The 288,358-nt window shown below is 44.4% G+C and overlaps 3 protein-coding genes across 12 annotated transcripts; all 3 read left to right on the top strand.

Annotated features, from left to right (window-relative positions):
- Positions 1-52,455: 52,455 nt before the first annotated feature.
- On the top strand, positions 52,456-96,314 carry GFPT2 (glutamine-fructose-6-phosphate transaminase 2). 2 transcript variants are annotated; one of them, XM_059060515.2, is made up of 19 exons: positions 52,456-53,252; positions 67,062-67,169; positions 68,040-68,138; positions 68,637-68,762; positions 70,989-71,047; positions 71,718-71,852; positions 74,088-74,149; positions 76,528-76,607; positions 77,045-77,162; positions 82,962-83,125; positions 84,555-84,650; positions 84,730-84,827; positions 85,114-85,234; positions 87,880-88,037; positions 88,188-88,302; positions 90,845-90,972; positions 92,907-93,074; positions 94,057-94,218; positions 95,439-96,314. In XM_059060515.2, exons 1-19 carry the CDS (start codon positions 53,246-53,248, stop codon positions 95,481-95,483), a joined length of 2,049 nt encoding a protein of 682 aa, XP_058916498.1. In that variant the 5' UTR covers positions 52,456-53,245; the 3' UTR covers positions 95,484-96,314. The 2 variants fall into 2 exon arrangements, with proteins under 2 accessions (XP_058916498.1, XP_066888349.1); XM_067032248.1 differs by lacking the exon at positions 92,907-93,074.
- Positions 96,315-105,437: 9,123 nt separating this feature from the next.
- On the top strand, positions 105,438-167,750 carry MAPK9 (mitogen-activated protein kinase 9). Of its 7 annotated transcripts, none has more exons than XM_059060564.2 (13): positions 105,445-105,547; positions 106,546-106,618; positions 123,439-123,609; positions 135,866-135,995; positions 138,488-138,546; positions 140,971-141,109; positions 150,565-150,730; positions 152,188-152,259; positions 155,423-155,605; positions 156,623-156,747; positions 157,772-157,835; positions 159,688-159,759; positions 161,122-164,276. In XM_059060564.2, the coding sequence occupies exons 3-13, from the start codon at positions 123,488-123,490 to the stop codon at positions 161,262-161,264; spliced, it is 1,275 nt and encodes a 424-aa protein (XP_058916547.1). In that variant the 5' UTR covers positions 105,445-105,547; positions 106,546-106,618; positions 123,439-123,487; the 3' UTR covers positions 161,265-164,276. The 7 variants fall into 7 exon arrangements, with proteins under 7 accessions (XP_066888346.1, XP_058916549.1, XP_058916547.1 ...); XM_059060567.2 differs by having other exon boundaries at positions 105,461-105,547; positions 161,117-164,276; XM_067032245.1 differs by lacking the exons at positions 106,546-106,618; positions 161,122-164,276 and adding an exon at positions 167,405-167,750 and having other exon boundaries at positions 105,438-105,547.
- Positions 167,751-178,414: 10,664 nt separating this feature from the next.
- On the top strand, positions 178,415-276,123 carry RASGEF1C (RasGEF domain family member 1C). Of its 3 annotated transcripts, none has more exons than XM_059060539.2 (14): positions 178,415-178,526; positions 238,187-238,369; positions 238,541-238,663; positions 239,859-239,996; positions 246,776-246,976; positions 248,014-248,088; positions 253,160-253,249; positions 254,935-255,037; positions 255,553-255,632; positions 255,715-255,810; positions 260,933-261,028; positions 263,055-263,178; positions 269,901-269,973; positions 270,499-276,123. In XM_059060539.2, exons 2-14 carry the CDS (start codon positions 238,193-238,195, stop codon positions 270,521-270,523), a joined length of 1,401 nt encoding a protein of 466 aa, XP_058916522.1. In that variant the 5' UTR covers positions 178,415-178,526; positions 238,187-238,192; the 3' UTR covers positions 270,524-276,123. The 3 variants fall into 3 exon arrangements, with proteins under 3 accessions (XP_058916522.1, XP_066888343.1, XP_066888342.1); XM_067032242.1 differs by lacking the exon at positions 178,415-178,526 and adding an exon at positions 180,801-180,855; XM_067032241.1 differs by lacking the exon at positions 178,415-178,526 and adding an exon at positions 210,754-210,759.
- Positions 276,124-288,358: the final 12,235 nt, after the last annotated feature.

The raw sequence follows: 288,358 nt of genomic DNA, 5'->3' as shown, positions 1-288,358 counted from the left end.
ATCATTAGTGTATAGGAATGCTAAAGATTTCTGTGCATTAATTTTGTATCCTGCTACTTTACCAAATTCATTGATTAGCTCTAGTAGTTGTCTGGTAGCATTTTTATGTATAGTATAGTATAGTATAGTATATATATATATATATATATATATATATATATATATATATATATATATAGTATATAGTATATAGTATAGTATATATATAGTATATAGTGTATAGTATATAGTATATATATAGTATATAGTATATAGTATATATATATAGTATATATAGTATATAGTATAGTATCATGTCATCTGCAAACAGTGACAGTTTTACTTCTTCTTTTCCAATTTGGATTCCTTTTATTTCTTTTTCTTCTCTGATTGCTGTGGCTAAAACTTCCAAAATTATGTTGAATAAGAGTGGTGAGAGTGGGCAACCTTGTCTTGTTGCTGATCTTAGTGGAAATGGTTTCAGTTTTTCACCATTGAGGATGATGTTGGCTGTGTGTTTGTCATATATGGCCTTTATTATGTTGAGGAAAATTCCCTCTATGCCTACTTTCTGGAGAGTTTTTATCATAAATGGGTGTTGAATTTTGTTGAAAGCTTTTTCTGCATCTATTGAGATGATCATGTGGTTTTTCTCCTTCAATTTGTTAATATCATGTATCACATTGATTGATTTTCATATACTGAAGAATCCTTGCATTCCTGGGATAAATCCCATTTGATCATAGTGTGTGATCCTTTTAATGTGCTGTTGGATTCTGTTTGATAGTATTTTGTTGAGGATTTTTGCATCTATGTTCATTAGTGATATTGGCCTGTAGTTTTCTTTCTTTGTGACATCTTTATCTGGTTTGGGTATAGTTTGTAACCTTTTGAGTGTAATTTCATTCAATATAATACCCTTGAGATTCATGTCTTCATAAATTTAAAAGGATTTAAGTTATACAAACCATGTTCTCTGACCAAAATGGAATTAAATTAGAATTCAACACAGAAAGGTATCTGGGAAATCTCCAACTATTTGGAAACTCAATAGAACAATTCTAAATATCCCATTTGTGAAAGAATAAATCAAAAGGAAAATTAGAAAGGATTTTTAAAACTGAATAAAAATGAAAGCACAACATATCAGAACTTGTGGGATGCAGGTAGAGCAGTACTTAAGAGGAAACTAGAAAATGGAGAGCAAATTAAACTGAAAATAAAAAGAAAGGTTATAATAATGATTAAAGGGGAAATCAATAAAGTGAAAAAATAACAATAGATCAGAGGAATAAAGTTAATAAATTTCTAGCCAAACTGATTAGAATGGAAGAGAGGACTCAAATATCAATAATAGAAATGAGAGAGCTTACATCACTAGTGATTTCTACAGGTATTTGACGAGTAATAAATGAATATTATGAAAAAAATTTATGTCTATAAATTTGAAAACCTAGATGAAATACACAAATTCCTTGAAAGCCACAAACTACCAAAGCTAGCTCAAGAAAAAATAGATAATATAAATAGCACTATATTCATTAAAGAAATTAAATTTGTAGTTCCCACAAAGAAAACTGCAGGCCCACATTGTTTCACTGGGGAATTATACCAAACATTTAAGAAAGAAGTCATAACAATTCTATAGAAGCTCTTCCATAAAATTGAAATGAAGAGACTATTTCCCAACTACTTCATTAGGCCAGTATTATCCTGATATCAAAACCAGGCAAAGACATTGCAAGAAAAGAAAACTACAGACTAAAATTCCTTATCAATATAGATGCAAGATTCTTAAACAAAAGTTTAGCAAATCCAGTTTAATAATAAAATATTAACACATCATGACCAATAGGGGTTTAGCCCAAGGAGGTAAGTTTGATTCAACATTCAAAAATCAAACAATGTATTTGGTCACATGTAGTGGGTTGAAATATTGTCTCCTAAAATTCATGTCCACTCAGAAATTCAAAATGTGACCTTATTTGGAAATACTTTGCAGATGTAATTAGTTAAGGGACTCGAAATGAAATCCTCCTGGGTTTAGGGTGGGCCCTAAATCCAATGACTGGTATCTTTATAAGAAAAGAGAGGTCACAGATAACAAACATGTAGAAGGTTATGTGAAGATGGAGGTGTGCGGAGATTGGAGCTATCCAGCCACTACACAATGAACTACTGGAGCCTTGAGAAGCTAGAAGACACAGGAAGGATCCTTCCCTAGAGACTGCAGAGTGAGCATGGCTCTGCTGACACCTTGATTTTAGACTTCTAGACTGTATTACTGTAAGATAATAAATTTCTGTGTTTTTAAACCACCAAGTTTGTGGTAATTTGTTATAGAAACCCTGGGAAACTAGTACAACATATTAAGAAACAGAAAAATAAAAACCATATGATCATTTCAATAAATGGAGAAAAAGCATTTGACAAAATCCAACATCCATTCCTGATAAGAACTATCTCAGCAAACTAGGAATAGAGAACGTCCTTAACTCAATGAAAAACCTCCAGTTAACATTATAGTAATAGTGAAAGATTGAATGCTTTCCCCCTATGATCAGAAAAAAGAAAAGAATGTTCACACTCAAGAGTCAAGATTGTACTGGAGATTCTAACCTGTTCAATAAGGCATGAAAAAGGAATAAAAGTAATTCAAATTGGGAAACAAGAAGAAAAACTGACTTTATTCACAGATGACATGATCCCCTATGAAAATCTGATGAAATATATAAAACTACTAGCTACCAGAACTTATGAGTTTAGCAAGGTTGCAGAATTCAAAGTCAATATACAAAAATCGGGCTTCCCTGGTGGCGCAGTGCTTGAGAATCCGCCTGCCGATGCAGGGGACATGGGTTCGTGCCCTGGTCTGGGAAGATTCCCACATGCCGCTGAGCGGCTAGGCCCGTGAGCCATGGTCGCTGAGCCTGCGCATCCGGAGCCTGTGCTCCACAACCGGAGAGGCCACAACAGTGAGAGGCCCGCGTACCACACACACACACACACACAAAATATATATATATATATATATATATATATACAAAAATCAATTATGTTTCTACATACTAGGATTGAAAAATCAGATATTAAAATTAAAAACAAATATTTAAAATGGCATTAAAATATGACATCTGAAAAAAGATGTGAAAAATCTATATATTGACTCTGCTAAATATTTCTGAAAATTAAAGAATATGTAAATAAAATAAATGGAGAGTTATACTTTGTTCATGGATTGGAAGACTCTATATTGTTATATGTCAGTTCTCCCAAAGTTGGTCTAGGGATTCAGTGCAATTTTGTTCATAATTCTAGGAGACATCTTTGTGGAAATCAACTAGTTGATTCTAAAATTCATATGGAAATGCAAAGGAGCTAGAATAGTCAAAACAACTTTGGGAAAGAACAAAGTTGAAGAGCTAACTCTGCTTTGTAGATTTATACTAAAGCTTCAATAATTAAGACAGTGAGGTTTTGGCCTAAAGATGCCATCTTTGGGATTATTTGGAAAATGTTTAGTATTCCATTTTAATATATTTATTTAATTTATCTTATATATGTCTTTGTATAGATTTTTTAGTGGTAACTCTAGGGATTATGATACACATAATTAGCTTTTCACAGTCTACTCAGAATAAATATTTTATTTTTATTTTTTTAATTTTTAAAGGAATTTTTTTCTTTTTAAAAAAATTTATTTATTTTTTATTTATTTTTGGCTGCATTGGGTCTTCATTGTTGGGTTTTCATTGCTGCACTCGGGTTTTCTCTAGTTGCAGAGAGCAGGGGCTACTCTTTGTTGTGGTGTGTGGGCTTCACACTGTGGTGGCTTCTCTTGTTGCGGAGCACAGGTTCTAGGTGCATGGGCTTCAATAGTTGTGGCACATGGGCTCAGTAGTTGTGGCTCACAGGCTCTAGAGCACATGCTCAGTAGTTGTGGTGCATGGGCTTAGTTGCTCTGCAGCATGTGGGATCTTCCTGGACCAGGGATCGAACCTGTGTCCCCTGCACTTGCAGGCAGATTCTTAACTACTGCACCACCAGGGAAGCCCAGAATTAATATTTTAAATTCAAGTAAAATATAGAAAACCTCACCATACCTTCTCCCTTTACATTGTAGTCTTATGTATTACATCTACATCTATGTACATTGAAACCCCATCAGACAATACTATAATTTTTACTTTTAACATCAAACATATTTTAAAGAACCTAAGAGAATAGCCTATTATATTTACCCAGGTATTTACCATTTCTGTTGCTCTTACTTTATTTCTGATTTTCCAGGTTTCATTTTCATTTCATTTTTCTTCTGCCTGAAGTGCTTCATATGTTCTGGAGACTCTATTCATTTTTTCTACATTTTTTCCTCTGTTGTTCATTTTGGATAAATTTTACTGATCTATCTTCAGGTTCAGCGACTCCTTTTCTAATCAGGGAACTTCTTTATTTTGGCTATTGCATTTTCCAAATCTAAGATTTCCACTTAGTTCTTTTTAGTACCTTTTATTTATCCACTGAGACTTTCCCTCCATCCATTTCAAAAGTTGTTTGCCCTTACCTCCTGGAGCTTGAATATAATCATTGCTTTAAAGTTTTCTTGGAGAAGCATCTGTGTCACCTCTGGGATGGAGACTGTTAATTGTATTGTCCTCTGTGAGTTAATGTCAATATTTTCCTAGTTCTTCATATGTCAAGCACTTTTGTCTCCAGGATATTTTGAATATTACATTATGGGACTCTAAGTCTTTTTTAAATGTTGTAGAGAATGTTGTTGGTTTTTATTTGTTTGTTTGTTTTAGCAGTGTTTTGAGGGTTGTGGTTCTAATCTCAGTTCAGTTTTCAAGGCTTTTGCAGTGTATTTATACCTATCCTACCACCCAGTGGCTAATCTGGGACCTGGATGGTGGTCTATTATATGGTTCAGATCTCAAAGCTATAGATTTGCTGTTTAGAGTCAGATTCATGTGTGTACATGCACAGATCAGAGGTGAGTCCAGGAGCTCATACATAATTTTATGGAATCAGATGTTTTTTTGAGCTCCTACCTGTAAGTAATCTCACAACACATTCCTGCTTCCAGTACCATGATTTTGATGAGCTCATTTGTAGACTGGACGTGACTGAAGAAAGTATCTCTGAGCTTGAGAATATGTCAATAGAAACTTCAAAAACTGAAAAGCAAAGAGAAAAAATACTGAAAAAATGGAACATAAAATTCAAGAACTGTGGTACAACTACAAGAGGTGCAACATATATGTAATGAGAATACCCAGAGAGTGGTCAAGATGGCAGGATAGGAGGACCTGGGGTCCACTTCCCCACAAATACATCAAGAATACATTTACAAGTGGAACAATTCACACAGAACACCTGCTGAAACTAGCAGAGGACCAGGCACCTAAAAGGACAAGAAAAGTTCCCAGAAAAACTGGGTAGGACAAAGGAGAGAAAAAGAAAAAAGGAAAGAGGATGGGACCTACACTACCTGGTTCTGGCCCCACCTCTGTGTGTGGACCACCCTCAGGCGTCTGCTCCCCACCTAGGTGAGAGGGGGCGAAGGGAGCAACTTCCTTGCTTAGGTGGGAGGGGCCACAGGTGGCAACCAATTGGGGTGCACGTGCTTGCTCAGGCAGGAGGGGGATAAGGTGGCTATGACTGGGGCGCACACTCACTCTGTTTCGAATTTCTCCCAATGCCCTTGGAAGCAGGGGCTGGTGTGTGGGGAGAGTGGCCACAATGGTGGCCCTGCCCCTTGCACGCCACTCAACAATGGCGCCTCACTTCCAAGGCAGTCCACTCTTCCTCCAGGAGCATTCCTAGCTGCAGAGCTCCTCAGTCCCATCCCCTCAGGCTATCTCCACGCAGCCAACAGCAGTCCTCTTCCGGGGTCCACTCTCCTAACCCCACGCTTCAGCACCCAACCAACCCCCACTCGTACTGGCAGACACCTGTCTCAGGCTGGGGCGCACAGGGTTCTGGTACAGACCGTCCATGCAAGTCTCACTCTTTCCTGCCTGCCACAGACGAGCCACTGCACTTTCTTCCAATAGCCCCTGAAGGCCCCTCCCCGCACCATTTCAGTGCATTTCACCTCCGGTGAGGGGGCTTCCCCATCTGTGGTAACTTCTCCTCTCCTTCAGCTGCCCCACAGGGGGGCGGGTCCCATCCTCTTTCCTTTTTTTCTTTTTCTCTCCTTTGTCCTATCCAGTTTTTCCAGAATCTTTTCTTGTCCTTTTAGGTGCCTGGTCCTCTGCTAGTTTCAGCAGGTGTTCTGTGTGAATTGTTCCACTTGTAAATGTATTCTTGATGTATTTGTGGGGAAGTGAACCCCAGGTCCTCCTATTCTGCCATCTTGACCACTCTCTGGGTATTCTCATTACATATATGTTACACCTCTTGTAGTTGTACCACAGTTCTTGAATTTTATGTTCCATTTTTTCAGTATTTTTTTCTCTTTGCTTTTCAGTTTTTGATGTTTCTATTGACATATTCTCAAGCTCAGAGATACTTTCTTCAGTCACGTCCAGTCTACAAATGAGCTCGTCAGAATCATTCATTATTGTTACAGCAATTTCCATCACAAGCATTTCTTTTTTACCCTTTCTTAGAATTTCCATCTCTCTGCTTACATTGCCTATTTGTTCTTGCATGTTGTCCTCTTTTTCCATTCAAGCCTTTAGCATATTAATCATAATTGTTTTAAATTCTCAGTATGATAATATCAATATCTCTGCCATATCTGAGTATGGGTCTGATGCTTGTCTATCTCTTCAAAGTGTGTTTTTGCCTTTTAGTATGCCTTGTAATCTTTTTTTGTTGAAAGCCAGACATGATGTACTAGGTAAAAGAGACTCTGGTAAATAGGCCTTTAATAATGTGGTAGTAAGGTGTGAGGGGAGAGGGAAGTGTTTCATAGTCTTATGATAGGTCTCAGTCTTTAAGTGAGCCTGTGCCACTGGACTGTGAACTTCACAAGTCCTTCTCAGTTTTTCACTGCCTTAGGTAGGACAGGATGACTAGAGAGGAATAGAATTGGTTATTTCTCTTCCCCCAGGTAGAAGGCTTAAAGGGAGATGATAATAGGTATTTTCCTTCCCCCAGGTCAGTCAGATAACTCCAATAGGGAAGGCTCTGGCAAAATAGTTATACTTGAGGACAGGCCTTTTAAGAAGAACAGAGAGTTCTGACATATTTTAAAAAGGTTACTTTTCCCTCTCTCTGCAGGAAGTCCAGGGGACTTTTCTCTGATATTCACTGTGAGAATCTAGTAGAGCTCCTGGAGGTAAAACTCACAATAGCATGGGTACCCTCCCAGCAAGACTGGTTTGCCTGGAGCTTTTAACTCTCAGACTTGTCCACACTGTGCTTCCAACTTGTCATTTGTAGTTCAGGCGCTGGTTCCTCTGTAGGTTTCTGCTCTGTCGTTTCTACTCTGGTAATTTGTGATTGTGTATCAACCTGTCTGTCTGTCCAATTTGGGGGACAGTGGTTTGCCCTATGACCTCATTTCTCTGATAGATCTAAGAAGACACGTTGATTTTTCAGTTTAACTTTTTGCCATTCAGGTGGAGTGATGGCTTCCAAGCTCCTTACATTCCAGGCTGGAAATTGGGCATCTCATTTGTTTTTCAGAGTCCTCAAGCTGCTCCACTCATTTTGTCCAAAGTTTTCATTGCATTTAGTGGAGAGGTAGGATAGTGTGCTTATTCCATCTTCACCAGAACCTATGTCCCCAGTCTGGTTTGGGAACAAAGTGCAACAAATATATGGTTGGAGTAAATACTGAGAGGATATTTAACAAAATCTTGCCAATTAATTCTGGATGGTAGGATTTGGGGAGGTTTCTTATATACTTTCTGGTCATTTCCAACATTTCTCTAATGAGTATTATTGCTTGTAAAATTAGAAAAAAAATCATTAAGCACTCTTAAAATAACCCAGGTAATAATGAACTCACATTTAGTAGTCAGAATCATTTCTGAGGCATAAGTTTTGGACTATTTGAACAGATGGAGAGTTCACATGAAGTACTGTTGGGGGGAAAAGACAGCACCCTGATAATGTGAACATTCTCATTCCAGCTATGGACACCACGTCTACTCAGGTGGAAAGAAGAGAACTAGTGCAGATGCTGGCCCATGTTCTTTCAAGCAACAGAGTCCTGAGGCTTTGCTTATTTTACTTTTCACTGTCTAATTTATATTGCCTAAACATTCCGTTAAAATCAAAATGTAAAAACCAAACAAAAGAGTCATTGTCTTAGGCTCTGACATTCCCTTACCCCGCTCTTTGGGATTGGGGACACATGTAGGGTTTGACTGGTAGACCCCCAAAAGATATGTCTATGACCAAATCCCTAGCACCTGTGCATGTGACCTCATTTGGATAAAAGAGTCTTTGCAGATGTAATTAAGTTAAGGATCATGGGATGAGGAGCTCATTCTTGATTATCTGGGTGGGCCCTAAGTCCAATGACAAATGACCTTATAAGAGACACACATAAGAGCAGACAGACACAGAGGAGAAGGTGATATGAACATGGAGGCAGATATTGGAGTGACATGGCCACAAGCCAAAGAAGATATCAGCAACCAACAGTTAGAAAAAGCAAAGAATGGATTCTCTTCTAGAACCTCAGAGGGGACTGGGCCCTGTTTGGCCTTGGTTTTGGTTTCCTGCCCTCCAGAACTGCAAGAGAATAAATATCTCTTGTTTGTGGCAATTTGTCACAGCAGCCCTGGAAACTAATACATCTTCAGAGAGGCCCAACTGTTGGCAGGTATTCCTGACCAGGTCTTCTCAGTCCAGAAGTCAGACCCCAGGGAGACTGATGAGAAGTCGGTTGCAGTCTCCTGTGGGAAGAGCAGAAGCGTGCAGACAGAGGCCCTAGCAGGAGAGAAGGCTTATAACCAGGGAGGAACCCAGCATTTCTGAGGAGGTATTCTTGTTATAGCTGTGGAGCTACCCTATGGAAATATCTTTGTCGTGAATGTTACTCAACTTAATGTTACATCCTTTCGCAAATGTGTGTATCAGTCAGGATAGGGAAGGCCATGCTGAAATAACAAAGAACCCTAAACTTTTAATGAATTATAACAACAAAAGTTTATTTCTTTCTCATGTTACATGTTTATAATGGGTTATGTATGGGTTCTCCTCCATATTTTCTGTCTCCATGACTCAGGCTGAAGAAGCAGAAACCATTTGAAATATTAATAGTCACCATGACAGAGGGAAGAAGAGCTTTAGCAGATCCTGCATAAGCAATTAAATTCACAAACTCATTTGTCTGACTCAGTCATTCAAACCTACTCAAACAAGGAGGGGAGGAAGAGTGACCCTACCATCTGCCCAGAAGATGAATAGCTAAAAATATTTAGTAAACAGCATTAACAACTAGCACACTTTCTGTGAATCCAGAGCCCCTATGTCAAACTGATCTTTCAGTGATCACTACAGAGCACAGAGCCTGGCTGAGATTACGTACAGTTACTTTTGAATAAAAGAAAGGCAGAAAGGAAAGAAGGAAGGAAGGAAAAAAGGAAGGAAGGAAGGAAAGTAGGAAAGAAGGGAGAGAGGGAGGGAGAAAGGATAAAGTCCTTAACATGCAGAAAGTGTTTAAGACAGTTTTTCCACACCAGCAATGAAAATGGAATACAGTAGGAGCATTATAAGCATGTGCTAGATGCAATTGAATTGACTTTTATTTTTGTCCCTTCCAGTTTTGACTTGCAGATTTTTGTCAGATCCAAGCCCACAGTCAGACATAGCCCAGGAAAGAGCAGCCTGAAAGCCTGAGGTCAGGAGCAAGGTCAGTGCTGGTGGAGCTGACCTGAGCAGTCAGACCACTGGCTGGGCGTCATAGCAAACCTTGGTGAAGTTTAGGTGCCAGGGCCGCTCTTCCATCCCCCATCTTTGAGGCTGTGTTCCAGTGACCCAGGGCATGCCCAGTTCTACACACCGTATCATTTGTGTGCCCACCTGACTGCTCTGGCAAGCTCTGTCTGGGCCGATATCTGCACCCTATCTCTAAGAGTCCATCTGGATGACACAGACCTGTGACATTGCTTTCATTTCAGGACTACCCTTGAATTATAAGTTATGACTTATTACATGCAAGTGTCAGAAACCCCACTCAAAATAGTTTAAGAAAAAGAGTGCAAGTAGTTACAGATATGGGTGGCTCCAGCAGTCTAAATTAATGCTCTGTTTCTCAGCTTGGCTTTCTTCTGTTAGCCTCATTCTCAGACTTGCTGTTCCCCACTAGGTAGCCCTGGCCTATGAGACTAGACTGGTGCCAGGAGTATTTTAGGGGTTCAAGAAAAACCTGTGGAATGAATGAATGAATGAATGAATGATGGGCTTAGCATTCCAGGTTTAGATCATATAGTAGCTTAGCAATTCCAGGAAAAAGAGAGTAACTCTTTCCAAGCTAGAGTCCTTAGAGCTGACTCTAATTAGTCTGGCCTCGGTTTGGGTCATATATTTGTCAGAGTAGGCTAGACTTTGCCATGGTAACATGTAAATCCTGAAGTCACTCACTCCTTATTCATATTACAGTCCAACATGTCTGAGGGATGGGGGCTTTGCTCTAAGTCACCAAGGTGTCCAGGCTCCTCCCATTTTGTGACCATTTTCAATGTGAGGCTTTATGGTTATCAGGGAAAGGCAAAAGAGAGAATATCCCATGTGAGAGATGTGTTAGGGTGCAGGCCTAAAAGTGGCATCCATCACTTCTGCCTGTATTCCACTGGACAGAGCTGGCACAGGAGGAGAATAAAGTGGTTTTTAAACACATAGTATTACAGCGTGCTGAGGGCTATATGACTCCCTGAGCCAGTTGCCAAGGCCAGGAGGTCTCACTGCTCTGATTGGCCAGGTCTAGGTTACACACTCAGCCCTGAAGTGGGGGAAGTGGGTCAGCCCATCAGACCTCCTGGGCTGACTGTAGAGGAGGGTTGCTTCCCTGTGGAAAAACAAGGGCATTGTTACCAGAAGTGGGGAGGGTACTGAGCAAGCAGAAATAATGCCAACCTCTAATACCTACATCTTGCTTCTTGACCATCTTCAGCTCCACTCAGGGCCAGCAGACTCCTTCTGAGCATCCTCATAGGGTCAGGCTGGCAGAAGGTCTCAGAACAACTTTTATTTTACTTGAATTATTCTCAGATAAATTTCAGACCCCTGTGGTCGATCAAACTCTAATTTAGTGAGACTATCCAAGGCTTGTTTTCATAACACAGACTCTGGACAGATAAAAAGATTTAGAATAAAACACTAAATACCTAGAGAGTAATATGTATTTTAATAACTTGAGAAACTGATTATAAATCTCATGCATATTACTTGTAGAAAGAATTAGTCAGCTTTCACTGAGATATGCTACAGTAACAAATGATCCCCCAGATCTCAGTGGCTTACAGCGACAAAGATTTATCAATATTTCTCACCCATGCTTTGTATTGCCAGTTGGTCAGCAGGCTCTGTTCTATGTATCTTCACTCCAGGATGCAGGCTGAAGGATCAGTCCCATTGGGACATGCTGTTCTCATAGCAAGAAAAACAGATCTGGCCAAACCACACAATGGCTTTTAAAGTTTCTACTCTGACATTGTACAAGTCCCTTGTGCCCAAACTCCATTGGTTGACCAAGTCAATGTCATGTTCAATGTCAGTGGGGCTGGGTAGTACGCTTGTCCTAGAGGGAGGCACTGTAGAGTCACAGTCAATGGGCAGTGACATCTCACTGGCAAAAGAGAGTAAAAAAGGAGGAACAAAATAGTATCTATGACAAGTATAAAAAATAAAATATAATTATCACAATCTCATCATCCAGAGATAACCACTATTACCCTTTGGTGGATTTCTTTCAGTGTATGTTCCTAGGCACATATAAACTAACATTCCTGTCTAACCACAATTTGCATGAATTACTCAAAATATTCAAAGACAATCAAATCCAGGTAATCTAACAAATTGTTATTTCAAACCCCAATCAGATGACCCAATCAGCCTCCCCCAGTCAAATCCAGCCCCCCACAAACCAATTGCCCAGACCAGTTAATTGATTTGGCTGGAGAAACAGATTAATTCACAAAATACTGATAGAGTGTGTACAGCATGCCAGACATTCGTATTTGTGGCCTTAATTGTGTTGATTTGATTACGTAAATTGAGTCCAACTGACTTTATATGTTCAGTATTGTGATTTATAAGAAATATGTATTTGGTCATTCAGATGATGATCAAAGTATATTTGTCCATGGTTCCTGGCTCACAGCTCCCAAAGCCCTTAGAATTTTCTGAATGATAAGAGCAATGGGAGCATCTTTTGTAAAAATATTTGACTTCTGGTCCTCAGTTCCTGAAAACAGATTCATAAAGCTGAAATGGGTTTCTTGTTATTCATAACAAGTACCTTTCCATCTCAACTGTGTTTATGTTAATGAGGTGACTTTTGGAAAGCACCTAAGGATGGGGGCTGGTTGCCAAGGGACCCAACTGGAAGAGGGCTGGAACTTTAAGTCCCAACTCCTGATTTCCAGGGAGGGAAGAGGGACTGAAGGTTGAATCAGTCACCAGTAGCCAATGTTTAATCAACTATGCCTATGTAATGATGCCTTCATAAAAACCCCAAAGGTGAGGGGGTTTGGAGAAGTTCCAGGTTAGTGAACCAGAACACTTTCCTGCGTGACCATGCTGAGTTCTATGGAGACAGAATCTCCTTCATTTGGGACCTCCCCTGTGTATCTCTTCATTGGCTGTTGATTTGTATCTTTTAAAATCCTTTGTAATAAACTGGTAGTCTAGTGAGTAAACAAGTTTACTGAGTTCTGTGAACCCTTCTAGCAAATTAATCCAGCCCAAGGAGGGGGTCATGGCAACAAGTGGCATGGAAGCCAATCAGTCAGAAGTACCGGTGACAACCTAGACTGGGAACTGGCATCTGAAGCAGAGGGTAGTTTGGAGGGACTGAGCTCTTAACCTGTGGAATCTATTTCCAGGTAGATACTTTCAGAATTGAATTGAATTGTAAGACACCCAGTTGCTGTCTGAGAATTGCTTGGTGGTGTGGGGAAAACCCCCACCCTCCACACATTGCAATTGGAGCCAAATTTTAATGTGTAATTGAAATTATACCTACTTTTTTATTTTATAAGGATTTCCCTGTGTTGTTAAAATCTTAAAAAAAAACTTTCTGTGCTGCTAAAACCTTAAAAAAATTTTTTTGCAAGCACAATTTTAATGACCACATAAAGGTTTATTGTATGGCTATATCATAATTACTTAACCCAAGTCTTGAATATTTTAAATGCTTCTAATGTGTGGTTTTTAAATAATAAACTGCTACAATCTACATATGTGTTTGAAAAATAATTAATACAAAAGTAACTCATTTTCATCATAGAATATGCAGATAAAAATTAAATTTGCATATAATTTTACCTCCTAGAGACAATCATATGAATATACTTAAATATCATATACATTTATTTATAAACAAAAGTGAGATCATTTAAAATGAATGTTGTGTGATTTTCTGATTTGTTCTCATGCTTGAGTCTCAGAGAAGGGGAGATAACAAGACAAAGGGTAGGTTTAAATCTCTTAATATGTTTTGACATCCAAAAATGTTGCCTTAATGTGTACTTACTCCGAAAGTGCGTGGGTGTGCCCCTCCATCCCTCGCCCCACTACATTTAACCCTTGAACAACATGGGTTTAAACTGCACAGGTCCATTTATACCTGGATTTTTTCAGCAAATATGTACCAATCTGCAGTTGGTGGAATCCACGGTTGTGGAACCTTGGATACAAAGGGCCAGCTATAAAGTTATAAGCCAGTTTTCCATTGGGCCCCTAATCCCTGCATTGTTCAAGGGTCAACTATATAGTTGTTGTGTTGTGATAATCACTTGCTTCCACCTTGCCAGAAGAGACCTTGGGTTGAATGCCAGTGATGGTGGCTGGCTAGCCCCCAAGAGGCAGGGTGCTTTGAGACATTAGCCTCTATCCCATGACAACGGCTGTGGGAGCAAGCTCTGGCCCTTCTCTGGATCTGCAGTGACTGTGGTCACTGTCACTTTTGGTTCTCGTCTCTGCCTGGTGAATTTCGGTATGAGCACAGTCCTGTAGCTCACTTAATGGGAGGGCTGGTCATAGTGATAGGCTCCTAAAAAATAGAACACGGCAAAAGTGATGCATGTCGGGCTTCCCTGGTGGCGCAGTGGTTGAGAATCCGCCTGCCGATGCAGGGGACACGGGTTCGTGCCCCGGTCCGGGAAGATCCCACATGCCGCAGAGAGGCTGGGCCCGTGAGCCATGGCCGCTGAGCCTGCGCGTCCGGAGCCTGTGCTCCGCAACAGGAGAGGCCACAACAGTGAGAGGCCCGCGTACCGCAAAAAAAAAAAAAAAAAAAAGAAAAAAAGTGATGCATGTCATTTCAGACATCAGGCTGTAAAATAAGGTGACATCATCTTGCTCACACACTCTCTTTCACTGGCACTTTTTTCTCTTTTGCTCTCTTTGGTGAAGCCAGCTGCTGTGTTGTGAGCTGCCCTATGAAGAGGCCAATGTGGTAAGGAGTTGAGGATGGCCTCAGGCCCACAACCAGTGAGAAACTGAGGCCTTCAGTCTAACGGCCCACAAGTTCTGCCAAAAACCATATGTGTGAGCTGGGAAGTGGATCCTTCCCCAGTCAAGCCTTCAGACACCTTGACCACAACTTTGTAAGTATCCCTGAGTCAGTGACACCAGATAAGCCACACCTGATTCCTGACCCACAGTAACTGTGAGATAATAAATACATATTGTTTTAAGCCACTAAACTTTGGGCTCATTTGTTACATAGCAACAAAAACCTAAGAGCTCCTACTACTCAGGGAGTATGAAATGCTTGATTTTTTTTTAATGAAAATACTTTCTAATAGTAAAAGTGTTGAGAAGCATTGCTCTAGATGAGAGGTTACAAAATGATAAACCACAAGCCAAAATCAACCTGCAGGTAGATTTTCCTTTTTTTTTTTTTTTTTTTTTTTTTTTTGCCTTTGGAGGAAGGGTATATACACAGAGTTTAAAAAACATTTTGAGTCAGAATTTAAAACTTGGGAGATTTCACATGCACTGAAATCACTAACCTCTCTTGACAAATTGAAAGCTGGGCAGCCGTGGTCCTCATTTCCACCTGGCAACTGATACCTAAGGCCAAGCAGGGCTGTGCTTAGTTGGGGCATGTATTTACCTGTTTGTTGTAGAATGTACTATTCTTCACAGTCTCCATATCTGAGGCCAGAGCCATCTACAATCCATCACTGCATTTCCACCATTTCTTATAGTAGAGTAAGAGGAAGTTAAGAGAATGTTAAAATACAGCAAAACATTGTTCCCATACCTTCGTTAAAGGAAAATAAAGGCCACAAGGATAAGGAGTTCAGACAGAGCACAGTTCCACATGATGTCTGCTGAGGCCAAATATTCAGGATGGCTTCTTCATTCATCTGATGGGGCTTCAGTTAGTATGGCTCAAATTGCCAGGAACTGGCAGGTCTGGCTCAGCTGCAGTCATACTTCTGAAGCCTCCATTCTCACTGTTGTCCAGTTCCTTGTTCCTCCTCCTTCCCTCCATGTGGTCTTACCCAGTAGGCTTTCCAGCAGGAAAGCCGGACTTCTTACATCCAGCTCTCAAGACTGCAAAAGTGGAAAGGCCTTCTTCAGACTCAGGACTGTCACTGGCCCAGAGTCACTTCTGATTTATTCTGTTTGTTAAAACAAGTCACAGGCTCAGCCCACATTCTGAGGAAATGGACTGCACAAGATATGCACGCTGAGAAGTGTGATTCATCGTGGGCCACCAATTTCCAAAATGAGTCCATATCCCCTAAGAATTCTCAGAAATATGCCAGCAGGGACCATTCTAGGTTATTTCACCTAGAAATTAAAGGAGGTGGAGAAAGGTGGCCCCAGAGAAGAGGAAAATATGGAGTCACTTGAATGATGCACCAAGAACATGAAAAATAGCCCAGCAGCTGGCAGCTGCCACAGATGCTATATTGTTCCCAACTGAATATGAACAACCTCTGTAGAATACAACAATAATCAGGCAAGGCCACCCCATGAACATGGTAGAACTAGACAGAGAAAATCACACAACCACACAAATACCAACCATCCCTCTCCTGGGATCCCTGAGTGACTACTGCTTCTTTACTAATGACAATTCAAAACTTGTCTGTTCCTCCTATCTCCTAAGTAAATGTTATTAAGAATCGCCAGATTGCCCCTGCATCCAATCTAGAGCTGATCTGCGTTCCCCAAAATGCTCCTTAGAATCATCCAGCACAAGCCCACATTCTACAAGTCCCTCCCAGCTCCCACGGCCCTTTTAGAATGTGTGCTCTCCCTTTGCTGTAGACCGTCTATGACTGTATATTCCTGGTGGTCTTTGACTGGTGGGCTTTAACACCATTTATTCATTCAACAATATTTACTGTCTGTCCACATACTTTTTCCTTTCTTCTGCAGGTTTCAGACCTGCCCCACCCTTCCAGGTCCTGATTCCATTTCCTGCACTCTGGCCCCATAGAACTAAACCAGTTACACTGACCCCTTCTGGGACGGGGAAGCAGTGTCTTAGCATTGGTCCCAGGAGACCATGAAAAGACATGGCCTCAGCACGTGCAAAGAGAAGAGCTTCATTCAAATCTTACAGCCTTCTGGACACTTCCTTTCCCTTGCAGGTCTGCTCTCCTGCCTGGGCAACATAACTTATCACCTCTCAGGGTGGAACTGACTGACCTCACTCATCAGGTCATGGGTCACCATCTTCACTTTGTATCCCCAGCCAGGGACAGGGCCCAGCCCTGATCTGGGATGTTCTGGTGGAATCTCTGAAAAAGTCATGGGGGAGTGAATGCTAAATCCAGTTAGGAAAGCAAAGAGCAGAGCTGAGGGTCAAGGTCAAACCCCACCAGTGGTCAGAGGAGAGGATGAAGTCAACAGGAAAAGCTGGAAACAGGCTGAAGTCCCAGAAGTGGTCATTCCGGCCATCACTGCCGAGGCCCTCTCCATGTTCTCGCCATGGGTGAAACTTTACATAACCTCCCTCTAAGCTTCTGTTTTCAGGGGTCTCAAGACCATCCTAGAACTCACAAGACTCAATACCAGGTTATACACATGTCTAGGTTTATTACAGAAAAGGACACAAAGTAAAAGCAAAAAAGAAAAAGATGTGCATCAGATAAGGTCCAGGAAGGTCAGGCTCAGGCTTCCAAGTCCTTCCCCAACTGGGGCCACATAGGACACACTTTTCTCTGTAGCAGAGAACTACAGGGACCTGTGTGAAGTATCTCTGCCCAGAGAAGCCCATTCAAGTTTCCGGATCCAGGCTCTTACAGAGAGTTGGTCACATAGGCACATCCTGCTCTGGCAACCAAAACTCAGGATCCCAGAGAAGAAACCAGATATTGGATGGGCCAAAAAGTGCCTTCGGTTTTTTAAGTAAAAATAAAGGACACATTTTTCATTTTCACCAAGAACTTTATTGAACAACATATTCACCGTTTTGTTCCACTACCTTCTGCCAGTTTTCAGGCAACTTCATAATTCCATCTTCCCAAAACTTTTTATCTTTTTGAGCGAAGAACTGTTCCAGGTGCCTTTTACAGTCTTCCAGAGAATTGAAATTTTTTCCATTAAGAGAATTTTGTAAAGACTGAAGTCAATGGAAATCTGAAGGTGCAACATCTAGTGAATACAGCCGATGAATCAGAACTTCCCAGCCAAGCTGTAACAGTTTTTGCCTGGTCATCAAAGAAACGTGCAGTCTTGCATTATCCTGATGGACGTTTTTGGGTTTTCTGTTGACTAATTCTACATGCTTTTCATCGAGTGCCACTTTCAGTTGGTCTAACTGGGAGCAGTACTTGTTGGAATTAATCTTTTGGTTTTCCAGAAGGAGCTTATAATAGAGGACTCCCTTCCAGTCCCACCATATATACAACATCACCTTCTTTGGATGAAGACCAGCCTTTGGTGTGGCTGGTGGTAGTTCATTTTGCTTGCCCCATGATCTTTTCTATTCCATATGGTTATAGAGTATCCACTTTTCATCACCCATCACAATTTGTTTTAAAAATGGAATGTTTTCATTATGTTTAAGTAGAGAATCGTATGTGGAAATACAGGCAAGAAGGGTTTTTTCACTTAACTTATGTGGAACCCAAACATCAAAGCGATTAAACGTAACCAAGCTTGTGCGAATGATTTTCAATGCTTGATTTGGATATTTTGAGTGTGTCTGCTATCTCCTAAGTGGCATAACATTGATTGTTTTCAATTATTGTTTCGATTTGATTGCTATCAACTTTAACTGGTCTACCCGACTGTGGAAAATCGTCCAGCAAGAAATCTCCAGCACGAAACTTTAAAAACCACGTTTGGGGCTTCCCTGGTGGCACAGTGGTTGAGAATCCACCTGCGGATGCAGGGGACACGGGTCCGTGCCCCGGTCCGGGAAGATTCCACATGCCGCGGAGTGGCTGGGCCCGTAAGCCATGGCCGCTGAGCCTGTGCGTCCGGAGCCTGTGCTCCGCAACGGGAGAGGTCACAGCAGTGAGAGACCCGCGTACCACCAAAAAAACAAAACAACAACAACAACAAAAAAAAAAACCACGTTCGATCAGTCACAGCACCTTCTCCATACACATGCATTTTTACCTTTCTTGAAATAATAAAGCACAATATGCTGAAAATGTTGCTTTTTTTCTTCCGTCTTCAATATTAAAATGGATAGACAAAAATTCACCTATTTTGATGTCTTTTTTAAATGCATGCTGATATGACAGCTTTCACATGCAATCTAATAAAATTGTTTCGATTGAAGTTAAAGACAACTAAGTGCTACTAGAGCCATCTAACAGAAAAAAACTAACAAATATTTTGGCCCACCCAATACATCAGCTGTCTTGATGCTTGCACAGAAAAATCCTGGGTGGTACTTTCCAGCAATGCCCCATTGATCCAGGCATACACAACATCATCAATCAGTAGCAAAAAGAAGATTCTGAGGGCCACATTCCCAGGTATTGGCCAAGGGTCACTCTTGATTCTGGGCTCCCCCAAGAACATATAAGGATTGAGCAACTAGACCTGCTGTGTTAATTCTTTGCTCACAGCTTGATAACAAACTTGCATATGGGGATTGCTAGCCTATTTACAGAGGAGGAAACCAAGGCTCAGGGATACAGAGTGACAGTTGGGGAAGGGACTTGAACCCAGGACTGTGTGGGAAGGAAGACACATACTATTGATAAGCAAGGACTCTGAGAGTAGATATGTCTGGGTCCCAGTATTGATTCTGCCATTAAATTCCAGTATTGCCATAGGCAATGTCAGCCCATCTGTATAACAAAAACAAAAATGATACCTCGCTCAGAGGACCTAGCCAGGAATGTGTGAAATGGTGCAGGAGAGGTGCTTAGCACGGTTCATAGCACACCATGAGTGATATGTAAACATGAGTGCTCCAGATTTCAGTGATGATGACATGAGGAGAAGGTAGGATTGTTCACCTGATTCCAGCCAGAAGCACAAAAATTGCTCCAAGGGAAGTGGCAAGAGGTGCACTTTCAGTCCCAAGAGGAATGCCATAGCTCAGCTTGGGACACTGTGGACTTGGAGTCCTCAGGACCCTTCCCTGCTGCGTCAGAAGCAGCAGATAGGAAAGGCCCCAAAAGGTAATCCTGGAAGCCTGCTTGAGACAGGTCCAGGCTGTGGGTCCCATTGCTGTCATGTCAGCCTTGACAGGATCCCTGGGGCAGGCCCAGGGCCTGCAGATTGTTCCGAGCGCCAGGCCTGGCCTTTGGAAGCCCCTTTCCAGGTGTCTATTGTTGGCAGGACTCTGACAAGGTCCTCTGTATCATGCACCAAGCAGGGGCAGCAGCTGCAGCTGTTTGGTTTGAGGCCACCATCAAACCTTCAGCGAGGCAGCCAGACTGGGAAGGGGACCAATGGGTGGGGTAGAATGTATAGACCTGGATCCCCATGGGGGCAGTCACGCAGGTCTCTGGGCCTCAGTAGCCTCATTTATAAATTGGGTGCAAAATTTTAATGAAAGTCTGCATAATTCAGAGGGTGTAACGGTCACTGGAGGCCACTCTAGCCCATAGATTTGTGTTATCTGGTCCTCACAGAGCATCTTAACATTTTAAACTGATTACCAACATTTTAATATGAGAAGATATTTGCCTAAAATCTGAATTTCCAGCATCTCTTTAAAGGTGGAAGGGGACTGTGGTCTGCCACCTGCGAACTGCAGCCCCACAAAGGCACAGGTGGCTAAAGCCAGGCAGCAAGCCACCCCTTCAGACAAGGGCCTCGCTCCCCTCCCTGGTCAGCCACAGGCCCAGCTTCTTGCTCCTCTGGCACGCAGCGGTGTCTGGACCTGCTAACTGCATGGCATAGGCTGCCAGGCGATGCTCCAAGAGTGCCAGGCAGGCCAAGCCAGACTGGGACCTTCACAGGCCAGATTCTGAGTTCTAGCCCCAGCTCCACCGTGTCCCAGCTGTGGCCCCAAGCAGGTGCTGTCCCCAGTCCTGCATGGGGGAAGTCGCTCTCCCTGCCAGCCAGCTGTGGACATGAGCAGGATGACTGGGGCTGAGGTGAGGGGTGGCAGGGGAGGCCCAGAGTAGGGGCTATACTGCCAGGTACTCACCCTCCTCCTTCATACCCAGGCAGAGAACCTAAAGCCACATCGGGGCCTCACCCAACCCAGGAGATGTTGGCTGCCTGCCCCCTGACTGGGAAAGAACAGTCAGGGTGGGGAGCAGCTGGAAATTACAGCTGTGGGGAGAGGGGTGGCTGCAGGAGCTCTGGGTGGTGCAGTCAGAAATCTCACAGAGGCCTTTCTACCAGTCAGGACCACTGGGGCTCAGGGGCCTGCCTGGGGGTAAGGGGTATCCCCATCACAGGAAGCAAGAAGGCAGGAAGCGCTTGTCATCCCTAAATCTGCTTGCTCTGGAGCATGTGGGGGCAGGAAACCAGGCATGCTCAACTGCACTGAATCTGTGAGGCTCCTGGGGCCTCTCTGGGAGGCAGAAGGCAGGAAGCCAGAGGCAGTTGGGTCAGCAGTCCTCCAGCCCCTGCACCTGCCCTCCCCCTTCTAGCAGCCTTCCCTGACCTCCCCTCTTGAGTCCTTTTCCTTGGCTTTCTTTGGCAAGCTCCTTCAAGACACAGCTGAAAAATTTCCTCCTCCCAGAAGCTTTCTTTGACCCCTGGGGAGAAGAACTCCCTCTTTCTGCTGGGTGTCTCCAGGGCCTTGGACATGGCTGGGTTGTCCCACCAGCCGCCCACTCTGTATTGTGATGAGATAGTTACAAAGCTGAGTTCTGCACCAGGCCCTGAAAGCCAGGGACAAGGGCTACCTCCTGTGTCCCTGGTACTCAGGCCAAGACTTGGCACAGAGAAGTGACTGGTACTTCCACAGTTCATGGGGCAGGGCTAGTGTGTCCTCTCGGAGCGGCCCACATTCCTACGATCCTTGCACAGGCCACAGGCCGACCCCCAAAAGTGCGCAGCCCCGTGATGTCAGGGCCAGTGTGCAGCAGGCCCAGGGGACAGGCGGGGTCTGCATGAACTCAGAGGGGTGTGTGCGGGACAAGCATGAAGTCATGCTTGTTTACGAGGCTCTGACACAGCACTCGTCATTTCCTCCCTGCTGAGCTATACAGCGCTTTCCCAGCTCAGCCAGCCTCTGACACTCTCTGGCATCACACATTGTCACCCTTGTAGCCCATTTCAGCAGGGATGATGGTGTCTGTGCTGTTTGTCTGCACTTTGGCTTCGTGATCAGAGACCCCCCTCCCAGGAGCTGTTTTCTTGGGCTTGGCATCGTGAAGGCTGTGAGGTGCCCCAGCTGCATCTCAGTATGTCTGTGGGGAGCTTGGGGCAGACAGAGCTGGGAGTCCAGCCAGGAGGAATGATCACAGGGACAGAGAGGGGGGATGCCTTCCTGCCCATGAACCTCCCAGTGAAGTGCCTGCAGGACCAAGAGTCCCAAGTGAGGAATACCAGGGAACAGCCAAAAGGGCTTCAAAGAGAGAGAGGCAGAGAGCGCTATGAGCCCACATGGATCAGGTTGGGGCAAGGGGCTAGCAGGGGTCACCAGAGAGGAGGTGAAGCAAGCAGGCCTGGTGCTTCATCCCCCAGGTGATGGCCCTGAGGCAAAATGCCCTGAGGGGCCAGACAATGGAGAGACAGACTTCACAGACAAGAGTGTGCCTGTCGTACCTAAAGGTATTGACATTCAAAAAGCTTAAAACACACTTTGCTGGTCAAAACACACTTTGCTGGTCAAAACTGAAATGTGCATAAATACACAGGAACACACACACACACACACACACACACACACACACACACACACTCTCTCTCTCTCTCTCTCTCTCTCTCTCTCTCTCTCTCTCTCTCTCTCTGCCCCATTTGGCCCGGACAGTTACTTTGTGGTCCCTGGCAAGAAGCCTGTCGGATCCAGATCCTCACAGCTTGAGAGCAAGTTCTTTTGTCTTCAAGGGTCAGAGACTAGGTCAGGCTGTGCTGAAAAATAAGGAATTTATTGTAAAGATAGTATGGGAGTCTAGCTATTCTCTGGTTCTTGCTTTCTTATTATTGCCTTATTGAAATATAGTTTACATACAGTAAAATGCACAAATTTTAAGTACAAAGGTAGTGAGTTTTTATCTATGCCTATAACCACGTAACATCCACCCAGATCAATATAAAAACATTTCCATCACCCCAGAAAGTTCCCTCATGCCCCATCCCTCGTCAATCCATACCTGTCCCACCCCAGAGGCAACCAGTGTTCTGAATTCTATAATCATGCATTAGTTTAAACTGTTCTTGAACTTCATATACATTGAATCATACTGCATAAACATTCTTGTACAAGTCTGTGTGAAGTTATGGTTTCATTTTTCTTGGGTAAATGCCTAGAGTGAGACTGCTAGGTCATAAATTATCAGTACGTTTAACTTCATCAGAAACCACCAAGCAGTTTTCTAAAGCAGTTGGACCATTTTACACTCTCACCAGCAATGCATGTGAGTTTCACTTGTTTCATATCTTCATCAACCCTTGGTACTGTCAGTCCTGGAGATTTAAGCATGCAAAGGGGTGGGTAGTGGTATTTCGTTGAATTTGTATTTTCCTGATGATTAATGAAACTAAACACATTTTCATATGCTTATTGATCATTTGTATATCCTCTTTTGTAAAGTGCCTATTCAAAATTTTCTTTTCATTTTTTATTGGGTTTTATTATTTTCTTTTTTGATGGATAGGAGCTCTTTATAAATTCTAGATATTCTATATATTCTAGTCCTTTGTAAGATATACATACTACAAATATTTTCTCCCAGTCTGTGGCTTGCCTTTTCACTTCCTTAATGGTATTTGTGGGTGAACAGAAGTTTTCTATTTTACTGAAGTCAAATTTTTCATTTTTTTCTCTTATGATTAGTGCTGTTTACATCCAGTTTAAAAATCTTTGTCTACTCTGAGATCATGAAAATATTATCCTGTTTTCTTCTAGATGCTTTATTGTTTTATCTTTCACATTTATGTCTATGATTTATTTCAAAGTAATTTTTTCTGGATGGTGTAAGGTAAGGGATCAGAGTTCTTTGTATATAAATTTCCAGTTGACCCAGCTCCGTTTATTTAAAAGTTCCCCATTGAATTACACTGGAGCCTGTGTTGAAAACATATGTGTTAATCTATTTCAGAAGTCTGTATTCTTTCCATTGGTCTGTGTGTCTGTCCTTACACCAACACTACAATGTCTTGATTACCATAGTTTTGTAGTAATCTTGATGTCACATAGTGTAAATCCTCCAGCTTTGTCCTTCTCCAAGTTTGTCTTGGCTCTTTATATTTCTATGTAAATATTTTATTTTATTTATTTTTTATGAAATAATGTTTTTCTTTCATCTTTTTCTGATGTAAAAAGTAATGCATGCTCATTGTATTCATATAAAATTTAGAATCAGCTTATTGAGTTTACTGGAATTTTCATATGAATAGCAATGAACTTATAGATCAATTTAAGGAGAACTGACATCTTAACATGAGCCTTACAATCCATGAATGTGTATACCTCTCTATTATTTAGAACTTTATTAATTTCCTTCAGTAATGTTTTGTATTTTTAACTGTATAAATCTTGAACATTTATCATTAGAATTTTTGATATTATCATATTTTGTATTTTTTGTACCACTTTGGTCTCTTTCTAATGGTAACTCTCTCTTTTCTTGTCTTTCTCTCAACCATCGTGTACATATTCTCAGTCTAAATTTTGAAAGGAGCCAGTCTGATTGGCCTATTCGTCACCACAGTCTCCCTAAGCAGATGACTGTCCTTGAGTCTGATGACTAACCTGAGCAGGAGATTTCAGGCACAATATTTTTTCACAGGAAAGAGAGACTGTGTGTGGCAGCCACTGTGACTGACACCCCTGCTACAGTTCTATAAAGAGTTGAATGGTGTCCCCCTCGCCCAAAGAGATGTCTACCTAGAACCTCACAATGTGACCTAAATTTGAATAAAAACCTTCGCATATGGAATTAAGGTAAAGCTCTTGATATGAGAACACCTTGTATTAAGATCGGCCCTAAATCCAATGACAAGTATCCTTATAAAAGACAGAAAGGAGAAGAAACACAGAGAGTGTACAGAGGGGAGAAAGTCATGTGAAGACAGAGGCAGAGATTGGAATGATGCTTCTACAAGGCAAGGAACACCAAGGATTGCCCACAGGCAGCAGAAGCTGGAAGAGGCATGGGATGGATTCTCCCTCATAGACTCCAGAACGAGCCAGCCCTACTGACACCTTGATTTCAGACTTCTGGCCTCCAAACTGTGAGAGAGTAGATTTATGTTGTTCTAAGTCATCCAGATTGTGGTAATTTGTTATGACAGCCATACAAAACTAAGACATACACAGCCTGATACTGATACATAATAGACACCTGAACTGACGGATGATTACAACTAGCGCACCTGATGGAGTGAAAGAGATGCACTCCAGAGGGTGCAAGCAGAAGCACCTCCCTCTTTCACACCACACTGTTTCCTCCATGATGTGGAAATTGCCCCTGAACTTCAATGGGGCCAGGCTCATGCTGGGATTCCTGTGGTAGAAACTGGGGGGCCTGGCCAGTTCCTTCACTGTTCTGTGTCATGTTTTTCTGACTCCTCCAGGTTTGGAGGGGTGGGAGAGGAGGGAGGAGAAGTACCATTTTTACTTTGTGTTGATGCCCTCTGGATGTGGCAGATATCCAAATGCTAATTATTTCCTTGGCCAAGTGCCTCTGGGATTCTCTCATCAACCTCTGGCTACCGTTTCCTTACACTGGCAATGCTTCTTTGTTTGGCTGTGAAAGACCCTCCCTCTGCCCCTGATCTGGAAATTCATCCTGCAGACACCCTCTTGGGTCTTGGCAACTCAAGGCCAGCCACCTTTCAGATATACAGTGGCCACAGGAAGCTCACTCATCTTGTTGTGCCAGACTAAAATACGAGCCATTCCCAACAAGCTGTTTTAGTTCAAGTAAGATTTAACATCTGGTAGGTCAATTCCTCCTAACCTTTTTATTTTAATAATTTCCTTGAAAAGTTACTCTTTGCTATAAGCTTTTAAAGCATTTGTCTAGCTCCATATCTCCCTTCCCATCTCTTTCCCCCAGCCCCCAAAAGCCAAAATACATTAAACTTCTATTCTGATTTGAGGAAAATGACATCTTTAAGGTATTACATTTTTCCCATCCAAGAATTTAAGTGTTCTCTATCTGTTAAATTTTGTGTCTTTCTGTTCTGTTTCATAGTTTTTCTCATATAGGTTCTGTATCTTTCTCATAAAAAGTATTTCTAAGATTTTAAAGCTATCGTGAATGCATTTTTGCTTTCTTTTCTAGCAGTTTTAGAAAACACAGATTTTTTTATATATCATATTTTCAGCCACCTTAAATTCTGTTATCAATCTTAGTAATCTGTTCCCCAAATGTCTTGGCTTTTCTGGAAGTACAATAATTTTGCTTGCAAATAAAGATAATTTTGTCTTTTTTTTTCAAATATAATCAATTAATTATTTTCTTTTCTTGCATTATTTCTTTAGCACCTCAAAAATGGACTTGAATTTAATGATGATGGCAGAAATATACTTTTGCTGGTAATTTTAATGAAAATGATTTCAAACTATCAGTAAATAGCATGATATTTAGTTTTGATTAATATGTTTGATTAATACGTTTAACATTTTTTTCCTTCTATCTTTATTTTATTTGAAATTTTTATTAGGAATGATTGTTAAATTGTATTAAATGCCTTGTTACATGTCGATATAGCCACGTGCTTTTTCTCCTTTATGTAAATATTTTCTGAAGTTGAATAAATTTTCATTTTTGGAATAAGTCCTGTTTGGTCAATGTATATATATATATATATATATATATATATATATATATATATATATATATATATATGTATATATAAAATTATATTTTATATGTAATATGTTATATAAAATAATATATATATAATATATGATATAAATTTTATATGTGTATAATACATATGTAATGACAAATATGGTTTATTCCAAAAATGAAGTTATTCAAGATCAGAGAACATTTATACAAGAGTGAAAAAGCATGTGGTATCTATGTTTATATGTATCATGTATATATATAATATATGTATTTATGTTATATGTATATAACTGGTTTCAATTTTCCATCACCCTGTCATAAAACAAATGTAATCATAAAAACAAAGTAAAAACAAAATGAAAAATATTAAATTCTAGTTATATACCATTGCCTTTGGAAGGCTATACAGTGTAGTGGTTAGAGCACAGACTCAGGAGCCAGCCTCACTGAGTTTAAATACCTACTCTACCACTTCATGTGCCCAGGTGAGAAGTTACATTTCCCAGCCTCACTTATACATGGAGGTGGCTAAAGAGTTGTAGGTGGGCCTTTTGAGAAAGGCTGACTTTTCATATTTCTGTTCCTTATGTTTCTTCCCCCTTTCTATTTAGACACTGGGTATGATAGCTGGAGGCCCAGTAGCCATCTTTTGACCTTGAGGATGAATGCTACATGCTGAGAATGGTAGAATAGGAAGGTGGAAGAAACCTGGGTCCTGGTGACATCATGGAGCCACCGCCCCAACTGTAGCCTGCCTAGGCCCAGGCTGCATTTACGTGAGTCAGAAATGTACTTGTCTTGTTTAAGTCACTGTCATTTCCTGAATACAATTTCCAGCTGAAAGAAGTATCAAAGGAGCCAGCTACCCCACTGTAAGGATAGAGTGGCTCTGTGGAGCTTTGCGTACAAAAGCCACCGCCGCCCCAGCCTTTCCTGCCTGCTGCAGATCAATCCTGAGGAAAGCAGGAGAAGGGGCCACAAGGTAGCCCCAGTCCTGTGGTTTCCAGCCATGCAGCCAACATGAGAATGCATGAGGCATCAGCCGTGATGTCCTGGGAGCCCCCAGGCTGGCTAAGACACCTGATTAACTTCAGGGGGTTGACCCAGATGCCTAAAACCTAGCCTTCTTGGAACCTAAAGGCCACAGATGTCTTCAAAGCCATCAAGACTCCACTTCCCTGTGTTCACCTCCCTGCTGGCCAGCTCCTCAGCCAAAACCAGTGCCTTAGGCTCTGAAGTGGCCACCTCCCTCCCCCAAGGCCTGGCCTCATTTCATAGAGGTTGATATTTCCACCAGTGGAATAGTTACCCATGGTTGGGGGCCCTGCCCTGAGGTGCCAGGGCAACATGCATGGCCATTTGCAGCCAGAGCTGTTGGGTCCAGGAAGTTGGGCACATGTCAGAACAGGGGCTGCCTTATGTGAGCTCTTCAAGTTTCCCATATGTTGTGTTCAGTGTTCAGAACCACTGGGCAGACCTTTTCTCCCAAAGCCTGTGGGTGGGGGGGCTTCTATAACCTTTCCCAACCCCATATACCCCATAATACTGTTGCCTGGGAGTTTGTCCAAGTCTGCACACTCACAAACACTGCCCCCTTTCTGTGGGTACCACAGACACCAGGAAGGTATCTTCTCCCCTGCCTAGTGCTCACAGCAACGTTGGCCCTGCTTTCCACTTCTCAGTAAGAGCTTCTGCTTCATCCAGCTTCTTGCACACCCCATTTCCCAGCTTGACCCATGTTTGTCTCCTGGTTTGAGAGGGCAAGATTGTCTAAGTTAGGGATGACAGTGGCATCAAACTGACCTAAATAGCAAAAGAATGTATCAGATCAGGTACCTGAACAGTCCAAGAATGGATTTCAGGTGAGACTTGCTCTAGTTATTCAGACTATATCACCAAGAACCCAACTCTGTTCTCTCTACTCTTCCTTCCATGGTGATGGCAACCTCCTGGTGATCCCATTTCCTCCAGCTTCTTCTCTCATGTTAACAAAACAGCTGTGACAGTTTTATACTCACATCCTTTCCCCACAGAGGTGTCTTCTAAAGTTCCCACAATAAAGACAGGAAGTGTTGCATTCCAAGAATTCCCAGCAAACAGCTTATGTTGCATTGGCCCTGGTGACTCAGTGAGATAGTCTTAACAAGCACCTTCCTTAGAGTGAAAGTTTTCCTGGCTTTCATTTGGGGAACAACCTTCCCTGTTGTGGTTCAAAAGGGGCTGACTTCCCCAATAGAGATAAGCAAGCGATCTGGGGCCCCGAGGGTACTCAGCCACTGCCCCCTCCTTACTCTAGACCCCAGGTGCTCATTCCTGTTCCCTGGCCTCATTGGGGCCAGGATTCTGAAGGCAGAAGAGATGGGAAGGCCTTGGGGGCGTGGAGCCCACAGCACAGGTGGAGGCTGGAGGGGTGAGGGCTCCACTCCACCAGCACCCCCTGAAGGCTATAGCCTGGGGCCAAACTGGCCCACAGACAATGTGGGCCAGGAGAGGAGGCCTCAGAAGGTTCTGTGAGGGGCAGGACCTGTAAGCCCGATAGCCATGGGCACAGAGAGCTTCCCAGAGTAGGTCTTGAAAGAGGGATGGGGTAGAATGTTTCCCACAGAGAGCATGGCCTGAAAAGCAGGTATGCAGGGACAAGTGGCTGAGATCCAGCTGCTGGATGGACAGGTTCGGGTCCATCTGAGGACCACATGGAACAACAGACAGTGTCGCAGGGGAGGGGTGCACAGAGGGGGCCTTGGAGCATAACATCAGCTTCAGCAGACACATCTGGATCTTTCTTCTTGGATGCTAAGTCCCAACCACATGACCCTTCTATAGCTTCTCCCCTCTCTCAAGTGACCTGTCTCTCCTCCACCCCACACTTTCCCTTGCCAACCCTGGCTCCCACCGCCTGACTGGTCTGGCTGCTCTACTGTGCACAAGGCTGCATCTGGTAGTCATTAGTGAACAGTGGGGCCACCCCTGCTTTCTGCACCCAGCCAGGAAAGCACACAGAGCCAGGGGTTCGGGGCATGACAGTGTCCCCAGTCCCAGGCCCAGAAGGAACAGGAGTAGAATATAGGAGGATATGCAGATTTGGGGCATGTGGACATTTTTGCAAAGAAGAAAGGGGTCTGAGCCAGTCCCTGCAAGGGCTAGTGGTGGGGGCAGCAATGATGAGGGTGCCTACAGGTTGCATGGTCACCGCTCTTTGCAGTGGGCACAGCCGTCCTCCCCTCACAGAGGACGCAGGGCTCAGGGAGGTTAAGGAACACCCTCAGATGGACATGGGTAGGGATGGAGCGGAGCTCTGCTGGCCTTCCTGAGACCTCCTCTGGCCCTTGGGATACTGAGGCATTGGGGTAGGTGACCCACCAAGAAGATGGAGTAGAGAGGTGGCTGCAGGAGTGGAACCCAGGGGGCCAAGCTGAGAAGGGACGGGGGAGGAGCACTGAGGCCTGACCTGGGGGTGCTGGAAGCAGGCGCACATCTCAGACCCTCTTACTGCCCTGAAGAACAGCACTGCTTGGACTTTCTTGTACAAGAAATCCAAAGGTTCTGGTTACCAAACTGAGTTCATGTTTAAGGGACTACACAGGGATGGAGGAAGAGCAAGACTCTGGCCTGGCTGGAGGGCTAGCCTGAAGCAAGTGCCTTTTACCCAGGGCTTACTGAACTGTCAGCACCACCTGGGGTACTATTGGGAGGCTGTGACTCAGAAATGAGGCCACCTGTGCAAGGTCACAAACTGGGGACTCCTGCTGCAAGGGCCCTCGGCCTAGGGCTTGCCAGTCCTGGGAAAGACAGGGAGGAAGCAGTGGTGCAGGTGTGTTCCTGCAGAGCCTCCTCTGAGAACCCAGGAGGGGGTGAGGCGGCCAGCTTGCTGGGCTGCAGAGTAGAAGCCTTTACTCCAGGAGAGGAAGCCCCACTCCTGCCCACTTCCCTGCTCCCGCAGGGTGCTGACCTATTTCTCCAGCACATTCTTGGCAGTGTCTTGTTCCTGCCCCCAGAGAGGCAGACCTTTCCCAGTGACTTCCTGTTCAAGTTCACGGGCATGGGATGCAGACTCACAGTTGAAAGGACCAGGTGTGCAAACTTGGCTGAACAAAGTTTCTTTTCTTCCTCCACAAGAAAAGTGAAGGCCAGACCTCAGGCTCCTACCAGTGAGGGGAGGGGGTTGGCCCAGCCTTCGGCTCAACTGGAAAAAAAAGAGCAAAGCATTCTCAGACACAGGACCTTCTCTATTTCAGGGACTCAGAGTTCCAAGTTTCAAACCAGTCTCTGTGCTCATGGCAAGGACTGGCTTTGGGTTTCCAGGACAGGAGGCCTCACATATGTTACCAAGATGGCTCCAGGGTTCTCTGAGCTGCTTCCCTGGCTCACAGATATAGCCCCAAGGACAGAGACAAAGGAAGCATAAAAGCTCACTGGGGTTCCCTCTGAAAAGACCTTTTAGAGTACTCAGTGAATTTATTCTTTATTGTTATTTGTTTTGCTTTAATTTATTGCCATGAATCATGCTTTCATAAAAAAAAAAATGAAAACGAAAAAGTTATTTTAAAAGGTAAGTTCTCTCAGACTCCCCTGGTGGCGCAGTGGTTAAGAATCTGCCTGCCAATGCAGGGGACACAGGTTCGAGCCCTGGTCAGGGAAGATCTCACATGCTGCAGAGCAACTAAGCCCGTGCGCCACAACTACTGAGCCTGCATTCTAGAGCCCACGAGTCACAACTACTGAGCCCATGTGCCTAGAGCCTGTGCTCCGCAACAAAGCCACTGCAATGAGAAGCCCGCACATCTCAATGAAGAATAGCCCCCACTCACCACAACTAGAGAAAGCCGGCTCACAGCAATGAAGACCCAACGCATCCATAAATTAATTAATTAATTTAAAATATATATATATATATATATATATATATATATATATATATAAATATATATATAAGTTCCCTGGTTGGGTTATTTAGAGCTTTGCCTAAAATGAAGCACAGGGCAACCATTAAAAAGTATTTTAGGGCTTCCCTGGTGGCACAGTGGTTGAGAGTCCGCCTGCCGATGCAGGGGACACGGGTTCGTGCCCCGTTCCGGGAGGATCCCACATGCCGTGGAGCGGCTGGGCCCGTGAGCCATGGCCGCTGAGCCTGTGCATCCGGAGCCTGTGCTCCGCAACGGGAGAGGCCACAACAGTGAGAGGTCCGTGTACTGCAAAAAAAAAAAAAAAAAAAAAAAGAAGTATCTTAATGTATAAGCAGACAGAATCTTCCTCTTTCTATTCTAAGAAAAATAAAAGAAGCAAGGCATGATTCTTGAGAAAAAGGTGGACAGAGAGCCTGTTGCAGACCAGCATGGAGACAGGAGCGATTAGTCGTTAGTGGTGGCAGCCAACCAGACCCTGCAGGTCCTTGGTCTCCACCCCCATTCATCCAGCTTGGATGGACCTAAGGGCCCCTCAACCTCACTCCACCCTCCATCCCATCCCCACGCACTCTTCAACCAACATAAACAGTGTCTATGCATCAGACACTGTTCTAGAACTGGGGCTATAGCAGTGGACAAAACAGACAAAAATCCCTCCCCTTCTGGAGGACATTCTCATGAGGGAGATGGGCAAGGGACACAAACCCAGTGGGTGGCCAGCTGACAGAAGCTCCGTTCTGAAGATAAATAGAGCCAGGAGTGAGGGGGGGAGATGCTGCGATGTGGGGTGTGTGTGGGGGGGTGTTTCATTATTGAGCACCATGTTCAGGGAAAAGTTTCATTGAGAAAGTGACAGGGGATCAAAGACCTGGAGAAGTGAGAGAGGCTCCCACAGGATTCTGGGTGAGGAGAGCACCAGGCACAGGGAACAATGTGTGAGGAAACAAGCTGACATGTTCCAGAAACATCCAGGGGGCTGGCCATTCTGTGTGACTGGATGAAATGATGGGTGGGAGAGCGGCAGGAAGTGGAGGGAGGGGTTGAGATGGTGGTTCTGAGCAGAGGAGGGACCCACTTGTAGTGGGATCCCCAAAAAAAGAGATATGTCCCTGTCCCAGAGCCTGTGAATGTGACCTTATTTAGAAAAAGAGTTTTTGCAGATGTAATTAATTAAGGATCTCAAGATGAGATCATCCTGGATTATCCAGGTGGGCCCTAAATTCAGTGAAAAGTGTCCTTATAAGAAACACAGAGTAGAGACACAGACACAGAGGAAAAGCCAATGTGAAGATGAAGGCAAAGATGAGAGTGATGCAGGCACAAGCCAAGGAATGCCTGGAGCCACCAGAAGCTGGGAGAGGAAAGAAAGGATCCTCCCTTAGAGCCTTCAGAGAGTGTGACCCTGCTGACTCCTTGATTTCGGCTTAGTGAAACTGATTTTGGACTTCTAGCCTCCAGAACCGTGTGCGACTAACTGTGGGTTGTTTTAAGTCACAGATTTTGTTATGGCAGCCACAGAAAATGAATGCACCACTGCAACGGGCCAGGGTGAAAGTGGGGAGACCAATGTGGCAGTCATTCCAAGACCCAGCCACCCAAATGACTCCCAAGTCCATCAGGCCTGCCCATATCCAGAGTTTGCCATGTTTACCCACCACCTGTTTTTTTTTTTTTTAATGTTTCTCCTTGTTTTAATTTAAATAAACTTATTTCAAAATGCCATATTAGATCACTAAGTTAAATATAAAACTAGATCCATTGTCCATAAATAGAAGGTAACCATGAAAATAAATTCAAGGAAAGCCAAACTGTTACCACATTCTAATGACGTGCTCCACCACCTACTGAGTCTGTAGCCACCTCTTTGTGTCTAAAAACATAAAATACCTCTAGTGTCAGAGAAGCGGCAAAGGCCTTTAGACTCAGAGAGAGCTGCTCCAGCAGCACCCCTCCTTGTCCCTGCACCCCTGCGGTCTGCATGGCTCTGCTTTGCACGGCCCACTCACATGTGGGCCAGCACAGCCTTCACTTCTCAAGTCCCCAAGCCCCCACCAGCGGCAGTTTGGGTGGTGTTGGTCTCTGTGTCAGACCCAGTGGGTGGAAGGAAGGGTTTCCATAATGGGGGCAGGGACTTGCACCCTAGGGAGGTTGCAGGAAGGTTCATTCCCTGGAAATGAATGGTTAACTTGATGTGAGCTTCTCCCTTGGACGATGGACAGTCTGGGGATGAGCCCAGTTTTATTGGTATTTCTAAATGTTGAGGTATTGATGAACAAAGTGCACCAATATTGAGTTACAGATTTGGTTTGCTCCACATGGTTTTTAAATCATGTGCGCACAGAACTCTGGCTTGAGTTTTTCAAGACACAGGGAGCATACAAAGGAATGACACCACAGGCATGATGTAAACACTTGCCAGGTTCAGAAACAAGTTGTAGGAGACCGAAATCTCCAGCTGTGAGCTCAGAAGTATAGGAAATGAGTGTCAGTGACTTTGGTTTGCTCTGCAGAATGATTCTGCACCCTGCTTTGTGCTCCAAGAGCCTGACCTCTGTGTAAATCATAAACCCACATGCCTTCTTCAGCGGGGAGTGCAGGTCGAGGTATTTCTTCCCCAGGGCTGTCTGTCTTCCTTTGCCAGAGGTCATAGTTCCTGGCTGGCAGCCCCTCCACATAGCCCCCTCCTTCTGAGTTTCTGATGCTGCACACTGCTCCTGTTCCTGTAGGCAGAGGGTGGTGGCAAACCTCACCATTACAAAGCCTGGGGCTCTGCACTCTCCCTCATGGTTTTCCTACATTCTCCCCATACCTTGATGGAGTCCTTTATTAAACTCTCCTTAACTTACCCTATTGGAATGTACCTCAGGAAACACATCCTCAGAGTGGTCCCTAGGACCCAGCTGTTTACGTATTCAAGGAACACAGACCACACCTCCTTGCCAGGGAGAAGGGGGATGTGCGATATCTGGCATGCAGTGGCATCATGAGTCCCCAAAGGATGGTTGGTGGTGGCATGAGATAAGTGCATGTGGAGGGCAAGGCATTGGAGTATCAAGTGGCTGTGATACTCAGTTGCTTAGCAACTATGATCCAGGGAACAGTATCAACCTTAGAGCATCATTTGTCAAAATGTGGCTTCTGTCCACGGACTGGTGCCATCCACTGATTGATTGTTGCTGGTCAGAAGTTAGATAAATTCGGGCTTCCCTGGTGGTGCAGTGGTTGAGAGTCCACCTGCCGATGCAGGGGACACGGGTTTGTGCCCCGGTCCGGGAAGATCCCACATGCCGCAGAGCAGCTGGGCCTGTGAGCCATGGCCGGTGAGCCTGTGCATCCGGAGCCTGTGCTCTGCAACGGGAGAGGCCACAACAGTGAGAGGCCCACATAAGACCAAAAAAAACCCCAAAACCCCCAAGAAGTTAGATAAATTCAGAAATTGAGCGCGTTTGGAAATCTTTGTAGCATTTTGATCTAGCTGCAACATTCAAGTGTATACGAGGGCATGACCAATGTTCTCATTGCACAGGGCATAGACCTGCTGGGGCAGAGACTCATGGTGAGTCACACGTGGTGCAGGAGTGTCCTTAATGTGTGAGCAGAACTGTTTTACCACGTGTGGGTTTTTAGAATTAGTCTTTTCTATAATCTGAAAATATTTAAAATATGGAATCCATTTCTTTCTTTTTTTTTTTTTTTTTTTTTTTTTTTTGCGGTATGTGGGCCTCTCACTGTTGTGGCCTCTCCCGTTGCGGAGCACAGGCTCCGGACGCGCAGGCCCAGCGGCCATGGCTCACGGGCTTAGTTGCTCCGCGGCATGTGGGATCCTCCCGGACCAGGGCACGAACCCGTGTCTCCTGCATCGGCAGGCGGATTCTCAACCACTGCGCCACCAGGGAAGCCCCATTTCTTTCTTTGAAAGATAATTTAAGTTAACTATAACTTGTAGAATTAATTGTTGTGATTTTGATTAATGAAGAATTACAGATGAATTTTTAAAATATGACATGACTTGCTCCATTTTAGAGAAAAGTTTAAAATGGACATCCTGAGCTTGCTCACTTTAAAATCTCTGCATTCATTTCTGTCAACATACCTCTGTGTAAGACTGCTTTGGTTTCTCTACTATTAAAATTACTAAAGCAAAGAATAGAAAAAGCTTAGATGTATATTATTCCCTACGTGTAGCTCTGTGTCAACTCAATCTAGATAGATTAACAAGCAAGAAGCAAGTCCATTTAAAAGCTTCAAAACTGGGAATCATTATTGGACTCTTTTTTATTTACAGTTGCAGAATGACAGAGTTATTAATGTAGTTGCGATTCTTTATATTAATCATCTGTAAGTACACTTTCAGTGAAAGGTTCAGTTTTGTGATTTTAATAATTTTTTCTTACACAATATTGGTTCTAACTATATTTACTGAAAGTAATTTATGTATGCTAAATCTAATATTTTCTATGTCTATGTCTTGTTTTTTAATTTCTTTTTTTTTGGTAAATCATTTTTACTGTGTTTTACATAAGTACTGGTCTGCAATGGATTGGAAATTTTTTTAAATGACCCTTCTCCACAGACAGTTTGAGAAGCACTGTGCTACAGAGGGAACCTAGGGGCAAGGAGAAGTTCAGAACTGAGAATGCAGGTGCAGGGGCAGGAGGCTCCACAGCAGCCTTGAAGATGCTGTCATCTCCTGAGAAGCAAGGCAGATGTGAGGAAAGACCACACCTGGGGCCCTAACTGTGATGACAATTAAATGCTCAACACTGCTGGTACTAGTTATACATGGTAAGGGTGTGGGGAAGAGGGGGACCCTGAGCTATGGTATAGGGACAGTCAGACAGGCACAAATGAGACTGAACTCTGAAATCCCCAGGTGCCCCCCAAGCCTCCCTCGACAACAGAGCCACCCTCCTGCTGCAGGAAGTAGCCACCACTACACAAAGGCCTCTCAATGGCTGTGTCTGGGCATACCTGTACCCCTCAGGACCATGGACCCAGAGTGAGTCACAGTTCACTACATCCAGACAGAGAAGTTCAGGGCCTAATCTCAGAAGGGGGATCCTAAACCCCCCAAAAGTTACATGGCCTTGCCAATCAATCCAGATGGCCATGAGCCTAAGAAATATGGAGGCAGGGGCTGTGGCACAGATTCTAATGCATTCATTAAGTGTAAGAATATATGTAAGAATCAACTGCTCCCTGTTCATTCATGGATGTACCTTGTAGTAATGCAGTTGCTTGGGTTAAGGGAGTGATGCTGTTGGCTAGCCAATGGAAGTCATGAAGGAATATGGTTGAAAAGTTGGAAACCCCTGGCACGCTGAGCATAGAGTTTGGAGGCCTAGGAAGATGCGCATTTGGAGTCACATAATAGGTGTAACCTGCTCCACTTGTCTCCAGCCACCACCCCTGGAAAGGCCTGGAGTCAAGCCTTTCACAAAGGCACTAAGTAAGGCTTTGGTGAGGGGCCACCCACAACCTTGGAAAGCTCAGTGGTGGCTATCTCTGCAGGCTGGCAACACAGAGGGGGGCCCTGCAGTGGAACTGGTTTTCCCACCCTCAGTGGGAATAATGGTACCCTGGAGAGGCAGAGGCCAAGTGGCAGCATGTAATCAGCTATAACAATATCCAGGTGGTACAGTTACTACAGGCACAGAGTGATAGCAGGGTGATCTGACCATGGGAACCTGCGGTGGGGTCTAAATAACCACAGAGCCCTTGAGATGAAATTAATAGGCAAAATGTAACTCCAGTGAGTACAGAGGGGATTCGTGGCCTCTTACCAAGTTCCTAGACCAAGAGTGCCGGGACAGAAGGAGAGGCCATGTTCTTTGAGGAAGAACTCTGAAATATCAGAATTATACTTTAAATGTTCCCTTATGCCTTCCCCAGTGGGACTCACTGTCATTTTCCAGAGCAACTATGTACCAGGCGAAAGTACCTAGACCTTCTAGGAATTCAATACTGGCTATGAACTGATGTTAACCCTTGGAGACCTGAAATGGTCCGCTGGTCAGAGTGGGGCTTACGGAAGTAAGCTGATAGGTGGAGTCTTGTCTAGGTCCATCTCATAGTGGGTCCAATCATTATTTCATAGGGCCCAGCATGCATAGAGTGAGAGTAACATGTTTCATACCTAGATGAATCCCCACATTGATTCTCTGACTCCAGGCCATTATGTTAAGTATGGAGCCTTGGCATACTCCCATATCCCACCAGGATAGTAAACTGAAAGCAATGCTGAATCACTGGGGTGTGCAGGCATTGGCCCACCCTCAAAGATTTGAAAAATGCAAGGTGGGGACTCCCACAACATCCTCACTTAACTCACCTGTGTGTTCAGTGCAAACACTGGGGGCGGTGGAGAATGCAGTTCCATATGTGGTATCTTTACCAGAACAAATAAACTCAGGTCCTGGTGCCTATTATCCAGCTAATAAATTTGTTTTTCCTATTCCTGTCAAGAAAGAAATCCCAAAGCACTTTGTCCTCACATACCTTGAAGCCATGTCACTTTCTTCTTGAAACCGCACAAAACAAAATGCTGGTCCATTGCACTGATCACATTATGCTACAAGGGTCTGAAGGGCAGGGAGCAGCAAGTATCCTAGAAGCCCTAGTAAGATACATTCCTGCCAGAGTGTATGAGGTAAACTGTGGGAAACTTCAGGGACCTCCACAAAAGCAAAGTTTCTAAGTGTCTGATGATCTTGGACAATGCCTCTAAAGTGAGAGGTAAGTTGCTGTACATTGCTTCACCCGCCAGAAAAAAAGAGAGGTAAAAATCTTTGGATTTTGGAGGCAACATAGGCCATTGAATAACTGTTCCAACCATTTCCTGGGTAACCTGTGGTTGTGAGTGAGGCCTGGAACAGGAAAGAGACCTCCCCAGCACAGAGGCCAGGGTCCTGGAATAAAGCCATGTCCTCTTCTGCCAACATGATTCTCCACTTGAAAACAACTTTCTGACCTACTGCTGGGCCCTGGTAGAGCATGTACATTTGACTTTGGGATAGCAAGTGTTCCTCATGACCCAAAATACCCATCAGGAACTGAGTGCTATCTGACCCAACAAATAACAAAATTATATATACTAAACAGCCTTCCAGTAAGGGCAAGCAGGTCTGGAAAGCACAGTGTGCTTCCCTGCCTCTGCCCCAACTCACTTCAGGTGTGTTATGGGGAGCTGCTCCATGACCAGTTAACAGGGAGTTAAAGGCCCTGTCTCATGCATAGGTTCTATCGCAAGCCAGCATCAGAACAAAGTGAATGGCAACTCCCCTACAGCCTCCTCTCCCAGCTGACCCAGAAAGAACATGGTGAAGGGAAATCCTGTCTGTGGAGGCCATGTATAATGTGGCCTTGGTGAGAGGGATGGAGACATGCATGGGCTCAACAGCATGGACTTTGCTGCACTGAGGCTGGTCTGGCCACTGCCACTGCTGAGTACCTACCTACCTACCAACAACAGGAGCCAGTGCCAACACCCTGGCATGATGCCACTCCCTGAGGGACGAGCTGGCCATTTGTTGGCAGGTGCTGGGTCTAGACAGTAAATGATGTGGTGACCTACATAGAAAGTGCTGGGCTAGTCTAGGGGACAGTCTCATTCTTTGTCCAGACTATCCAGCTGGCATCAGCCCCCTTACCTAGTCTGGCACTGAGCTTTCAATCCTTTCAGTTTCCAGTAGCATCCTACTCTCTCCTGACCACAGAGCCTTCCCTGTTCTGCCATGCTCTCAGCTTCTTCTGCCCACTGTTCTAGCCTCTTGGGATTTATCAGTGAACAAAATGGTGGTGGGGTGGGGAAAGCCCTGCTTGCAAGAGTTTTTCGTCTTTCTGATTTTTGAAAAGGTATTTGTAAGGCTATGAACTTTCTTCTGAATACCACTTTGGATGCATCCCCCAGGTTTTAACATGTACATTCGTACACAATTTTTAATTCCTCTTCTTCTAGGGTTATTTAGAAGGATTTTGGTTTTTATTTTCAAGTAGTTTTTTTTTTTTTACTATCTTTTTATTGTACTCAGAAAAGTATTTTTCTTGGCTTCTGCTTTTTGAAAAATCTTTAAATTTATATAAAATTTCATCAACATTCCTGTCACCTTCTCTTATTTAATGCTCACAAAAACTCATCAAGCTAGAGTATCATTCCCATTTCACATGAGAAAATGGAGGTCCAGAAAGGGCCAGCAGTTAAGGGTCTTAGGGACAAAGCAGGGATTCAACCCTAACCCAGCAGACTGGAAGCTGCTTCCCTGCCATAAGAAGAGTCCCTTGGGAGCTCTCAGCAGGAAGAGTCTTCTGGGCAGCTGCTTCTCAGCACTGGCTTGAGCTTTGCTTCTTCTCAGTGCGTGACAGCAGAGGAACAAGGTTGTCCAGTCAGAGATGTGTGGTCATCCTCTCAGGTCTGAGAAGCCACCCCCTTCGATCCCAGTGGCAGCCCAGGCCCCACTTGGCCCTCCCTCCAGTGCAGCAGAGGAAGCAAGGCATTGGCAGGCAGGCAACCTCCAGCCTTGCTCACTCAGTCCTGTACTCCCAGAGGCAGCAGCGTGAGCAGTGGCCCAGCATTGGGTGTCAGGCAAGTAGCCAGGACCATTAGGTGGCCCCTTTTAATAGGGTCAGGCAGGGGAGGGTTCTCTGAGGGGTGACATGAGCCAGTCCTGTGTGGCAATTATGGCAAGGGAACTTCCAGGCTGAGGGAAGAGCAAGGGCCAGGAATGTGAAGATGGAAAAAGTGACTTCTTGTGATGTCCACTCCTTGTCACTAGAGAATCAAGCTCACACATCTGAGCACAACCCTTGAGGTCTTTCATACCATCTCCTGGCCTCCAGTTTGCTCTTTGTTCACACATACACACACTCATGCACACATACATATATGTACACGTACACACCTCAAATACATACACAAGTTCACACACGCACGTGTGCGCACGTGTGCATGCACACACACACATACACACACACTCCCCAGAACATGCTGGACCTCTCTGATAACATTCTGAACTAAGGTGGGCCATGGATAGTTTTTTTTTTGTTTTTTGTGTTTTTTTGGCTGCTTTGAGTCTTTTGTTGTTGTGTGTGGACTTTCTCTAGTTGCGGCGAGCTGGGGCTACTCTTCGTTGTGGTGTGCAGGCTTCTCATTGCAGTGGCTTCTCTGGTTGCAGAGCGTGGGCTCTAGACACACAGGCTTCAGTAGTTGTGGCACACAGCCTTAGTTGCTCTGCGGGATGTGGGATCTTCCCGGACCAGGGCTTGGACCCGTGTCACCTGCATCGGCAGGCGGATTCTTAGCCACTGTGCCACCAGGGAAACCCCCATGGATAGTTTTGAGGAGTGATGGAGCATGTGCCAAACCTAGGAGTGCCACCCCACCTGAAGGGCCAGTGTCAGCACCAGCCTGTGGTCACTTGAGGGCCCCCCAACTAACAGATGACTCTGCACAATGCCCTGAGCTTCTCTGGCTCCTCTCTCCATCTGTCCAATGGGTGGATTGGCCCAGAAGGCCTCGGAGTTCCCAAAGCCAGCCATAGCTTGACTCACCCAAACTCTGTAAACAAGCAACGCACAGCTTATTTTCTTCATCTGTTAATGACAAGATGAAAATCCAAAAATCCTGTTGATCTGGGAGGGGTGACAGAAAGGCCATCTGGCCAACACCCATCCCCATGGCCAGTGATCTTTCATTTCCCAGCTGTGTTTTTAGGAGACAATAAATAAGACTCCAAAAGCTGCCAACAGGGTGGCTCTGCAATTGTCCTTGGCAGTGACCCCACAGAGAGCCCCCAGTGATTATGCTCCCTTGCCCTGGCTGGAGCTCCACCCATTGGTCCCTGCTGAGGCCACTTTAGTTCAGATCACGGGGCAGCAACAACAGTATACCCCTTTCCATGGATGGCCCAGCCTCTGCCTGGCCTATATAGCTCTCAGACCCTCTCTGGGCTTCCCCACTGTCCTCTGAGCACCTACCCTATGCTTCATGGTTTGCAGAGCCCATCCTCATCTGTCCTCATAACTGCACAGGAGCTATTATTTCTCATCCCCTTTTTACAGATGAGAAAACCAAGGCTCAGGAAGATGAAGGGGCTTACAGGGTCACAGGCCAGCAAGAGGGAGCACCAGAAGTCTGATCAAACCTCTGGATTTGGATTCCTTGGCATTCTCTCCCTTTCCCCTGACACCCTTCATCTCTTCAAATCCAGGTCCCAGCTCCAAATTCTGTCTCCAGCATAGTCCCCTCTCTGAGCTCCAGACTCATGTCCCACAACCAATAGACCCCTGTGCTAGGTGTAGGTGTCCACAGTCACCTCAGATTCAACAGGGCCCAAACAGTTGTCCTCACCCCACTCACCCTGCTACCATCTTGTATTCCAAAGACCAGCAAATTGCTCTCCTGTTGCCTCTAGAGCTGAATACTGGGAGCCATACCAAGGCTCTCTTTCTCCCCACTCTCCTCTTCTGTAACTCTGCCTGGGCAACCTCCTAGGTCTCCCGCTCACCTCTCCTGTCACCCCAGGCTTGCACGGAACCTACCCACCCAGCCTCCTACTGCTGCAGAGATCTTTCTAAAGTGCAAAGCCCACTAGGTCACTTCTGCTTAAGGACTTCCACTGAGCCTCTGTGAAGTTCTGAACTTCTGACTGAACTTCAGAAAGCATTTTTATGATTCTCAGCTGATTGAAGATCTTATTTATATTTTTCAATTGTATAATTATTTTCCAAGCTGAGGAAAACATTGGCCATCTAGGAAATGGCCCATCCTACAGCTTAAGTATAGTCAGGGTGTTCAACATCACTTCACTTGAAGCTGGAAGCATTTGTTTTTGAAGTTGTACGTAGCAATAATATGTCATTGTAGATGTTGAAACGTTTCTATGGCACTAAAAGTTGTATTTTTTCAAAAATTAAATTTTTTAAGAAAATAATTGGACAGTAAAATAAACTTTTCTTCTTGTCACCCCCCCCCCAAAAAAAACAACAACAGAGGAAACCCCAGGTCCCTGTGCTCCACCTACTAGCCCAACCTGAGGTCTGGTTCCACCTGGGTTTCTTCTGGGTGGGCTTCTAACATACCTCTCTTCTGCCTTACCTGTCCTACCGGTTTGTGAGAGACAAAAGGCTACCCCATTAGCCATGCCCGTAGTCTGGTAATGGCACCTCAGATTTTACTTGGGTATGTCCACCCCTACCCTCACTCCCTCAGACACTCAGCAAGTGTGATGGATGGATGTGGACCACCCAGCATCTTATCCCTTTCCCATCTGGGGACCTTCCCTTTTGCTTCTCATTCCAGGTGGCTCTGGGTTGAACCCTAGTCCCCAGCTCCCAGTTCATGTCCATGACTGAGGAAGTGAACTCACTTCTCACCCCTCACCAGGGTGGCTCATTGTATAGACTCCAGCCACCAGGAGAGGGCACCTGCCTGAGCCCTGAGACCACCCAGAGGCAGGCTGAGTGGGAGACAGCGCCATGAAGACACTGTTCGATCCCCTGGATCTACTTTCAGGAACAGGAAACTTCCTTTCTTTATTGCTTAAGCTGATGTTGTAGTCAGATCAGACTGCTATAACAAAATCACTGTAGACTAGGTGGTTTAAACAGCAGACATTTATTTTTCAGAGTTCTGGAAGCTAGAAATCAAGATCAAGCTGCTGGCAGATTTGATTCTTCTGGTTCCTGGTGAAAACCCTATTCCTGGCATGAAGACTACTGCTTCTCAATGCCCTCACATGGCCTTTTCTTTGGTGCATGTGCATGGAGGGAAAGAATGTTCACTCTTCCTCTTCTTGTGAGGGCATTTATCCCTCAGGAGGACCCCACTCTCAATGACCCTTGCTAAACCTAATCACTTCTTAAGGGCCCCACCTCCAAACACCATCACTGAAGGTCAGGGCTTCAACATATGAATGTGGGGGGACACAGTTCCGTGAAACGTCCAGTTTGAGGTACTTTCCTGCTCCATGAACTGAGCAGAGGCCTGAGGCATGCGCTGTGTGGGACTTCAGGATTGGTGACAGAAGGCAGGAGGCAGGCTCAGGCAAGAGCCCTGTGCTTGGCGGAGACCTCGGGGGTCCCATCACAATGACGTGTCGTGGTGCCCAGTGAGAGGATTACAGGGATTTCCTTGTTGACAAATGAGAGAACACAGCATCACATCCCAATCATCTTCAGTCAGCCAGGTATGAAAGGCACCTGGCACAAAGTCACATGATAGCCAGGACCCCTGGCAGGGGCAGTCACCACAACCTGCCTGTGTGCTTAGGGAGCTAAGACAGGGTTAGCATGTCCCTTCTAGGAAAGGCTTCTGTGGTTAACTGTTATCAGTGTCTCCACCACGAGTCCACATATGCACATGGACATGCCCGGCTGGAGGCAAGGGGTTCTGATGTCAACCTGTTTTCAGTTATTTTTGCTCACCTATGTCTGCAGACCCATGAACATTTCCAAAATATTTCACTCCACAGACTGAGCCCAGTCAGCTTCAGGACATGGGATGATTTGCACCCCTGTAGGACACAGAAGCTCTTGTTCTCCTTGCCCCAGCTTCTCTGCTGAGGCACTGGCCGGCCAGGCAGGCTGTGCCAAGAAGACCAAGACCTCAGCTCAGCAGGCACGCAGGTGAGGGAAGTGCCAGGGGCCGCCAAGAAGAGCTGGTGGTGTACGGGATGCTGGTCCCATCATACCCCGTGGGCACTGTCCCTCCCCAATGAGCCTCTGAGGGCCCCAGAACTCAGGGACCTGGTCCTGGAAGGCCTGCATGTGCCCCACAACACTCAGACTCACAGCACCAGCTAGGCCTGAGTCACAGACCTGCCATCGGCCACTTTCCAGGCAGGACAGAAGACCCACACTGCTACTCCCAGGCGAGGGGCCGGCCTCTCTGCTCCCCAGGAACACCTAAGCCTTAAGGACAAGGAGCCTTTCCTGCCAGCCTTGGAGGCTCTTGATTTTATTTTTGAAGGGAATGATGAAAATGTTCTCAAGTTGATTGTGGTGAAATCAATTTGAGAACATAGGCTTAAAACCATTGTGCATAAGCTTAAAACCATTGAATTGTATGCTTTACACTAGTGAGTTGAGTGGTGTGTGAATTATATCTCAGTAAAACTGTTACATATGAAGCAAAACACAATGAGGATTACACACTACATAGCATCTTTGTAGCCCTCTTTTCTACTGAACCACCTAGCCTGTACATACCTGTGCTGCCGTTTCATGGTATATACTTTCCACTCTTCATGTAACCAGTCCCCTGTCTATATATATTGCCAAATTTCTCTCTAGAAAGTCGTACTCATTGACACTTTCTCAGGCAGTGTGTGAGAGTACCTGCTGTCTTCATCTTATGGAAGAAGAGATTGCCTTGCTCAAGACCACACCATGAGGCTGCAGAAAACCAGGGCTTATAGCTAGCCAGCCCAACTCTGGGGCCAGTGTCTTCTCTGCTGTCACAGCTGCCTCTGGCTTGCACTGGCATCTCCATTCCCTCCTGGTCTCCACATCTCCTGCCTGCTCCAGGCCCTGGGGTGCTGCTTTCCAGTAGCACATGGTCCCCACACAGCCTACTCTGTCTGCTCTGAGCCAGGCAGGAGACAGACATCCAAAGGAGCAGTTATGCAGGGCCTGGCAGGGCGTAAAAACACTTGTTGTTTTCAGACCATTCCAAGGGGTGGAGGCAAAGGTGTGAGGGAGATTTTGTATGTTTTATGGATTACAAATTTAAAAGTCTTAGAGATGTATAACACAAAGGCACTGTGTAGACATTGTTAGTATACTGATTTGAATCAACAAGTTATAAAAAAATCATTTTTGAGACAATCAAGGAATATCGACTACATTCCAACATACATCAATGTTGAAAATAAGTAAGTGTCTGATAATATTAAGGTATTGCTATTAATTTTGTTTGGTGTAATAATGGAACTGAAGTCATAAGAGTCTTTATTTGTAAATACACATAATGAACTATAAACAAATCAAATCATATCAGGACTTGTTCCAGCAAAACAAAACAAAAGCTGGAGGGATAGGTGAGACAAGGTCAGCTACATGTTGGTAATTCTTGACTCTATGTGATAAGTACTTGGGGATTCATTAGACGATTTTTGAAATTTTTCATAACGAAAATATGTGTTACCTATGTGTTCATATCTGCTAAGATGAAAAAGATTTTCTAAAGATAGTATTGTTAAGGAAAGGAAGTTAAAAACTGCACAATCTGGTTTCCATTTGCAGGAAAAGGAAGAGCGTTTTTTTAGACGGGTTATTTCAGAACATATGTAAGACATTGCCATGCCAGCAAAATGGGGAGCCCTGCTTTATTGTCCCACTTGTCTTGTCTCTGAAGGAGGTGTTTTCACCAGTAGAGGCATCAAGGTCTTTCTTTGTGTCAGCTCAGGCTGCATAGAGTAAATCTCTGTCCTTAGCAACAGAGCCACTTCACTGTTGCAAAGGTGGAGAACAGACACTCAGTCAGGGCTCCTGCATTCTCTGGCAGCTGGTTTCCTGGAGCACCATAAGGTGTGAGACCTCTAGCTCCCCATATTGCACAGAAAGTTGAAGTTTTGGTAACAGTTGGCTCACAGGTTATATAAACAGGTGGTGGTGCTACCTGCATCCTGTGAGAACCCTCAGTGCATGTCACAAAGATCAGTACTTGGAGGACCATGTCCAGTACATGAAGGACAGAAGGACCTGCCTCCACAGTGTACTGCACGGGAAGGTAGTGAATGCCTACTCAGTGAATGAGCAGGCTGCCTGGAACCCTCCAAGCAGGGGCCAAGGAGGGGGCACACAGGGCAGTAGTCCTTGTGGGCAAGGGTCAACCTCACCAGCTAAGGCAGGACCCCTACCCAAGCAAGGACAACGTGCCTAAGAAGTCCAGGCATGCAAAACTTCAGGCAGGACTGAGTCCACGTGCACAGATCTGTTTTCCTCTGTTTTATTTCCACTCCTGGATTTTCCCCACAGGGGTCAAGCTGGTTACAAATGGCATCCCAGTCTTACATTCCAATACCTTAGTAAATTCACTGGAAACAAAGTCCCTCTTTTCTGATGGGTCCAGCAAAACTCCTCCAGTATTACACTCACTGGTTCTCATAGCCTTGATTTAGGCCCCTTGTCCAGCCCAGACCTAACCCCTGTGTTCAGAATATGGTGCCCTCATTATCCAGGCCTGGGTCATGTGCTCACCCCAGGAGGCAGGCAGCAAGCCAGCCCCTGTGATCCAAAAGGCTGAGAGTAGAGACGGGGTAATTCCACAGAGGAATCCAGGGTGTTGCCCCCAAAGGGGAGGGAAACAGGTCCAGACGTCTCCTCTGCCCATCGGTCACTCCGCAAGGCACCTTTGCCGGCCTACCTAGTGAACACCCAGACAGTCCCTCCCTGAAGCCTCCTTCCTGCGCCAGCAGGGTCTGGGAAGGTCTCACATCCCACTGCCTCAACAGACATGTAAATGAGGCCACACATGGGTCAGGAGTAGCTCCAGTAATGCTCTGGGGCCCGGTCGCCTGCCTGGTGGGATTGGACTGACACTTACATAGGATGCCCTCCATCGCCCTGCAGGGTGGCCCACCCAGAAGCATCCGTCTCCACTGATGGAGAGGGAAACCGTCAGTGAAACTCTCCACGGAGAGTCCTGGACCCCACACCTCCACCGTCTGTCCTTTCCCAGGGCTTTAAGAATCACAGTCAAATGCCGCTGCTAGACTGGACGACTTGGAGGGACACTTACCCTTGGAGAGACCCCTTCTCCACTCCCCCACCCCCAGCCGGGAATCTGTAGGATATCAGCAGTGTGAAGGAGTATCTGGCCCAGCTGCCTTCGGGGCCAGGCAGGAAACCCAGGCAGGAAGGACAGGCTGCACCAGCCTAGGAGGAGAGACGGAGAATATGGGGGTCAAGCTCTTCTCGGGACACTGCCACAGTCAGTGATGGGCAACTGTTCCTCAGCGTGGGGCCCGGATTGCCAGCTCTTCTAATTGGTCACAAGAAACTGGAAGTCCAGGGCACAGCCTGGGCCCTTTTTAATCTCGGCTTAGTAGAGGGGAAAGCAAGGAGACAAGAATGCATATCAGAGTCTCTGCAGGGATCGGTGGCAACTAGAGTGACCAACTGTCACAGTTTGCCCAGGATTGAGGGGTTCCCGGAACATGGCAACTTCAGTGCTAAAACCACAACAGTCCCAGGCAAACTCAAACAGTCCAGGTCACCCTGGGTTGTACCCTTGGACAGAGGGATTCAGAGCATTTCCTGAAGGGAATGTGCAGGGTTAAGGAGACCAGTAGGGCTGGTTCAGCTTCAGGGGGTACTCAGCCCAAGCATAACCACTCTGTCAGGAGCCAGAGAGGGCAGCTATGGAGAGGCCGCCAGACAGAACCTGAGGCCTTGGGGAGACGATGGCTATCCTGACTGTACCCCCCCCACCAGGCCTCCTGCTGGGTTTCTCCCCCTGGCTAGAGCCAACCTGAAGTCCGAGGGCTTGGGACCCCAGATGAAGGCCAGTTTCCCAGGGCACAGAGCAGGGGGAGGGAATGAAGAGTGAATCTGGTGCCTTTTTGTCTCTGAGATGCTTGCCTGAAATAATATACTGCTTGGCATGGGTTGAGCTCTGGTAGTGCCATGCAGGCGTTACCATCACCAGCTCCTGTGTCTTGGCCAGAGAGCCTCCAAGGCCTGCACTCTGTGGGGTGGGCCTGCTGCTCACCACTCACTGCCATCCCACAGCCAATGCTTGATGCAATCTCAGATTTTTGCTCATCCCGCACAGACCCACACCCTCTCCTGGCCAAGCAGAGCAGAGACCCAGCTTTCTCTAGGTGCAATGGCACCAGAGGTACATGGGGTACAAAGCTGGCATTCCTGGGTCAAATCCAGTCTTCACAGGACAATCTGGAATTCTTTCTAATCAGAATTCAAACATCAGCTGTGAAACAATTTTTGTAGTAGGGTGTTTTGCCAAAAGCCCGCTTTTGGTTTCAATGTTTGTTGGATTTGCTGGCAAAATAACCACTCGTTTCACACAACTGAACAGATTTAATTAATTTTTTAATAGAAGATTATTAATTTATATAACTTCAATATACAGTCAATAGAAGGGGAAAAAGTATGAGAGACAGAGTATAAATCACCAGATTGGGCCGACACCTACATCCAGATTCAAACAGCAGCTGGGAAGTCCCGAGTAACAGCAATCTGGAGTCCCAACTGGGAAGGATCCTGGGCGCTGTGTCCACCCCACAGGTGAGACTTCACATTGCAGTTCTGGGGACTTCCGTTTATAATCCCAGGCCGCAAACTGTTATCATCAGTTTGCGTGCAAAAACGCAGGTTTGGTTCAATCATAACAATGCTGTTGTTTTCAACGTGTGAGTCACAAGATTTTCTAGACCTGGGGGGACTGGCTAGGTCCCCAAGGCTCAAGAAATTCTAAGACCCACTCCCTTTCTTATCGTAAGTGCTGCTTGACTTGTTTTATAACAATTGTGTGTGAGCAGGCACGCAGTCCAGGCAGGGTCACAGGTTGGTCAGAGGCCTACTTCTGCCTCTGAAGCCTGAACAAGACTACTTTACTATTTTTCCCAACATAGGGCCATGTTGTTGTTTAAATAATGACTATATATGCAAAAAAAAAAGAGCGTTTGTAGTGGGGCAGGGGGAGGTGGCATAAAACGTTGACAGTGATTAATCCTTAAAAAATTTTTATTCTGTATTTCCTAAAATGAATATGTATTTCTTCCAAAGAATGAAGTTATAAAGATCTATAATTAGCCCTATTTTTAAAAAACTTAACTTACAATTATAAAAGAATACACATGTTCAGCCTTGTGGCAGACCTCCTCCTCAGTACCTGCAGGAGAGAGAAGGTAAAACAAGTTCTCCAAGAACTCCTCAGGAAGGTCACCTCTGTGCAGCCCCAGCCTGTGCTGAAAGGGTGGTCTTCTCTTGCCTCAGAGCTGGGGTGAGGTGGGGGTGGAGTGGAACCATCTGGTGGCCAAAACTTGAGCTGCACAACCCTCCCTCTTTCCCATGCTCTAGCCAAGCTTCTGAGGCTTTCCTCCCCCAGGCCCTCCCTCTGTGGAAGGATTCCTGCCTCACTTTCCCACCTAGCTCACCATTTTTGGCTGTCCTTGAACCCTGGCCCTTGGCCAGTCTCTCAGACTCTCCCTAGCCATGGGCTTTTTGTACCCCACTCATCCCCCATCCACCTACCCCAGCTCCCAGGAGGGAGGGGGTAGAGGGCTGGTGGGTGGCCTCCTGCCCCACAACCAGGTCTGGTCTCATGCTTTGCTGCTCCTTGTTCTCCCCAGCTCAAGTCTGAGCCGAGGCCCAGCTGTCCTGAGTCAGGGTACTCCATCTAGGTATGACATCTGAGGTCTGGCCCAGGCTCCCTGAACCCCATCTGCTGTGGGGACCACTCAAGGTGCCCTTAGAATCTTGTGCCTGCCCCCAGATGGAGTGATCCAATACAGGGCTCCCAGCTGCAAGCACCAGTACCCTGCATCCCCAGCTCCCTGGACCCTCCCGAGGCCTGGGAAGCACTGTATTCCACAGCTCTGGGCAGGGTTAGCTCTCTGGACAAAAGGAGCCAATAACGAGGTCTGCCTGGCATTTCTGCTCCCAGAGGGGTACAAAGAGATAAGGAAGAACAGGTCATCATCCCAGGTTGCCCAGTGGCCACAGCCCAGCTGGGGAAGTTGGAGACGGGGGGCAAGGTCCCTGATGGGAGTCCTTGGGAGCTGGTACCAGCCCAGCCATAACTCCTGCAGGAGTTAGAGAGTGGCCTTCACCATACCATGACCCTGTAACACTCCCTATGCCCCAGCAGAAATGTCACAGGGAAAACAGCTGAACAGGTCTTATATCAGCCTTCCGAGAGATAGCAGGCACCTTCTGTGTCTTCCAGAACAGCCATGGGACTCAGCTGTACTGTGTATGGGGTACAGGAGAGCAGATCTTTGGGTTGTTTGGGAGAAACTATCAATGAGCAAATCTTCTGACTATAAAAGTTGGCTTGAGGTTGGAAAAAATGTGCAGGTGAAGAAGCCATGTCTGTGGCTGCAGTTTGCAATCCCAGTGTGAGGTCCCACCCTGCTGGCCAGAGGGGTCAAGGTCACTCCTAACAAGTGGGATCAGAGCTAGCCAGGGTGATCAGTCTGGGCACTAGACACCTAGCACCCACTGGGAGTAAGATCAGAGCCCTGCTCCACCAGGCCCTGTGGGCTTCTAGCTCCAGCTCCTCAGGCTTACCCTTCTGGAAGCACAGGTATGGGGCCAGGCTGGGGAAGGTGTCTATACATGGTCCCACATCCTCCCTTCACTGAGAGGGACCAAGCCTTGGTCTCCAGATCCAGACCAGCCCCCCACTTCCTGGCTTTGTGACTCTAATTTCATCAAACCTCAGGGGCCTCCTGGGCTGCACACGGACAGGTCCCAGACAAAGCGAGAGCAGGAAGGGGCTCCAGCCAGCAAGACCTTATGGGCTGGGGCCACCAGCTGCCTAATTGCTCCCCTGGATCTCAGATCCTAGTTCCGACAGGTTGAAGGAATCAGGACTCCACTTGGTTGCAAATGATAGAAGTCACTTCAGAGTGCCTCAAGTGAAGATGGGAATTTATTGAGCTCTGATACTGAGAAGCCTAGCGATAGATCCTGACTTCAGGCCTGGGTAAACCCAGGTCTCCAAAAATGTGTATCTTTCTCCATCTTAGGGATCTGCTTTGCTCTGGATTCTTCACTCTCAGACCGCCTCTCCCCACCCAACCCCAAAGGTGACAAGAAGGTCCCTGGCATCACCACTCTACCCTCTAGCCAGCTGTGCCACTGGGCAAGGGACAAACAAGCTCATCTTTTTTGCTGATTTTCCCATGTCCATAAGCAGACTGACAAGGGCCCAGCATGGGCCACACACTAATTCCTGAACCCATGCCAGGAGCAGGGGCATCTAGTGGTTATGTGGCCAGGCTCAGGTCACTGTCCTCCCAAAGGTCTCTCAGGGGCTGGTCCTCAAGGCAGGGCAGCAGCTGCAGATACCTCCAAAGGGGTCCTAGCATTCATGCTCCTCCCCACCAGAGAGCTGTGAATCCCTGAGGAGGATAGGGGGCAGATGTGGACCCTGCTCAGACCTCAAGGTTCCTGCTGTCTTGGTGCTAGCAGAGGGCGCAAGAATATCATCCTATCCCCACCTCAGTTACAGAGGGTAGAGGCCCTGAGGGTAGAGGTCCTGGGGCAAGACAGCCTGATCTCCCAACTCAAGCTCTAGCCCTCAGCCATTGGACCTTTGCACAACCAGTACCTCTGTTTTCAAGTCTGTTAACTTCCTCTGGCAACTGCCCTAACTCTATACTGACCTGCACCAGCCCCAGCCTCAGGCCCAGCCAAGTTCCAGGCAGCCTGGCACACTCCACATCAGTCAGCCCTGTCCCTCCTCCCTGTATCCCACTTGGAACCATCGGCTCTCTGTGACACTAGACTAAGTGTCTGCTGCCCACCACTTTTTAAGTGCCACGAGGGCCCAAGCTGGATCTATCTTCACTCACCATTAGGTCCCTAGTACCAGGACAGGCATGAAGCCTGCTGCTTAGGAAAGAGGGAACGAGTGAGTGAAAGTGACAGTGCACTGGGGAGGTTGAGAAGCAAATGCGGCAGCTCCTGAACCAGCTCTGCTGTTTCCTAGCAGGATTACTCAACCTACCTACTCCTTACTGTCGCTGAGCCTCAGTTTCCTCAAAGGTCCAATGGGTGCAATAAATGCCTACTCCTGCCAGGGCCTGCAGAGCCTCGTGAAGTTAGAGACGTATTACATTAGAAAAAATGCTCTAGAAAAGACGTAAAAAGCTTCGTTTTTTCTCTAACGTAACTGAAGATTATCTGTTTAGAATTTCAGGACTTTTTTTTTTTTTTTTAAGTAAAATAAAAAACACCAGATGGCTTCGAAGTACGCAAATGTTGGGCCAGTTCTCGTGACCTTCCTCGTGAGACCCAGCCCAAAGTACAGGGGGAAGGGGAGGGGACGGCCGGGAACCAGGCGGGGGAACGCAGACCTCTGTGACTCACGGCGGGGCCAGATTAGGGGTCCCGAGATTAGGCCCGCTGAGCGCAGGCCAGCTGCGCGGAGAGGTCAACCAGCGCCCCTCTGGGAGGAGGCGGCTTCCTGGGTTCCCCCAGCTTTGCTCAATACTTGGGGAATCCCGGCCTCCGACTTCTGGCTCTGCGATAACTCCCATGTTCGAGTTCTGACATCGCCTCGGCTGCCCAGTTTTGGCAAAGTCCCTTTCCATCTCTGAGCCTACCTTGTGCTGCGTCTCTGGTGCCCTAAGTCTGGCACACAGAGGGGCGCATACCCGGAACACGTGTTATTATGCCCGACATTGTACTCTGTGACTTAGACACAGACTGCCTTAAACAACATTACGACCCGGGAGGTAGGTTCCATTGTTATCCCTATTCTACAGACAGGAAGGCTGAAGCGCAGAGCAATTCAGTCCCCTGCCCAAGGTCCCACGTCTACTCACTGGTTGAGTCTGGGTCTGAACTCAGGAAGCGTGCAGCCCCCACCAGCCCGTTTCCAGACTCTAACGCCGGACGCCCACGTGCTACAGCCGGGACTTACGCCTGGGAGCCGCCCCTAGCCCGCTGCCCAGACTCCTGGGGGCCTAGTGCCCGCCGTTGTCACGACAACCGGGGGCCAATGGGAAGCGGGCAGGCCGGAGGAGGCCACGCCTCGATCCCGCCCCTGGAGGAGGGCTACGAGCTATAAGGGCCAGAGGCCGAGCGGCGGGAGCTACCAGGAGCGCGAGGTGCGCACGGCGCTATCCAGTGTCAGCAGAGCGTAGAGGCCCGGAGCCGGGAAGGGCGCGAGGAGCGGCCAAGATGTGTGGTGAGTGCAGCGCCCACCTGCGGCCCCCTCCGTGGCGGCCGCGGGTTCCGACGCCCCGGCCTCTCAGAGCCTGGGCCCAAGAGCCGGGCCCTGGGGACTGGAGGCGGCCCGAGATGGGTTCGTCGATTTGCCCTGGTCCCCGACAGAGGGACTTTCACGGGCTGGGCCTGCCTCCCCTTGTCCCGGCCGCCCAGTGGGTGTCCCAGGGAGGGGTGAAGGGGAGGGTGCCGAACCCCGTTCTCGAACCCACAGAGGGGAGGGAATTGGTCCTGTCCTAGGCCTGGACCCTCGAAACACAGAGGTGTGTCCGCACCCCATGTCCAGTGAGGAAAGCGCCCCCAAGTCGCCCACAAGGCGGCCAGGCGCAAGCTAGCGCGCATTCCGGGCGCGGGGTGCCCAACGCGACTCAGCCCATCGCGAACACCGATGAGAGGTGACCACACCTGCACCGTCCCCGTGGTGTCGGGAGCAGCCCCTGGTAAGCTCGGGAAGGGCCTGTGCGTCCTCCTCGCGTCCCAAAATGAACTTTTTGTCCCTAGAAGGGTTGATTCCGGATTGCCGCCTCTTCGCTGGAAAGAGCTCTCGGCGAGGCGCGGGCAAGAAGCAGCACCTACCGCCGAGCTTCGGGCGGAATCTGGGAGAGGGAGCCCGGGACTGGGAGCGGGATCGGGCCCCGGCGTCTCGAATACCGCGGTGACTGGGCGCGGTCCCTCAAGGCTGCGGGACGGTGGGGAGGGCGGCCCGGCCCTGCGCGCACATCTGCAATTCCTTACTCTCCTTGCTGGACCGCCTCCACTGGCTGGGGAGAGGGCCGAGAACTTCTGCTGGGACAAAAGGTCACTGTGCTTTTTTTTTTTTTTTTTTTCCTTGAGTGGGATTCAGTTTCCCATTACAGCCTCCTGTGGCTGGAGGACCTGGTGGAACTTTTGAAGCCATGAAAGGCCTCTGTCTGACCGTGCTCAGGGCTTCTGGGGTCGGGTGTGCCAGCAGTGAGCCTTGGGCCAAGGTCTGTACAGGCCTTGTTTCTGAGGCCAGGCGCTCCTGAAAAAGTGAAAAAGGACCGACTGACCAAGGAGCAGGCAGCTGATTTTTGGGGTGCAGCCTCACCCAGGCCAAGCAGACATCAATTTAAATTACTGAACCCTCAGCAAAAATGTCAGGACTCCTGGGCGTCATTGGTAATGTACATATAGGGCTGCCTGTAGGCATTCCTGGGGAGAGAGATAAGGCAAAGGTGGCAATTTTGCCAAGAATCTTTGGGTTCCAAACTCCTTAGTGCGGCATTCAAGGCCCTTGGCCACCTGGTGGTCTTAGAGCGAGACTGGTGCACCAAGACCCTCCCACTGGGTCTGCCCCTCCAACATGAGCTGCTTCCCTCCTTCCTCCTCTCAGATGCCCTTCCGTCCCTACCACCACCCTAGCCATCCTGCTTCCTATGTACATCCACCTTTCTCTGTTGTCCTTCTGAGTCTGGGGGCACTCAGACTCTCAATTCTGAGTTTGTTCTGCTTTCTTAAAGGGCTGCTGTGTTTTGGGCCCCTAGGGAAAAGATGAGCTTTGGTTTGTAACTACCTGTGTCCTCCCAACAGGGCTCCCTGCTGGCACACCCCACCCTCCAACCCTCAGTTAAGTCGGGGAGTCTTGTGGAATTCCTGCATGGGAAAGTTATTTCCTTTTCAAGTAGCCAAGAGAAAGTCTCAGCTGGGTGCTAATGTGCCTTTAACATCTTTCTGACACTTGCCGAGCACCCCTTGCACAGAGGAAGCTGTCCTGGGCTCAGAGCTCAGAGCAGCAGATGGCTAAAATTGAATCCATTGGTTTGGTTTGTTTGTGGGTTTTTTTTAATTTTGGATTATGATCTGTGTATATATGGCAAGTGATATTAGTTTTCCTTTATGTTTGTTTTCTTTTGTAATGAATTTAAGTTTTAGAAACTTTGGTCAATTTTATAGAAAAATATTAAAGAAATGATTGTGCCTTTGGTACAAGGATAGTGCAAAAATTGTGAAGGTGCTCCTGGAATAAACCACTTACCCTCTTCACTTTACATTTGGGGAAATTGAGGCCCAAAGAGGTCTGTGCATACCTTTGTCTGAGCAGTTGTTTTAGGTCTTTTCTCTGGACTGGCTGTAGCCCTGCTGGGATTTGCCACCTTGAAGCCACCTCAGAGCTCAGATCTCTGGGGCTGGTTCCGCAGTGGTCGTCAGCAGGGGTTGAGCTGAAGGCACGGGGCTCACAGTGCCTCCTACTCTCCCTTGTCTTTGCTGCTTCTCCCACAGGAAGCTGGACCCAGTTCTAGTTGATCCTCCACACACTAAGCAGATCACCCTCAAAGTTTTAATGAACTGAGAGTTTATCTGAAGCAACACATAGGTACTCATGGGTGGTTTTATTGACATCTGGGAATTGCTGGCATTTTGCTGACTTTCTGCTGATAAAAAGGTTACTATATTCCCTCTCCCTCCCTCCTTTCCCCACTCTAGAGAATAACTGCTCCTGGAGAGGCCCTGTTTTCCAGGCCCTGGGGCTCTGTGGGCATGGTCCTCCCCTCAGAGAAGGGGCAGGTAGTTGGAGGGGCAGTCCAGAGGCTGACTAGGGACAGAGTAACTCATGAGGTAAATGCTGCCCATAGAGGGAAGACCTAGGGCACGAGCTGCAGCCTGGCAGCCCCATGCCAAACCGGCAGCCAGACATCGTTCTGTTTGGTGCACAGAATTTAAACTTTTTTAAAAAATTTAATTATTGTAGTTACCAAATAGCACAATTGGGAGATTTCACATTAAATAGATAGGATTTTGACTTCTCTTGAAAAATTCCGAGGATGAGCAACTCTGAGTCCATGTTTCTGAATAGTTTACAGTGATTCCTGGGATGACAGGTACAAGCTCCCCATTTCTCCCACCCTGACCCAGCTGCCCCACTCACTGATGGTACCTGATGGCCCCCATGCAGTCTGAGGTTGGGACCCCAGCACAGTGGAGGCAGAGACACTGACTTTCCCCAGAAGAGAGAGAGGGACCTGGGACAGTGTCACAGGCCTGATTTCAAGTATGAGCTCTACAGAGAGAAGAGGGTGATAGGTGTGCCAGGCTGAGGGCACAGCATATGCAAGGGCATGGCGGCATGCATGCTTGGGGATGTGACAAAAAGGATTGCATGTCCCATCTATGAATTCTTAAATCTTCCCTGTCCTTCATTACTACACTTAGTCATATATGAGGTGGGGAAAAAAAGACTTGAAGAAGAAAAAATTCTTAGTTTTTGCTAGAAGGTAAAGCCCTTGCCTTGAATTCATCATCTTTTGTATTAGCTCCTCTGGCTGCTGTAACAAATTGCCACAAACTTGCTGATTTAAAACAACATAAATCTATTTTCTCACAGTTCTGGAGACTAGTTGTCCAACAATCAGTTTTACTGGGCCAAAATGGAGGTGCCAACAGGGCCCCACTTCCTCCAGAAGCTCTAGGGGAAAATCTGTTCCTTGCTTCTTCCAGTTTCTGGTGGTTGCTGGCATTCCTTGGCTTGTGGCTACTCATTCCAGTCTCCTCTTCCATGGTCACATCACTTTCTCCTCTTCCATATTAAATCTCCTTCTGCTTCCGTTTTATAAGGACACTTGTTATTTCATTTAGGGCCCATCTGTATTATTCAGGATAGTCTCCCATCTCAAGATCCTTAACTTAATCACATCTATAAAGATGCTTTTCCATTTACAGATAGATTCTAGGAGTTAAGACCTAATATTTTTGAGGACGATCATTCATCCTGCTACAGTTGGGTTCTTGCTTTCAGATGCCTTCTGCAAGAATAGTCCAGTGTTGTCAATCCCAGATGGCTACAAGAATGTTGACCAGAGGGCTACCAGCATTGCCTGCATCACACACACCCAACTCCTCTGGTCCCAGTCAGAAGATGAATGTAGGCATCAGTTAAATACCCCTTCCTTCACTGGCATCATGCCACACACCCAGATGGACCAAATAGTGTTCATACTTTCTCTAAAAGTCAGTTCCCATGTCATATAAATATCGTGCATCTTGCTCTCCATGTGTGTACATGATACCCTTCCCACTCATCTCTTCTCTGCAAGAAATAGGCATGGTTTTATTCCCCAGAATCAAGAGGGGCCAGGACACACACCCACACCCACACACAGTGTGTTTACTGCACAGCAGTCTTTCAGGAGAACTTGTCAAATGCTTATGGGGCCTCGCTTGCCTCTTGTCTTAGGTGAGGAAACAGTAATCTAGGGAGATTACTTGGCTTAGGAGAGCTCATCCTTTTGTCCCAAACTTCTTTTAGCTCTCAGAACCCTGTCATATTTGACACTCCCTTCCTCCTTATAACAGTTCAGTTCATGGATGGATGCCTCAGAAGAGACTGGACTGGAGTTGATGGGGCACAGACTCTGGGGTCAGGACGCCTGGCTTGTTGCCTCTCCAAGCCATAGGAACCTTGAGAAACAGAGCCCCCTACACAGGAGTGTGCAGATAAATGTTTAGCAACCGGCTCTTTGGTTTGCCAGTTTCTATGGTGTGAATACTCTCACCGTGGCTAATTTCAGGTCACCAGCATGAGGTCCCTGAGCATGGAGTTGGGAAGAGATGCACACAGTTGGCTCTTCAGAGCCAGTCTTAGCAGCTCTCTAACACCCCTGCCCCTACTTATGGGACTTTTGTGGCACTCTCTGGAGGGCTGCAGAGAGGCCAGCTGGGCAGGGGCTCAGCACAGCCTGCCACCCTCCTCCACATCCTCCTTCTCCTCCCCATCATCATGCCATTTCCCCAGCAGTCTTATTCATCAGGGGTTTCCCAAGTTCTGAGAAACCTTCTGGACATTTTGTGATATAAGATTAGTAAATAGTGCTTTTAAATTGAGGAGTTATTTTTATATTTAGCAAAATTTGCTTATAAAGGAATAGTAACTTGAGGTTACAAACACTCTTGGGAGAACGTTCATTAGGTGCAAAGCCAAGTAATTTAATCTAGTCATCTGCCTCTTTTTAATGTTCAAAGGAAATATTTCACTGGAAAAAAAAAGTCTGGCTTTATCATAGCTGAATTTGGCAGTTTGAACTCTTTTTTTCTTGAAAGTTTTTTTTTTAAGTACAATTAAGAGTATTTGTATGTTGCTTCCCCTTTGTTTTGGTGAAACCCTAAGGGGACAGGGACACCAGGAATTTTCTATTAAAAAGAAAAATGCCTTGCCCACATTTACTGAGCAGAGTCCCCTGTTATCTCAGGGATTAGAGTGTTGTGGTAACTTTAACCCTTGGAGTCCCAAGGAGGCCTGAAACAGGGTAAGGCTGTCCCCAGAAGAGCCAGCCCCCTCCTGACCCTGAGCCAGGCCTGGGGACGCCTTTGCCTTTGTGAGAGGATCCAGCTGTGCTATCTCCACCCTTACTCTCACTTCTGTGAGGAAGCAGCAGAAATTGTCTTTCCCACTTCATGAATAAAGTGGCCTTCCCCAGTCTGCACAAGGGAGGCCTGGACATCCAGAGAGGCCACAGCCTCCTTTTGCAGCCCTTGCTCCTGGCCCAGTGGCCTTCCCTTCCTTAGGGCCTCACCTGGAAGGGTATACTGCCCACCTCCCCTGGCATGCCACACACACACTCACACACCCAACACATTCACACACACCTGACACTCAAGCACAAACTCATGCACATAAACATACTCTCACACACATACACACTCAACACACATACCTGACACTCAAAACACACACATACCCCCCCCACCCACACACATACTCAGGAATTTTATGAGGCATAAATCCAACTGGCCATGTCTTCCAATTTGGGACTTAGAATAGTATCTAATCTCTAGTAGACTCATGGACTAAGGAGGTCAACCTCTTCAATTCTGAGAAGCACTGGATGGTGGTGGAAAGAGTGACCTTGGTCTGGAGAGGGTCCCATCCTGTCTGGGTGGTGACATAGCTCCAGTGGAGCGAGCCCTACCCTGTATGAGGTACAGGTGGTATCTCTGCCTGGGACTGTTCACCCTCAATCACAGTGAGGGCAGTGTCTTTCATTGGGAAGCTGATCCTTGGAAAGATGGAGAAGTTTTCCAAAATGATAGCCACAGAATCATAATGTGGACCCTAGCCCACCCACTGTAAACTTAGACCTTCTTCCCTCATCCTCCAGGCCCCAAACAACCCCTCCCCCAATCCAATACACCGAGCACCCCAGGGCTTGTAGAGAAGTTTCCAGGAGTTTAGTGATCCTACTTCTGGCTGGGAATCCAGAGACATTGCCCCTCCATCTTGTCATTGTCATTATCTGTCACTTGAAGGTCGAAGTGCCCCTACCTGCATGGATGGACCTCTGTGGTGCGTTTGGTCCTGAGTTCCTATATGATCTCTCAAGCCATATTTGGAGGGAACATTAGAATTCCCAGACCCCCAAGGTGGGCTGGGCTAAGGGGCCACAGTCCCCTCTTAAAGGGCTCGTGTCCATCCTGTATCACATCTGCAGTCTCTTCTGGAGTCCCTCTGAATTTATCTGGGTTTTTCTACCTTTGGAACCTTTTCTCACTCACTTTTCCCATCAGTTTTAAGAGTGGGACCCTGAAAAGCTGTTTCGAAGCTCTGGATGCTAGGATGGCCGTGTAAGCAAGGGGTATACACTGAGCTGCAGTGGTTGGGCCAAAGCAGCCTCTGCCCCAGGGCTGGGCATCTCTCCAACCAGCTTGGAGGTATTTCACCATCCCTCTTGGGCAAGGGAGGTGTGTAGTGGGAGCCAGCCTTGCTGTGGTTGCCTCTGCCCTGTGGGGAGGGGGCTAGATGGGAAGAGAAAGGTGGAGTTAGAAGCAGGAGTGTCCCGGGGAAGGAGTGACCTCCCAGGGGTCAGGGTAGGGTGTATCAACATGGCCTGGACCTCACCAGGGGAGCTCTGAGTGTCCATCAGGGGCCAGATGGGCATCTCCCCACAGGCCAGGCCCCCTCTGCAAGCTATTTCTCATCACTTGAAGTAGGATTCTAAGACAGGTCTTATGCTAATTTGGGGGGGCAGCAGTGATGAGCCCCCTGCAATCAGGTAGACCTGGTTGTGAATTACTCAACTCTTTGGACTTGGAGCCAGAGATGCCCTGTCTGTCCATGGGAACCACAGCCTGGATATAGGCATTGTGAGGATTAGACAAGATGAGGTTCTGAATATATTGGCACATGGGAAGGCTTCATGAGTGGTCATAGTGGTGGTTGTGATTTACTTTGCAGTCCCACCCACTGAAATTCTGGGATCCTTTCCCAGGACCTGGTTCATTTATCTAGAAGGCTTTCCACTCCAGTCCTAGGGTCTTCAGAGTGCATGATGGTTGGGGGTGGGTAATGCTGGTGCATATATGCCTTTATGCTTGAGTGTCTTAGGGTTACCCTTAGAGCAGTGCCTCACTGCCCTGGTGAAAGGAGCTAACACTCGGGGACACCAGACTCAGCACTACCCACCTCTTTGGCCTTTCTGTCCCTCATGCTTACACTTGGGGGTTCTCTCTGCTTGTGCATGGCTGAAGGTGGCTGTCTCCAGCCAGCTCAAAGGTCACCTTCTCTGATCAATACCCCCCGCAAATCCATTCATTTATTCATGTATTCATTCATTCAAAAAGTAGTTACTGAGCACCTAAACTGTACCAGGCTCTGTGGTGGGTTCTGGGAATATAGCAAGGAATAAGACAGATAAACAAGACACGTGTGGTCTCCATCCTTGTGAAGGTGACAATCCAGTGGGGAGTCAGACAAAAGACAAGAAGGGAAGTGCTATATAGGAAATAAACAGGGCCATGTGACTTTTTAAAAATCGGGAGAGGAGAAGGCCTGTAATAGGCTGGGTGGGTGAGCTGTCGGCCACCTTTGCAGAGAGCCAGTCCAGGAGCCTTCTGCCCCTTTCCCACCTCTCAGCTCTCAGCCTCTCTGCCTGCAAGTCTCCTGAGGGGTCAGGTGGTCCCTGTGCATCATGTCCTCTCATGACTCGTCCTGCAAGGCCCCCTGACTGGTCCATCTCGGCACTTCGCAGCACGTAGCACAGTGATGAAGCCCCTGTGGGCCAGAGGAATGTTTATGGGATGATTTACATCTTAATCAATCTGTAACCAGATCACACATTTGGTTTAATCATCATTTCCCCAAGTAGAAAGCCAAAAATAAATACCAGTAAACTGGTACTATTTTCCTTGTGGTTTTATTTAATGATGATTTCTCAAGGGTTTCCCTTGTGCTGTATACATACCTGCATTTGTGCCGCACGCTCCCCAGGAGGAGGAAGCTCTTTGCCTGCTCCATTTTCACAGATACAGACACTTACTATGCAGCAGGCACTGTTCCTCTTGCTTTACAAAGACTCCCATGAATTCTCACAACAACCCTAGGAAGTAGGTGCTGCCATCACCATGCTCCACTGGGAGTTCAGTGACTTGCTCCAGGCCACACAGAAGCAAGGAGTGGGCTGGGATTTGAAATCGATATTTGGCGAAGGTGGTAGGCCGTAGCTGCCACCCTCTGTGCTTCTTGCTGTCACAGACTAGTGAGCAAGCGAGGGAGGAGGAACCCAGGCGGGGTGACCCTGAGCCTGTCTTTATACTCATTGGACCGTGTGCTGAGACTGCTTTCTGCCTTCGTGTGGCTGTTGTCCCTCCAGGTGAGCAGAGCTGGGGAGCCACGGTGAAGTTGATTGGGCTAGCTGACAATCCTGTACCCACCACTCTCTAATTCATATAGCAGCACATGGTAACATACTACATACAGGCATGTGGCAAAATATCCTGACTGTACAAAAAGGACACATGCAGTGGGAAAGGAGTTTCTGCCTTCTGTCCAGCACCCTCGTCAGTGGCAACCACTGCTCCTTGGGTCTTCCAGAAACACGCTATGTGTCTCCCTGCCCCACCTTGGGTAATTTACAGATGTTCTGCAGGCCACTTTTTTCCCTTGACACATCTTGGAGATGTAGCCTGTTTTCCAAGAGAACACACAGCTTCACCTTGTTCTCTGTATAGGGCTGCCTGCACGTGGCCCTACAGTGGCCACATGTGGCCGTGCCATCACTTACCAGGGCCCTGCCAGGCATCAGGCTGTCCCCAGTCTTCAGCTACCACAGACAGCGCTGAGCAACTATCCTAATGCAGGCACACTTGAATCTCTGCACAGATATCTGTTGGATACATTCCTAGAAGTGCAGAAGCTTTGTTCAACAGATGTGTACATTTTAATTTGAGAGATTGCCAAATTGCCTTCCAAAGAGAGTATATAAATTTGAACTCTCACTTGTTGTCAAACTGGTGGATCTTTACTGATTTCATAGGTAAAAAATGGATTCTCACTGCAGCTTTTATTGCAGATGAAAGGGATTCCAGAAGGGAATTCTGATATGAATAGCAAACAAAATTCCTGGGAAAGCAGCTTTATTCTATTTAATTATTTTTTTTAATAGTAAGAGCACAGTATAGGTGCTGTTTTATTCACTTTCATTTGGTGGCGTGCAGGGAGAATCCAGCCAAGAGGAGAGAGGAGAGAGACAGTGCTTAAAAGAATTTACTGAACAGAGGTTGGTATGCAAGAGATTTCATGTTAAAAATTAGATTTACGCCTTCTTGCGCAAAGACCTTGAAAACCACTTCTTGGCAGCCCCTCTCACCACAGTAATCAACCAAACTGTGCTTGAGTGGCTGCCAAGCCTCCCAGCTGGGTGTGGACACAGCTGGTGGTCCTGATGGCAAGGCCCCTTTAGCCGTTCCAGCCAGTTCCAGCCCACCAGGGGCTCTGGCAGCAGCACCTCCCACCAAGGCGGCTGTTCTGGGTCTCAGAGCCAGAGATGCATACGTGCCTGATGTGAGTTCAGAAGTGAAGTTTGGCCCAGAGGACGGGGAATTGCAGGGGAGAATCGGCAAACATACAGCGCTCTTGTAAAAGAATTTCGGATTTAAAAGAGTTGGTGTTTTTCCTTTCAAAACATTTAAAACAATTTATGCATATATTTGTTTGATGACCACCTCTCATTCTGACTCTAAGGATCATATGTGTTTTATTTTCCTTGATATTTGTAAGATCTAACAGAGTGAATGCCACATAGGAAAAAGGCTCTAGATATTTTCAAAAGAATGAATAAGAGGATGAATTCTGGCCAAATAAATAAATAAAAAGAAGTTGGAGAACACAGTAGATTGTATATAAAACTGTGTATTATTTTTTTAGGGCATAAAGCCAACAAAGAAGACAAGGCCACTGAACAAAATAGAATAAAAAAATATATATCTTTTATTCCATGCTTATGGGAGAAAAATAGACAATAATTTGACTTTTGGAAATATACATTGTCTCCCCCAAGCCCCCACCTCCAAAAAAAACAAGAGTTGGTATATGGGCCTTTGTGTCATCTGCAATGCCTGTTGGCTCCCCTTTGTGAGGGTGCAGGTATAATTCTAGAACAATTCCCAAGGTGCCAGGAGAGTTTTGCAGTTTAAAAGACTACAAAAATGGTTTGTGAGTTGCTCCATCCTTCATATAGCCATCTCCCATAGCTATGTGCTCTTTACATTGACTGGAATTTGACCATATCCCTCCAGGGAACTTCCTGATTTTTTTGCAGAAAAATTAATGTTATAGAAAGTTTTACCTAAGCATAGATTATGGTGATGGCTACACAACTCTGTGAATATACTTAAAAACCATTGCATTGTACACTTTAAATGGGATAATATTATGGTATGTGACTTGTATCCCAATGAAGCTGTTAAAAATTTACATTAAAAAGTAGCTGTCTTATATATATATATATATATATATATATATATATATATATATATATGTAAGGTAACAAAAATACATCCTCTGACGAGAAATGTTTAGGTTTGAAGCATAGCTGAGCACAGATGCTCAGCTGGGGAAACACTTCTCACCTGACCTAGAAGACAAAAATAGCTGACTGCCAAAATTATCCTTGGCCATTTTTAAAAGAAAACATCTGTAACTGCTCAGAAACCACAGTGTGTGTGTTTTAAAACATAAACCCTGCCCCTTAATACTCATGTGCAAATATATCCTGTGTACAGTAGCATACAGTACCTAGGAATGCAAAATATAATTTTTAGCACTGTATAATTTCATCGCCTTTGTTTTGACTGTGTCTAGATTAATTTTAACAAGTTAAATTTCTATGATGTGACCCTACTTACTGCTTAGGAATATAATATTTACTTTAATCTTTTAGTTTAAATCATTTAGTTTAATCTTTCATTCAAATATACTATATTGACTTGAATATAATCTAGAGACATTACAGATATTACAGAGATATGACATGTGGTTTGCTGTATAATTGCAATCATCCCTTAGTTATCTGCTGGCAGGTTGTCCTCTCCAGGGTTTATCTCTGGCAATTTTTTTCCCCACTTTTATTGAGATATAATTGATGTATAACATTGTATAAGGTTAAGATATACAACATAATGATTTGTATATGTATATATGTATTGGTATATGTTACATATGTATGTGTATATGTATATACATATTGCAAAATGATTACCCCAATAAGATTAGTTAACATTCATCACCTCACATAGTTAAAAGTTTTTCACTGTGATGAGAACTTTTAAGATCTACTCTCTTAGCAACTTTCAGATATACAGTAGAATATTAACTATAGCCACCATGCTGTACATTACATCACCAGAATGTTATAAGATAATAATAATAATAATGTTATAAATAATAATGTTATAAGATAATAACTGGAAGTTTGTACCTTTTGACCACCTTCACCTAATTCCCTCACCTCTCATCCCCCACCTCTGGCAACCACCAATCTCATTTCTTTATCTATGAGTTAGTTTTTTTCTTAGATTCTATATAAAAGTGAGATCATACAGTATTTGTCTTTCTCTGTCTCACTTATTTCACTTAACATAATGCCCTCAAGGTCCATCCATGTTGTCACAAATGTCAGGATTTCCTCCTTTCCATTAATATTACATATATAGGGCTTCCCTGGTGGCTCAGTGGTTAAGAATCCACCTGCCAATGCAGGGCACATGGGTTTGAGCCCTGGTCCAGGAAGATCCCACATGACGTGGAGCAACTAAGCCCATGGGCCACAACTACTGAGCCTGTGCTCTAGAGCCCACGTGCCACAACTACTGAAGCCCATGCGCCTAGAGCCCATGCTCCACAACAAGAGAAGCCACTGCAACGAGAAGCCCGCAACCAAGAGTAGCCCCCACTTGCTGCAACTAGAGAAAGCCTGCGCACATCAACAAAGACCCAATGCGGCCAAAAATAAATAAATGAAATTAACTAATTAATTTAAAAAATACTACATATATATTCCATGGCTACTTTATCCACTCATCTGTCAATGGACACTTAAGTTGTTTCCATGTCTTGGCTATTGTAAGTAATGCTGCAATGAACATGGGGGTGCAGGTACAGGTACCTGGAAATTTTTAAATTTTGCTCAGACCTTTCTGTCATCCCAGAAAAATGTTGAGAAAATTTAAAAATAATAAAATTTAAAAATTAAAATTGAGAAAATAAGCCTTCTTTTAACCCTATTCATCCCCGAGGCAGTGTTGCCCAGAGGTTAGGATCATTTAAGTCCTAAAATCAGGTCTCTTTGGTTCCACTCCTGACCCTGGCCCAGTTCCAGAAGGTAAGGTGAGGGTAATGGCAGGTCCAACCTCTAGGACTGCTTCGAGCTTTGATTGATACCTGTGTAGCAATGCTTAGCCCAGTACCTGGCATATAGTGAGTTCTCAATAAGATGAGTCCCTTTTCACGATCCATACTATTGCTTCCCTGCTTAATACAGATTCATGGTCATTCTATCCACATACATTTATTGAACAAGGACCATGTGCCAAGACGCCTGTGACCTTGTCAGGGGATGTAGATGTCTCAGGATGTAAGAGAAGGTGAACACTTGTGGCCGGGGCCTGGACAAGCCTGCCCTGGGAGGTGAGGTTAGAGCTGAACTTTGAGAAGGGAAGGTTTTCCTGTGTAGGGCAAAAGGACAGAGGGGTAATGGGATGGGACACTCACAGGGCAGGATAGAGACAGACCAAGGGTCTGTAGTCTCAAGCAGGGGAGTGGAGGAGTTTGGAAAGAACCAACATGATGACTGTTTCTTCCTATTTGGGAAAATATTATTTTAATATATGAATGCAGAAAATAAAGCCAAACAAAATCTTCTAGGCTTGTGGGCCTCCCTTGAAGATAAGGATTCTCTATGAGGCCAAGAGATGATTTTATGCTTGCTCTCATAAAAGTAGTGCTTATTGATGGTAATGCTCCAAGCAGTAGGGCCAAGTGGAAAGTGGAGCAAAGGCCCCAGCCCCTGTTCCTACCTGTCGCAGGAGGCTGGGGTGACCTCCTTTTGGCTCTTCTCAGGTGTGTTCTGTGCAAACCAAGAAGTCCACATAGCAGGGACTTCCAGATGGCCCTAGGTGGTTGCTTTGTTTTGCTGATCTTTTCTATTATAAATGTTGCCACAATGAAAGGCGTCTTCTGCGAGTATGTCCATAGGAGAAATTCTCCACAGTGGAATTGCAAGGCCATGGTGTGTGAGTGTGTTCTTCACATGCTTTGTGAGTCCTTTTGTCACTGCAGGAGGGCTGCATACAATGTCCTTCTAGAAGCAGGAAGGGAGTTCTGCTCTTCTTCCATTATGTCTGGGGAAGGCCACACCTTCCTCTGCAGGCAGCCTGGAAGCCCTTCAGTGATGCACCTCCAGTGGTATCTGTTTCCCCAGAAGTGTTTTCTTCTAAACATGAACCAAGTGTTTTGTAAACATATGGTTTTCCCCTCTTTTAACAGGAATCTTCGCCTACATGAACTACAGAGTCCCCCGGACAAGGAAGGAGATTTTTGAAACCCTCATCAAGGGACTGCAGCGGCTTGAGTATAGAGGCTATGACTCAGCAGGTAGGCTCTGCAGGCTGCTGCCATATAAACATAATGCTTGTTCATGAAAGAAATTTGAAAATTTCTATAGAAAAGTAGAAAGAAAAAACAAGGGTAAAAAAATATCCATCAAAAGCACCCCCCATCAATATCTGTGTCCCTCCTGTGGTCGTCTGGGGTCTGGGGAGGGTAGAGGTGTCATGCAGATATTTATTGTTTTATCTAATTATAATTCTGTAATTTTGTATTCTTCTTCTTTCACTTACCTTGTTTGTTTCCATTATCCTAAACACTTCCTAACATAATCTTTCTAAGTGGCTGCACAGTCCTCCACTGGATGCCTATCTCAGAGTTTACTCCTTCATCCACGTAACAGGTGGATATTTAGTCTGTTTCCCATTTTTAATTAAGCAGCCTTAGGAGAAAAAGGAGAGCCAGATAATTATATATTCCTATAAATTCTTAATAGAAAGCAAGTCAGATGAAAGATTGCAGGAACACTAGTGCAATGGAAACACCAGCTAAAGTAGCAGAATGCAAAGTGCACAACTGTCCTTAAATGAGCCTGCTGCCTTTGGTGGCAGACGTGGTGGCACCTCTCCTGCAGGGAAACTCCAAGAATTACCCTGGTTAGAAGCCGGGGTGAGGCAGCCACAGCCTGGGTTCCAGGCACATGTTCCCTGATGGCTGGTTAGCACTGTCACAGTCACAGCCTCCTCTTTCCAAGTCAATATCCTATCACTGTCTAGTTCTCTTCTGGGCAGCAAGCCTGGAGAATAAGAACTAATAAATCCACAGTTCTGTATAGCCATCACCCAGTGTCATTCCCTGTAATGAAGCGTGGGAGACAAAACTTAAATTCCAGTACAAAAAATCATGTTTATGTTACAGGTGTGGCAATCGATGGAAATAATAATGAAGTCAAAGAAAGACATATCCAGCTAGTCAAGAAAAGAGGAAATGTCAAGGCTCTTGATGAAGAACTTTACAGTATGTGAAAGACATGCCAAGTCAGAGTAATAAACGCAGCCTGGGTCACTTTAAAATCTTTAATTCCAACAGCGTTGGAGACTAAAAATATTAACCTCCCCAAGCATGGAAAAATAGGAGGGTTAAGTCTATGTTGCAAAACTGTTTCCCAGAGTGTGGGATGGTTTATTTCAGGTGATGGTGCACTGAAAATTTTTTTTTCAATATTTAGTACTTATGTATTTTAATTTTTCTGGCAAATGATACTGCTCTTCCATTTATGGTAGGGACCTGTAATTTTCTTTTTAAGGTAAGTTTATTTTAGTTAAGTGAGTTAGGTTACTGATAAGTACTAATTAAAGCAAGGGTCTGGCAGAATTCTCCAGAATGGGGCCTTTGTGGTTGATGGTGGGATGTACTTTTGGTGTAGCTGATGTGTCTTCATGTAATGAAGTTACCTCATGTAATAGTACCATGTCAATGCTTAAAATGTGGAAAACTTATTTTTCCTTCATCTAGAACAGGACGGCATGGACTTAAAAGTGGAATTTGAGACCCACTTTGGCATTGCCCACACACGCTGGGCCACCCACGGGGTCCCCAATGCTGTCAACAGCCACCCACAACGCTCAGACAAAGGCAACGGTATGTAGTATAGCCTTGCTCCCCTGTCCTAGTGGTTGTGCCTGGCCCTGACCTGTGCCAGGGTTGATCCACACCCACCACCAACTGGCTTCTCAGCATCCCTTCTTCCCGAGTATCCAAACTGTTGGCACTGGGCCCTAGAAAGGAGGCAAATTCAACCTGGCCCCTGGATAGTGCTGACCCCGCAGGCATCCACAGGAAAACAGTGGCACTTCCCATGAATGCCTGTGGCTCTGGGGACCCAGCCTGAGTGAGACTTGGTGGTGTAAAGGGTTGAAGGCCTGGGCACTTTTCCTCAGTTAGGGACCAGGGTGTTCCAGAGGGTTGGGCACTTGAGGAAATATTAGGGTTCCTTCCTCATCCAGCTATACCCATTCCTGCCCCTGAAGAGAGTGGTCCTGAGCCAGGGCAGGTGGCAGTGCTGATCTTATTTAACATCTGAGGTGCCTGCTCCAATCCTGGTCCCTGTAATGAGGGCCACCAGTTCTCCCAATTCCCCCCTCACCATGTCAGCCCCAGCTCATGGGTACACATCACTTGCCTGAGCCCCCAGGACAATTCTTTATGTGATGGTTCTCTTAAATGAAGTCCCAGTGTCCTCTCATGGGGGAAGGACTGGTAGGTCTGGAGCTCCCACTGGAAGCTCTCTGGGACTCTGTGGTCAGCACCCAGGGGTGTCAGGGCCTCTGGCAGTCGGACACATGGGCATATGAGATGGAGTCTGGGCCTTCTAGTGGATCTCCACTCTGGGTTGGGCCTGGTCAGGTCAGAAGCCCCCATGACCCACACCTGGGCATGATACGAGAGGGTGTCCGGTGGAGAGAATGATTTCTGGAGTCAGCTGGGATTCCCCACCCCAAGCTGACTCCAGAATGTGGCATAATGAAGGTTCTTACCAAGCCTCAAATTAGAGTAGGGATCAGACACGTAAGAGTAGTTGTAGGGTATTTACTATTAACTAAACACTTGACAAGCCTCACTGCCATTAATTGTCTTGGAAGTCAGGCCACAGGAGAGAGCAGTACCTCCCTGGTCAGTGTCCTTTGCCCCTGTGGACACTGCAGTGCCTGGAGACAGCTCACCCTGCCCGATTTGGAAAGGAAAGCCTCCCGGAGAGAACAGGATGGCCCCGTGCACCTCTCTCATCAGAGCAGCCAGAGATAGCACAGGGACCAGGCTATACATACACCTACATGGTCAGAGACTTGGGTAGTGAGGTTTCTTTGCTGGGGACCATTCCTTGCATCTGGCCCATGCCCTGAGCCATGAGATGCCCCACCATAGGGGCAGGCACCCTACACTCAGGAGGGGGACAATAGACCCCACGGTGCTGAGGACCTAGGATATACATCTAGCCAAACCCCAAGCCAGATACAGAGGCTGGTCCCTGGAACAACAGTGTTGGCTGAGGTAACACACTGTACCGAGACCGTGTGCCCTGAAATGTCGCCACCTCAACCCCAGCCTCCTGCCCACTGAGATGATAGGGTGAACCCCCGCTTCACTGCAGACAGTGATTCTGTGTTCCCAAAGCAGCTAGGCTCCAAGGAGATTGCCCCACACCCAAATTTGGAAATGCCTGCCGTGACTCAGGATGAGTAACTGAAAATAAAACAACATGGGTAATAAGAAAAGATTTGTAAAATTTCTCTAACGACTCATCAGTGATATCTGAAGAGCATACTTTTAAGGAAGACTTACACCCAGCAACTACACTGCATACGAAAATTACACAAAGAAGTTTTCACAAAGAAAACACAGATTCTAGGAAACAAATTAATGATGAGAAGTTAAGACAATAGGCAAGATGAAAGGAAATGTGACAGAGTTAAGAAAATAATGTGAAGAAACAAAGTCACAATAGATATGAAAAAAATGGAGAACGGGATGGTTGTGAAGACAGTTAATAGATAATGAAGGGTTAATCATCCCTTTTGACATAAATACCAAAGCCTATTTCATGCTACTGTAGGCCACAAGGCAGAGCTCAGTGCGTGGCCAGGTTGGTGGATGCTTTTTATCAGAAGAGAAATGTGTTATTTCCTCAGGTTTAAATTGTAGTCATGGCAGATGTCGGCTCTAATCTCTGTAAATGAAGTTTGCTTAACACAACTGTCTGTATGAGCAGAGTTTGTAGGTTTCAAGCTGTCAAATTGTGTTTCTTCACATCTGACTTGAACTTCATTTCTTCATAGCATTTCTCTCTTGACTAAACTTTTCTTCCAGAATTCGTGGTCATCCATAATGGGATCATTACAAATTACAAAGACCTGAGGAAATTTCTGGTAAGATACTTCCCCTGGGTAACATCTAAGTCAAGTGGTATTGGTCTTTCCCAGAAACTTTCCAATCAGCTCATTTCCCTCCAGAAAAAAAGGCAGAAGCTGATTGAGGTCCACTCTTGGCCACATCACCACATTAGACACAAACCTCATCCCCAGCTCAGACTCCTCCCAGATCTTGCTGGAGGAGAGAGCAGGGCATTCTCATTTACCTCAAAGGCCATTGTAGAGTCAGAGCAGAATCAAAAGAACATGAACTTCTTTTTATTAAAGTGTCTGCACTGAATAACATACTGACGCATACACCAAATGGAATGTGGGGTGGGAAGGCAGGCGGCAAGTGTTTCAAGTCTTTCAAGTATGAAGATGTTGGTATTGGTTGGGAGGTGGGTTTGACTCAGTGTATCTGATCATTTTGATTGCTGTTATTTTGCAATGTCCAGATTAATGGCAAGGACAAGCTTCTGAGGCGGGATGATCTCAGGGAAGACTACAATGACTCAGCTGTGTTTAGGCTGTGGGATTCAGGCAAACATTTCTCATCCCTTCCCCGTTTTCCTTGTTCTTGCCTTAAGTCACTCCAAGGACAAGTCATAAGGGAGGAGAGGGAGCTGGCCAGGCCAGCATTGCATAACAACCATTATCTGACACTGTGTCCCACCAAATATTCCAGGAAAGCAAAGGCTATGAGTTTGAGTCAGAAACAGATACAGAGACCATCGCCAAGCTGATTAAATATGTGTTCGACAACAGAGAAACTGAGGACATTACATTTTCAACACTGGTCGAGAGAGTCATTCAGCAGCTGGTGAGTTACAAGTCTCACCTATCTAAATCATCACTTCATTCCTTCAGTTTTTATAAACATTTATTAGGCAAACTTGCACCAAGTACCTGAGGATTAAAGATGGCTCATCTACAGTGCCTGGCCTTAAAATGTTACATCCTTGTAGAATTGGGAGAAGTTCTGAGGTTTTGGTAGTAAACATCAAATAGAAACTGCTTTGCTTCATTTTAACATCTCTGAAATGGTGATAGGCCTTCTGATCTGTGGCTTCTACCAGTGGTGTGTTGCACAAGGGACCTTGATTGTGGCAGTTCATGTTGTCATCTTATCAGTTGACTTGTGTGCGTTGTTGACTTGTGCGCATACATCCCCAAGATGAATTTAACTGATGTTGGAGACTTAGAATTGTGGTCTTTCCTCCTGTTTCAGTAAAGCAGTTATTCGTCATGTGGGAGAAATGCCCACAAGTCCTTACTGAGTGGAGTTGGAAGGAAGGAAGAGGAAATAAAGACAGCAGGTGTGGACTTTTGAGAAGTTTGGTTGTAGAAGAGGAAGGGTGCAAAGAAATGGCCCAGTGAAGGGAGAGGGTTGCAGTTATGAGGCAGGATTGTATTTTTATGGTAGGAGATATCAGATCATGTCTGTGTGCTGAAATGAATGATCCAGGCAGGAGAAAGAGATTGGTGATGTCCCGGAGGGCTGGACCCATGGAACAAGGTCCCTGCAAAGGGGCACATGGTGGAGGGATTGTCCAAGAGAGACACCTCCTTGGAGGAGGAGGTAGAGCAGACTCAGGCCCTCCATGGGACAGTGGAGGGAGGAGGAGAGGGCTCCAGACTTCCTAGAATCCATCCTTCTGAGCATCAGAGCTGTCCAATAGCTCCCCTGAGATGGAGACAGCTTGGAGACAGTGTTCAGGGCCGAGAATCTAGAACATCTGGGTTCAGAGGCTGCTTTGGGTACAACACTGTGGTTTAAAGTATATGACCCTTTGGTGTTTTCAGTCTTTTTTTAAAAGTAAGTCAAACCCTTTGCCCTATGACTACCATTTTTGGGGACCTTAATTTAGAGGACATATTTATAAATAAAAGCCTGTCCCATAACTAATGTACAATAAACCAATATAGTTTTGCAGCATAGTACTTCCTCTTTTCCATTTGTAATTTTAAATTTTGGAAATGTCTCTCAGTGATGACACTTTTAAACTTCAGCAATTTATCTGAAGCAACACAGGGCTCTTTTTGGCAGAGAACGGAAGAGTTTTTCTATTTAGTCCTACCTCATTGCTGACAAAACCAGCAGGGTGAATGTCAGGCTCCTCAGGTTCTGTCAAAAGCCCCTTCATTTTGGGTAGATTGAAAGGCCCTTAGGGACCTGGAGATGCTGGCCCTGGGGTCTCTCTGGTTGTGTGACTGAGTTGGCAAACTGGCCATAGCATGAGGCCATGAGGTCTGTCTAGGTTTCCAAACCTTGTAAATCCAGATTTATAGCTGGCTGTACATAAAGTCAAGTAGGGTCATGATTAGTACAGGATGGTCAGAATGTAGGAGAGAATTTTGCATTGAACTTTTAAATAGGAAGAGCATTTGGAGTCTTGGGTTAGGAGATCTATATTCTAACTCTGGTTTGCACAAACCAACAAGCTGAGGCACAGAGCACAAATGGCAGTCATTGCCATAGAAATAATAATTACAACAACTCATACTTCTGATGTGTCGCTATATGTTAGGCAGTGTTCTAAGCACTTAAAATGCATTAGCTCACAGAAGCTATACAAGGTAGGACTATTCTCATTTCCATTTACCATGAGGCACAAAGAAGGCTGCAGTGATTGCCCAGTTAAGGGATGGAGCCACGATTTGAACCCAGGCACTAACGTGTGTTGAGCTAAACTTAGGTCGTGGATTAGCCCCTTTAATCCTCACAATTGCTCCCTGAGTAGGTACTATCCCTGAGGCCCAGGGAAGGACCCCTGGCTATGGTTCTCATTGCCTGAGGTTCTGACTGCAGCGGTCCACCCAGGTCATCACAGAGCTGGGAACTGTTCCTTGTGGGCCTGGACAGGGAGGTTTATATTGCTCACAATGAAATCCACAAGTTCTGGTCTTTGATACTTGATTGTGGTACCACCTGTTTCACTCTCCCCTCCTGACATCACCCTGCACAAGCTGTCTTACATTCAGCACCCTGAGTGAGTGACCCCAGGACTGCCCGCAGTGAAGAGTTGTTCCTCACTCTCCTTTCCCGTCTTTCCAGGAAGGCGCATTTGCATTGGTTTTCAAGAGCATCCACTACCCCGGAGAAGCTGTGGCCACAAGGTGAGGCAGAACGCATTGACATTTCCAGTAACAAATAAATAAAATAAAATCACTTAGCTTGAGGCACAAGGGAGAAGTAGGGCCTCTGGCAAAACAGAAGGTGCTCACTCTATCTAAGGGACAACTGTGGCTTAGCCACAGAGAATGTACCCCACCATCTTTGTGGCTGGAGCTTCTGATTTTTTTAAAGAGAAACTAGAAAGTTGGATTTTTATTTGAAATCTCTAGACTTTTTTTTTAGAAATTGACAACAAATTCAAACTAAAAATAAAGTTGTATAGCAAGGGCAGGTCCAGGTTTCAGGTCAACTTCAGAGATTCCCTTTAGAAAAAGCATGCAAAATTATGAACATGAAATTAGGAACAAAAATGAATGTTGCTTTGAATCCAGTAAAGAAGAAGCCTTGAAGGCCAAGAGCTCAAGCTTCATCACCTTCATGCTAGGTGTGATCCAGGAATTAGCTGAGAGGGCCTGGGTCAACCCACATGTCCTTCTGTTAGAGCCGTGTGGCCCACAGCAATGTGTGTATTCATACAAGTAGGCATGTGAGTGCCATGCTATAATTTTATATTCAGATGGGTGGATTATCCACCCATCCCGTCCAGCTGTCCATCCACTCATTTGTCTATCTGCCCATTTATCTGTCCATCTATCTATCCATCTGTCTATCCATCCATCAATCAATCTGACCATCTATCTACCCATCTATCCATCCATCCAACTAATATTTGTTGAGCATTTACTGTGTACTGGGCCCTGGGGACCTAGTGACACCCAACCTGGTCCTACCCTTAAGGTAGCAGTCCCCAACATTTTTGACACCAGGGACCAGTTTCATGTAAGACAGTTTTTCTACGGACCAGTGGCAGGGGGGACGATTCGGGATGGTTCAAGCACATTACATTTATTGTGCACTTTATTTCTATTATTATTACATTGTAATATATAATGGAATAATTATACAACTCACCATAATGCAGAATCAGTGGGAGCCCTCAACTTGTTTTCACTTACCACTCACCAATAGGGTTTTTTTGTTTGTTTGTTTGTTTAAATTTATTTATTTATTTATTTATTTATGGCTGTGTTGGGTCTTCATTTCTGTGTGGCCAATAGGGTTTTGATATGAGTCTGCAGGCAGTTGATTTATTACAGTCTCTGTGCAGTCAAACCTCTCTGCTAATGATCATCTGTATTTGCAGCCGCTCCCCAGCGCTAGCATCACCGCCTCAGCTCCACCTCAGATCATCAGGCATTAGATTCTCATAAGGAGTGTGCAACCTAGATCCCTCGCATGTGCAGTTCATAGTAGGGTTTGAACTCCTATGAGAATCTAATGCCACTGCTGATCTGACAGGAGGCAGAGCCCAGGCAGTAATGCGAGTGATGGGGAGCGGCTGTAAATATAGATGAAGCTTCGCTCACTTGCCCACCCACCACTCACCTCCTGCTGTGTGGCCTCATTCCTAACAGGCCACGGATCAATACTGTGGCCCGGGGGTTGGGGACCCCTGCCTTAAGGACTGGACAGTTGTGCAGGAGGACAGAGCAGGGCAGAAGATGGTGATGCTCTGTGATGGGGGTTGGGAGGCAGTGCATGGGGGCCTTAAGGGGAAGCAGGTGTCAGCCTGGGGAAGGCAGGCAGAGAAACCAGCATGAGCAAAGGCAAGGAGCCCAAAGTGATTGTGGCACTTTAGGGATCTGCAGTTAGGCCAGGATGGTGATGGGGAGGGGCACTGGTGGGACTTGAGGCTCTTCTAGTTTCAGTGTGTGCTTACTGACACCTTTTGTGTGCCAGGCATGGGTGGCAAGAGCAAACAAGATTGTAGGGACACTGCTCTATGAAACTCGAGAGCTGGTGCGCAGTGGGGAGGTGGGCAGAGGCCCAGCTCTGCAGGATCTAGGTTGCCCTGTGGTTGGAGGCTTCATTGTGAAGGCACTGGGGAGCCATTGAGAATGCACCTGTGGACCAGACTGTCATATTATCTAGGCCGGAAATTATGTGAATATATTATGATTTTATTTTTTTCTGGGACAGGAACTAATTTACCATTTGGAATTTAAGTCTTTCAAATCATAGAATTATAAAATGCCAATTGGTCCCTATCAAATTTTGAAACTCCTTTTAAAATCTATTGTTATGTTATTACTAGTTTGCAGAAGAAGATAGTGTGAAGAAGCAGTAAAGCTTTACTTTTCTAAATTGTCTATAATTAGTGGCTCTATAACTTCTGGGACAATCTTTGGGATGTCTTGGGAGCACTTTGCACTGGGAAGAGGGCTAGATGCGGGGACCCTCTCTTCAGTGCTCAGAGGACATCCAGCCCGGCCCAGGGTGTCAAGGCAATGGGTAACTCGATTCCCTCTTGTCCCTACAGGAGAGGCAGCCCCCTGCTCATTGGAGTGAGGAGCAAATATAAACTCTCCACAGAACAGATCCCTGTCTTATACAGGACACGTAAGTTTCTTGAGAAGGACTTGAACAGCTCAGCACTGTTCTGGTGCCAGCAGCTCCCCTCAGAGGCAGGATGCCTTCCTTCACTGTGCTAGGGCCAGGTCCAAAAGGTTTTCATGCAACTGGGACTTGGCTCCATTTTTTCAAAAGCTTTTTCTTGTGGATGTTTTCAAGCACGTACCCAAGTTGAGGGAGCTGCTGCTGTGGTTCTGTTATATAAAGGCACCTGTGCCCTGATTGGAGTGTTGATTTGGTTTGTTTTGTTAATAGCCGATTCAGTGCTCTTACTATTTGGGGATCTTTTACACAATTTGGCTGATGCAGCCAAAGCTAAAAATTGCACATTTCTCCCACACATATTCAAAGGGGAAATTGGCTTCTTCGTGTTGTTCCAAGAAAATAGTCTAATGGGATTTGTGATCCTTTCCTTCATTTGCTAGGCAATATTGAGAATGTGAAGAATATCTGTAAAACAAGGATGAAGAGGCTGGACAGCTCGACCTGCCTTCACGCTGTAGGCGATAAAGCAGTGGAATTCTTCTTTGCTTCTGATGCAAGGTAGCTACACCTTGTTTCCTTTCTTTCCTAGGATTATGTAATCAAGAATGACTGGCTAAACACCCTCATTTCTTACTTACTCCCCCGTTTGAGCTGTTTTCTCAGGGGTCAGCAAGGGGAAGCGGTGATAGCAGATTTCAGCTCTCTGTGGCCCTCCTGAGGGAATCCTTGCCCAGTGAGCACTTTTTACATGGCTGTCATCAGCAGCCCTGGTGGCCAAAGGCAAGGTCTACTGATCTACACAATGTTTTGGGCCTGTACAGAATAAATGAATTAGTTTACAACATTTTAAAATTGGGAAATTTCCCATAAAAATTTGAATTTCTAGCTTTTCTAAAAAACCAGCACATCTGAGCACACCAGACTGCTCCCCCCAGCCCTCTTTGGGGCCATTCAAAGTCTGCTCCCTTTAGATGGGGCAAGTGTCTCCAGACCTTTGGTCCTTCCTGAACCTTGCCTGCCCTTGCCAGAGTCTGACCATTCATAAAAGACAGAGCCAAGATTGAGGGTTTTGGCCCAATAGATTCCAAAGTCCGTGTTCTCATCAATACACCAAACAGTAATTCTGAAATTAGAAAAAGTAGGCTTCATGCCCATTTTAGTACAAAAAAATGTATACACTTACATACACTTAGAAAAGACCAAAACACTTTCCTGCTAGTTGAAATAGAAAACCACCATAAACACCATTACTACCTCCTTTATCCAAACCTTTATTATGCCTCTTTCCCACAAGCCTCTGGTAAGGCCTTGCTGTGAAGCAGGGAGGACACCAGGTGAGGTCCCCTGGGACACATGAAGTAATGGGAACCTACAGCCCAGGCTGCAAGGCCTATTTCAGCCCACAGCCAGCATTGTACTTAATGCTGATAGGAAAGGTCAGCATTCCCAAACTGTGTTCCTTAGGGCACCATTTCAATGAGAAGCTAATATTATTTCAGTGATTCTAAGACATGCAATTATTCTATAGATTTTAGCATCTGTATGTGGCATCTGGCAATTATAATTTGCTACAGTTTTTATATACTTCTTAGAAGTATATAAAATAATCATTATCTTAAGATCAATGTTACCACTCTGACATAAATCACAGCAAGATCCTTTTTGACCCACCTCCTAGAGAAATGGAAATAAAAACAAAAATAAACAAATGGGACCTAATGAAACTGAAAAGCTTTTGCACAGCAAAGGAAACAATAAACAAGACCAAAAGACAACCCTCAGAATGGGAGAAAATATTTGCAAATAAAGCAACTGACAAAGGATTAATCTCCAAAATTTACAAGCAGCTCATGCAGCTCAATAACAAAAAAACAAACAAGCCAATCCAAAAATGGGCAGAAGACCTAAACAGACATTTCTCCAAAGAATATATACAGATTGCCAACAAACACATGAAAGAATGCTCAACATCATTAATCAGAGAAATGCAGATCAAAACTACAATGAAATATCATCTCACACCAGTCAGAATGGCCATCATCAAAAAATCTAGAAACAATAAATGCTGGAGAGGGTGTGGAGAAAAGGGAACACTCTTGCACTGTTGGTGGGAATGTTAATTGATACAGCCACTATGGAGAAACAGTATGGAGGTTCCTTAAAAAACTAAAAATAGAATTACCATACGACCCAGCAATCCCACTACTGGGCATATACCCTGAGAAAACCATAATTCAAAAAGAGTCATGTACCAAAATGTTCATTGCAGCACTATTTACAATAGCCAGGACATGGAAGCAACCTAAGTGTCCATCAACAGATGAATGGATAAAGAAGATGTGGCACATATATACAATGGAATATTCCTCAGCCATAAAAAGAAACGAAATTTACTTATTTGTAGTGAGGTGGATGGACCTAGAGTCTGTCATACAGAGTGAAGTAAGTCAGAAAGAGAAAAACAAATACCGTATGCTAACACATATATATGGAATCTAAGAAAAAAAAAAGGTCATGAAGAACCTAGGGGTAAGACGGGAATAAAGACACAGACCTACTAGAAAATGGACTTGAAAATATGGGGAGGGGGAAGGGTAAGCTGTGACAAAGTGAGAGAGTGGCATGGACATATATACACTACCAAACGTAAAATAGATAGCTAGTGGGAAGCAGCCGCATAGCACAGGGAGATCAGCTCGGTGCTTTGTGACCACCTAGAGGGGTGGGATAGGGAGGGTGGGAGGGAGGGAGACGCAAGAGGGAAGAGATATGGAAACATATGTATATGTATAACTGATTCACTTTGTTGTAAAGCAGAAACTAACACACCATTGTTAAACATACTCCAATAAAGATGTTAAAAAAATAATAATAAAGAAATAAATAAAGCAGAAACTAACACACCATTGTAAAGCAATTATACTCCAATAAAGATGTTAAAAAAAAAGATTCAGAGGAGAAGTCACAGAGCAACTTGTCTTTAACCTGAACTTGAGTTTCCATTAAGATTGCAACACAGGGATATTACAGATGAAGGTAATCACATAAACTTACTATACTGAAACTTGCAGAGGTTATGAGTGTTGTTCAAGATCCCAAAGCAAGTGCATTGTGGAATCAGAATTTTCAGTGAGGCCTAATGAACTAAAAACAAACAAACAAAAAAACAAGCCCTTTCTGTGATATCATGTTGCCTTTGAAGTAGTTTTTTTGGTGGGTTGGTAGAAACTGGTTCCAGTGTTTTTTACAGGAATGACTAGTTCTGTCCCGCCGCGGCCCCCGACCCCCCAGTTGATCCTCAAAGTTTCCTTTAGAATGGACTTGGTAAAATGCAGACATACAAGTATTCATGACACCTGTGTCCAATCATTTCTCCTGCCATTGCCTGCTTCACTTCTAGGATTATATGAACAATTCACTGTCTTGAATTATGCTTTTCCCTCCTCCAAGAATTCCTTTCTCCCTGTAGGGCATCTGGGAAACCCACTTCATTTTTCAAAACTCAATGTACGTATTATGTCTTCTGTGCAGTCTTCTTTTTAGTGTTGTGATCACACACTCCTTTTTGCTACCCTTGCACTCCTGCATGACTGATTGTTGCACTCGCTACACTGTATTGAAATTGTATTTTTTACATATCTCTGTCTTCTCCTGGGCAACGTTCCTTGGGGCCAGGGACTACCTTTTTTCATCTATTGATGTTGCCTTAGTGTGTCACCTGTTGTAAAGTAGTTAGTTATAAAAATGAGATTTGATTAAATTGAAAATTGTTATGTTAAAAAAAAAAGATCACTGTTACCATATATTCAATGAAGTATGGTGGATGTTTCTAAAAAAAAAAAAAAGACAAATGCTTGAAAGGAGATTAAAGAATTATTTGTAGGCAATACAATTATATACTTTAAAAATCCACCTGAAAGGCTGTTAGAAGTAATACTCGTGGCTGGTCAGAGCATTAAGGTGTAGAAATTCGACATTCCAGCAGTAGCCACTTTGCTGTCAGCTCAGTGAGGTGGGTGGTAGGCGACCATATCTACCCTGTTCCCCCTCATGTCTCCACAAGTGACTGGCACAGTAGGCTCTCAGCAAACCTTTGTTGAACGAAAAAAGTAATGTTTACCACAGCTGAAAAAAAAGTTTTAATCCCTTAAAATAAATTTAAATAAAAATAGTCCAAGAACCTGTTTGGAGAAGACTACAGAAGTTTACCATGAGAAATAAGAAGAGATTTAAATAAAGGGAGAGATTCCACATTCCTTGGTAGGAAGCCTTAATATTATTCTGAAAACATTGATTGGTTTAAAGTTAATTTAATAATTAAAAATTATTTTTAAAGATATTGACTCTTCTTAATCTATAAATTCGATGCTATAATTAAAATCCTTGACATTATTTTGTTTGTTTAGGTTTTTGGAACTTAATAAAGTGATTCTATAATGTATTGTGTGTAGATGAAAAAGCATATATTGAAAAATAAGAGTGACAAAGGTGACCCTCTCAGATACGAAGGCACATAGAGCTCTCGTGACAACAGTGGCCAGCATTGCTGTGCACTATGGCTGGACACTGTGCTGAGGGCTTCACCAAGACTATCCCATTTAATAATCACAACAAACCTCTGTGAGGCACAGTGGTCATCTCCCAGTTTAAAGCAGAGGAACCCGAGAGGGGCTCAGAGGGGTCATGTCTGTGTTGCCCGAGGGCACAGGCTGGTAAGACACAGGGATGAGGATTCCACCTCAGGTCTAATTCCTGGGCCAGTAATTTTGATGACTGCCATCCATTTTGTAAATTAAAACAGTAATTATATTTAAACATGCAGATGTACACACACATGTGAATACAAACACACGTATTAAGCACTGTCTGAAGGACAATACAATGTAAGTAGCACTTATCTACTGGAGATTGAATCAGGCCGTGTTTACTTCTTCCTCTTGTTGCCTGTGTTTTCTGCTTTTTATTCAAAGAATGTATTTTGTTTAAAATATTTTTTCCAGTGCAGTGGCTTTCTGTCCTTCTTTGTCTTTCTTCCCTAGGATCTGGAGACACCTCTCTTAGAGCCATAGAACTTGATTCTTTCTCTTTTTAACTTTGCATCAGGAGTTTTAAATGCTCATTTTTCTGCACAGGGCACATGGTGGTGTAGCACTTGGTAGAATGAGGGTTTTTTTCTCCCATGGTCCTTCAGGTACCACCTTTATCGTTTTTACCATATCTATGTACCACCTGTACTATTGATTACCTAACTTTCTTTTTCATTTACCAACTTTTCTAACAATTTTATTTTTAAAAGAAACTTTCTGTTTCCATCTCAAGGGAAAAACTGTTATTTCCACACAGAAAGTTACTATAAAAATAAACACAATGACTGCACATTTCATTAGTGGATAGATCTTATAGTTTGCTTTTAAGTCCCCCCCACTTTTTCTTGCTTTGTGTGTGTGTGTGTAAGAAAAGGAGTCATCTGTCCTAATGAGTTTCCCACTATATGGATTTTGTTGAGTGCCTCCTCCATGTTCTTCTGTTCACTGTATTTCCTGCAAACAGAAGTTTACAGGTGTCTAGAAGCTTGATCTTCAGGTTTGATTTTTTTTTTTTTGGCAAGACTATTTAATAGGTAGTGTGTCCTTCCATCAGGAGGCACTATGTCTCATTGTCTTTTTGTAGTACTGTTAAAATTGATCAGGGGGTTCAAAGATCAGGAGCCTTATCCATCCATGATAAAGCTGCTCTTAGCTTTTCATTTCTTCATTTCAGTAGGCATTGATGGACCTTGATTAGGGCTATTAATGATTAGGAATTCATAAGTTGATTATTATAATTCTATCATTCCTTCTTTATTAGCTATATTTCTCCTATAAAGAGAAACTTGCCTTCATAAACTGTGGTTATTCTGAAAGGTCATTTGGAAAGGCAAGATAAATGTTTCATTCTTTCCCTTTATGATTCAGAATGTGTTGGTTCCTGAGCATTCTCCAAAGGTGACATTGTTTGCATCCTGTTTCAAGGAAAGCAATTATAAAAGGACATCTATGAGATTACTGGGGAAATTTGAACATACTGGATACTTGATGATATGAAGGAAAAACTATTATGCTTAGTTGTGATAATGGTATTATAGTAGGGTGAAAAATAATCCTTGTCTTTTAGAGCTATAAGCTAAAAGGTTTACAGATGATTTGATGTCTGGGACTGGCTTCAAAATAATTCTGGTGGAGGGGAGGGGTGGAAGGTATGAATCAATGTTTATATGCCATATCCTAAAATGCTATTCAGTGTTACTGATATGGACCCACATCTTGTAACTGTCAAGGACAGGCCCCATCTCTGACACCCATATTTTCCTTGCTCCAGCGCTATCATAGAACACACCAACCGGGTCATCTTCCTTGAGGATGATGACATTGCTGCAGTGGCTGATGGGAAACTCTCTATTCACCGGGTCAAGCGTTCGGCTAGTGATGACCCATCTCGAGCCATACAGACCTTGCAGATGGAATTGCAGCAAATCATGAAAGGCAGGTATCCTCTGAGGGTCCCTGTGCAGCAGCCTCATGGGGCAGGTGCTCTGTGGGGGAGCTCCTGAGACTCTCCGCCCTGTCATGGGTGGGCACTACAGCCTTCCTGCCTGCTGTGAGCACCAGAGTGGGGCTGCAGGTGGTCTGTGGTTCGTACATCTCAGGGGATGTGGAGCGCCTGGCCTGGCTACTCCAAAGGGGCTTCTGATCATGTCCCGGCACCAGGTCTCCCTGCTTGAACTGACCCCAGGCCATCAACTACCACCCTTTACAGATTCTCTGGGATACATTCCTACACCTCAGGCATCATTTCTTCTCTGGATGAGAGGCCTGCAGTAACGGGGGACTGTAGACTACTTTCTCCTTGTGAGGGGAGCCTATCTTCCTGCACCCACACTTGTCTCCCTACACCCTTCTCTCCACAGGGCAGCCTGGGTAAACGTTTAAGAACGTGAATCATACCCTCTTACCCTGCTGTGTAAAGCCCTCCAATGGCTTCCCAGTGTTCTTAGCATAAAACCCACACTCCCTGCCACAGCCCACAGCCATCCACAGACAGCCAGGCCCCACCTTGCACAACCCTTTCCCACTGTGCCCCTCCCCGCCCACCCTGGCTGCCTCACTGTTACTCAGACAGGCGGAGTTCTTGCTCCCCTGGGGGTCATCGCACTCACTCAGCTTCGCACAGGACCAGCTCCTTTTGATCATCTCCCCTGAAACGTCACCCCCTCAGAGAGCCCTTCCCTGATCCGTATCTGCAATGGCCCGACCCCTCCTCACTTGCTCTGTTTGCTTCATGGCACTCTTTCTCCAAGTTCTCTGCCGAGGACAGCAGACAGGGACACTGTGATGCTTGGCATAGTGCGTGTGTGTATCCCAGAGGACACTCGCGCCCTGTCTGTGGACACCTGTCGACAGGCATCAGGCACAGCACCTGTCGGGGGTCTTAGATGTCATCGGTTTCATTCACATCAGAGCCCTAGAAATATGTGGCTGAAAAGATTTTTTGTTTTTTGTTTTAATACAGAGTATAGGAGGGTATTTGGTTTAAAAAAATTGCCTATTTCCTTAGGCTCACTTCATTTGTACTTCCCTAAGTAGGTGGGTGTTAGGAAGTAAAGCATTTTACTTTCCTCTGGCCTTGCTAAGAGGAGCGTGGCCCAGGAAGGCCAGCCATGCATTTGTTACTTACATCCCTCCCTCCCTCAAGTTGCAGGGTCTGATATGCACATTGAAGATAATAATCATACCTTACCTGGCTTGTCACCATGAGTATCAGGTGGGACAATACCTGGAGGCACCTTTTGTAATCTGCAGTAGCCTTTACATGTGTCACTGTGACTAACCAACTGTTCTTCTTGATCAAAAACTAAGCAGTGAAAGTGTAACAAAATTAAAATTGACGTCCTGTTGATGTTTGTTTGACCAGGTAACTTCAGTGCATTTATGCAGAAGGAGATATTTGAACAGCCAGAATCAGTTTTCAATACCATGAGAGGTCGGGTGAATTTTGAGACCAACACAGGTAATCCCTCTTCCGAGCCCTGGGCCAATGCACAATCCATGTGTCATATCAGCATTAACACACTGCATGTGTCCTTCAGTGCTTCTGGGCGGCTTGAAGGACCACTTGAAGGAGATCAGACGATGTCGCCGGCTCATCGTGATTGGCTGTGGAACTAGCTACCATGCTGCTGTGGCCGTAAGTGCAACATGCTGGGCCCTTGATAGTGCCTGGGAGGCAGTGTTGGCTAGGACAAGATGAGTCTTAAATGCTGTCATGCATTTGGCCTTCCAAATTTGGTGCCATGAGCCAGTATGAGAACTGGCATGGAGCCCTTTCTCCTGCAGTTTGGCCTGTGAATGCCTGAAGTTCCCTGCTCACCTGGATGCAGAGGTGCCATTTCATAAACTGTCTTAGAAGCCCAGCCGCCTTTGTCCCTGTAGCGTTCATGACTGACTTTAGTCCCCATTCTTATTGGCTTCAGACGCGGCAAGTTTTGGAGGAACTAACCGAGCTCCCGGTGATGGTTGAACTTGCTAGTGATTTTCTGGACAGGAACACACCTGTGTTCAGGGATGACGTTTGCTTTTTCATAAGCCAGTCAGGTAAGGGTTACAGGTTTTCACTAGTTCATCTCAGGGCTCTGTCCTGTCAGTGACACACCATGCAGCTCCGTCCCTCCTTCATCCCATGAAGTTCTCTGCACACAGACCATTTGCCACACTCTCTCATGCCCAGGGTCATTCAACCCTCAGAGCCATCAGCTACTGTCCCATTTTATGGGGAGGGCCATGCAGCCAGGTTCTCCCTCCTCCTGCTGTTCCAAGTCCAGGACTTAAGGGACCACTCACCGAGATACTCAGAAATGTGTGCTGGGTTTAAATTATAGGAAAGTTTAATTCTGCTGGTTGAGAGTCACTTCAAGAACTGTGTGGACACCATACAGTGCTCACGCAACCCAACAGTGGGAGGCATGGAGAGACACTACTCAGGTGTAGAGAGCCCAGGCTACCCTCAGCTCAGGAAACCCTGTCTGGGTGGCATTCTAACACTAGGCTTGGGTGTTTGCTCCAGCTCAAGGCAGGATGGAGGGTCAGGGATATGATCCATGGCCATATGCTTGGAGTCCCCATGAGCTCTAGGAGGATTTTTATAACACTGAATGATGGAAAATCCCAAACTTTTATAAAAGAGAGACTTGCATAAAGAAGCACCTAGGCTCAGCAGTTATGTTATGGAATAACTCACCCATCTTGCGTCATCATATCCTCTTTAACCCCTCCCCTTCACTGGGTTATTTTAAAGTCAGTCTCAGGCATCATGTTATTTCATCCATAAATATTTCAGAATGTATCTCTAAATGATAAAAGAAAAAATATAACACCAATGTCATTATCGCAATTGAAGCATTAACAGCAATACCCTAATATCTTTTTATACTGCTTTCATTATGAATTTTCAATACCATTTCCATTTCAGTAACAAGCTGAGAAAAACTAACACAGACACACCCACAATCTAGCTGACCACCTTGTAACCAGGTGCTGCCCTCTGACTTCAGTTGCCACTGTTACCTTTGCGTTTACAATCCCGTCAGAGCCTAAAAATGTTTCATGAATTGGTGGAAGCCACTAACCAAAGAACAGAGGTGGTTTTAATGTGAAAATAATGCAGTGGCACCTCCTGAGTGACTTCATAGAAGGGGTTTAAAGTTTCATTTTGTTCAGCCCTTTACATTAAGTTTTTTTTAACTGTATCAAAAATGGGGGCATTGCCGATGAAGATAGAGCTCCCCATGAAGATAGAGCTCCCCCGCTCCCATAGGCACTGAGGAAAGGCCGTGTGGCAGCCTAGTGCACTAGACCAAGTCTGAGAAGAAACAGAAGAGGCGAATTGGCCACAGTAGCACCAGCCTGCACTGCAGAGAAGTTAGGACAGCACAGCCAAGAGTGGTGGCTGTGTGAACATTGAATGTTTGGTTTTATGTTCTGGATCATATTTAATTTAGCTTGAGTTCTTTAGGACTTAACAAACATAGGAAGTTTGTGCTGGTTTATGCATGAACCTATTTAAGCTTTTTTATAAAAATAATTTGAGTACACACTAGGACAAGAAGTGTTTTCCTTTGAAACAAGATCTGTTTGAGAAACACCATTTAGGGGCATTCTTGCTTTTTAACTTAAATCTCAGCCCATTCTGAATAAGGCAGTTTAGAGTCCGAGAAAGGGCACTGAGAGCCAGGCCCACTCTATCACCCACAGCTACTTGGCCTTGAGTGAGTGAGGCATTGATTTCCTCCATCTCTGAGTACCTCATCCTCAAGGGAAAAAGGGGATGAGGCCCTCTACAGAGTTGTCATGAGAGTTCAGTGAGACAGTGGATGAGCGAGCACTCGCCACATAAATAGTAGCAAAATCGTGAATCTGAGAATCAAGCAGGGCACAGGGCCAGACTGTAGTGTGTTGAATAGGAAATGGGAAGTGAGAAAGCGGAGAAGTATGTATAAACCACTCTGTCTTAATATTCAAGAGAAATTAAATTAGAGAAGAGCCGAGACAAGAGAATCTTGAGCCATTTTTAGAAAAAATAATCTCACATATTTTTCATGAAAACATCTATTGTAGAACTTAAGTGTTCTAGTCAACACTTAATCGTGAACAAACTTTTAATAAATTCCTTCCAAATTAGTTCCACTTACTAATCAGCTTTCATCTTCTAGTTACATAAATGATCACAATGAACCACATTAATTGCATTACTAAACACCCAAGTGATCGAGTGACTCCCATATGCCTGTGCTGTCAGGGTCCCCACATGGAGGCCCCATCCAGTTAAACAGTTTACCAACTTTCATGAGAAAGGTCTTAACATCCCCTAGAACATGCACTTCACACTGAGTGGTAAAATGAGAAGTGATAAATTAATTTCAACCTTCAAATTCAAATCCCCATGAATGTTTTATTTTCCTATTTACTTTTAAACCTAAAGAACTCTCCTTTTTCAAGATCTAAGTGCTAACTGTGTTTTTGGTATTCATAGCCCTTGAATAAAGAACATCTTACATAAAAAAAAAAAAAAAAGAATCAACCAGAAAAACTGTTGAGCATGCATTTTCCTTTCTGAGCACACACCGACTGTGTCTGGACATCAATTTCTGCCTAAGGGCCAGAAGTAAATGAGTTGGGGGCTGGGGGTTAAGGCTGGCAGAGCCCACATACCTGTGAGCTGAAAAGAAGGACCTGTGTGGCAGGTGAGACGGCAGACACCCTCCTGGCACTGCGCTACTGTAAGGACCGCCGGGCCCTGACCGTGGGTGTCACCAACACTGTGGGCAGCTCCATCTCCCGAGAGACTGACTGCGGAGTCCACATCAATGCAGGACCGGAGATCGGCGTGGCCAGCACCAAGGTAGAAGGAGCCATGTGGGCACCCGCAGGAGGGCCTCTGCTGGGTGGGTGGACAGGGGGCCAAGAGGGGAGCCCAGGGATCTGTCTTGTCTTGAGTGGTCACCTCATACACATCACCCCGGCTCTGCTAGCACCACTGTTTTGTCCTCAGGCTTATACCAGTCAGTTCATCTCCCTGGTGATGTTTGGTTTGATGATGTCCGAAGACCGCATTTCACTACAAAACAGAAGGCGAGAGATCATCCATGGCCTGAGATCTTTACCTGGTATGTTCCAGAGCTAAACTGCTCATTATCAAATCCTGTGGACTGTTCCTGGCTGCTCTCTTACTTGATTCTCTCCCATAAACAATGCTGTTAATCATTCCCTTCTCAAAAATTTTACTTACCACTGAATCCCTGAAGCAGCCCCCACTGGGCCAAGATTAAAATCCACACTTGTCACCAGGCCATGGAGCCTTGCACTCTGGGCCCCTGTGTCTCTGACCTCATCGAGCTCCCTCCCCCTCCCTGAGCTGCCTCACTGACCTTCTGATCCTCAGCAATGCCAAGCTCTTTCCACCACAGGGCTTTTGCACTGGCTCTTTCCTCTACCAAAACCCTCTTCCTCCAGCTCTTCATATGACTGACACCTCCCATCACCCAAGTCTCAGCTCAAATGTCACCTCCAGGACCCTCCCTGGCCACCCTAATAGGGGCACTAATCCCCTGCCCAGCTCTCTAAAAAAAAATTAGCCCATTTCTTTTTTTCTTTATAGCACATACCATGATCTGAAATTACCTGTTCTCCTGTGAATTGGTTTGTCTTCTCCAACCGTGTCAGCTCAGTGAGCACACAACCATGTCTGTCAGAGTCTGCTGGATGCCAGGTGTCCAGCCAGGGCAGACATTCAGTAAGTTGCTCAGGAAATACACAAGAAGGAGTGAATGGCCTCACACCTCTTCCTGGCCCAAACTGCTCCCTCACAGTCTCACCAGACTTTATTCTGGAACCAAGGACAAACCCCAGAGTAGGCAGTGAGGGAAAGCCACCATGTAACCATACAAGGTCTAGGGTTCTGAATCTGACCAAGACAACATGCTGAAAATTTATTGACAAGAGAAACTTTCTTAACTTTAAGCCAGATAATAATCCTGCAAAAACAGGACTCTATTCTGCTAAGTAGGCAGTTACCAAGATGTAAACCCAAAGGTCCTGGGGTCCCTTTCAGTCAAAACTATTTTCTTAGTAACATGTTATTTATAGTGAATGAGATGCTTTTGCCTTTCTCTCTGTGTGAACATCTGTAAAGGCAATGGTGGCCGCTGCTGGCACTTTAGCACACTTCAAGGCAGAGGCACCACACTGTTGCCATGACAGAAATGCACGTAGCTTCACTTAGGAGTGTCTTTGATGATACGGTAAAATGCATTAGTCTTATTAAACTGCGACACTTTTTAATATTCTATGTGACAAATGGGAGGTATGCAGCACCCTGAGGTTGTTCCAGAAAAAAACGCCCTATGATTGATTGAGTAACAAGCTGAGTTGGTACTTGGCAGACATTTTCTCAAAAGTGAACCAAGTTATCCCGACACTTTGAGAAAAACAACTGATAACAGTTTTTGTTGCTAATGATAACTTTCGAGCTTTCAACTGAAACATGAGCTGGAATACTTGTAGCTGTCAGCTTGCGTTTGACCTCCTCCCAATACTCAGAAACATCTCTGATGAGATCACAGTGATTTTAACAAATATGATTTTTTTAAAAAATATTTTATAATGAAATGTGTCCATTTTTAGAAGATTTGCGTAACTCAGTGAACCCATATTTTGCAAATGGCCAATGCAGTGTTATAAAATTATGCACATGTAAAAGACCCATTTAAGTAAGTGCAAGATAGACTAATACATTTTAATGTAACAAGGTAGGAAAAGTTTGTTGATATCATCTCCGATTCCACACTTGCACGTACCCTTTTAAGAAATTGTCACTTCTTAAGTTTGGTGTATTAGCAAAGAACATTCACAATTATTTGAAAAAGTTATTTAAATACGCCTTCTTTCTCCAACTACAAATCTCTGTGAGGTCAGATTTTCTTCCTATACTTCAACCAAAAAACATATCACAACAGATTGAATGGGGAAGCAGATAGGAGAATCTGTCTTTTATGAAAAAGTCAGGCATTAAAGATTTGCAAAGATTTGAAAATGTAAAATAGTGCCACTCTTCTCACTGATTTTTTTCATTTCATTGGTTTATTATTATTTTTAAATGAATGAATAAGTATCTTTAATTTTCTCAGTTTCTAATCTAGTAAATATTGATAGCTATAACCCACAAAAATAAAGGCTCTTAGAAATTCACAGTAAATGTTAAGAGTGTAAGGGAGTCCTGAGACCAAAAAGTTTGAGAAGTGCTGGTCCAACCTACACTGGCTTTGTTTCCAGACATGGCATGTGGCCCAGATGAGGGGCATTAATATGGAGTGTCAGCTGTGTGGCTGGTCAGCTGGGGATTTAGCCTCTCTGAACCTCTGTTGCCTTGCCTGTAAAATGGAGCTAGAAATAACACTTCCCTACTTACCTTATGTGCTCAGGAAAGTATAAACACAAATACAAATCACCATCACAATAAAATCCTGGCCAATAACACAAGCTATTTCCCATAATCTACATTTAAAGTCCTTTTAAACTAATACAAGGAAGGCAAGTGTGTAAGTGATGTGAGTTCTAAAACCTTGTCTTATACACCATGACTTTCCTTTGTGAATCTTGTTTTATAATTGGTTTGACTGGCTCTCCCCCTCTGCTATGTGCTTGACTTAGAGCTGATCAAGGAAGTGTTGTCACTGGATGAGAAGATCCACGACCTGGCCCTGGAACTCTACACACAGAGGTCGCTCCTGGTCATGGGGCGGGGCTATAACTATGCCACGTGCTTGGAAGGAGCCCTGGTGAGCCCCCTCTGACCAACCCCCACCTCCACTGGCCCCTGCATGATGGCAGGCATGGGAGACACCCCGAGAACCCAACAGGAAGGAGGTCAGGGCATTGTGCTAGGGGAGGGGAGGATGTCGCACACTGACCAGGTATTCTAGCCCTGGCCACACGGAGATGAGGGCTCCTGATCTCCTGAAGACAAAGGGGCAGGGCACCCTTATGAGAGACCCTGAGGTGTCAACCTGCACCAGGCTCCATCTGGAATAGCTCATTCTTACCTCATGAGTATCTTCTGAGGCTGTTATTGTTTATATTTTACCCAGGAGGAAACTGAGCCTCCAAAAAATTCATCTTGCTCAAGACTACATAGTGGAAGTGATCAGCCTAAGATTTGAAATCAGGTCCATTTGGACTTTGCTTTTTCCCACTGCCACAAGCAGTCTGCATGGGAGGATTTGGGCAGACCAGAATTGCAGGGTTGGGTCTCTGTAGAGTGTCCCTGTTACTCCTCAAACTTCCAAGGGGAGCTGGGATCCTTCAGGAATGAGCATTGAAATTCCTGCATTTTTTATATCAGTGATTGGCTGTTTTGCCCACTGCAGCTATAAAGATCCATACCAGCTTGAGAGAAAGCCAATGGAGTAGGGGTAAGATGCCAGGACCACAGGGCTACTGAGAGGGTGGGAAGTGATGTCCAGAGACCTGAGCCTAGTGCTTGCCCTTTACTCACTATCCACCTGCTGTTAATGGATCAACAAGCAACGTAAATGGGAGACTGTCACAGGTGAGGCAGCATTTGGTACCCACACATGGGTATCATCTATAACTCAGCTTGGCTGCCCTCCTCTCCCTGTGGGAACAAGTGGCTGCTCCCCACCACCACCCCCATTTGGAAGAACGATGCCAGTTGTGGGAAACATTCACAGTGTTACAGGAAGTGGGGAGTGGGTGTGGGGTACAAGCCATGAATTGCCTGACTGCAGTGAGCTTCAACTCCCACATCCTTCCAGTGGATATTCTGACCCCTGTCAAAGGAAGTGAGGGGCCAGGCACACTGTTTCTCAGGGGTAATAGAGGCAATGCCTCGGTGGGGCACACTTTCGGCGCCCCAGCCCTGTGCCTCTGCCATCTGGTGTGGGGTGCTCAGCTGCAGCTCCTGAGTGTGCTGGTGAAAGATGAGTATTCAGCTGTGTCTCCAAGTTAGCCTTGGGGGAAAGAAAGAAGCTTTTACGCTGTTGCTGGCACAAGTCAGTGGCCCCTCTGTGGTGACTTGGGTACCAGCACTCCAGCTGTCTGCAGCATCCAGGATGGAGCTGCACTCCTGACAATGTTTCCCTGACCCAAATAAATAGTTCTAGGGAGTTGAGAAATGTTTTCTTCAACATTCTCACCAGTTCAATGACGTGGGTTTAATGGTAACTAAAAAAAATGTCTCTCTAAACATAGGGGGAAAAATCCATTAACACCCCAGTGTGTGTGTGATTTTGCTTGATAGTTAAGTTGGAGCAACCCTTTGGAAATTATTAATGATCTAGAGTTGGGGGAGTGATTAATCAGATAATTGAATGAAGGTATAGAATAAAATGCCATCATTACAAATTATAACTGTTAGGGAGGCCATGGGGCTGGCTACAGAGGGGAAGGGGGTAAGCTAGGTTGACACTGACTTGTCCATCCAAGGCAGGTGACTGTGTCCCAGAGCTGGTCTGGGTTCACAGGCTGTGTGCTGGGCTTTGTGCATGCTCTGGACAGCAGCCAGCCCTCTCCCCTGGCCCTGGCCTTCTCGGCTGCCCTCAGTGCTGTTGACCGCTCCATGTGTCCATCTGCCTCGTGGCCCTCAGCTCCCTGCTTCCTGGAATCGTTCCTTCCCGGCTCCCCTTTCTCCCCTCTGGCTGATCTGCTTCCTGTCTTCCCAGTGTGACACTGATCCCACCTCATGTTCCCCCAGAAAATTAAAGAGATAACCTACATGCACTCAGAAGGCATCCTAGCTGGGGAGCTGAAGCACGGGCCCCTGGCTCTGATTGACAAGCAGATGCCCGTCATCATGGTCATCATGAAGGATCCTTGCTTTGCCAAATGCCAGAATGCCCTGCAGCAGGTCACAGCCCGCCAGGTGAGGGCTCTCTGCCAGGCTGGGCCACTTTTCTCCTGTTCTCTTCCACACATGCCCACCTCACCCACCGTCTGCCAGCACCAGCTATGGGTGTTCCTGCTGGGAAGTAGGCGTGAGCACACACTCTCTCCTGGGGCCCCTCATGCATGGTGCACATTCAGAAAGGGACTGGCCAGCCTGCGGCCATGCCCACAGAAGCTCTTAGGTGAGGCCCAGTGATCCAGATTGCCCAGAGGGGTCTTGGTGGAGAGCCCTGGGGGTAGTTCTGATATTGGCCACCCAGAGTTAATTAGATTTCACAGGTGAAGGGCACTGTCCTCCACAAGACCTCCCTCACTTCAGCCACTAGCTGCAATCTTTGGGCTTCCTAGGCCACCCACACTTCTGACCAATTGGATCCAAATTCAGGAGTTCCCACCACCCCCTCAGTCTCAATAATTCGCTAGAACTTGTAGAACACAGGCTGCTCTCTCTGCTCCGAACATTCTTCCCACACTTCTTCAGGGAGTTGGCCTCTCATCATTCAGGTCTCAATACAAATGTCTCCTTATTAGAGAGCTCCTCGGACCTCACCACTGTCTCCCAATCATGTTACGGGGTTTTACCGCCCTGGTGGCTTTTATCTGAAATTCATTGTTATTTATCGGTTTGCTTATTTATGTTTTTGTTTTCCTACCACTTGACTATGAGCCCCTGGAGTAAGGGGTAAGAGCTCCTGCTCTTTGCAAGGCACATTGGAGCCACTCAACAAATGGGTGCTGCCGGTGGCCCCCTACCAGGGAAGCATACGAACCTCACCAAAAAGCCTCCAAACTCTTTGTCCTTTACACAAATTGGATACACTGCCTCACCCATAACTCCAGCAAAAGCAAAAGATCACTGTTATGATTGCAATATGTTTATCTCAGAAACTCTGCTGTGTGTGAGGGATTGCTTCTTTCAGAGATGATCTGCATCTTGTGATCACATTTCTCTGTCTTAGGGTCGCCCGATCATACTGTGCTCCAAGGATGACACTGAAAGTTCCAAGTTTGCGTATAAAACAATCGAGCTGCCCCACACCGTGGACTGCCTCCAGGGCATCTTGAGTGTGATTCCACTACAGCTCCTCTCCTTCCACCTGGCTGTACTCCGAGGATATGATGTATGTATAAAAATTGCACATCACCCAGCAAAGGGGAGAGACATAACCCCAGAGTTCCATTTGGTTCTTAAATACTTATTTGGCATAAAAATTCATAAGAGAAATATTTTCATTTAAAATAACTCTTTTTAAAGTAACTTATACCCCCTGAAAACAAGATGGGAACTGCAAGATGTATGAAGGCCATATTAAACCATAAGCTTCTCACCCAGAGGCAATGTTAATTAGCAAATTTAATATTTTATTCCAGTCTTTTCCTTGTGCCTGTGAATTTTTAAAGATTTTTTGAGATAATATCAAGGATGAAATTTTATAACTTTCTTTTTAACATATTACAAATATTGTCTCACATCTTGAACTTGTAAGCAACATTTGATCATTGCACAATATTCCACCACAGTCTTACAATATAGATTTTAACAATTACTTAACCAGTCTTCTATTATTTAAACTGTTTCTAATTTTTTGGAATATCTGCATAAATAATAATTGCAGTGAATTATCTTTGTACATACATCTTCCTCCCACATTAGATTTATCCTCAGTCTAGCAAATCATTCAACATTTTGGAACTCCTATATTGTCGATTTCTGTTCCAGAATAGAACCAATTTATGATCTCACCAGAAAGTGTGTGTGCAAAGAAGTAGTTTTATTACAACTTTGAGAAGCTTTTAAAAATACATATCAATACCAAAACAATATAACAAACATCCGATGGTATATATATCATCCAGCATTGACATTTGCCAACATTTAGTCATTTTTGTTTCTTCTCTTTTTTAATGTTATTGTAAATGAAATAAGACCCTATAGATAAAGTTGAAGGCTACTTTATCAACTATCTTCAGTCACATTTCCTTGCCAGTCCCCACCCTTAACCAATAATTTAGTGCATCTACTTCCAAGAAAAGTGAATTTTTAACAGTACAGATTGAGCTAGCTGTTTTTAATAGCATGAATCATATCCTTTTAATAGTGTTAACACTGCATGACACATAGGTGCACCATCAATATTTATTGCATAAACTAAACATTGTACAGTTCAGTGAAGTTTCTGGAATAAGGAACTGCTTCCAAGATGCAGGTCTCAAGGAGCTCATGCTTGGAGGTGCCCAGGAACACCTGTCTCCTTGTCAAGTACTCTGAGAGTAGGCTTTATAAACACAGTGTGTTGCTGAGACCTGTGGGATCCTGAGCAGCTACTTTCTGTCATTTTAGGTTGACTTCCCCAGAAATCTGGCCAAGTCTGTAACCGTGGAATGAGAACCAGAGTGTGAGAAGACCATCACCACCTTTAATCTGATGCAAGACCTGTCCCAGTGACACCAAGTGGGAAGAAAAGCTGGCATTCTGCGTGTTCTGAGTAGATTGCAGTAGAGCTTGACAGCTTTGACGTGCCTTGTACCCAAGTGCTTTGCTTACAGCAGATAGTGTTTCTCTGTGTCCTGAAGTTGCCAGAGGAGAAGGGAATCATTGTTTACACGTGGGATCTGAGTGGACTTTTCCAATACCGTGCAATAGAGATACAGCTCTCTTCAGAGTAACTGTGAACCTTTTTTAACCAACACTAGTTAGTTTTAAAGACAAAATATTTATAATGACAATTGTATAGCTTTTAAGTTATTTTTCTAGTATGTGGCTTTCTGTAGCCGTGGTAACGCCCAGACCATGCCCTCAGGCTACCCAGTGCACCCAGTCTCCTGGCAGGGGGCATTCATCTCAGACTTGAGCGCCAGGCATTGCCCCTCTGGACTCCTTTCTCCTTTCCCATCCTCTCTTGGCTGCTCCTGAGTCCTGTCCCCTGACTTCAGGGAAGCCCCCTCCCACTATCTTCCTATGCCTCTTATAAGTCCTGTCAAATCTCAACTCCCTTCAACAGTGTCTTCTCATCTAAATCTCTCCGACAACTTCTCTCTGATCATGGTTCTTTTTAAGATCAGACAGCATTTTGGTCCCTGCTCCTGCCCATAGTAAAACAGCCTGAAAAATCCCATGCAAGAGAGTAGTTTCAAGAGGGCTACCTTACCCTCTATTTAAAAGCATGCACAATCAAAGTACTATGCAATTTTAAGACAATAAATACAGTACAATTTTTTTGTCTTGTGTGTGTGGATTTTTGTTAATCTCATTCTTTTCGCATGCTTTTGAGGGCTCCTCAAAACAAACTCAGCAATGTCTCGTGGGGGCAGCCCTGTTTGTTGGTAGCCACACCCATGACCTGTGTGCTTCTAGGATGAAAATGAGGACTATTTTAACAGAATGGAACAAAATGCAGGAGATTTGGGACTCTGGAATGAGAATCCACTGAACAGCTCTTGGAGGGGGTTGCCCAGAGCCTGAATGCAGCATACAGAGGTGAAACTCAAATTTGTACTTTTTTCCCCCAGTAAGCCTATAAAGTCACCAATTTTATTAATAGAATCAGGCAGGAAGATAGAAAGCCAGAGACAGAATTCTTGTGGAGTTGGAGTTTGGCTCCCTATGAAAGTGCTATCCTAGACAGCTCGAATGGTGTCTTCATGGCAACTAATTGGTATGTGTAGCTCTAGAATCCCATCAGATCTTTGTTCTGGATTACCCGTGGGCTATTCAGTGACTTTTCCATCCTCTTCTATGCTCTCCTCTGTATCACAGGGGTTGGAAACCTGGGAACTACATTTCCAGGTTAAGTTCTACCAGTGAGAGGCACTCCTGGGAGATTTGAAAGCCAGTTTAGAAATTATATTATTCAATGAGAAATTCATATCACTTATTCATATAACTTATTTATTTGCTGGCAGAGGCAGACAGGAGGTCCTATTGTGGCCCTTGGCACCAAAATACCCTCTGTGGTGGGGCTCCCTAAAACTCACCTATCACTCAGTGCTCTGGGCTGTGGTGGCCACCAGCAGAGCTTTCCTGTGGCTCCTCCAAAATCCTAATTCTGGAGAGTTGGCAGGAACCCAAAGGGCTGTGATGGCATTCTCTGACCTTCCTTCTGCTCTTCTCACAAATTAACAAGGGTGTAAGTCTTGTTGGAAATGCCTGCTCTGGTTTCTGTCTTCCTGACCAAACAACGACCAATACAACTTCTGAGGTTAGGAGACTACAAACTAGCCAGAACATTTTTATCTAAACGAGAACCAGAGAAATGTATTTCATCCTTAACACCTGAGAGGTGATGACCATCCTGACTTCTGTGCTCACTGTTCCCTTGCTTTTCTTTATAGTTCTACCTGTGTATCTACCCCATACAATAATACTCAAACAATAATACTGCCTAGTCTTGAAATCAGAGGCAAGCACACACCAGCCATGCAAGAAGCGGGCAGCACTGTCCCCGCTGGGCAGAGGCTCCAGGAGGAGGTGAGTGGAGCAGTCTTTGGTCATGGTCTGACTTCTGCTTCTCTGGGAGGTGACAAGGCCCTTTCTGGGGAACTCACGAGCAAGGTCACAAGTGAGTCTTGGAAAACACTGGGCTCTCCACAGTCAGGTGCCTGGCAAGACTGAAGTGTAGACCAGGAGCTGGACATGCAGCAGAAGTCCGGTCAGTGAAAGTGGGCTGCTCTGTCCTTTCTATATCTGAGCCCATCGTGGTCTACCTCCCACTCTCAGGGAAAAGCTGGAAACTTCTGTGAGTTATATGCGTGTCCTCAGCAGAGCCTGAGGGGAGAGACCCTCATCAGCACATGGTCAAGACAAGCCAAGTACTGATGAGACTCTGGGCCAAGTTCTCCTGGGCTTTCTGTCCTTGCGTTAAGAAGATGACCTGATGGGGAAGGGGGGTCTTGGTGATGACAGTCTATGTGGCGGGTCACACTGCTGCCGTGTGGCTCAGTTGCTCTCCACAGCTGCTGCAGAGCTGTCACCTTGGGATCACCTTTCACCATCCTCCAGGGGATTCTCTCCTCATCTCTCATGTCTCTTGTTTCCTGTCTCTGTGTCTTCCTTCTTCTGAGTTTCCTTTTTTGTTTTGGTGGAGCACATACTTCTTTTTTTTTTTTTTTTTTTTTGCCGTAAGCGGGCCTCTCACTGTTGTGGCCTCTCCCTTTGCGGAGCACAGGCTCCAGATGTGCAGGCTCAGCAGCCATGGCTCACAGGCTCAGCTGCTCCGCAGCATGTGGGATCCTCCCAGACCGGGGCACGAACCCGTGTCGCCTGCATTGGCAGGTGGACTCTCAACCACTGCGCCACCAGTGGAGCCCAAGCACATACTTCTTGAGTAAAGATGCTGGGAGATAAATGTTTTGAGACCTTGCATGTCTGGAAATGACTTTATGACTCACACTTGATGTTAGCTAATTATAGAATTCTAGGTCAGATAAAAATGTTTCTTTCAGAATCATAAAGGTAATGCTCCCATACCTTGTTCCCAGTATTGCAGTTGAGGAGTCCAAAGTCACTCTGGTGTGCCTTTGTCAGTGACCTCTTTATTTCCTTCTTTTTGTTCCCTGTGTTCTGAAATATCACAACAAAGGTGCCTTGGAACTCTTTTCATTTAGTGTTGATTTCAGTCTGGTTACTCATGACCTTCAAGTCTGGGATGTTTTCTTGAGTTACTTTTTTATGGATTTCTTTTTGTTTCTCTAGTCTCTCCATTATTCAGAGGTGAAGCTGCTGGGGGGTATAGCTCAGGGGTGGAGCATTTGACTGCAGAGGTGAAGCTGCTGGAATGGCCTGTAATTTCTTATCCTTTCTATTGTTTGTCTTACCTTTTTTCTCTGCTAATTGGGAGATATCTTCAATTTTCTCTCCCAACCTGTCTACTACCAAGATTTTTCATTTCTGCCAAATGATTTAATTTCCAAGAGCCCTTTTTCTGGCTCTGAATATCTATCTATCTATCTATAAAATACATATAATATTTTTAATTAACTAAAGCCCATAATTTATTCATATCTCCTTAATTTGTATCTAATTCCCTTTTCCTATTCAAGAATGTCACATGTTCCTTTTGTCTGTGCCAGTTTCTCAGACTTTCCTTGTTTTCAATTACCGTGACAGTTTTGAGGACTGTTGCTGGGTATTTTGTATTGATAGAATATCCTACATTTGGATGTGCCTGGTGCTATTGTTGTGGTTAGACTGGCGCTCTGCGTTTTGGGGAGGAAGACCCCAGAAGTAAAATGCCATTCTCATCACTTCATATCAAGGGTACATACTATCAACATGTCTTATCACTGTTATGTCAGGTGACCCCTGACTGAGGAAGTGTTTGTCGGGTACTCTATTTTTCCCCCCTTTCCATACTGAATTTTTTGGAAGGAAGCCATCATGCCTATCCCACACTTAAAAAGTAGGGAGTTATGCTTCACCTCTGTGAGGGGAGTATCCACATAAATTATTTGGAACTCAGTACAGATTTGTGTTCTCCATTTTTTTTGTTAAATCATTTATTTCTGTTACTATGAAACTCATGGATATTTATTTTACACTTTGAGTCATAACCCAGTGCTATGTTACTTATTTTGTTGTTCGAATTGTTCCAGCTATGGCTATTGGAAGCTCTTTCAGTTGGCTCTTGTGACATGCCCCCTCGTTTGTGTGTGTACTTTGTAAGCACTTCCCTTTCTTGCACTACAACTTGCTCTAGGCTCATCTTGTATATTCCCTGCCCCTGCCCTAGAATCAGCCATTGCTCCAACGATCTCTGGTTTCCTTTGAGAATGGCATTAGAAAACAAGACCTGGGCTCTGGCTGTGTTTTCACTCCTGGGATGTCATTGCTTCTAGGCCGTCTCAGCTGAGAGAGCAAGACATAACTTGTGTGCTGAATTTTTTTAATGGTGGTTCTTGTTACAAGGATGCAATATTTTTTCATACTCTTTGAAGCCTGCAATGATTTTTTTTTCCTTTGGGATTTTCTTCTCTACATAGTCTCTGTTTCTTTCAAGATGCAGTTTTCTGTTTGATTATCTTAATTTTCTTTGCCATGTGGCCTTGGGCTGTCCAGTCAGATTCAAGGTAGGTGGAAAGTCCCGAGCACACAGTGGGGCTTATTTTGATGCCAAGATTCACTGCCAGTCAATCTGGAGGGGGGCTTGTGGTGGGGATGGAGGTCAAGCCTTTACTTTAGGCTTCAGGGCTGGTCAGACTTCCAGAGAAGACCTTTCCAGTCCCTTGCCCTTGAACAAGGGTCCAATGGCTGGTGCTCTGGGATATACCTGGAAGAGGAGGGCTGAGGGTCACTGCATTCAGCATTCAGTCATACAGTCATGGGTCAACCCCATTTTCATACAGCTCCCATGCCTTCAGCTGTGCCCCCAGCTCAGACATGCTGTTTTTTTTTTTAACATCTTTATTGGAGTATAAATTGCTTTACATTGTTGTATTAGTTGCTGCTGTATAACAAAGTGAATCAGCTATATGTATACATATATCCCCATATCCCCTCCCTCTGTGTCTCCCTACCACCCTCCCTTATCCCATCCCTCTAGGTGGTCACAAAGCATGAGCTGATCTCCCTGTGCTCTGTGGCTGCTTCCCACTAGCTATCTATTTTACATTTGGTAGTGTATATAAGACCCCCTGTTTCTTATTACCAGAGAATAAAACCCAGACTTCTGTCTTTCCCAACTGTTTTCTGCCCTTTCGCCTGCCACGTCCTCACATGAGCCTGACTGACCAGCAAAGGGTGGGAGCCCTGCAAGGGGGAACCATCTGAGTCCTCCTGTGCAGGTTTTCAAACTTGACTTGAGACAGAGGGTCACCCCCCTTGGGTGGTGGAAGAGCAGAAGGTGACATGGGGAGAAGGAAGCTGACACAGAGGAATGGGATGGGTAGAGAGCCTGCCTCTGGCTTTCAAGGCCTCAGCCTGGCTCTCAAGCCTGCAGTACTGAAGCCAGCTCTACCCCTGCTCTCCCTCAGGTGCAACAGTGCAGGAAACTCCCCCAAATTGTCCCCATTGGTTTAAGTGCAATGTGGCTTTCTATAACACACAACTAAAACAGTCCTAACTTGAATCCTTTGGCACATCTCTGGTCCTGGTAAGGGCTGGGGAGAAGAGAGACGAGGGGTTAACGGACTGGGGGGAGAGCAGGCAAAGTCGAGGGAGGGGCCCAAAGCGGCCAGCATGAGAACACTCACATACCCCGTGTGTAAGGTCGGCACTCTGCGTTTGGTACTTTGCTCCTTGAGTCCTCGCAGCACCCCTATCAGGTTGGGGTCACCACCGATGCCCACTTCCCGTGGAACTGAGGCTCTCTAAGCCTAATCTCTTGCCCAGAGGAGCACAACTAAGTGGAGAGCTTGACTGGAACCCAGGTGAAGAGGCCCACATGGGGTGGGGAGGTGGGCAGTGTCTGCCAGCAGGAGCATCAAGGGCAGGGAAGGGCAGCCAGAAACGGTCTAATGAGCCTTGGCAGAAGCATGAGCAGGCCAAGGGCAGAAGTCCCCAGCCAAGAACCAACAGGTTTTTCTCTCTGACTACTCCTCCTCTCTCACCCCTACATCCTATCTGTAAGACCTGACAATTCCACCTCTTGAACAGTTTTTTTTTCCTTTATATCAAGTTTGTTTTGTATAATTTACACACATTAAAAGTCATCCTTTCTTAGGTGCACAATTCTGAGTTTTGAAACATATATAGTCATATGAGGACCACCATAATTAAAATACAACAGAGTATGTCCATCATCCCAAAAAATTCACTTGTGGCCCCTGGGAGTCATTCCCCCCCCCACACTTGACCTTTGGCAACCACTGATGTGACTCTGTTTTTTCCAGGTCATATAAATGGAATCATGTATAGTTTTATGTTTGGCTTCTTTCACTTACCATGTTTTTAATACTTATCCATGCTGTGCTGTGCTCTCGCCACCAGGCCAGTCCTTTCTGTGTCAGGTAATATCCTACTGCATGGATGTACCACAGTTTGTCTTTCCATTCACTGAATTATGGACACACGGGTTGCTTCTAGTTTTTAACTGTTTTGAGTAAAGCTGCTATGAACATTCATGTAAGCTCTTTGTGTGAACATGCGTTTATTTCTCTAGGGTATATATAGAGGAATGGGATTGCTGGGTGGTATGACAGGTCTGTGTTTAATGTTATCTGGAACTATCAAACTGTTTCCAAAGTGGATAAACCATTTTGCTTTTCCACCAGCAGTGTATGGGAGTTCCATTTGCTCCACATCACCATCAACACTTGCTATTGTCTTTTTTCATGTAGCCATCCTAGTGGGGTGTGTAGTGATAGTGGGTTGTAATTTAATTTGAATTTCCCTAAAGTCTTGAAACAGTTTCAAAATCAGATCCTTCCTTTTGACACCTGCTGCCTTGGCCCCAGACCAGACCTCATCTTCTCTTATAAGGACCTTTGCAATAGCTCCCTAATTGGTCATGTGGTCTTAAGCCCCTCATCCCTGAAACTTCATGTGCCCTAGTGATCTTTCCAAAATAAACATCTAATCACTCTGCTCACTTCCTTTCTTAATACTCCACAACAGCTGCCCTTTACCTCCACAGCCAGGTCTCCACCCTGCGATGCCCCAAGGCCTAGCAGGTAAGGGATGAGTGAAGTTGCAGGCAGATGTGGGTAATAGCGAGTTGTGGAGACTGTGGTGAACTAGGGGTCTCACCTAAAGGGGCAGCTGCCACTCAGTTCCAGCTGACTACTATGCGAATTTGGGCCCCACGTTGCCAGAGCTTTAACTATTCAAGAGAAACCAACAATTGAGTGTTTCCAAGGTGAAAGCTCCCAATTTTTAAATGTTGGCAACTAAAAAACTTAAAAAACAAAGAAACAAACAACTCTCAGGGTTAAACAAGGCATATCAGTGAGTTGAAGCCAGCCTATGGGCCTCCAGTCAGCTGTGCCAGTCCACACACCTCAAAGCCCTCAAAACTCTCCAGTCCTCCCTTCTCCATCTCCAGCAAGACTAGCTGATATGTGGTTCCCTGAATGTAGCATGCATGTCCTCACTTCTGAACCTCTGGGTCTGAGTGCACTTTCTGCCTAAAGCACTGGCTCAGAACATTCCTGCTGGCTTTCCAACCTCAGCTGGGGCTTCCTCCTGTCCAGGAGGCCTTCCTCAACTGCTCCTCTCCACCTGGCAGACTAGATCAGCTGTCAGTGCTCATGTGTTCCCCCTTCCCCCACCCCTGCAGTTCTCACCACACTTGTGGCAGGATCTTCTCACTTGTTGGCCTCAACCGGAATCCTGTGCAGTCTTCCAAGCACAGACCAGCTCCCTGGCCCCCACCCTGTCACCTCAGCTCTATGTCCATAAATGTTCCCTGTACTTCATAAGCCAGAAAAAAGCAGAATCCTTTCAGAAAACTCAGCAGGAAATGCATATAGGTTTGTATGTGTGTACAATGATTTTTGGTACTCACTTTCCATGGCGTGAGTGCTGCAAAGTCAGGGCTGGAGTGTGTGTGAGAATGGGTGCTCCTTCCTAATCTGAGGAGAAGCACCCATGAGTGCTCCATTGTAAAACCACAGCTCCGACAGTTTCCCATAATCCTTGATGGTGGCAATTTTTGCTCCCTGTTTTCTGTTGTAAACCTGGGGCAGGTGGCAGTAAGGCTGAGTGTGGGCAGGAGCCTATCAGGTGGGCCCTCCTCAATCAGGCAATACTCAGGAGTTACAATTTCAAGCAGGGATGGGCCATACTCAGTTTTAGAAAACTTGTTCTGGTAGCCAAGGTGGGGGTGGCCTAAGGGGGACACTGTACCTGGATCCCTTCCTCTACCCTACCTCTCTTCTGGGGTCCTGGTGCCCCCAGCCTGGCCGTGGGTCACAGGCTTGCCACCTTCCCCCAGTTCTGCCACCCTGCTCCATGCCCCTCAGCCCCTTAACCTCCCCCCCTCTGCAGAGTCCTGCTCCTTCCCCCAAGTTTGGCCCCTGCCTTAGCCACCCTGCAGTCCTGGCCACCCTGTGAGGGCTGTTCTTCCTTCACAGTCCACCAGTCTCCCCATCCGCAAAGTCCAATTCCCCTCATCCCATCCACGGACCTCTGAGCTTTTCCCCACTGTGTCCAGCCTCCTTGCCTCACTTCTGGCCTTGCTCATCCAAACACAGATCCGACAACAACTCTCCCATCATTTCACACGACTCCAGACATGCTGGAAACAGATCCAGAGGCTAGAGGGCTGTGGGGGATGCCTCAAAAGAAGGTCAGTGTCTGTATGTCAATGCTACTCTCTCTCTTCGTCCCAGCCCGTATCCTTAAGTCCATTCTCTACAACTGCGTCTTTATTCCTGTCCTGCCCCTAGGTTCATCAGAACCATTTTTTTAAAGATTCCATTCAATTTGTTATACAGCAGAAACTAACACAACATTGTAAAGCAATTATACTCCAAAAAAGATGCTTAAAAAATAAATAAGTGATCAGGATAAGGGGGAAAAAAAGGTCAGTGTCAACAAACCCCAGGTCCTAGGGGCCCTCAGCACTGCACTCCCTTCCCTCCATTTACGACTCTGTCATTCTCCTCTGAGACAGAAGTTTGAACTCTGCCCCAGGCGCACCAGCCTGTCCTCTCCTGCCCTGTCGCTGACCTGCCGAGGATACTTGCACATGGCCATTGCCTCGCATCTCCGTCCCCGACTTCTGGAAGCACCCCTACAAACTCGTTCACAGTGAGCAGAGGAATCCAAGGTCCTCTCCTCTCGTCCCCACTCCCTCGCCGCCTCCGCCTCCCGGTCCTGGACGCCAAGGCCCCAGCTTCCCCTGGCCCTGGCCCTCACCCTCACCCCGGGCTCTCCCAAATGGGCCGGCTCCGTCTCCCTCCAGGCCGACTCGCCGCTGCCAGTCTGCACCTGCAGCCCAATGGCCCGGCTTTCGGTCCCGCCAGCCCGCCCTCTCCACCGTCTCCCGGCTCCGTGTTCTGCCGCTGCGCCGTGGGCCCCTGTAGGGGTAACAAGCTCAGCTAGCGCGCCGAACAGTGCCTGCGTCTATAAGGCGCGGATCCGATCCGCTGCGCACCCTTTGAGCGCCGCTCCCGCCCGCACTGAGGACCCTAGCTCCGCCCGCCGCCCAGCCCGAGCCGCCCGACCCGAGCCGCCCGGCAGTAGTTCGCCCCCACCACCCCGCGCACGATTGGCTGCACCAGCCCGGCTTACCGCGCGCTGATTGGTCGGCGCGCGGGTCAGTCAGGCCGGGCGCCGCTGCGGCGGCGGCGGCGGAGGAGAAGGGAGCCAGACCGGAAGGGATCTAAGCGCTCCCGCGCCCCTCACACCCACTGCGGCGGCGGCGGCGGCGGCAGCGGCGACGGCGGCGGGGCGGAGCGGAGCAGAGCGGGGCGGGGCGGCCGGCCGAGCCGGGGGCAGCGGACCCGCGAGCCGCCAGCGCCGCCAGTCCGCCCGCCTGCCTTCACCTCTTGGCGCGGCGGCGGGGAGGCGAGGTGAGCCCGGCGGGTGGGTTAGGCCCAGTGGGGACTCTCGGGCCGAGCCTCGCTGGGGAGGGACGGTGGGAGGGCCGCGCGGCCAGGATCCGCGGGGAAAGGGGGGCGCGGGGCTGGCGGACAGGGTTCTGTGGGGCTGACCGGGGTCTGCGGAGTGCTGGTGACCCCGGCCGCAGCCCCTCGTCCCCCAGGCTGCCGCAGTCACCCCTTCCCGCCCGGCTGTCAGCACCCCAAAGCTGAGGGCCCACTCCCTAGTCCGACCTTGGCAGACCTATCGTAGGGTCTGTGGGCGCTCCCCTCTCCCGATTGTTTGGCACACAGCAGCACACCTGCTCCGGGATGCTCAGAAGCCTGGGATTTGGTTCCTGCAACCTTAGCAAAGGCACTGACACTTGATGTTCCTCGGTTTTCCCCTCAGCAAAGTGGGAGAAATGTCTGCCCTTTGGGACAGTGTTGTTGTCAGGCTATATGAATGTGTGTGAAAGCGCCTGGGCAGGAGCCCAGTGCACATTTGTGAAAATTTGGGCGGCATACTGCCCCTTGCTGGTTTGAGTGTGGCAGGAACCCCCTCCCTATCCTCCCAGAGTCCCCCATACTCACGCTGCTCCAGTGCCTTGTCATTGCACACTCAGTGCCCAGCAACTCCAGAGTGGGCCCTGCCCAACCCACCCCGCCAACCCCCCACCACTCCCCCTAACCCAGAGCACCGTTCTCCTGTCCCACCCACCTTACTTGCCTTGAACGTTCAGCCCTGTTTACCTCAGGACCTTTGCACTTGCTGTGTCCAGTGATTGGATTTGTCTCCCGGATCTTTGCACAGCTGGCTCCTTCTGGTTCTTCTTCTGGTCAGATGTCTCACTTTACACAATACCTTCCTTGACCACCCTCTTTCTTTCCTTAGTAATTCTTTTCTCATTATGTTGTTTAATTTTCTTCCTAGTATCTGGTTTGAAACTCTTCTATTGATTTGCCTGTTTATTTTCTGTCTCTCCCACTAGGATGTAGCTTTATGAAAACAGGTAGTTGTCTGATTTGTCCACTGCTTTATCCCCAGTGCTTAGAAAGCACACAGTAAGTACTCAGTAATATCAGTACAGTGAATGAATGAATGACCCTGCCCGCCCTTTGCTTCTCCTTTATGTTTGTTTAGTGACTTCCTACTAACTTGTGAAACTAGTATGCAGATGGAAGCTTGCTTTCATTTTGTGAAACATTTTAATGTCCTTGACCCCTTTATTTGGTAACTGTCAGAACAAGCTGTGATATAAAATCTTACATTTTTATAATGTTTTAGCTGTAACTTCCTTCCACACATTCAGGAGACATTTACTGATTCTACATTATCTAGGTCAGGCTTTCTGCTCGGCCCTGGGGACACAAAGGCAATAGCAACAGTGTCCCTTCCTCCAGAGAGCCCAAGAGCCCAGCAGGGAAGGCAGACATGTAGACAGTATTAGGACAGCTGGCTGTAGAGGGGGCTGTGCCATGGAAACTTGGAGGAGGTGATGGGTGGTGCTGTAGTTGAGCCTTGAATGGTGATGAGAAACTTGTCAGGTGGGGGAGGCAAGAAGTGGGAAAGGGCAGGGTGAAGGAAGAACTTTAGCCCAATGTGGGGTCAAAATCAGCCTGTTGGGCCAGGTGTAAGAGAGCTTGGAGTAGTGGGGACCCTGGAGAACCAGACCCAGCTCACCCAGCAATTTTTAGAAAGAAGTCAGAACTCGACATTTGTACCTACACTCTCTTGATTTTGAAATGTTGGCAGTAGCTAATTTTAAAATGTTTTAAATGCTGTGAACCAAGCAAAATACAGAACTCATTCAGCTTTGTTGAAGGATTGTCAACCTCCAGTGCAAATTGTACAGGAGGGAAGAGTTGCAATGAGCTGGAAAGGTAGCCCAAGGCCAGAGGAGCTAGGCCCTATTTGTCCAGGTACTCTCACTTAATTGTCACTGGAGCTCTGTGATAGCAGCTATGAAGCCCATTTCTGCAGAGGAGGAAACAGAGGCTCCTAGAGTTTCAGCAGTCTTGTTTCATAGCAAGCAGCTGGAAAGTGAAATTTGAACCCAGGTCTCCCGCAGATCAGCATTCTTTCCTGGGTCCCTCCGCTCTGGGTATTCTCTTCTGGCTCTTCATTTCTTCTGGAAGAACAACATCCAATTTAGATAATGTTTCCCTTCATTTAACCCTTTTTTTTTTTTCCCTTCAAAAGAATTCTGCAGGGTTAAAAATAATACTATTTTGGCAGTCTTCTCTGAAGAGTTTTGATTCTCCTGAGGCTCCTGAGGAGAATCCACTCCTGAGGATTTAATTTTCAGGATGCCACTTTAAATAATTTGTGGACAGATTTAAATGTGTTTATTTGGCCGCCCTAAATAAATGTTAGAGGATACACCTCAATTTGTCTATTTAAAATAAAATTTCTTAATTTTCTGGATAGAGAAAAGTGCCAGATGAAGCAATTAACAGTGAGTAAACCAATTTATTTCATGATGCATAAGGTAAAACAAAACCACATTTTTTTCTTAACACTATTGATTTGGCAGTAAGGCAGCTATTTCTAATCTAAATATGTAGTTATACTTGGTTAAGAAGGTGGCATTTTTACATAATTTTCCTTAAGAATTAAGGAAAATTAAATTTGTATTTGGCCTTCTGTGATTGTATGAACTAGTTTCAACATCAGTCTTTATTTTAACTGCTTATTATGAGGAATTTCAAACATATACGGAAGTAGACAGAGTAGTATCTGGCTTTAACAATTACCAACTCATGGCCAATCTTGTTCGTTCTTAATCCCATCCATACACCTCACCCCACCTATTATTTTCAAGCAAATCCTAACTATGATGTCATTTCATCCATGAATTTTTCAGTTTATGTTCTAAAAGATAAGGATTCTTTTAAACTTTGAAAAGCAATATTCCTTAATATCATCAAATAGCCAGTCAGCATTCAAATTTCTAGTTGTCTCATAAATTTTATAGTTTCATTAATAGTTTCTTCATTGGAATCAGGATTCAGATAAGGTCCATACATTGTGATAAGTTGATATGTCTTTTAAATTTCTTTTAATCTGTAGATTCCCCTGTATTTATTTTTTTCTTTTCCTTGTAGTTTATTTGTTTAAGCAATAGCTTTTCCATTATTGGGATTTTACTGATTGTACCTCTCCAATGTAATTTCTTGTGTTTCTCTGTATTTCTTGAAAAGTTGGAGTTGGATCTAGGCGAGGTTTGGTCGGATCCAGGGTGCCTTCCTAGGGGGGTGCATGCTTCCTCTAGAGGCAAGTAGTCCTGGTTGGCTCACACTATGATGTTAGTTAGCCGCTGTTGATGCTCAGTGCCTAGACCCATTGACCCATTGATTCATTAAGAGGGCATATTATTTCGGGGACAAGTTTGTATATCTTTTGCCCAGCAAGAACTCATTTTTTAGAAAGGACTGGATCTTTTCACATTTTATATTGGCCTTTGGATTGCCAGTTAAAATATTGTTAAAAGGTGCCTCAAATCCTCTTTGGAAAATGTTGGGGTGTAAATTAATAGATATAAAAATAATGAGGAAGAATTGTCTCCATTTTAGCATAGGAATTCCTTACAGCTAAGGAAATTTACTAAACATTTGAAGGTGAAATTCAACAAATTTGATTTTATTTAATGTCATTTGGTTTCTTGGTTCTTTTGTTGTTTTTGGATTCTATAAAGTATTCTACTCCTTTTTTCTCCCCAGCTAATTTTACCTTAGAACCTTTCTTAAGCAAAGACTACATACTCTGAAACATTTCAGGAATAGTAAAAATAGATTCTAAGGATATATGGATTACAAATGAGGCAGGTTTTTTTCCCCTTAAAAGAGAGGCATTAATATTAACTCTCATTATGTTAAATGGGTTCTTGCCTGTTGTGAAGTTGTTATTTGAATATTTCTATAACTGAATTATTTGGCTATTAGGAGAATGAACAGTGTGAAAACCACCTGTTAGTGTGTCTTTCCATAGGCCAGTGTAGGAAGAACTTGGGGATTTATTTTAAAAACATATTGTTTTTTTAGAAAAATTTGTTTAAAAAACATATCTCCACTCCCCTACAATGATTTTAAGACAAAGAATAATTAAGAATGATTGCTTTTTAAAAACTCCTTTTCCTTAGAAAAGAAATATATATATATACACACACATAAACATACACACACATGTATTTCTACAGAACTGTAAATGATTTAATTTGTTTGACTATTTAATTATTGCATATCTAAACTGATGCTGGTACTAGTTTGATTTCAGCATATCTAGGCATGAGGGTGCAACCCAGGTAGTAAATCCCCCAGCTCTGATTCTAGAATCAAATCCATTTTTCCAATTCTTAACTCTCAGAAACATAACTACTATTATATGTTGGAAAGTGGGTGTCTTCTAAAAATTTCCTGAGAAGATGGCAGAGTAGAAGGACGTGCGCTCACTCCCTCTAGCAAGAGCACTGGGATCACAACTAACTGCTGAACAGTCATTGATAGGAAGACAGTGGAACTCACCAAAAAAGATACCCCACATCCAAAGACAAAGGAGAAGCCACAGTGAGGTGGTAGGAGGGGTGCAATCACAATAAAATCAAATCCCATAACTGCTGGGTGGGTGACTCACAAACTGGGGAACAATTATACCACAGAAGTCCACCCACAAGAGTGAAGATTCTGAGCCCAACATCCGGCTTTCCAACCTGGTGGTCTGGCAACAGGAGGAGTAATTCCCAGAGGATCAGACTTTGAAGGCTACTGGGATTTGATTGCAGCACTTAACAGGACTGGAGGAAACAGAGACTCCACTCTTGGAGGACACACACAAAGTAGTGTGTGCATATCAAGACCCAGGGGGAAGAAGCAATGATCCTATAGCAGACTGAACCAGACCTACCTGCTAGTGTTGGAGGGTCTTCTGCAGAGGCGGTGAGCAGCTTTGGCTCACCACAGGGACAAGGACACTGGCAGCGAAAGTTCAAGCCTGTTGGCTCCAGTGGTGGGTTGCCGCAGGCCAAACAACCAACAGGGAGGGAACTCAGCCCCACCCATCAAGCAGATTAAAGTTATACTGAGCTCTGCCCACCAGGGAAACACCCAGCTCTACCCACCACCAGTCCCTCCCATCAGGAAGCTTGCACAGGCCTCTTAGATAACCTCATCCACCAGAGGGCAGACAGCAGAAGCAAGAAGAACTACAGTCCTGCAGCCTGTGGAGCATAAACCACATTCACAGAAAGACAGACAAAATGAAAAAGCAGAGGACTGTGTACCAGGTGAAGGAACAAGGTAAAACCCCAGAAAAACAACTAAGTGAAGTGGAGATAGGCAACCTTCCAGAAAAAGAAATCAGAATAATGATAGTGAAGATGACCCAGTACCTCTGAAAAAGAATGGAGGCAAAGATTGAGAAGATGCAAGAAATGTTTAACAAAGACCTAGAAGAATTAAAGAGCAAACACCTTGAAGAATTAAAGAACAAACAAACAGATGAACAATACAAGAAGTGAAATGAAAAATACACTAGAAGGAATCAATAGCAGAATAACTAAGGCAGTAGAATGGATTGGTGACCTGAAAGACAGAATGATGGAATTCACTGCCGCAGAACAGAATAAAGAAAAGAGAATGAAAAGAAATGAAGACAGCCTAAGAGACCTCTGGGACAACATTAAACGCACCAACATTCACATTATAGGGGTCCCAGAAGGACCTGAGAAAATATTTGAAGAGATTATAGTCAAAAACTTACCGAACATGGGAAAGGAAATAGGCCTCCAAGTCCAGGAAGTGCAGAGAGTCCCAGGCAGGGTAAACCCAAGGAGAAACACACCGAGACACATAGTAATCAAATTGACAAAAATTAAAGACAAAGAAAAATTATTAAAAGCAACAAGGAAAAAACGACAAATAACATACAAAGGAACTCCCATGAGGTTAACAGCTGATTTCTCAGCAGAAACTCTACAAGCCAGAAGGGAGTGGCACAATATATTTAAAGTGATGAAAGGGAAGAACCTACAACCAAGATTACTCTACCCAGCAAGGATATCATTCAGATTTGATGGAGAAATGAAAAGCTTTACAGACAAGCAAAAGCTAAGAGAATTCAGCACCACCAGACCAGCGTTGTAACAGATGCTAAAGGAACTTCTCTAAGTGGGAAACACAAGATAAGAAAAGAACCTACAAAAACAAACCCCAAACGGTTAAGAAAATGGTAATAGGAGCATACATATTGATAATTACCTAAAATGTGAATGGATTAAATGCTCCAACCAAAAGACACAGGCTCGCTGAATGGATACAAAAACAAGACCCATATGTATGCTGTCTACAAGAGACCCACTTCAGACCTAGGGACACATACAGACTGAAAGTGAGGGGATGGAAAAAGATGTTCCATGCAAATGGAAAAAGAAAGCTGGAGTAGCAATACTCATATCAGATAAAATAGACTTTAAAATGAAGCATGTTATAAGAGCCAAGGAAGGACACTACATAATGATCAAGGGATCAATCCAAGAAGATATAACAGTTATAAATATATATACACCCAACATAGGAGCACCTCAATACAAAAGGCAAATGCTAACAGCTATAAAAGAGGAAATCGACAGTAAGACAATAATAGTGGGGGCCTTTAGCACCTCACTTACACCAATGGGCAGATCATCCAGACAGAAAATACGGAAACACAAGCTTTAAATGACACAATAGACCAGATAGATTTAATTTATATTTATAAGACATTCCATTTAAAACAGCAGATTACACTTCTTCTCAAGTGCACACGGAACATTCTTCAGGATAGATCACATATTGGGTCACAAATCAAGCCTTGGTAAATTTAAAAAACTGAAATCATATCAAGCATCTTTTCTGACCACAACGCTATGAGATTAGAAATAAATTACAGGGAAAAAAATGTAAAAAAACACAAACACATGGAGCCTAAACAATACGTTACTAAATAACCAAGAGATAACTGAAGAAATCAAAGAGGAAATTGAAATATACCTAGAAACAAATGACAACAAAAACACGATGATCCAAAACCTATGGGATGCAGCAAAAGCAGTTCTAAGAGGGAAGTTTATACCAATACAATCCTACCTCAAGAAACAAGAAACATCTCAAATAAACAACTTAACCTTACACCTAAAGCAATTAGAGAAAGAAGAAGAAACAGAATCCAAAGTTAGTAGAAGGAAAGAAATCATAAAAATCAAAGCAAAAATAAATGAAATAGAAATGAAGAAAACAGTTGCAAAAAATCAGTGAAACTAAATGCTGGTTCTTTGAGAAGATAAAAAAAATTGATAAACCTTTAGCCAGAGTCATCAAGAAAAAGAGGGAGAGGACTGAAATCAATAAAATTAGAAATGAAAAAGAAGTTAAAACAGACATCGCAGAAATACAAAGCCTCATAAGAGACTACTACAAGGAACTCTACGCCAATAAAATGGACAACCTGGAAGTAGTGGACAAATTCTTAAAAGGTATAACCTTCCAAGACTGAAGCAGGAAGAAATAGACAATATGAACAGACCAATCACAAGTAATGAAATTGAAACTGTGATTAAAAATCTTCCAACAAACAAAAGTCCAGGACTAGATGGCTTCACAGGTGAATTCTATCAAACATTTAGAGAAGAGCTAACACCCATCCTTCTCAAACTCTTCCCCAAAAATGCAGAGGAAGGAGCACTCCCAAACTCATTCTATGAGGCCACCATGATCCTGATACCAAAAGTAGACTAAGGTACTACAAAAAAAAAAAAATTACAGACCAATATCACTGATGAATATAGATGCAAAAATCCTCAACAAAATACTAGCAAACAGAATCCAACATCAGTTAAAAGGATCATACACCATGATCAAGTGGGATTTATCCCAGGGATGCAAGGATTCTTCAATGTATGCAAATCAATCAATGTGATACACTATATTAACAAATTAAAGAATAAAAACCATATGATCATCTCAATAGATGCAGAGAAAGCTTTTGACAAAATTCAACACCGACTTATTATAAAAAACTCTCCAGAAAGTGGGCGTAGAGGGAACCTACCTCAGCATAACAAAGGCCGTATGGGACAAACCCACAGCAACCATCATTCTCAATGGTGAAAAACTGAAAGCATTTCCTCTAAGATCAGGAACAAGACAAGGATATCCACTCTCGCCACTTTTATTCAACATAGTTTTAGAAGTCCTAGCCACGGCCGTCAGAGAAGAAAAAGAAATAAAAGGAATACAAATGGGAAAAGAAGTAAAACTGTCATTGTTTGCAGATGACATGATACTAAATGTAGAGAATCCTAAGGATGCCACCAGAAAACTACTAGAGCTAATCAATGAATTTGGTAAAGTTGCAGGATACAAAATTAATGCACAGAAATCTCTTGCATTCCTATACACTAACAATGAAAGATCAGAAAGAAATTAAGGAAATAGTCCCATTCTCCATTGCAACAAAAAGAGTAAAATACCTAGGAATAAACCTACCTAAGGAGGTAAAAGACCTGTAGTCAGAAAACTGTAAAACGCTGATGAAAGAAATCAAAGATGACACAAACAAATGGAGAGATATACCATGTTCTTGGATGGGAAGAATCAATATTGTGAAAATGACTATGCTACCCAAAGCAATCTACAGATTCAATGCAATCCCTATCAAACTACCACTGGCATTTTTCACAGAACTAGAACAAAAAATTTCACAATTTGTATGGAAACACAAAAGACCCTGAATAGCCAAAGCAATCTTGAGAAGGAAAAACGGAGCTGGAGGAATCAGGCTCCCTGACTTCAGACTATACTACAAAGCTACAGTAATCAAGATGGTATGGTACTGGCACAAAAACAGAAATATAGATCAATGGAACAGGATAGAAAGCCCAGAGATAAACCCATGCACATATGGTCACCTATTTTTGATAAAGGAGGCAAGAATATACAATGGAGAAAAGGCAGCCCGTTCAATAAGTGGTTCTGGGCAAACTGGACAGCTACATGTAAAAGAATGAAATTAGAACACCCCCTAACACCATACAGAAAAATAAACTCAAAATGGATTAAAGACCTAAATGTAAGACCAGACACTATGAAACTCTTAGAGGAAAACATAGGCAGAATACTCTTTGACTTAAATCACAGCAAGATCTTTTTTGACCAACCTCCTAGATTAATGGAAATAAAAACAAAAATAAACAAATGGGACCTAATGAAACTTAAAAGCTTTTGCACAGCAAAGGAAACTATAAACAAGACAAAAAGACAACCCTCAGAAAATATTTGCAAACGAATCAACAAAGGATTATTCTCCAAAATATATAAATAGCTCATGAACTCAATATTAAAAAAACAAGCAACACAATCAAAAAATTGGCAGAGGACCTAAGTAGACATTTCTCCAAAGTAGATATACAGGTTGCCAGCAAGTACATGAAAAGCTGCTCAACATCACTAATTATTAGAGAAATGCAGATCAATACTACAATGAGGTATCACCTCACACTGGTTAGAATGGGCATCATCAGAAAATTTACAAGCAACAAATGCTGGAGAGGGTGTGGAGAAAAGGGAACCCTCTTGCACTGTTGATGGGAATGTAAATTGATACAGCTGCTATGGAGAACAGTATGGAGGTTCCTTAAAAAACTGAAAATAGAATTACCATATGACCCAGAAGTTCCACTACTGGGCATATACCCAGAGAAAACCATAATTCAAAAAGACACATGCACCTCAATGTTCATTGCAGCACTATTTACAATAACCAGGTCATTGAAGTGACCTAAATACCCATTGACAGATGAATGGATAAAGAAGATGTGGTACATATATACAATGGAAGGAACGAAACTGGGTCATTTGTAGAGACATGGATGGACGTAGAAACTGTCATACAGAGTGAAGTAAGTCAGAAAGAGGAAAACAAATATCATATATTAACACATATAAGTGGAATCTAGAAAAATGGTACAGATGAACCTGTTTGCAAGACAGAAATAGAGACACAGATGTAGAGAACATATATGGACACCAAGGGGGGAAAGCAGGGAGGGGGAGTGATGGTTGTGGGATGAACTGGGAGATTGGGATTGACATATATACACTAATATATATAAAATAGATAACTAATAAGAACCTGCTGTATTAAAAAAATATTCAAAAACTTCCTGAAACATCATCTGCCTACCACACCCTAGAATGAAAAGTAAATTCTGTGCATTGCCTCCTGTCTGTTGTGTCTTTCAATGAGGTGCTCACCAGTATTAACCATGTCATCAGCTTTTGCACTTACCAGATTTTAATTCACATTTGCAGAATGCAGACGTTTGTTGGGATAAGTAGAATGGGTGTCCTAAGGTCAGCTGACGTTGAGACCTTGCCCTGTGCTAGGTACTGTGCTAGTTGTCCTCTGAGGCTGATTCTGCAATTATTCCTGTTCTACACATGAGTGTAATTGCTTGCCCAAGTTCACTCACCAGATAAATGGCAGACCCACTGCTCTCTGACTCCAGAGTCCTAATCTTAACCATTGCATGGAGCTGCCTTACCACATTTACTCTCCCGCTTAGTTTTGCCTTAGCATATATTTCCTGGGCACCCACTGTGTACTTAGTAGAGGATTGAGAAATAGATCAGACACATTTTCTGCCCTTGAGGAGCTCACAGGGTAGAAGTAGAGATAGACTTGCAATGCAAATGAATACAGGATGTGGTGCCAAAAAAGGGACATGCCCTGCACAGTTTGAAAGGAAAACCTATGGAGGAAAACTTGCAGGAAAAGCAGGTGCTTGCACTAGATTTTGGAGGATGAAGTTTGGCCAGGAGAGCAAAAGGGGGAGGGAAGTCATTTCAGGCAGATGGGACAGCTTAGGCAGAGACCTGAGGTATGCAGTGGCTGGGGTCTGCTGCTCCCAGGTGGTTTGATAGTGCCGAAGAGTGGGCCAGAGGCCCTGCAGAACTCCTCTGCTGTTCTAAGAATTAGAATTTTACTGTCAAGGCAGTCGGTCACTACTGAAGGAATTTAAACAGGAGAACAGTATGATCACTGCATATTTTCAACAAATCTCTTTTAATTCCTTATTTTGAAATAATTATAGATTCACAAGAGGTTGCAAAAATAGTAGAGAGGTCCTGTACACTCTTCACCCAGTTTCCACCAATGGTTGTATATTTATGTAACTATACTATAATACCAGCATCAGGCAGATAGCATTGGTACAATGCTTGTACAGTTCTGTGTCAATTTACCACATGTGGAGGTTCATATAATCACCACCATCGCCATCAAGATACAGAACTATTTCATCATCCCAAAGATCTCCCTTGTACTACCCCTTTATAACCACAGCACCTGCCTTGCCCCTCACCATCCATAATCCCTGGCAACCACTAACCTGTTCTATATCTCTATAATATAGAGAATTTTCATTTCAAGAATGTATAAATGGAATTATGTCCTATGGACCTTGTGAAATTGTCTCTTATCACTAAAAATTATTACTAAAATTTCATAATACCCTATGACCCACCCAAGTTGTAATGTATATCAGTATTTCTATCATTTTTATTGCTGGGTGATGGTCCATGGTATTGACATACAGCAATTTGTTTAACCACCCACCCACTGAAGGACATCTGGATTGTTTCCAGCTTTGAACTATTACAAATACAGCTGCTATAAGCATTCATGTAAAGGTTTTCAAGTGGATAGATCTTTCTAATGTGGTATGTATACAGTGGTTTGGAGGTATCAGGAATGGAGGCTGGGAGAGCACTTTGACTATTGGTATGTCTGGGGAGCAATGAGGCCTTTACTCACAACACTGAGTATCGGGCATTGGGCCTGGAGATGGGGAGACTGATGACTGGTACAAGGGGCCGGCAGGAAGAATCCTTGCTGGAGTCACTCACGTCCCTGTGAGTGACATAATAACCAAATTCTGTATCATAGTATATACTGTAACTTAAGAACTGATGTTCAGAAGAATGGCCCTGAGGTGCTGTGAAGTTTTTGGTTATCCAAGAAAGATTAAGTTGTTGTGCTATGCTATTTTTAATACGAATTGAAGTAGGAAAAAAGAACAATTTGATTAAAACTTTCAGCAGCAAGCATTGAAACAAAGAGGGTGATTGTGAAAATCTGCTTTTAACCACAGCAGTCAGTTAATTTAAATATTGAATGTCCTGGGTATTCTGAAACATTAGTGTGATTAAAGGTTTGAGTCTGTGGATCACCGAATTATCTTCATCATCAGAAGAAAGTGTCTTAGTGGGGTGAAGACAAGATGAGATGAGAAGATCTGCGTTATTCTGGCCTGGTCTTGACCAGCCCTTGGACAGTCACTTTACTTTCTAAGTAAAATTAGAGATATTACAGTAGTATATTGGGAAAAACATGGATATAGTAGTCAAGTACACCTCAATTCAAATCCAGGCTCTGCCTCTTTCCACCTGAGAATTTGGGCTAGTTCCTTACTGTCTCTGAGTTGTTTCCTCATTTGCAGAGTGAGGACAGTACCACACACCTCACAGGCTGTTAGGAGAAAGTGTATAACTGTGTACTCAGAGCCTAGCCCACTTGCCTTCCTGCCTCCAGTCTCATCTGCCTCAAATCCGTTCTCTGTAAAGGTGTCAGAGTGACCATTTTGCAGCTTTTCATTTAGAAGTGTTCGTTTAGTTTTTAAAATGTGAAATATGTGCATAGTTTTTTAAAAAAATACAGAAAGTTATAATGGCAAGAATGAAAGTCTCATTTCCCACTGTTTCTCTGCACTTGCTAGCATATTGTGTGTGTGTGTGTGCGTGTGTGTGTGTATTTTTCCATACATTGGCATTTACCGTATGGACTCTTCTTTAACTTGCTTTATTTCCTTATATATCTTAGACATCTTTCCATATCAACACATAAAGTCCCTGCATTGTTTTTAATGGCTTTATTATACTTTTGTGCCATAATTTATTCAGTCATTCCAAGGGTACTTTTTAGGTTATTTCTAGTTTTTTGCCTGTTACAAGCAGTGCTACAAACATCCTTGCACAAATATCTTTGAGTATTTGTACACATGTATTTGTCAGATACATATATAGAATTGTAGTTGCCAGGTTAGGAGTCTTGTGCATTTAAATTTTTCTTAGGTATTACCTATTTTGCTTCCAAAAAATGTTTTACCAATTTATAGTTCTCACCATCATGTGTGAAAGTACCTGTTTCGTCACACCTAGGTTGATACTTGACTTGCACACAGGTCTTGCCTCCTCCAGGGAGGCTTCCTTTACATCCATCTCTTGCTCACACATTCCACTTGTTCTCTCGCTCTGCCCTCTGGACACTACTCTGTTGGGCTTCTGCCATGCAGCCTGTGCATTCCCCTAGGACACTTCCTACGTGGTGTGATAATTATGCAGTTGGTGGTTTGAGGGAAGGGACTGTACGATTAGTACTCCATTGACAGCCACTACTTCATGCTTGGCACACAGGAGGCCATCAGGAGTTTGTTAGGAGAATTCAGTAAATGGTACCTGTCATCCCCACAAGACTCAGACTGTATGCTCTCCACTGTTCTTTCCCACTTTAAAATTTTATAACTATGTAAAGCTGTAGTTAGAGCTAATTTTTCTATTTAGAAAAATTAATCAGATTTAATATTTATAGTATGTGAATTGCTTATATTTAGAATACTAGAATTAGAGAAAAAAAATTTTAAAGCATTTCTTACTCTAGGCTCTAAACAGGTAGGAATGTTCCTCCTGCCCAATGTTTATTTATAGAGCGGGTAGATTTTACAGGTCTCCAGTCTTGGAGAAATAGAGATTTTTGATTAGAGCATTTCATTAAATAAGCATTCATTGAAGCAGCATGGTAAGTGGGGAGAGTGTGGACATGAGCCGGATGCCTTTAGCAAATGCCTTGCCGATTCCTAACCTCGAGGCACCCACTCACCACACTTAGGTCTGTAGGAGCAGAGTGTGTTCTTCTAGGAGTTTTTTCAGTGGAAAAATGGTGGGCATTGAACAATGTCATATGAGGGAGAAGACAGGCCCTCCCTGCTTTTGAGGAGCTCCTGACCTGGCGGAGGGAGGCAGAGGCAGACCTGCAGAAGCCGAGTGACAGTGAACACGGTAGGCACTGGGTTCCACTGCTGGGAACCGAGGTGAGGAACCAGCACCTTCTGGTGAGGGAAGTTAAGGCAGGGACTGCACCTTCAGTGTGTTGGTAATGTGGTGGCATGAAGAATTCTTAACACCTCTCAATTTGTAAGTTGTCTTCTGAAACCAGGTTGAGGTCCATTTTGTTGAAATACAATCTCAAGAGAGAGTTGATTTCATTAATAGCTAAATCACATGCTTTCTTAGTTTGGTTTGGGGTTCTTTCTCTTGCTCTCATGAAGCCCATGAAGCCCAAGCTTGACAGAGGAGGTGGCTTTGACAGAGTCTGTCTTACGTGATTTTTTTTTTTTCTGCCTAATAAGGGAAACTTATTTTAATTTTAAAATTATTTAAAATCTTGAGATGAAATTATGTTAATTATTGACCTAATGATGTAATGTACTCCCCAAATTCACAAAAGCTAACCTAATACTGTACCAGTCTGAGTACAGGTTACAACAGCTGTAGCAGAGAGAGTTCCAGAATTGTTCAACAAGGTTGAGATTAATTTGTGCCAATCTCAATGTGGGCAGGTGGACCAGAATAGGGGCCAGCTCAGTGCCACAAGGTCATTCCAGACTCTGGCTGGTGGGTGACTCTAGCATCTTCAGCATGTGACTTCCATCTCTGGGTCTATGACTGCTGATCCCTCAGCCAACAGCAAGGGAGACAGATAGATTGAAAGGCAAGCAGCTTTCTGTTTAAAAAAATGATCTGGGAGTAGCATACATCACTTCTGCTCACATCTCATTAGCTAAAGGTTGGTCATCTGGCCACACTTGGCTGCCAGGAAAGTGGCCAGATGTCATCTCTAGTTGGGTAGCGAATTGTCCAGCTGGAACAAGGTGGCTTCTGTTATTAAAATGAAGGGAGGAGTGGATCCTGGAGCAGGTCAGCAGCCTGGGCCTGTCATACTGTCCCTTGGCCACTTCAGACTTAACTTGTCCAAAGCCGAACTTTCCGACTCAGCTATCTCCTGCTTACCTCCAGCTGTTTCACCTTTGTTTCTCCCCATCTCCTGCAGGTCAACAAGTCATGTACATTCTTTCTCCAAGCCGTGCATTTCCTTCTTTTCCACACCTGCCACGATCCTGCCATTTTTGTCAGGTCTGCATGTTTTGAGTCCTGCCCATTTGAATCCAACCCTATCTCAGCTTCCCGAATGACCTCTCAGAAAAGCAAGTGTGAGCCCATGCCTCTCGTGCTTTGATGGCTCCACAGCCCTCAGGCCCAGGCCCAGATGGCTCCTAGGAGCTTCCAGGGCCTGGGGTGATCTGGCCTTGTTTTCTCTCCAGTTTTTTCCCCCCATGACCCAGCAGAATCAAATCTCAAATGATTTGTCATGCTTAGAAGGCACCTCCAGCTCTCTGCACATGCTCCTTCTTATCCCCACACCCTAAACCTCCATCCTTCTGGGTTTAGGGCTCTCCTTGCAACCGATCTCTTCTGAGTGTACCCGCAGTGTACGCTCTCTGTAAGCTCGAAATGCAGAAGTCAGGCATGTTGGCTGTTCCGGCAAAGGACCTGGTCCACAGTGGTGCTCAAGAAATGCTTTATGAATGACCAGCATTGCTGGTGAATTACAGTATGGCCAAGAAATAGCAGGTTGTAGTGGCTCCTGCCTTCTCGCTGGGTCTGTCTCTGATCCTTTGCATTTTTACTCCACTCGTCAAGCTGAGCAATTCACCATGTCTGAGCACAGTCAGTTTGAGTCTGTGCTTCTACTCTGTCTCTGGCAAAACTATCCAGGGCAAATGCTACCTCCTCCATGAAGCTCTTCTTGTTTTCTGCACCCCTGCTCGTGGGTAGGACCTCTTTTGCCTTTCAGCTTTGTTTCTGTTTTGCTTATGGCCCTTACTTCTTTATAACTTATATTACAATGTAGATAATAGACTCATTCCTCATACTTCTTCCCCAAATAGTGACGTAGGTGCTGCTTCAAGACCAATACCTGTTTGATCTTGATATATGTCTTCTATATTATTTATCACTTTCTTGTACAAAGGTACCCCATAAATGTTGAGATGAATTGTCTCAGCCTCTTAAAAACTATAAATAAATTAAGAAAAGGATACTCCTTCAGATGTCAGTAAAATAGAGCAGCATCGTGAGGGAATCATTAGCTACAGTGTTATGGGTCAGATCAGCAGACGTATATTGAATGGTCACTCTGTCCCAGGGGCCAGGCCCTCCCTGTCTTCCTGTCCTGTGAGTACAGGGTGCCACCATGAACAAGACAGACCTGTGCCTCCCCTCCTAGAGCTTAGGACCCCCTTCTCACAGCAGCATGGCTTGGCCAGCTCACTAAGCCTTGGATCACTCCAGTGTAACACAGGGCTGATAATTCCTGTCGGTCGTTGTGAGCAGTATGTTAGTTTATCTAGTGCAATGCTGGCCTCCCAGACACAATCCCCAGCCAGTGTGCAATGGCTCCTGGTCAAAATGGCTGCTGGTACTACCAGCTGTGCCTCAGCCACTGCCCTGAGAATGATAAAACATGAAGCAACAGTCAGTTGGAGAAACTATTCATTTGATTTAAATTCTTTGTTCAGTCTTGTTGTTAATCAATTTCCATGTTTAATGGAAGTCCTAGACATCATTGTGTTGAAACACATATCATCACTCCAAAAAACTCAGTGGGTAGATATTAAATATTAGGTGTTAAACAGGCAGGAATTTGGGGAAGCTGTAAAATAAAATTTAAATTCTGTGTTTGTAAACAGTGTAGAATATTTACCTAAATGATTTTATTGTTGGCTTTTTAATTTTTAAGAAATGACCAATATAAATAGCTTGCTAACTTTTGAATAAACATTATCAGACAAGAGCCAGGGAACGGAGTAAAGATAGCTGCCTGCCGATTTCTGTTTACTTTGTTTTCTGTATAAAATCATACAGGCTCCTGCAGCATAGGAATCTCAGCCTGCTGTCTAAACCACAAAAAGGCTGCTCTGGGGCTGCCAGTTTATACTCATGCCTCGTGGATAATATAGTGTCCATGTTATTGACTGTAGCTTATGACAGAGTTCTCTGTCTATGGCTGTCTGTATTGAAGCCCACTAGTAATGAAGGGTTTGGGGAATGTAGGCCAGTTCCAGACCACCTCACAAGGTAGGAACACACTACGAGCATCCACGGCACACACAGGTGTCACCAGGCCTCCAACACCCTGTTGTTCTTTAACTTACCACTTTTACAATCACTTTGGCATCAGACTTGCTTTCTGGTTTGTCACTTTAACCTGAATTTGTGGACGCAGCAGAAGACTCGTCCATTTGTTTTTCTACATGAATGAATTGTAGACATGTTCATTTTGCAACATCTCCAGAGTGCCTTCATCTCTGGTTGAGACAGCACGGCGTAATCTGGTCCCACAGGAAGCAAGCTGATGAGAATCACATAGTGATGTAGTCTTGTCATGGCTAATAAAAATGTACAAATTCTTTTCTCCAAAGGTTGTTATTTTCTAATCCAATCCCTTAAGATGTGGTCATGCAGGGTCTCAGAATTCCTTCCTTTCATGATAATCTTGTACCATTAAAATGTCTTTGCATTTTTTGCATGTTGCTTAAGTTCAGAACTCGGTCTAACTGAGTTTACCAACTTACAGCCACATTGTCTTATATACCAATAAATCTAAAACACTATTAAGTGAGCTATGCATGTGTAATTTCAGTAAGAATGCATGTTCATTCTGTCTCTCTTTCAAGGAATCTGACGACTGTACCAGCTCTTCGGAATATTATATGACACTACATCATGAGTGACAGTAAATGTGATAGTCAGTTTTACAGTGTACAAGTGGCAGACTCAACTTTCTCTGTCCTAAAACGTTACCAGCAGTTGAAACCAATTGGCTCTGGAGCCCAAGGAATTGTCTGGTAAGTATGGTCTGTTTCAGTAGTGTAGACTGAGTTTTTGTTGTAATAAAAACTTAATAGATCTAAGTCATCAGAATTTAGAAACACTGATGATAAAAATACCCTTTTCTTTGCTATAGGTTTATAAGCTAAATTGAATCAACCTCTTGCTTTAGTTACATGTAGTCAGATTGTAGGATACAAGCTCAAATTCTTAGAATGCTGCATAAATTTAAATAGGTAGCAATTTTTCTTTTTTCTTTGTTTCTTTTCTCTTTTTTTTTCTTTTCCATTCCCCCTGTCATTATGATATTAGAGTAATAGGTATGACAGTGAGTTGTAACAGAAATTTGGAGTTTTATTCATTTCTTCATCCTGGCCACCTTTCCCCCCTCCCCCTTTTATTCCCAATCACTCCTATTCATTTCTAGGCGCCGTCATTGCAGTGCCTTGCCCTTCATTGGCAGGATGAGGCCAGTCAGTGTCATTATCACCCCATGGATTAACCAGGAAGGGATGCCGTATGAGGGGTTGGGCTGGCCGTCTCTTCCTTGGTGTCTCACTTCAACTATGTGTCCAGCCCAGAACGTCAGAACTGTTGGTCTGACCCTGAACCTTAGTCTCTTGCTTGGTAAGACAGTCAGCTGCCGCGACATCACTGGCCAGCTAAAGGTAAAGTTTTTCACATGTTTTCTAGACTACAGTTATCAGCACTTCCCAAGCTTTTTATCCCTTAGTTTTTTGGCAAAATCTTTTCTTCTTTTTTTGGTCAGTAAAAACAAGATTGTCTTTGCATCTAAAAGGAACTGTGGTAAAGCTAAACACCCAATGATTACAGCTTGTAGGTAAAGGGGATTCAAGATAAAAGAGAACTCTTGGATGGTCTGGTGGGAGAGTTTATGTTTTTATCAGAGATGTTGAGTTTAGAGAATCTGTATCAGTGGTTAGTAATTGATCCTCTGTTGTAGAGATATGTGATCAGGGAAGTTAGTTGTGTTCTTCGGCTTAGGTAGTTAGAGGCCCTGGAAGCTGAGACGAAATGGTAGTTCAGAGATTCCCAGAAAAACTAATGAGGGGGAAGGAGCTGTTTGGAAGGAATGCCTGGCTTGCATCTAAAATAGTGGTGATCTTAACTTCCAATTGATAACATGCTGTATTGGTACTTAAATCCAGTGTGCCAGGAAAGTTTTAAAATGAATGGATGGTTCATGTTAGGATACTTTGATGTTAATAAAAAGTTCTAGACAGTAAAATATTCTTTTGATTTATAACCCATCTCTTATTTGGAATTGGATAGTAATTTGACATAGGGAATTAAGCAAGACTGAAATCAAGGACATTTAATGTAATAACCACATTAAGAGCTTGACTAGAAATTAATAATCAATTGTATAATGGAGAGTTTTACAAGGGTTACACAGTTAAAATTAATGACTTCATTACAGCATGGTAAATGACAATAAAATTACATGCTACTTTACAAAATACTGTTTTTCAGAGATTAGTTTTGATTTCCAGTTTTCATATACTACCCATCTTTGTTTTTTAAAGAAGTGTTTAATAATGAAATTACTCATTATGGTGTATATTTTTCATTTAAAAATTCTAGTTTTGAAATGAAAGTTCCCAAATAAACAGTTATAAGCTAAACCTCCTCTGGTAAAAGCAGTGGTAGAATTATAGGATGGAAAGTTCTGAATTTTTAAAGAATTAAAAGACTAAGAGTCCAGAAATAAAACCATACATCTGTGGCCAGTTGATTTTCAAAAAGGGGTGCCAAGATTATTCAATGGGGAAAGAACAGTCTCTTCAACAAATGGTGCTGGGACAACTGGATACCCACATGCAAAAGAATGAAGTTGGACTCCTACCTCACATCATGTAAAAGGTTAACTCAAAATTGATCGATGACCTAAATATAAGAGTTAAAACCATAAAACTCTTAGAAGAAAACAAAGGGGGAAGCTTCATGATTTTGAATTCTTAGAAATGACACCAAAAGCATGAGCAACAAAAGAAGAAATTGAACTTTATCTAAATTAAAAATTTTTGTGTTTCAAAGAACACTGTCAAGAGAGTGAAAAAACAACCCACGAATGGGAAAATATTTGCAAATTGTGTATCTGGTAAGAGTCTAATATTCAAAATATAAAGAACTCCTACAACTCAACAGCAAACAGACAAACAACCCAATTTATTTATTTATTTATTTTTAGGTAAAAGCATCTTTTTTTTTTTTAAATTGGAGTATAGTTGCTTTACAATGTTGTGTTAGTTTCTGCTGTATAACAAAGTGAATCAGCTATACGTATATATATATATATATATATATGTATATATATATATATATATATATATATCCAATTAAAAAAAAACAACAACAAACAGGCAAAGGACTTAAATAGACATTTCCCCCAAGAAGATTTATGGCCAATAAACACATGAAAAGATGCTTATTGTTAGTCATTTGGGAAATGCAAATCAAAACCACAATGAGGTACTTCCATACCCACTAGGTGGCCATAATCAACAAAATGGAAAATAACAAAGGTTGACAGGGATGTGAAGAGATTACAACCCTCTTACATTGCCAGTGAGAATGTAAAGTGGTGCAGCCACTTGTGGAAAACAGTTTGACGGTTCCTCAACAAGTTAAAATAGAATTATTATATGACCCAGTAAATACCCCTAGATATATTCCCCAAAGAATTAAAAACAGATGTTCAAAAAAGACTTGTATACAAATGTTCATAGCAGCACTATTCTCAATAGCCAAAAGGTGGAAACAGCCCAAATGTCCATCAATAAATGAATGGATACACAAGCTGTGTTATATACATACGTGGAATATTATTCATAAAAAAAATGAAGCACTGATATATGCTACAACATAGATGATCCTTAGAAACATGCTAAGTGAAAGAAGCCAAACATAAAAGGTAGTATTATTATATGAGTCCATTTATATGAAATATCCAAAGTAGGTAAATCCATAGAGAAAGATGCAGATTGGTGGTAACAAGGGCAAAGGGGAGAGAGGAATGGGGAGCAACTTCATAATGGGTATGGAGTTTCCTTTTGGGGTCATGAAAATCTTTTGGGGTTACTTAAAGTGGTGATTGTACAACACTGTGAATGTGCTAAATGCTACTGAATTGTTCACTTTAAAATGGTTCATTTTATGTTTATGTGAATCTCCCCTTAATAAAAATTTTTTTGAAAAAAAATGTAAACTGAAAGTTGCCTTAACTTAAGGATATTTGTCATTTTTAATGGATATTTAACCCCGATACTATAGTATTACATGTAATATTTTCATGTTATATTATGCATTAAAATATGTTGTCATTTTCTTGTAACTTAAGTTATATATTGATATAATCTTAACTGTACTTTCACTTAACTCTTAGTATTTTCATTTAAATAATTTTATGACAATTTTATTAACACTTGTAGGAGCAACTTTCACCTCACATACATGTAGAGGCTAAACTTTTAACACCATCCTAAATTTCACGTCTTGCAAATCCCCATTTCCATAGCCTGAGTTTTGATTTTAAGGAAGGATCAAAAACTGGGTTTCACCCTTTTCTGCTCAAGAAAGAAGTCTTTGAACTGATTAAAATAGCTCTTAATGAGCCTCTTGCACAGCTAACAGTTTATTTTGTGATCTTTGATGTAATTATTCACTTAACTTTGTAACCCAAGCCAGTTATTCATTACCAAATAAAAACCTTTTAGTTGGGTTAACTTTACTGATGCATGGAAAAGGGGTTAGTTAACTTGATTAAGATTATTGATACTTTCTTTTATAAATGTTTGTGCAATTATGAAAATTATTCTTAGACTTCTGGGATGTTTTCTTTTGGCTTTTAGACGAGGTGCCGTCACGAGAACTGGGCCTAGATGGTTGGAGACCGGGTTTCCATTTTTACTTTACTGCTACTTTCTACCAGAGCCTGTGCTGGCTTCCTCTCAGCCGGGAAGGTGGGTGACTGCTCCTCACCTTCCTTCTAGGCTTGAGGCTTCGTGGTCCCACTGAACTGCAGCCGTGGTGGTGCAGGCAATGGTAGTCCCAGACTGACAAGAGAGAAACTTTTCCCTTGATACTTCTCCCACATGTCTTCAGAGGATTTTTTCCTGGCTTTGTTTTGCGCAGTCTTGATATTGGCATTATGCTTTAAGGTCCTTAAAAGAAAAGTGTTCTTTTTATATGAGGTTCAAGGAGAGGATCTTTTACCTTGTTCTGCTGTGTAGATAGAGCAAGAAACTATGAATGGTGCCAGTCAGACTTCTTTCTTCCTCATCAGTGATGGAAGGGCTTGAGTATACCCACCATCAAGCACTAACTTTTAGATAACTTCTTATCGCCAATGGTCCCTTCTCTGCACATATGACAGGTTCTTTCCCACGCCCATCACTTTTGTCCCCACTGCATCTCCTGGTTGGAGTCTCCTCTGAAACCTGCTCTTCTGTCCCTGTCCTGACACTATCCCTGATCTTTTGAGACTTATCTGTGGAACTCCAGATAATCTCAGCTCATGTTTGGAATAGAGCCTTCTCTCTGATCGAACCAAGGAGTGTGTGATTGGTTTGATTGACACACACGCACGTGCGCGCACAAACACACACTCACTCCAGAACTGTAAGATAATAAATTTGTGTTTTAAATCAGTAAATCTGTGCTAATTTGTTATAGCAACAATAGGAAACTAATATACATGTGTTTTTACATTTTTGAGAAGTAAAATATCATAGTAGCAATAATGCATGGTTTACAAAACTTGTTAATCATCTATTTAAACTAGAGCTTGATAAAGATATAGGGACAGGTGTGCAGGTAAACCAAAGTGCAGGTATTAAAAGATACAGGATTAAAAGGAGCTGGGATCCAAATAAAATATTCTGACTCCTAATTCTGAGTTGTTTTTACAGTTGTCTGATTTATTTGTTTCTATGTTTTTGTTGTTCATTAAAACTGTTAGTAAAATAATTAGGAAGTAAGTTTTAAAATGTTTATCATTTGAAGTATTTATAAAATTAAGTTATTAGTAGAATTAAGTAATTCAAGGTTTTTAAAGCTCTACAGGGAAAATGTGTGTACATTTCTTTCATATATATATATATATATATATATATATATATATATGTATGTATATATGTATATATGTTCACTTTTTCTCTCTCCTTCTAAAATCTCAAGTTGTTTAACCAAAGTAGTAAGGACTATTTGTTTTACGAAACAGTTCTATGAAGTGCTTAACTTTTTTTTTTGCTTTTATTAAAAAAATTTTTAGTTGAAATATAGTTGATTTACACTGTTGTTAATTTTTGCTGTATAGCAAAATGGTTCAGTTATACGTATATATGCATTCTTTTTAAAATATTCTTTTCCATTATGGTTTATCGTAGAATATTGAATATAGTTCCCTGTGCTATACAGTAGGACCTTGTCATTTATCCACTCTAACATGTAATAGTTTGCATCTGCTAACCCCAAATTCCCAATCCATCCCTCTCCCACCTCTCTCCCCCTTGGCAACCGCAAGTCTGTTCTCTATGTCTGTGAGTCTGTTTCTGTTTCATAAAGATTCATTTGTGTCATATTTTAGATTCCACATATAAGTGATATCATATGGTATTTGTCTTTCTCTTTTTGACTTACTTCACTTAGTATGATAATCTCGTTCCATCCACGTTGCTGCAAATGGCATTATTTCGTTCTTATTGCTGAGTAGTATTCCATTGTATATATGTCCCACATCTTCTTTATCCTTTCATCTGTAGATGGACATTTACATTGTTTCCATGTCTTGGCTATTGTGTATAGTGCTGCTATGAACATAGGGGTGCATGTATCTTTTTGAATTATAGTTTTGTCTTTATATATACCCAGGAGTGGGATTGCTAGGTCATATGGTAGCTCTATTTTTAGCTTTTTGTGGAACCTCCATACTGTTCTCCAAAGTGGCTGCACCAGCTTACATTCCCACCAACAGTGTAGGAGAGTTCCCTTTCTCCACACCCTCTCCAGCATGTGTTATTTGTAGAATTTTTTTATATATATAAATTTATGGCTGCGTTGGGTCTTCATTGCTGCGTGCGGGCTTTCTCTAGTTGCGGCAAGCAGGGGCTGCTCTTCATTTTGGTGTGTGGGCTTCTCATTGCGGTAGCTTCTCTTGTTGTGGAGCACGGGCTCTAGGCGGGTGGGCTCAGTAGTTGGGGTTCGCGAGCTCTAGAGCTCAGGCTCAGTAGTTGTGGTGCACGGGCTTAGTTGCTCCGCGGCATGTAGGATCTTTCCGGACCAGGGCTTGAACCCGTGTCCCCTGCATTGGCAGGCAGATTCCTAACCACTGCGCCACCAGGAAAATCCCTTGTAGACTTTTTAATGGTGGCAATTCTGACTGGTATGAGATGGTACCTCATTGTAGCTTTGATTTGCATTTCTCTAATAATCAGCAATGCTGAGCATCTTTTATGAAGTGTTTAAAAAGAAGTGTAATGTTAGACCTGACAATGCTTAGAAGTGACAGTTACAACCTTAACATGGAATGGTTGGTATAGCTCTTATTCATTTTTGCTTCCTCTAGTTCTATACAAGCATGAATGTTGGCCTCTTCTTATACTGTTTTATTTTCTATTAGTATATATAAATAAACATAATGTCCACAACAAAATTTTTGTGATAAAGAGGATATACGCTATAAGGCATAGGAAGGCTATGATTCAGGAGAATTGAGTCCTACCTAAGTCCAGCTCAGATCCTCATAGCACTAGTTCTTAGTGACCTTGGGCAAATCATTGTGTCTTTATAGTTACACCTCTAAAATGTATGGTTTGAAACTTCTAATTTAAGATGGTGGATTAGACACCTAAACAAAGATACAGGAGAGCAGTAATCAGTAGATATGAGAGCATTTAACAAGTTTCTGCAGAGGAAATGAAAATAAGTAGATAAGACATTTGCCACAAAGAGGAGAACCTATCTATAGTAGAACTCCAAAGAGATTGTGAGTATACAGATGCCAGATACAAAAAACGAAGATGAAACGGGTGGCTAGAAGTAGGGATGTTAATTAAATGAAACAGTTTTGCTAGTTGGCTCCCAACATTCCCACCCCCACCCCCATGCTCAGCATTTGCCCCTAGAGAGCGAGTAAGTAAATGAAGAATTATTAGGCCAGTATCTGGGGAAGGAGAAGCCTAGTAAGAGGAGCCCAGGATTTGGGGTGTTCTTTCCCTTGAGGGCATTTGAAAATTCTGGAGTGGGCAGCTGAGAGACTGAGAGTCCTTTGGACTGCTTTGTGGGGCTATAGGAGACAAGGATTGGAGTCCAGGGCCCTCTAAAGGGGCTTAGTGAATTTCCTTTGCTTTAACTGGGTCCAATAAAGGGCTGCATCCTAGAAGTAAGGATGAACCAAAAAGAAACAGGCCCTTGCAGGAACTGCCACTTAGCTTCACATCATCTCATTTGCTGAGCCCAAAGTGAGGTGAGCCCAAATTGCTAGTGCCTCCAGATACCCAGAAGAAATAAATGTAAATTCTACCTGGAGGAAGATAGCATCATACTGGATATCAAATTATTTCTAGATAGCAAACAGTTTTGCAAGTTCAAGGTGCAACACGTAATCAGAAATAACTAGTCACACAAGGAGATTGGACAACATTCACAAAATCCAGCACAAACAACAGAATAAAGAACAGATCCACAGGGTTATTGGCATTATTGGATCCAGACTTCCAAAGAGTTATGATGTTATGTTCCAGATGATAAAAGACAGTATGAAAAATTTTTCGTGGAAAATGAAAACTTTTAAAAAAACTAAATAGAAATTATAGAACTATAAGACATAGTAATTGAATTATGAAGTTAATGGGTGGGTTTAAAAGCATATTAGATATAACTGAAGAGAGAATTGTGATCTGAAAGATAGGTGAGGAAAAAAGTATCCAGAATGAAGCCTGGGAAGACAAAAGGGTAGAAAAATATGGAAGAGAGGATGTATTTGTTTTCTATTGCCGCATAACAAATTACCATAAACTTAGTGGTTTAAAGCAAAACAAAAACCATTTATTATTTCATAGTTCTGTAGGTCAGAAATCTGGGTGAGCTTCCCTGGGTTCTCTGCTTGGCATTTCACAAGGCTGAAATCAAGGTGTCACTGGACTGGGCTCTTATCTGGAGGCTCTGGGGAAGAATTTGCTTTCAAGTGCATTCAGGTTCTTGGCAGAACCCAGTTCCTTGCAGCTGTAGGTCAGAGGTCTCCATTCCATTCCCTTGCTCCTATCGGCCAGGGGCCACTCTGCTCCTAGAGGCTCCCACATTCCTTCTCACCTGACCCCCCCTTCCATCTTAAAGGCAGCAACATGTCTAGTCCTCCTTAAGATTCAGATCTCTCTGACTTTCCCCTCTTTGCACCAGCCAAAACAAACTCTGCTTCTGAAGGGCTCTTGTGATTGGATTAGTGCCCCCCCACCCCTTCGCTTGTGATCTCCCTTTTGTTAAACTTGGCCGTCTTGCAGGACACAGGGTCAATATACTACAAAAAAATCAAATGCCTAGAAATTGATAGAACAAACCACTTCAGAAAACAGTTTGGCATTATCTACTAAAATAAACTATATGTAATACCACTTTTAGCTATCTACTCGTCCGAAATGCATGCCCAGAACCATGTACAAGAATGTTTATGACCATGTTTATTGCTTACAAACTGAAAACAACCAATGTATCTATCAACATTATGTCATATAATCATAACAAAGGAATATTATAGCAATGACACAGAATGAGTTATAGCTTCACATAACAATAGATGTACCTCACAAATATAATGTTGAGTGAAAGAAGTCAGACATAGACAGTTTCAAAAACCAGGCAAAAATAAATGATGCAGGGGCTTGAAGATACATGTTTAGCTGGTAAAAGCAAGGAAGTGATTATCATAAAAGTCAGAAGTAGGGGACTTCCCTGGTAGTCCAGTGGCTAAGACTGTGCTCCCAATGCAGGGGGCCCAGGTTCGATCCCTGGTCAGGGAACTAGATCCCACATGCCACAACTAAAAGATCCTGCATGCCACAATGAAGATTGAAGATCCTGCGTGCAGCAGCTAAGACCCAGCACAGCCAAATAAATTTTTTTTTAATTATAGTATTAAAAAAAAAGTCAGAAGTAGTTATTGTCTTTGGGGGGCAGGAAGGATAGTGATTAGTGGGGGGGAGTGCTTTGGGGTTGTTGACAAAACATGGTTCTTTGTAATAAATCATTGAGATGAGAAACAAAAAAGGAAGCAAAAGAATGAATACCAGACGGGCATGTGCCTTCTCACCAACAACACTTAACTTTGGAAATCATTGGAGCTCTGAGAGAAAATTGATTTCGAGCTTAGAAGACAAACTATCAATCAAGGATAAGTGAAGAGTAAGATAATTTATCTTCCATGCCCTTTTTTTCTGAGGAAATTCCTTGAGAATGTACTCCAACAAGAAAGAATACAAGAACGTGTAACACCAGAAACAGTGGAAGCCAGAGAAAAGAAATCCCAGGGCAATAGCTACACATCAGGCCTTGAAACCCCAAGAAAAATGTCTTCCCCAAAAATGGAATAGATTCCAAACAATAGATAATGTGAGTAAGAAGGTAAGAAGTACTAGTGACAGGATCTAAAGACGTATATTTGTCTTCTCCTAATAAGAAAAAAAAAAAAGTTTATTAGAAACTTGTGGTAGAAAAGTTAGAAAAAGTCATGATCTAAGAATAAAACAAATTTAAAGTGTCATGATGTTTGAGAACTTATGGAATGTTAGAAGAGAATCCATTTAACCTTAATTCTGGAAACAATCACATTCTCTTATGAGTGGCAAGGGTCATGTGATCTTTAGAAATGAAGTGTAATCCTCGCTCTGAAATTAGTAATGTTTACATGTGTGCACATACATACATATACTCTGTAAGTTGATTTTCAACTTTTAGACACATCCTAAGGAGGAAACACAGAAGATTTAATTATAGAGATTGAAAGATGTGTTATTAAACTTGACCATTTAAGACAGAAATTGGAGGAAAAGAGATTAGAAAGCTGGAGGAAAAAGGAGATGAAGTGTAATATTCTCATTTTACATAGTGGGGAGCAAGAGGTTCCTTTGAAAGTTGATGCAACAAGTTTAGGCAAGTTATTTAAAGTTACAAGAGTGACCAGGGGAAAAGTTAAAAATAACATGAGAACAAAAAACTAGGACGAGTTGGGGGTTTCAACTAAGTGACTAAATCCTCAGTTTTCATAATGGGGAGTAAACAGCTAATTTCTGAAGTTGATAAATGAGGAAATAGTGATAAAAGTATATTCTTTGGAGCTGAGATATTACTAAAAGAAGTAAAGCCAGGAAAAACTGAAAGTAGCTCCTCCTGGAGTTGGAACTAGGAATGGGGAAGCATGAGTCTGCTCATGCTTCAATTCAATTCAGAATTGGTCCATTTGGCTCATTGGACAAAAACTTTGAGACCTAAAAATGTGTGTCTGTTTTTAAATTCTCAAGACTGAGAAATATATATATATATATGTACAAATCACATGTGTATGTATTAATTAATGATTTGTTTCACAAATAGATTTATTTTTAACATTTTATAATCCATATGAATATTACATTTGCATATGGGCATGTGATTTTAATTTATTTATTTTCTTTATTATTTTTTTGGCTGCGTCAGGTCCTAGTTGTGGCACGCAGGGTCTTCATTGAGGCATGCGGGATCTTTCCTTGTGGCATGCGGGCTTCTCTCTACTTGTGGCCCATAGGCTCCAGAGGTCATGGGCTCTGCAGTTTGCAGCATGTGAGCTCAGTAGTTGTGGCACACGGGCTTAGTTGCCCCACAGCATGTGGGATCTTAGTTCCCCAACCAGGGATCGAACCCAAGTCCCCTGAATTGGAAGGCGGATTCTATACCACTGGACCACCAGGGAAGTCCCTGGGCATGTGATTTTACATCTGTGTATACATGAACACACAATGTGAACTGAATTAAATAAAAAGTAATTCCAAAGTAACATGAAGCTTCTAATCATTCTTAACCAAATGCTACAGCAGACAGCCTTCAATTTAAAAAAGTTAAAATTGAATTAAGTTTGGGTGTTTTGGCAAAAAAAAATTAATAGAAGTGAATAAGTGTAAACAGTGTTATAAACTGAATACAATAAATAAATTAGAAACAGTATTTTAAATGGTGCTTAGGTTCTCAGATGTTCTTTAGCATCTTTTAACCCCTGATGAGGAGCCAAAAGGTAACAGTGACAGCAATCATACTGTTAGTGCTACCTTGAAACTAGTACAGAAGGTACTCAATTTTTCCTGTCTATTTTCTGGAGGAAAATCAATCATAAATTTCAGCTGGGAACTTGAGATTCTGGAAACACAGCCCCTAGAAGATTTTATTTCTTACCATAGTAGTATGAGGAGGTATTTCTAGCAGAATTTTATGTATAGCAATTGCTTATGTTAGGGATTTTGTATCTTGGGGATTTACCATGAACTGAGATTTTGGCTTCTGTTTTCCTTTTAGATTCTTACAACTGGGAAAAACACAATCAATCAAAACTTAGATTTATTCTGTCCATCTCATGAGTTCAAACCATTTTCTCCACCGTGATACTCCAAAATATATTTCATTCAGTGATACCAGTGACGTTTTTTCAACTTATTGGCATATTTAAACTGAAGATTTTGTTTCCTGAGCAGTCTTACATGCTCTGTATTAAATTACTTGGTTCTGAACATAATAATCTCAGCTAATATAATGAGACGTCCATGTGCAAAGGATTGCTGAATCCCATCCTAGCTTCAGCTGCCATGGTGGCACCTCTGCAGAGGAGTCCATTCGTCCTGCACTCTTAGCCAACTCACCTTGCTCTTAATGTGCAGAAGTACCAGAGTGGAAGCAAGCAGATTTTTCCTTATTTGTTATTCATTTAAAAAGATAATACATTGGGTTTCCCTGGTGGCGCAGTGGTTGAGAGTCCGCCTGCCGATGCAGGGGACACAGGTTCGTGCCCCAGTCCGGGAAGATCCCACATGCCGCGGAGCGGCTGGGCCCATGAGCCATGGCCTCTGAGCCTGTGCGTCTGGAGCCTGTGCTCCGCAGTGGGAAAGGCCACAGCAGTGAGAGGCCCACGCACCGAAAAAAAAAAAAAAAAAAGATAATACATTGAATGTACATTCTGCATTGCTGTATATTCCAAAATCATCCTAATGGGTTGCCTATTATATTTCTTAATTATAGTGCTGCTTTTGATACAGTTCTTGGGATAAATGTTGCAGTCAAGAAACTAAGCCGTCCTTTTCAGAATCAGACTCATGCAAAGAGAGCTTATCGTGAACTTGTCCTCTTAAAATGTGTCAATCATAAAAATGTAAGTTATGTCTATGTTTCCTCTAATACTTTAATGTTGTCAATGCTGTCATATCACCTGGGTCTTTGGAGACACAACGAGCTTAGACCTAGGGTAAACTAGTGATAAAAATACTATTTAACTGGTTATATTTTATTGACAGAAATTTTAATCAACATTGGGGATATTGAAGTCAGCAAGAGGCATCATGATCCATAGGAATTTAGGTCACTCAGCACAGATGGGAATGTCAATTAACCTTGTAACCATTTGGTTTTTACTGTGTCCCTGTGTATAAAATGGCAACAGTATTGACCTGGCAAATTGAGAAATAGCTAAATACTTTTTAGAAAAACGTTGTTCTATAAGTAGCTTTTACATATTCACATTTATTTAAATAAATGTTATTAGATGATGTTATATTCAAGATAGTTGTACTTGGCATCTCTACAGAAATCAAAGCATTGTAAATTTTAAGGAAAAACAGTATATCTCTAGAAAATGAGGTTCTCAGGCCCATTTTATGTTCTACTACTGATGCCTGAGCATTATTTTGAACATGATTTTGATAACCTTGCCATGTTATAAAATTATAAAATGTTAAGTCTGGCAGGGGCCTTGGAGATCCTCTCCCATGTGACCTCTTCTTGTTGCGGGGTGGGGGGCGATAAGTATTTAAAAGTACACTCAACTCTATATGGCTCCTTTTGTTGTAACATTTATGCTGGATTTTTCTGGTGTAGGAACATTAAACACAAAACTAAGATAGGTTCAATCTTTTGAGTCTGTGCTTTGAGTTTGTTTTTAAATTCTCCAATGCATGCTTTATTTTACGGGTTTAAAAAAAAGTTAAAAAGTTTTTTTCTCAGGTTACAAAAAAATACGTTTATTATTTTTTTTAATTCAAACAGTATAAACAAGAAAGAAAAATCCTTGAATCCCACCACCCACAGGTCACTATCATTAACATTTTGGTGAGCATTCTTATGCATATATGTACACACACACATAAATAAGCTCAGTTATGTTATTATGCATCCTGCTTTTTCCCTAGTGGAATGTGGCTAGATCTCATATACATTAATGAACATAGATATAAACCATTTCTTAAATGGCTACATAGTACAGATGCACAGTAATTCATTTAAACAATCACCTATTATCAGATATTTAGATTGTTTCCAGTTTTTTGCTATTATAAGCAGTGCTGCAGTGAACATCCTTATGCATTGCATCTTTGCACACTTGTCCAGGTGAATTCCTTGGCCAAGATCACTGGGTCAAAGACTATGCGCACTTTTGGTTTTAATAATATATACTGACAAATTAACCTCGAGGAAGACCTGCAATTTTACACTTTTATTGAGTATCTGAGTATGTCTTTTATTTCAAAATACTCCAGAGCTACATATTGTTGATTTTTTGTTTTACCTTACCAAACTGATAGATGACAAATGATACCTTATTTTTATTTGTGAGGTTGATTTTCTTTCTATATTTCTATTAGCCATTTATTTTTATTTCTTGAGAGTTTGTTTTTCATGGCCTTTGTCCATTTTTCTCTAGGACTGTTGGTTTCTTTCTTATGCAATTATAGAAGATCTTTGTATATTAAAGCTGTCAACCCTCACTTCTTTTCCATCTGACCTAATTTAGGTTGTTTTTGTCATACTGATTTTTGTTGTTGTTGTTTAACATAATCAAATCTCCTAGGTTTCCTGTCATGCTTAGAAAAGACTTTTCGACACCAGAATTGTATAAATGTTTATTCATATTTTAATGTTTCATGGTTCATGTTTTAGATTTAAATTTTTGTTCCATTTTGAGTTTATATTGGTGTGAAGATTGAAGTATGAATCTAGCTTTTTTTGCCCTTGGCTAGCCAGCCACTCCAGTCCTATATACTGAATAATTCATCTTTCTCTCAGTCATTTGAAATGATTGAGGACATGTGTTTGATGCTTAAGCAGCAGAATTCATTGTTTAACCATTGGGGTGCCAGGACCAAGGCCTGTGGTGGGGTTAGTTCTTGAATCACCCTACGTAAAGGTAATGTAAATAGGTAATGCTATGAGGTATTTCATCTTTATGATACCAAAAATATAAGCTTAGCCTTCACATTTCAAAACTTTTTAGAAATTTGGATATTGTATTTAAGTTTTCAGAGTTAACATATTGCTTTATTTAGTGTTTTTCTACTTGTAATTGCTACTTTTTTATGTTCAGAGCTAGAAAGACATTATGTGTTAAAATTCTATAATAATAAGTTACTGGGGACACATAAAAGTGATTTGATTAAAAGTGCATATTATTTCCAACATGAGAATCCTAATCATTTAGCTTTTTTCAAATGCTGTGTAATAGAATGTTTTGGTAAAAGCAATAACAATAATAATAAATACAAAGCTCTGCTGTGATTTTTTTTCTAGTTTTAATACACTTTAATGTTAAACTTAATTTTTATAATCAAGTAGAGTCATTTGACATGCTGAGATATAATTTTCTCTTTTCAGATAATTAGTTTGTTAAATGTGTTTACACCACAAAAAACTCTAGAAGAATTTCAAGATGTGTAAGTATAATTTTTATTCAGTAATACACTGCTCATCAAAGACTGAAAATTTAGAAAAGAAAGTAACTGCTTTTTTTACTTAAGGAAATATAGGTGAGAACACATTTTTAAATGATATCCTAGCCACTTTTCTCTGTGGAAGAGAAATATTAAGGAAAATGAATAATAATATTCAACTATTTGTGCCTAGATGGTTATCATTTCTACAACAGATAAAGGATGACTGAAAATAATTCTTCAGAGCAGGCAGTGCCATTAATGCCGCTGATTTCCTTTACTGAAATAGAAAATATAACATGTTTTTCTCTAGTCCCCTGAAAGCCAAGATTGTAGGGTTTAGGTGTTTATAATTATTATTTGAAATGGGTAAGTCATTAAGCTTACAAAATCTGAAAGAATTATCTTAGTAATGATGAAATGAAATATTAATTTATTATTGAAATATAATGTACAACTTTATCATAAATTTATTCGTGTATTCATTCATTCATTCATTCAACAAATATTTGATTGCCAGGAATTCCCTGGCAATCCAGTGGTTAGGACGCCATGCTTTCAGCCCACAAGCCACATGGTGAGGCCAATAAAAAAACAAACAAATATTTGATTGCCAACTGTGTGCTAGGCACACTCTTGAACTTGGCATACTTTAGTGACCAAAACAGCAAAAATCCCTTTCATTTTTTAAGAATTGCAGGTGGTCATATTTCTTCCTAGAGCTTGCAGGAAAGCCAGGGAAGATAGACAGTAACGTAACAAATAAGGAAATGATGTCGTCATTAGGATGTGTGGCAAATGTTGTAGAAGAAATGGAGCTGGGTAAAAGGGGGATCAGAAGTGCTGGGCGTTAGGAGTCAGGTTGCAACTTTAAGTAGGGTAGTTAGGGAAGGACCTCACTGGATTGGTGACATTTGAAGAAAGCCTTCAAGGAAGTGAGGAGGTTAGTCCTACAGATATTTGGGGGAAGGTAGTATCAAGATAGAAGGAACAGGCAGTGTAAAGGAGCAGAAGGGGGAGTGTTCCTGGTGTGTTCTAAGAACAGCAAGAGCCAGTGTGGCTGGATCAGAGGAAGCAGAGGAAAGTTGAAGAGGTGGGCTCAAAGAAGTGACAGAGCCAGACACTGCTGGGCCTCTAGGCCATTGTAAGGATTTGCCTTTACATGTCAGTAAGACTTTCAGCAGGAAGAGTGAGCTTATCTGACTTATGTTTTAAAAGAATAACTTTGGTTTCTGGGTTGAAAACCCACTGTTAGGGGTAGGACCCAGAAGACCAGTCAGGAGGCTATTGCAGCAATTCAGGTGAGAGATTATGATGGCTGCATTTAGACCAGAGGGGTGATAGTGATGGTAAAGGCAAGAGATAGGATGCTGATGTTGTTTTGAAGGTAAACCCCAGTGTTTGCTCCTAGAGAGGATGTGTGGTATGAGAGAAAGAGGAGCTGAGAACAACACTTGGAGTTTTGGCCTGAGCACCAGAAGGATAAAAGTGCTCTCAACTGAGATGTGGAAGGCTACAGGAAGAACAGATTGCGAGGTAGCGTAGAATCAGGAACTCAGTTGTAGTTCAGGATGTCTATTGGACCCCAAAGCGGAACTGTGAAATAGGCAGTTAGATAAATGAGCCTGGAGTTCAGCAGCGGGGTGTGGGTTGAAGGTACTAATTTGGTAGTTGTCAGTCTATAGATGGTATTTAAAGTCTTGAGACCAGAGACCAGAGATCACCAAGATTGTAAGTACAGTTAGAGAAAAGAAGACCAAGGACCAAGTGCTGGCACTTCAACAGTAAGAAGCTGGGGATAGGAGAAGGGCATAGTCAGCCAGGATTGTAGGACTGGCCATTGGATTTAGCAACACGGAAGGCCGACATGGAGCCTTGAGGACAGTTTCAGCAAAGTGGTGGGGGCAAAAGCCTGATTAAAGTGGGATTAAGGAAAAATGGGAGAAAAAATTGGAGATGATAAGTATAGACACCTCTTTGGGGAGTTTTGCTTGCAGAGGGAGCAAAAATATAGGATGGTAGCTGGTGGGGGAAGTAAGGTCAAAAGTTTTCTTAAGATGAGAGCAGTAACAGTATGGTTTCTATATTGGTAAGAATGATCCAATAGCAAAAATTTTTAAATATAGGAGAATTTGAATGTTTGAGATTCTATTTACTATTATATAAAAATTGTTTTGTATTTAACTTAAAAGGCATTTTGTTGTTAGTTGTTTTTATTTTTTGAAAACTTTTATAAACTTTAATTATACATTTGCTTCTTTTCAAGATAACTTATAAATGTTTAGGGAAAACAAGTTATCTTTTACTTTAGCCAGTGCAGTGACTAGGTGGTAAGTTATTACTGTTTCATAAAAATTCTAGTTTAATAACCATAAAGGAATTTTGGATAATTTTCATGTGTACATGGCTGATCATTTATTTCCTCAGGTATTTGGTTATGGAATTAATGGATGCTAACTTATGTCAGGTTATTCATATGGAGTTGGACCATGAAAGAATGTCCTACCTTCTTTACCAGATGCTCTGTGGTATTAAACATCTACATTCAGCTGGTATAATTCATAGAGTAAGTAGTGATACCATATTGTTCTGTTTTGTTTTTTAATCACAATCATTTCGTTGTCATAATCTCCAGTTACAAAAGAACATAATATTTTTAAAAAATTTGTCAATGTTGAAAATCCAAATAAACTATGGGATCATGTTACTCTTCCAAATATAGTTGAGATTAGAAGACATTTGTGGAATGCCTAGTTTGCCTGGGCCCATGTGAGCCACCCTGGATGCAGGCATGAGCCAGCTGTTCAGACTAGTACTGCAGAAAAATACTTCTTTTTTTTTTAAGTTTTTATTTGAAAGTAACTTAAAACTTAGAGAAAAATTGCAAGAATAGGACAAAGAACTTTACTCTTTACCCATATTTACCTGGCGTTAATAGTTTTTCCATATTTGAAATCCCATTTTTAGTGATCAAGGAATTTGGATTTGGGGTGGGGGAAAGTTAGAGGCCAAGTAGTATATGATACAGTTGCTTGAGAAGTCTTATGTGAATTATGCCCAAGTGTTCATTGCTTACATCGTAAAATTCTACCACTCCAGCATCCCAGCCATACTGGTGGGAGCTTTTGGAAAGGCTCCAGGCAGACCTCTTGACTAGGCCAAGTGTGGAATTTGAATGATGGTGTTGCCTGTCAGGGGGTACATATTTAAAAACCAGAGAGATATTCTCTAAGCTGGTTTTATGAGTTTTTGGTATTTTCTTCACTTGTACCACTGTGTGAGCAGATTATGATAGAGTTGTGTTTTTTTGTTTGGTTTTTTTTTTGAAACTATAATGTTGAGTGAGACTAGAGGCAGAGATAATATAGTTTTATTGAAAACATTCTTAGCATTCCTTAAATTATTACTATACTAATTTTGTTGACAGACTGTCTTTCAACATTATGTTTCAACAGCAAGAAGTTGTATTTTCTCTGAACTGAAATCTGTGGGGGGAAGAAGATAGTGAGACAAAAACAATGAAGGCTTTTCATACAAAAAAGAATAGAGAGATTTTTGATGGTGTAGTAGTAGTAATTCTTCTGGATCTGTTGGGTGCCAGGAAAGGCTGTTTCCATCACAGCCACTGAACAGAGGCCTAACACAGTAGCAGAGCCCACCAATCCAGAGAGGGCCAAACTCTTGCCCCTTGTGAGCATGAGGCCTGAGGCCTGAGTGAGGTCTGCAGCCTGAGGCCAGTCCTGGCCCTCCCAGTGCCTGTTGAGGGCCTGGCACAAAGATTCCTGACCAGTTTTCAGTCATTTAAAATACAGCCTTTGCTGCCGCCAAGTGTTCAGTTTAAATTATATAAATACTGTTGACGAATTTGCTTTAAAAATAGTAACACTAGTCTTTTTAATTAAAAATAAAGATTTCCCAGCATAACATTCTATTTCTCTTCCTAAAATATTCACAGACCTTTATATAAATTAAGGCACTCTTAATTTCTCTTAAATACATTTAGTATTAAAGTCTTAACTGAGAATAAGTTCCCAGATTATTAGGCTTCATTATGTTAGGCCTTATGAATTTTGTAAAAGGAAACAGTTTGTCTTGCTTGTATCTCCCCTCTTGGGCCCAGACATACATGGGGAAGCAATATCCTCCCGTTTTAGGGGGCCTTGTAAGAGCTGCAGCATGCACGTGCCTGTGTTAGGTGATGTTCCGTCCCTGCGGTTTAGGCCCATGCCTGCGGACCAGAAGGTCCAAGGAAGTTTTGGTTTTCCCAGCATGATTCCGCCAACCACCTCTCCATCCCATTTACCGCCCCACTGGGTCTCCCTCCTCTTGTCTTATGCCCTCCTGTTCACACATTTGTGGGTCTGCCAGACTTTGTGTCTGCTGTGAAAGTACCACGTGGTCATTGTGGGAAAGGTAGATAAGGCACCTGTTTGCACACCCACCACCCCTCCAGGTCCCAAGAGGTGATGAACTGCAGTTATCCCTTTAGCCTGTTAATGGTTTTCTGTGAACTTTTCCTGTCCTTTTTTCTGTATACTATACCATAGGCATAAATACACACATTCAGTTTTGATTACTAAGATGGTTTCATTCTAAACATAAAATTTAATTACTTGAAAAATAAAACACCTGTAATCACACCAATTTTTACCTTGTATAATTCAAAAAATTCAATGGAAGTCCCCAGCCCTCCATTGTCACCTGGAGGAGGCCAGTGATGGCAGTTGGGTGTGTTTCCTTCCTAACTTTACACTGAAACATTTTCTTACTGATGCTAATACCAGCATATCTGTCTATACTTATGTCCTTTTTAACTTATATTTGTCAAAAACAGGATCATCTTATACATATATTGTTCTGCAACTTGCTGAATAAGTTGGTTGATCTGTTTTGTATTTTTATCAAGGATCAAATAGTTTTACAAATACTTACTAAAAAAGAGCCCCCACCTCCTCCCTCTTATTTCTCTCTCCCCAGAACAAATTCTTTCAGTTCTTTTAGCTGTTATTTTGGTGTTTATCTCCATATCTTGAAATAATATGATGAGATCTCTATTTGTTGCTCTTTCTTCAGTTTGGGACATAAGGTACTGATTTAGCTCTTTTTCACCAATCATGCCCCTCACCTGCCACCTTTCCTGTCCCCCTGTCCTCCCAGTATAGTTACAATGGAATTGGTTTGGATCAGTGTCCATAGTGTGTTTTACGTCATCATGACCCTATAAACGCTTTTCACAGCTAAGCTTATGTTTACACCATGATTATATTTCTTTTCCTTTCAACTTTTTGTCCCTAGAGTTAACACTTGTCTTTTATTTGTTAGAGTTTTGGTCTTTGTTGTTTGTTTTAAGGAGGGAGCAGTTTTCCACATCCTTATTGCTAATTAAACCCTAAGGTTTCTGCCAGGTATCCAAGTCTTCTCTCACTGCATCCAAATGTCTTAGCCGTTCCATCACCTTGATTGTCTCCTGGTGCCTCAGCCCTGCTCGCATCTGGACTGGCTGCCCCCATGCCTTATGCAGAGACCTTATCCCGGACCTCGCTCCAGCATTTTCCTGGGGATTTTCTTCACCTCTCTCTGGAGTTGGAGCCCACTTCCTGATCCCCATCTCTCCTTTGTTTTGGTGGGACACATCCTCCAATAGCTTCCCCAGAAGTGGTGCATGGGAAGTAAAGTTTTTGAGGCCTCAGATATCTGAAACTCTTTATTCTGCCCTCTCACATGATTAATAATTCAGTTGGATATAAAATTCTTAGTTACAAATCAGTTCCCCTCTAAGGTGTAAATACAGTACCCTGTTGTAGTGTAGTGTTGTATGGCTTTTGAACTTTCTAATGCCATTCTTATTACTGATCCTTTGCAAGTGCCCTGGTTTGGGTTTTATCTTTGGAAACATTTTTTAAAGTTTCTTTATTTCTTGTATTCTGAAATGTTAGGATGATATGCCTTGATATGGAAATTTTTTTCGTTAATTGTGGTGGGCACTTGGTGGGCACTTCAGTCTGGAATAACATGCCATAGAGTTCTGGAAAATTTTTATTATTTCTTTCAGAATGCCTTCTTGACTATGTTCTTTATTCTGTCTTTCTCTGAAGTACCAGTTAGTTGGAGCTCTTTTTTATCTTTAAAATTTCCTTTTTATAGCATTTTGTTCTTTTTTCTTATTGGAGTATGGCTGATTTACAATATTGTGTTAGTATCAGGTGTACAGCATAGTGATTCAGTATTTTTTCAGATTACATTCCATTGCAGGTTATTACAAGATAATGGGTGTAATTCCCTGTGCTATACAGTATTTCCCTGTTGCTTACCTACTTTATATATGGTAGTTTGTATCTATTAATCCCATACCCCTAATTTGTATCTGTTAATTTGTATCTGTTAATCCCATACCCCTCTTCCCTCTCCCTTTTGTTAACCACAAATTTGTTTTCTATATCTGTGAGTCTGTTTCTGTTTTGTATATATATTCATTTGTATCAGTTTTTAGATTCCAAGTGATATCATATACTATTTGTCTTTCTCTGACTTATTTCACTAAGCATAATATTCTTTAGGTCCATTCTTGTTGCTGCAAATGGCAGTATTTCATTCCTTTTTTATGGCTGAGTAATATTCCATTGTGTGTGTATATACATATACACACACACATACCACATCTTCTTATTCAGTCATCTGTTGATAGACGCTTGAGTTGCTTCCATGTCTTGGCTATTGTAAATAACATTTTGTTCTTCTTGCATGGAGGCACTATCATCTCTACAAGGCTAGAATTTCTTTGAAGTTTGTTTTCTGGGGGTTTTTTTGTTTGTTTTTAGGCATGCTGTGTGGCATGTGGAATCTTAGTTCCCCAACCAGGGATCGAACCCATACGCCCTGCATTGGGAGTCTTAACCACCACTGGACTGCCGGGGAAGTCCCTTTGAAGTTTTCTTATTGCTGCCTGCAGTGTTTTTCTTTCCCCTGAGGTTTTGTTTTGTTTTGTTTGTTTGTTTTAGTGCATTTGGTCTCTCGCTGTCACATGTAAGGTTTTCCTCAAATATCTGGTGACCTTTTTGTCACTGGTCCTATTTAAGACTGAAGCATTAGAAGGCCAAGTGGAAGTGCATGGGTTGGGATTGTTGAATGAGGGGTTTTTCTCTAGAGCAACACATAGCCACAGGTTTGCAGGTCTTTTCTCTGGAGATCATTTAGTTTCTCTAGAAAGCTCTGGTCTCTTGACTGAGGGAGAGCAGTCTGGCTGCTGGTATGAAAGGCTGTGTGGGGTGGGGCTGAGGTTCTCATATGGCAAAATGCAGACCTTCACTATAGCGCCCTGTCTTCAGGCTGGGCCCCTCACCCATGCCCTTCCTGTGCCTCATACCAGCAGATCTGTTGGTATTGTGCTTGAGGCCTGAGTCTGGAAACTTGGTTTCAGTTTTTCTAGGTAATAGGCCAGTTGGAGTGAAGGAGGAACCAACACCTCTGTGTGTATCTGGGAGGTCTACCTTTACCTTTCTGTGAACCTTCCCCCACCCCCAGATCCCTCAGTGTCCTGCTCCCTGCCCCATCCTGGCTTCCACAGTACTTGTCGTTCAATTCCTAAGCCTTTCCCAGGTGTTGTGATCCACATTATTTCACTGGGCCACTCACTGAAGTTGGAATTTACTCCACTCAGCCAAGTCATTTATTCCTCTCTGCTGCCTTCCCTCCCCATAGAGCATGTGGGGTTTTTCATTGAAGGCATTAGTGTAGCACGATGACATTAGACATGCAACAGATGCATGGGGAGAAGGCCTGTGAGAAAGAACAGCGGGAGTGAGTCAGAGGAGGTGGGGAAGCTGACAGGGGTCAGCCCAGTCTGACCTGTTGGAGTAGAGAGGGCACGAAGGAGGGTTGGGAGCTGCCCATCAGAGGAATCTGGTGTCTCATAAGAATGGACCTCCTTCACCATGCAGTCATTAGCCAAGAGCCACTGTGGGGTGTGTGGCCTTGTCATAAGCAGAGGGGAGGGTCAGGGTACCTCAGTGGGGTATCTGTCAGTTGCACTCCCACAGCAGAGAGCCAGGTAGGCATTTTCATGGCTACCACCATCCACCCTTGCCCCCCTCAGCTCTGCTTCTCCACACAGGTCAGGAGCAGCCCCCTCAGGCTCCCCATGGGCCTCCCTTCCTGAGGGGAAGGGACCAACTATAGCCCCTTTCACTACAGTTAACCTCGGAGCCACAACAAGTACTCATTCTCTCCATTCTCCATTATTCATACCCTCAGCCATCACCTTGGCAGGTCTCTGTGCCTTACCTGAGTGTGACCCAGACCTTCATTCCTGAGGGGTCTAAGTCTGGTGACTCACAATGGGCCACTGGGTGCATGGACCCACCCAACAGTCTTCTCCCCAGTCCTCAAGTGTGTGATTGGAACTGATACAGTTGGCAGTTGATACTCTTAGCAGAAGTGACCCCTACATTGGTTCTTTGGTCTGTGAGGTAAGAGTTATGATGGGAAAGGCCAAGTGGAAACGTGAAACTGCCCCCCTCAAGATAGTACATCAAAAACATTATTGAACTCTGGGAGGTGGGGGAGAATGGAGGAGATTAATGCTGCCATTAAAACCTAAAGAATGCGAGGATGGTGGTCCCTCATAGCTCAGTTTAATTCACTAGTCCAGCCCTTGAAGAAATTAGATGGGTGCTAGAGAATGTAGACCATCGAGCCTTAGCTGATCAGTAGTCCTGACTGCAGCTGCTTGTGCTGGACACGGTGTCATTGCTAGAGCAGATTAATAAGGCCTCAGGTGTGGCATGTAGCCTTTGACTAGGCAGATGCATTCTTCCATACTGATTAGAAAAGACGATCAGAAACCATTCACACTCATGTGAGATGAACAGCAATATTCTTTCACAGTTTTGCCCTAGGCCTGTGTCATAATATAGCTGAAAGAGATCTGGACCAGTCTCCATTTATTACCTGGCCTCCACAACTCACCCCCTACCACCAGCTAGAGGAGGCATGATGTTGCTTTGAGTCTTTGACTTCCAGTGTCCACTTAGAACTTGCGTCTAATACTTCTCCAAATGTCTGCTGTTCCCAGGTACAGTCACCTGAGTAAGGGGTCATAGGTACCTGTGGGGAAATCAAGGCAGTGGACGCTTGTTACAACATGCAGTGTTCTCCCTGTTAGGACACCTCTTCAGTCATTGGGTTCTAGACCGAGAACTGACCAGGAACAGCAATGGCCTCAACCTTCCACTCCTCTGCTCATGCCGTTTTTTGGTTGCAGATATTTCGTGCACCCTTATTGGCTGCCCCAGGGATGCCATCCGCGCACTCTGGATCAAGCCCCGAAATTTAGGTGTCGTTTTTATTTTAATGTGTGTTTCTTATTTTCCTTGTTTGGGATGGTTTTCAAGATTTGAAGGGGCAGAACTGTTTTTACTCTGCCATCTTCAAACTACAAGTCCAGGGGCTTCCCTGGTGGCGCAGTGGTTGGGAGTCCGCCTGCCGATGCGGGGGACGCGGGTTCGTGCCCCGGTCCGGGAGGATCCCACGTGCCGCCGAGCGGCTGGGCCCGTGAGCCATGGCCGCTGGGCCTGCGCGTCCGGAGCCTGTGCTCCGCAACGGGGGAGGCCGCAACAGTGAGAGGTCCGCGTATCACAAAAAAAAAAAAACAAAAACAAAAACAAAAAAAACAAACAAACAAACAAAAAAAACTACAAGTCCAGTTCGTTTGTGGAAAGTTGCTTCTGGTTGTGTGGAGACTGATGGGAGAGGATCTGTGCATGTGGGGAGCCCTCAGGCGCCCTGAGACCTGTTTAAGCACCTTCCCATCGGCAAGCGTTGGGAGGCGGGGCTGCCTCTCCCAGTCCTGCCAGGACAGCAATCCACACCTTTGACAGCTTGGTTTGCATTTTATTATCATAGTTTTCCAGCAGATGGCAGTAAAGTGCATTGTTCCAACAAAATCAGTGTAAGAGGACAATCTTCTGACAGGTGGAGGTGACTGGATTGGGCATGTTTTCTAATCACGCAGCAGTTCATCAGACTGGCTGGTGGCACTACTCTAATCATCCTTGTTCATGTGGCTCTGTGTTAGTTCAGGGCCAGGTTGGATTTCAGGGGCTGCCGGTGGTAAAGTATAGACATCTCAAATTTTTTTAAAAAATCAGTCTCCTAAAAAGAAAGCACCTATTGACGTCCCCACCAACAGCGTAAGGAAGGGTCTGTTTCCTCTTCTTCCTCCAGCACTGGATATTGCCATTCTTTTCCTCATTGCCAGAAGAGAGACTAAAAATTGTTCCTTGTCATTTGGGTTTTTAATTTTCATGAAGTTGAGCATTATTTTATGTGTTAGTAATTTGTATTCTGAAATGCCTGTTCTTGCCATATTCTTCGGTTTTAAAAAAGGAACCTAGAAACAGATTGGTTTGTTTTACCTTAGCTGCATTACTGCCTTCTCCCAGGAAGGGGTCACTGGTTTGAGCGTGGGGCTGATTCTTGGCTTGCTTTCCTTTGTGCAGAATAGAAGCTGTGGGTGAGTTGGCAGTGCTTCCCACAGCACATCTCCACATTGGGACATGCACAGCAGAAGTGCTCTGGGGCCAGCCAGGGACCAGTGCATCTGCATGGGCTTGGTGGGAATTTTAATTTTGTTTTTAAAGGATATATATTTATAAGTTATATTTTACTGAATTCTGAATGTTTAGAAAGAGAGTGCTTAGCAGTAATGAAACATAATTTTAGCTGATGTAATTTTTAAGTGTTTTTCTGCTTATCCCAATGACACTTGGCAGCTGTCACTCAAGGCACACCTATGCCCGTTGGTGATACATTGATTGGAAAGTTTCAGCCAGGTGCTGGGCCTGAAACGTCATTAAAAGTGACAGTCTTACTGTGTGGTGTGACTTGGCAGTTTGACGTTGTAGCTACACATTGGAAAGCACTTGTGAAAAGAATAGATGTGGATTGTTTAGAAGTCATAGTTTCTAGGGTGAGCTTGCAGGCTGGAGTCCAAGGCAAGAATCAAATTCCTGTGGCCTGAGGAAGGGTCTGGGATGTGGGGGATTACCATGGAGAAAGTCCCTAGAGTTTTGAAGGAAATAACTGCAGAAGTGATAGGTTGTGTTGAGAGTGTGGTGGAGTATGATGTGTACCTTCACTCAGCAAACATTTTCTGAGAGTTTGCTGTGCCAGACTCCGGGCTGAGAGCTGAGAGCACAGAGAGGCCCTTGAGGCCTCCTGTTACAGAGCCCGTGCTAGGAGGGGCAGAGGAGGGACTTTGAGGGTAGTATGTGTGGTGGGGAGTGGTAGGTCCCAGGGAAGGGTGGGAAGTTGGGGCTGGTAATCATGGGATTCTTCTTCCAAGGAAAGAAGAAGCCTTTGGAAGATTCTAGGGTCAGAGAATTCTAGCCATGTGCTGTCCAGTATTATAGCCACTAGCCACCTGAGGCTATTAAGTACTCAGAATGTGGCTATAATTGTAAATAAACACTGGATTTCAAAGACAGTAACAAAATAATGTAAAATATCTCATTAATAATTTTTATATGTTGGTTACATTTTAAAATGAATATTCTGGAAATATACTGTATTGGAGTAAAGGAAAATATTATTAAAATTAATTTTACCTTTTCTAGTCACTTTTTTTAAGGTGGCTGTTAGAAAATGTAAATTACACATGTGGGTTGAGTTCTGTTTGTATTGGACAGCAGGGAAGAGCCAGAGTGTTGGGAACCGAAGGATGACCAGGAGTGGAGCGAGGGAGGAGAGGGTGTTGTGGAAGCTCTCAGAAGGTTTTAAGCAAAGGAGTGTCATGAAGGTTTCCACACAGGGGTAAGGTCAACCATCTGGCCTCTCTAGGCTGATTTGTATTAGCTTCAATATGAGAGTAGGATTTTCCAAAATGGTTCCAAAATCCCAGGGTTCAATTTTAACTTTCCTCCTTCTCCCAGCACTCTCACATACCTCACAAATCCTTACCAATGTGAGATTGTTTACTTAGCATGCTTTGGTTCCTTTTATTAATTTAAATCATTTCTGCCCTAGGATTTGAAACCTAGCAACATTGTAGTAAAGTCAGACTGTACCCTTAAGATCCTTGACTTTGGCCTGGCTCGCACAGCATGCACCAACTTTATGATGACCCCCTACGTGGTAACGCGGTATTATCGGGCACCTGAAGTCATCCTGGGCATGGGCTACAAAGAGAACGGTGAGTACAGACAGAACTGGAAGAGGCTGAGATATGTAAAAATAGTGCTATTCGTCATCACTAGTTTTTTTCTCTTTCCTGTGAACTGTATGAAGTATAATGTGGAGACTGTGTTATACGTAGATTATCATAGTTCACAGATGAGAAATAATTAATTTTATATTTCCATTGGCTAAAATTATCCACTTTAAAAATTCACTTTTAAAGTTAATATTTTTGAACATTTATCAAAGTATAACATACTTACAGAAAAGTATGCAAATCCCGAGTATGCAGCTCAGTGGGAGCATACCCACATAACCAGCAGCACCCAAGGCCTCCCCAGCCCCACTTTGGGTCTCAATCCCCAAAGGAAGCCATTATCCTGATTTCCAGCAACATAGATTGATTTTGCTTATTTTTGAACTTGATATAAATGGAATAATACAACATGTGCTTTTTGTGTGTAAAATTGGTATTTTTTTCACAGCAAAACTTATTCAAGCAATATCAGAGCTCTTTGAAACTTAGCTTTTGAAAAATTTGTCAAAAAGTACTAAGTCACATTCACATGTTAAAAAAAAGAATCTGAAGGTTTGCCTAAGTCATCTGAAATGAGCTGTGCTTCAAGTTTATTCAGATGTTTTATAACCTGTGCTCTCATTCTGAGAGACACAGCTCTGTGGGCTTCCAGTTCTCTGTGGACATGAGAGAAAATTAGGTCCCCTGTTAGCTTCTCTCACCCCACCCCCAGCAGCAGGGGCAATAAATAGCCCTTTGCCTGGGCATCCAAGGCCTGTAAATTCAGCTGGGCCCCCATAGAAGACGGCGAACAGCCAGAAGCTGGGGCACCTCTGGCCCTCACCTGGAGCCCAGACAAGCCTGTCCCTGTGAGGCCCTGCTGACTTGACAGTTTAAAAAAGGATCATTCTGGAGGCGTGGTGTTCATATTTTACAAAAGTCCTGCTAACAAGCTGGGTTTGTCTTTGTTTGGGAGGGGGTTTGAGAAAGGACATGTGGGGGAGTGGTCTCTGGCTGGTTTTAATCACCTGGTGTTTGGTAGTGGACATCTGGTCTGTCGGGTGCATCATGGCAGAAATGGTCCTCCATAAAGTCCTGTTCCCAGGAAGAGACTGTATCCTTCACAGGGAGAGACCCAGCGCTGACCACGAAGGCTGGGGGCAGGGGTGGGCATGTGCCTGGAAACAGCTTTGTGGGGACAGGCATTTCTTGTTTCTGGGACTTTGTTTGTTTCTGAAGCTGTAAAGTATTGGACTCTTTGGCACTAAAAGCCCAGATTGCTGCAAACTGAAGGCCAAAATAGAGGTCAACACTATTTCATACTGTGTAAAAAAGTTCACCCGTTACTAGCAATTTATTTTCCTTGTTTGTGTGTTTAGTACACTGTTAGAATCCTTTTCCTCACCTTTGTTTTGTTCATGGCACTTTATAATTTTGTCATTTCACTTTATTTTCAGTTGATATCTGGTCAGTGGGTTGCATCATGGGAGAGCTGGTGAAAGGTTGTGTGATATTCCAAGGCACTGATCGTATCCTTCCCGGGGGACCTTCCCGGCCATGTTTTCCATAAATACCAAGGGCAGCAGGAGGTCAAAAGGAAAATGTAATTCTAGACTGTATTCTAAGGGGGTCTTGATTATGTTTGTAAAGTTAGTGTCACACACCAAATGGTTCAATTTTATGTTTCTTTTTTACTTGACTACCTGTAACAGTTTTATTGAGGCATAGAATTAAGTTAAACCAATTTATATTAGTTCTTAATTTTATTAAAAATAGCTTATAAGAAATGTATTTACTCTTTGACAAATGTATTTTGATAATTAAACAAAAATTCTGTTTAGTTAATTCAGTTAATTTAGCTATCTAGAAAGTTGTTGTCTAAATTTAATAGGCCAATTATTTGTAATTTGTTTAATTTGTTTAATATACTATTTCATTAGTTACCAGGATGAATTAAAATATTTTCCTCCAAAGTAAGAACTGAAGCACACTACATAAGACCTAAATGAAAAAGATTAAAGTAAAAAGTTTGTGAGAAACAATATTTGCTACATTTTTTTGTTTTGTTACTCTTCTGACATTTTGTAGAAAATTTTAGAAGATCCACTTAGGTTATTTTGTGACACACTGGGGAAGTTTAACAGACATTTAAATAAATATAAAATGCAAAAGGTTAACTTATACTGTGGTCAGCAAATCATATTAATGACATATAGCATAAAGGAGAATAGATATATGATAATTTCAATAGCTTTCTTTTCTCATATTCCTCATATTCTTCCATCTTCAATATTTTTTGCTCTAACATGGTTCTTCACGTATACCCTTTTTCATTTGTGTTCTAACCACCTAAAATTTTCATTAGTCTTTTGATTTTGTTATGAAAGTGGTCTCTGCTGGCAGATTGATGGTTATCTTTAAAAGAAATTAACTTGTATAGTCATGTTTTATATGTATTTTATTAAAGTAATTTTAGTTTTTTATAATTTTATGAGGGTGGTTTCTTTGTAATATAAATTCTTCACAACACAAACCTGGAATGAAAAGATTTTATTTCTATCATTTTATTTACCTTCCTTGACATTTTTCACATCACAGATTTTATGTGAAGTTAAATACAGCATTTTATTTTGTTCTAATAAATTTTCTAGCAATTTTCCATAGCCTTACCTTAGATTCAGTTGTTTCAAAATACAAATAAGATCTTTAATCTGCAAATAAATTCATTTAAAAAGGGAAAAGTTGATGTATCCTAAAGATTAGTTGATTGATTGATTGATTGATTGATGGCCATGCCAGGAGGCTTGTGGGATCTTAGTTCCCCGACCAGGGATTGAACCTGGACCCACAGCAGTGAAATATCACAGTAGTCCTAACCACCAGACTGCCAGGGAATGCCCTAAGGATACATAATTAGAAGTATCTACTTAACATTCAGTTTGTCTCAATTTTTAATTCATTTGTGACTTTCCTTTCTTTAATTAATTAAATGTTTTCTTCAGAAAGTACAGAAATGAAAAGTGTAGGAACTCTTTGGTGCACTATTAAGTAATTTAAAATTCTTAATTTACATATTAACATCTTGCAATGTCAGTAATAATTTTATGTATAACGTCACCTACTGTCATTCTCAGAACAGACACAGAGATTACATCATTTTCCAAAGACAATTTTTCTAACTTTTTCCAACATTAGATAGAAAAATATTCCAGAAACCAGATTGCAGTTCTCAGAGATTTGTTTTAGATTCGTAACCTGAGGCAGAAAAGGAACTCCTGTCCCCACATGGCCTAAGAGAAAGAGAAGCTTTAGGCAGGCACCTCCCAGAGAGCAAGGGACCCTGGAGGCCAGGAAGCAGGTTACTGAGGGAGGCTCACTGACACTGTCAAAAAGGTGAGGACTAAGAATTGAGGGATGGTCGCCTGCAACTTTGATGGGTGCAGTTTTCATGAAGTGATGGGGGAAAAGCCTGATGAGAGGATGTTTAAGAGAGAATAAGAGGCTGGGAATTAGAGATACAAATATAGACAATTCTGTTTTGCTGCAAATGGGAATGGTAGCTAAGCTACGGATGTTCAGCCAAAGGAGAGTGGCTGTTGCTTTAGATGGGAGAAAAAAAATTGTTGATTGTTTGATTGGTGATAGAATCCTCTAGTGGATGGTGTACCAGCAAGAAGAAAGACATTACAGGAAGCAAGAGGGCCTCTTCCTTTGTTTTTTAAAGAACATATGTCTGTTCCCTAGGTTCTTTCACAGCGATGTCATTTTATTTTTCTAAGACATACCTCAATTAGTCACTTTCTAAAGATGCTATTTGATTCCTCTGGCTTGCGTTCTCTTGTATAATTTTTATGGTTTTATCAATAGAATCCCTTTCCACATTCATCTTGCTAGTTATCTCAAGCTCCAAGTGAAAGAGGCAAAGCTAGTATTGCCTGCATTTTACAAATAGGAAGGTGAGACCCAAGGGAGATTCACTGCCTGACACTTAGTGAGTGTCTAATACACAATGGAGTCTGAAACCCAGGTCATATACTTTGAAAGGAAATAAAACACACTCCTTTGTATTGCAGTGATGGTCTGGGTCAGTGCCAAGTAAAACAGAATGACCTCTCAAAGCTGTCACTGCTCAATGTAAGCACAGCTACAGTGGGAAAGGACATGGTGAGAGCTCAGAAAGTCCAGAGCCTTGGCTCCCGCCCACCCCCTCATGCACCCCATCCTGCCAGGCCTGCCTCGCAGGGGTGGCTCCCAGCTGTAAATTGAGCAGTCAGATAGGTCTCTCTACTTTAGGGAGCTTTAGATCTAACAGTTTTATTATGAGAACTGATTTCAATTTGCCTATATAATTACTACTTAATTTCATGTTTAAGCCTTTCAGTCATAGGTATTCTTTCATTACAAGATAACTTTATTTTGATCTAGAATGGGAAGGCATATAGACTTCATCGTGTTGATTTAATAAACTGTGATCAGAGTTTATAAAGATGCAGAGTTTTTTTTAAATAGTCTTAACTTGGAGCCCAAACCTTTTTCGAATATTATTTCAGAATGCTTCTGCTGACCCAGTGAGGTGGCCTGGTTAATTACTTGTTGATAAGTATAAATATAATTTACGTTTTTCTTTCATGCTACTTTATGTAATATGAATATAAGGCATTTCAGTTGTATTTTCCTCAAGAGACTCCTTAGATATTGATCAGTGGAATAAAGTTATTGAGCAGCTAGGAACACCATCTGCAGATTTCATGAAGAAACTTCAGCCAACTGTGAGGAATTACGTAGAAAACAGACCAAAGTATCCTGGAATCAAATTTGAAGAACTCTTTCCAGATTGGATATTCCCATCAGAATCTGAACGAGACAAAATTAAAAGTAAGATATCATTTTTTCTTATACTGGGTGAAGCTTTCACTTTATGTTTGCATTCTAAAACCTGTGAACATTGAGAGACAAAATAGTTGAAACCCTAGGCCATTTACAGGCTAGAATGAAGGCATTTCAGAAAGAAAGCTTAAAGACCTAGAAGTTTTGTCCTCAATAAAGTGACGTAACTGAAGCCTGTGGTCAAAATATTTACCTCAGTCTGAAAGACTCTTATGTTAATTACAGCAAATGGAATTCAAACAGTTTTCAGGTATAAAGAATACTTGAATAAAGATTCTAGACCAGTTGAAGAGTCAGAAATTTTAAAAGGCTCCTTCTCCCCTTCTCCTGTGCCTATCACTAAGTGTTTTAAGGGAAAGAATAGATTTGTTTCTCTCTACATCAAGATAAAACTGTGCGTCATTCAGAAAAGCCCCATCTCTTCTTTGCCTATACTATACATGTGAATTTTAATTGCTAAAACCTAGGTGAGCCTTGTGTTTAACCAAGTTATTGAAGTTGGATTTTTTTCTAACTACTAATCTCTATATTTTAAAAAAAGTGTATGTTGCCAGCATTGTATACAGGTAGGCAAAGCAGAGGTATCTGTGAAGTGTTCTGTACTGTGCAAATATGAAATCATTGTGTGGCTTAGTCTGTTCTAATTTCACTTTGATGTGGCATCAAGAAAAAACACTTGCCTATGCTTCATGCCTGCATTCTTGGCAGTGCCACCCTTAGCTTAGCTCCTGCACCCTCCCTGGATGTGGTTTCTCAGCCTTGTGCCCTGTCCTTCTCCCCTCCCAGATTCAGAGGCTGAAAGCACATTTGAAAGCCTGGTTTGTAGTGGAAGTGGCTGCTTGACTTACTGTTAAGGAAAAAGACTCTAATAATCTTGAAGCTATCAACAATTTCTCAAAGTTAATATATTTTTGTTCTGTCTCTGCTATCACATTTAGTTCTTTATTGTGTGATTTTCAGGTTAACAGTATTACTTTATTAATCTAATATTTGTTTTTACCCTAGCAAGTCAAGCCAGAGACTTACTATCAAAAATGTTAGTGATAGATCCCGACAAGCGAATCTCTGTAGATGAAGCTTTGCGTCACCCTTATATCACTGTTTGGTATGACCCTGCTGAAGCAGAGGCGGTAAGCATCTATTTTGAAAAGACTTATGTGTAAAGGCAGGGCATACATTTCCTTGGACCTTCTGTCTGTTAGTCTGGAATGGCTACATAAAGTCCTAGATTTAAAAGGACTCCTGATTACAATGAGGCCATGTAACATGGGTCACAACCCCTTTTGGGACTCTTGTTACTGGGGCTCTACTCAGAGTACCTCAGGAGTGAACATTCTTATGCTGTGGTGATATAAGTATCTTCACTTATGCAGATGCTGATGTGTGATCATAATATCACCTTTTTTAGGCATCCATTTGTGTACCTGGCACTGTGCCTTGGGCTTTACTTTACATCATCTTGTTTAGGCATCCAGTCAGGCTAAGAAACTTCCTGAAAATCACAAGTTTGTTCATCCTTCTCCAGACGTACCTGCTAGGGGAGTTCCACTTCTGAGTTTGGTGCTCATGTGCATTTTTCTGTAGCAGCATTGGTATGGATGGTCTTTAGTTGGAAGTGAAATAACCACATAGTGGCATGCTCATTATTATGTCTTGGCCTATGCATTTAACCACTATTTTAAACATTGTTTTATATGAAAAGAGTTTGATTTGTAAACATGTGATTTTAAGCAAATTTTTGAAGCAGTCCATTTATGAATTGGGGATTGAGTTTGGGAGTTCTAACAGGAAGAAATATAAACCTGAAATGTGTTTTGCAGCTTCTGTATTTCATAGCACAGTACCTTGTCCAGGGTGGATCTCTAGGAAGCATACTGTGATTACTAATTTTATTATTACGTTTGGGCAGATGTCTTTAGAGTGTGATTATTAAGAGGGCTATAATAGCTCTATTTTTTTGGTTAATTTTTCCTCAATTATTTTGATTCTGAAACTGATGGAAAATTATACATATAAATAAATCTTTAATAAGCCAAGTATTTAATGAAACTACATCCATATTATAAATATTTTAGAAGTCTTACAAAGTGATTCTTTTTCTTCATGCCTCATTATTTTTTTAACTATTGACTTTACCTGTAATTTAATTTTTAGCCACCACCTCAAATATATGATGCCCAGTTGGAAGAAAGAGAACATGCAATCGAAGAATGGAAAGGTAAAGATGGAACTTATTTTGATTGTTACTTATGACATTTCTTGCACTGGGACGTCACTTTTTGACAATAGCCTTTCTAAGAGAGGGGCAAGAAACCCTGCAGCCCATTTATCCTCTCTCTTCCCATTTCCCAGTAGAAAAGGAACTTAAAGGTAACAGAATTAGAGAGGAACATGTATGAATTGCATATTATTTGCTTCAAAAGAGAAAAATAAAGGCTTTTTCACACAATCTTACATTATCAAATCTTGGTTTGTAAACTAAACTCAGTGATTGTATCACACTTACCTTGACAGCATGTTGCAAATTGTTGAGTAACCCCAATTCACAGATGCCTGTAAAGCAGACGTGGGAGACCCCACTGGGGTCATGTGAACTTCTGCTGTATTTGTAAGCTATGTAGTTATATATGTGTTTTAAAATAAAAGTTTGGGGAAAATTGAAGGTCAAAAATATGCAGATAATTATTATTACCACTCTAAGATTAACCAAACAACCCACAGCAAACTAAACTAGTAAAAAAGAGGCTGAGCTAAAAAGTTTTCATTAAAAAGCAGAATCAGTAGTAATTGAGAACTATGGTCAGCGCAAGTCAAACACGGTGATGTGTCCTTCCGAAGAGCCCCTCCCCGGAATATAGGGATACCAACAACCTGCATGTGCACACACACCCATAGACCTCACTAAGTGCTTGCAATATGGTAATTTTATTTCATGAATAGCAAAATTTTAGGAAGCTGCTTAGTTAATAGTTTTTCTTACAAATGAAAATTGAGGAAAACTGAGATTGAAGCCAAGAAAAAACTTAGGTAATGAGATTAATTTCTGACCAATCTGGAGGGGTTATATTTGGAGAACCACAGTGATGATGGAGGAAAACATGTGCAAAAAGATGTGAGAATATCCAGTACTTAAACTGTTCTGTTAGAGCCACTTTGCTAGTACTTTCCCTCCCTCTCTCCCCACCTCTCTCCCTCTGTGTGTCTCTCTCATTCTCTCTCCCTCGCCCCCACTTTGTAAAACCCCCATCGTGGATCCAGAGCTACCGTACATTTTGGCTGTCTCTCTCTTTTTTTTAATTTATTTTTGGCTGTGTTGGGTCTTGATTGCTGCACACAGGCTTTCTCTAGTTACGGCGAATGGGGGCTATTCTTCGTTGCAGTGCACCAGCGGTGGCTTCTCTTGTGGAGCACGGGCTCTAGGCGTGCAAGCTTCTGTAGTTGTGGCACGTGGGCTCAGTAGTTGGGGCTTGCAGACTCTAGAGCACAGGCTCAGTAGTTGTGGCACACGGGCTTAGCTGCTCTGCAGCATGTGGTATCTTCCCGGACCAGGGATTGAACCCGTGTCCCCTGCATTGGCAGGTGGATTGTTAACCATTGCACCACCAGGGAAGTCCCTGGCTGTCTTAATAGCTGGGTTGAAAAGATATACTGGATCAAATTATATTTTGGTCTAGGTAAACTATATTACTTAATTGTCTATCACAATTAAAAATAGCACATCAGGGCTTCCCTGGTGGCGCAGTGGTTGAGAATCCGCCTGCCGATGCAGGAGACACGGGTTCGTGCCCTGGTCCGGGAAGATCCCACATGCCGCGGAGCAACTAAGCCCGTGAGCCATGGCCGCTGAGCCTGTGCGTCCGGAGCCTGTGCTCCGCAACGGGAGAGGCCACAACAGTGAGAGGCCCGCATAACGAAAAAAAAAAAAAAAAAAAAAAAAAAAAAAAAAAAAAAAAAAAAAAAAAAAAATAGCACATCACAGTGCCCTTCGAGTGGTTCCAGTTGATTTGGAAGCAGGATTTTGAGATGCAAAGAAACTGATGAAGCATTTTAACTTGCATTTCTATTTGAAGAGCTAATTTACAAAGAAGTAATGGATTGGGAAGAAAGAAGCAAGAATGGTGTTGTGAAAGATCAACCTTCAGGTTAGTGATTGCTTTAATAGTTTGATTGCATAATATTTTTCTTTCCCTATTCATTTTTTATAAGTGGCAACAGTGTGTTAAGTGCCAGCTTGACCAGCATTGGATTTGAAAACTCCTTATGTGAAATAGTCTTCTCCTTTTTGGTTTGTCCTCGTGGTGGCAGCTAACATTTTACTGTTGTGCCAGGCAGCAAACCAACTATATTATAAACATTCTTGTTTCATCCTTGTAACAGCTGCTGTCAGTTTCATTAATAGATAAGGAAATTGAATTTAAAGTCTTTTCAATGTGCATGACCCTCTTTGTACTGCCCCCAACCAGTTAAAAAAGAAAATTAATGTGAATCTAGATAAAATGGAATTGGGTTTTCTTTTGAGAAAATTGTTCATATAATTCTCTCATCTTTCTACGTGTTCTACTTAGTGGTAGAAGTCTAACAATTAGGTAATTGTATGAGTATTAAAGACATAGTATATACGGTGTCCTGTAGGGTTCTGCGTAAACAAAACTCTTTAGTTATATTTATTTTCTCACTCCATTCCCACTGGAAAGCGCATGCACACACACACACGTAAGTACATTTTGGACTGCTTCTTATCCTTGAATTTTATATTCAGCATGACAAATGTGTCAGGTGTCTAGAGATTATATAACTTCAGTACGAATTTAGGTGCTTGTTGTTAACTCAGCACAAATTTAAGACTTACCTCTGAGAGCCTGGATGTTTTGTTTTTGTTCAAACCAGACTAAAATATAGATAGTAGGAAATAGGATCATTTCATTTGCCTTAACATGTCAGTTTTGGGCATTTAGAAAGCAAAAATAAAATGAACAAGAGTCCACTAATTTTTTTTCCTTTTTTAATTTGTATGCAATCCTTCTTTTACAAGGTATTTTTATTGCAAAAGAATTTTTCAAAGGTTGATGCTTTTTTCCTTGTACTAAGTGTTTATGATTATAATTGAAATGTCTGATGACACTTGAATCCTACTTGGGCTTAAGCCTTTTGTGATACTGATAGTTTTAGGATAAATTCAGCAATTTTCTTTTAATATCTTTTTAAAACCAGCAGGTATTTTTAAAGTAGTTAATAACATGATTATACATGAGTACATATATGATGTTTAGCCACTGGGAAGAAAGAGAATATTGCAGGGAAAGACGGAGGAATAATTGGGATTTTGAGCCTAAAGAAAGACTCCAGGAAAAGTTCAAAATGTACAGTCAACTAACTTCGTGTTTATACTAATAGTATAGGAAACTACAAAAGGGCAGAGCTGAGAAATGACCTGAAGTCTCATTGCCTGGATTTGCAGCAGTGTCGTGCCTCAGATTTTATTATATTTGGTTTTCTTAGCACAGATGCAGCAGTAAGTAGCAACGCCACTCCTTCTCAGTCGTCATCTATCAATGACATTTCATCCATGTCCACTGAGCAGACGCTGGCCTCAGACACAGACAGCAGTCTGGATGCCTCAACAGGACCCCTTGAAGGTTGTCGATGATAAGTTAGAAATAGCAAGCTTGTCATCAGTGAAGGAACTCTCACTTCCATGGGCCTGAAATACTTGGGAGTTGATGGAACCAAATAGAAAAACTCCATGTTCTGCATGTAAGAAACACGATGCCTTGCCCCCTACTCAGTCGTACTAGGCTTGCCTTGCTTAGATTATAAAATGAAGCAGATTATGTCTAAAGAAAAAAAGTGCAAACCACACTTTTAGAGATTTTGTTCAAGGTCATTTCAGGTGAGCAATTAGAATAGATGAATTTTTTTTTTAAGTTGTACAGTAATAGTGACAGTTTCTCATCCTCAGTAACCGTTGGGACTTATATGCATGTGACCACAAATGCTTGCTCAGACTTGCCCTCTAGCACTTTGGAAATCAGTATTTATAAAGCCAAATAATCTTCAAGGTAGTGCTGCTTCTAGAATTGTCTCTTAATCCTCTTAAGTAATTTTGTGTCTGTCCAGAAAAATAGATTTATGTGTATTAATTGGCCACCATCATATTATATCTTACCTTCTTTTAGGGTATGAGTTATTTTCTTTCGTATTTCAGAAGGAGTATAATTAAATCTATATAATAAATTAAAAATGTAACTTTTCTTAAATTTGTCATGTTTTGGGCTGAGAATTACCACTGCTAAGACCAGGACACTTTGTTTTCTCTAAATTGTCTTAGTCTGGGTGACTGTACATTCAGCTTTACTGCATGATAAAGTTTTAAGTTTTGTTTTGTGCTGCTTAAAACATATATACCTTTAAAATCCTATTTTAAAATAGGATTACCTTTAAAATCCTCTTTTTAGAAATACCTTTAAAATCCTCTTTTTTCTTGGTCTTCTGGACTTATTAATTTAAAATGCTACCTATAACTTCACCTTCTTTATTAGCCACCTAATACCTATGTCAATAATATGATGGCAAATAGATTCTTGAACCCATCACCTGCTGTTAGAGTAGAGTTTTATGAAGTGATCACTAAAGATGATTGCAGTCACTTACTAAGTGCTTGCTTTGCTTGAGCCTGGACTGGGTCCCTTCTTACCTTCTGTCACTCAAGGTGAGATACGTGATTTCATAAGGCAGAGTTTCCCTCTTCCAACACAGCATTCTTACTCAACTTTCTTTCTTCTCCGAAAGAAACCACATAAATCCCCCTTTGGTCTGTTTTAGGAAGCAGACTGATTCAGAATGCCTGTTTGTGGTTTGTTTTCCACTTTGTGGAGGCATTTCCTTTTCCTAAGGGAAATCCATGAATGTTCTGGAAAAACTCTTCTGAGGGATATGGAGGAAATATCCTAAAGGGTAATAAATAACTATTGAACATTTTCTGATTTTAAACTGCTCACCTGAAATTGATACTTTCAGACTGATATGGAAATCATTCAAAGTTCAGTAAAATACTGAGTATTGAAGTGTCATTGCAGAAATGGAGTTACAATGGTCACATACAGCTACCTGTGCTCATAATGCTTTTCCCTTGAGCTTATTCTGTTACAAATTCATATCTTATGTTTAGTTATTTTGGAAGCTATTGGATCAACATTGTTCACATTCTATAGAATGTGTTCTGAGGAGGAACTTTGATAAGAAAGTTTATTATAAATATTATCTAAAATATATGATTATCTACACCAGTTGTATCTTATTGGTCTTATCACTGGAAACTGGAACCCTTGATGAACAAAATTAATATTGAAGTAATAAATAGTTTTATATTGTGAGGTTTAGACACATTCAGCTATAAGATGGAAATACTAACTTGAATTGAGGCAGAAACACCTATTACATGGCTTAGGATTATTTTGGTTTTGGAGGCCTGATGGTATTGTGAAGCAAGTTATCACTATACATATATAAACATCTTAAAATGGCCTCCTCTCTAATACACATTCTTTAAAAAGACTTCACTAAATCTATCTTTCAAGAGAAAAACAAAGAAAGGTGAGAGTTTTAAAAATACATTATCTGTCCTAGGCTTATGTATATGCAGCACAGGGATGCTGAGGGCGCATTGAGGTTTTGCTGGGTGATTGTACATTCAGCCAGGTGCCATTTGTAAGTGGAGCTAGGTGCCGCACAGATTGGCTTTCTGCTCACTCATTCTTTTGTGTGTTCACGGATGGAGTCCGTGATGGTGTGGAAAGGTTTCCTGCCAAGACCACCTTCCATCAGAGATCAGCGAGTGCACCTAGGACAGGCCACAGGGCTGCAGACAGTCCAGCTCCATAGAAATACCTCACCCCACTTCAGGGTCCTCCCTCCTGAGCCGAGATGTGCCGGGGCCCTGGTGCAGTGCAGATGGTTTCAAACTGCTCTCCATGGATAAATGCTGATGTTGGATAAAGAACTGAAAAATTTGCTCAATTTTTCATCTTTTCTATTTTATTTTTGTAATTTATATTGTACACAACCCTGAAGTAACTATTTTGGACACATATTTTTATAAACCAGGTAATTTATTATTAGCCTGGAATTTGGACTAGGTTCGTTTTGTTTGTTGACTTAGTTTTTTGTTAAAAAGGAAATGACTGCCTCCCCTATGTCGGGTCTTGATTTCAAGTACAGGTTCCAGAGAGCAGACAGAGTCTGTCAGTGTAGGAGAGCATTCTCGAAACACATCCTGCTCAGTGTTGATCAGCTGTGGAAACAGGAGATGGAAACAGGGCTCTGTGTTTATCTCTGCACCATGAAACTCAGAGCCGCAGTGCTGAAAGGAGAAAACCCTTGGCAGGGCCCCTTACTGACACCCAGAGTCCATAGTTGAAACACTGAATGGGATACTGGTTTAATCCAGATTTGATGCTGTGTAAGTCATGGTAATGATGTATGATGAATTCGTCTGGTTGATTTCTAATGTAACTCCTCTGGTGTTTCACACTGGTAGTAAACACAGGTGTGACCTTTCAGATTGCATATCTCAAAAGTAACATTGCCTAATGTTTTATAATAAAATATATTATGTGTGTTTTGATTGGTGAAAATAATACAAATACATTTTAAAAGAGAAGTGGATAGCATGTCCAATTTTTGTGGTGTGTTTTTAAGTGACAGTTGACTGTGTATTTCTACATCACCATCTCTGATTACAGATTTAACATGAACACAGGTAGATATTGGAGTGTCGTCATTTCAGTCAATATTAGCAAATGTTTTTAAATTGAAAAGCAAAACATTTCTGTTAGATCTCTTACTGAAAATATTCTGCAGATTCCTGAATCTGAGTTTTCAAAAACATGCAGTGCAAAATCGAGTATTCGGAGTAATTGTTTTCTCACAAGGTGTGGCCAGAAGAATCCACCAATCCATCAGTCTTTCCTTGTATTACTTCAGATCCTTAATGGTGCTTGTGTGCTTGTGGTTTTGTGCATGGATGAGCCTCTTTCATTTTGCTTCTGGTTTTGAAGCACTTTAGGATGTTTACTACTTAAAACCATAGGAATAGAAGGGCCCACAATGGCTTACTCTCTTTGCTGCTTAAAAGGACTAGAATCATTCCAGATGGATGAGTATCTTAATTTTAAAGGTTTCTAGAAAAGGAGAACATTTCTCTTGATAATGATCTGGGTTCCATTTCTCTATCTTACCCCCTTCCTACTTTCAGTGTAGATAGTACTAAAATACTTTTAATTTATTGACTTAAATGGTACGTGTAGGTGGGTGGGATTTTTTTTTTGGTGGGAGGAGGGGTAGTATTTCAGAATAACTTAGTATATACTTTCCTGAAGACTCTGTAGCTACTTGTGTGAATTCAAGTGTAAGCTTGCCTTTGACAGTAAGGCAGTTATTTGATATTTTTGGTCTTTAATCAGGAAAGCTGGTAATAAAATCCATAATAACAGTGACAGAGTGGCCAGTGATGTCTCTTTGAAGCCAAATGTGACCATGATTTAAGAGGGATATGCCTGTCATGGCCATTGGGAACCTTTCATTCGCTGTGTCCTCAGGGCCCAGAGGTCCTTGTGAACAAGGGTGTTTGCTATGCCATTTCTGTGGGATTTTAGTGTTGGAAGGGAAATCCAGAATCAGTTCTCTAACCCCCTGCACAACAGTGAGGAAGCTGCAGCCCCTGACCCGCATCAGGAAGGGAGCAGCAGGATTGCCCTCAGGGTGCTGTCACACTTGTGCAGATCTTACTCTTCTTACAGTCATGAACACCTTTGAGAGTCTGATGAAAACTGTGATCCTCTCCTTAGAAAAAGCCCATGAGCACAAAATTTTGCCAAACTTTCTGAGGAATCCTGAACCCTGGTGGATACTGTGTTAAGAGCCCCTTTCTAGAAGCAGCTTCTAGATGCTTCGTGGTCTTAGAGGGAAGCAGAGCCTGAAGGAGGGTTCTGCTGACCTTTTCTGCTCTTAGTGGTTCTGACACTTTTACATACAGATCTTGGGTATAAATAGGGACATTTTTACTCTGAGCCCCAGCACAAGTCAGTGTTCTTGTTCTGTGTCAAAAAGAGCATATAGAGTCTCAGCTCAGTGAAATGGATCGTTTACAGTATTCCTTCCACATGGAACTTAGGTGCAAGGTAGGAACTGTAGGCTTATAATACAGACTTCATAGAAACAAAGATGTGATTAAATACATCTCTTCATTTTAAAGAAGTAGTTCTGTACTGAGCTTTGAAATGAACTCTTGGCTTTATTTTGTCTATTCACTTAGATTTCATAGAGAGTGGGAATGGACGAAGAGGTTCTCTAGTTCATACTGCCATTCAGGGTAGGAATCAACCTGGAGAGGTTACCCAGCCTCTGCTCAGATGATTTTAATGAAGAGAATGCTCCTCCCACTGAATTTTTTTGTAGTTTTGACTATTAGAAAGTTCTTTCTTTAACTGAACCAAAACCTGGTTCCCACAACTTCTACCCATTGGTCCCATGTCCTTCCTTCTGGTGAAATAGAGTGAGTCTGATACACCTTTATGAGACAGGCTTTAATACGTTAGTTGAAAAAGTGAGCTCCAAGACTTCCCTTCTCTAGATTAAACTCAAAGTTCTCCCAACCCTCTTTCATATGAAAAAGCCCCCAGAGCCTCACCACCTCAGTGCACCCTAAGAACATGGGCCCAGAAGTGAACGTAGTATTTCAGATACAGCCTGAGCACATGCCCTCCAAACAAGGCCCCACTAATGAACACAGTCTCAGGTGGCCTTAGCTTTAACAGCCACATCACACTCGCATTCTATAATCCAGCAAAATTACTGGATTTTGTGATGTTGCAGTTAATCCAGATTCTGTCATTCTTCATAAGCATTCTGTCTGCCAGCGTGTGACATCCATCACAGTTTTATGAGCATGAACAGGCCTTCTGAAAATTTATCCATAAGGTGACTAATAACCTTGAGCGGCAGGATGGAGCCTTTAGGCAGACCCAGCAGTCACAGTGACAGAAGCCATGTGGCCAGCACTTTGCCAGCCTCCTCTGTAGGGTTCTCAGCCCAATGGCTTGTCATTCAGCTCATGTGGAGTGTTACCTTGCCATGAGGTCAGGAAGAAGAATTTTAATGGACACCTCAAAGAAATCATGAAGACACTTCAGCAGCTGTCTCTGATCTGCTTACTTCAAGAAAAGAAATGAGTTTGGCACCGGGCACTGGTTCTCAGAGTTCATTCTTTTATTTTCTCTTGGGAGGAGAAGGTGGTGAGCTCCAGCTTCCCTCCATGTCTACAGCTTTGAGATCTTGTGGCCTCTTAGAAATGTGACCAGTTGCTGTCTCAGTGTCCACAAGTGAGTGAGTGGGCAGGGGAGCAGGGTAGAAACAAGTGTTGGCCTTATTTTCTTTCTACATGAATAAAGAAGTGATGTTTTGAAGGGCACACAACTGTGATTCCACAAGGTGCCAAGCTGCTCTCCAGTAGCCTGTTGATTACAGAATTGTGTCCATCCAGCAGAGTTTATCACCTTGAACATACCTTGCCTTTTTTCAGCTAATAGCTGTCAGGCTACTTTGTTTTTATTAGATTTTAATCTGGGCTAGAGTTGCATACAGAATTTCACTAATAGTTAAGTTTGTCCACCTCTCCACATTAAAGTTGATTTCTTGGGTGTTTTTAAGCAGCAAATTATCATAATAAAGATGCTATTTTTAAAAATAACTATTTGACCAGAACACTCAGCTGTATATGTTTGTTCTCAGGTATTCTCAAAGATGGCTCCCTAACGGTACTTGACAAAGGAATAGAATGCAGCAAGTGAAGGCCTGCCTCTTCCTCCCCTCACCCACCCTCCCTGCTCCCATGGGAGCTGACCCCCGGCCCCTTTCAGGAACTTCACTCCTACAATCATCTCTGTCCTGTGTCGTCACTCTCCCCACCTCTGCTCCATCATTTCCTACCTTTATGTCACCTGTGTTAAGAAGAAAAAGCTGCTTAACCCTTGAGTTGCTCCCCTTTACAACAGAAATGAAGAGCAGTCTATACTCATTCTCTCCACCTCCTCTCGTCCCATCTGCTCCCTTTTTTAAATAAAAAAAGATGTATGTGAAAACACAAGAATGAGAAACTAAATACAACATATTCCCCCATCCAGAGATGACCACTTGATACTTTATTGTATATCTTTCAGATAGTTTTCTATGGACACATACATATCTAGATGATTTTTTGTTTTGCTTTTTGCCCAAATGAGGTCACACTGTACATGCTTTTTATAACCTACATTTTTCAGTTAATGGTCTCCAGCTGTCCATGTCAGTAAGTTTTCATCTGATTTAATACCTAGGGCCTTGGGATTTCCCTAGTGTCCCCAAAGTCCTTTTACTAGTGTGTCCTGCCAGGATCTAGTTGAAGCTCTTGCATTCCTGGTGTCTGGTTTCTGGTTGTCAAGTTCTTAAGAATCTTTTAATCCTCCATGACACCAGCATTGTCAGGCAGGTTGGCCTGCAGGATGTGCACCCTCTAGCTCTGTGTGGCTGCTTCCACGGAGTTGCATTGACCATGCTCTCCATCTCCAGTATTTCTTGGATCTGGAATGCATATCCAAAGGTTTGATAGATACACCCACATCTTTTGGTTATAATACATTTAAGTGATAGTGTGTTCTTTATATGAACTCACACCAGAAGACATTTTATATCTTTTTGACCCACTGTCACTGATGCTAAAATTGACCTCTGGGTTCGGATGATGCCAGTCCAGTCCTCTGTCACACAGTCGTGTTTTTCTCATGAGTAGAAAGTCATCCACGTGGGCTTACTTTGGCAGGGGGCCCATCCACCACATAATCTCGTGCAGTTAACCCCAGGTGATAATCCTTGCCATGAGCAGGAATTTCACAAGGGCTTAGTTCAGCCATCCCACTGACATCATTCGCTGTCACTCTGCTCTCAGGGAGAGCTTCCCAGATCAGCTATGGCTGAAAGGCAGACTCCACGTGTTGTTCCTTCCCTTCAGCAACCAGTGCTCAGAGTAGGGTGTGGGTTCAATCCCTACCTCAAATGGTATCACAAGAAGGTTTATAGTTCTGACTTTCTCTTTCTTTGAGTATTTCCAGTCATTCTTTTGGAGACTTAAATTGCTGTAACTGTGGCCGGGGAAGCTCCTTAAAGCTGATTCCTTCCAGTCCTTTCTACTGACTTCATTAAGTTTTTAACTTTTTATTTTGAAATAATTTCAGACTGACAGAAAAGTTGCAAAAATAGTCCAAAGGGTTCTTGTGTACCTTTCCTCACCCCAGTTCCCCAAAGGTTAACATTCTTACTACACGTGCTTGAGACTTCTCTGCATACATACAGCTATATATGCATGCATGCACATTTGCCTATATAGATGCATGTGTTCCTGTATACACACATTTATGCTGGCATATAGTCACTAATGTCCCCCCATTGATTGTTTTCCCCCCAGATTTCTTTTTAACAAATTTTTTATTTATTTATTTATTTATTTATTTATGGCTGCATTGGGTCTTCGTTGCTGTGCGTGGCCTTTCCCTAGTTGCAGTGAGTAGAGGCTACTCTTCATTGCAGTGCACAGGCTTCTCACTGCGGTGACTTCTCTTGTTGCAGAGCACGGGCTCTAGGCGTGCAGGCTCGGTAGTTGTGGCACATGGGCTCAGTAGTTGTGGCTTGTGGCTCTAGAGCACAGGCTCAGTAGTTGTAGCGCATGGGCTTAGTGACTTCACAGCATGTGGGATCTTCCCGGACCAGGGCTCAAACCTGTGTGCCCTGCATTGGCAAGCAGATTCTTAACCACTGCGCCACCAGGGAAGTCCCCCAGACTTTTTGAGTGTCTGTAAACTCGTGTATAATGAGGTATATGCATGTACTTTACAGACAAAGACACAAGTATACATAGACATATACATAAATAAATACTTTATTAAATGTGGATATGTTAGTAGTGTTTATAATAGGCAGCATTCGTGTGGGTAAATGTGTCCACATGACTTCAGAGAAACCTAAGAATCTGTGTGTTTGTGTTTGTGTGTGTGTTTAATGATTGACAGTACCATGGGGAGAAATAAATTTTAAAATGTAGTGGAAATTTGAATGCACTGCTCTCAGAAATCAACAGGTCAAGCAGGTGAAAAATTAGCAGAGATCTAGAAGACTGGAATACCACAGTTATTAAACTTGGACTCATAAAGAATATTATACCCAATAGGCAAATTCCTTTTGATCACACATAGACTTTAAAAGAAATTGACTATATACCAGGCCACAGAGGATGCCTCAATAAATTCCAAAGTTAAAAATACACAACTTTTTCTGTGATAGTGCAATAAATTTCAAAATAAATTTGAAAAGATCTCACACATCTGGGAACTAAAAATACTCTAAAAGCAATCTAGGTGAAAGAGGAAATCATAAGAAAAATTATGAAATTCCTAAAGGTGCATGACCTCAGAAAAACACTGCATGCCAAATTTGACCCCGCTAAGGCTTAAATACATTTATGAAAAACAGGACAGTTTTTTTTTTTAATGAGTTCAATGTTCAAGTCAGGAGATTGACAAAAGAGCAACAGAGCAAGCCTAAAGATAGAAAAGGAGTAGTAATAAAGATAAGGACAGGGACAAGAAACTAGAAAATAAAAATGAGAGAAAAAAATTAAAACTGAAAGATTAATAAGCTAGATAAACCTCTGGAAATACGATCAAGAAATAGTATGCAAGTGACAGACAAAGTGGAAAAGGGAAATTATTATAGACATAAAAGAATATACAGTATTCTAATGTGATCATCTACAAGAAGTAGACAAATTTCTATAGATATATAAAGCACTGAAATTGTCTCAAGGAATGATGGTACTATGCACATCATACATACAAACTTATTTATTCTTCTCAACAGTTCCATGAGGTCAGCATCATCTCCATCTTAAAGTTGGGGAAATGGAGGCAGGAAGAAAACATAAGCTCCCTTAGCCAGAGAGCATGCAAAAATGAGGTCTGAGGCCAGAGGAGCGGGTGTGCTCTGGGTGGCCTCCAGAAAACTTGAATGGATCAGTGGCTGTCAGAGAAAGTGAAATGGTAATCAAAGGGTACCTTCCCACCCCCAAATACTCTCCAGAAAAAATTAATCTTACAGATCACTTTTCACTAATTTTCAAGAAACAAACTAACTTAGCCAAGATTTTCAAAGCCACCCAACTTAGTTTAGGAGGCTAGATTAATCTTGATTCCAAAATTGAATAAGACAGATCAAGATTATGCCCTTTTCATAGATGCTAACTGAATCCAAGATTGTATCGTTTATTCACAAATGCAAGGGTGCTTATTGAAACTGTTTCAATAAATAACATATTTTTGTTTTGGTTTTAGACTCTCAGAAAACTAAATAGAAAAGAGCTTCCTTTGGGAGTAGCAGGGCTTATTCTGGGAAGAGCAGGAGGCAGCATATGTCAAATGCATGAGGGTGAGCTAGCAGAGAAGTGCAGGGTGTGACAGCCGTGAGGGGCCACCTTGGACCCATCAGACCAGGAAAGACTAAGGCGGTGTGGCAGTGGCAGTGAGAGGACTTGGGGCTTGTGTGTGCTGTGGGCCTGTGGAACGAGGCTGAGCCCTGCTGAGCATAGGCAGACAGCCTGGCCAAGGCTCTTCCCAAACCCAATGGTCTAGAAACAGCCCAGCAGCCTAGCTGGAGGCAGAAAGCCCCACTCCCCATGGACACACTGCCGCCTCTGCACAAAATCAAAATGCATCCTTCTATAGGACTATGTCGGGACTCCTCAGCTGGGCCAGGATGCTTCCCAGGGGTCCCCACTTCCAGGACCCCTCCTGTCCCCTCTTCCCCTCATGCAACTCCTTCATTTTCAACAAATGCCTGCTGAGAGGCTCCCGTGTCCCATTAATAAGACACAAATATTTAATCCAGCTGAGTTGACAACTAAGGACAAGAAGTTGCCTGGGTAAAGGAGGCTCCAATCCTTTTGGGTCCATCTCCAACAGATAGCTCAGCAGTGGCTGTGATGGCCTAGAGGGGCTCCTGGCTTCCACTCTTGTCCAGCCACAGCCCGGCCTTTACCCCACACTGGAGTGAGCCTGCTACAGTGCAGCTGTAACCACACGTCACTGCCTCTGTGGCAGCCTCCGTGGGTCCCACTTGACCAGATGGGTGTTAAACCTGAGCTCCACTGCCACGTTGCTCACACACACTCTTACATGATCAAGGTTGCCAGCGTCACATCTGGGATATTTGGATGTCCTAAAACCACCTTCTGTGCTTTTTCTGCTGATAAATTCTAAACAATTGAAGGTCAGTAAACCATTTTGATGCCATGATGCAGATTCCTGGGCCCCACACAGACCCTCTGAGTCCAAGATCTTGGACATCTGTGTTGTAAGTGAGCTCCCAGGGAAGGCCCATAACACATCCACTCTGCCCGGTTGTGGGCCCTTCGGTGGGCAGCAGCTTGATCCTGACCTGCCTGCCTCCCACCCCGCGCCCAGGGCAGTTAATGGGAAGCATGCAGGGTTTGGGCCCCCGCCCTGTCGTGCCACCTGCATAAATTGCCTCCCTTCTCCATGCCTCTCTTGCGGAATGGTGTCTGAGTTTCCTGTTACCACTATTGCAAATTACCACAAACAGTGGCTCAAAACAGTGCAAGTGTGTTTTCTTACGGTTCTGTAGGTCAGAAATCTCACATGGGTCTCACTGAGCTTAAAGCAGGTGTCGGCAAGACCAGTTCCTCCTACAGGTTCTAGGGGAGAATTCGTTTCCTTGCCTTTTCCAGCCTCTAGAGGCCACCCACATTCCTCGGCTCTTGCTCCATCTTCAAAACCAGCAGAGTAGCATCTCTCTGACCCTGCTTCCATACTCACATCTTTCTCTGACTCTTCTTCTGTCTCCCTCTTCTGCCTTTAAGCACCCATTGATTATATGGGGCTCACCCTGATAATCCAAGGTAACGTCCCCATCTCAAAGTCCTAACTAAGTCACACCTGCAAAGTTCCTTTTACCGTGTAAGGTCACACATTCACTGGTTCTGGGGATTAGGACTTGGGCATCTGTGGAGGCCATTATTCTGCCCACCACAAATGGGAGGGATCACCCTGTACCCTTTTTATCAACCTTTCTTGAAGTGTGACCCATATTCTGCCTGCATCAGCATCACCTGGGGCTCTTGTTACAAGCACAGACTGTGGGGCCACCTAGACCCCCAAACCTGAGTCTTGATGGGGGTCTTGGGGCGCTGCCTCTCCTCAAGTGCTCCAGGTGATTCCTAAGCACAGTGACATTTGACAGCTTGGATAAGTGAGATCTCAAGTTGTGGCAGGTGCCAAGAGCACTTAGGACGGAAGGGGAAGTTTATGCCATCAGTCCCCTGACAAGAACCTGGTGGGCCCATCATGTCACATACTTTCCCCTAAGCTTGGGAGCTGAGGACCCTCGGGAGGTGTTTTCCAGGCCTGCAGATTTAGGCTCTGCTGGACACTGCCCCCAGGACCCAATAATGCCTCCTCTGAACCTCAGTCTCTCCTTTGGGCCACTTTGGGCTCCTCGTGCCACTGAACCAGTAGGAGTCGGCAGGGGTGGCCACCCCCAGCTATGCCACCTAGCTGGCAGAAGTGCTGCCTGCAGGCAAGGGGACTCTGGAGGGGGTGGGAAAGGGGGTGACCTGAGGGAATCTTGAGTGTCCCACAGGGGGCCTGTGGCAGGCAAGTTTTGGACTCCGAGACTCAATCTCACCTGCTTGCATTCAGCACAGGTGGGTGGATGGCACTGTGCATGTGCTGGGGTGGCCAGCCTCAAGTTCATGCTTTTCTGCCTCAGGAATTTTGCTTGAGATGTGGATGTACACTCAGCTTTCATGCAGGAGCAACCTGGAAGTAGAGGGGACATGGATAAATTCTCTGCCCAGCAGGAGAATGCTGAGACACTTCCTGTACAGTTCCTTAAAGGGTCTAGGCCTTTATCAGCCATGACAGCAACCATCTGACCAATGCACCCTTTATGGGCTGTCCACCTTTCCCTATCTCACCCTCCCTCTTTTCCCTAGCTCCCTGGGATCCTCTCCTACATGAACCACCTGCCCCTCATCTCAGGCCCCACTTCCAGGGACCACCCCCCCCCCATCTGTAATGCCAGCCTTTGTCCTCAGCCAGCCAAGTCTGGAGCTTTGTGATGGGGAACCAGACTCACACTCACCTCCCACACACATGCACCACACATGCCACACACACTCACATATTACAAGCACACGCATACATGCACACTCACTCTCTCGCTCCTGCCTGATCCCTGCCCAGACTCAGTGGATGGTCAGGGCCCTGGGCTATACACAGTCATTAACTGTGACTGTCTTAGTCCACCCAGGCTGCTGTACAAAGTACCACAGACCAGGGGGCTTATAAATAACAGAAATTTCTCTCTGGCAGTTCTGCAGGCTGGAAGTCTGAGATCAGAGTACCAGCATGGTCAGGTTCTGGTGAGAGCCCTATTTCAGGTTGCAGATGGCCACTGTGTTCTCACCTGGCAGAGGGATGAGAAGGGAGCTCTGTGGGGTCCCTTTTATAAGGGTGATAATCCCATTCATGAGGGCTCCACCTTCATGACCTGCTCACCTCCCAAAGGTCCCACCTCCAAATACTGTCACCTTGGGGCTTAGGATTTCAACATATGAATTGTGTTTTAATTGAGGTATAGTTGATTTACAATACTATATTAGTTTCAGGTATACAACATAGTGATTCCAAATTTTTATAGATTATACTTCATTTAAAGTTATTATAAAGCATTGGTTATATTCCCTGTGCTGTACGGTATATCCTTGCAGTTCATTTATATTATACATAGATTTTTTAATTGAAGTATAGTTGATGTACAATATTATATAAGTTGCAGGTGTACAATATAGAGATTCACAATCAACATATGAATTTGAGTGGGACACGTTCAGTCCATAACGGTTACCTCCCACCAGTGGCTGGCCATGTGATGACTTTCCCCTGGAGATTTGCCCTCATAGTAAGTTTGCAGAGTTTTCACCAGAGCCAGCTCAGCTCAAGGAGCTGCTGGGAGGTGATGACTGCAGCACATGCTGTGCCCGCAACACAGATCTGACCTCCGGGGCAGCGAGAGAGGATGAGTTTTCACCAGATCCAAGAATGGATGAGTTGTGGGTTTCACTAATAAAATGCACTGGCCAGAGGCCAAAATTGTCCTCACTGTTCTCTGATTATTTGTGCCAGTGCTTGGCAGCCCGCTTGGTGTCAGGCTTGTTCCTGAGTCACCTGCTCCAGCTGGGCCAAGAGTTGGGGCAGACATGTTGCAGGGGCCCTCACAGGCTCTGGCCACTGTCTGAGTGTCTACAGCAGCTGGGAGCACAGGATCTCCTTCCTTCATCTACGAGGGCCTACCTCAGACTGTACCCACAGGTCCAGCTGCCTCCAGGTGTCCCCTAATAGCTCCCTGGCCCCACAGTCTCAGCAAATCCCCCATCCACCCTGGCCAGACCCCAGCTGCCTCTGATTTCTCATACTTTCTCCTCATCTTCCCATCACCCAGTCCCCTAGCCCCCTGCCCCTGCCCAGGGTCTGTGCTTCTCAGATGTCCCCTTCCTGCCTCCCTCCCTCATGTGCACTTCAGTGCATCAGCTCCAGCGGTGGCCTCCTCAGTGGACAAGGACCCCAGCCCCGCCATCCCAGTGTTAGGCTGGTGGGACAAATTCAGGTGGTCCCAGAGCCATATGTGGGTGGGAGGTGCCATCTGGACCATGGGCAACCAAGGCAGTGACTGGGGGTGCTGGGAAAGGTCTCATGGGTGTCATGACCAGTACATCTTCAGCTGGAGGGGCTGCTGACAGATTTGAGGTGGAGCCCGCCCCTGGGCCACAAGCAAAGAACAGAGTCCCAGCTCTTTACCCCTAGGAGGCCCCAACCTGGCCCTGGTCCCTTCCACCTGGGCTTCTATACTCTCCCGCACCCTCTCCTCCTCTCCAGACACAACTGCCTCCTGTCCTTCTCACAAAAGAGGATTGCAAGCTGACCACAGGGTCTTTGCTCCTGCTATCCTCTCTGCCAAGGACAATGTTCCCACAGACCTTGTAGGGCTGACTCCTCCTTCAGGTCTCAGCCCAAACCCCATGTGTCCAGAGAGACCTTACCTGAGCCCTTCCATCTAAAGTAGCCCCAGACACACTCAAAGACCTCACCCTGTGTTGGTGACTTCATGGCACTTAGGATTCTCTGAAATGATCATTTTTATTATTCTTTTGTTTGTATGGTTAGTTTTCAGTCTCCTCTCTCTAAACTGTGGGCTCTGAGGTGGCAAGAACCTCATGTTCTGCTCGCTGTGGTATCCTAGTGTCCAGCATGGTGCAGAGCACACAAAGGCCCTCAGGAAATATCCACCAGAGGTGTGTCCCAGGGTGGGGCTGGGGCAGAGTAGACGGAGATGATAGCTCTCGGGATTGCTCACCCTCTGTCCCAACACCGGACACTCTGGGGACTAGTCCCTGGGCATATTCTGGAGTGAGAAGGTAGGCTGGGGCAGTACAGGCCAAAGGGACTTGATGGATGGAGGTAGGCTGGGGAGGGGCCTTGGAAAATGTGGTGCCTGCATGGGGCCAGACCTCTCCCAGGGTCTAGCCACGACACCTGCAGCCAGTGTCCCCCAAGCTGGGGACAGCTCAGAGCAGAACTCCCTGCTGGCCTCGAGGCTCGGCTGAAGGAGCTGCTGGGAGGTGGTGACTGCAGCACATGCTGTACTCTCAACACATACCTGACCTCCAGGGCAGCAAGACAGGATTCAGGAGACCTCAGGAGACACGGCCTTCTTCCTTGTCCGAGGCATAGCCCTGCCTCACTCAGACAGTTGGGACATGTGCTGTGGCCACAAGTCCACAGGTTTCAGTTCCTCCACCAAGCACTGCCCCGACTCCAAGCAGCCCCAACCCTGCACCCAGCGTGACAACCGTGCCTCAGTGGTCCCCAAGCCTTTGCTCACAGAGAGGGATGGGGTGGGATAGGGAGAGACTGGCCCTCCTCCTCTGAGCTACAGTCTGTGAGGGGCCCTGAAATGCTGCTTGGGCCTCAGCGTGTCACGGGTGAGTGGGCCAGCTCTAATGAGTCCTCTCATGCAGCCCTCTCTCCCTAGAACCCCAGCATGTCTCTGAGGCCTGACCTGAGGGTTTGGGGCGTGGGGTGAGAATCAGAGAAGACCCACTGGCCTCAGTACTGGCCTTAGCGCCTAAGCCCCAAGGCGAATCTATGTGCTGAGAACCTCCCCCAACCTGCCTCTGTTTCTTTTTCCCCTTCACCACAGCCTGGTCGTTGGCACTGGTTTCAGGCATGACCCTCACTGGGACCAGCCTCTGGCTCTAGCCTTGCCACCAGGCCCTGCTGCCTCCCTGCCCAGCCCAACCAACCCACCCACCCTAATACATCTATGAGCCCCAGGCAGATGCCTGCTGTCTCCAGGCCTCAGTTTTGCCAACTGTGCAAGATACCAGCTGGACTCTGTTGTTTTCATTTGTCCAGTCTTCTGGAAACAGCCCTTGGGGCATGCTAGAGCAGAGCCCTTCTCCATCATCAGGCTTAGCACAAGGGCTACTTCACCCTCAGCTCCAGGGAAGCAACACCCAGGCCTGTAACCTTCATTCTTCAGGTCTTTGGAAATAGCCAGAGCTGGCCTCCTCAGAGCCCGTGCAGCAGCTCTGGGCTCTCTTGGGAATATCAGGCACGTGCTCTTTCTGAGGGTGTCAACCCAGGGCTGCTAGGGGCCATTCTGCCATAGAAGCTCTGGGAGATGGGAGAGGTGGATTCCTATTCATAATGTTTAAGCATCTGCCTCTAACTATTCCTGAAAGCAGAATACCTGGACTTTTAATGCTTCATGAGCCAATAAATTATTTTTGCTAAAGCTAGTTGGGTTGGGTAACTTGCCACATCTCCTCAGGCAGGTCCTGACTAAAGCAGAAGACAGATACCCTGACCTCTACACTGGGACAAACCAGGACACTTTTAATATCCAGGTGGAGCCAGCTGAGAAAGGTCACCGGATCTTGTTCAGGCACCCTCCTCCATTCTAAAAGTGAAATAGCACACAGGTTATCCTCTTAGTTATCCTCTTAGTGTCTTCACAGTGGTGACCCACCCTCCCAGTGGGCCAGCTCCCGGGACCACCTCCCCTACAGAAGCCGCTTGGGGGTTGATGAGCACTCTTCCCCACCCTTTGATGCCCACCCTGTGCCCACCAGACACAGAGGCACAGACAAATCACAGGTCAGTAGCCATCTCAGGAGGAGAGTCCAGAGGGGTGGCCAGAGCCTAGCCTTGAAGAAAAGAGGTGAACCAGATTTTAGGGTGCCAGGGGGTTTCCAGGTGAGGGAGTCGGTGAGGGGCAGTTCAGGTGCAGAGTCCAGCAGGAGCCATGCTGGGGCGGAGGGTATTGTCATCTGATGTTTGTAGTGGGTCCCCCTCCACGGGGGTGGGAGGCGAGTCACAGCTGAGGGTTCTGAATGCAAGTCTGGACGTGTGGCCTTGACCCTGAGGCCTGCAGCAGAGGAGAGGCCTGGTGAGCAGGGACATCTCGGGTATGGGAGGCCTCAGGAGGGAGTGGAAATGGGACCGCCCTGCAGGGGGTCCCGCAGCCCCTCCCCTCGCCCTGCCCGCCCTGCCCTTCCCCATGCTGCCGCGAGGGGGGGCCGCGCCGCGCTGCTACAGGGCCAGCCTCCAGCGCACGGCGGGCTGCGCCCAGGAGCCGTGCGGGCGGCAGGCAGCGGGCAGCGGCCCGGGTCCGCAGCGCCGCGGCTGGCAGCGGGCGCGGCGGGCGCTGCCCATGGGTCGGGCTCCGGGGTTGGGCGCACCGGGAGCCGGTGAGTTGGGGCACGGCCGGGCGGGACACGGGCGCTGCGGACAGGGGCGCTGGGAGGGGCTGTGGCGGCGGCGGGGCGCGAGTGCCTGGTAGGTCGCGACGCGGAGGTGTGGGGCTGCGAACCTGGCGCGACGGCGGGTGTCCGGGCCGCTGCGCGGGGACGCGCAGGGTTGACCCGGGGCACAGGCGCACGCGCGGGTGACAGTGAGCGTGGCCGGCCGGCCGGCCGTGGAGCCACGGCGCGCGGAAGTGTGCAGCCCTCGCGGCAGGGGTGGTGGAAGGTGGGAGGGGCTGCGAGGCGCGCGGGAGTGTGCCCCGAGGGGCGCGGGTGCGTGGGCAGGGGTGGCGACCGGGAGGGGACCGGCGGAGGGCACACCCCCAGCCGCCGTTGCGAGAGACCGGCTGTGCCGCGCGCGCCCCGCCACTTGACTCGGCACGAGCAGCAAGCTTCCTCAGTTGTTCGGGTGGCGGGAAAAGCCAGCGTGGACCCAAGGCCTCCCCAACACTAGACCTCAGCTTCCCGAGCTGCGAAATGGGAACAGTAAGGCTGACCTGCCGAGTGGCTGCGATGAAGGGAAGGGGCCTTGTCTGTGGGAGAAGAGGGTGGTGTTGTCTCTGAAACTGGGATCGGATTGAGGAAAGGATCAATGCTGCCGCCAGAGAGCCTGCAGGGACAATGGGGTCAGCTCCGGGTTCTGGGTGTGTCCCTCACTCAGTGACGGCAAGCAGGGCCAGGGAACCCGTAGTCCACTCCCCTCTGTGTTCAGGTGGGGAATGGGAGGCCGGGAGAGGAAGAGGCAAGGGGAGGCTCCCGACCCTGCCCCAGGCTCAGCGTGGGGAGCAATGTTGAAAAGACAGACAAGCCAGCTTGGGGTGGTGGAGGGGCTCACCCCTGCTCCCCCGTCCCTGCCTCCTGGGCCCCTGAGGCAGGTGTTCTCCTGAGCCTCAGGAGTCAGAGAAGTGTCCTGGGAAGATTTTCCTGCAGGGCAGGTGCTGTGTCCCCATCTTAGAGTTGAAGTAACCAAGGCTTAGAGAGGTGATAGGACTTATTCAAGGTCTCAGGACCATGAAGTGGCAAAGGTGGGGTTTCAACGGTGGTAGGACTGGTTCTAAAAGCCATACTCCAGCCACTGAGTCAGGGGAGTGGCTGGGGTTGTTGGCTCACCCGCCTAGAGCATCCATTGAGCTCCTACTGTATGGTATCTGCTCCTGGCCCCAGTGAGTACTTACAAGCAGGTGTGGGAGAAGGAAGCTGAACAAGTAATCAAAGGAAAAACCAAGGTCATGGCAGAAGATAAGTGGTAGGAAGAAAATAAAACCGGGTAATTAAGATAGAGACTGGGGGAGGGGGGAGGGGAGCCTTATCCTGGTCAGGGAGTGTGTCTCTGAGCAGTGACCACTGGCTGTGATGTGAACTCCCACAAAAAGATCTGAGGGTGCCCCTGAAGCAGGCACAGGTGGTGGGTGGAAGGAGCTGGAACAGAGCCAGTTATGTGAACTGTGGAGTTTGAATTTTCCTCTGGGTGCAGTGGGCAGACCCTGGAGGGTTTAGAGTTGTGAATATTGAAAGGACGTCCTTGAGGTGGGTGGAGAGGACTGCAAGGGGCAGGAGAGGGAGCAGGAGTTTTCAAGGATGAGCCAACTGGCTGCTGGATGTGGAGTCTGCCATCCTGGCAAGGCGAGGGGCATGAGAAGGGCAGGGTCTTCAGCAGGTGGTGGAGTTGTTCTCTGTGGTGGACAAGAGAGCCTGGTTCGGTCTCAAGCACTGCCCCACTTCCTGCATCCTTCTGGGCACCGATCTCAGATCTCCCTGTGCTGGGCAGGGGAAGGAGTGCCTGCCTGCCCCGAATTTGTAGAGAAGAGATGCTGGCTGTTTGGGCTGGGTGTTCAGGTTGGTCTCTGCATTCTTTGACATGTTCCCATAAGTCTTTGAATATTATTCCAGCTCTTACTTGTACTTTGACCCAGGCCTAGAGTCAGCCATTTCTCAAGAAGCCTTGGTGTCTTTCAGTGGGGGTTGGGAGTGGGGTTAGAAACCAGTATCTGGGCATTAGATGTGCTCATTGCTACCTTGGCGTCATTGGCTCTAGGCCTTCTTCTCAGTGGACTGAGCCAAGAGCTCTTTTTTTAAAACTAAAAGTTAATGTTTCCATCTCCTTTCTCCCACAGTAAGAACCTGGTTCCCACAGAATATAAATATATGTAATAATTTGCTTAATCCTAGAATACACCCAGAATAGTTTCAGAATCACTACATCCAAACCACTACCAATCAAAACCTACCAGGTCAAGTTCAGGATTTATTTGGCTGTAAAGTCATCACTACGTGAGTATGTTCTCAATTTGATATACCATTAGTTTCATCTGTTTGTATTTGCACACAGTTTGGGTTTTTTTCCCTTTAGTCTTTATGATATACTTTTATTTTTTGAATATGTAAAACATTTGTTTTACATGGTCCAAAGGTCAAAACTAAAAAAAAGAAAAAGAAAAAGCTGTATTTAGAAGTCTCAATCCCATCCCTGTCTCTTTCTATTTGTTCCCATACCATGGGTAATCATTTGAAATCATTTCTTGTTTATTCTTCCTGGGTCTCTTTTGCAAAATAAGCCACTCATGCGTTATTACAAAAGTTAGCATGTACATCTTTTTTGTGCCTTGCTTTTTTCAGTTAAAAATATCTTTTTACCAGTTCACAGAGACTTCCCTCATTCTTTTGTAGAGCCACATAGTACTCCATTCTGAGGCTGTTCCCTACTTATTCAACTGTCTTATGGATGGGCATTTGTTTTTTTTCAGGCCTTTGCTATTAAAAATAGTGGAGTAATGGATAACCTTGCCTATAGGTTCTTGTGTTTGTGGAAGCATATTATTAATTCCAAGAAGGAAGAGTAAATAAATATTTATTTTGTTAACTATTCTCGATTCCCCTCTTCCCAGATTTTGCACTCCTACCAGCAAGGTATCACAGTGTCTATTTCCCCCACAGCCTCCTTGATCTAAGAGCCAGTAAATAGTATTTCAGTGCATTTTAATTTACATTCCTATTATTATGAGTGAAATTAGACAGCTTTTCATTTGTTTATGAGTCATTTGATTATCTTTTTTCTGCGAATTGCCTGTCCATATATTTTGTCCATTTCCTTTTGCATTTGGGGGGGTTCTTTAACTTGGATTTAAAAATTTGTTCAAAATACATATTAGAGATATTTATTTAGTGCTTTATCTTTGTTATATTGCAACTATTTCTCCCAGGCTTTTTTAACTTGTTTATGGTGGGTTTTGCCATTAAAAGCTTTCTATTTTTAGATAGTTGGTTTAATCATCCTTCATTTATTGCATCTAGATTTTGAATTCTAGTTAGAAAGGCTTTTCTCACACTCAGTTGTAATGGAATTCACCTATGTTTTCCAATACTCGTTTCGTTTTGTACTTAGTTTACAGATCCAATTTAATCTTTTTCCAAATGTCTATCCCTCTATCCCAACACGATTTATTTAAAATGCCATCTTTTCTCCAAGTGATCTGAAATACACCTGTATCATATACTAAACATCCAAATGCAGTTGGACCTATTTCTGGACTTTCTAGTCTGTCTCACACCTCTGTCCCTTCATATGCTGGTCTCACACGTAGGAATTACATTGTGTGTGTGTGTGTGAGCAGCAAGGAAGACTGTATCTACAACTATTGCAACAGGGGAAAGAGATTGAACTCAATACCCATTATTGTGTTTTGATATCTGGTAGGGCTAATCCTCCTTCCACTGATTTTAATTTCAGGCATTTCCTAGCTATTCCAACATGTTGCTGGTAGCTCTTGTTAGGATCGTATTAAATTTATGTATAACTTCAGGATAATTGATGTTTTTATGAAGTTGAGTCATCTTATCCAAAAACAAGGAATGTCTTCCTTTGTGTTCAAGACTACTTAACCATTTACTTGTTCAAGACCACTTTCAGGAGCATTTTGAAGTTTTCTTCACATTCTTTGTCAGGTTTATTCATGAATATTTTACCTTGTTTGTTGCTATTATAAAAGGTTTTTTTCCCATTATATCTTGTAACTTGTTATTGTCTATGTGTATGTTATTTTATATCTATCTACCTCATTAACTTTATTTTGTTGTTAGACTCTGTTAGATAGTTCAGATATTCTGTCATTTGAAAATTGAAATAGTTTTACTTCTTTACTGATTTTTATACATCTAGTTGCTTTCTCTTATCTAATTAAATTAGCTAAATACCTCTAATTCAGTATTAAATATTGGATATAATAGGCACCCTCACCTTGCTCCTGACCTTAATAAAAAGACCTCTAATACTTCTTCCATTAAGAAAGATGCTGACCTTAGGGTAAGAATATATATATATATATATATATGTACATATATATATGGAGTATCCATTAATTTCTATTTTACTGGGTGGTTTCTTAAAGTAAGGAATGGGTATCGATTTTTGTTGAAGACATCTGTGGAGACAATTATGATATTTCTCCTTAGCATAATTAATAAGATAAATGATATTAATGGATTTCCTATTATCAGGTCTGGGATGAGAGTGAGGCAAACAATAAGACACAAAATTTATTAATATGAATATTAAGCCATCTTTGCATTCATGAAATAGAAACCACTAGGGCATGATATATTTTGATATGGTTGGATTAGCTATCTATTGCTCTGTGGCTGTGTAATGAATTACCGTAAATGTAGTGGCTTAAAACAACACACATATATTATCTCATAGTTTCTGTAGATTTGAAGTCCAGGTGTGGCTTAGCTGGGTTCCTGCTGGTGTTGGCCAGGGCTGAGTTTTCATCCAGAGGCTTAACTAGGAATGGATTCGCTTTTCCACTCATATGGTTGTTAGCAGACTTCAGTTCTTTGTGGTTGCAGGACTGACAGCTTAAGTGTTTGCTGGTGGTTGGAGTCTGCTCTCAGCTTCTGGAGGCCACCCACAGTTCCTGGGGACCACCTGTGGTTCTTGCCACATGGACTTCCCCAGCATGGCCTCTTTATCAGGCCAGCAAAGAGAGTCTCTAGAGTAAATCTGCTAGACAGAGTCCTGTGCAGGGGAATCAGGAGGTGATATCCCATCACTTTTGCTATATTCTGTTGGCTAGAGGAAAGGTTCCATCCACACCCAAGGTATGAATACCAGGAGATATAGGGATCATGGTCACCCTAGAGTCTGTCTACCACAATGGTGTTGGATTCTGTTTGCTAATATTTCTTTTTGCTCAAGTTTCCCCAGTCATCTCTTGGTTTGATAAAGCTTAGCTTCCAATGGGTTTTTCAGGAAGGGCTCATGAGTACCTGATTTCTTTCATGTTAAATATGTTTTCTATAACCCTGATACTTGAAGGATAGCTTGGCTGGTTATAGGATCCTGACCTACACTTTCTTTCCTTGAGTTTGTTAAAATGCTGCTCTGGATGGTATTTCTTACATGTTGTTGACATGAAGTCTGAAATAAACATGCTTTCCTTCCCTTTGTGAGTGATTTGATCGTTTTTCTTAGAGCTCCAAAGGATTATTTTTTTCTTTACCTTTAACATCTAATCATTTTATCAGGAAAAGTCTTGGAGTTGAGCATTTGAGATGTTTTCTCAAGTATGGGTGGGGGCTTTGACTATGCAGATTCAAGTCTTCTTTCATTTCCAGAAAGTTTTCTTGGATAATAATTTTAAATGTTAAAAATTTTTTTCTTCCAATAATATGTCTGTATGCTGGAACTTTTTTTTTTTTTTTTGCCTGTCTTCTATATCTATCACTTTCTTTATGGTTCTCTTCACTGCTGTTTTGTGCTTGTTTTCAGTCATTTCCTCAATGAGCATTTAAAATTTTTTCAGTCAAATCTATTCTCCCTAAGAGAGCTTCTAATTTAGTGTTCATTTCTGAGTTGATTTTTTCTTTCCTGAGTTTGGGAAACTCTAGTTTCACGTTTACCTATTTTTTGGTCCATATCAAATTTATACTTCAGGTGTTTTTTTCATATCTGAATCTTTTCTTAAGGCAGTTCAAGTTGGGGCATTGTTAAATTGTTTCCCTGTGAACTGATTTGTGGGGAGAATGATTGTCATTCTTAAATGGTTGTCAACCTTAAATTGGTTTGTATGGGTATTGTCTGTTACCTTCTGTTTAGGTTAGCTGGGACTGGTAATAATAAAATGAATGTAGGCAGGAGTTGGGCATATGGATAACATCAGGTTTCTTAGTTCAAGCAAATACCGTATGCTAACACATATATATGGAATCTAAGAAAAAAAATGTCATGAAGAGATTAGTGGTAGGACGGGAATAAAACACAGACCTACTAGAGCATGGACTTGAGGATATGGGGAGGGGAAAGGGTAGGCTGTGACAAAGTGAGAGAGTGGCAGGGACATATACACACTACCAAATGTAAATTAGATAGCTAGTGGGAAGCTGCCCATAGCACAGGGAGATCACCTTTGCTTTGTGACCACCTAGAGGGGTGGGATAGGGAGGGTGGGAGGGAGGGTGACGCAAGAGGGAAGAGATATGGGAACATCTGTATATGTATAATTGATTCACTTTGTTGTAAAGGAGAAACTAACACACTATTGTAAAACAGTTATACTCAAATAAAGATGTTAAAAAAAAAAGAATTCCCTCTTCTGTTGGTTTAGAGAAGTGCAGTATCCTTACTTGGTGTCTTTAAGGCTTTGGGATGGTTATGTGTCTTCTGTGTTTACTTTTGCTTCTGTAGGTCCTTGAATTTCCATGCTACTTCTTCCTGTCTACTACCACCAAGCCTCCAAGGGCCTCTACTTCAGAGCCATGTCTCCTAGAAGCAGGACATTTCCCAGACAGCTGCCTCTGGTCCCACATACTTTGTCCCTTTTCAATTCCCCAGTATTCAGTGCCTTGATCCCCCCTGGTCTCAGACCTGCTCTCAGAATTTCCCCATGTAGGTGGGACTTTCTTCTTCTGGTGTTATTTTTTCTAAGGTCTTGGACCTAGCTCCCTGCTCCTCTTTCCCACGTGGTCTCTGCCTGACCCTCAATACCAGCGGGCTCTGGAGCAGGCTCTGCAAGTTGGGTCTCTTTCATACCAATTTCAGGTGGGCAGCAGCCTATCTCCTGATCATGTTCCAGGCCTGGGTGTGGGTGGTTTTATTTGCTCTTTTGGTTCATCTTTATGGAGAGGTTTGGATTTAGCTGACTGCTGTTATCTATGGGGACCCAGAGATGTCCCCAAACTTTTTACTTGGAAAGCTTCATAAAGAATGATGTACTCTTCACCAAAATCCATCACTTGTTAATATCTTGCAGCATGTACTTTATCTCAGTGCTCACTACTTTTGCTGAGCCATTGAAGAGTTAGTTACTGGAGTCATGCCCTCTGCCTAAATACATCAGCATCCTCTTAGAACAAGGATGTTCTCCTACAAAACCTCTATTCAGGTATTACACTCAAGAAACTTAACATTAACACATTTCTCATAAATAGTCCATATTCAGCTTTCAACAGTTGCCCCAGTGATGTTTTATGGGTCTTATTTTTACATCCAGGATCCAATCAGTGATCAGGCATTGCCCTTGTTTGTCGTGTCTGTTAGAGTCTGTTTAATCCACAATGGTTTCTCCATATTTTTTTGGTTGATCTTTCCTGTGTTGTTTTGAAGGATCTACATGAATTTTTTCTCCCATAACCTGGATTTATTGGACTCCCTTCTCAAAGCTTGATTCAGGTTAACTGTTTTGGGTTGAAATTGCTTTAAAATTACCAACTGTGATGCATGTCACCTTCGGCCTGTGTGTCCTGTGCTGCCAGGAGCGTGAGGGGAGGGGTTTTGGGGGAAGAGGCTGAGGAACCTGGGCCTGAAGGCTTTTGCCAGGCATCCTGTGGAAATGTTAGGCTCTGGCCTCCATTTCCCTTCCCACCCTTCAGGCATCATTCCCAGTCTCCTTCCTGTCACTGTCAATACAACCTTGGCCTGTGGGCCTGGCCCTGTGGGCCTGGGTCTACCTCAGGGGGTTCTCTTGTTCTGCAAAGGTGCCTACCATGCCCCTTTCATGCAGGGCCCCCAAAGATTCTCCAGGGAACCAGAGATAGCACAAGGCACACAGGTCATAAAGACTGGGGTTTATTTATTTATGTTTGGCTGTGTTAGGTCTTCGTTTCTGTGCGAGAGCTTTCTCTAGTTGTGGTTCGGGGGCCACTCTTCATCACGGTGCGCAGGCCTCTCACTATCGCGGCCTCTCTTGCTGTGGAGCACGAGCTCCAGATGCGCAGGCTCAGTAGTTGTGGCTCACGGGCCTAGTTGCTCCGCGGCATGTGGGATCTTCCCAGACCAGGGCTCAAACCTGTGTCCCCTGCAAGACTGGGGTTTGAACCCACTGCTTCCTCACTGGGTGACTGCTCTTACACTCCCAGGATCACTTTGGATTTCAAACACCAAATGGGGCCCATAAGGCCGGTGACTGGTGCAAAAGAGGTATCCACTCTGTGCTTATTCCCTTCCCTTCCTGGTGACCCAGCATGCATCCCTCACCTTTGGTAATGATAGCGAAAGGTAGCCTGACCCTCCTTTGCCCTGCAGAGCTCCCTGGGGCTGGGGCCTGTAGAAAGGATCCCTCTTGTGTGTGTCATGTCATCTCCATGGTTTCCTTAAGGTCTTACTACCCAAGGCACCACCACCAGGTATACCCCAAACTACCAAACCGCATAAACTTAGCCAGGAGGAGTCTTACGGACTAACCTGTGAAAGGTCCATGAACTTGGTTGGGGTGGGGGCGTCACCTTCGTTTTATTATTTTTGAGTGAAGCTAACACAGGCTCCAGTGTTGTCAGTTAAAGGCCTTTCAGTCCTAGCACCAGGGATCATCCTAATTGGTGAATTCCTGCCTTATGAGCAAGGAGTCTAGCCAAGGACTGGAAGGAATGCAGCCTCTTGGAATCAGCTAAATATTGCCCCTGAAGAGTCATTATGTACTTGGTTAATTTGGTCAGTAAATTGTTCATTTTTTGTTTTTAAATCCAGGCAATATTCAAAAGTACATGAGTCTGGCTAAATAATAGCAATTAAATGGCCACTTCTGTCTTTGATGGCTGAAGCACCTGCACAGTGCCAGCAGCTGTGTACCTGTGGCCTCCCAGCAACTTCCGTCTACTTTCCTTTCCTCTGAGGAAACAGAGGCTCAGGGATGTAAGTGGACTTTGCAGGGTAATCCAGCCAGTGTGGGCCTTGGCACTTGGTCTATGCTGTTTATGGTCTGAGATGTTTACAGCCTGGGCTATTCTTAAGCAGTGTGGCCTGCCCTCTTTTCTGTCTTTATGAGGCCTCTGCTCTTTGCTCAGCCACCTGTCTGTCCATCCATTTGACCACCCACATGCTAAGCAGCTGCCCAATTTCATGCCTGAGCTGGGCTCAGCCAGGAGTGCCTCTCTGAGTGCTTACTATCTATCAAGAAGGGTGTGTCAGGTTGTTTATAAACATTCTCATGAGAATGGAAATAAGTAAAAGAGAAAACTAACAGTAGAGAAAAAAACCTTTTGAAAAGGTTAATAAAATTGATAAATTCCAAGACTAACTAGGCAAAAATACAATTTATCAATATTCTACAGACATTAAAAGGATAACAAGGGATTTTTTGAAGTACTTTATACCAATACATTTGATAAAATGAAAAATGCCTTGAAAGACAAAACCAAAATTGACACAAGAAGAAGTAGAAAATCTGAACAATTCTATTTCTGTTAAAGAAATTGAATTTATAATTAAAAACTTTGCCAGAAAGAAAATGTCACATGGCTTTCCTAGTGAATTCTATCAAATATTTAAGAAGGAAACACTATTGCACACTCATTCAATAAGCAAATTTAATATGTGTGGTAATAAATGCTGGAGACAATGTGGATCAATAGAAACCCTTCTGATGTATGTGTGGGAATGTAAATTGGTACAACCAGTTTGCAAAACAGCTGAGAATTATCCAGTGAGGTTGAATATATATACTTGCAGCATATCCTGCAAAGGAGCAGTTCCATTGCTGATGTGTCCCCAAGAGAATTGTGTGTGCATGTACTCCCAGACCCCTGCTCTAAGCAGCAATAACTGGAACCAACCTATGTTCCATTGGCAGGAAAATGGAAAAAGAAATTATGGAACACTCACATATGAACAGTCAGAGAGCAGACTCTTAGAAACATTGTATGGATGTAATCTTCATCCATCATGGTAAGTGCAAAAAATCAAGTCACTAATACTAGGTACAGTATGACGCCTTTTTTTGGCTGCGTTGGGACTTCATTGCTGTGCACAGGCTTTCTCTAGTTGCGGCGATTGGGGGCTACTGTTGTTGCGGTGCATGGGCTTCTCAATGTGGTGGCTTCTTTTGTTGCGGAGCATGGGCTCTAGGCACACGGGCTTCAGTAGTTGTGGCGCGTGACTGTAGAGCTCAGGCTCAGTAGTTGTGGCGCACGGGCTTCGTTGCTCCGTGGCATGTGAGATCTTCCCGGACCAGGGCTCGAACCCGTGTGCCCTGCATGGCAGGCGGATTCTTAACCACTGCGCCACCAGGGAAGTCCACACACCATTTTTTTTTTTTTTTTTTTTTTTTTTTGCGGTACGCGGGCCTCTCACTGTTGTGGCCTCTCCCTTTGAGGAGCACAGGCTCCGGATGCGCAGGCTCAGTGGCCATGGTTCACGGGCCCAGCCGCTCCGCGGCACGTGGGATCCTCCCGGACCGGGGCACAAACCCGCGTCCCCTGCATCGGCAGGCGGGCCCCCAACCACTGCGCCACCAGGGAAGCCCCAACACACCATTTTTTTATAAAACTTAAAAGCAATTAAAAAGTACAGTATATTGTTTAGGGATATGTATTTCTGGGATAAATTTTTTTCTTGTAAGATATATACTCTTAGCAACTTTCAAATATACAATACAGTATTGTTAACTATAGTCGGCATGCTGTACATTACATGCCCAGGACTTATTTATTTTATAACTGGAAGTTTGTCCCTTTGACCCCCTTCACCCATTTCACTCACCCCCACCCCCACCTTGGCAACCACAAATCTGTTCTCTGTATCTATGAGCTCAACTTTTTTGTTCTGTTTTGTTTTGTTTTAGATTCCACATATAAGTGAGATCATACAGTATTTGTCTTTCTCTGTCTGACTTATTTCACTTAACATAATGCCCTCAAGGTCCATCCATGTTGTCACAAATGGTAGGATTTTATTCTTTTTTATGTCTGCATAATATTCCACTGTGTGTGTATATATATATACATACCACATACCACATTTTATTTATCCATTAATCCATTGATGGACGCTTAGGTTGTTTCCATGTCTTGGCTATTGTGAATAATTCTGCAATGAATGGGAGGGGGCAGATATCTTTTTAAGTCAGTGTTTTTGCTTCCTTCAAGTGAATACCCAGAAGTGGAATTTCTGGATCATATGGTAGTTCTAGTTTTAATTTTTTTAGGAACGTCCATGCTGTTTCTTAAAGTGGCTGCACCAATTTACATTCCCACCAATAGTGCACAAGGGTTCCCTTTTCTCCACCTCCTCACCAACACTTGTTATTTCTTGTCTTTTTTATAATAGCCACCCTAACAATTGTGAGGTGATATCTCAATGTGAATTTGATTTGCATTTCCCTGATGATTAGCGATGTTGAACATCTTTTCATATAACTATTGACCATCTGTATGTCTTCTTTAAAAGAATATCTATTCTGCCCATTTTTAAATCAAATTGTTTGTTTAAAAAAAATTGTTTTTTGCTGTTAAGTTGTATGAGTTGATAAAAAAAAATTCCAGATAGTGGGAATGATGAAAGTAGGCTGGGTTGGGAGGATAGCACAGGAGGGGTTGACAACATTCCACCGCCCGACTGGGTGGAGGGCTTCCAGGCATCTAATTTGTTATCATGCTTCATAACTTACATGTTACAGATAATCTTTTTATGTAACAAACATTTCATAACAAAATCACTTTAAGTGAATGCTAAAATGTTAAAAGGAGTTCTCACATTTTCTTCCCAAGTTCCTCATGTTGGTCTTTGCTCTGGGGACACACTTCCTACTTTGGAGACCACTAAGTTAATCAAAGCACCTGATCACCAGGGTACTGCTCTGCAGCAGGCCCTGGTGCAGGGTGGCAGTGTCCCCTACCTCATGCATGGGTGAGAGAGAGCCATAGTCAGGGCCAACTCAAGAGTGGCTTCCAGGAGGAAGCTATACCTCAGCTGCTCTGGAAGGTCAAACAGCAGTTAGGCAAAATGTGGTGGTCAGGTAAGTAACGAAGAAGGAGCAAGGGTCCAGACCCCTGGCATGAGAGACCCTGGCAGCTCAGTGCCTGCTCTCTGCATCTTGGCTGTGAGCAGCTTGAGGACAGGCACTGGGCCACTCTGTCACTGCCATCCTACACAAGACTGGGAGCACAGCTCAGGAGGGCTCTCTGGGCCTTCTGAACCAGCCACTGCCCAGTTTCCCTGCCAGTCCTCAGCAGACCAAAAACACTAGAGAGCCAGGCACAGGAGCCAAGAGGGAGAACCCCAGGCTCCGAGGGGCAGGGCAGGTCACCCTGCACACTCACACACCTAGACACCACCTGGGCAGGCGGATTTGGATATGTGCCTGGCTCTGATCCTCAGAGAAGGTTATCCATGATCCGGAGCCCTGGTCAGGAGGTGCAATCCACTTGTGACATATTTCCATGAGGACGGTTGAACTGTCCTGTTCCTTCACGTTTAATGGCAGTATCCATCAGTCATGTGGGAAGGCTCCCCAGCTCAGGAGTTCTCACAACCGGCTGCTCTGACAAACCCCTTAAGAATAAAACATTGCACACTTGGTGGTTTGTGTGAACGTGTACAAGGGGGATTGTCGAAAGGGTTAAGGAGGCTGAGACGACAGTGTGTGTGACAGCTGCTCTCCTGATGTCAATTGCAGGCCCCCAGTGACCTATGCTTTGAGAACAGATGTTTCTGCATAAATGCAGCTAAATTCTTTTAACACTTTGGATGAAGAAAAGGACTTTAAATGTCTGCATGTTGCAATTCTGAAATGTTTGCCAGGGAAAATGTACTTATATTTTGCAAATAGCATGTAAGAAGAAGGAACAGGTTAGGTTATTGCACCATACATAACCAATTTCATGAGCAAAGTCATTAACAGATGCACATTGCATATAATAAATATGATCAGTGGCCACTCACCTTAATGAGGAATGCCCTCATTCCTTCCTGTGGCCATTTTCACCCCTGGCTCAGACAGGGAGGGCAGCCCAAGGTCACATGGCACCCAGGCCCCCTGTGACTTTCAGGGAGAAAGTCACAGACTTTCCTTTTTTAAAAAAAAAAAATTTTATTGGAGTATAGTTGATTTACAATGTTATGTTACTTTCAGGTGTTCAGCAAAGTGAATCAGTTGTATGTATACATGTGTCCACTCTTTTCCCATGTAGGCCATTAGAGTATTGAATAGAGTTCCCTGTGCTATACGGTAGGTCATTATTAGTTATCTATCTTATACATAGTATTGAGTATATGTCAATTCCAGTCTCCCAGTTTATCCCTCCCCCCCTTACCCCCTAGTAACCATAAGTCTGTTTTCTGCATCTGTAACTCTATTTCTGTTTTGTAAGTAAGTTCATTTGTACCCTTTTTTTAGATTCCACATATAAGCGATATCATATGATATTTGTCTTTCTCTGTCTGACCTACTTCAGGCAGTATGATAATTTCTAGGTACATCCATGTTGCTGCAAATGGCATTATTTCATTCTTTTTTATGCCTGAGTAATATTCCATTGTATATATGTACCACATCTTCTTTATCCATTGTTCTGTCGATGGACATCTGGGTTGCTTCCATGTCCTGGCTATTGTATAGTGCTGCAATGAACATTGGGGTTCATGTATCTTTTCAAATAATGCTTTTCTCTGGATATTTACCCAGGATTTGGATTGCTGGATCATATGGTAGCTCTATTTTTAGTTTTTTAAGAAACCTCCATACTATTCTCCATAGTGGCTGCACCAATTTACATTTCCACCAACAGTGTAAGAGGGTTCCTTTTCTCCACACCCTCTCCAGCATTTGTTGTTTGCAGATTTTTATGATGATGGTCATTCTGACTGGTGTGAGGTGACCTCATTGTAGTTTTGATTTGCATTTCTCTAATAATTAGTGATGTTGAGCATCTTTTCATGCGCTTTTTTGGCCATCTGTATGTCTTCTTTGGAGAAATGTCTATTTAGATCTTCTGCCCATTTTTTGATTGGGTCATTTGTTTTTTTGACATAGAGCTGCATGAGCTGTTGTATATTTTAGAGATTAATCCCTTGTCGGTTGCTTCATTTGAAAATATTTTATCGCATTCTGTGGGTTGTCTTTTCATTTTGTTTATGGTTTCCTTTGCTGTGCAAAAGCTTTTAAGTTTAACTAGGTCCTATTTTTTTTGTTTCTATTTTCATTACTCTGAGAGGTGGCTTCAAAAAGATCTTGCTGCAATTTATGTCAAAGAGTGTTCTGCCTATTTTTTAAAAAATTTATTTATGACTGTGTTGGGTCTCGTTTCTGTGTGAGGGCTTTCTCTAGTTGTGGCAAGCGGGGGCCACTCTTCATCATGGTGCGCGGGCCTCTCACTATCGTGGCCTCTCTTGTTGCAGAGCACAGGCTCCAGACACGCAGGCTCAGTAATTGTGGCTCACGGGCCCAGTTGCTCCGCGGCATGTGGAATCTTCCCAGACCAGGGCTCGAACCTATGTCCGCTGCATTGGCAGGCAGATTCTCAACCACTGCGCCACCAGGGAAGCCCCTGTTTTATTCTAAGAGTTTTATAATATCCAGCCTTATATTTAGATGTTTAATCCATTTGGAGTTTATTATTGTGTATGGTGTTAGGGAGTGTTCTAATTTCATTCTTTTACATGTAGCTATCTAGTGTTCCCAGCACCACTTATTGAAGAGACTGTCTTTTCTCCATTGTGTATTCTTGCCTCCTTTGTCATAGATTAGGTGACCACAGGTGTGTGGGTTTATCTCTGGACTTTCTATTCTGTTCCACTGACCTATATTTCTGTTTTTGCACCAGTACTGTTTTGATTACTGTAGCTTTGTAGTAAAACTTTTTTTCTTTATGGAAATTCTCAAAAACTTAAACATGTAAAGAATAGGATAAACATGAACTGCATACATTAATCTCCTGGCTCCCACACTATTAGCTCACAGCCCATCTTCCTTTATTTGTACTCTGTCCTGTTAGGTGTTTAAAGCAAATCCAAGACACCCTATCATTTCCCCTGTCATAACTATTATATGCATCAAGGAACTGATAGGGATTTTATTTATTAGCATCATGCCATTGACACACCTAATGAAATTAATAATAATTTCTGATTATTATCTAATAGCCAATCTATAATCAGATGCCCCAATTAATTCAGAAATATTTTTTTATAGTTGGTTTGTTCAAATCAGGATCCTAGCAAGTTTCACACATTGCACTTGATTTTTATAACTCTTAAGTCTCTTTTATTCTATAAATAGTCCTCCCACACACACACCTTTTGGGTTTTTTTAGGGGTTTTTTGGTCTTCATTCCACTGATTTCTTAGAGAAGAGGAGACATTTGTCCTGCAGAGTGTCCCATGTTCTGAATTTGGTCTCCTTCTGATGTCAATGAACTTGTTTGTCTATCCCCCATACTTCCCTAACCAAGCAGTTTGATCTAGAGCAGCACTGTCCAGTAGAAATATCATGGAGCCCTATGGGTAATTTGAAATTTTCTTGTAGCCACATTAAAAAAGGTGAAATTAAGATTAGTAACACAACTAACAGCTATGTTTATTTAACCAAACACATCCAAAGTATTATCATTCCAACATGTAATCAATATAAAAGTTACCATTGATATATTTTACATTCCTTTTTCATATGGTCTTTAAAATCAGATGTGCATTTGTGCTTATAGCATCTCAGTTTGAATATTGTGTCATTGTAAATAACTAACCTGTATTTCAATTTCATAAAAATTAGTTGAAAAGTTAAAAAATATACTTAAATGTTTTCTAATAACTATCAAATATCACATTTTATAAACTTCTTTTTTAAACATGTGTATAACTGACATACAGTAGACACTCATGACACATGTAAACATGTAAACACTCATGAATCCATTACCACAATCAAAATATCCATCTAGCTACTTTCACTCAGCAAAATTATTTTAAAGTATGTCTATGTTGTTGTGTGTATCAACAGTTTCTTCCCTTTCATTGCTGAGCAGGATTCCTGTTGGTTGGATGTGCCACAACTTGTTTATGTGGTAGACGGCATTCTAAGATGGCCCCCGGGATTCCCACTCCTTGGGGTACATGTGCTGGATAATCTCCTCCCCTCGAGTGTGAGAGGGACTTGTGAATATGAGATTTTAGGCTATTAGGTTACATAATATGCCAGAAGTGATTGTGCAGATGTAATTAAGGTCACTGGCTAGTTGACTTTGAGTTAATGAAAAGGGAGATTATTCTGTGTGGGCCTGAGCTAACTGGGTTCTTCTGGAAGTCAGACAGGTTTAAAGCCTCTCCTTTTGGCCATGAAAGTGCAAACTGCCATGTTATACAGAAGGTGTGTGGCCTCTTAGAGCTGAGGGCCTCAGTCCTGCAACTGCAAGGGATTGAATTCTGCCAGCCAGCAGTGAAGTAGGAAGAGGAACCTAAGGCCTAGATGAGATGGCAGCCCTGCTGGCACCCTGATTTCAACCTGGTGAGTCCTTGAGCAGAGTACCCAACCAAAATGTTCCAGGATCATGACCCAAAGAAACTGAGAGATAATTAATTTGTTTAAGTTTTCAGTAACTGTATTCGAAGTTTATGGTATTTGTTACAAAGTAATAAAAATCAAATACATGTATCCATTGCATCTGCTGATGGACATATGGGTTCTTTATGCTTTGGGACTATTATAAATAAAGCTGCTATGAACACTTATATGCAAATCTTTGTATGGATACCTGCTTTCATTTTTCTTAGATAAATACATGGGAGTGGAATCGCTAGGTAATATGGCAAGTTCATGTTTAACTTTTAAAGAAACTGCCAAATTCTTTTCCAAAATGGTTGAACCCCATAGCAATGTATGAAAGTTCCACTTGCTCAACATCCTTGCTACACTTGGTATTGTCAGTCTTTTTCATTTTATGTGTTCTAATAGTTGTAGAGAGGGATCTCATTGTGGTTTCATTTTTCATTCCCCTAATGGCTAATTATTTGGACATCTTTTCTTATGCCTATTTGCCGTCCGTGTATCTTCTTTGTTGAAATGTCTGTTCAGATATTTTGCATATTTAAAAATCAGGTTTGTTTTCTTATTACTTTTTGAGAGTTCCTTACATATTCTGGATACAAGTTCTTTTTTAAAAAATAAATTTTATTATTTATTTTTATTTTTCGCTGTGTTGGGTCTTCATTGCTGCGTGCAGGCTTTCTCTAGTTGCAGCAAGTGGGGGCTACTCTTCGTTGCAGAGCATGGGCTCTAGGCCTGCAGGCTTCAGTAGTTGTGGCACACGGGCTTAGTTGCTCTGTAGCATGTGGGATCTTCCTGGACCAGGGCTCAAACCCGTGTTCCTTGCATTGGTAGGAGGATTCTTAACCACTGCGCCACCAGGGAAGCCCTGGATACAAGTTCTTTATCAGTAAGTGATTTATAAATTTTCCTCTTATTATGTGACTGTCATTTATTCTTTTCACAGTGTCTTTTGAGGAACAGAGTTTTAAATTTTGATGAAGTCCACTTTATCAATTTTTTCTTTTCAGTTATGTTTTGGTGCTTAAGGAATTTTTACCTAACCCAAGGTTACAAAGATTTTTCTCCCATATTTTCTTCTAGAAACTTTATAGTTATAGGTCTTACTCTTAATCTGTGATCCATTTTGAGTTAATTTTTGCTTATGATGGGAAGAATGTATCAATATCAGTTTTTTTGCATCACATAACCAGTTGTTCCAACACCATTTATTGAAATGACCATCTTTCTTAACTGAATTGCATTTGCATTTTCTTAAAAAATCAATTGACCATAAACTTGTGGCTCTGTTTCTGGCCTCTCTATTGTATTCCAGTGATCGCTTGGTCTATCTTGATTTCAGCACCCCACTCTCTTGATTACTATAGCTTTAAAATAAGTCTTGAAGACAGGAAGTGTAAGTATTCCAACTTTGTTCTACATTTCCAAAGTAGTTTTAGATGTTCTCATTCCCTTGCATTTTGAAATAAATTTGAGAATCAGCTTGCCAATTTCTACCATCTATAGATCAATTTGGGAGAATTGACAAGAATATTCAATTTCTGATCTATGAACAGACATTTATTTAGATCCTTAATTTCTCTCAGAAATGTTTTATACTTTTCCAGGTACTCTTGCACATCTTTTCTCAACATTAGCCTTCAGTACTTTTTTATCTATTGTAAATCATATTTTTAAATTTCAATTTTCAATGTCTTGTTGCTGGTAGATAGAAATGCAGTTGATATTTGTATATCGATCTTGTACACAGCATCCTTGCCAAACTCATTTATTAGTTACAGTGCTTTTAAAGGAATTTCAACATAGATGATCACATCATTTACAAATAAAAATAGTTTTATTTCTTCCTTTTCAATCTGGGTGCCTTTTATTTCTTTTTCTTACCTCATTGCACTAGTGAAACCTCCAGTACAGTGTTGAATAGAAGTAATAAGAGTGGACATCCTTGCCTTTTCCTGATCTTAGGGGGAACACATTCAGTTTTTCACTATTTGGTATGATATAAGCTGTAGGTTTCTCACAGAAGCCCTTTATCAAATTGGGAAACTTCCTTTCTATTCCTAGATGGCTGAGAGTTTTTTTATCAGGAATGGATTTCGAACTTTGTCCAATACTTTTTGGCATACTTGAGATGATCATATGGTTTTTCTTTTTTAGTCTGTTAATATGGTAAATTACAAAGGTTGTGTAACCACAACCTCTATCTAGTTCCAAAACATTTTTATTACCACAAAATAAAACCCCATGCTCCTTAAGCAGTTGCTCCCAACTCTGCCCTCCCCCAGCCCCTAGCAGCCACTAATCTGTTTCTAGCTCTACAGATGTACCTATTCTGGATATTTCATATAAATGGAATCATACAGTATGTGACCTTTTGTGTCCGGCTTCTTGGTTTTCTTTTTTCTTTTTTTTTTTTTTTCCTCGGTACGCGGGCCTCTCACTGTTGTGGCCTCTCCCATTGCGGAGCACAGGCTCCGGACGCGCAGGCTCAGCGGCCATGGCTCACGGGCCCAGCCGCTGCGCGGCATGTGGGATCTTCCCGGACCAGGGCACGAACCCGTGTCCCCTTCATCGGCAGGCGGATTCTCAACCACTGCGCCACCAGGGAAGCCCTGTGTCCGGCTTCTTTCACTTAACATTTTTGAGGTTCATCCATGTTGTAGCATATATCAGTACTTCATTGCTTTTTATGGGTGAATAATATTCCATTGTATATATATACCACAATTATTTATCCATTCATCTATTGATGGACTTTTAGGATGTTTCCACCTTTTGGCTATTGTGAATACTTCTGCTCTGATCATTCATGTATAATTATTTGTTTGAGTACCTGTTTTCACTTCTTTTAGGTATATAACTAGGAGTAGAACTGCTGGGTCTATGATTAACTTACTGAGGAAGCACCAAACTGTTTTCCATAGCAGCTGACCATTTTACATCCCCACTAGCAATGAACAAGTGTTCCAGTTTCTTCACATCCTCACAAACACTCATTACTTTCCATTTTGTTGATTATGGCCATCCTTGTGGATGTGAAGTGGTATCTCATTGTGGTTTTGATTTGTATTTCCCTAATGACTAATGGTGTTAACCACCTTTTCATGTGCTTGTTGGCCATTTGCAGATCTTCCTTGGGGAAATGTCTGTTCAAGTCGTTTGCCTGTTTATTTTTTAAATTGGGTTGTTTGTCTTTTTGTTGTTGAATTCTAGGAGTTCTTTATATATTCAGGATACTAGACCTATATTGGACACATGATTTGCAAATATTTTCTACCTTCTGTAATTTGTCTTTTTAATATTCTTTATTTTATTATTGGTTTTTTTTTTGGCTGCACTGGGTCTTTGTTGCTGTGTGCGGACTTTCTCTAGTTGCGGCAAGCAGGGGCTACTCTTCGTTGCAGTGTGTGGGCTTCTCATTGCAGTGGCTTCTCTTGTTGTGGAGCACAGAATCTAGGCACACAGGCTTCAGTAGTTGTGGGTTGTGGCCTCTAGAGCACAGGCTCAGTAGTTGTGGTGCACAGGCTTAGTTGCTCCATGGCATGTGGGATCTTCCCAGACCAGGGATCAAACCCATGTCCCCTGCCGTGGCAAGTGGATTCTTAACCACTGTACCACCAGGGAAGCCCTCATATTCTTCATAATGCCATTTGCTGCACACAAGTTTTTAATTTTGGTGAACTCCAGTTTTATCCATTTGTTCTTTTGTTGCTCATACTTTTGGTGTCATATTTACAAATCCACTGCCAAATCTAATGTCATGAAGCTTTCTCCTTATGTTTTCTCCTAAGAGTGTCTTACTTTTAGCTATTATATACAGGTCTCTGATCCATTTTGAGTTAATTTTTGCATATGGTGCAAGGTAAGGGTCCAACTTCTTTTGTATTTGGATATCCAGTTGTTCCAGCACCATTTGTTGAAGAGACTGTTTTTCCCCATTGAATGATCTGAGCACCCTTTTCAAAAATCAACTGGCCATACATGTATGGGTTTATTTCTGGACCCTTGATTCTGTTTCATTGATCTTTATGTCTGTCCTTATGCCAGTACTGCACTGTTTTGATTACTGTAGCTTATAGTAAGTTTTGAAATCGGGAAATGTGAGTTCTCCAGCTTTGTTTTCACAAGTCCATCTGAATTTTTTTTTTTTTTTGCTGTACGCGGGCCTCTCACTGCTGTGGCTTTTCCCATTGTGGAGCACAGGCTCTGGACGCACAGGCTCGGTGGCTATGGCCCACGAGCCCACGAGCCCAGCCGCTCTGCAGCACGTAGGATCTTACTGGACCGGGGCACGAACCCACATCCCCTGCATCGGCAGGTGGACTCTCAACCACTGCGCCACCAGGGAAGCCCTCCATATGAATTTTAAGATGGGTTTTTGATATCTGCAAAAACGGCCATTGGAATTTTGGTTGGGATTGCATTAAATATATAGATCACTTTGAGTAGTATTGCCACTTTTATGATATTAAATCTTCTAATCTATGAACATAAAATATTCCTTTTATTTAGGTTTTCTTTCATTTCTTTTCAACAATATTTTATAGTTTGCAGTGTACAAGTCTTTCACCTTGTTGGTTAAATTTAGTCTCAGATATTTTCTTCTTTTGGAGGCTATTATAAATTGTATTCCCTTACCATCACATCAAAAATAATAAAATACTTAGGAATAAACCTACCTAAGGAGACAAAGACCAGTACTCTGAAAACTATAAGATGTTGATGAAAGAAATAGAAGATGATAGAAACAAATGAAAAGATACACCATGTTCTTGTATTGGAAGAATCAATATGGTCAAAATGACTATACTGCCCAAGGCACTCTACAGGTTCAATGCAATCCCTATCAAATTACCAGTGGCATTTTTCACAGAACTAGAACAAAAACTTTTTAAATCTATATGGAAACACAAAAGACCTCAAATAGCCAAAGCAATTCTGAGAAAGAAAAACGGAGCTGGAGGAATCAGATTCCCTGACTTCAGACTATACTACAAAGCTACAGTAATCAAAAGAGTATGGTACTGGCACAAAAACAGAAATATAGGTAGATGGAACAGGATAGAAAGTTCAGAGATAAACCCACGCACCTGTGGTCAATTAATCTATGACAAAGGAGGCAAGAATATACAATGGAGAAAAGACAATCTCTTCAATAAGTGATGCTGGGAACACGGGACAGGTACATGTAAAAGAATGAAATTAGAACATTCTCTAACACCATGCACAAAAATAAAATCAAAATGGAATAAAGACCTAAATATAAGACTTGATACTATAAAACTCTTAGAGGAAAACTTAGGCAAAACACTCTGACATAAATCGCAGCAAGATCTTTGTGGAGCCACCTCCTAGAGTAATGAAAATAAAAACAAAAATAAATAAATGGGACCTAGTTAAACTTAAAAGCTTTTGCGTAGCAAAGGAAACCATAAATGAAATGAAAAGACAACCCACAGAATGCGATAAAATATTTTCAAATGAAGCAACCGACAAAGGATTAATCTCCAAAATATACAAACAGGACATGCAGCTCTATGTCAAAAAAACAAACAACCCAATCAAAAAATGGGCAGAAGATCCAAATAGACATTTCTCCAAAGAAAACATACAAATGGCCAAAAAGTACATGAAAAGATGCTGAACATCACTATTATTAGAGAAATGCAAATCAAAACTGCAATGAGGTATCACCACACACCAGTCAGAATGACCATCATCAAAAAATCTGCAAACAATAAATGCTGCAGAGGGTGTGGAGAAAAGGGAACCCTCCTACACTGTCGGTGGGAATGTAAATTGGTACAACCACTATGAAGAACAGTAGGGAGATTCCTTAAAAAGCTAAAAATAGAGCTACCATATGATCCAGCAATCCCACTCCTGGACCTATATCAGAGAAAACCATAATTCAAAAAGATACATGAACCCCAATGTTCATTGCAGCACTATACAATAGCCAGGACATGGAAGCAACCTCTGTCCATTGACAGGAGTGTATAAAGAAGATGTGGTACATATATACAATGGAATATTACTCGGCCATAAAAAAGGATGAAACAATGCCAGCAACATGGATTGACCTAGAGATTATCATACTGAGTGAAGTAGGTCAGACAAAGAAAGACAAATATCATAGGATATCACTCATATTTGGAATCTAAATTTAAAAAATTATACAAATGAGCTTATTTACAAAACAGAAATAGAGTTACAGATATCGAAAACAAACTTATGGATACTAAATGCGAAACATGGTGCGGGGAGGATAAATCAGGAGTTGGGGTGAACATACACACACTACTATATATTAGATAACCAACAAGGACCTACTGTATAGCACAGGTAACTCTACTCAATATTCTGTAATAACCTATATGAGAAAAGAATCTAAAAAAATATATGTACATGTATAACTGAATCACTTTGCTGTACACCTGAAACAAACACAATGTTGTAAATGTACTATACTCCAAGAAAAATTTTAATTTAAAAAATAAATAGGGACGTCCCTGGTTGTCCAGTGGTAAAGAAGCCGCCTTCCAATGCAGGGGATGCGGGTTTGAACCCTGGTCGGGGAACTACGTTCCCACATGCCACAGGGCAGCTAAGCCCGCATACCACAACTGCTGAGCTCACATGCCTCAATGTGAGAGCCCACGTGCCACAAACTACAGAGCCCCCACACTCTGGAACCCACGCGCCGCAACTACAGAGCCCACGTGCCCTGGAGCCTGCACACCACAACTAGAGAAGGGAAAACCCACACGCCACAGCTAGAGAGAAGCCCACATACTGCAACGAAGAGCCCGCGCACCTCAACAAAAGATCCCGCATACCTCAACAAAGATCCCGCATGCCTCAACTAAGACCTGACACAGCCAAAATAAATAAATAAATAAATAAAAATAAAAGAATAAAGGTAAAAAATAAATTGTATTTTCTTAATTTCTTTTTCAGAATGTCAATTGCTAATATATAGAAAAACAACTGATTTTTGTGTCTTGAGCTTGTATTTTTGCACCTTTACTGAACATTTGTTTAATAGCTCTAGTAGTTTATTTGTGGATTCTTTGGGATTTTTTATATAGGGGGTCATGTCATCTCTGAATAAAGATAGTTCTACTGTTTCCTTTTAATTTAATGCCTTTTATTTCTTTCTCTTGCCTCATTTCAGTGTCCAGCATTTCCAATACAATATTGAATAGCAATGGTGAAAGCAGACATCCTGGTCTTACTCCTGATGGGAAGGTTTTTAACAAAAGTTTCAATTTCTTTGATAGATATTGGGCTATTCGGGTTATCTATTTCTACTTTCATGAGATTTGGTAGTTTGTATATATTAAGAAAATTTTCCATGTTATCTATTGTCAATTGTCAATTGATTGGCATAAAGTTGTCCATGATATTTCCTTATTATCCTTTTGATAACTTTAGAACTTGTATTAATGTCACCTCTCTCACTTGTAATATTGGTAATTTGCATATTCTGTCTTTTTTCCTGATTAGTCTGACTAGGAGTTTATTAAATTTTTTTGTCTACTCAGAGAACAAGATTTTTGGTTCATTGTTTTGCTGTATTGTTTTTCTGTTGTATACCTCATTTATTTTCTGCTCTGAATAGTATCATTTCCTTTCTTCTGCTTACTTTGGGTTTCATTTGCTGTTCTTATTTCTTAAGGTAGAAGCTGAGGGTCATCAATGTGAGTATATGATTTGAGGTCTACTTTTTTCTAATATAGGCATTTACTGCTATAAAATTTCTTCTACGTACCACTTTAGCTGCATCCCACATATTTTGATATGTTGTGTTTTCATTATATTCAAATTAGAATATGTTTTAATTCCTTTATTATTTTTTCTTTCACCCATAAGTTATTTAGAAGTGTATTATTTAGCTTCCAAATAATTGGGGATTTTCCAGATGCCTTTGTTAATTATATCTAATTCAATTCCTTTTTGGTCAAAGAACATACTTTCTGTGACTTGAGTCCTTTTAAATTTACTAACACTTGTGTTATAGCCTAGAATATAGTCTATCTTGAATGTGCATTTGAAATGAATGTGTATTCTGTTGTTCTTGTATGTTCTTCTATAAACAGCAATCAGTTTAAGTTGCTTGGTAATGTTCAAGTGTTCAATATTCTTCCTGATTTTCTGTCTATTTATTCTGTCTATTATTGAGTAGGGGGCATTAAAGTCTCAGCTACAGTTGTTGATTTTCTTCTCACAGTTCTATCTGTTCTTTTTTTTTAAACATCTTTATTGGAGTATAATTGCTTTACAATGTTGTGTTAGTTTCTGCTGTATAACAAAGTGAATCAGCCATATGTATACATACATCCCCATATCCCCTCCCTCTTGCATCTCCCTCCACCCTCCCTATCCCACCCCTCTAGGTTGTTACAAAGCACCAAGCTGATATCCCTGAGCTATGTAGCTGCTTCCCACTAGCTATCTGTTCTACATTTCGCAGTGTATTTATGTCAGTGCTACTCTCTCACTTTGTCCCAGCTTACTCTTCCCCTCCCCACACCATGTCATCAAATCCATTCTCTACATTTGCATCGTTATTCCTGTCCTGCCCCAGGTTCATCAGAATCATTTTTTTTAGATTCCATATATGTGTGTTAGCGTACGGTATTTGTTTCTCTCTTTCTGACTTCACTCTGTATGACAGATTTTAGGTCCATCCACCTCACTACAAATAACTCAATTTCCTTTCTTTTTATGGCTGAGTAATATTCCATTGTATATATGTGCCACATCTTCTATAGCCATTCATCTGTTGATGGACACTTCGGTTGCTTCCATGTCCTGGCTATTGTAAATAGAGCTGCAATGAACAGTGTGGTACATGACTCTTTTTGAATTATGGTTTTCTCAGAGTATATACCCAGTAGTGGGATTGCTGGGTCATATGGTAGTTCTATTTTTAGTTTTTTAAGGAACCTCTGTACTGTTCTCCATAATGGCTGTATCAATTTACATTCCCACCAACAGTGCAAAAGGGTTCCCTTTTCTACACATCCTCTCAAGCATTTATTGTTTGTAGATTTTTTGAGATGGCCATTCTGACCGGTGTGAGATGATATCGCATTGTAGTTTTGATTTGCATTTCTCTGATGATTAATGATGTTGAGCATTCTTTCATGTGTTTGTTGGCAATCTGTATATCTTCTTTGGAGAAATGTATATTTAGGTCTTCTGCCCATTTTTGGATTGGGTTGTTTGTCTTTTTGATATTGAGCTGCATGAGCTGCTTATAAATTTTGGAGATTAATCCTTGGTCAGTTGCTTCATTTGCAAATATTTCCTCCCATTCTGAGGGTTGTCTTTTGGTCTTGTTTATGGTTTCCTTTGCTGTGCAAAAGCTTTTCAGTTTCATTAGGTTCCATTTGTTTATTTTTGTTTTTATTTCCATTTCTCTAGGAGCTAGATCAAAAAGGATCTTGCTGTGATTTATGTCATAGAATGTTCTGCCTTTGTTTTCCTCTAAGAGTTTGAGAGTGTCTGGCCATACATTTAGGTCTTTAATCCATTTTGAGTTTACTTTTGTGTGTGGTGTTAGGGAGTGTTCTAATTTCATTCTTTTACATGTAGCTGTCCAGTTTTCCCAGAACCACTTATTGAAGAGGCTGTCTTTTCTCCATTGTATATTCTTGCCTCCTTTATCAAATATAAGGTGACCATATGTGCATGGGTTTATCTCTGGGCTTTCTATCCTGTTCCATTGATCTATATTTCTGGTTTTGTGCCAGTACCATACTCTCTTGATTACTGTAGCTTTGTAGTATAGTCTGAAGTCAGAGAGCCTGATTCCTCCAGCTCCGTTTTTCTTTCTCAAGATTGCTTTGGCTATTCAGGGTCTTTTATGTTTCCATACAAATTGTGAAATTTTTTGTTCTAGTTCTGTGAACAATGCCAGTGGTAGTTTGATAGGGATTGCACTGAATCTGTAGATTGCTTTGGGTAGTACAGTCATTTTCACAGTGTTGATTCTTCCAATCCAAGAACATGGTATATCTCTCCATCTATTTGTATCATCTTTAATTTCTTTCATCAGTGTCTTATACTTTTCTGCATACAGGTCTTTTGTCTCAAGTAGGTTTATTCCTATGTACTTTATTCTTTTTGTTGTAATGGTAAATGGGAGTGTTTTCTTAATTTCACTTTCAGATATTTCATCATTAGTGTATAGGAATGCAAGAGATTTATGTGCATTAATTTTGTATCCTGCTACTTTACCAAATGCATTGATTAGTTCTAGTAGTTTCCTGGTAGCATCGTTAGGATTTTCTATGTATAGTATCATGTCATCTGCAAACAGTGACAGCTTTACTTCTTCTTTTCCAGTTTGGATTCTTATTTCTTTTTCTTCTCTGATTGCTGTGGCTAAAGCTTCCAAAACTATGTTGAATAATAGTGGTGAGAGTGGGCAACCTTGTCTTGTTCCTGATCTTAGTGGAAATGGTTTCAGTTTTTCACCATTGAGGACGATGTTGGCTGTTGGTGTGTCATATATGGCGTTTATCATGTTGAGGAAAGTTCCCACTATGCCTACTTTCTGGAGAGTTTTTATCATAAATGGGTGTTGAATTTTGTTGAAAGCATTTTCTGCATCTATTGAGGTGATCATATGGTTTTTATCCTTCAGTTTGTTAATTTGGTGTATCACATTGATTGATTTGCATATATTGAAGAATCCTTGCATTCCTGGGCTAAACCCCACTTGATCATGGTGTGTGATCCTTTTAATGTGCTGTTGGATTCTGTTTGCTAGTATTTTGTTGAGGATTTTTGCATCTATATTAATCAGTGATATTGGGCTGTAGTTTTCTTTTTTGTGACATGTTTGTCTGGTTTTGGTATCAGGGTGATGGTGGCCTCGTAGAACGAGTTTGGGAGTGTTCCTCCCTCTGCTATATTTTGGAAGAGTTTGAGAAGGATAGGTGTTAGCTCTTCTCTAAATGTTTGATAGAATTTGCCTGTGAGGCCATCTGCTCCTGGGCTTTTGTTTGTTGGAAGATTTTTTATCACAGTTTCAATTTCAGTGCTTGTGATTGGTCTGTTCATATTTTCTATTTCTTCCTGGTTCAGTCTCGGAAGGTTGTCCATTTCTAAGAATTTGTCCATTTCTTCCAGGTTGTCCATTTTATTGGCACATAGTTGCTTGTAGTAATCTCTCATGATCCTTTGTATTTCTGCAGTGTCAGTTGTCACTTATCCTTTTTCATTTCTAGTTCTATTGATTTGAGTCTTCTCCCATTTTTTCTTGATCAGTCTGTCTAATGGTTTATCAATTTTGTTTATCTTCTTAAAAAAACAGCTTTTAGTTTTATTGATGTTTGCTATTGTTTCCTTCATTTCTTTTTCATTTATTTCTGATCTGATCTTTATGATTTCTTTCCTTTTGCTAACCTTGGGGTTTAATTGTTTTTCTTTCTCTAGTTGCTTCAGGTGTACGGTTAGGTTGTTTATTTGAGATTTTTCTTGTTTCTTGAGGTAGGATTGTACTGCTATAAACTTCCCTCTTAGAACTGCTTTTGCTGCATCCCATAGGATTTGGGTCGTCGTGTTTTCATTGTCATTTGTTTCTAGGTATTTTTTTATTTCCTCTTTGATTTCTTCAGTGATCTCTTGGTTATTAAGTAGTGTATTGTTTAGCCTCCATGTGTTTGTATTTTTTTACAGATTTTTTCCTGTAATTGATATCTAGTCTCATAGCGTTGTGGTCAGAAAAGATACTTGACATGATTTCAATTTTCTTAAATTTACCAAGGGTTGATTTGTGACCCAAGATATGATCTATCCTGGAGAATGTTCCATGAGCACTTGAGAAGAAAATGTATTCTGTTCTTTTTGGATGGAATGTCCTATAAATATCAATTAAGTCCATCTTGTTTAATGTATCATTTAAAGCTTGCGTTTCCTTATTTATTTTCATTTTGAATGATCTCTCCAATGGTGAAAGTGGGGTGGTAAAGTCCCCTACTATGATTGTGTTACTGTTAATTTCCCCTTTTATGGCTGTTAGTATTTGCCTTATGTATTGAGGTGCTCCTATGTTGAGTGCATAAATATTTACAATTATTATATCTTTTTCTTAGATTGATCCCTTGATCATTATGTAGTGTCCTTCTTTGTCTCTTGTAATAGTCTTTTTTTTTTTTTTTTTTTTTGTGGTATGCGGGCCTCTCACCGTTGTGGCCTCTCCCGCTGCGGAGCACAGGCTCCGGACGCGCAGGCCCAGCGGCCATGGCTCACGGGCCCAGTCGCTCCGCAGTACGTGGGACCTTCCCAGACCAGGGCACGAACCCATGTCTCCTGCATCGGCAGGCGGACTCCCAACCACTGCGCCACCAGGGAAGCCCTGTAATAGTCTTTGATTTAAAGTTTATTTTGTCTGATATGAGAATTGCTACTCCAGCTTCCTTCTGATTTCCATTTGCATGGAATATCTTTTTCCATCCCCTCACTTTCAGTCTGTATGTGTCCCTAGGTCTGAAGTGGGTCTCTTGTATACAGCATATATATGGGTCTTGTTTTTGTATCCATTCAGCCAGTCTGTGTCTTTTGGTGGGAGCAATTAATCCATTTGCATTTAAGGTAATTATCGATATGTATGCTCCTATTACCATTTTCTTAATTGTTTTTGTCAGTCTTTCCTTCTCTTGTGTTTCCTACCTAGGGAAGTTCTTTTAGCATTTGCTGTAAAGCTGGTTTGGTGGTGCTGAATTCTCTTAGCTTTTGCTTGTCTGTCAATGTTTTAATTTCTCCGTCAAATCTGAATGAGATCCTTGCTGGGTAGAGTAATCTTGGTTGTAGGTTTTTCCTTTTCATCACTTTAAATATGTCCTGCCACTCTCTCTGGCTTGCAGATTTTCTGCTGAAAGATCAGCTGTTAACCTTATGGGGATTCCCTTGTATGTTATTTGTTGTTTTTCCCTTGCTGCTTTTAACATTTTTTTCTTTGTATTTAATTTTTGATATTTTGATTAATATGTGTCTTGGTGTGTTTCTCCTTGGATTTATCCTGTATTGGACTCTCTGCACTTCCTGGACTTGATTGAATATTTCCTATGTTAGGGAAGTTTTCACCTGTAATCCTTCAAATATTTTCTCCACCCCTTTCTTTTTCTCTTCTTCTTCTGGGACCTCTCTAATTCAAATGTTGGTGCATTTAATGTTGTCCCAGAGATCTCTGATACTGTCTTCAATTCTTTTCATTCTTTTTATTTATTCTGCTCTGTGTAGTTATTTCCACTATTTTATCTTCCAGGTCACTTTTCATTCTCCTGCCTCAGTCATTCTGCTGTATTCTATCTGTTCTTGCTTCATATATTTTGAAAGTCTGTTATTAGGTGAGTACAAATTTAGGATGTTTATGTCCTCTTAATAAATGGACCCCTTTGTCATTATAAAATGCCCCTCTTTATCTACTCTGTCTGAAAATAATGTAGACACACCAACTTTCTTTCCTTTTTTTCATCTTTTTACTTTGCCACTATTTGTGTCTTTATATTTAAATAGAGGGTTCTGTGTGGTTCTAGATTTCTATCTAATCTGAAAATCTCTGCCTTTTCATTCGGTTGTTTAGACCATTTACACTTAATGTGATTATTGATATTTTTGGATTTATAATCTACCACCTTGTTATTTACTTTTTATTTATTTCAGATGTTCTTTATCCTTTTATGTTCTTGTTCTGACTTATTTTGGGTTAATTGGGTATTTTTTAGTGATCCCATTTTATCCCCTTTGTTGATGTATTAGCTATATTTCTGTGTTATGTTATTTAGGGCTTGATTTAGGTGTAATAATATACATTGTATTACTTTTTTGTTGTTACCTAAAGCATTAAAACAATCTTGGCAACATAAAACAACACACATTTATTATTTTAGAGTCTCCATGAGTGAGTTTCCAGGGATAGGTTAGCTGGGTCCTTTCCTCAAAGTCTCAGAAGCCTGGGGTTGGAATCTCATCTGAACCTTAGGATCCCCTTCCAAGCTCATATAGATGGTGGCAGAATTCATTTCCTTGCAGCTGTTGAACTCATAGTGACTTAGTTTCTCAAGGACATCAAGAGAGCTTCTGATGCGAGTCTCTGACTTCTAGACGTTTTTTTTTAAAAGAGCTCACCTGATTAGGTCAGGCTCACCCAGGAGCCTGACCTAATCTAAATTAGCTGTAAGCCAACTGATTAGGGTCCTTAATTAAATTTGCAAAATTCCCTTCACCTTTGCCATATAACAAACCTAATCATAGGAGACCATCCCTCATATTCATGGGTCTCACCCACACTCAAGGAGAGGGGATTACACAAGGTGTGTACACCAGGGGCTGGGAATCTGAGGGGCCATCTTAGAATTCTTCCCACCACATCTTTAACTTAGCACAGTCTACCTTCAAGTGATACTATACTACGTCACATATGGTATGAGAACCCGATGCCAGGGTACTTCCATTCTCTCTCAGCCTTTGTGCTGGTATTTGTTTCTTAGAGTTGTGTAACAAAGTACTACAAACTGGGTTGGCTTAAAACAACAGAAATGTATTCTCTCATAGGGTAGAAGTACAAAATCTAGGCATCAACAGGGCCATGCTTACTCTGAAACCAATAGGAAAATCCTTCCTTGCCTCTTCCTAGCTTCTGGTGGTTTGCCAGAAATCTTTAACATTACTTGGCTTGCAGCTCCAATCTCCACCTTCATTGTCACATGATTTCCTCTCAGTGTGCCTGTGTCTTCAAATGGCCATCTTCTTTTAAGGATATGAGTCAGATTAGGGGCCCATCTGACTCTAGAATGACCTCCTCTTAACTAATTAAATCTACAGTGACCCTATTTCCAAATAATGTTACATTCGGAGATACTAGGAGTTAGAAATTCAACATATCTTTTTTGGGGGGAAACAGTGAAACCCATAAGAGTGCTGTTGTCATACATTGTATTTCCACATATTTATAAACCCCACACTACGTTATTTTTGCTTTGAACAGTCAATTACATTTTAAAGATATTTAAATGAAAAGAAAAAATGTCTTTATATCTACCCATATATTTCCCTTGTTTTTGCTTCTTTTATGTAGATCTGGGGTGGGACTGAGGCTGAGCGGGCTTGGTATATCCCCAGGCAGCGGCCTCCTGACCACCAGTGACGAGAGGGGCAGAGTGGCCCCAAGCTGGTGTGCAGCCCACCACGGCCACACAGGCAGGGCACATGGCGCCCCCTTTCTCTGCATTTAGGAGTAGCCCTCTGGGTACTGCATGTCTCAGGCATTGTCTTAACAGTGATGGTTTCCTACATGGTGATCCCTCTTCGTTTTTCTTTCCAGCTGAAATTAAGGGTTAATGAGAGGAAAGGGGCCCAGGCTGGACTTCAGGGAGCTGGAAATGTGCTGTTTCTCCACCTGGGTGCCGGTTGCACAGGTGTGTTCACTTTGGGAGAACTCACCTAGCTGCACACTTCAAATGTGTGTGCATTTCAGGATGTATGCTATACTTCATTAAAAATTTAAAACACAAATAAGTAACAATAACTAAGGCTGAAAGAGAAGCTAAGGGCCCCGGGGGCTCTGCTTGTGGGAGTAAACTTGGCAGTCCCTTGGGCAGGAGCTGGGTCCTGGGCTGCTTGCTAGTGGCCAGCCTGGGGCGGGGGCTTAGCTCCCTGAGTGTATAGGCAGGGACCTAGGACTCAAAGGGAATGACATCTGTGAAAGGACTCTGCCAACTGTAAAGAGCTGTGCACATGCCAGTGTGAACCCCCAAATGGCAGTTTGTATTCTGAGTATTTGGGTCTTGGAGCTCATCGCAATGAGCAGTGGTGGCAGCACTGGTTTTTAGAAAAGAGTCAGCCTTGCAGCTGTTGGGTGTCTGAAGGCAGCAGCCGGGCCATCCCATACGCTGACTTCTGCTTTGAGAAATGACTTGGAGTCAATCATCCCTGTTTCTGTTAAACTCAAATGTGCCTTGCATGCTTCTGTGTGTTATTACCTCCTCAGACTAACGAGTGGCTGGAGAGAGAGGAATTGGCTGCCTTCCCCAAAGCTGCAGGCCCCAGCAAGCTGCATCCTCCTGGCATCTGCTGGGGGACCTGGAGCCATGCTCCTCCTCCATCACCTGTCTGCTCTCTCCTTGCATTTCCTTTCTTTTTTCCCCCAAATGAAAACTCTTTGATGATGCTTCTTTGTAAGAGTAATACAAGCCATTGAAGGGGAAAATGTTAGAAATGCAGAAAGTGGTAAAGGAGAAACCAAAACCACTCACTAGACTATTAAGGACAAGATAATCCCTCTCATCATTGACTGTGCTGGACTTTTTCTCTGTGTGCATGCAGGTATATTTTTCTTTTGCAAAGCTTCACTCATTCTAAACATAGCCTGAATTATAACTGGCTTTTCTCACTCCTTAGCTGGGAGACATTCTCAGCATCTCTTGTGCTCCTCTGGCTGCTGCATGGTATTCTGTTGAAGAGAGGGACCACACTTTGCTTAACCAGTGCCCGTTGCCGGGTGCTGCACATTCTTAGCAGTGTGGTGAGCCTCCTTGCCCTTGGAAGGTGCTATTGATCGTGGCACTCTCCCTGGATAGGGTCTCAGAGTAATTGGTAAGGTCGAAGGTGAAGATCCATGCTAGCTTCTGCCTTCATGCCACCCATCAGGTGCTCTGGAGCGGGTCCTCAGAACCTTGGGGCATCCCCTCATGCTCTCCTCTGCTCTCTGTATGGTTGGCCCACTGATCAGCCCTTCCTTCCTCCACTGTTCCACTCTGGGCTTCCCCCCACCCCTCCCACCTCTTCTCCCTACAGTCTCCCTCATCTCAGTCAAGTCACCCAGGTGACCAAGTGCCAACCTGAGTAGCTGAGTGTCCTTTTCCATCAGCCACCCCCTTGCCATCCAAACATCAGCACGGCCTGTGGGTGTCAACTTCCCGATCTGTCCAGAGTGCAGCCACTTCTCTCCACCCCCTGATTCTAGCTCATCCCACAATCATGCACCATTCTTCACCCAGGAGAGACCCACCAGGGCCATCCCACAACACTTGACCAAACCTAGCTCTTCCCCATCCCGTGCCCCATGGTGAGGATTCTCATCACCTGCTGTAGCCACAGCGGCCTCGCTCTTCTTGGCTTGCTCCCTCCTCTGGGCCTTGGCACTTGCTGCCCCCTTACACAGCCCTTCCCCAACTCCCAGGATGTCCTTCCCATATCTGGTCCTTCCTGCCATTGAGTTCCAGGCCAGATGTCACCTTGGCACATCAGCCTGTGAGCTGGGGTCATTAGATCCATTTTACAGAAGAGAATATGAGAGGGAAAGTGACCTCCCCAGGAACTCACAGCTAAGGAACAAACCCACATCTGCCCTGGTCAGCCTGTGTGTAAAGCCAATGCACTTCCCACAGCCCACAATGGTGGTGTACTCCAAAAACATGCCTGTCTTGAGAGCCTGGGGCATTAAGGTTCTTTCTATTGCATGTGCAGAAACTCAGCTCAAGCAGACGTAAGCACAAAAAGAGAATGTATTTGCATCTGTAAATAAAAAGCCCAGGGGTAGACTTCAGGCATGGCTAGATCTAGGACATGGTCTCAGGCTCTCTGCCTGTTGGCTCTGCTTTCTCCACATGGGCTTCCTTTATAAGAAGGGTCTCAGCAACCTTGCATTTATTTCCTGTCCTTTACTTTCCCTAAGCAGAAGACAGTCTCTGCTCCCAAGACATTTATCTTGGGATAAATGTCCCAAGAACATTTATCTGTCTGGTGGCCCACCCAAGTGACATGCCTACCCATGAATCTATCCCAAAGTCGAGGTAGAATGCACCGAGTGGCCAGGCCTGAATCACATGCCCATCCCAAAGCACTGTAGGCCAAGTTAGTTGCTATCCCAAGTAGCCACTAGGGCCACGTGCCTTTTATACCACAGGCGAGAGAGAGGACAGAATGGGTTCTGTTGCCAGAAGGAGGAATAGATGCTGGGTAGGCAGAAGCCACAGAGGCCCATGACCTTGGGCAGCTACAGCAGGGCCAAGTCTTGGCGTGGACCAGGAGGCAAGCCGGGGTCTTTCTCTTGCTTACTGTGCCCTAGCCTCACTTGGTCCACGTACTGCTGCAGCCTGGCCAGGGGGATTGTGCAGACACTCATCTAAGGGCCTTTGCTGGGGCTACTGGAACTGAGAAGAGGCTAAAAATGGAGCCAATTAACAGTCTGCTTCCTTAGGGAAGCTGCGAGGTGAGCAGAGCATAAGCACTCAGTGAGTTCACCTTGAAATAAGTTACTAAGGCAGACCAGCCCCTGCACCAGGTAGGAGGTAGGCCTGGAGAGGGAAGGGATCGGGGCTGCTGAGCCAATGGTATTATGTGAAGACAGCCCCAAAGACATCCTTTCCTAAGAGGGATGTTTCTGGAAGTAACTCCAGTTGCTCTATGGCCCTTAGGCAAGCATCACCCTCATTGCCCCTTACCTGGCCACTCCTTCTCTCGCTGAGGGTCTCACCCTGCACAGTTCGGTCCCCCACATGCTGGCAAAGTCACCATCCCTGGAAGCCCCTCTTCTCTATAGCCCCCTCCTCCAGGAGCAGACTGGGGCCAGGAGGATACTCACGTGGGACTGGCCTCTGCCAGGCCCTGACAGCTGCCATCACCAGAACAGTGATGTTTTCATAGTGTCTGTGTCTTTTTTTGAAAAAAAGGCATTAGTCCCAGAAAGCCAGGGCCCCCTGTCCCTGGAGCAGCATAGCCCATCTGCACAAGCAGTGATTCCTCCCTGCCACATCCTGGCAAGTCCTGGAGGTGTGATAGGTGGTGCCTGGGCGGGCCTGGCGGCCCGTACAGAACCTGGAAGTCATTGTCCTGATGACAGGATTGACAGCCGTAGGACAGGTCTTTGCAAGGTTAAAGCAGCACTCAGCATGGCTGGACCATTCGCTGCCCTCCCAGGCCCTCCATGGACTGGAGACCACAGCAAAAGTGTACTGAGGGGAGGGCGTGGCCTGTGTGACCTCTGCCTCAAGTGCCACCTGCTGCTGGAGGGTGTAGCCAGCTGAGGCCCAAAGACATGGGTGCCTGTGGGTCTCAGGCATGTCAAGGAGGCAGCTTCGTTCGCCTAAGAGACCCCAAGATTTTAGAGGTCCTAAAATCCACCTCACCCGACAGCCATTGTCCTCAGGGGCCAGCAATGCTGCCTCTTCAGGCTGGGCTGAGGATTGACTACAACAACATTTGTTCACTATTCAGTCACTGTTATGTGTTGACATATTTACTTTAGTGCATTTTAAAAAGCATACAGCCAGCACATTAGACCTGTGAGTTCATAGGTATTATTGGTAAGAATGATGCTAATTTTAAAATGTGAATTGATATAAAGAACATGATTAAGTGAATAGCTGTGCAGAGAGTAGTCAGACCCGGAAATATCATGAAAGTGATCCTGCAGTGTGTCGTTCAACGAATGCTGAAATGAGCGGTTTCATGTCCTGAAGGTCCTGAGCCCGAGCCAGGCTCTTGGAGGGATCCAGGGGGCTGCACAGGGCAGGTGTGCACAGGGGCGCCCCACCCTTATCACCCTGACGGTACCTGGCATATCGGTGTCCCTAGCCCTGTGAAGACTTCTCCTTCTGATGGGTGTCCTCACTTCTCCAGCACTCCCTCTTGGGAATTCCACGCACTGACACATGTGGCCCAGGGCCCAGCATGGAGGAAGTGGGGTGAGCTGGGTTCTTGGTCACATCCTGTGCCATGGCCTGGCTCCCCCAGCTCCCCACACTGCAGCGTCAAGTCACTCAACCAGGGCCACCTCCTGTGAAACAGGGAGGATGAGAGCAACAGCGTGGTGGGGGACAGAGACAATGAGGAATCCACGCAGTGGCTGAGCAGTGAGTCCGGCTCCTGCTGTTGCTGGGATTCCTCGTGCTGCTTCCACTGTCACTACTGCTACTAGTAGGACTGGTGAATCTGTCAGAGGGAAAACTGGCTCTCCCCTTTCTGCCAGGGCATCGTTGGGATTTCTTAATATTCATGTGTTTATTTTCAAGGATGTGTGCGTTAACCGTCTTTGGACTGTGAGTTTGGTGCGTGGCAGCTGGTTCACACCTGTCCACAAGTGAGGCGGTGCACTGTATTCACTTTATTAGGAAGCTCTGAGGGGGATGGGACTTGCCCGAGGGCTCCCAGATGGGTGGTGATCTGTGGGTCCCCACATCTGGGACTCCTCTAGGTGAAGGATCTGGCTGGTTGAGCATTGGAGCCACCCAGGCTATCCACAAGCTGGGGCGAGGCCCAGGCAAGTGCATTTTCCAGGATCAACTCCGGTGACTTCCAGCCTCCCCGCCACATCTGACCAAGATGGCCCTACCCGCAGTGTGGGAGGTCTCAGCCTCAGAGGCAGAGGCTCACTGCCTTCTGCAAAGGTGGCCATGGCCAAGTGGCCTCTTACACAGGACTCAAGTTCTAACACCGTTACCTCCTTTACTGTCTTTTAGGACAGTGGCTGGGGAGACACTGATCTGCCTGGGCCCCCGGAGTTGACCATGAGCACTGGGGCAGCCTCTAGCGCCTGTGATCTGAGTAGCCCACCATCCAGCCTGGGCCTTTCCCCACGTGAGCTGCCTGGGGTCTCTGTGTGGAGACCCTCCCAAGTCAGAGTCAGTCCCGGCTGTGGGCTACCCCGGACCCACTTCAGAAGTCAATAAAAGCCCAATATCAATTTGAATCCCTGGAAGGGGTGGGGGCCATCTTTGTCCCCCCACCTCAATCCAGCTGGGTGACCTAGCACAGGTCAGGCCCTCTCTCTGAGCCTCAGTTTCCCCTTCTGTGACAACCACAGAACCCCTTCTGTGTCCCCTGCAGGTGACAGTCAAACTGCTTTTCAGCAAGCCTGGAGGGAACCAGATTCACAATTGTGTTTGTGCACATGCTGCATGGTGTTGGCTGTGGACAAGGGCCCCAGTGGTCCAGAGGCTACAGCCCAGGACGGGGAGTGACTCAGAATACCGAATGGAGCCACCAGCTACGGGGCTCAGACACACACATACATCCTCCCAGCCTCTCTGACAAGGGCCTTTTCTTTGTCTACTGGACATTCCTGAGAGAAGCCAGAGAAAAACAGTATGTTTCTTTGTTTTATTATAACACTGATGACTTCATCTTCCCTTGTCTTCCCAGAAAAGACAATGACGAATTTGTTAAAGTTCAGCTGTGAGAGAGCCTCCTCTTATAGCAAGAATGAGAAGTATTTAAAAGCAGCTTCTTGCTTCTCGGAGTTATTTTCAGATAAGTGGCCCTGCTGGGTGTCACTCAGGCCCTACTTCTCCAGTTCCTACCGTCAGTGGTGGGAGGGGAAGAGGTGGGAAGTCTGCAGCGCCCTCCTAGTCATTCAGCTGCCCAATTCTCTGGGACCATCCCACAGGTTTTAACTCCTTCCTCCAGATTTCCAAATTCAGGGAGAAATGAAATGATTTCTCTGTTCATCAAGATTTTCCAGACCCTTAACAGACATGTCTAGCTAGAAGGAAACAGCCCCAGGGAGTGATGTCCATGTGGCTTCCACAGGTACAGTCAGTGTGAGGGTCTGGTCTCCAGTGTGCCCCTGGACAGCAGGACCCCTGCCCCAGGGTCCCCTGAGGTGCCCAAACCCCAGGCGACCACAGAGGATTTAATCAGGCCAGGCAGAGCAGGGGCAGGCGGCTGATGGGGACAGTGAGGTGGTGACATCCCTGGTAGAGGGACAGGTGCCAGGCGGGAACACAGGCCTGATGTGGCTGGCTCTTCTGAGCTCTTGAGCGAAGGCAGAAATGCTGATTCTTATGAAAGCCCTTGTGTAAATAAGGTCAGCAAATTCACTGTTTAAAAGGGCAGGACACCTGGGCCTCTGCTTGTCAACCTCCGGTGACTTACCTGGAGTGACCATTGAGCATGCACTTGGCCTGTGCCTCCAACACCAGTACTGGGGACAGAGGGGTGAACTGCACCCTCCCTAGCCATGAACAAATAGGTGAGAGAGCCAGACAGGGAACACAAGCCCTGCCCTGGGACAAATGTGCCCAGAGGACTGTGCAAAGGGCATGAGAGCCCAGAAGGGGAGCTCTGGCCACCAGCAGAGAGGATTGAGTCAGGCTCCCTGGAGGAAAGGACAGCGGGTTGAACTTCAGCCTCTGCCATCCAAGAAGAGGGTACAGCAAGTGCAAAGGCCTGGAGGCAGGAAGGGTCCAGAGAGGTGGGAATGGAATGTTGGTGGGCAGATGGGAGGGCTACAGGGTGGGGAGGAGATCCAGGTGGGCTCCAGCTCCACGGTGGAGCCTGGCAGGGATTCTAGGCTGGGGCAGGAAGGCCCTGGCTGGGCTTGGCGGAGGGTCTGAGAGGAGCCAGGGGGCAGCAGCATCTGGGAGTTGTGCACACCCCAGACTGTCCTGACTGCTGGGGATCCCTGCACCTTCATGCCCCCACTTCCTTAGCCACCTCGTGATTCCTGGGGCCTGACCAGGATGGCATAAGGTGCACTTGGCCAGGCCCTGAGGTCTGAGAGAGGCCAGGATAACACAAGTGGCAGTGGAGGGACGGGCAGCCTGGGCCAGGGGCAGTTCCTGCCTGAAGGCGGCAGGGGAGCAGGCTGGGACGGCCTCCCGGCCATCTGAGCGCGATAGGATCCTGAGTGCCCCTTGTTAGAGTGGGCACTCAGGATAGAGCACTGACTCTGCTCCTGACCCCAGTAGACCCACCTCAGGGTGGCTATTATCAGCCCACTTTATAGATGTGGAAACTGAGGCTTATACAGGTGAGGGGACTGTCCCGGTGCCAGACGGTGAGGAAGACCCCCGCACACACCACCGCGTAGCCCACAGGGCACATCCCCAAGCCTCCCAGACTTGCCTCCCCAGACACACTGAAACGAATCCCAGAAGCCACAGGGATAAAAAAAACAAAGGCTTTATTTTTGCCAACCATTTCCCGTCCTTGAAAACGCCTGAGAGGTGTTTGTCAGGAGGTGCGGGTGACTCATGCAGACGCTTGGAGATGCGATTAGCTATTTTTGCCTCAAACTCCAAGGAGATATGGGCAGCGTCCCTGCAGGTGCGCAGGCAGCCGGGGCTGACCCACAGCGGGGAGTCAAGGCAGTGGGTGCCGAGCACAGTGGACTAGACATTCCAAATGTTTTCAGTGTTAACAAAGAAATCCCTCAGCTCAGAAGGCTGGCTCTGGGTTTGCTGGGGTGTTGTCATCTCCAGGGTTATGTTGGGTTCCGGGGCCATGCAGGCTGGGGACCGTGGTCCTTGTTGATGTCCCCTTTCTTCCAGTCTTCAATGTCTGAACATGAGGCTCTCCCTGCCCCGCCACCTCCAGGTGAGCAGGCCCCAGGGCCCATGACCTCCTAGATGGCTCACACCTTCCAGATTCACCTGAGGCCTGCCTTTGGAGCTCAACTGTGGAAGCTGAAAGTCCCAGGCTCTTGCAACTCAGAAGCCACAAAACCTGAGCTGAGAATGGTTTTTCCTTCCCTGTAGCCCACTGGGTACTCCCTCCCCAAGGAGGTTAAACAAGTGAGGATCCCACTCCTGGGCTGGAGGAGGTCCCCAGGATGCCTAGGATGGGGGCCATGGCCTGTGTCTCAAGGTGTGACCCCTGCACCTGGAACCAGGACCGTGGCTTTGCGAGCTGGGCTGTCGCCAACTCTCTGGGACTGAAGGGCCCCAATTTGGAGCGGCTCTACAGAGCTGATGAGAGCCAGTGCTTGTGAGTGCTTATGTCCAGCCTCTCGCTGGGCAGGGGCCACAGAGGGGTGATCCTGACCCCACCCACTGGAGGGAGACACACACATCACAGCCTGAGGTGAGGCAGGGAGCCAAGAGCAGGGGGCCCAGCCTCGGGGAAGCTACCACCATGTTCAGGACTCAGCTCTGATGATGCGGGGAGCAAGAGAGGGATATGACCTAGCTGCCAGTGCAGCCCCTTTGGCTGTAGCACAGAGAGGGGCTCAGCTGAGGGCTGGGGCCACAGGAGCCATCAGGAGGTCCAACAGGAGAGAAACCTTGGGACAGCTGACTCTGGTCAGTCACAGGAGGGTGGTGAGCCTGACTGGGGTGGTGGCCTCCAAGGGGACGAGGTGGCTGGGCCTGGGCAGGGCAGGCAGGGCTGTGCCTCTCAGCTGGTGGGTATGGGTATCTAAAAGAATCTCAGCTGAGGAACAGTTAGCGCTTTCATTCCTGGGTCCTTGATTCACACATCTCAGTGACAAATGTGTTTTTCACACAGTCTGATATTTGTTGTCTGTGGTAAATAAGACACATGTTTTCCCCTCACAAAACAAGCCACACTCCTCCCCAGCAGCTGTCGCCTGGCTGGCCAGCCCCATGAAGCAGCATGGTCACCACTGTCAGCCTCAGCCCCTGACCAGGCACCATTAGGCATTTTCTCTGCCCTCCTCTGTCTGGTGTTACATCCAGTCACCAGTGACTGTTGTTTGTTTGTTCATTCATTCATTCAGCAAGTGCTGGCTGAGCCCTGTTCCAGATGTTGGGGGTGCAGCCATGAGTAGGACTAACAAAGCTGTGCCCCCAAGGGGCTCACGGTCCCATGGGGAGAACAGGAGACAAATAAGACACACGATAGCTTCATGCCACAGGAATATGAAATGAGGTCCAGGGTGGAGAATGACTGGGCAGTGAATGCCATGTGGACCTGCAGTCAGGGAAGGCTCTGATGGGGGATGAGAGTGAGGCATCCGGGAGGAAGGGTGTTCCCAGTGGGAAACAGCGAGCACAGAGCCCCGAGGCAAGAATGAGTGCAGTGTGTGCAAGGGGAGAATTTAGGACAAGGTAAGGTTGGAGTGGTGGGCTTGGAGCCCAGTCGGGGGGACCTCATGGGCCATGAGAAGGACTTTAGAGGAGGGCCCAGCCATGTCATGGGATGTAGCTGGGCATGGTTCTGACCAAGTTCCAGTGCTGTCCTGGGTGCAGTTGCTCACAACCTCTCCATGCTTATGTGAGCTTACCATCCCCATTGTTCATGGGGGGAAACTCAGGCTCAGGGAGGAGTCCACACACACCCTTGCAGCTCACGCCCACCTGCCACCTGCTCCCCCTGTCCCAGCCTACCAGCCCTTCCCAACTCTGTCTCTATAACCCCAGCTGCTCAGAGGACCCTTTCTTTACTCCGTTCCTCTAGTGGCCGCTTCCAAATGCATTTGGCCCCAGCCCCCTATCTACTGCATTTTTGAAGGCTTCCCGCAGGAGGGGGCACTGCAGCTGGACCTTCAAGAGGAACAGAAGACGGGTCCTCTAAAATAGAGGAAAGAGTTGAAAACCTGACTCACTGGTGGGAGTGTGGATGCATATTTGGGGCACAGCAGGCAGGCAGATACTGGTGTAGTCTTGCTTACTATTTTTTAATAAAATCAACTCATTTATTAAAATGAAAATATTCTGTAATGAAATTTTACATTCCTATCTAAATCACCAGTATCACTTCCCATCAGTTGAAAGTGACCATAAAATTAATGTAATGAAAACAAACATTGATTTTTAAAAAGAATAAAACTACAAAATGTAATATAAGCACCAGCTTTCGGGTTCTAGGATAGTATAAGCATACTCCATTCTATCTCTCCCACTGCAGCTTAAAATCTAACAGTACACATGGAGCAGCTAGAGGACTTTGAAAACTGAATAATAGCAGGCAGATTGGGGAAGAAAATCAGAATTTGAAGTACCACCTAACTGGCAGTGAGTTTACCATTTTTCCTCCACTGGTGTTCGCTAGCCTGAACTAAGGGCAGCCTTTAACCTAAAAGGGACATCAACACTGACACAGAGAGCTTCTGGAGACACCCACTGGTTCTGGCTCAAGGAGCAAGTGAGAAGCCTCTTATTTCTGAGAGAGCAGGAAAATCCATTTTAAAAATCTTTCCTGGGCTTCCCTGGTGGCACAGAGGTTCAGAGTCCGCCTGCCAATGCAGGGAACAAAGGTTCGTGCCCCGGTCTGGGAAGATCCCACATGACGCAGAGCGGCTAGGCCCATGAGCCATGGCCGCTGAGCCTGCGTGTCCGGAGCCTGTGCTCTGCAACAGGAGAGGCCACAACAGTGAGAGGCCCGCATACCGAAAAAAAAAAAAAAAAAAAAAAAAAAATCTTTCCTGTGCTCTTTTATACTCCAGCTCACAAGCAATACCACAAGACCATTTTTTGGACCCTTCAAGAACCTAAAACTCTGAGGAAGGGGAACCTTTCTCTCTGAGCAGAGGAGCTGTTGCCCCACTGAAGGCAGGGTGAACTTGCCACTTTTCTATCTCTCTCTGTCCTCCTACCACTTAGCCATGGATGCAGGCATCGTCATAGGAAGTGCATAGAAGAACAGGGTAAGTAAAGCCCTAGCTTTCTGCCTTGAAGACCAAAAAAAGGGATCCCCAGGACACTGGAAAATACCATAGATTGTAGAAAGGGAGGAGGTCAGGAAAGCAACCTCATAAAGTCGTTTATGAACTCCTGGGCTCATACCCAAGCTGCACATGTGAGGATCTGACCCTAAAGAGCACATCATAGGCTTTGATAACCACAGTACAAAATAGACTATTGCCCACATTTCAGATTAGCCACTGTATGACATACAGATTTGAACATCAACTCAATGGCTGGGCTTCCCTGGTGGCGCAGTGGTTGAGAGTCCGCCTGCCGATGCAGGGGACACGGGTTCGTGCCCCGGTCTGGGAAGATCCCACATGCTGTGGAGCAGCTGGGCCCGTGAGCCATGGCCGCTGAGCCTACGCGTCTGGAGCCTGTGCTCCGCAACGGGAGAGGCCACAACAATGAGAGGCCCACTTACCGCAAAAAAAAAAAAAAAAAAAAAAGACTGTGAGAAAATAGCCCTGGTGATGCAATGTCTAGGGGCCTCCAAAGGAGGTCTGCATGATGTGATCTGAGATCTGGTGTGTGTTTCTCCTTTACTCTCACACTCACGACACCCCCAGCACCAGGTGGGTGTCCTACAATTCAAATTTGTTTCCTAAGCACTCTTCTCAAGAAGCAACTGGAGGATGAGCTCCATTGAAATGAAAGAATAAACCAGAAAAGAAAAAGACATGAGCTACAGAAAGCAGGAGATCCCACACAAAAGAAATGACAAGGGAATCATCCTTTGGAGGATGGTGAAAATGATTCCAGGATCGCAGCTCTGCACCACATGTGGAGGGCAACTGAGCCACACTGCATCAGGGCAACCCAAGAGACAAACTGTCATCATTAAGAACCCCCCCCCCCCATCTATCAGGCCATCTTCTTAACCCAAGGACAGAACACCCAGGAGAACTTGGGCCAGATTCTCATCAGTACTTGTCTCATCTTGACCATGTGCTAATGAGGATCTCTCCCCTCAGACTCTTCTGAACACACGCATATCACTCACAGAAGTTTCCAGCTTTTCCCTGAGAGCGGGAGGTAGACCACGATGGGCTCAAATATAGAAAGGACAGAGCAGCCCACTTTCACTGACCGGACTTCTGCTGCATGTCCAGCGCCTGGTCTACACCTCAGTCTTGCCAGGCACCCGACTGTGGAGAGCCCAGTGTTTCCCAAGACTCACTCGTGACCTTGCTCATGAGTTCCCCAGAAAGGGCCTTGTCACCTCCCAGAGAAGTGGAAGTCAGACCAAGACCCAAGACTGCTCCACTCACCTCCTCCTGGAGCCTCTGCCCAGCGGGGACAGTGCTGCCTGCTCCTTGCATGGTTGGTGTGTGCTTACCCTTCAATTTCAAAACTAAGAAGTATGTTTCTTGGTATAGATACACAGGTTGACCTATAAAGAAAAGCAAGGGAACAATTAACACAAAAGTCAGAATCGTTATTGCCTATAGGTTAGGGAGTAAGGAGTGGATTCATCAGGGAAAGTACGTAAGAGATTTTAAGGTACTGGTAATTCTCTCTTTCTTAGCCTGAGTAGCAGTTCACAGATGTTCATTCATATTGTTTTAATAATAATAAAAATAATTCTTATTTAAATTATAGGTTTGTTCATAGAATCTTTTGTGTTTAGTTTTTTTGTAAGTGAAGAGAGGAAAAGTATCAAGGGAACGTCTCTCTGTGGTGGTCTCCAAGCAAGGCCCCATATTTACTTTGGATAACCTGGGTCCCTCACTCAGGGGTGAGAGGAGGGGATGCTTCATTTTCATTTGCCAGGACCCAGTTTACCACCTGCCCCAAGCCCACCTAAGCAGGGTTCCAGCCAGTGGGGAGAAGTGGTTCCTGGAAGTAACAAAGCATGGCGGTTGGAAGGGTAAAACAAAACCCCTTCACTGTGGTTTGGGGGAGCAACTGGGCAGTATAGTTTGATTCCCTTGTAAGGACTGGTGTCTTTCAGCCCAGTCTTGCTCCTTCTAGAAGTGTGTCCTCAGGAAACAATCAAGGATGTGGACCAAGAGTAAGGGACTGACTGGATGGATTATGGAGCAAGAGAGAGACCAATTTTCCCTCTTTGAAGAGCTCTATTTTACTTACTGACCTGTGGTGGGTCTTGGTGCTGTCAACCTGCACTCAACAGATTGCCTGCAAGCTGGGCCCTAAGATCTCAGAAACCCGAGCTTCCCAAGATATGGAAGCAGCAGGCTCTGTCAGCAGGAGCTGAGGGCCATATGGAGCACAAAAATAACCCATGCCAGTCCTCCCCTCACAGCCAAGTCTGTTGGATGGCCTCCCAAAGGCAAGGCCAGGCTGGGCATGTGCCACATCTGCGCTTAGGTCTGAGGGAGACCCTAGCACCCCCACAGTATCCCTTCAGACAGTAGGAAACAGGGAGGAGCCCTTCATGGGACCCAAACTGGAACAAGCTCCAGGCTTGTTAGGGAGGGAGGGGAGGAGGACCACAGAGTTTTTTGGGCCCTGAACAAATGCTGCCACTGCTCAGAGCAGCCAAGCATGAGATGGTATGGTTCAGGCCCCCTTGGACCCTTTCCTCCTCTGAGGTTCCAGCGAGGGTGGGGGAAGGACTTGGCCATGGGCTGAAACCTCTTCTTCAGCTGAGTCCATTAGGGGCTGCTCAGGGGGATTCCTGCCTTCTGGAGGCTGGGCCATATTGGGATTCCCAGTAATCAGGCTGCCCTCCTCAAGCTCTCAGCCCCTGAGCCCAGCTCCCCTGATGAATCTCTGGGCCATGTCTGTCTTCCGTTCAGCATTTACCAGTTTCCTTCCCAGGGTCAAGGATAGGAGCTGGGTCTGGAGTCTGGGATCTGGGTAATAGTCACCAGCTAGTAACCTTGTCCACTCCACTTTACCATGTAGGACCCAGGTTTGCTCATCTGTGAAGTGGGCAATCATTCCCATATGGTCGTTTTAAGGATTAAGTGACATGTGAAAACAAAAGACACATGAAACATGACGCAGAATCTGTTTCTTCTTGAAATGAAACCCCTGGGGGTCAGAACCTGTCTGGGTCAGATGGGGCAAGTACTTCATCCAGGACCCTTGGAAACAGCCCCAAGTTTAGCTCCCCTTCCCCTAAGGGCACAGAGACTGTCCCTATTCCTGCAGAAGCAGTCCCAAGCAAAGATGCCCATTCAACTCTCTCAGTCATGCCTTGGGCCAGCTGAGGTTCCAGATGCCCTACCTGGGGAGCAGGTCTTGCCTGAACTCTGTGAGAAAAGCTTGGAATTTAGGCCTCTTCTCAGAGCTTCTGGTGGCCCTGCACAGATAGAAGTAAAACTGAAGCATGGTCTCTGAAGAGGCCATCTAGACAGGGAGCTCTTTCTCATGGCAGTGGAAGGAGGATGCCTGGGTCTTCCAGGACACACACAGATTCAGGAACTGTGTGTGGCCCCACACCCTCCCAAAAGGCCGCAAGGGGACTAGGAGCATTATCATAGAAGGGCTCTCATCTCTGTCCCAGAGCATACCTGTCCCTGATGGAGAGATTGAACAATGTAAGATGTTTATTCCCACTAGTATTGTTTTTGCAGGAGTTCTGTCCAATACACTATGACAAGAAAAGGGAGTGAGGTTTAACCACCAGAAAGGAAGAAATGAAATTACTATTAATTGTAGACATGATTGGTTTCTGGAAACCCCAAGACTATTAGAATTAATGAGATATAAAAATCCATATGCAAAACCCCATAGCAGGGACCTACCTGGTGGCACAGTGGTTAAGTATCCACCTGCAAATGCAGAGCACACAAGTTTGAGCCCTGATCCAGGAAGATTCCACATGCCGTGGAGCAACTAAGCCCGTGCACCACAACTACTGAGCCTGCGCTCTAGAGCCTGCGAGCCACAACTACTGAGCCCACATGCCACTACTACTGAAGCCCACATGCCTAGAGCCCGTGCTCCGCAACAAGAGAAGCCACCGCAATGAGAAGAGTAGCTCCCCAACAAAGAGTAGCCCCCACTCACCACAACTAGAGAAAGCCTGTGTGCATCAACGAAGAACCAACACAGCCAAAAATAATAAATAAATAAAATAAATAAATTTATAAAACAAAAAACTAAACAAACAAACAAAAACCCAATAGCAATACCCAGTTAAAAATATAATGGGGGGACATCAGGGAAGATAGTGGCATAGGAAGTACCAGGATTCCATCTCCACCTAGATGACAGTTGAACTGGCAGAATCTGTCTAATGTAATTATTTCAGCACTCTGGAGTCTATTTAAAGGCTTGCAGCTCCCAGAGGAAGGCTTAAGCAGTAAATCTCAGTTAATTTTGGTCAGTTTTAGGTCTGAGCATGGTAGCAGCATCCTCCACCCTTCAGCCTCAGGGCAGGCAGCCATGCACATTTTCCTGGAGCAGCTTGCACACAGTTTATGGGAGCCAAGGTGGACAATAATGCCCGTGTTCTCCAAATATCAGGGATCTGGGTTCTTATACCTATTGCTTCTGATCATGGAGGTGCAGATACAGAAGCAGGCCACCATAGTTGCAATTCCTGCTGGCTGAATAGGCTTTAGGGGATTTAAAGGGCCAGAGCCTGGTTCCCCCTCCCTTCTTTTTTCTCTTTTTCCCCTCTTGAGAGCCAAACATTTAAGGATTAGGACTTTCAAAAACAACCACATATAGGGGAGAATTTCTAAAGTTACTGAACATGCCTGTGGAAAGGTGCAGGCTCATAAAAGACCCCAAAAGATCTTAATTTTACATGTTAGGCTGATCCCAGCACAAAGGCACCCTGAAGAAATTTTTTTTTTTAATCCTGAGGAAATCTTATTTCCAGATTTTAGTTACTACTTTATAAGAGTCAAACGTCCAATGTTCAACAACAAAATATAATGAGATATACAAAGAAACAGGAAAGTATGGACCATTGAAAGGAGAAAAAAAAATCAACATAAACCACCTCTGAGAAAGACCAGATGATGGACTTATTAGACAAAGATGAGGTGACCAGTTGAGAAAACTATGCATGAACAAAATAGAAATATCAATAAAGAGATGGAAAACATAAAAAAGAACAAAAAAGGAATTTCAGAGCAGAAAAGTACAATACCTGAAATGAAAAATTCACTAGATATATTCCAAAGCAGATTTGAGCAGATAGAAGAAAGAATCAGTGAACTTAAAGCTAGGATGATTGAAATTATTGAGTCTTAAGAACATAAAGAAAAAATACTGAAGAAAAGTGAACAGAGCCTAAGGAGCCTGTGGGACACTAATAAGAAAACAAACATACATGTTGTGAGACTCCCAGAAGGAGAGGAGAGAGAGAAAGGAGCAGAGAGATTTTTTGAAGAATTGATGGTTGAAAACTTCCCAAATTTGATGAAAAACATGATATAAACATTCAAGAATCTCAACAAACTCCACGTAAAATAAACTCAAAGAGAACCATGATGAAACACATTGTAATCAAATATCGAAAGATAAAGAAAAAAGAATATGGAAAGCAGCAAGAGAGAAGCAAATTGTCACATACAAGAGAACCTCAATAAGATTATTGGCATTTTTCTCATCAGAAACCTTTGAGGCCAGAAGGCAATGGGTTGATATAGTCAAAGTTCTGACAGTAAAAACATTGCCAACCAAGAATTCAATATACAGCAAAACTATCCTTCAAAAATGAGGGAGAAATTAAGATATTCCGAGATAAACAAAAGCTGAATGGTTTCATTATACCAGAACAAGAAATACTCAATGGAGTCCTTCAATTTGAAACAAAAAGACATTAATCAGTAACTCAAAGCCATATGAAAAAATAAAGATCTCTAGTAAAGATATATACATGGGCAAGTATAAAAGTTACTATTATTGTAACTTTGGTTTGTAACTCCACTTTTTGTTTTCTACATGATTTAAGAGACTAATGGATATTTTTTTAAAAAGTAATTATTAACCTATGACACTAACTGCATAAAGACATGGTTTTGTGACCTCAATAACTGAAACAATGTACGGACAGAATGGTATAGGGACAGAGTTTTTGTATGCTATTAAAGTTAAGCTAGTATAACTTCAAACTAGAGTGTTATAACTTTAGAATGATAAATGTGATCCCCATGGTAACCACAAAGAAAATAACTATGGAATATACACAAAAGGAAATTGGAAAATAATTTAAATGTTTCACAATAAAAAATTAATTAAATACAAAAGAAGACAGTAATACAGGAAATGAGGGACAAAAAGCTATAAGGCATATAGAAAAAATAGCAAAATGGCAGAAGTAAATTCCCCTTAACAGTTATTATTTTAAATCTAAATGGATTAAACTCTCCAGTCAAAAAGAGATAGGCAGAATGGATTTTAAAAACTGATCAAACTACGTGCTGTCTACAAGAGACTCATTCTAGATTCAAAGACATAAATATATTAAAAATGAAAGGATGGAAAAAGATATTCCACTAACAAAAAGAGAGTGGGGTGGCTATACTAATAGCAGAAAATAAAGTTTATATTTAAAAAGGTTACAAGAGATAAGGGAGGACATCATATATTAATAAAAGGTTCATTACAGGAAGATATAGCAATTATAAACATTTACATAACTTTAAAACAGACCATCAAAATATATGAAGAAAAAAAATTACAAGAATTAAAGAGACAGATAGTTCTACAATAACAGTTGGAGACTTTAATACCCCACCCTCAATAATGGATAAAACAATCAGACAAAAGATAAGAAATATAGGATTTGAAAAACACAATGAGCCAACTAGATCTACGAGACATATACAAAACACTCTATGCAACAACAATAGATTACACATTCTTCTCAAGTGCACAGGGGACATTTTCCAGGATTGACCATATAATGGGCCACAAATCAAGTCTCAATATATTTAAAAAGATATCTATCATACAAAGTATCTTCTCCAACCACAACAAGGATGAGTTAGAGGTCAACAATAAAAGAAAAACTAGAAAATTCACAAATTTGTGGAAACTAAACAATGCACTCTTAACCAATGGTTCAAAGAAAAAATCATAAAGAAAATTAGAAAATCCTTAGAGACAAATGAAAATGGAAACACAACATACCAAAACTTACGGGTTTCAGTGAAAACAATGTTGAGAGAAGTTTATAGCTATAAACACTTACATTAAAAAAGAAGAAAGAGGGCTTCCCTGGTGGCGCAGTGGTTAAGAATCTGCTTGCCAATGCAGGGGACACAGGTTCGAATCCTGGTCTGGGAAGATCCCATATGCCGCAGAGCTACTAAGCCAATGTGCCACAACTGCTGAGCCTGTGCTCTAGAGCCCATGAACCACAACTGCTGAGCCCACATGCCACAACTATGGAAGCCCACACGCCTAGATCCCATGCTCTGCAATAAGAGGAGCCACTGCAAGGAGAAGCCCGTGCACCACAATGAAGAGTAGCCCCCCACTAGCCACAACTAGAGAAAGCCTGCACGCAGCAATGAAGACCCAATGCAGGCATAAATAAATAAATAAATGTATTTATTTATTTATTTTTTAAAAGAAGAAATATCTCAAATCAACAAGGAACTAGAAAAAGAAGAGCAACCTAAACCCAAATCTAGCAGAATGGAGGAACTGATGAAGATTAGAGAAGAGATAAATAAGATATAGAATAGAAAAAAATTACAGAAAATCAATGAAACCTAAAGTTGGTTCTTCAAAAAGATTAACAGAATCAACAAACTTTTAACTAGATTGATAATAAAAAAGAGAATTACTCAATTACTAAAGTTAGAAATGAAAGTGAGAACATTACTTCCAATTCTACAGAGGATTATAAGAAAATACTATGAACAATTGTATGAGAACAAATTAGATAACCTTGATGAAATGTGCAATTCCTAGAAACACAAAACCTACCAAGATTGAATCACAAAGAAATAGAAAATCTAAATAGACCTATAACTAGTAAGGAGGTTGAATCAGTAATCAAAATCCTCCTGACAAAGAAAAGCCCTGGAGCTGATAGCTTCACTGGTGAATTTCTACCAAACATTTAAAGAAGAATTAACACCAATTCTTCTCAAACTTTTCTCAAAAAGTAAAGAGAGAACACTTCCTAACTCATTCTATGAGGCCAGCATTGCCCTGATATGAAAGCCAGACAAAGACACTGCAAGAAAAGAAAGCTATAGACCAATACTCCTCATGAACATCGATGCAAAGATCCTCTACAAAATACTAGAAAACTGAATTCAGCAGCATATTAGGACCAAGTGGGATTTATTCTTAGAATTCAAAGATGACTCAACCTATGAAAATCAATTAATGTAACACATCACACTAACAGAAAGAAGGAAAAAATCGTCTGATCATTTCAATTGATGCAGAAAAAGAATTTGAAAAAATTCAGTACCCTTTAATGATAAAAACACACAAACTAGGAATAGAAGGAAACTACTTCAACATAATAAAAGCCGTACATGAAAAACCCACAGCTAACATTATACTCACTGGTGAAAGACTGAAAGCTTTCCCTCTAAAATCAGGGACAAGACAAGAATGCCTGTTTTTGCCACTTCTATTCAACATAGTGAAAAAAGCTCTAGCCAGAACAAGAAAAAGAAATAAAATGCAACCAAATTAGAAAAGAAGTAAAATTAACTGTTTGCAAGTGAATGACCTAATATATAGAAAGTCCTAAAGATTACATACAAAAAGAAAAACAAAACAAAACAAAACTGTTAGTACTAATTAACAAATTCAGCAAAGTAGCAGGCTACAAAATCAACACCAAAAAATTTAGTTGTGTATCTGTATACTAACAATGAACAATCCAAAATGGAAATTAAGAAAACAACTCCATTTACAATAGCATCAAAAAGAATAAACTTAGAAACTTATGCTTAGGAATCAATTTAGCCCAGGAGGCAAAACACTTATACCCTGAAAACTACAAAACATTACTGACAGAAATGAGAGAAGATACCAATAAATAGAGACAACCTGTGTCATGGATTGGAAGACTTAATATTGTTAAGATGTTAACACTATCCAAAGCAATCTACAGATTTAATTCAATCTCTATCAAAATTACAATTGGGTTTTTGGCCAAGGTAGAAAACTACATCTAAAGTTTATATGGAATCTCAAGGGACCCTGAATAGCCAAAACAATCTTGAAATGGAAAAACAAAGTTGTAGGATTTGCATTGCACTTCCTGATTTCAAATTTAATACAGAGCTACAGTGATCAAAACAGTGTGGTATTGCCATAAAGACAAACATATAGACCAATGGAATAGAATAGAAAGCCCAGAAATAAATGCCAGTGTATAGAATCAAATTATTTTTGACAAGCATGCCAAGACCATTCAGTGGGGAAAGAAAAATCCTTTCCCAAATGGTGCTGGCATAACTGGATATCCACATGTCAAATAATGAAGTTGGACCCTTTCCTAACACCATATACAAAAATTAATGCAAAATGGATCACAGACTTAAACATAAGATCTGCAACTATAAAACTCTTAGAAGAAAACATTGGAAAAAAACTTTATGACATTGCATTTGTCAATGATTTCTTATATATGACACCAAAGGCACAGGCAACAAAAGAAAAAAATAGACGAATTGGACTTTACCCAAATGAAAAACTTTGGTGCATCAAAAGACACTATCATCAGAGTAAAAAGGCAACCCAATAATAGAAGAAAATATTTACAAATCACAAAGCTAAGAGGGATTAATATCTGAAATACGTAAAGAACTCCTAAAACTCAGCAACAATAAAAACAGCTCAATACAAAAATGGGCCAGGGACTTGAATAGACATTTCTCCAAAGAAGATGTATATGAATGGCCAATAAGCACATGAAAAGATGCTCAACATCACTGATCACTAGGGAAATACAAATCAAAACCACAATGAGATACCACTTCATACCCTAATGGTGGCTACCATCAAAAATAAAGAAAATCGGTATTAGCATGGATGTGGAGAAATTGGAACCCTTTTACATTGCTGCTAGGAATGTAAAATGGACAACTGTCACACTGGAAAGCAGTGTGACAAAATTTGAAGCAACCCAAAAGTCCACTGATGGATGAATGGATAAAGAAAATGTAGTATAAATATATAGTGAAATACAGTATAAATATCCAGCCTTAAAAAGAAAGGAAATTCTGACACATACTACAACATGAATGAAACTTGAAGACCTTATACTAAGTGAAATAAGCCAGTCCCAAAAGGACAAATACTGCTGTGCAGTGTTGGTAGTACAGTGGTGAACATAGCTGCCTTCCGAAAGGACAAATACTATATGATTCCACTTATACAGGTACCTAGAATTGTCAAATTCTTAAAGAAGAAAATACAATGGTGATGACCAGGGGCTGAAGGGAGGGGAGAATGGGGAGTTATTGCTTACTGGGCATGGAGTTTTATTTGGAGAAGATGGAAGATTTCTGGAGGTGGATAGTGGTGATGATTGAGCAACTAAATGGTTAATGCCACTGAAGTGTACACTTAAAAATGGTTAATATGGGGCTTCCCTGGTGGCGCAGTGGTTGAGAATCCGCCTGCGGATGCAGGAGACACGGGTTCGTGCCCTGGTCCGGGAAGATCCCACATGCCGCGGAGCAACTAAGCCCGTGAGCCATGGCCGCTAGGCCTGTGCGTCCGGAGCCTGTGCTCCACAACGGGAGAGGCCACAACAGTGAGAGGCCCGCATACCGAAAAAAAAAAAAAAAAAATGGTTAATATGATAAATTTTATGTTAAGCAGATATTATGACAATTTTTGAGAAAGATATAATGGGGGAGGGAGAAGAAATGATGGGATGCAAATATGTAAAGTCCCAAATATGTGGGACTGTAGTCCCACCAGGACTGTCAGTATTCATCAGAGGGTGTGATTACTCCCCAAAGCAAAACTCCTGTGTTTGTAGCCAGAAGGAAAGGATATGGAGGCCAAGAAAGCAGACCCAGCCAATGGAGGTGCCAAGAGGGGTGGATTTGGTTCTGGAGCTCAGGACTGGGCTCGGAAGGAGATATGGCACCTGGGAGAGGAGGTCCTCTGTGCACCTGGGCCCACAGGCCGAAGCTAATACCTGGAAGGGATGGCCTGTCCCCTTAGGGGCCACTGTGACCCCAGGCCAACCAGCATGGACTTTTTCTCTCCTCATGTTTTGGGCACTGCTGGTCACACCTCAAGTTTCTGACACTGTGACCCTCTGACACTGTGGCCTGGGGATACCAGCATCAGTGCCCAGGTGGGCTGATGGTCAGGAGCAGGGCCTGGGGTTCAGACACACCTGTGCTCAAGTCCCAGCTCTTCCATGTACTCAGCATGAGAGCTGGGTACCTGCCTTTCCCACTCTGAGCCTCAGTTTCCTCATCTGTAAGATGGGAGGCCTAAGGGATGAGATGGGGCATCAGGCAGGGAAGATTGGCCTTCCCAGGTCAGGACCCCAGGCTTCTCCCCAGCCTCCCTCCCACAGACTCCAACACTAGAATGCCTGGTGTGTTGGCCACACCTCACCATCCCTTTTTGCACTGTTCAATTTCAGGCTTCACTGCCTCTCACCTGCACCACTGAGTCACTTGAATGCCACCTATCTTGACCAAGCACCCACTGTGCATGTGCATCAGGGGGACGGGCCCTAGAGTACAGCAGTGGGTGAGCCAGCCTCCTCCTGGAGAGAACACAATGCCAGGAGACCAAGGCCAGTGTGAAGTCTGGGGAACTGGGGAGGCCTAGGGGTCCCAGGGGTCAAGAGGCATGCCAGGCAAGCAGGCGCAGCATGTTCGAAGGTGTGGTGTGTGGCTAGTCCTGGGGTAAAGGGTCCCTCACCTGGACACATCAGAAAGTGGACTTTGCATTCAAACCATGGCTGGGCCACTGTTGGTTGAGTCCCCTCAGGGGGTCATGGGGTGAGCATGCCCGCGATCCCACCACCCGCCAGAGCCCTGGGATGTGTTCAGGTGTTCCGGGGGCCTTTCATCTTCTCAGCTATGTTTGATGACTGAGCTCGACCTTCATTCAGCTTGAATGGATAGCACCAAGACAATAACAACAAACATCGGGGCAAAGGGGGCATGCACATCAATGAAGCATTCTTTCAGTGTCCCATTGTAATTTTATTCATTGGAATAATATTGCTTGTATTGTGTCATATGTGCAGTTTTCTCTCCTGCCATTTTCACTGCGTCACATCATAACCATTTCTATGTTGTCACTGAGTCCTCATAACTGTCATTTCAACGGCAACAGAAATTCCACTAATGTTCTCCTTCTGTTCCTCATCTGTGGTGTTCTGCATTTTGTTCACTGCTTACAATTAACACCAAACCAAACTCCTTTCCAAAACTCTTCCTCTTCAGATTATTTTCTTGGGATAAATTTCCAAGGATTTGCTTAAGGTGAAAGAACACTCTCAAACATAAGGCTCTTTGCACATCGAGTCAAATCTTTTCCAATTCAAAGGGGCTGGGACGGTGTATAGCCCTGCCCAGCAGTGTTTAAAGGGCTGTTCTAACATGCCAGACAGTGCTGGTTGTTTTGTTGTCTTGTTCATTTAGTGGGTATAAAGCAGACACCTACTGGAGTCATACCATGCACTTGTCTATCCACACACACGGAGTCCCAGGCCCCCAGGCAAAGCAAAAAGAGATAACTTGAAACAGCTCTTTAGATGGGGCACAGACGGAGCAGCCCGCCAGCCCGCTCGGGACCTCTATGCCGGCCCTGTATTCCCAGCTGCTGCTTATGTACACCATGCAGGCTGTGTGCTTAGAAGCACACATTGGGGAACTACTGGTGATTTCAAGGTTTTCAAGGGAAATTGTGACAATAAACAATTTTCCCAGCATCATTGGCTTCTTTTAAAATTGTGATAAAATACACATAACATGAAATTTACGATCTTAACCATTTTTTAGTGTGCAGTTCATTTGCATTAAATACATTCACATTGTTGTGCAACTGCCACCAGCATCCATCTCCAGAATTCTTTTTTTTTTTTTTTTTTTTTTTTTTTTTTGTGGTAGGAGGGCCTCTCACTGTTGTGGCCTCTCCCATTGCGGAGCACAGGCTCCGGACGCACAGGCTCAGCGGCCATGGCTCACGGGCCCAGCCGCTCGGCGGCATGTGGGATCTTCCCGGACCGGGGCACGACCCCGCGTCCCCTGCATCGGCAGGCGGACTCCCAACCACTGCGCCACCAGGGAAGCCCCAGAATTCTTTTTATCTTGCAGACCTGAAGCTCTTTGTGAATAAAAGTGACTCCCCATGCTCCTCCACCCCTGGGAGCCACCTTCTACTGTCTGTCTCTATGAACTTGACTACTCCAGGAGCTGCATGTAAGAGGAATCATACAGATTTGTCCTTTTGTGTCTGTCTTATTTCACTGAGCATTAGAGTCCTCAAGTTTCACTCACGTGGTAGAACGTGTCAGAATGTCCTTCCTTTTTAAGGCTGAATAATAGCCCATCGTATGTATACATCACATTTTGTTATCCATTCATCTGTTGATGGACAGTTGAGTTGGCTTTTAAAAATTATCCCGATAGCTAGTGGGAAGCAGCCGCATAGCACAGGGAGATCAGCTCCGTGCTTTGTGACCACCTAGAGGGGTAGGATAGGGAGGGTGGGAGGGAGACACAAGAGGGAGGAGATATGAGGATATATGGATACATATAACTTATTCACTTTGTTATAAAGCAGAAACTAACACACCATTGTAAAGCAATTATACTGCAATAAAGATGTTAAAAAAAATTACCGCTGGACATCCAAACAATGGATTACTGTGGGACAGTTAAAAAATAAAAAACATGAACATGCTCTGTCCTGCCATGGGAATATTTCCAAAATGTACTGTTAGTGAAAAGAGCATAGGAGAGTGTGTGCAATATACTACTTTTTGTGTAATAAAGAAAGAAAGGGGGGGAATATATATATTTATATTTTCTTGTCCTTGTATACAGAAGGACAGAAAAATAGGTAAGAAATTAATAAAAGCAGTTACTATGGGAGAGGGTGAATGGGGGCCACTTCTGCAGCCCGTCTGTGTTCCCAGTAGGCTGGAGCCCCTGCTCAAGGGAGGAGGATGATGTCTATGCCAGCGCACCTTCGGGGAGGGGCGGGAGGAATGTCAGGGCACTATCTTGGCTCTGACCGCACCCACCCTACCTCAAAGGAATACCCAGATGCAGGAAGTCATCATCCCCTCTCCCCTTGCCCGGGCACACCCTTCAGAGCCTCAGTGGTACAGTCTCTCTGCATGCCTTGGCTTGCTTATGTCTGCCTCCCCAACCCCTTGCCAGCTCTGAGAGGTCCTGTCCTTCTGCAACCACTCCATGCATGCATGCATGAATGACCATCAGCAACAGCAGGAGACACCAGAGACTGCACCAGGGGGACAAGCCCATCCATCCACTGATACTCAGGCCAGGGCCCAGCTGGCAACACGACGGGTGCTTGGAGGTGGGAGGGCAACATAGGCCACCCATCTGCTCTCTGGGCATCCCTGTGAGTTATAATTGTTCTGGCCCCCAGCTCCATGCAACCCCTGACCTCCAGTGTAAACTTGCTTCTTCAGAACAGAGATGGGTCCAAGCCCTCCCCCCTTCCTCGTGTGTCCGGCCCCCCACACCCGGCCCCCAGTACCAGGCCAGACCTGAGGTGCTCTGGATGCTTCCCAGCTCATCTCTTGAAGTTGTGGCATCCTGGCTTCCCCAGAAAGGCCCCTCTGCAGCCCCTCTCACATTGTCTGACAGACCACCCTGAGCTACAGAGAGGTTTCCAGAATCGCCTCCACCTCCACTACTGGCTCATCTCTGAGAAAACTGGGATCTGGGACAGGCTACAGGGAGGAGGTGCCAGGTGCCTGGCAGGAGAGAGCCGACCTTCCTGGCTTCAAGAGCGTTCTGTCTAGTGGAACTGGGCTCTGGTTCTGGGTGTGGGGCAGAGGCAGCGCCCACCCCAGAGTTAACCACCATTCCCTGCAGGGCAGCCCCCATGTGCCCTCATGTGCAGCAGCTTTCCCACTGGGATGGACAGGAGACAATTTTGTGAAATTTTAGTTTCATCAACTGAAAATTGAACACTTACAACTTTGCTGGAAAGGTGAGATAAAGCTGTGTCTGTCCCTAGGGCTGGGACTGTCCAGGCCGCTCTCCAGACCGGTTCTCGCACCCTCCCTGCACCGTAACCCAGTCCCTGCACGCCCTCAGGAAGGCCCTCTGTGGGGCTGCTTCTGATACCCAGCATCAGCTTGGACTCTCCAAGTCCCTCTGTCTTTACTTTCAGGGCCAGGTCACCAGGGAGCAGGAGAAGTCAGAAACAGGCTGGGGCCAGGGTCTGCCATGGGGGCAGCAGGGGTGAGGTGAGAGGGGCAGTGGGGAGGCTGCTCCCTGTAAAGCCCCTGTGGTGAGCCTGCAGGACTCCACAGTTAAAGTGCAGGGGCTACTTGAATGTCGCGTGGGAGATGGTTAAACAGTCACAGGCTTGGCCAGGACTCCTTGCCACGAGTGCCCCAAAGGCTTCGTTCAGGAAGACTGGCCAACAGGCATATGTGCAGAGCCCGAGGGAGGAAGCACTGTCCAGTGCACACTCGTGGACGGGTGCCTGCTGCAGGCCAGGACCTTGACTCAGTGCTGGGTCAGAAGACATGTATACTCTGGCCCCAACCGGAGGAGGTCTGGCTGGAGACCTTTCTCTGTACCAGGCACCAGCAGCACCCCAAGCACTCCACAATGCCGACAGGGAGAATCTGCTGATGCCCACCGGAAGTCAGGCCCAGCCTTGAGGGGTTGCTGCAGGGAAACAGGGAAGGTCCCACCGAGGGGGAGTCACTTCAGCCACGTGCAGAGGGATGGAGGATTGAAGATGGTGGGAGAGCCTTCCTGCAAGGGGGGAATAGCTGGACAGGTCAGTGGGTCCTAATCACAAAGAGCCTGGACAGTCATTTGGCTGCATCTGAGAGAAACTCAAACAGACTCGTGTAATGGAGCAGTCCACAGAGCAGCTTCGGGACAGCAGGATCCAGGGCCTCTCCCACTGAACTCAGGAATGTGCTCACTTTCCTGGCTCCTGGAGGGACAAGATGGTCCCAACAATGCCATTCCACCGCTTAGGGACCCAGGGGAAAGAGCTTTCAAGTGCCACAGAAGTTCTAGGATTGCATCCGAGCCCTCTAGTTTGGATCAGGTCCACCCCTGATTCATTCTTGTGGCCAGCAGCAGGGCAAATACGTTGATTGTCTAAGCCTGGTCAAAAACAACCTTCACTGCGAGTAGGAGTGGATACTGGAAACAGTCATTCCCTAAATGGCTAGGAATGATAATGGAAAAGAGATGATTCCTGGGGATGCAGTGGCTATGGGGTGGGGGGATCCCTCCCTGGCAGCCCTCCCAGGAGGTGATCACTGGGCTCAGGTGAGCACAGAAGAGCCTATGGGAGGCAGGGCCTGCCCAGCCAGGGTCCCAGGGGTACCAGCAGGTCCAAATGCCCCTTGCCATTGCAGGTAGGCATGCCCCGGACACTGAGCATCTCCAACATGGTCACTCCAGGCAGCCTCGGCCCACACCCACATGAGCCCACGGATGGTGAGCAGGCCGGGCAGCTCCTCCTGGATGGAGCTCCATCCTCAGCCTCCCTGGACACCCTGATCGAGCAGCTGGTGCCCAAAGCTGACTACTACCCTGAGGTGGGTGATCCACCCAGTGGGGAGGAGGGGTAGCAGACTGGGGTCTCTTCCACCAGGCATGGGGGAGACAGCAGAGCTGGGGCTGGCTGGGCCTGGGGGTGGAGTAGGCTGGGAGGCACGTCCTTCCACGCTCTTGTGAGCACATGCTGCCTTTCTCCCGTATCCCCCCAGAAAGCCTACATCTTTACCTTCCTGCTGAGCTCCCGCCTCTTCATCGAGCCCCGGGAGCTCCTGGCCCGGGTCTGCCACTTGTGCATCAAGCAGCAGCAGCTGGACAAGCCAGTGCTGGACAAGGTGAGAGGCAGGGCAGGGCCGGGGGCCTCCGAGTGTACTAGCTCTCCCCTGACATGCACTTGTGAATCAACATCTTGGAGAGGCAGCGATTGTTCCCGTTCTCCTGACAAGGAGCCCACAGGGGTTTCTGATTTGTCTGAAGCCCAGAGCCAGAAGAGACAGTCAGAACCTTTAACCCCGGTGCTGTTTTCCAATGCCCTAGGGGAGGCTTGAGCTCACACAGCCCAGACCTGGGCCCCCAGAGTCCCATGAGTAGATCCCCATCTGTGGCCTGGGATGGCCCTGCAGTGCCTGCTGGTCTCCCTGCCCCCAGCACCCTCTGTTCCACCCTTTCTTCTTCTGCGGGTCCACTGTTGGCTCAGCCTTCCCTCAGTTCCCCGTGTGCTTTCCTCTGTCCCTAGCCAAATCCCATGGGCTGCAACTGTCTATTTATACATGTGTCAGTAGGGTTCCACTGTCCAGTGATAGAAACCCAGTTTCAACTGGCCTAAGGCAAAGGGACTTTACTGGCTCATGTAACTGCAATGTCTCAAGCTACCACTGGCTCCAGGGACTAAAACACCATTAAACCGTGGTCTTTCTCCCTAAGATCCCTTGCTTTGTTTTCCTCTGGCTCGCCTCACTCTTGCTCAGGCAAGTTCTCTGCACGGTGACTGGTGGCCTCCCTGGCTCCAGGGTCATGGTCTACCCTTCCCAAACCTGTGGAAAGAGGATCCTGATAAATAAAAGCCCTGATCTCATTGGCTTAGCTTAGGCCACATGCCCCTCTGTGAGCCAATCACGGTGCATGATGAGGGTGTGCCATGCTCTGATTGGACAGCACTGATCTGGGCACACTCCTGGAGCCCTGGGTCAGGATCAGCTGGGAAGGATGGAGAGGGGGACCCCACAGGAAAACTGAGATGCTGTCACCACAGAAAGGGAGATGGGATGACTGGCAGTTACAAACAAGAGATCACCCCCATTCCAAACGTGTGTCTGTCCCCCTCTGCTCTGCTGTGGTCAGCCCCCATCCCCATGTCCCGTCTCTGTCTCCTGGCACAAAGAAGGCACGAGACCCACCCCGCCTCGGCCATTGCTGCTGCCCCTCAGACAGCCCAGATAAGCAGTGAGTGGCTGAGACAGTGGCTGCTGTGACCCCCCACCTCCCAAGCAACCCTCACCAAATGCAGACGACCCTCGGCTTGCCTTGCAGGCCCAGGTCCGGAAGTTTGGCCCCAAACTGCTCCAGTTGTTGGCCGAGTGGACAGAGATGTTCCCGCGGGACTTCCAGGAGGAGTCGACCATCAGTCACCTGAAGGACGTGGTGGGCCGCATTGCCCCCTGTGACGAGGTGGGCGAGCCAAGCGGGATTCTCTTCACCTTGTCTACATCCTCACACCCAAGATCTGAGCCTGTTCCTGGGCTGGCCTCAGGGTCCTCATCTCCCCACCAGCACACTGCAGCCCCTCTAAAATCAGCCCCTTTCTGCCCCATCAGAGAATTAGGCACTGGAGAGCTGGCAGGGAGAGCAGGCCTCTGGTTCCAGGCCTGGTCTCTTGAACTTTCTCCTGTCCTGCTCTCATCAGTGGCATCAGATGGCAAGTGAAGGGCTCTTATGGCTGCGTGGTCGGGCCATTGGTCAATGACCCATTAGGCTGGCCTGGGAGAACCCTCTTCCCCAGTAGCTTGGGAGGCAGCCAGTGTACTGGGCATCTGGTGCCTCTACGTCCCACACCCTGCCCTGCTCTCCCAGCTGCATTATTCTGCGGAAGGCACTTAAAGGTGAAAGAGGAACAAAACTTCCTACTCCCTAACTCCCAGGATTAGGGTGAGAACACTGATGGGGAGTGCATGTCGCTTGCCTTGGGAGGAGACTGAATGTGGCAAGCTGAGAGCTAGTGATATGCCCCACAGTGGGTCTGAACACAGAGACAGCCAGAGCCAAACGAGAACTGCCAAGGCAGGCTGGGTACCAGGAAGCTGTAAAGTCCAAGGCCTAACTGAGGCTCAGAAAGGGATGCCCTGCCCTGAGGTCATTTCACATAGCCAGCAAGATAGTTGTTCTGAGAGCTCGATGAGATGAGGGTCATCTCCTCCTCCTCCTTTGCTTCCCCTGATCCATCTGGGGATTATAACACTTGGCTTAGGTTTCAGCAGAAAGGAGACTCAGGGAAGGCTCAATGATTGGATGGATCAGGAGGATGAAGCAGGAAGAGGAGATGCTGACTGACTGGCTTGGTACATGGTTGGCTACTTTGATGGATGAGTCGAAGGGGAAAGAAAGATGTTTGGGCAGTTGGGTAGGCAGGGAGATTTATGGGGTAAGTGGATGTGGAGAGATTGATGGAAAGAAGTGGAGGAGGAAGGTAGAAATGATAGCTAGATGAGTGGGTAGATGGATGACTAGATGGATGGGAGGGTGAGTGAATGGGTAGGTGGATGTGTGTGGGGGGGTATGGATGGGAAGGTGGGTGGGTGGATGGATGGATGATGAATGGGCAGATGGTGGATGGATGGATGATGGATGGCGGATGGTGGATGGATGGATGGATGGGTGGGTGGATGGATGGATGGCGGATTGATGGTGGACAGATGGATGGATGGATGGATGGTGGATGGATAGATGAATGGATGGATGAGGGCAAATGTTAGAATGGAGGGAGGAAGGATAGATAAGTGAATTGATGAATCTGTGGGTGGGTGACTGTATAAAAGGGGAGGTGGGCAGTAACAGATGGGTGGGAAATAGATGGTTGCAGGGACGGTAGATGGATGGATGGATGGATGGAGCAGAGGGTATGTAGTGGGATGAGAGCCCAGTCCTCTACTTTATCTCCCTCCCCACCACAGTAGGCCTTCAAGCAGGTGAGGTCTAAGCCATTGACAAGATGGATTATCTGCCCTTATCAGGCCTGCCTCTGCCATTGGCAGAGCAATTTCAGAGGCAGACCCTACCATTCTGGCCACGGTGGCGTGGGATGGGTGTAAGTCCTGGGCTTGTTTCCCTGAGAAGCAGCGCCTCCTCACTGAGCCCTCAAGAATCTGTCAAGACTGTGCTAGGAAATCTTTTCTAACTACCCAGTAGATGAAAATAAGATACAACCAAGACCTATGAATGGGCTATCGAAAGCAGTCATCCACCAGGTGTGGATTTTCAAAGCAGAAATAACTCATTGGGGGCATTTCTCATTCCTTCCCTTGGAATCCAATGAGGTGTGCTGAGTGGTGTGAACTGGACCTGGGATTCCCTAGTCCCCATGCCACCCACCCAGGCTCAGGCCAGGGGTGCCCCATGTGTCTTTGTGATCCCCAAGTTGCCCTTCCCCAGAAAGCACCTGCTCCAAGGGGATGTCCTGTAGGTGCTGGTTTCCCTCCCCTGGATGCTGTGGGTGGACTGCAGGCTGCTCCCCTCCCAGCACAGGCACAGTCTCAGCTGGGAAAGGAGCTGGTGAGCCCTGAACCAAACTGATGAGGCAGGGCCCACAGGACTCAGAACATGAGGTCTGGGTCAGACCTTCTGAGCCCAGATCCCAGCTCAGAAACCACAGCTATGTGACTTTGGGCAAGGTGCTTCCCCTCTCTGAACTTCAGTTTCTTCATCAGTCAAACAGAGACGATAACTGCTCCCACCACACAGGTCTGCGGCAAAGGCCCTGAAGTCACGTGTGCTCGTATTTCAGCACTTGGTAAATGTGAGCTATGATGAGGAGCAAATTCTTTCCAAAGTTCAGGCACGTGGGGATTATTTTTAACTTTTTTGAAACTTTTGTTATGGAACATTTCAAACATATACAAACATAGATAATAGTAACCATGAACTCCTGTGTGCTCATAGCCTAGCTTCAACAATTATCAACATTTTGCCAAACTTGTTTCTTCTATCCCCTCACACACTTCCCCTCCCTCCAAATTATGTTTTTAAATCATAGGCATTATATCTTTTGCTCCAAAAACATTTCAGAATCATCTTGTAAAAGATTTCTTACACAGAGATAGGATCAAATGATATAAAGTGTTGTGCATAATACAATGAGATGAGCACAAGTGTTTTCAGAACTGTGTGTCTTTGGGCAAGTTACTTAACCTCTCTGGACCTTAAATTAATTTCTGTAAGAGGGAAGATGATAAGCCCTCCCTCAAAGGGCTGTGAGGAGAACAATGCTGCTCAGGAACGTGGAGGAGGTGGTACAGGGCCAGGAAGGAGTGGGGCTTCCCCATCAAAGTGGCTGTGAAAGGTGCCACCTTTCTCTTTCTTCCTGCCCCCCTGCCATTTCCTGGAAGCCTCATGTCTTCACTGTGCTCCCCACCACCTCTCAGTAACTGGGAACAAGGGGCTGAAGCAGCTCTGGGAAGGCCATTCTCTATGACTGTGGGTTCTGTGCTGCTCCAGTTCACCCTCGGCTCCCGTCCTGGTAGGTTGGGCTCAGCAGTTACAGCTCAGGAAAGCCAATGCCGAGGCTGAGGGAGACTGGGGGATCACAGGAAGGCCTAGAGGGTCACAGCCCTCGTGAGGGAGACAGGACAGGACAGCAGTGCCTTGGGCACACCCACTGAGCTAGCCAGAGGAGGCTGACTGTACGGGCAGCCCTCCTCGCTCTGGCCTTACTTTCCCACTCACATGGTTGTCTACTAACTCCCGCCAAGGGCATAGGTGGTGGACAGCTGACTCAGAGAACGAGCTGGCAGTGGGTGCAGAATTCCTGCCTGTGCAGGTGGGCTAAGCCCGTTGGACATCAGCTGTGGGCTGGCTCAGGTGGGAGGTTTCAGGAACTTCAGAAAACAAGGGCCCGTACTTGTCTGGATGGAAATGGATCCTAATCACGAAACACTCGGTCCAAGAGAACTTGGAGGCATCTGGAGAGCCATGGCCACCACCCAGGCCACCCTTGGATGGCGACCTCTACACTCACACCTGCTCCGTGCATGCATCAGGTGGCTCTGTGAGAATAACAGAAAACAGCCCAGCTCCCATCCTCCCAGCTCACGGGCAAGCCACTGGGGGAGAGCTGAGCCATGCTGGGTGCACCCTGGTACTCCGAATGTGGGCCCCTGACAGTGACAAGGAACACACTGGCGTTCTCAGCGGTAGGTCCCTGGGCCTGCCCGGATTCACTGAGATCTCCCAGATGGTGTCCACAAGGTGTAGAAATCAGTGAGAGAATGAGAGGAGGTCAAAGAGAAGGTCAAATACCTTCCCCAAATTCAGAGGGGGAACAGAAGATTCAGGAAAAAACCAACAGATAAGCTTGAGGTTAACATTATTGGAAAATTTTTTAATGAATTAGCATGCAAGCAATGGCAATTGTTTGGAGTGAATATTGGTTCAGTAGAAACAAGTCCTGCTAAATTGTCTGCATATTTTTAAAAATAGGGCCAGTGCCTGGTTCTATCAAATTGTAGCCACAGATGCACTGCATCCTTGACTTCAGTAGGGCTCTGAAGTCTGCCCTGGAGAGGCTGAGTGACTAGAAGCAGGTGAAGGCCAGTTTTATCTAATCAGCAAATATGTGTGGGCCCCTCCTGTTCATGCTGGGACAAGCAAAGAGTGACCCAGAGTTGCCTTCATGGAGCTGGTACTCCAGTGAGAGGCTTGGACAAGGGCTGTGAAGGAAGTGCATGGAGCTCGGAGGGAGAAGGCTATACAGGTCCTGCCTGGGTCATGGGGCAGGAGGGACAGGGGTCAAAGGGAGGTGGGAGTGGTCTGTATCTGGAACACAGAAAAGAGGAGCAAGGGCTACATGGAGGCCATTGAGCATGCCCAGAGCTGACCTCAGGGCCTCCAAGCCACGTCAGGCTTTTTGTCTTTGCAAAAGCAGGGAGGCAATTTAGGGAAGAAGCGTGCAGTGGTCAAATGTGCATTTTGAACAGAACACTCTTGCTACAGGGTGGAATGGAGAGAGGCTGGCGTGAATGCATGGGGTCCACTGAGGAGGCCACTGCAGCCACCAGGGAAATGACTATGGCCTGGACCACATACACTGTGGTGGACGACAAGCATGGAAATGGAAGAAAGCAAAATCAAGAGGCTTGGTGGTGGCCTGGAGGGCCTGAGGGAGAAGGTGGTTTGAGGATGGCTCCACGTCCAGGTGCCTGACTCCAGTGCTCCATTCACTGGACAGGGATGCAGGTGGAAGAGGCAGCCCAGGGGAGAAGAGCATGACTTCTTGCATGCCTCAGGTCCAGGTGGCCCCTTGCCCACATGGCTCTGGAGATCAGAGGAGAAGGTTGTCCGCACACGGATACTAAACGACACTCTGCACATGAACCAGAAAACCCAGGAATGAAGTACAGAGGATGGTGAAGAGAGGAATAGACAGAGGCAGGAGGAACCCAGCATGCAATCACAGTGCAGACAGACAAGCCTGCAAACAGCCCAAGGCAGGAGAAACTGGGGAGCTGAGGCAGGTGCTGCCTGAGAAACAGCCCCTGGCTTTCATGACAGGAGGTCCTTGGTGCAAATGAAAGTTAGTCTGGCGACAGGAGGGGAGCCAGATGGGGTGGTGGAGGGTTGAGTGGGAAATGCGGGATCTCAACAGCCAGCACAGCCACCTCTGGGCTCGGTAGCAGAGAGAGGTGGGAGGCTGGTGGAGGTGTCAGGGATCACTGGTGACTGTGCCACCGGGGCTGGCTCTGGCTGAACCTAACTCACCATCTTCCTGGCACTCAAATGAAGACCTGGGAGGCAGCATGTGTGATGACCACACTTTTGGATACAGCAAAGCTGAGACGGGTTGTTCCTTCCACTGGTGACAAAGGGAAGAGTTGGACCTCAGTTTATCCACACACTGCCCAGCTAACCCATGGGTGCCTTCTGGGTCTGACCCCCACGGCTCTGGAGTTAGAGTTAGTGTTAAGGTTTGGGTTTGGGTTTGGGTTTCCTGTGTCCTGAGGGCTCTACCACAGCTGCCCTGGCCACTCCACAGAGAAGCACTTTCATAAGGGGCTGGGATGCCACCTCCATCACCAGAGCTCTGGGCACGAACGATGCTGGACCTCAGTGCTCCTTTGAGCTCCATCAGAGGCTTGAGGAAACACTGAGGTCCCCCAGGCAAGCCCTACACCCTACGCTCCACCTGCAAAATGCCTCTGGGTTTGTGTGCATGAAGAATGTGCACTTTTTCTATCTGAAATTACCTGGCAATACTGACTATCCACAACCTTCTTCTGAGGCCTCTGGGACCAGGCCCCGCTGGGAAGCTGTCTGCCTGACACCTTGTTGTTGCCAGGACTCCAGGCCCCGGATGCCCACTACCACTCCCAGGCCAGCTCCCAGCTCAAGGGGGTTGAATCCACCTCTGTGGGAGCCATTTGCTGACCAGTCGGGGGCCTGCTCTGTGGGCTACTGACCAAACCTTTGGGAATGTGTGGACATCTTGCTCAGTAAACCCAGCTAGTCTGATGCACCTTCCTTGGAAATCAGTTTCCCCATGGGGTGGGAGGGTGGTCCCTGCACCAAGTCCAGAGCATCTGAGCTGCATGGTGAGGGGCTCTGTCGGTACGGTAAATGGTTATCAAGTGTCCACTGCATGCCCAGAGCTGTGACACAGAGAGGTGAACGCGGACTTCCCTGTCCCTGCCGAGCTGTCATTCTGCAAGGGAGGAAACAACCCCAATCATCTCCTGCAATGGTCCCATAAGGAAGTCACACAGGGTGAGCTGGAGACAGAGTGCCAGGGGCAGAGGATGGACAGCAAGGCTGGTCAGGGAAAGCCTCTCTAAGCTAGGCCTGGGAGACAGGAGGGGTCCCCCATTGAAGCCAAGCAAAAGACTAGTGCCCAGGGCAGGGCCCATTCCACATCTCCCTCATCTCTCCCTCCACTCCCTGGCAGTCCTCACCCCACGCTGCTCCTCTCCCCAGACAGCTGGAGGGGGGCTTGCACCCAGCCACGCTCCTTAATGTGTGCTCTTCTTGGCTCCCACTGGTGGTCCTGCAGCCTTCTCCCCAGCCAGCCTTGACTGTAGGCCCCAAACCCAGCCTGCCCTGGATTGGGGCCTGTTTCAGGCTGGGGGAGGGGCAGGCACACCTAGGAGCAGCCCATCCCTGACAGCTGGGGAGCCTGCCGGCCTCAGATATTAGATATGCGAAGACAGGTTTCCAGGCCTGAGCACCCTCTCTCTACCCTCCTCCAGGCATACCGAAAGAGGATGCATCAGCTCCTGCAGGCTCTGCACCAGAAGCTGGCGGCTCTGGGCCAGGGGCCGGAAAGCCTGCTGGGCACTGACAAGCCCATCTCCTACAGGAACAAGACTCCAGCCTCTATCCACAGGGAGCTCCTCAGCATCTGCAGTGACCCCTACACACTGGCTCAGCAGCTGACCCACGTAGAGCTGGTGAGCAGGCCCACACCGCCCTCCACTCAGACCCAGAGCCTGGAACACTGAAAATAGCCGGCCACCCCCCCAACTCCCCATCTTGTCCCCCACCTGGTCTCAGCCTAACCCAGGGCCTGAGCCCATCACATCAGGGCCACCCAGGCATCTCCAGAGGACCCTGACTCTGGAGCAGTCTCTCACCACACCTGGGGCGAGGAACAGGAAGGCTGGAGGTACAGCCCTGCCCGACTTTGACTTCTGGCCTTCCTGAGAGTCCAGGCCTGGGACAGAGGAATTAGGTTCTAGGGCCTTCCCCACCCGGGCCTCGGTTTTCCCCATCCAGGACTCACACAATCACACTGTACCCACCGAAGCTTTCCAGAGAAGCGCAGACAGGCCTTCCTGTGTGTGAAAGGGATGCCCTGGCCTAACCTCCAGTATATTGGGTTCCTTGTAGATGCAGAGGCCAAAGGGGCCTGCCCCAGAGAGAAGGAAACCTGGGGAGTAGGGTTATTTTCTTTTAAACCTCCATCATTTATGGCACCTTTACTGGTTTCCAGGCATTATATTCAAGAGTTACATGCACTATCTCATCTTCCCACCACTTTACCAGATAGGTGCTATTATTATTCTCTTTTCACAGATGAGGAAGCTAAAGCCCAGAGTGTTTAAGTGACTTGCCAGAAGTCACACAGCCGAAGGGACAGAGCCAGGATTCAATTCTGACCCAGACCCCATGCTCTTAGCCACCAGGCCTACCCTGGAGGGGGCAGGTCATTTCAATTACCTGATTTTGAAACTGGTTTCCTAGGTATCACACCCCACAAGCACTCTCTCTGGAGACATTGACCCCTGCCCCCATGAAATACAACAGTCCCTGAGCATGGGAAAGGAGGGGCTGCCCACTTCAAGATGGTGCTAAGCTCTGTGACAACCCAGAACAGGGCTGTAGAGGCCCGGTGAGAAGGGCAGGTGGGCCCATGCCAGGCCCCCAGGGAGCATCCCTTCCCCATACATTTCCCCTTTTCCCAACTCCTTTTCTGTCTCTGGTGCAGGAACGGCTACGACACATTGGACCTGAGGAATTTGTCCAGGCTTTTGTGAACAAGGACCCTCTGGCCAGCACAAAGGTAGAAGGCCCTTGGATGGACTGTCCCAGCAGTGACCCCTACTCACCAGTCCCTCTAGGGGATCCCCGGAGCATCAGCTGAGCCAGCTTCGGAGGGACCAAGGGCAGATGGGCTTGGAGGGGTGGTGCCCACTCCACGCATGCCCCTAGCCCAAGGCCATCACACCCCAGCAGCCCTGAGTCCCAGGGAAGCCTGGGAGGGCGGGACGAGCCTGGCCGGGTCACCCACCCAGCGAGGGCGGAGTGGCGGTCGAGGAGCAGAAGCCCTGGGTGAGTTAGAGGGTAGAGGTTCGCACGGGGCCCGCTCCAAGACCCCATGTGCCCTCCCGGTGCTTTGCGGTGGGCGCCGATGCCCTCTAGCGACCACTCGGGGAAACGCGGGCGGGTGCCAGCTGCCCAGGGAAGTTAAGGGCATGCTCTTCCCTCTGAAGGTGGAATTGCAGAGCCTGCCCCTCTCTCTCAGAGCCCAACCAGCAGTTAGCCTGGTCCTTATCAAGGAGTTAAATCCGAACCAGAACTGGAAACATCCTGTCTTCTGCCCTGGCACCTAATAAAAGAAGAGCAAACTAAATATGCAATTACATTTCACCTCTCGGATAAGCAAAGATTAAACATTATGGGTGTATATGTGCAGGGAAAGGAACCGTCTCTTACACGGCTGGTAAGGGGTGAAATTGGCACAGCCACTTTGGAGAGCAGCATGACAATAGCATCAACGCTTGAAATATACACTCCGGACCCCAACTTTCCACACCTAACAATTTACCCTGCAGATATACACACACGTACACAAAGATGTATGCGTAAAGATATTTGGGATATCTTTCTGTGCTTTATGACCAAAGCCTGGAAGCAAACTACCTTACATTCCGCAGGGACTCGATTAAACATTATAATACATCCATACATAGAATGCTATGCAACTATTAGAGTAAGAGCGACTGTAAGAATGGAATAATCACCAAAGGTCCATTGTTGAGAGAATAAAGTAGAGTGAAGAGCAGTGGCAAAGAGTATGTGACCATCTGTGTAACAACAACAGATAGGAGGGTACATGATACATATCTCCTTGCACATGCATGTGGACAATCTCTAGGAATACTGGTTACTCTGGGGAGCCCAGCATGGAGCTGGGAGCAAGAGTGGGAAGGAGACTTTGCTACTCTTATTGAGTTGTTTGTTGTTCTGTTTTGTTTTGTTTGGGGTTTTGGCCATTTCCAAGTATTATTTTCTATTGTGAAATACAGCAAGATTGCCCGTGACATTTCTTTACCCACTCTACTGTAGATGAACATTTTTGTGTTGTTTCCAGACTCTTGGCTATTGTAGATATTGCTGCTATGAACATTCTTACACATTTCTAATGTATGTGGGTACATTTTTTCTAGGGCACCAGTTCTCAAATGTTTTGGTCTCAAGATGCCTTTTTTACTCTTAAAAATTACGGAGGACCCCAAAGAACTTTTGATTATGTACTAATAATATCTCCCAGTATTTATTCTATTAGCCATTAAAACCAATAACTTTTTAAAATATTTATTTATTCAAAACTCATAATTCATTATATGTTAATGTAAGTTTTCTGAAAAATAACTCTATTTTCCAAAATAAAAAAAAATTAATGAGAAGAGTGATATTGTTTTACAGTATTTTTACAAATCTCTTTAATGACTGACCATAGAAGGCAGTTGAATTCTCTAAATCTACTTCTGCATTCAATCTCTTGACCTAACATTATTTTGGTTGAAAATCCATCCTCACACAAATATGTAGTTGGAAAAGAGAGGAGTATATTACAGCCTTTTCAGATAATTGTGAATATTCTTCTTTAATAGTACACTAAAACTCAACAAGGGGTAATTTTTTAAGATCAGCTGCAATTTGGAATCTGAAAATAAACTCTATCACTTTAAAATTCATTGGTCCATCTTGCATCTTGAATGGATCTTTTTGCCCATACAGGATTTTGTGACATATATTGTCCAATTGGAAAATATGGGTTCACTGAATCAAGCAGAACTTCTGAATGTTGGCATGTTTCATTATATGATATTTTTAAATGATATTCATTATATATATTCGCTACTGATATCACCCAAAAAGTTCTTAAGTATTAGGAAGCTGTCAAGCTCCAGAGGCAGATACATATTTTGCAAGTTCCCAATTTTCTCTTGAAAACTTGAACTTTATCCTTGGCAACGAATACTATCAGTTGTTTTCATTGAAGTTACAGGCTCATTTTGTTGATTTTCAAGGAAATATGAGCCAAATACTGAAGTCTGAGTAACCATAATGGGTCAGTCCTTCTTTCAGGTAAAAATGGTGCTCCATGAGTAAAGTTCAGCTCACAAGTCAGTCACACCAGTGCTTTTCCTCAAGACCACCAACAAAACTCTGTGTGCAGCACAAGTGCCTATGTCTACAGTCCTTCCTTCGTATCTGTAGGTTCTGCAACTGCGGATTCCACAGCCTCAGATCAAAAATATTAGAAAAACTTAAAACTCCAGAAAGTTCTAAATAGCAAACTTGAATTTGCTGCTCACCCAAGCAACTATTTACATAGTATTTACATTGTATTAGGTATTATAAGTAATCTAGAGATGATTTAAAGTATACGGGAGGATGTGCATAGGTTTATGCAAATACTATGCCATTTTACATATGGAATTTGAGCATCCTCTGATTTGGGCATCTGACGGGGGAGGTGGAACCATTCCCCCAAGGATACCGAGGGACAACTGCACTCCCATTTTGTCACATAGAACATGAAAAAGACATGTACTCAAGGGTTGAGATTTAATAAAACTGAAAAGTTTTGTGTCCTCAAGGACATTCTGAGTCACACTCACTTTTTTTCTTTTACTGTGAGTGTGTGGTAGTGAAGAACACAATGGCCACTGGTGTCATTTGGTGCCTCTGTCTCGATTCAGGCTAAGGTGGCAGCAATTTTATCCATCACTCTGTTATGTATTGGTACAAATGTCAACACGGTGAAAAGGCAATAATCTATGAATATGAAATTAGGTTTGCCCTTGTGGACCCCCTGAAATGGTCTCAGGGACCCCCAGGAGTCCATGGACAACGCTTTGAGATGTTGCTCTAATATATACCTACGAAGGGAGTCACTGTCCGTCACAGGGTGGGCATATGATCAACCTTACCAGGCGATGCCAAGTGAGGCTGTATCCATTTACACTGCCAGCAGGAAGTTATTCTTGCTCCACAGCCTCACTGACCCTTGAAATTGTCAGGCTTTTTAATTTTTGTCAAACTGTTAAATGGAGCATCTTTTCATGTGTTTTGGACATTCTTGTTTTCTCATCTATGAAATGCCTGTCCCTGATTTTTGTTCGGTTTTCTATTGGCGATTTGTCTTTTTCTTAAGGATTTTTAAGAGTTTTGTGTGAGTTTTTAAAACGTGTACTAGTTAATTATCCTTGTCAGTTAGATGTACTGCAAATTTTCTTCTCCTAGTTGGTTGCTTTGCTTCTCGTTCCCATTATTGTGTCTTTTCACGAACAAGTATTCTTAATTTCCTCCTTATAAGGAATTTACCTTTCTGGATTATTTTTGCCTCCATATTTTGAAGCTATGCTATTAGGTGCAGACAAATTTAGACTCATGACATAGTCTCAATAAATCAAAACTTTTATCATTATGCAGTTACCCTTTAAGCTCTCCTAATGCTTCTTGCTTTGGAGTCTTTTTTTGCCTCTATTTTGTCGAATATTAATATAGCTATGTGATGATATATATCACATAAATATTTATCACGTGTATTTTTCAATTTTTTTTACTTATATCCTTGGGTTTGGGGTGTATCTCTTGAAAATAGCAGAAGGCTGGATTTTTTTTAAATTACAGTGACTGGTCTATATCAGGGTAATTACTGCTCTAGATGGATTTGTTTTTACTATCTTCTGTTGTACCTTGTCTTCTTTACCTCTTGTGCTTCTTTTTTTCCTTCTTTCTTTACTTCTTTTGGATTCTCTGAAATTGTAGTACACTTATACAGTGGAATAGTCTACATCAATTTTTAAAATTATGTTTCCAAAGAATATTTTATAGCACATGAAAGGGTTCATGTAGGAAAATGTGGGAATATATATTGAATACAGAGATAGAGATAGAAACATACATACACACATACGTACATAAATACATATGGTTGGTCCTCGTTATTCACCATCTTTTTATCCTATAGTCGTTGTGAACACTGAATTAGCAAATACTGAGCCATTACTCCTGGGGAAAACATAGGGTTAGGTTCCTTGCAAGCCTTTCATCACAACATTTTCATCAACCAGTCAATATATAACCTCGATTTATGTGCGTTTCTGTTTAATGAAAACTTATTTAATATATATTGTTGATTCAATAACATTGGACTCATGGCCAACAGCACTGTGACACGTCTGAACGAAGCTTATCTAACACATATTTTTTTCCTTAGGGCACATCACAGCTTTCATGAGCTTAGGAACACAAGACAGCACAGCAGCGCTGTGCTTGGGACCACTTTAAACAGTGAAATCACCAACAAAAAGCACAAAAATGCAAAAAAAAAAAAAGACACTAAATAGACTACAAAAAGGACACTTGTTTACAATATGGGAGCTGAAACCAGAAGTCAGGGCATCAGCTCAACCTCAGCTGGGAATGCACAGGTGCATTGGGTGACTCAAATGTTTTGCCACTCTGCACATGTCTACAAATGACCAAGAAGTGACATGAGTGTTATTTGGGGGGTTACAAATGAAATTTTAGGACGTAGACAGATTCACAAACACAAAATCTATGAATGATGAGAATTAATTGTGTGTGTGGGTATATGATATATATATATATATATATATCATATTAAGTTACATCTTTAAGTGTACAGAAAAAAAGACTAGAAGGATACATGTCAAATCATGTATTTGTGGATGGTCTTGAGATATTTGTGGATGGTTTTGAGGTTTCAACATTTCCCAGGTTGTCTATAATGATCATGGCTGACTTCAAAAAGTTATTCGTGTTCAAAAAGTTATTGACAAAAAGCCTGAGCATGGTCCTTGTGTCTTTCCTAGCCTTGTTTCAGTGACAAGACTAACAACCTGGAAGCTTACGTGAAATGGTTCAACAGATTGTGCTACCTCGTGGCTACTGAGATCTGCATGGTGCGTAGGAAGCCAAGGCCTGACCTGGCATGGCCAAAGGTGGCCAGGGCTTCAGAGGAGCCTTCTTGGGAGGGAACCAGAAGAGCATCATGAGCCTGTCTCCAAGCCCAGGGCCAGGCTGGGCACTCTCTGGGACACCGGGTGTCACCCAGCTTGCCTGTGGTGATATCTTCCCTCTGGGTAGAGCCTGGCAATCCCCCATCTTAGCTGCCAGGCCAGTGATGCGGTGGATCCTGCCTGGCGTGGATCTACCTGCCAGTCACAGAGGGTGTCAGAGAGATGCTTGCTGAGGGAGAGGGGGGCGGGCTCTGCTTCTTCCACCTGTTCCTGGGGCGGACTGGCCTGGCCTGCAGCCGAATTCCATTTGGCTCACTCAGGACTTAGAGGTAGAAATAATCTAACCTTTAAGAAGTGGGAGATTGCACTTTCAAGTCCAGGTCTCTGGCTTCTCCTGGAAAGCAGGAAGACCAAGGCAACACTGAGCTGGACATGCTCGCCGCCGGGTCTCAGCCCTGCCAAGCCAGACCCTGCTCACACTCTTCCCTTCCTTATGGCAGTGGAACCCCCTCCCAAGGCCATTCTCCCCCTGTCAGGTGAAGCCCAAGGTCCCCCGTCTCAGGGGAAGATTGGAGGCAGCATATGTGCCAGGGTGGGCTCCCTGGAAGCAGACGCTGAGACAGAGCTTGGGGCGTAAGGTGTTTATGAGGGGTCTGCGACCAAGAAAGGAGAAGAGGCTCAGAGGAGAAGCTCCTCTGTGATACCTCAGCCTGAGACAGTGCTTCCTGTCAGAGTGCCCACATCCACCCTAGTAGTTGGCCCTGATCCCCCCACCTTGCTCGGTCACCATCACCATCCCCGTGTGGGCTGTCCCATGAAAGACAGGGCAGGACCTCAGGCGAGCAGCTCTCCGAGGGGTTTTTGGGTGCACAGCTCCTCAGACACCACAGCAGGCTTCTTGGCAGCAGTAAGGACCACTTCTGCACTTATGGGAGGAGGGCAATCTATGTGGAAAGAACACTGTAGGGTTCCGTGGGCCTTGCCTGCTTCTGACACCGCATCGTTGGCCTGGCAGCTAAGACGGGGGTTTGCCTGAGCGAAGCCTGGACAGAGTCCACCCCAGAGTCAGGCAGTGCTTCAGCCTTGGAGAGGACACGGTTTGGTTCTGGCCCATCAGAGAGGTCAAAGTCTCACGCACTCAACTCGAGCTGGGGTTGAAATCACAGTCAGTCGACAGAAAGCAGTGGTGGGGCTGCTAGGGGACAGGGCCTCGGGGTCACCGTGTGGCCCCCACACCCTTTGTGAAGTGAAGAAGTTTGGTGCTGGGAAGAGAGGTGAGGGAGCCGTGTTTTCTGCTTCTAGGTGTAGGGGTGCTGGAGCTAGGCCTGGGAGAGCAGGAGGACATGAGGGGGCCCCCAGCCCCTCCCATGCTGCAGGTGACTCCTGTGTGGCAACAGGAGTCCTGCCAGCCCCCATCCAGCCCTCCATGGCAATGGGCTCTGTGCTACCTCCTCCCAGGGTGCACTGAGAGCCTCAGCCCCTGGGCTACAAATTGCCTTGGCATCAAGCATCTCAGCTGTGAAATGGGCTTACAGAAGGTTAATGAGGGACAGGACAGGTAAGTAGGGTGTCTGGTCAGGGCAGGGTGGGGACATCTCATCACTGAGGCTCATATGCCCTGTCCCCAGCCATCCAAGAAGAAACAGAGGGCCCAGGTGATTGAGTTCTTCATCGACGTAGCCCGTGAGTGCTTCAACATCGGCAACTTCAACTCCCTAATGGCCATCATCTGTGAGTGGGCCAGCCAGGCCTGGAGCCCCCGGTGCAAGTGCTCCCAGAGAGGGTGGACTGGGCACACCCAGGCAGGTGGGGTGCAAGCAGCCTGAGCAGGGGGTGGGTGCAGGCTGGGCCCATGTTCCCCCCATCCCACCCCAAAGGTCCTGGGGAGGTGTCCCTTTTGAGGCAAACCCAGCCCTTTCAGGGTGCTTGATGAGAGCTTGGAAGTGTGTCCCCAGAACCAGGGAAGGCAGGGCCCCAAAGAAGGCCCCTGGTCACAGTATAGGGCCAGTGTGGGACAGGGACTGGGACAGGGGCCCTGCACATACAGAAGCTAGGCCTACCTGTGCACAGTGTCCATTAGCACCCACCCACCCTCCATCTGGCAGGCTGAGGCTCCACAAACATCAGCCCTGGTCAGGGTGCGGCCTGAGGGGCTAGGCCAGCTGGGGGCCTCACAGAGGGACTGTGCAGCTCAGAACAGCCCTCCCTGCCTGGCCCTGCCCCCAACTCAGCCTTCCCTCTTTCAGCTGGCATGAACATGAGCCCTGTCTCAAGGCTGAAGAAGACCTGGGCCAAAGTGAAGACAGCCAAGTTTTTCATCCTCGAGGTAAGCAAGGCTGCTGGGCTGCTGGGTGCCACCAGCCATCCCCAGGACACAGTTACCCAAATGCCTCCCTATCTCCTTCCAGCACCAGATGGACCCAACAGGGAATTTCTGCAACTATAGAACAGCCTTGCGCGGGGCAGCCCACCGCTCCCTGACCGCCCACAGCAGCCGGGAGAAGGTAGGTCAGAGGCTTGCCCAGCCCTCAGAGCTCCTCCCTGCTCCAGACCACCTAGGCCCAGGTGGGGTGGTGACTTGAAGGTCACCTGGTCCAATCCCCTGCCCTTCTACAGCATCTATAATAGTCATGTCACCTTGCTCGCATGCCTCCCGTATAGAGAACTCACCACCTCCCCAAACAGATCAACCCACCCCCAAAGCAGCTCTAACTGGTAGCAAGTGCTGCCTTGTGGGGTTGTGTCAGCCACCTGGGGCTGTCCTCTCCAGAGGGCCACACAGAATAAGGGCATTTCCACTTCCAGCCACCAGTCCTTCTGAGACCCAGGCCCTGCCTCCCTCTCTCCTTCTGAGTCAGCAGCCCCAGGCCTGCCCTGCCATGCTGTGGTCTCCAGTTCCCTCCCGTCTTGGGCCCCCTTGTTCTCTGAACAGCTCCATTTGTCAGGGTCCCTCTGTTTCAGATCAAATTGTGGTTCCCAGTACATAGGGTCTTACACCTCCTTATTCTAAAGGCAATACCTTCATTGACGTGGCCTCAGATCACATTTATGTTTTTGGAAATGATTAAACCAAAATTCTGTGGCTTCTTGCCACAGAATTGCGTTTTCACAGATCTTGTTCTTATACATTTGCCTTTGGAGGACATTTGCTCGTCCTGATCAATTTTGTTTCTCCTCCAAATTCTCCTAGTGGCCTCTGATACAAGAAACCATCCCAGTCCCTGGGATTGCCATGATCTGCTGGCTTAAAACCTGTCACTAGCTTGATGATTAGAGTCGTTCATCTCCATGGGGAGAAAACAGCAAGACTTGCTGTGCCTTTTCAGTCTGGTCTCTTGCGGGAACATTGGTAGAATCAGGGCCCCACCATAGTTTGTGGAAGTTGCTTCCAGCTTGAGGGATAATAGAACCAGTTGCTGTTCTTGAAATTCGAAGTCACTCTGTGTTTGTATTGGATGCATATGTGGTCAGGTTTGGGGAGCAGGCCAAGATATGCACGCTTGTGCAACCCACCAGGCCTTCCCAGCCTCCTCCCCGCAGAGCACAGATTGTGTGCAGACCCAGGCCACACTGTTGGCCATGTCCTGTCCAGCTGGCCCTTCCTGTTCAGGCTGTCAGCACTTCAGCAATGCTGGGTCCCGGGGAGCCTGGCGCAGGGGGTGCAGCACTCAGCAAGGCATATCCTCAAGTCCCAGGGCAGGTGAGCCTGTCCCCCGGGAGCCAGGAAGCTGGAAAACCAGGGCAGCAGGGGCACCCTCACTTCACTGAGCACCCACCGCACGAGGGCCACTTGACCACCATCTCCCAATTTAATTCTGACAACTATTCCATGGGGTAGACTTCAGCATAGCCACCTTCTGCATTAGAAGACTGATTCTCAGAGAGGAGCCCTCACGAACCAAGTCACTCAGCAAGTAGGCAGCAGAGCCAGGAATCAGACTCTAAGTCTCCCTGTCTTTTCTACCTTCCGTCCTCAGGGCACAGGTACCATGTGGCAGTCACAGGGGTACTGGCTTATGGCCCAGGAGTTGGACTGTGGGTGGGGTGCCTAGAGGAGGCTGCAGCCTTTGGACTGAGGTGTCAGTCACAGCACTGGTGCTCTGCACTGTTTTCCTTCTACCCTGAGGGCAGAGTGAACAGACCAGAACTTTGTGCTCCTGTTCTCTGCAACCCTTCTAGCTCTGGGGTGCTGGGACACTGTGCATTTAGGTCTGGGGCTATAGGTGGGAGACTGACAGAGCTGTGCACTTAGTTTCACTGCATTCTCCTCTAACTTCTAGGGAGTTATGGACCATGGGCTACACCCACAGAAGCTCCTTCATGAATGGATGGAAGGCTGAAGGACGGATGGATGGATGGATGGGTGGATGGAAGAATGGATGGAAGGAAGGATAGATAGATGGATGGAAGGGTGCAAGGAAGGGAGGAAGGAAAGATAGAAGAATGGAAGGCTGCATGTTGGAAGGAAGAAAAGAGGGAGGGGGGTGGGAGGGAAGGAAAGAAGGAGGAAATGAAGTAGGGAAGGAGGGAAAGAAGCTTGGAGATGCTCTCGCAGTCTCCCAGTGCCCCCAGCTGAAACTTGGAGGCCAGGAGGTCACTTTGTGTTTTCTTCCTGCCTATGGCTGGCTCCTGTCTGTCCCTCCCGCTCCCCTAGTCTCTGTGAAAAAGCACCCTCCACACAGGCTTCTCTGGGTGCCCCCCAGGTTGAGCTGGGTTCTGATGGAATTGCTCAGGTCCAGAAAACAAGGGCCCAGGTTTACAGTCATGTGGACAGACAGAAGTGGTAAAAAATTCTCACACATGGGAAATGCTGCCACCCAGAGGACCACTGCAATGGCCCTGCCACCAAGAAACCTGCACCAGGCCCATGAGGAGCCGTCACTGTCCCCAGAGTCCCACGACCCTTAATCCCCACCCCTGCCCGTCTCAGTGGGTCTCCCCATTCCAACTCAATTCAGCCATCATGCACAAGAACTGGACCAGGGGCTCAGCACCAGTGTGGGTGGTGGGAGATGGATGGAGACCACCCTCCCTCTTGGCACAGTGAGGAAGAAAACAGGACAGGCGCTCTGGAGAAGAGTCCTAGTCCTGCATCCACTACTTACTGTGTGTGAGCCTCTATGAGTTACTTAACCTGTCTGAGTCTCAGCTTCCTCATCTGTGAGGTGAGGTCAAAAAAGCCCTATTTCACAGGACAGTGATGAGGATGAAACATGATCTCATGTGTATATACCTCAGCACAGTGAAGCACTCAGGCCCACCACCAATGCCCTGGTGACAAGGGCGTAAGTGGAGACTCTTTGGGAGCACAGAAAGGGGCTAAAGCCGGCGTGGGGGAAGCCAAGACGAGGCTTCCTTGTTTTGTAGGTTGTTCCCTTGACTGTCTCCCACTATACTGGGATCAGGAATGAATGTGTGTGACACAATCTCACTGTCCCCCAAGCCCCGGCACCTAGCATAGAGAAGACATGAGCAAATGTTTGTGGAAGTGACATAAATATAGAGTGATCAGTTCATCCCAATTTGCCTAGGACTGCCCCAGGTTTAGTACCACAAGTCCTGCATCCCAGGAAACCCCTCAGTTGTGGACAAACCCTGCTAAACCTGGCTCTGGTCCTGGCCCTGGTGATCACTAGCTGGATGGCCGTGTGCCAGGCCCGGCCACTCTATGGACCTTGGTTTCCCCACCTGCCCTGCCCAGCTGAGCCATCCATGCTTCTATGCTGTGCCGAGTGGTCAGTGCCTAGGTCCTCGCATCAAAGCCCTTGTCAGCTTGGATGGGAAATGACCTAGGCAGTCCCTGAGCCAGAAGTGTCAGGGCCTGGTGCCCAGTCCTAAGGGTGATGGGCTGGAAGCCAGCCCTAGCTGGCCTGGCCACATGTGCCCAGCTCTGGAGCCTAAGGGCAGAGTAGATATGTTAGTTTCCTGGGATGACATAAAAAAAACACATAAACGAGGTAGCTTAGAACAGCAGAAATGTATTCTCTTACAGTTCTGGAGGCCAGAGGCCAAAATCAAGGTTGGAAGGGCCATGCTCCCTCCAAAGGCCCCAGGGGAGGATTCTTCTTTGCCTCTTCCAGCTTCTGATGGCCATAGGCACTCCTTGGCTAGTGGCCGCATCACTCCCATCTCTGTCTCCGTTGTCACATGACTACCTTCCCAGTGTGTGTCCAAATTTCCCTCTTTTTATAAAAATACCAGCCCACCTAATCCATGTGACCTCATCTCCATTTGATTCCATCCATAGCAAAGACCCTATCTCCAAATAAGTTCCCATTCATAGGCACTGGGGGGTTTAGGACATGAACATAACTTTTCTCTTTCTTTCTATTTTTGGCTGCATTGGGTCTTCATTGCTGCGCATGGGCTTCCTCTAGTGTGGCGAGTGGGGGCTACTCTTCGTTGTGGTGCGTGGGCTTCTCTTGTTGTGGAGCACGGGCTCTAGACCCGTGGGCTTCAGTAGGCTTCAGCAGTTGTGGCTTGCAGGCTCTAGAGCACAGGCTCAGTAGTTTTGACACACGCGCTTAGTTGCTCCACGTCATGTGGGATCTTCCCGGACCAGGGATCGAACCTGTGTCCCCTGCATTAGCAGGCGGATTCTTAACCACTGCACCACCAGGGAAGTCCTTGAACATAACTTTTTGAGGGACACAGTTCAACCCACAACACAAGGTAGACCCAGCTGGTTCCCCAAGAGTAGTCTGAGCTGTCACCAGTTGGACTCCTTTCTCCAGGGGTTAGCAGGTATGGAACAAGGAGGGAGAAACAACACATCTGACAGTGAAACACAGAGACCCCATCCTTCTCAGGCTGAGTGCATAAGCCTGTCCTTTCAGGAACCAGAGTAGGGATGCTTTCAGCCTTCTCATAGTGCAGCAGGATCAGATCTTTAGCATCAAGAAAGACATAGAATGGCAAATTGTTAAATGTATATTTTTAAAAGAGGCCACAGAATTTCACAGCAGATAATTCACATTCCATTAACATATCTTTTGATTCATAAAACCAAAACTTTAAAAAAAAATTTTCTATTTCAGTATATTTATTCTTTTCTAAAATTTTTTTTTATATTTAACAGTGTGCTCGGCACACACCATTTCTCCTAGGGCACATGCGTCAGGAGACCTAAGTCTGTGGACCCCTGGACTGTGGGGAGAAGTTCACACTGGTCTTTCCCAACAGACGATGGAAGAAACGTTCAAAGGCCACTAAAACTATGCATCTTTCACCCAGCCCCAACAGGAGGGGGAATGGCATTGTATACAGTAGGAGCTCAATCAGCACTGCACTGGGGTCTGGTGGGACCTGGGAAGAAACAGTCTGGGCCCAGTTTGTGCCTCCTTTCTTTGTGGTTTCCGCATTGCTCCCATGGTACATACTAAGTAGCCTATGGCCCATGAAGACCTGAGGCTGGCCAGCCTTGCCCAGGTGGGAAGTCTCTCCCACCTTCTGCATCCTGGTGTTGTATCTGAGGTCCTTGGGGCAGGTGGCTGCTGGCAAGGCTGCCTCTCTCCTATGCAGCCACTGTGGGGAGGCCAGCTGAGGGCTGATCACTGTGGGGAGGCCAGCTGAGGGCTGATCACTGTGGGGAGGCCAGCTGAGGGCTGATCACTCTCTCCCTTCCAGATCGTCATCCCCTTCTTCAGTCTGCTCATCAAAGACATCTACTTCCTAAACGAAGGCTGTTCCAACCGCCTCCCCAATGGACACGTCAACTTTGAGGTAGGGTCCAGGGGCCTTGGAAGGCCTGCCACCTAGTTAAGCAGGCTGATAAAAGCTCCCAGAGCAGGAGTTCTGGCCCTGAATGGTTGGGTTAAAGGAGGACTCCGAGGCAGAGTGCAGCAGCTTGCAGCCAACATCAGAGTGGGATTATTGGGGTCTCCCCACATCTTCCATAGGAAGAGACTGAGGCTCATGAAGGCATTGACCCCCACTCTGTGCAGGCCTCTTGTCTAGCACAGGTGAAGTAGCATCATTTTCAGTCCTTAAGGAGCACCAGGCTGGCGAGAAAGACAGCCCTGCAGACCCACAGTGACAACTGACGTGGTGCTGTGACAGGAGCTGCACAGGGGCACAGTTCATGGTCAGGAGAGGCCTCCCAAAGGAGGAGCCCTTAGCAACAGGAGGAAGTGTCAGGCAGAGTGGAAGGAGAGAAAGACTTCCCCTCTCTCTGCAGACACTCATCACTGTCAGCTCAAGTGTTCCCTCCTCCAGGAAGTTCCCCTTGACCTCACAGGAGGAGAGAGGCCCCTTCTATAGCGGGCTGTTATCCCTCAGTCACAGCACCCAAGTCCTCAAGCTCTTTAGAAGCAAGGCCAGGCTGATCCACTCCATGTCTCAACCCCACATACAGGCTTACCCAGCATGTATGTCTCGAAGTGGCTGGTGGGCTAGGCATGGGGAGGGGGAGGAATGGGGCCCAGGAGCCCCAAGGGCACAGGACAGTGACAGCAGATGGTCACTGAGTCAGACAGAGCATGCCATGAGCAGTGGTACCCCCCAATCCACAGGAAAGAAGGGGCTCTTCTCCTGCGAGAGGGCCAGCCCTACCCTAATGCTTGCCCCACTCAGCCTCCAACTCCAAGGGGCAGAAGTCCTGGGCCAGCACCTCACTCTGTCCAAGTCTCAGTCTCTCCCTCTGTGAAACAGGGCTGCCACCATGACCACACAGAGTGGCTAGGAGGAGTGGACATGCCACATGGCCTGCCAAAGGCTCTGCACGTGTCTCCTGCTGACAGGGCCCACAATGAATGCCTGGGCCCTTTGGCCTGGAGCTTCCTCTGCTGTGGGGCCTCACATAGACACCCCAGCAGACCTTCACATGCTGCCCACAGGCCTTGTTACCCCTAGGGGCCAGCATAGCTGGAGGAATCCCAGTCCAGCAGGTTGCCTGGGCTCTGCAACCCAGGGAGCAGTCCAGGCTGGAGGCGACATGGAAGAGGCTGGGCTTGGGAGAGACTGCAGGGGCCCAGGGGGCCTGGGAGCTCACTCTCCAGGTGATCCCAACGCATACTCTCTCTCTTGCCTTTCTTGAATTGGTCCTCAGAATCAAGGCCTGGGCAGAAGGATGGGCTGGCGAGCAGTGAGGGGCAAGAAGGCAGGGTACTCATGTGACCCCAGATCCCGGGGCATGGGCAGTGGGGCCTGGGGGCGGACACCAAGGCTGATCAAAGAATGCCACAGAGTGGGGTTCTCACCCAGTCACAGCTTTGTATTTAAAATCCTGCTTTAAGTTAGCAGTTTTAAAAATCTTAAATGTACTTAAATTTTACTCAGTTAAAATTCTACTTAAATGAATTAAATTTTACTGAAATACATTTATTTAAATGTATTTGCCTCATTCTCTATGTAAACAAACTTGCTGTAAGTAGGGATATATCGCTTGCCATCAGTTGAGATAATCACAAAAATAAACAGAATGAAACTAAAGTAATAGTCACCTCTAGCTAAATGCACTGCCTGCTGATGGCATAGCCCAAGGCTGCTCTCTCGCCATGACAAGGGGGACAGGTGAACTCTAGGTGCTGGGCGTAGCAGATTCTTCAGAGAGAATGAAGAGATGTGACAAACATCCAGATTTCCTGATGGGTGATTCCATCATTTTTCTGCCCCATGTCCCACCTTGCTCACCCTAGAGGCAGGCCTCACTGGGGATGATGAGAGACACCGGGCCAGGGCTGGCCCCACTATCACAGGTGACCTCCAGGCACTCAGGGTGCATTGTTTTGTGTCTCTGGGTCCCTGGCAGAAATTTCTGGAGCTGGCCAAGCAAGTAGGAGAGTTCATCACATGGAAACAAGTGGAGTGTCCCTTCGAGCAAGACTCCAGCATCACCCACTACCTGCACACTGCTCCCATCTTCAGTGAGGATGGTAAGGTGGCCTCATGGCCTCCCTGACCCCCAGCCACAGAACTTGTGGGTGGCCTCTTGGTCACATCACCATTCAGGGCCCTGCTCTGAGCAGGGATGCACCACCCCCATGTGTGCTAGGTCTGCGAGGAAGCAGAGAAGTCTGCATCCCCCAACTGAATAGTTGCTATCCCTAGAGCACAGGACAGGGCCTGAGGAGCTGCAGGTTGGGCTCCCAAGGCCAGGCTTCCCCCGGGCACAGTTTGGTTGCCATTGGACATTGTAAATCTGAATGATGTCTGACCCTAATTTCCTCATCAGGAAAGTGGGCATAATGATAAAAACAGCCCTTCCAGGGCTCATGTGGGGGTGGCAAAGCACTAGGCTGACCGTGGGTCTTTCCACAACTGGTGCGTGCATGTGCATGTTTGTGTGTGTGTGTGTACCTGTGTATGTGTGTATGTTCATGTGTAATACACACCAGCATGAAATGAGGCAAGGCATCCTTTCTCCACAGCACTGTTGATGTCTGTCCCCTTAAATAGTGAGTATTTCCATCTGATCATTTGTCAGACACAACAGATTTGCTTATGAATTTGCTAAATGAGCATACTCCTAGAGCTCTCTCCTCCAGAAGAGAAAGTGCTGGAGAAGCAGTCATCTGGCTGAGTTGATGGGCCCTATGGGGAGCAGAGTGGTCCCATGGTTAGCTGCTCTCTGGATGCAGGATGCCCTGGTACCACCCTGGGAGAACCCTGCTCAGCACACAGGAGGCCTGGCTCCTTGTCATGGCAGACATTTTACACAGGGATGCACACCCATGCTCAGGAAAACATTTTCTGCCAAAAATAAAATATTAGGGGGAAGGACTTTTTAATGACTTGTTTCTGAATCGTTAATACTTTCAATTTTGACATTTTATTTTTTATATTTTGGAGCCAGTAATTTTGGGGGGGTCTCATCCATATCTGGAGTCTCCCCTACCCCACATACATGAGAAGCTCAGCAGCCTGATGGATAAACCAGCCTGGCTGCTCCCACCCCAGAAGATGTGTTACCCTTGGCAGCTTTCTCACCCTCTCTAAGCCTCACCTACTGCATTTATAAAGGGTAGGTATTGAGGTAATGAGAGAAACTACTTCCCAGGGCCATGGTGAGAATTAATTGACGTGACACAAGCCAAGCCCACAGGACTGCACTCAATCAATACTAGTTGTATTAGTTTCTTATTGGTGCTGTGGCAAATCACCACAAATTTGGTGCCTCAGAACAGCATAAATTTATCCTCTTATGAGTAGAGAAGTTAGCAAGTCTGAAATCAGTTCCACTGGGCTAAAATAGAGGTGTTGGCAGAGCTGGTTATTTCTGGAGGCTTTGGTGGGAGAATCCATTTCCTGGCCTTTTATGACTTCTAATGGCTGCCTGAATTCCTTGGCTTGTGGCCCCTTCTTCCATCTTCAAAGTACATTACTCCAGCCTCTGCTTCCACCATCATATTGCCTTATGTAGTCGTCTCTCCCTTTCTCTCTTATAAGGACACCAGTGATTGCATTTAGGGCCCACCCAGATAATCTCCTCATCTCCAGGTCCTTAACTAAATCACATCTGTGAAGTCCCAAAAGGGCATATTCAGGGGATTAGGACCTAAATATCTCTGGGACCCATTATTCAACCTACTACACTAGTTATTATGATGACTGTTGCCATCACCCAGTGGAACTTGGGCAATAAAATGTGTCAAAGGCACAAAGAGAGAGGTGAGGAGAGTCTAGAGACAGGAAGGGCAGAGGTGGGGTGGGGGCATTTCATTCACTCCTTCAGCCAACAATACTTCTAGAGAGTCTGCTATGTGCCAGTCAGACAGACTGCTATGAACTTGTAAATAAAATCCCGGCCCTTCTGGAATAACCTTAGAGAGAAGCACCTTCCCTTTTGACCCTCTCTTCTTCCTATCCTTCCGTCTACCCCCCCCCCCAAAAGAGCTGAGAAATTCAAGAGAAGGGACCTAATATGTATTGGGCCCCAACTGGGATGGTAAAAACCTCTGACAAAAGCCTGGCCCTGCCCTCAGCTCCATCAGACCTCCCCTGACAGGGCATGCTGGCAATCCAGTCAGTCTCAGGCTCCCTGAAACAAGTGAAAATATAGAAAATCTCAGCAGAGAAACAGGAGATATAAGGAAGAACCAAATGGAAATTTTGAACTGAAAAGTGCAATAACTAAAATAAAAAACTGAACAGATGGGTTCAACAGCATAATGGAGAGGACAGAGGAAAGAACCAGTGAGCTGGAAGATAAAACAATAGAAATTATACAATCTGAACAACAGAGAAAAATATAGACTGTACCAGAGCCCCAGGGACCAGTGGAACTATAACAAAAGATCTAACACTCATGTCATCAGAGTCTGAGAAGGAGAGGACAAATTGGGTATGGTTGAAAAGTACTTGAAGAAGTAATGCCTGGAAATTTCCCAAATGTGGAAAAGACATAAACCTACAGATTCAAGGAGCTGAGTGAACCCCAAACGGGATAAACCCAAAGAAACCCATACCAAGACTCATCATAGTCAAACTTCTGGCAACTAAAGAAAGAGAAACAAATCTTGAAAGCACTGAGAGAGAAATGATACTTTACCTATAGGAGAAAAACAATTCAAATGACATCAGGTTCCCCATCATAAACCATAGCCAGAGGCAGTGGCACATTTTTCAAGTGCTGAAAGAAAACAACTGCCAACCCATAATTCTATATCTAGTGAAAATATCCTATAGGAATTTACTGTAGATAAGTCAAAATGGAATTCTAAAAACTGTTCTGGTAACCCACAGAAAGAGAAGAAAAACAACACAGAACAAATAGAAAATAATAAATAATTAAAGAAATAAATAGGCAGACTTAAGCTCTAACATATCAATACTTATATTGAATGTAAGTGGTCCAAATACACCAAGTAAAAGACAGAGACTGGCAGAGTAAATTAAAAATGTGACCCAACTATATGCTGCCTACATGAAACTCATTTCAAATATAATGATGTAGACAGGTTAAAAAGTAAAATGATGGGGACATATTAATCAAAAGAAAGTAGAAATGGCAATAATAATATCAGATAAAGTATACTTCAGAGGAAAGAAAATTTCCAGAGGCAGAGATGGACATTATGTAATGACAAAATTGTCAGTCTCCCAAGAAGATATAGCAATCCTAAATGTGTATCTACCAAACAACAGAGTTGCAATATTTATGAAGGAAAACCCAATAGAACAGAAAGGAGAAATAAATAGATCCACAATTATAGTTTGGAGATTTCAACACCCTCTCTTAACAATTAATGTAACAGCTAGACAGAAAATCAGCGAAGACATAGCAGAACTCACCAATACCATCAAACAACAGGATCTAATAGACATTTATAGAACATTCCATACAACTACAGCAGAATACACATTTTTTTCATTTGCCCACGAACATATACCAAGATAGACCATATCCTAAGTGCAACAAATTAAAGTAATTGAAATCATACAACATGTGTTCTCTGATCACAGTGGAATCAAGCTAGAAATCAATAACATAAGATCACAGGAAAATCTCCAAACACTTATAATCTAAACAACACAGTTCTAAATAATCCATGAGTTAAGAAGTCTCAAGGAAATTTTTTTAAAAATTGAACTAAATGAAAATGCTATCAAAATTTGCAGGGTGCAGCTAAAGCAGGGCTGAGAGGGAATTTTAAAGCATGTAATGCATACATTAGAAAAAAAGGAAACAGCTCAAGTCAATCATCTAAGTTCCCACCCCCAGAACCTAGAAAAAGAGGAGCGAAATAACCAAAAGTCTGCAGTAGGAAGGAAATAAGAGCAGAAGAGAGCAGAAATCAATGAAACAGAAAACAGAACCATTTTTAAAAGTTAATTGAAGAGCTGGTTCTTTGAAAAACACAATAAAATTTCCATCCTCTAGCAAAGAACTTCTTGACAAAGAAAAAGAGAGAGAAGACAGAAACTACTAATATCGGGAATGAAACAAGGTATCACTACAGACTCTGCCAACATCAAAAGCCTTGTAAGAAAATACTATGAACAACTCTATGCATGTAAATTTGACAATTTAGATGAAATGGACCAATTCTTCAAAAAACACAAACTGCCACAACTCAACATAAAATAGATAATTTGAATAGCCCTATAGCTATTAGGGAAATTGAATTTTTTATTTAAAAACGTCCCAAAATGAAATGTCTGAGCCCAGATAGTTACACTAGAGAATTCTACCAAATATTTAATGAAGTAACACCAACTCTGCACAATCTCCTTCAGAAAAAAGAAGAGGAGGGAACTTCCCAGTTTATTTTATGAAACTAGTATTATCATGATATCAAAACTGGACAAAGACAGTACAGATAATACACTTTACCCAGATAATCCCTCATGAATATAGATGCAAAAAATCCTTAAGAAAATATTAGCAAGTATAATTCAGCAAAATATAAAGATAATCATATATCATGACTGAGTGGCCTTATTCCAGAAATGCAAGGCTATTCAATATTTGAAAATCAGCCAATATAATCCACCATATTAACAGGCCAAAGAACAAAAAAAAACTAGATTGTGTCACTCAGTGGAGAAAAACATTTGACAAATTTCAACACCTGTGCATGGTAAAAACTCTCAGAAAAATAAGAATAGAAGGGAATTTACCAACTTGATAAATTGCATCTACAAAAACCCTTCCGCTGGGCTTCCCTGGTGGCTCAGTGGTTGGGAGTCCACCTGCCGATGCAGGGGACACAGGTTTGTGCCCTGGTCCAGGAGGATCCCACATGCCACAGAGCAGCTGGGCCCATGAGCCATGGCCGCTGGGCCTATGCGTCTGGAGCCTGTGCTCCGCAATGGGAGAGGCCACAGCAGTGAGAAGCCCGCTTACCGCAAAAAAAAAAAAAAAAAAAAAAAACCAACAACAACAACCCTTCAGCTAACATCATATATAATGGTGAAAGATGGAATACTTTCCCACTAAGATTGGTAACAACTCAAGGATGTCTACTCTCACCACTCTTATTCAACATTGATGGAAGACCTAGTCAGTGCAATAAGGCAAGAAAAGGAATAAAAGACACTCATATCAGAAAGGAATTAACACTGCCCCTATTTGCAGAAGATGTAAAAAATCCCAAGGGATCCATAAAAACTCCTAGAACAAAATGAGTTCAGCAAGCATCACAGAATACAAAATAAACAAGCAAAAATCATTTTATTTCCATGTACTCACAATGAATATGAGTTCACTGAAATTAAAAATACAATACCATTTACAATCAATCCAAAAAGAAATGCTTAGGTATAAATCTAACACAACATGTATAGAACTTGTATGCTAAAAACTACACAATGCTGATGAAAGAAATCAAAGAAGATCTAAATAAATGGAGAGACATGACATTCATAAATTGAAAGACTCCAACATAGCAAAGATATCAGTTCTCCTTTCCAAATTTTAGGACAGATTTAATGCAATCCTATCAAAATTTCAGGAAGATTTTTTATAGATACAGACAAGATTATTCTAAAGTTTATATGAAAATGCAAAGGAACTAAAATAGCTGAAACAGCTTTGAAAAAGAAGAATGAAACAGGAGGAATCACTCTACCCAATATTAAGGCCAATATAGCTTGAATAGCTACAGTATTCAAGACATTGTAGTGTTTGCAGGACAGACACATAGATCAATGTAACAGAATAGAAGACCCGTAAAGAGACCCACACACATATGCCCAGTGAGTCTTGACAAAGGTGCAAAAGCAATTCAGTGGAGGAAAGATAGTCTTTGCAACAAATGGTGCAGGTGCATTTGGACATCCATAGGGCAAAAAATGAACTTCAACCTAAGTCTCACACTTTATACAAAAATTAACTCAAAATGGATCACAGGCTTGAATGTAAAATGTAAAAGTATAAAACTTTTAGAAAAAAAGAAGCAAGAGAAAATCTTCAGGATGTAGAACAAGACAAAGAGTTTCTTATAAAACTAAGTATGCAACTACTATGTGACTCAGCAATTACACTCTTGGGCATATATTTATTCCAGAGAAATGAATTTACATGTTTGCACAAAAACTCATACACCAATGTCTACAGAAGCTTAATTTGTCACAGCCAAACACTGGAAACAATACAGATGTCCTTCAGCGAGTGAATGGTTAAACAAAGTATGGTATGGAATACTATTCAGCAACAACATGGAATGAACCACACTGATACACACTACAGCATGGATGAATCTCTAGAGAATTACAGTGTGAAAAGAGTCAATCCCAAAAGGTGTGATTCCATTTATATCACATTCTTGAAATGACAAAATATAGACACAGGGAACAGATTAGTAGTGGCCAGGGGTTAAGAGAGGTGTGGGGATGGGAGGGAAGTGTGTGCGGCTATAGAAGAGTAGCATGAGGGATCCTTGTGGTGATGGAAAATATTCTATATCTTGACTGTGTCGGCGCCAATATCCTGGTGATGATCCTGTCCTATAGTCTAGCAAGTGGTTACCATTGGGGGAAACTGGGTAAAAGATACATGGATCTCCCTGTATTATTTCTTACAATTGCTTGTGAATCTACAGTTACCTCCCAACAACAATTTAATTTAAAAACAAAAAGCAGGTGAGACTCTGGGTGTAGAAGAGGTTATTGTCATGGCTCATAAATGCATAATATCACTTCATTTTCTGACTAGGTCTTTATTTGGCTTCTTATGAAAGTGAGAGTCCAGAGAACCAAACAGAAAAAGAGAGGTGGAAATCTCTAAGGTGAGTCTCTGTGCCAAGACAAGTGTGGGAGGCAGGAGTAGGGAGCGGGTGGGAGGCAAGAGGAGGGAGCGGGTGGGGCGCTTGGGGCCAAGACAGAGTGGAGGGACTTCAGCTACACCTGGTTGTCAGCCTCCTGGGAGCCCCTCCGTGGGAAGGGGGCAGGTCAGACCAGAGTCTTAGAGGTGGGGGAGGAACTTAAGTGCTGGGGTAGGGAGAAGAGGCTGGAACCACGATCCCCCATGACTGGAGGCTGTCCCATGGGCAATTGAGATGTGTGCCCCAGGGCCTGGAACCCCAGTCCATACTCTTATGCCAGAAAGTGAGACACACGCCACCTCCTGCTTGTTCGGCCTGTTAACACAGCCGAGCGGAGGTTGGAAGTGATGCACAGCAGCGGGCTCTAAGGACTGAGCCAAGAGGATTGCATACGCCCCTGTGGGGTGGGGGCCTCCACTCTCTGGAGTATAACCACGGGCCGGGCCAGCAGGCTCTCACCACCCTCGCTCGGCATGTTTAAATCTGCAGGTCTTCTATTCTGGGGAAGACGTGAAAAGCACTGAGCTGGAGGAGGAGGAGGGGGAGGAGGAGGAGGAGAGGAAGCCAGAAGAAGCCTTCTGCCGCCCTGCCCCAGCCAGCCCAGTGGGAGGAGGAGGCATTGGTGCCTCGCTGCTTCGCAAACCATGACCCTGTGGCCTGGTGCCCATCACAGTGACCACACAGCACAGGAGACCTTTCTCCACCTTTTGTGGGACCTCAGCCCTGGAAGGGCCCAGAGCCTCCAAACACAGGGGTGGCACGTGCCTCAGGGGCCCTGCCTTCAGGACAGTGGTGCTCACATTGTTGGTCAGTCTGTCTGTCCTCGGCGATGACCCAAGGGGTTGGGTGATTGCAGTGTCACTCTCAGTGGGTGACTCGTGCCATGGAGACAGACATTCAGTCCGTCTCCAGGTGGCCTGGGAGCGTCTGCATCTCCAGCGAGCATCACCATGATGTGAGAAGGGCCAGAGCCCACCAGTGGCCCCTGCCATTCTACTGATGGACCTGACCCTGCCCCTTGAGATGGGCTGGTTTCTGCAGCCCCGTACACCCCCTTTCTGCATCCTGCTGGTATCGGGATAGCTTTCTGGTGACCACTATGATGCTGGTCAGCGGGACAAATTTGAGTCACAGACTTGACAGTGTGTACAGTACATTGTAAATTTTAGAGTTGGTATAAACACATTGGTATACCCTGCGTATCCACATCCACTTCATGTTTCTCACCTGTGGGCTTCTGCCAGGATGCAGGGCAGTTTCCCAGCTCAGGCCCAGGAATGCTGTGACCACAGGTCAGGAGGGGGACTTGGTGGCTATTTCCACTCCACAGACCCCATGCCCTGCTAAAAGGAGCTGGTGTGCAGTAGATGCTAGGTAAGCTCCGGTGAATGGAGCTTGTGTGAGGCCAGACACCTCTCTTGTTTGGGCAAGGAGTGATGAATCCAGGGAGGACCCTGAGCCCACCATGAAGCTCCTCCCCTGGGGCTCTCACCCAGCCCTTCACACACTGAGCCAAGTTTCTGGGCCAGGAAGTAGAGGGGCTGTGGAGCTGCTGAGCTTGCAAGTGACCAGGTCACCCAGCCAAGAAGTCAGGGAGCGTGATGTACACTCCCATTCCTGGTCAGGGCCTGAGGGCAGAGTGATGTGTTGAAGGTGCACTGATGCATCCTGGCCAGCTCCTGACCGTGTCAGGACTCTCAGCGTCTAGGCCCCCTTCAGCTAGGACCTGACACCGCTGTCCTGGCAGTGTGGGCTTGGGTCCCACCTGAGGGACAGGCAGAGACAGAGCAACCAGCACTCCAGGTGCCTTCCCCAACTTGAGAAATTCTGCCTGATGAACGCAGGACCTCAGCAAGGCCCCAGAAGGACCCTGCAGCCTGACAGAGGCATGGGAATGCTGTACGTTAGGGTTGAATGGGATCTGCTCTGCACCAGACCAGCCCACCTCTTTTCATCTGAGACCCTAGAGAGGGTGAGTAGTGGAGTGGGTAGCAGAGCAGGAACTGAGCTCCAGCCAAGCCCAGGCTCCCACCCTGCCTCACACCATATCTAGCTCCCCACAGAGGTGTGGGTGGGGCCCTGGTGCCAAACCCAAGGTGTCCTGGCTGGGGGGGGGGGTTCCAGGAGCTGACTAGAAGCACCTCCTGATCCCCTCGTCCCTACCCAACACACTCCCTTGGTGTCTGGGGCAACATTAGACAAGACCCCTACAAACATCAGCAGGGACTGTCCCTGCATCCTCGTCACACTGAGCACTGCCTGTCAGGAGCAGGGGCAAGTGGCACAGAGGGGTTAGTGGCCTTGGAGACATGTGATGGCCAGTCCAGGGCTGATGCCCATGGAGCTCTGGGAGGCCTACCTGGGGAGGAGGAGGTTATATCCTTCCCCAGCCACAGGGAGACAGGACACTCTGGAGGCGGCTTCCAGTCTACCCATGGGCCCCAACCTTGCCGGTCACCTGGCTCCAGCTCCCTACTCTTGAGCAACTCAGTGCAGGGACCTATGAGGAAACCCCAGAATGCTGAGCTTCAGGAAGCAGCAGGTGAGGTCAAGGGGCTGGGGGCAGCTGGCCACAATGTCCCCCCTGCCTCATGCAATCCCTTACCCAGGCCCAGGATCCCAGCTCTCTCTCCAAGGCCAGATCCCAAATTCCTCAGCTCAGCCATACCCCTCACAGTCCTCTCCATCTCACACTGGGAGATTGCGGCAGCCTCCCCCAGGCTGTGGGGAGCATGAAGAAAGGGTGTTGGAGAAGCAGTACAGGGCCCGCAGCTGAAACTCTGGGGGTTAGGTGGGAGGCAGGTCAAGCATGTCACTGCTCATAGAGGCACACCCCCAGGCCTGAGGCTATTTCCTATTTCCTAGTTCTGTGGCCTTGAAATTGCTCTTCCCACTGCCTGGGATGCTGTTCCTGAGATCGTTGATCTAATCGGAGCTGCAACCTCAGCTGTAAGTTCCCCCTTCTGGGGAGGGGTTCCTGACATGCAGCCCCCTCAGCCACATCTGTTCCCTCTAGTCTATAAGCCCCTCAGTGGCCCAGTGCAAAATAGATGTCAGGTGAGGTTGGTGGTGTGAGGCCTGGGTTCATCCCCAGCTGGGAGAGGTCCAGAGAAGGAGGGAAGGAGGCAGCCCATGGCTAGCCCCACAGAGATCACAGGGCCAAGGGGACTCAAGCTGAGTGTGTTTGTGTCTTAGATTCATCCCAGGGGCCCTGCTCCCCACCTCGCTGAGCACCCACTTGGTACCCAGCCCCAGGTGCCCAGGCCAGGAGGAGGGCCTTCTCTCAGTAACTCCGCAGGTGGGGATCTTGGTGCCCTTTCTCCAGGTGCAGCCTCGGCGCCCAGAGAGGGGTGGTGCCCTGCTCACAGCCATTTGGATGGTTCCTTAGTCACATCCAGGACTCCAGGCCCTTCCCTGTAGAGGCCCTTTTGTCCTCCTGCCATCCTGGCCTCAGTCCCTATGGCCAGGTCAGATGGCCCACAGGGGATGCAGCAGTTGGAGCCTATTCCTGGGGGGCAGGTGTCAGCCCCACAGGTGGTGCCCAAGAGTGATGCCCATGAGGCCCAGTTTGGTGGCAGGTGACACAGATCCCTGCCACACAGCAGGTTTGAGGCCACCCAGCTGAGCCACACAGCAGGCACTTGGGCCTCAGGGCTCTGGGGTGACCAGCAGCCCCACTGTGCACAGGAGGCCAGGGAAGGGCCATGGCTATGGTCTCTCTTTTGTTGTCTAGCGCTTTTTCTCTGAGCCCTCCAGGGAAGGAACAGGGGGGGTTAGGACAGGAAGATGTTCCTGCCTGGGGTTTGCCTCAGAGACCCCGGGCCTGGCTGGGTTCAGAATCAATTCATCTCATATGGGTGATCTGTGGGTCCTCTGAAGCCTCTGCCCCTTACATTGCTTCCCTACCTGCCCTAGTTTCTTGGGGTGGGTGTCTCCATTGTGGCCAGTGACCAGTGACTTATCGCTGGAACTCAGCCACAACCAGGCTTCTGTGGAGGCCTGTCTATCCACCTGACAGCCCTCCAGGGCAGGACCCCAGACAACCCCGGGGTGGTTCTCAAACATGTGTCCAAAGTTGTCCCAGAACACCACAGACCCTAACAACTCAGAGACAGACAGCCACCAGTGTGGCCCCTTGTCCTTCAGACACCGCAGGCAGGTATCAGACCTCAGGGCGCTGCATCCCCCACGCTGCAGGGCTCATATGAGGTTCCCAAGGAAGGGGCACCCCACCCACAGCACGCCTAAGCAGTGCCCTCCCCAGGCTCTAACTCTTGACCACTGATACACCCCATCCATGAGTCAAGGGAGCAGGGAGCCAGATAACTCAGTCAAGAGCCACAGTTGGGGTGTGCCTCAGCTGGAAGCTCCATTTCACCCCAAAACTGAAATGCTTCCATCATGGGTGCTAAACCCCAGACCTGGCACTTTATATACAGCCTGACACATCCCACGAGATAGGTGCTATCACCATCCCCCTCGCCAAGTGACAAAACGGAGGCTCACAAAGGCAAAGCCATTGCCCAAGGACACCCAGCTTGCAGGGACAGAGCCTGGGCCTACCAGGGTCCATTGTCCACCAAGGCTCTGTTGCTCAGGGTGCTGAGGAGCCAAGGGGAGCTCCAAATGGCCTCTGGGTCTTCCTACAAGCACAAACACGATGACACACATCTTTCCTCCCCTCCTGCCCCTTCCTCTTGGGAGGGTTGCTGAGCCCCCTCGTGCCCCTTGGTGTTTCAGGTGTGCCATCTACTGTCTCATTTATACTCAATACAACCTCCCCTCTCCCCTATTGCACACAGCCCTCTGTGGGCTCTGCTAGGCACAGCTGGGCCTCTTCCCCAGCAGCAGAAGACAGCAGTCCTCACCCCACGCTCCCCATCATGCTACCCTTTGCCACCGGCATCCATGCTGTAAGGTTCACATCCCAATACACAGCCTCTTCAATGAAAATGGCTCCATTTTTCACTCTCAGGACTCAGATGGGAGCCCTAGATCCCAGGGCCAGGGAACAGATCCAGAAAGATCTTAAAATGCACACACAAGATGCTTCTCAGCACAACCAGGCCCTTGCCCTCAGGCTGAACAGAGAGCCTGACACTGCCTTAGATATCCTATGCTGGGCCTCCAGGCAAGACCAGAAGGGTAGGAAAATTAACTGGGAATGAACAGACCTGAGGCATAAGCTAGAACCACCACCAATAGACCTCCACCAAGTGGGCAAGCTGGGGAAAAGATCAGTAGAGAGATGGGGGAGACAGGAATCCAGGGTGTCGGGGGAAGAGAACAATGGCAGGAAAGACTCGCAGAGGCCAGATGGTGAAATATATCCCCCTCACCTGGGGAAGACCAAGGAGCTTGGAGTTCACCCTGGAGCTCTGGGTTGGGGCAGGAGGGACACTAAAGTGTTTTAGGAGGTGATGTAATTGTTAATTTTATGTGTCAACCAGACTGGGCCACAGGGTACCCAGATATTTTGTCAAACATTATTCTGGGTGTGTCTGTGAGGGTGTTTCTGGATGAAATTAACAGTTGAATCAATCAGGACTCAGTAAATCAGATTGTCCTCCCCAGTGTGAGGGGGCCTCACCCAATCAGTTGGAGGCCTGAAAAGAACAAAAGGTGAAGTAATGGAGAATCCGCTCACTCTCTGCCTATTTTCAACCTGGGACATGGTTCTTCAGCATTTGGACTGGAATTTACACCATTGGCTGTCCTGACTCTCCAGCTTTCACATGGCAGATCTTGGGACTCTCAGCCTCCATAATTACATGAGCCAATTCTTTATCATCTATCTATCATCTATCCATCATCTATATCTATCTATCTGTCTATCTACCTACCATCTATCTATCTCTCCTATTGGTTTCTCTGGAGAACCCAGACTAATATAAGAGGTAACATGGTCAGTTTTAGAAAGATTTCTTTGATACTTTTTTTTAATGTAAATTTATTTATTTTATTTCTTTTTTTTTCTTAACATCTTTATTGGAGTCTAATTGCTTTACAATGGTGTGTTAGCTTCTGCTTTACAACAAAGTGAATCAGTTATACATATACATATGTTCCCATATCTCTTCCCTCTTTTTGAATTAAAAGGTTTTAACCCAATAATTCTACTTTTGTGTTTTATCCTAAGGAAAAAAAATTTGATTAGCACAGTATTTGCATAATAGGGAAGTAACTAATGGTTACATTATTCCTGTTCCTGTGAGAGCAGGTGGATTTTGCTCCCCAGCCCAGCCCAGAACATAGAGGGCCCCCACCTGCTGAAAAGGCATGCCTAAACTCCTTCTTGGAGCCCAGGTGGGAGATTGGTGCATTCTCCTGGCCTCTGCATGCACACTGGATGGGCTGACAGTGAGGAGCTAAGTCAGCAATAAGATTAGTGCATCATAGCAATGCAGAAAGCTCTTCAGCCAATTTACTTACTCTTACTGCTTTTGTGGACAGTTACATCTCATTTACTTCAATAATTATTTGCCTTTTGCATTAAAACATAAATAAAATACATCAGGGTAGAGCACAGTTTGGTTTAAATTAAGATCTCTTAACACTAACATATACAACCTCTCTGTCTAGGTCTGTCTTTATAGTTAATCACTGGATCTCACACACGCAGGCACTTAGCAAGGAGACCTGCTAGTAGGCGCTAAAAAGACTCAGGCAAGAGAAGAAGGTAGCCTGGGCCAGAGTGTAACAGTGGAGGTAGCAAAACATGACCCAGTTTGGGATATATTTTGAAGGTAAAACCTTCAGAGCATTTGCTGATGGAGTATAAGTTGTATGTGAGAGAAAGGGAAAGGTCAAGACTAACTCCAAGGTTTTGAGGTCTTAGCAAATAGATGAATGGCACTGCCATTTACTGAGCTGTGGGAAACTGGGAGAGGAGTAGGATTAAAGGGGAAAATCAGGAATTTGATTTGGAGCATGCTCAGTTTGAGATGCTCATTAGGCAGCCCAGTGAAGGTGTTGGGTACGAATTGGAATGACATGACTCTGGGGTTCTGAGGGAAGATATGGCCTAAGTATATAAATCTGGGGGGCTTCCCTGTGCAGGCTGCTTTACAGCCAGGGGCACAGATAAAGCACCTAGAGAGCAGGGCACAGAGAAAAGATAACTGAGCCCTGGGGCATTCGAATGTTTAGAGGTTGGGGAAATAAAGCAGATCCACCAAAGGACATTGAGAAGGAATTTCTAGAAGTTAAGGGGAAAACCAAAGAAGAGACAAAAGCTGATAAAGAGAGATTCAAGAAGGAAGGGATGATCAGCTGTGTCCTGTGCTACTGAAAATTCAAATAAGACAGGAACCAAGAGCTGACCTTCACACTGGGCAGCAGAGAGGTAAACAGCAACCTCAAAGGGAGGAGTTCTGGGGAAATTTGGGGGGTGGGGGGAAACGTATGACCGAAGACAATTCAGAAGAAAATGGAAAGATTGACTATCCAATAGAAAAATGCGCAGGAGATAAAAAAAAAAAAAAACAGTTTCATAGGAGAAGAAATGCAAATGACTCAAATGTACGAAGAGATGCTCATGGATGGCAGAAATGTTCAACCTCACTCAAAGAGGACCACATTGGTATGCTGTTTTCACCTCTTAGATTGACAGAATAATAATTGCAAAATTGTGTGGGCAAAGTTGGGGAAACAGACACTCCCACATTGCTCTTTGGAGTGTAATTGATACAGTCCTATGGAAGTGAATTTGGTAATTTTCACCAGAATTGCAAATATGTGGTATGCTGTGACATAGTTATTCCATCTCTTGCAATTTTTCTTACCATCATGCTTGTACACCTCCAAATGAATAAGCCTGCAGACAGCTTTTCATCACAGCACTGTTTGACAGAAAAAGATTAGAAACAGCCCAGTGTCAATAAATAGGAAACTTGTTAAATCAATCACTGCACAGCCCTACCACAGAATACCGTGCAGCTGTAATGAGGATGCTCTTTACCTACTGATATAAAAAGGTACCCACTAGGGCTTCCTTGGTGGTGCAGTGGTTGAGAATCTGCCTGCCGATGCAGGGGACACGGGTTCGTGCCCTGCTCCGGGAAGATCCCACATGCCGCAGAGCAGCTGGGCCCATGAGCCATGGCCACTGAGCCTGTGCGTCCAGAGCCTGTGGTCCGCAACGGGAGAGGCCACAACAGTGAGAAGCCCGCGTACCACAAAAAAAAAACAACAAAAAAAAGGTACCCACTATATGATACAGGTATAAAAAAGCATGTGTAGTATGTTAGCATTTGTATAAAAACAGATGGGAAGAAATATATTTATATTTGCTTATATTACATTAAAAGTCTCTAAAATTTTTTTAACATTTTAAAATACACAAAAATCTAATAATAGTTAACTTTGGAAGATGTGGACTGGGTGGATAGAAAAAGACCTTCTGCTTCTGAACTATGCAGTGCATTACCTATCCAAAAATTAAATTGATTAATTAAAATTTCACACACAGAGAGAGCGTATATTTGAGAATCTGAAGAGTGAAGACTTCCAGCTTCTAGCTGTGGGAAATTTCTATGCACGTGGGATTACTGGACAGGATCTATACATTCTTAATTTCACAGAATATTGCAATATTGCTTTCCAGAATATTTGCCAGTCTATATCCCCACCAATAAGATTCAGGGGGCCGCCCAAATCCTTGCCAACAATTAATAACATCAGGATATGTTCCTGATGCAAGATATGTGCGCCAAATAAGGAAATAAGAAAGGTGATGAGTACCAGCAATCATAGGCCACAATGCAAGGAGAGAACAAGGGAAGACCTGGGGAGACAGGGCAACCTGGAGCAAGTAAGGCAAGAACTCCTGGAAAAGCCTGCTCTGAGGGATGGCTGGCAGGTGTGACCACCCTAACCATTACCCCAGAGTGCTCTTGGGGAATGGAAAAAGGAAGGGAAGGGGAGAAAAGGGATAGCTGACCTTTGTTATAAGCTCTTTAACACTATAGATTATTTTCAAGCAGTACTTTGATTTTTTAAATTAATTTTAAAAATAATTTCTAAAGCCAAATTATAAAATTCCATTCAAAGATTATACCAAAAAAATTACAGTAAATCACTGTGGGGGGTAGAATGAGGCTCCCAAACCTGAGAGGGCTTGTGAACCCAGAGTAATGAGCAGGGAAATGGGGAAGTGCAGGGACAGTAAAAGATGAGTTTATCTCTTAAAGGTTATCTCCTTCCAAAGTAATATGATTCCAAACACTTGGGGGCTACCAGAGGAGGAAACACCTGGGGACAGGGGACAGGGAGGGCAGGGCCAGAAAAGTTTCTCAGGGCAGTGATGATGAAGAGTCTCTTTCAAGCATCAGGAGCAGAAATCTCAAAGAGCAGGTGGGAGGAGTTCCACTTCTAGAATGGTCGTGTAAGGAGTTCCAGGGACCCACTCCCCAGTAAAACAAGCATAGGTGGTGAAAATGATTTTTTTTAAGTTTCTGTAAATTGTCTTAAGAGCATAAAGTAAATGAAGAAAAATTTATTTAAGAAAATCTACTGAAAGTAAGAACAGTGAAAGTTTATGGTGTTTGAACCGTGACCCACTTCCTCACTCTTCACTCTCAGCTCAGCATGATAGATGCTCCACTCCAGCCAGGCAGGTGCAGCCAAGAACACAGGGCTCCTTCTCCCCCCAGATTCCAGTCAAGGGCTACCATATCTCCCCAAGAGGAACACACTGCCAGTATTTCTCCATCCCCACACCCCAGTTACATGTTGTAAAGGTTAAACCCTGAGTTAGTACAGCTGAGAGGTCAGAGGCTCCCTTCCTCCACCAGCTCCCATTCATAGAGTGGAAACTCTATCCCAGGTGCTTTAGTCAGAGAATATTGGAGCCCTGATTACTCTCACCCCAGCTCACTTGTAAGATGAAGTTTCCACGCTGGCAGAGGCAAGCCAGGGAGACCAGATGCTACAGCCCCCACACAGTGCTCTGCCCATAAAGCAAAGATATCACTCTGAGAAAGTGGGTCACTGTCCCCATTACCCATGATGGAGCAGTGGCTCAGAGACTTTGCCCAGGGAGAGGCAGGTCATAAGAACAGAGAACTCCCAAGCTTTACCCAGAGGAAATTACTTTATTTGAAACATAATGTAGCAAATTTCAAGCCTAAGGGCACTCTCATAAACAATAGAAATTTCAGTAGTAAGCAATTAGTAGGAGACTAGTAGTTCTCATGAAAATGAGAACTATAAGCTAAACCATAAAACAGCTAGGTTACCAGAAAGAACCATGGAAAAAAGCAGTGATGAAGAACCCAACTGGGGTCAGAACAAAACTCAAAACTTGACCTTTAAAACTACCCCTGAAAAGGGGGCTTGCATTTAATTGGATCAGACTGTAGAACAGTATATGTCCCAGGACATTGTCAAAAGCAATAGAAAAATCATCCAAGAATTAGTGGAGCTTAACAGATGGGTGTGATACCAACAAAGAAAGACAGATAACAGAGAGATGAGGGAAAGAGACAGTCAAAAAGAACCCTGCCAAAGCCACCATCATCTCAGGGTGACTGTGCACATGCCCAAGACTGCACCCTCTGAGGAGCAATATGAAAGGCTTCACACTGCCAGCAAAATAGATTTACTTCACTAGAACAGTCCACCTAAGTCACCAAACAAATAAACAAGCAAACAACAACAACTAGGCTGGGGGTGGGAGGTGGGGATGAAGACCAGTATCCATATTTGCTAACATATATTTTCTAAAATTTCCGGTTTCCAACAAAAAGTTACAAGATGTGAAAAGAAACAGGAACATCTGCCCATGCATAAGGAAAAAATAAAGTGGACAACACAAACTACCTATGAGAGGACCAAGATGTCAGATGTAACAGACAAAAACTTCAAAGCAGCCATTGTAAATATGTTCAAAGAACTAAAGGAAACTGTGCTTAAAGAAATAAAGGTTGATATGATGACAATGTCTCATCAAACAGAGAATATAAATAAAGAGATATAAAATTATAAAGAGGAAGAAAATGGAAATCTGGGGTCGAAAGCATAATAACTGAAGTGAAAAAATTACTAAAAGGGATCAAGAGTATATTTGAACTGGCAGAAAAAAGAAATAGCAAACTAGGGGCTTTCCTGGTGGTGCAGTGGTTGAGAGTCCGCCTGCTGAAGCAGGGGACACGGGTTTGTGCTCCGGTCCGGGAGGATCCCACATGCCACAGAGCGGCTGGGCCTGTGAGCCGTGGCCGCTGGGCCTACGCGTCCGGAGCCTGTGCTCCGCAACGGGAAGGGCCACAACAGTGAGAGGCCCGCGTACCGCAAAAAAAAAAAAAAGAAAAAAAAAAAAGAAATAGCAAGCTAGAAGATATATTGATTCAGATTATACAACTTGAAGATCAAAGAGAAAAAAAGAATGAAACAGAGCTTCAAAGAAATGTGAGATTCTATTAATCTCAACATATGCATAATGGGAAGAATAGAAGGAGAGAAAGGAACAGAAAAAATTGTTTGAAAAATAATAGCTAAAAATTTGATGAAAATTATTAATCTATACATCTAAGAAGCTCAGCAAACTCCAACTAGGGTAAGCTCAAAGACATCCACATACAGACACATCATAGTAAAAATGCTAAAAGACAAAGAGAAAAAAGTTTGAAAATCTTTGAAGCAGCAAAAAAAGCCAGCCCATCATGTACAAGAGAACATCATCAGAAACAAAGGTAGGCAATGAGATGATGCATTCAAAGTGCTGAAAGAAAAAAATGTGTCAACCAAGAATCTTATAACCAATATAATTATCTTTCAAAGAGTAGGCTGAGCTCTGGGAAGAGACTTGTGACTAAATGGCAGGTACAAGAGTGGGGGATGGAAAACAAAGTAGGTGACTAATGCACAAAGAGGTGTTTGGCTTTTACCCTTTAAGTCCTTGAGATCCAAGGGTCACAGTCCCTGACAGGGTCACATTCTTTTCCAGAAATATGGTCCTATGATCAGTGTGCTAGGTGAAAAAGAGGGTATAGCTGAGGACAAGGAGGTCAGCAAGGAACTGAGAAAGAGGGTAAGAAGTGAAGGAGAGAAGCATGGCTGGGTGGATGGATGGATGGATGAATGATTGGATGGAGCAGAAGTGATGGGAACAGACAGTGCTAAGGAAGTGGATTGACAGAACGTGGGGACTGACTGATTGTGAGGTGGCAGTGTGGGAGTAGAATGCTGACGACCAGAACTGGAAGGACATAACAAAGATCAGAGCAGAAATAAATAAAATAGAAACAAGAAAAAAACAGTAGAAAAGATCAATGAAGCCAAAAGCTGCTTTTTGGAAAATGTAAAATCGATAAGCCTTTAGTCTGGCTTATTAAGAAAAAAAGAGAGAGGACCAAATAAACAAAATAAGAAATAAAAGAGGAGAAATCACAACCAATAATACGTAGATACAATCATAAAAGTATACTATGAACAGTTATATGCCAACAAATTGGCAACTTAGAAGAAACAGAAAAATTTCTAGAAACATACAATTTTCCAAAACTGAATCAGGAAGAAATAGGTAACCTGAACAGACCAATTACTAGTATAGAAACCAAATCAGTAATCAAAAACTCCCAGCAAACAAAAGTCCAGGACCAGATGTCTTCACAGGGGAACTCTCCCAAACATATGAAGAAGAGTTAATACCAATCCTTCTCAAACTATTCCAAAAAATTTAAGAGGAGGAAACACTCTCAAATTCATTCTACAAGGTTACCATTGCCCTGATACCAAAACCAGACAGAAATTACAAAAAATAAAATAAAATTACAGGCCAATATCTCTGATGAATATAGATACAAAAATCCTCAACAAAATATCAGCAAACTGAATTCAACAATATAGAAAAAGGATCATACACCATGATCAAGTGGGATTTATTTCCAGGGATGCAAGGATGGTTAAATATCTGCAAGTCAATCAATGTGATACACCACATTAACAAAGGATAAAATCACATGATCATCTCAATAGATGCAGAAAAAAAGCATTTGACAAAATTCAATATCCATTTATGATAAAAACTCTCAAAAAGTTGGTATAAAGAGAACATATCTCAACATAATAAAGGCCATATATGACAAACCCACAGCTAACATCATACTCAGTAGTAAAAAGTGAAAGCTTTTCCTCTAAATTCAGGAACAGAAAAAGGATGCCCACTTTCACCACTTCTATTTAACATAATATTAGAAGTCCTAGCCACAGCAATCAAATAAGTAAAAGAAATAAAAGGCATCCAAACTGGAAGGAAAGTAGTAAAACTGTCACTATTTGCAGATGACATGACACTATATACAGGAAACTCTAAAGTCTCCACCAAAAAATTATTAGAACTAATAAATGAATTCAATAACGTTGCAAGATACAAGATTTATATACAGAAATCGATTGCTTTACTATACACTAAAAACAAACTAACAGAAAGACAAGCAAGAAAACAATCCCATTTATAACCACAGCAAAAAGAATAAAATACATAGGAATAAACTTAACCAAGGAGGTGAACGATCTATACTCTGAGAACTATAATATATTGATGAAGGAAATTGAAGATGTTTCAAATAAACAGAAAGATACCCCATGTTCATGGATTGGAAGAAGTAATATTGTTAAAATGTCCATACTACCCAAAGCAATCTACAGATTTAATGCAATCCCTATGAAAATACCCATGACCTTTTTCACAGAACTAGAACAAATAAGTCTAAAATTTGTATGGAACCACAAAAGAAAAAAAAAAGAATAGCCAAAGCAATCTTGAGAAAAAAAGAACAAAGCTGGAGGTATGAGGCACCTTGACTTCAGACTATATTCCAAAGCTACAGTAATCAAAATAGTATGTTACTGGCACAAAAACAGACACATAGATCAATGGAACAGAATAGAGAAATTTAATTTATGACAAAGGAGGCAAAAATATACAATAAGAAAAAGAATCTCTTCAATAAGTGGTTCTGGAAAAATCAACAAGGGGACCTAATTAGGCTTAAAAGTTTTTGTACAGCATAGGTAACCATCAACAAAACAAAAAGACAACCTACTGAATGGGAGAAAATATTTGTAAATGGTATGTCTGATAAGGGGTTAATATCCAGAATATATAAATAGTTCATACAACTCAACATCATATCAAAAAACAAACAACCTGATTGCAAAATGGACAGAAAATCTGAATAGACATTTCTCCAAATGTTGGACATACAGATGACCAACAGACACATGAAAAGATGCTTGACATCACTAATCATCAGAGAAATGCAAATCAAAACTGCAATGAGATATTACCTCATACCTGTCAGAATGGCTATCATCAAAAAGACAACAAATAATAAATGTTGGCAAGGAAGTGGAGAAAAGGGAACCCAAGTACGCAGTTGGTGGAAATGTAAATTTGTATAGCCACTGTGGAAGACAGTATGGAGGTTCCTCAAAAAACTAAAAATAGAGCTAGCAGGTATACATCCAAAGAAAATGAAAACACAAATTCAGATAGATAAATGCACCCCAATATTGCAGAATTATTCACAGTAGCCAAGGTATGGAAACAACCTAAGTGTCCATCAACAGATGAATAGATAAACAAGACGTGGTATACACATACAAGGAAGATGTGGTATATATATATACAAGGAATACTACTCAGCCATAAAAAGGAATGAATATTTGCCACTTGCAACAACATAGATGGACCTGGAGGGTATTATACTTAGTGAAATAAGTCAGACAGAGAAGACAAGTACTGTATGTTTTCACTTATTATGTGGAATCAAAAAATAAAATGAAAAAAAATAAAATAAAAATAAAATAAAATGAATGAATATAACAAAACAGAAACAGACTCACAGATACAGAGAACAAACTAGTGGTTACCAATGGGAAGAGGAGGGGAGGGTCAAGATAGGAGAAGGAGACTAAGAGATACAAACTACTATGTATATAATAAATAAGATACAAGGATGTAATGCACAGCACAGAGAATATAGCCACTCTTTTATAATAACTTTAAATGGAGTATAATTTATAAAAATATTGAATCACTATGTTTTACACTTGAAACTAATGTAATATTGTAAATCAACTATACTTCAATTAAGAAAAATAAATACAAAAAAGAAAGAAAAACAAAACTCTCTAAGAATCAGGAAAAAAACAAGTTAAAACCAAGATGAAATACCACTTTTATGCCCAAACATCAAAATTTAGGAAGGTAGGGACTTCCCTGGTGGCACAGTGGTTAAGAATCTAGCAGCCAATGCAGGGGACACGGGTTTGAGCCCTGGTCCAGGAAGATCCCACATACTGCAGAGCAACTAAGCCCGCGAGTCACAACTACTGAGTCCGCATGCCACAACTACTGAAGCCCACGTGCCTAGAACCCGTGCTCCACAACAAGAGAAGCCACCACAATGAGAAGCCCACGCACCTCAACAAAGAGTAGCCCCCACTCGCCGCAACTAGAGAAAGCCAGCGTGCAACAGTGAAGACCCAACACAGCCAAAAAGAAAAAGTTAGGAAAGTAGATAATATCAAATATTGATAAGAATCTGAAGGGATGAGGCCTCTCATTTGCTGATGAGGGAGTTTATGCGTGCTGGCCATGCTGGCAAATGCTTTAGCAGTATTTTGAATAATTGTGTGCATATTTCCTATAAACCAGTGGTCCCACTCCTTGGTATAATTCTCTCCCTAAAATGATTGCTCAGGGATGTAGAAGATAAATCAGATTCCAGACAAGAGAAATTAAACTCATGCTAAATGGGAGTATTTAATACAGGGACCTGGTTGTGCCAGGTCATAGTTGCGGCTTGTGGGCTCCTTAGTTGCGGCAGGCGGGCTCCTCAGTTGTGGCTGAAGGGCTCCTTAGTTGCGGCTTGCTGGCTCCTTAGTTGTGGCACATAGGCTCCTTAGTTGTGGCATGTGAACTCTTAGTTGCAGCATGCGTGTGAGATCTAGTTGCCTGACCAGGGATCGAACCCAAGCCCCCCGCATTGGGAGCCTGGAGTCTTATCTACTGCACCATTATGGAAGTCCCTAAATGGATTTTTTTTAATGCAATGATAGCTCAAAAGGAGAAGTGGGTTTTAAATTTTAGTAAGTATCGACCAATTACTTTCCAAAAAGTTTGTGTCAATACCCAGTCCTTTCAGTCATGAGGGAAAGAAACGGTCAAAGAGAGCCCTGCTAAAGCCACTGTCATCCCAGGACACCCAGGAAGGGCATGAGAGTGCCCTCTGTGATGCTGTGGCCAGCACCAGGGGCTTTTACTCTCTAATTTTTGCCAAGTTTCCAATAAAACTTTATTTTAAAAAACAAAAACAGGTGGACAGTACATAGGCAATAGTTTCCTGATTTAAATTTTTTTTACTACTGCATTAAAATATTTATCTTGTTTACTGAGTTTTTTGGCTCCCCTTTGGTTAAATTCTGCACCTGGGTTGCAGCCCTGTTGAGTTGTCTGCTTGGAGTCTCACGAAGGCCAAAGCTGGAGCCAGTGCTGCATGGGGCTACCAGGGAGGTGCCCTTCTTCTGGTACTCCCAACCCATCTCAGGCATGCATCTGTAGAGCAGGCAGTCCCAGCCGACCTGTCCCCAAAGCCATGCTGGGCCTCCTGCACCTTCAATGCCAGGTATCAGATGCCTAACTGGACGGTAAAATTCCTCTGCCAACCTCCCCGCATCAGTTGCTCACAGATCTGTGTCCATTTCTTCTTCACAATGCCCTGGGATCTATTCCCTCCTCTCCATCAAGCAGCCCTCCCTGGGGACTGGCCTCAGTCCCTCTCACCTTGGGTTCTGAAGGGCGTCAGGGGAGCCATGGCCTCACAGCTTGAGAACTTGCCCTAAATTCAAAGTTGACTGTATACCCCCTGCTCACAGACAATCCTTTCCTTCAGCCAGACATGAGCTTCCTGAGAGCCTGCTGTTTGTGTCAGAGATGGAATACCCATGGTACTCACACCCTGAGGGGACTAAGGCAAAGGAGGCACTTTCCTCCATGCAAAATGTAAAATAGTGCCCCAAAATTCAACTATCAAGATTAATAATATTTTTATGCAATATTTTAACAAATCAAAACTAAGGCAAAATATCCATAGTGAACAAAAGATCAACATTTTAAATAGAGACAGGATTTGATTTTCCCTTTTGCCTCAGGCTCTAGCACTTTGACGGATCCTATCTCTGATTTTTTTAAATATTGCATAAAAATAGTGTTTATGCTGATGATTGAGGTTTGGGGAATGCTTCTTATATTTTGTACCTGAGATAAGTGCTTCTTCACTCACTGTACCCTAACCCTGGCCCTGGTAGATACAGTCAATAAATAGTAGGCCCAGTAATAATTTCAGAAAGTGATAAGAGCTCTAAGTGATAAGAACTCTAAAGTGATAAGAACTTTCATTTTCAAGAGAGATGAAAATAGACATTCACACAAGAACATGTACATGAATGTTCATAGCAGCATTATTCATAACAGCCAAAGAGTGAAAACAACCCAAATGTCCATCAACTGATGAATGGATGAACAAAATGTGGTCAGTTTATGCAATGGAATATGATTCAGCCATAAAAAAAGATTAAGGTATTGATATATGATACAACATGGGTGAACCTTGAAAATAATGTCCTAAGTGAAAAAAGTCAAACACGAAAGGCCACAGATTGTATGATTCCATTTATGTGAAATGCCCAAAATAGGCAAATCCATAGAGAAAGTAGATTAGTGGTTGCAGGGTTGGGAGAGGGGGATGAGGAGAGAATGCTAATGAACATGGGGTTTCCTTTTGGAGTAATGGGTGTTATGGAATTGGAATTGGACAGTGATGGCGGTTGCACAATCTTGTGAATATACTCAAAAGCACTGACCGTATACTTTTAAATGGTGAGTTTTATGTTACATGAAATTTTATATTCTGTTAATTATATCTCAAGTTAAAGAAAAATTAAATAAAGCAGGATGACAAATAAAGACTGAGAGGTAGGATATTAGGGAGTTAGGGAAGTCCTCTCTGAGGTGAGGACACTTAATGGGACCTGAGTAACAAGAAGGAGCCAACTGTGTGTTGAGGAGGAAGAAGTTTCCCGACAAAGGCACCAGCCCACGCCAAGGCCCTGAGGCAGAAACAACTTGTAGTGTGGTCCTTCGTTCATTCTTTCCACAAGTCGTTATTCAGCACCCACTGTGTGTTAGGCACTGCTCTCTGAGGATACAGCTGGGAACAAAACATCCTATAATGTGATGTCAGAATGTGGAAGAAGCTGTGGACTAGGAAGAAAAATTGTTTGGAAGGGAGAGAGTTTGGGGTGGGAAAGACTATATTATATAGGGCATCAGAGGAAGTCTTAC

The sequence above is a fragment of the Kogia breviceps genome, chromosome 4, assembly GCF_026419965.1.
Source record: "Kogia breviceps isolate mKogBre1 chromosome 4, mKogBre1 haplotype 1, whole genome shotgun sequence".
NCBI lineage: Eukaryota > Metazoa > Chordata > Mammalia > Artiodactyla > Physeteridae > Kogia > Kogia breviceps.
Note: the sequence above shows the minus strand (reverse complement) of the source record. Positions and strands in the feature narration are given on the sequence as shown.

Coding starts and splice junctions, on each gene's coding strand:
- GFPT2 (XM_059060515.2), top strand. Junction 67,170..68,039: donor TAGAGGCTATGACTCAGCAG/GTAGGCTCTGCA, acceptor TTTATGTTACAG/GTGTGGCAATCGATGGAAAT. Junction 88,038..88,187: donor TCGGCGTGGCCAGCACCAAG/GTAGAAGGAGCC, acceptor TTTTGTCCTCAG/GCTTATACCAGTCAGTTCAT.
- MAPK9 (XM_059060566.2), top strand. CDS start 123,488: ATGAGTGACAGTAAATGTGATAGTCAGTTTTACAGTGTACAAGTGGCA. Junction 135,996..138,487: donor AATGTGTCAATCATAAAAAT/GTAAGTTATGTC, acceptor TTCTCTTTTCAG/ATAATTAGTTTGTTAAATGT. Junction 157,836..159,687: donor TGCAATCGAAGAATGGAAAG/GTAAAGATGGAA, acceptor TTCTATTTGAAG/AGCTAATTTACAAAGAAGTA.
- RASGEF1C (XM_059060539.2), top strand. CDS start 238,193: ATGCCCCGGACACTGAGCATCTCCAACATGGTCACTCCAGGCAGCCTC. Junction 248,089..253,159: donor ACCCTCTGGCCAGCACAAAG/GTAGAAGGCCCT, acceptor TGTCTTTCCTAG/CCTTGTTTCAGTGACAAGAC. Junction 255,811..260,932: donor CCCACAGCAGCCGGGAGAAG/GTAGGTCAGAGG, acceptor TCTCCCTTCCAG/ATCGTCATCCCCTTCTTCAG.